Source organism: Pristiophorus japonicus, chromosome 15, assembly GCF_044704955.1.
Source record: "Pristiophorus japonicus isolate sPriJap1 chromosome 15, sPriJap1.hap1, whole genome shotgun sequence".
Taxonomy (NCBI): domain Eukaryota; kingdom Metazoa; phylum Chordata; class Chondrichthyes; family Pristiophoridae; genus Pristiophorus; species Pristiophorus japonicus.
This window is the reverse complement of record NC_091991.1, coordinates 57,055,906-57,298,389: the sequence shown is the minus strand read 5'-3', so window position 1 is coordinate 57,298,389 and position 242,484 is coordinate 57,055,906. Positions and strand designations below refer to the sequence as shown.

The 242,484-nt window shown below is 45.8% G+C and overlaps 1 protein-coding gene and 1 long non-coding RNA gene across 9 annotated transcripts; both read left to right on the top strand.

Moving 5' to 3' along the window:
* Nucleotides 1–1,700: 1,700 nt before the first annotated feature.
* LOC139280792 (uncharacterized) lies at nucleotides 1,701–230,393 on the top strand. Of its 8 annotated transcripts, XM_070900492.1 has the most exons (21): nucleotides 1,701–1,748; nucleotides 32,618–32,718; nucleotides 34,355–34,469; nucleotides 35,985–36,159; nucleotides 38,495–38,606; nucleotides 57,291–57,397; nucleotides 58,460–58,586; nucleotides 64,112–64,232; nucleotides 66,083–66,168; nucleotides 68,816–68,946; nucleotides 72,846–72,905; nucleotides 90,111–90,177; nucleotides 92,002–92,096; nucleotides 93,088–93,216; nucleotides 93,669–93,783; nucleotides 97,564–97,701; nucleotides 99,960–100,126; nucleotides 102,366–102,454; nucleotides 117,144–117,381; nucleotides 229,345–229,471; nucleotides 230,111–230,393. In XM_070900492.1, exons 2-21 carry the CDS (start codon nucleotides 32,637–32,639, stop codon nucleotides 230,161–230,163), a joined length of 2,334 nt encoding a protein of 777 aa, XP_070756593.1. In that variant the 5' UTR covers nucleotides 1,701–1,748; nucleotides 32,618–32,636; the 3' UTR covers nucleotides 230,164–230,393. The 8 variants fall into 8 exon arrangements, with proteins under 8 accessions (XP_070756593.1, XP_070756597.1, XP_070756595.1 ...); XM_070900496.1 differs by lacking the exon at nucleotides 117,144–117,381; XM_070900494.1 differs by lacking the exons at nucleotides 229,345–229,471; nucleotides 230,111–230,393 and adding an exon at nucleotides 227,415–227,436.
* LOC139280794 (uncharacterized) lies at nucleotides 74,505–77,987 on the top strand. Its single transcript, XR_011596767.1, has 3 exons — nucleotides 74,505–76,338; nucleotides 76,617–76,763; nucleotides 77,052–77,987. It is a non-coding gene; the product is annotated as an uncharacterized lncRNA (long non-coding RNA).
* Nucleotides 230,394–242,484: the final 12,091 nt, after the last annotated feature.

The window sequence follows — 242,484 nt, the reverse complement described above, 5'->3', positions numbered from 1 at the left end:
AGATGGACTGTGTGCTTGTGTGCATGCTGGTAATACAGGAGCTGGTATTTGACAGGAAGAGGGACTCATACATGCCAACCTGGGAATCTTACAGGATCAAAAAAGGTGTGCATCCTCAAAAAGCTGACAACTCAAAAAGAGTCCATGACCTGTAGTTACATTGAGAATCCAGTAACCTTATTAAAACTTAGTTATCTATTACCTGCAAAGCAGAATGTTATAGCAAAAATTGCTGGGATTTTTCCTCAATTCTTGTGGGGAAATTGAGGTCTGTTGTAGATATATATCGGTACTTTCTGTTGCTAAACCCTGGTTGTTGATCTGGTTGTCACAATGTTCCAGAGGCACTCTTCTCACCCTATCCCAGTTCACAAAGACTTTCTCACTTTCTCCTTTCTCACGTTCCAGCACATGCTGCTACTCTTCTCCATCTCCCCATCAGCTTACAGTGGTATTCATCTCCCCCTTGCCAACTCTTTCTCTCCACCCTCAAATCAAACTTTTAAGCTGCACATTTCTCAAATGTTCTCCTGTATGTCATTGCATCCTCTATCCTCTGTAGACTTCAGTTTGCCTGAAACATTCATGCCATTATCTTATCCTGCACCGAGTCCTGCTCACCCATCCCCTGACTTTGCTGACCAACATGGCTCCCAGTCCCTCAACACCTCAAATTTAAAATTCTCATATTCATGACCTTGACCCTCCCCATCTCTGTCAACTCATCAACTGTATCCTGTGCTTGAATAATAGAATGTCTCACTTGTTTCTTGGTCACCAGAACTGGAAATAATACGGCAAGTATGATCTGACCAGAGCACGATACAATTTGCTCATGACTTCCCCTGACTAGTATATTCTGTTTTGGTTGTGTAGTACAACATTCATTTGGCTCTGTTGATTACTACTCTGAGTTGGTTGGACATGTTAAATCTACCAAGACTTCTACGTTTCTTTCAACTTCATTTTTAGCTATTTCAGCACTGTTCATTGAGTAGGTGCATTGCCCATTTTTTCCCTATGTACAGTACTTTACACTTGTCCACATTGAATTTCATCTGCCATTCTGCCTACCTACATTTTTTGTCCAACTCATTCTGTAATTTCTGGGCTGCCTCCTTCAATTCCACTGACCTTCCTAATTTGATGAATTTGTTTTGACCTTCTGAATCTAACTAATTCCTGTAAATTAGAAACAGTAGTGGTACCAACACTGAGCCCTGAGGCACCTGGCCCTGACATTATTCCATTTAACAAGCATCTGCTGTTTTCTACCATTCTACCAATTTGTTATTAATTCCTATGATTTACCCTGAATAATAATCAAGCTATATAGACAGATGTGTGGTTGCTGTTTGGGGTCTTGAGAACGACTGGAAACCACTCTGGTGAAAGAACGCAATACCTAGAAGAAAAGGCGTTGACGAGACTGGCATTTCGAGCGAGAGATGACTGCAACGCAACATTAACATTAAACCGAACTAAGGGCGTTACAGACTCAGGAATTGTCCATAGTAACATTATTGTACACAGGGTCAAAGTTTGATGGATAGACATGCTGTTGTTGGAGTGTTTTAATCTTTTATTTGGTAAATCATTCAGCGGAATTGTGAACCCAATTGCAACAGTCTATAAGTGTAAACAGTTACGTTACACTGCTAGAAACAGTAATTTGATAGGCCAGGGTTATCAGTCCTGCCAGGTCAAAGTTCATATTTCGTAACACGTATTTCCTGAGGCATTAAAAGGTAGGCTATGTGACACCGAACCTGGTGTTTTCGAGGTTTATTTTTTTAAGGTAATTTAGAAAAGAACGAGATTTTCATGTGTCCGAGCGTTTTACATGTGATAGGATTGGGTGCAATCTGAATGAGTGCACTGGCACGGTTTGGTGGGGAGGGGACTAACGCTATCAATAGTCCAGATTTTGTGATTTTTGTTTAACAAGTCCAGTAGTCAACTTTTTTAGGCTACACAAGTTTATAAGGGGTATAAAACAATTCCACTGCAGAAATTAGCCAATAAAGAGTGAGATAGTTCAATCGTTGCCCCGTAGAATGATTGAAACAAACTTCTGAATCTTAATGGCCGAGTTTGTTGCACTTGTGACTTCGGAACTGCGAAGGTCGCTAAATGTTCAAATGGTCGAATTGATAATTGCAACGGGGAAGGGATGTAAAGTCTGGATCATGCACTATTAGGAACATTAGCAGTTAGCATGATGTTTTAAAAGTAGCCAGAATCACCCGTTTGGACTGAGACCCTGGGACAGGATGAGTAACTCGCACCATAGCCACCTGCTGGCGATACCTGGAGCGGCAGATAATGGGACACACTTCAGCCCAACACAAAACCATGTTATTATTTCACAAGTTCTGCAGGCCAGGTTGTACTTCGTGCTGCTATGTCCTTGTTTGTTTTTTTTTTGGGGGGGGGGGGGGTGCTAGATTTTGTAAAATAACCAAATAAAAAGTTCATCCAGATCTGCTTATCCCTGGGGTGTTTTTTTAAATGGGGAGCGAGAAGCTTCTGTAGAGCTGGGTTTTCTCTTTAACTATCAATCTATGAAAAACATTGTAGGAAATGCAGCTTTAAAACTTCTAATTTCTGACTGGATCAAAAACAGTATTCTCCCATATTTCTATAAAATACGTTTCAAGTTGGATTAAATTGAATTACTGCTTAAAACGGTGTATTTTCTCCATTATATGTATGGTCTTCGCAGTGGAAGACACAAAAACCATGCCAAAAATTGCTGGTCACGGGAATGTGGGAAGGGAGGACCTTGAGATAATCACTATCACAAGGGGGGTAATGCTGGACAGGCTAATGGGACTCAAGGTAGACAAGTCCCCTGGTCCTGATGAAATGCATCCTAGGGTATTAAAAGAGATGGCGGAAGTTATAGCAGATGCATTCGTTATAATCTACCAAAATTCTCTGGACTCTGGGGAGGTACCAGCGGATTGGAAAGCAGCTAATGTAACGCCTCTGTTTAAAAAAGGGGGCAGACAAAAGGCAGGTAACTATAGGCCGGTTAGTTTAACATCTGTAGTGGGGAAAATGCTTGAAGCTATCATTAAGGAAGAAACAGCGGGACATCTAGATAGGAATAGTGCAATCAAGCAAACGCAACATGGATTCATGAAGGGGAAATCATGTTTAACTAATTTGCTGGAATTCTTTGAGGATATAACGAGCATGGTGGATAGAGGTGTACCGATGGATGTGGTGTATTTAGATTTCCAAAAGGCATTCGATAAGGTGCCACACAAAAGGTTACTGCAGAAGATAAAGGTACGCGGAGTCAGAGGAAATGTATTAGCATGGAGAGAGAATTCGCTAGCTAACAGAAAGCAGAGAGTCGAGATAAATGGGTCCTTTTTGGGTTGGAAATCGGTGGTTAGTGGTGTGCCACAGGGATCGGTGCTGGGACCATAACTGTTTACAATATACATAGATTGACCTGGAAGAGGGGACAGAGTGTAGTGTAACAAAATTTGCAGATGACACAAAGATTAGTGGGAAACCGTGTTGTGTAGAGGACACAGAGAGGCTGCAAAGAGATTTAGATAGGTTAAGCAAATGGGCTAAGGTTTGGCAGATGGAATACAATGTCGGAAAATGTGAGGTCATCCACCTTGGAGAAAAAAAACAGTAAAAGGGAATATTATTTGAATGGGGAGAAATTACAACATGCTGCGGTGCAGAGGGACCTGGGGGTCCTTGTGCATGAAACTCTTTTAGGAGTAAACAAAAAACATTAAACCGTGCCCCCCGATCTGGGGGAAACACCAACATTTACAAGGCCTTTTTTTTTTGGTCTTTTTTTTGGGGCACAGAATCAAATTCTTTTCCAAGTGCCCCCTATAAAAGGGGAGGGGGACACTAAAAGCACCGGCAATTAAAACAAATTAACTTAAAAAACATAAAATCAAATAAAAATTTGGTTGCCGGGCGTGATGATGCACTCCAGTCCCTCCGGTGCCCACCTCTCGCGGAAGGCCGCGAGCGTACAGGTGGACACCGCGTGCTCCATCTCCAAGGACACCCTGGACCGGATGTATGCGCGGAAGAGAGGCAGGCAGTCTGGCTGAACGACCCCCTCGACCGCCTGCTGCCTGGACCGGCTGATGGCCCCCTTGGCCGTGCCTCGGAGCAGTCCTACGAGGAGGGCCTCGGACCTACCCGCTCCCCTCCGCACAGGATGCCCGAAGATCAGGAGTGTGGGACTGAAGTGCAGCCAGAATTTCAGGAGCAGCCCCTTTAAATAACAGAACAGGGGCTGCAACCTCGTGCACTCAATAAAAACATGGAACACGGACTCTTCCAGACCGCAGAAATTGCAGGCGGCCTGGGAGCCCGTGAACCGGCTTAAAAATTTATTGCACGGCACTGCTCCGTGCACCACCCTTCAGGCCAAGTCCCCGACAAATAGTGGGAGGACCCCTGCGTAGAGTGCCCTCCATCGGGGACCCCCGCCTCCTCCGGACGGCAAGATGGTACGCCATGGCGTGTCCGGACGGCAGGCGAGGATGGCAAAGTTGAGAATGTGCAGGAGCAGCCTGTACAGGAAACCCCTCCGTGCGGAACTGAAAGGCACGGAGGGGATTTCCCCGAGGCGGCTCAAGTTGTGAGGCGCCGGCCCCCGAGGGAGGTTCCGGGGTTTGGCGCCGATGAGGAATTCCATCCGGACGGGGGTCTGTTCGGACGGGATCTCCCCACGTGCTTGAGCCTCCTCGATGCACCTAACGGAGTCGGGGCCCAGAGCTCTTTTTAGCGACTCGATGGCATCGGCCGTGTGGCGGACGTTGGCAGAATTTAGGCGCCGCGCCAGCGTGTCTGGCGCCATCCAGCCCGCTCCTCCGCCATCGAGCAGGTCCCTGACCCTGGTCACCTCACCAGCCACAGCCCTCTCGTCCGACCGCCACCTAAAACCTCGGTCGTGGAGGTACGGATTCCCGAGCAGCGGCTCCTGCAGGACGGCCGCCACTCCAGCCGGTGGAGAGCTGCGCTTGGTGGAGACTTTGTTCCAGACCCTGATGAGTTCCTTGTAAAAGACAGGCAGCTCCCGGAGGACGGTCCTGACGCCCCCAAATGGCCCCATTGTAACACAGTTGCCACACACTGCTCCATGCTTGTGCTGACAGAATGCAAGTATTACGCAGAGCAAATTTTGGCAGCGGTGCATGAAACTCTTTTAGAGTCTACCTGCAAAACATAAACATTAAACTGTGCCACCCGACCTGGGTGACACACCAGACATTTACAAGGCCCTTTTTTCCTTTTTTTGGTTTTTTTTTGTGTTTTTTTTTTTTGTTTTTTTTTTGGGCACTAAAATCACAATTTCTCCGGTGCCCCCTATAAAAGGGAAGGGGACACTAAAAGCACCGGCAATTAAAACAAATTAAACTTTAAAACATAAAATCAAATTAAAATTTGGTTGCCGGGCGTGATGATGCACTCCAGTCCCTCCGGTGCCCACCTCTCGCGGAAGGCCGCGAGCGTACCGGTGGACACCGCGTGCTCCATCTCCAAGGACACCCTGGACCGGATGTAAGAGCGGAAGAGAGGCAGGCAGTCAGGTTGAACGACCCCCTCGACCGCCCGCTGCCTGGACCGGCTGATGGCACCCTTGGCCGTGCCCAGGAGCAGTCCTACGAGGAGGCCTTCGGACCTACCCGCTCCCCTCCGCACAGGGTGCCCAAAGATCAGGAGGGTGGGACTGAAGTGCAGCCAGAATTTCAGGAGCAGCCCCTTCAAATAATGGAACAGGGGCTGCAACCTCGTGCACTCAATAAAAACATGGAACACGGACTCCTCCAGACCGCAGAAATTGCAGGCGGCCTGGGAGTCCGTGAACCGGCTTAAAAATTTGTTGCACGGCACTGCTCCGTGCACCACCCTCCAGGCCAAGTCCCCGATGAATAGTGGGAGGACCCCTGCGTAGAGTGCCCTCCATCGGGGACCCCCGCCTCCTCCGGACGGCAAGATGGTACGCCATGGCGTGTCCGGACAGCCGGGCAGCGGTGCATGAAACCCAAAAAGTTAGTTTGCAGGTGCAGCAGGTAATCAGGAAAGCGAATGGAATGTTGGCCTTCATTGCGAGAGGGATGGAGTACAAAAGCAGGGAGGTCCTGCTGCAACTGTATAGGGTATTGGTGAGGCCGCACCTGGAGTACTGCGTGCAGTTTTGGTCACCTTACTTAAGGAAGGATATACTGGCCTTGGAGGAGGTACAGAGACGATTCACTAGGCTGATTCCGAAGATGAGGGGGGTTACCTTATGATGATAGATTGAGTAGACTGGGTCTTTACTCGTTGGAGTTCAGAAGGATGAGGGGTGATCTTATAGAAACATTTAAAATAATGAAAGGGATAGACAAGATAGAGGCAGAGAGGTTGTTTCCACTGGTTGAGGAGACTAGAACTAGGGGGCACAGCCTCAAAATACGGGGGAGCCAATTTAAAACCGAGTTGAGAAGGAATTTCTTCTCCCAGAGGGTTGTGAATCTGTGGAATTCTCTGCCCTAGGAAGCAGTTGAGGCTAGCTCATTGAATGTATTCAAATCACAGATAGATAGATTTTTAACCAATAAGGGAATTAAGGGTTACGGGGAGCGGGCGGGTAAGTGGAGCTGAGTCCATGATCTTGTTGAATGGCGGAGCAGGCTCGAGGGGCTAGATGGCCTACTCCTGTTCCTAATTCTTATGTTCTTATGTATGGATCACTGTGTTCCAGTCTTGGTTAGCGTGCAGTATGATGGGAGTTTTTGTACTTTACCTCTCTCTTTTCTTGGTCCGTTAAATGATTGTTATCTTTCATTCTTACAGATTATCTCATTGGATAGGAGAGGCTGGCATGGGGGTTTAAGTGAGGAAAGTAGATGCTGTACCTCTAATGTTCAGGGTAAAGCGGTGCTTTAGCAGCAACCCAAAGAACATGGACAATTCAGCGTGTGAGTTGTGCGACTGTTCAACCAGGGTTTCCTGACTTATTTGCATATCCATTACAGCAGGGAGTGGCGCAAACCCGTGTAGACTGGGTGTAAACTGCTGGAGTGTGTGGGAACTGGGGTGCAGCCTTTAACGAGACATATTTGTCCACAGCAGGCTGGAGGAGAGTCAGTTAAGGAAGGAGCAGTGTTTGGGTCACTCACTTGGCTTTCTGATAACTGCACGGCCTAGCTCATCAATCTTATTTAGAGTGTCTACCCTCTGAATCAAGCAGCCGCGCACACACAAACACTGGGTGAGAGTTTCTGCTTTGGGCGCCATTGGCGATCTGAGCGCAAGTTGTGCCCGTTTTGAGAGGGTTTTTTTTGAGTTCCTGCTCACTCATTTGCATATCACCGAATGGAAAATCTGCAATGAACCAGCCAATCAGGCAACGTTTTAATACGTAATTTTTTTTTAAAGTTTTACTTTAAAACATATTCCTTGATGTATTTAAGAGTGATAATAAGAACATAAGAATTAGGAACAGGAGTAGGCCATCTAGCCCCTCGAGCCTGCTCCGCCATTCAACAAGATCATGGCTGATCTGGCCGTGGACTCAGCTCCACTTAACCTGCCCGCACGTTTGGTGCATTTTGATTAATACAGCTGAAAATGGCTTTATCACTAAATATAAGCATTTTAATCAGTGTCAGTCAACCACCTGTGAGTAACTCCAGTTTTAAATTACTGAAAATTACTCTTTAAAAATATACAGAACCATTTGCTGCTTGGATAGTGATACAGTAGTCAGTTTCTAATGTGCCTATTAGTGTCCTTGCGCCAAAAAGAACCAGCTTAATTTTAGAGCTCCTCAAAGGTGTGCAAATGAGCGCAATTAGCGAAAACTCCCGCTGGCAATGAACTCACCCTAGGGTGTGGCCAGTTTTGTAGGCGGTTCCAGGGCGATGTTTGTCAGTCAAGAAATTATCAGCACCAATATTTTGGTGTGCTTCTACACATGCGCACGGTTGGCCCATCCCCGTTTTGCGCATGCACACCTGATTCCCTTTTGCGCATGCGCGCAACCGAGGTTCCACAGTTACAACAGGAGTGTAGCGTCGGCCACCCTGTCTTCAGCTCCGTGGAAGAGAGAGGGAGGGAGGAAGGAAGGAAGGAAGGGGGGAGAGAGATGGAATCGGAGGGAGAGTGGGAATGGGAGAAGGGGGATTTGGAGGGAGGGTGAGAGTGAGGAATTGGAGGGAGAGGGAGGTCAGGAACTCTGTTGGGGTGGTAAAGAGCACAGTGGGAATGGCGGAAGAACGTGATCCAGGCCTAAAGTGAGGGGAGGGCGGGGATTGAGAGCAAGAACATGATCCAGATGGTAAGACGGATCACGTTCTTCCAATCCCACCCCCTTTACACCCGCGCTATGTTCTCCCTCTCCTCTCCATACACCTGGTTGATTTCTCTGAAAGCTCGGTGCGTGTGTGCAAGTGACATTATAGACTGGACAAAATTCAGAAGTCACGACACACTGTTCACTTCATACCTGTAAACCTGTTAACAATTTGTGACCCATGTGATATATTCACAGAGCACAAGCACACACACAGCTTCCTTCATGGCAGGCAGCTCTCTCGGAAGTCTCCGGAAATCTGCCTGGTTCTGTTTATTATTAACTGTGCAATTGCAGTACACAATACGTCCGCATCCATAGTGTGGAGCTACAAACATTACAAGCTTACAGACATTACACTTCTCCCTCCTTAATGAAGAAGTTATTATAACAAGCATCATATATAACTTTCATGTTTATACATAACACAGGATATAAACTTATTTTTTTCCATATTTACAAATTTAACTTTACCACTTGTTTTCTGTTTTGAAGAGGATACCTTCACTCTCGAACAGAACCTTCCAAACATGGTGTCGATTTCACACTCATTCGAGGCTCATCCGAATTTCCTTGATTTTCATTTGAACTCACTCTGATTTCAGGCTCTTTGTTTTCCTGACTCGGACTCAGACTTTCATTTTGATTCTCTCCTGGATTTGTTTCCAGTACATTGGATTTAGGATTTGCCACTGGTATATCAAAACTATCTGATGAGTCAGAAATAATTGAATCATTCCCACCTTCAACTCCTTCCATGTCTGTAGGTAAAATATGATCAATATGAACAAACCTAACCTGTCCATTATCAAACATCTTTACCAAATATGTGCGAGGACCACATATCTTCACCACTCTTCCTGGTAACCACTTTAATGATTTATGGTGATGGTTCTTCACTCTCACCTTCTGGTTTAATTTCACACTTCTCTCTTTTACTCTACCTTTATCATGATTCTCTTTCTGTCTTAATTGTGCCTCTTCTACGGACTGTGCCAAATTTGGTTTTAACAACGAGAATCTGGTTCGTGGCTGCCGTTTGAGAAACAACTCTACTGGTGTTCTACCAGTAGTTGTATGAGGAGTATTTCGATATGTAATCAAAAAATTAGCCAATTTGTGATCCATTGACAACTGTCGTTTCCTTGGATTTGGATCTAACATTTGTTTTATGAACATTTTACAATTTGTACAGTGCGCTCTGCTGCACCATACGAAGCAGGATGGTATGGTGGAACCTTGGTATGTTTCACACCATTTTTGCTTGTGAATTGTGCAAATTCTTCTGAATGAAATTGTGGTCCATTATCCGAAACAATCTCTTCAGGGAGGCCAAATGAAGAAAATAATTTTCGTAAAATGTCCAATGTTTTACTTGTTGTTATTTTCCACATTGGAAACACCTCAACCCACTTCGAATGGCTATCAATCACAATGAACAATTGTTGTCCTTCTAACTCAGCAAAATCAATATGTAGCTTTTGCCACACCCTGGGAGGCCATTTCCATGGCTGTAATGGTACTGGTGGTGGTTGCTTGCTTACCGATTGACATGTCGTACACTGACTCACGATGTACTCTATATCTTTATCAAGACCTGGCCACCATAAATAGCTGCGTGCAAAACTCTTGGTCAAGCACATTCCCAGGTGCTGGTTATGGAGGTCTCCTAATAATTTGGAGCTGAATTTATTTGGTATAACCACTCTTGCACCCCACATGATACAATCTTTATTGACTGATAATTCATTCCTATGAATAAAGAATGGAAGTGTATATTTGTCTGTTACCTGGTTTGGCCATCCATTTGCAATATACTCATACACCTTTGACATCACTGGGTCACGTTTGGTTGCTCTACCAATCTCTTCAGCTGTGACTGGCAGTTCATCAATGTATGAAAAATAAAACACTTCCCTATCGGGTGTAACTTGTGATGGGGAAGGCAATCTAGACATTGCATCAGCATTACTGTGATCAGCTGATCGTCTGTATTCAATATCATATGTATATGCTGACAAAATCAAAGCCTATCTCTGCATTCGGGTTGCAGCTAATGTTGGAACTGGGGACTTTGGATGGAGGATTGTTGTTAGGGGCTTATGGTCCGTAACGATGGTAAACTTATGACCATACAAGTATTTGTGAAACTTCTTGACCCCAAAAATTAATGCCAAAGCTTCCCTTTTAATTTGCGCATAATTACTCTCACTGGCACTGAGAGTGCGTGAAGCAAAAGCAATTGATCTCTCCTCCCCACTACTTAATACATGAGAGATCACTGCCCCAACTCCATACGGAGAGGCATCACATGCTAGCTTAATCTCCTTAGATATGTCATAGTGAACTAACATGGTGCTCTCTACCAATTTGCTTTTACATTGCTTGAATGCTGCATCTCATTCTTTTGACCACTTCCAATGGACCTGTCTTTTCAAAAGTTCATTCAGTGAATGTAATACTGTAGCCAAATTTGGTAGGAACTTCCCATAATAGTTCAAAAGACTCAAGTGACATTCCTGGGAGTGGGTGCATTTCTAATTGCATCCAATTTTTCCATGGTTGGATGTAAACCATCTTTGTCTACTCTGTACCCTAAGTACTCCACTGAGTTTTTAAATAACTCACACTTATGAGCAGACACTCGTACTCTGTGCTTCTCTAGCCATTTGAGGACTTCATTCAATATTTTATTATGAATTTGCCTATTTGGTGCTGAAATTAGTATGTCATCCAAATAACATACTACCCCTTCAATACCTTGCAAAATCTGGTTCATCACCCCTTGGAATATGGCAGGGGCGGAAGACACTTCAAACGGTAGCCTATTAAATTGGTATAGGCCTAGATGAGTATTTATAGTCAAACATGACTTGGACTCCTCATCTAGTTCAAGCTGTAAGTAGGCATTCGTAAGATCTAGTTTTGAGAAGATCTGACCATCTGTCAGTGTTGTGAACAAATCTTCTATATTTGGCAATGTATTGGGGACATTACCCTCCAGAACCTGGTTTACGGTTACTTTATAATCACCACACAATCTTACCTTACCATTGGACATAAGTACAACAACAATGGGTGTAGCCCAATTACATCGATCTATCTTACAAATAATGTTCTCAGTCTCTAGTCTTTTGAGTTCTTGCTCAACTTTCTCCTTGAGTGCATATGGTACGGAACGTGGCTTGTAGTAAACCGATCTAGCGTCCTTCTGTACCCTGACACTCGCCTTGAAGCCTTGGATCGGACTGCCCATTTCGCAGAACATCTTCGGATACTTCTTGATAACCTCATCCGTTGATGAAAATCTCGCTTCTGCACAGAAAATCTTACTCCAATCCAGCTTCAATGAGCTCAACCAATTTCTTCCTGGTAAGGCAGGCTTGTCTCCTTTCACTACTATTAGAGGCAAGTCCTGAAATTAATCTTTATATTTCACCGGTACGGTGATACGACCTATCACAGGAATTTTCTCTCCCGAGTAGCCTCGCAGCTCTATCTTGGATTTCTCTGGTTGGAAATCACGCAATTTGTCGAGGTACAGCGACTCCGGTACTACACTCATGGGTGCACCCGTGTCAATTTCCATTGGTATCTTGAATCCCGCAACATCTATGTGGATTTTGATGCTTTCCGAATCGCTGTCCGTTAACCTCGTGCTCCTGATGACGTGTAATTCTAATATCTCTCGTCCTGCTGTTGTTCTTCCATGCTATGTAGTCTCTTGGGATTGCTACTCATAGCTTTAAACGCTGGACTCGTAGCTTTAAAAGCTGGTTTATTCTTCAGTCGGCATGCCTTCGCAAGATGCCCAGTCTTTCTGCAGAAGAAACACTCTGCCTTCACGTATGGACAACTTTGAGCAATGTGTTGTCCCAGGCACCTATAGCACAATTTCGACGCTGTTAGAATTTCCAGTTTCTGAGACTTTGGGCCCCCACCATCTTTTACTTTGAACCTGCAGGTGATTTACCTCGGTTGACTGATGACCGTAATTATTATTTAATTCTCGGGAATATTGTTCGGCCATGCCCATCGACCTCGCTGTCTGACAAGCAATCTCAAAAGTCAAGTCATCCATCATCAATAACTTCCTTCTGATCGCATCATTTTTCACCCCACAAACAAAGCGATCCCATAATGCACAGTTTTGAAAGTTTCCAAAATTACAGTGCATTCGATAGCTTTTTTAATGCTACGATGTAATCACTGATATTTTCATCAGTCTTTTGATTCCGAATCCCGAAACGATAGCTTTCAGCAATTTCTAACGGTTTGGGGTTATAGTGCTGCTCCAGCTTCGTTAAAATCTCTTTAAGCATTGTGTCCTTTGGCTCGTCGGGCACAAGCAAATTTACAAGGGTTTTGTATAATGCCGGGCCCGCCACCGATAAGAAGATCGCTTTCTTATGTTCCAACACAGCCCGGTTCTGGATTGCATTGTCTGGAACTTTGATTATGTTATTTGCATAATACATTTCTAGCCGATCCACATATGCTTTAAAACGTTCCTGGTCGTGACTATATTATTCCCCCAAATGTCCGATTACACCTGCCATTTTAATCTCTAGCTGTTCGCACCGTGTGCTGTATTTTACCTTGGATTTTGTAGCTTTTTTTCCAAAGACAGAGACTGCCCAAGTTTCTCTGTCGGCTGGCTGAATCCTGCCCCAACAAAATTTAAGCTTTAATTCATCCGAAAAATTCCATCTCAATAGCCAAGTGTGATATTTTCACAGAGCACAGCACACACAGCTCCTAACATGGCAGGCAGCTCTGTCGGAAGCCTCCGGAAATCTGCCTGGTTCTGTTTAATTATTAACTGTGCAATTGCAGTACACAATACGTCCACATCCACAGTATGGAGCTACAAACATTGCAAGCTTACAGACATTACAACCCACACACAATGTACCCTATATGGCAAAAGAGGAGGGAGAGGGGAAGCTCATGAATCCATGTGGAAGGAACTTGAGCAGGGGGAGGTCAGGAACCCGTGGTCGATGACAGGGGAAGGTCAGGAATTTATATGGAGGGAGGTCAAGAAGCTGTGGTGGGAGGGAGAAGGTCAGCATTTGGGCAGAGGGAGAAGGACAGGAACCCGGGGGCTGGGGAGGTCAAAAACTTGAGACGGGGTGCGGGGGGGGGGTGGCGGAGAATGTCCGAAACTTGGGGGGAAAGGAGGTCAGGAACTTGGGGTGGGGGGAGTTGAGGAACTTGGGGTGGGGGGAGTTGAGGAACTTGGGGTGGGGGGAGTTGAGGAACTTGGGTGGTGGGGTGGGGGAGGAGGTCAGGAACTTGGGCGGTGGGGTGGGAGGATGTCAGGAACTTGTTTAGGAGGGGGTGGTGGGAGAAGGTCTGTTCCAAGTGTGCTCTGTTCTATCTCCTTAATCCCAAAGGACATGTTCAAGATGAGAATGGAGCTAAGAATAAATCCTTTGGAGATTCCAGGTGTAACTGTGGGGGTAGACAGAGAAAGCATTACTGGAGATGCCCTGGCTATGATTGGATAGATAAGAGTGGAACCAAGTGAGGGTAATCCCATTGGGCTGGACAACAGAGGAGCGACTTTGGAGGATGGTATGGTCGACTGTCAAAGGCAGCAGAGAGGTCCAGAAGGCATAATGCACCATGGACACAGTCACAGAGAATCATTTGTGACTGATTAGCATAATTTCAGTGCTATAGCATGGACAGAACTCGATTTTAGAGATTAAAACACGAGAGTTCTGGGAAAAATGGGGAAGGATTTAAGAGGTGACAATAAGTTCAAAGACTTTGGAGAATAAGAACATAAAAAATAGGAGCAGGAGTAGGCCATTCGGCCCCAGCATCTACCTTGTCAAGCCCTGTAAGGATTTTGTATGTTTCAATGAGATCACCTCTAATTCTTCTAAACTCGAGAGAATATAGGTCTAGTCTACTCAATCTCGCCTCATTGGACAATTCCTCCATCCCAGGAATCAGTCTGGTGAACCTTTGTTGCACTCCCTCTATGGCAAGTATATCCTTCCTTGGGTAAGGAGACCAAAATTGTACACAGTACTCCAGGTGCGGTCTCACCAGGACCCTATATAATTGGAGTAAGACATCTTTACTCATACTCAAATCCTCTTGGAGGAAAGGCCAACATACCATTTACTTTCTTAATTGCTGTACCTGTATGTTAACTTTCAGTGATTCATGTACAAGGACACCCAGGTCCCTCTGAACACCAATATTTACCAATCTCTCACCATTTAAAAAATACTCTGCTATTTTTCCTACCTAAGTGGATAACTTCACATTTCTCCATATTACAGGTTGAGCATCCGAAATCCGGTGTTCCAAAATTCGGAATGTTCCGGAATCCGGATACTGGGCCAATCCGTGGTGGGGTCATCCGGAAACCAGAAAATATTCCGAAATCCAGACTTCCCCCCTCCCGGCCCGACCTCGCCCTGGCCCGACCTCGCCCCGGCCCGACCTCGCCCCAGGCCCTACCTCGCCCCGGCCCGACCTCGCCCCAGGCCCGACCTCGCCCCAGGCCCTACCTCGCTCCGGCCCTCAGCGGCCTGACCTCCGGCCTGACTCCACTGCACCTGCCCCGATTTCGCGCAGCCTGACCTTGCCCTGGCCCCCCTCTCTCCCCCTCGCCCCAGCCCCCCTCCCTCCCCCTGGTCCCCCTCCCTCCCCCTTGCCTCGGCCCCCCTCCCTCCCCTCGGCCCCCCTCCCTCCCCCTTACCTCAACGGGCCGACCTTGCCCCCTTCCCTCGGCTGCCCGACCCCACCTTTGCCCAGGCAAAGACGTTCCAAAATCCGTAAATATCCGGAATGGCCTCGGTCCCGAGGTTTACGGATTTCGGACGCTCAAACTGTATATTCCATTTGCCATATTCTTGTCCACTCTCTTAGCATGTGTATATCCCCTTGAAATCTCTTTGAATTCTCCTCACAACTTACATTTCCACCTAGCATTGTATCATCAGCAAACTTGAATATATTACATTTGATCCCCTCATCCACATCATTGATATAGATTGTGAATAGCTGAGGCCAAAGCATGGCTGGTTAAAGAGGAGATTAATGCAATAGTTAGGAAGGACATTAGCTTGGATGATGTGGAATCTATATGGGTAGAGCTGCAGAAAACCAAAGAGCAAAAAACGTTAATGGGAGTTGTTGTCAGACCTCCAAACAGTAGTAGTGATGTTGGGGAGGGCATCAAACAGGAAACTAGGGGTACATGCAATAAAGGTGCAGCAGTTATCATGGGTGACTTTAACATGCATATAGATTGGGCTAACCAAACTGGAAGCAATACGGTGGAGGAGGATTTCCTGGAGTGCATAAGGGATGGTTTTCTAGATCAATATGTTGAGGAACCAACTAGGGGGGAGGCCATCTTAGACTGGATGTTGTGTAATGAGAGAGGATTAATTAGCAATCTCGTTGCGCGAGGCTCCTTGGGGAAGAGTGGGCATAATATGGTGGAATTCTACATTAGGATGGAGAATGAAACAGTTAATTCAGAGACCATGGTCCAGAACTTAAAGAAGGGTAACTTTGAAGGTATGAGGCGTGTCTGTATTGGCTAGGATAGATTGGCGAATGATACTTAAGGGGTTGACAGTGGATGGGCAATGGCAGACATTTAGAGACCGCATGGATGAACTACAACAATTGTACATCCCTGTCTGGCGTAAAAACAAATAAAGGGAAGGTGGCTCAACCGTGGCTATCAAGGGAAATCAGGGATAGTATTAAAGTCAAGGAAGTGGCATACAAATTGGCCAGAAATAGCAACGAACCCGGAGACTGGAAGAAATTTAAAACTCAGCAGAGGAGGACAAAGGGTTTGATTAGGGCAGGGAAAAGAGAGTGCGAGAGGAAGATTGCAGGGAACATTAAAACGGACTGCAAAAGCTTCTATAGATATGTAAAGAGAAAAAGGTTAGTAAAGTCAAACGTAGGTCCCCTGCAGTCAGAATCAGGGGAAGTCATAACGGTAAACAAGAAAATGGCAGACTAATTGAACAAGTACTTTGGTTCGGTATTCACTGAGGAGGACACAAACAACCTACCGGATATAAAAGGGGTCGGAGGGTCTAGTAAGAAGGAGGAACTGAGGGAAATCCTTATTAGTTGGGAAATTGTGTTGGGGAAATTGATGGGATTGAAGGCCGATAAATCCCCAGGGCCTGATGGACTGCATCCCAGAGTACTTAAGGAGGTGGCCTTGGAAATAGCAGATGCATTGACAGTCATTTTCCAACATTCCATAGACTCTGGATCAGTTCCTATGGAGTGGAGGGTAGCCAATGTAACCCCACTTTTTAAAAAAGGAGGGAGAGAGAAAACAGGGAATTATAGACCAGTCAGCCTGACATCGGTAGTGGGTAAAATGATGGAATCAATTATTAAGGATGTCATAGCAGCGCATTTGGAAAGAGGTGACATGATAGGTCCAAGTCAGCATGGATTTGTGAAAGAGAAATCATGCTTGACAAATCTTCTGGAATTTTTTTGAGGATGTTTCTAGTAGAGTGGACAAGGGAGAACCAGTTGATGTGGTATATTTGGACTTTCAGAAGGCTTTCAACAAGGTCCCACACAAGAGATTAATGTGCAAAGTTAAAGCACATGGGATTGGGGGTAGTGTGCTGACGTGGATTGAGAACTGGTTGGCAGAGAGCAGGAGTAAATGGGTACTTTTCAGAATGGCAGGCAGTGACTAGTGGGGTACCGCAAGGTTCTGTGCTGGGGCCCCAGCTGTTTACATTGTACATTAATGATTTAGACAAGGGGATTAAATGTAGTATCTCCAAATTTGCAGATGACACTAAATTGGGTGGCAGTGTGAGCTGCGAGGAGGATGCTATGAGGCTGCAGAGTGACTTGGATAGGTTAGGTGAGTGGGCAAATGCATGGCAGATGAAGTATAATGTGAATAAATGTGAGGTTATCCACTTTGGTGGTAAAAACAGAGAGACAGACTGTTATCTGAATGGTGACAGATTAGGAAAAGGGGAGGTGCAACGAGACCTGGGTGTCATGGTACATCAGTCATTGAAGGTTGGCATGCAGGTACAGCAGGCGGTTAAGAAAGAAAATGGCATGTTGGCCTTCATAGAGAGGGGATTTGAGTACAGGGGCAGGGAGGTGTTGCTACAGTTGTACAGGGCCTTGGTGAGGCCACACCTGGAGTATTGTGTACAGTTTTGGTCTCCTAACTTGAGGAAGGACATTCTTGTTATTAAGGGAGTGCAGAGAAGGTTCACCAGACTGATTCCCGGGATGGCGGGACTGACATATCAAGAAAGACTGGGCTTGTATTCACTGGAGTTCAGAAGAATGAGAGGGGATCTCATAGAAACGTTTAAAATTCTGATGGGTTTAGACAGGTTAGATGCAGGAAGAATGTTCCCAATGTTGGGGAAGTCCAGAACCAGGGGTCACAGTCTAAGGATAAGGGGTAAGCCATTTAGGACCGAGATGAGGAGAAACTTCTTCAGCCAGAGAGTGGTGAACCTGTGGAATATTCTACCACAGAAAGTTGTTGAGGCAAATTCACTAAATATATTCAAAAAGGAGTTAGATGTAGTACTTACTACTAGGGGGGATCAAGGGGTATGGCGAGTAAGCAGGAATGGGGTACTGAAGTTGCATGTTCAGCCATGAACTCATTGAATGGCGGTGCAGGCTCGAAGGGCCGAAAGGCCTACTCCTGCACCTATTTTCTATGTTTCTATGTTTCTAAGCACTGTTCCTTGCGGTACCTCACTAATTACAGTCTGCCAACCCGAAAATGACCCGTTTATTCCTACACTCTGTTTTCTATACGTTAACCAATCCTCAGTCCTTGCTAGTATATTACCCCTAATCTCATGAGCCCTAATTTTGTTTAATAACCTCTTGTGTGGCACCTTATTGAATGCTTTCTGAAACACATCCAGTGGTTGCCCCTTATCTATTCTGCTAGTTACAACCTCAAAAAACTCAACAGATTTGTCAAACGTGATTTCCCTTTCACAAATCCGTGTTGCCTGCTCAATCCTATTATTATGTTCGAAGTGCTCTGTTACCACATTCTTAATAATAGATTCTCGCATTTTCCCTACTACTAATGTCAGGCTAACTGGTCTGTAGTTCCCCATTTTCTCTCTCCCTCTTTTTTTAAAGAGTGGGGTTACATTTGATACCTTCCAATCTGCGGGAACTGTTCTACAATCTGTGGAATTTTGGAAGATGACAACCAATGCATCCGCTATCTCTATAGCCACCTCTTTCAAAACCCTAGGATGTAGGCCATCAGGTCCAGGGGATTTATCAGCTTTCAGTCCCATTAATTTCTGCAGTACTTTTTTTCTACTAATACTAATTTCTTTCAATTCCTCATTCTCCCTAGACCCTTGATTCTCTACTATTTCCAGTTTCTTGCGTCTTCTTCCGTGAAGACAGACACAAAATATTTGTTTAATTTCTCTGCCATTTCCTTATTCCCCATTATAATTTCTCCTGTCTCAGCCATTTACTTTTTGCTAATCTTTTCCTTTTTATATATCAACAGAAGCTTTCACAGTCTGTTTTTATATCTCTCGCTAGTTTACACTCATAATCTATTTTCCCTTTCTTTATCAATTTCTTGGTCCTCCTTTGTTGAATTCTAAAATCTTCCCAATCCTCAGGCTTACTGCTCTTTTTGGCAACATTATAAGCTTCTTCCTTTGATCTAATACTATCTTTAACTTCTCTTGTTAGCCAATGATGGACCACTTTTCCTGTACGGTTTTTGTGCCTTAATGGAATGTATATTTAAGAACATAACGTAAGAAATAGGAGCATGAGTAGGCCATTTGCCCCCTCGAGCCTGCTCCGCCATTCAATAAGATCATGGCTGATTTGATCATGGACTCAGCTCCACTTCCCTGTCCGATCCCCAAAACCTTTACTTCCTTATCATTCAAAAATCTGTCTCCACCTTAAATATATTCAGTGATCAAGCCTCCACAGCTCTCTGGGGCAGAGAATTCCATAGATTTACAACCATCTGAGAGAAAAAATTTCTCCTCATCTCTGTTTTAAATGGGCGGCCCCTTATTCTAATACTATGACCCCTAGTTTTAGTTCCCCCTATGAGTGGAAATATCCTCTCTGTGTCCACCTTGTCGAGCCCCCTCATTATCTTATATGTTTCGATAAGGTCACCTCTCATTCTTCTGAAGTCCAATGTGTATAGGCCCAACCTACTCAACCTATCCTCATAAGTCAACCCCCTCATCTCCGGAATCAACCTAATGAACTATGTCTGAACAACCTCAAATGCAAGTACAGGAAACTCTCGTTTATCCGGATCGCTCAGGGATTCGGCAATTCCGGCTAAACGAATTCTCCGATAGGGCGGGTTTACATTTTAATGCTAATATTTGAAGGTGATAGAACCACACACGAAGATTTAGTTCATGTTATTTGAACGTGAACTTAATAAAATAAATGAAAATTGATTCATAATGTTTCGAAATTAAAAATTATTTTATTCTGTTAAAACTGAGATTGATTTTTAAAATAGCGATCTTATATCTGCTTGTTTAAATGAATTAATTTCCTTAATTAAAATGTTGTGGATGATATGAGTTTGCAGAACCTCGTGAGAAGGAAAATGAGAATTCGCCTCAAAAATCCAATGACATATTTCATTGCTTCTTCAGCGCGTGTCCAAGTCTTTTTTTGTTTTTCTTCAATTTAATTGTCTGAATCGCTCATCTCTTCGTCTGATTTGTCTTTATTGGTGACTATGCCGATAAGTTCCTCGTCAGTGTAAGTTTGTGTTACATCTGTTTCGATATCAACATCTATCCACTTAGCAATGTCATCTTCTGCTAGGGATTTAAGTGTGTTTGTTTCGTGTGCACTGCTGACAATCTCCATGATTTATTTTACAACCTGTTCTTTTATTAGCTCGTACATAAAAACCTTTGAATTCTTCGTCATCAGAAGCACTGTCTTCGAATATGACATTGGGCCACAACTTGCGCCAACACCTCTTCAATGTAGCGTTTTTTTACTTCTTACCATGCCAGCGAGCATGCATAAATGGCATCTTTAACACTACATGCTCTCTGGAAATCAGAGATTGATTGATCGCTATTAATCAATTTGCGCATGAAGTTATTCCTTTTGTGGCACTTGAAGTTTTGTATGACACCCTGATCCATAGTTTGAATGAGCGAGGTCATATTGGGGGGCAGATAGCATGCAAAGATGTTGCCACAACTAGACACTAACTTTGACTCCTGTGGGTGTGCTCTGCAATTGTCCAGAAGCAGCACACACTTTCCATTAGGTTTGTCTATTTTCTTCATGTTTTCTCGAGCTTGGGGGACGAATTCTGTTGAAAACATTTCCATGAATATGTCCTTGTCCATCCATGCACTTTTCTGAGCCTTATAGCTAACTGGTAAATGAGCAATTCTTTTTAAAGCACGTGGTTTCCTTGATTTGCCAATCACTAAAAGTGGAAGTCTATGTTCTCCAGAGGCATTGGCACAATTCAAGATTATTAACCTCCTTATTCATTTTAAAGCCTACAGCTTCCTTCTTCCCTGCTGCAGCCAACGTAGCAGTTGGCAAACACCTCCATAGTAAGCCAGTCTCATCAGCATGGTATATTTGATCTGCAGTCAATTTCATTTTCTGCACCATTTCAGCAAATGTTCTTGAATAATTCTGTGCGGCCTCATTGCTGATATTTTTTTGCCCAACACATCCAGCTGGCGAATGCCGTGGCGATGCTTAAAACGTGTGAGCCAGCCTTCTGAAAAAATGCACTCTTCAGTTAGATTCATTCTCATCTTGAAGTCCTTGGCCTTTGCTGTAATCATTGGCCCTGAAATTGCCACACCGTCAGACCGTTTCAAAGCAAACCATTCATAAAGTACTTGGTCTAGTTTGTCAAGCTTCAGCTTTCGCAAATTCTACCAAATTGCCTTGACGGAAGATTCAGAAACATCGGTGAAACTTTCTAAATCTTTCTTTTGCTTCTTGATATCGTTGATGATCCAACTTCATGTTTGTCCATCAAAGTATGCACACTTTTGCCAGCTTCAGACTTCTTTATAATTTCTAATTTCTGCTGAATGCTCAATACTTTTCGTTCCCTTTTAGTGCTGTCACAAGACATTTTAAATTGTACACCCGACTACTTGAACTGCTTTCAATGCGTGTGACAGTTGAAAAGTGAGAAAAAAGTCCACGCCTGCGTCAATTTATGTGTAATTGAGTAACCTGTTCACGTTTGCGATGTTGAAGTGAGCGAGATATTCGCGTGTGTGACAGTTCTTTTACATTCCGTTGCGGCGGGTTTTCCGTTACATTCATATCCGGATAAATGAGAGTTTCCTATATATCCTTCCTTAAATACAGAGACCAAAACTGTTATGTATGCAACCCTATTTAACCAGCATTCTACCGCCACTGGAGGGCGTATCTGTTGGAGTCCCAAGGGATCCCAGCATTCCTTGGGAGCACTGTATATAAACCGGACTCCCATGCTGTACCAGCACTCTGGAGTTAGAATAAAGAGACTAAGGTCACACTTACTCACGTCTGCAGTACTCAATCAAATTACTTTATCTGGACATAACAACTGGCGACGAGATAACGAACCATCACGCGAAAATGCAGAGAACTGTTGGTATCCTGGAGAAATTCTCAGAGGGGATGATTGGGAAGCCTTCGTGGAGTGACTCGACCAATACTTCGTGGCCAATGAGCTGGAAGGGAGTGTGAACGCTGCCAACCGAACAGCGATCCTCCTCACCGTCTGTGGGGCAACAACCTATGGCCTCATGAACAATCTTCTTGCTCCGGTGAAACCAACAATCAAATCGTATGAAGAACTGTGTACACTGGTCCGAGAGCACCTAAATCCGAAGGAGAGCGTTGTGATGGCAAGGTATCGATTTTACACATGTCAACGGTCTGAAGGCCAGGAAGCGGCGAGCTACGTCGCCGAACTAAGGCGCCTTGCAGGACATTACGAATTTGATGGATTCCTGGAGCAAATGCAAAGAGACTTTTTTGTGCTTGGCATTGGTCATGAGCTTATCCTTCACCAGCTATTGACTGTTGAAACACCGAACCTGAGCAAAGCCATCACGGTAGCCCAGGCATTTATGTCCATCAGCGATAACACCAAACAAATTTTGCAGCATAAAGATGTTTCGGCAAGTACTGTACACAAAGTAACGGCGTTTTCAGGCAGGGAATGCATATGGCAGAACGTACATGCCTGCAGCTGCATGACCTCAGATGACTCGGAGTCCGCCATTAAGCATTAATGCGAGGCAGTTAAAACCTTGTTGGCGCTGCGGAGGTGATCATCGAGCCCATCAATGCCGCTTGAAACACTATGCGTGCAAAGGCTGTTGAACAATGGAACATCTCCAGCGAATGTGCAGACGAGGTGCAAACCCTGCAAACCACCACCTTACAGAGGAAGACTGATCCATGGTGGATCAAACTGAACTAGAGACTCAAACGGAGGAGGCAGAAGTGTACGGGGTATACACCTTCACCACAAAATGTCCACCAATCATGTTAAAAGTTGAACTGAACGGAATTCCAGTATCCATGGAATTGGACTCGGGTGCGAGTCAGTCCATCATGAGCAAAAAGGCTTTTGACAGGCTGTGGTGCAACAAGGCACACAAGCCCAAGCCCATTCACACCAAGCTGAGACTTACACAAAGAGCTGATCCCTGTAATTGGCAGCGCAGCAGTAAAAATCTCCTATGATGGAGCAGTGCACGAACCACCACTATGGATAGTACCAGGAGATGGCCCCACACTGTTCGGCAGAAGCTGGCTGGGAAAAATCCGCTGGAACTGAGACGACATCCGAGCGCTTTCATCCATCGATGACGCCTCATGTGCCCAGGTTCTGAGCAAGTTTCCGTCGTTGTTTGAGCCAGGCATCGGAAGTTTCTCGGGGGCGAAGGTGCAGATCCACTTGATACCCGGTACATGACCCATCCATCATAAAGGCACGGGCGGTGCCATATATGATGCAAGAGAAAGTGGAGATCGAGCTGGACAGGCTGCAATGAGAGGGCATCATCACGCCGGTGGAGTTCACCGAGTGGGCAGTCCGATTGTTCCGGTTCTCAAAGGTGATGGCACAGTCAGAATTTGCGGGGACTATAAAGTAACGATGAGCCGTTTTTCACTGCTGGACCAGTACCCGCTACACAAGGCAGACATTGGCAGGAGGAAAGACATTCACCAAGTTGGACCTGACCTTGGCCTACATGACGTAGGAGCTGGCGGAATCTTCGAAAGGCCTCACCTGCATCAACACACACAAAGGCCTGTTCATCTACAATAGATGCCTGTTTGGGATTCGATCGGCTGCGGCCATTTTTTAAAGGAACATGGAGAGTCTGCTAAAGTCTGTTCCACTTGCAGAATCTGGAAGAGGTTCTAAGTCGGCTAGATCGTGTGGAACTCTGGTTGAAACGCTCGAAGTTTGTTTTCCTGGCACCAGAGGTCGTGTTCTTAGGGAGAAGAATCGCAGCAGACGGCATCAGACCCACCAACGCCAAGACGGAGGCCATCAAGATCGCGTCGAGATCACAGAATGTGATGGAGCTGCGGTCGTTCCTGGGGCTCCTCAATTATTTTGGTAATTTCCTACCCGGGTTAAACACCTTGCTAGAACCTCTACACGTGTTTCTACGCAAGGGAGATGACTGGGTATGGGGGAAATCGCAAGAGACGGCTTTTGAGAAAACCCGAAATCTGCTATGTTCCAACAAACTGCTTGTCCTGTATGATCCTTGTAAACATAGTGCTAGCTTGCGATGCATCTTCGTATGGGGTCAGGTGTGTGTTACAACAAGCAAACAATTTGGGAACATTGCAACCGATCGCTTATGCATCCAGGAGCTTGTCCAAGGCTGAAAGGGCCTGCAGCATGATTGAAAAAGAAGCTCCGGCATGCGTTTATGGGGTTAAAAAAAACGCATCAGTATCTGTTTGGGCTTAAGTTAGAGTTAGAAACTGATCATAAGCCACTCATATCGCTATTCTCAGAGAGCAAAGGTATCAATACCAATGCCTCTGCTTGCATCCAAAGATGGGCGCTCATGCTGTCCGCCTATAACTATGTAATTCGCCACAGCCAGGCACACAGAACTGCGCTGATTCCCTCAGTCGGCTACCATTGCCCACCACTGGGGTGGAAATGGCACAGCCTGCAGACTTGCTGTTGGTGATGGATGCATTTGAAAACGAAAAGTCACCCGTTACAGCCCACCAGCTCAGGACCTGGACCAGCCAGGATCCTTTACTGTCTCTTGTAAAAAAAACTGTGTCCTCCATGGGAGCTGGTCCAGCATCCCAGCAGAGATGCATGAAGAGATCAAGCCATTCCAGCGGCGTAAAGATGAAATGTCTATACAAGCAGACTGTCTTTTGTGAGGTAATCGCGTTGTTTTGCCCAAGAAAGGCAGGGAAACGTTCGTACGCGACCTACACATTATCCACCCAGGCATAGTAATGATGAAAGCTATAGCCAGATCCCATCGACCCAGATTTGGAGTCTTGCGTGCGCCAATGCAACACTTGCTTTCAACTGAGCAATGCACCCAGGGAGGCACCGCTAGGTTTGTGGTCATGGCCCTCCAAACCGTAGTCTAGGATCCATGTTAACTTCGCTAGCCTGTTTCTAGGCAAAATGTTCTTGGTTGTGTGGATGCTTATTCAAAGTGGATTGAGTGTGTAATAATGTCTGTAAGCACATCCACTGCCACCATCGAAAACCTACGAGCCATGTTTGCCACGCACAGCCTGCCTGATGTCCTTGTCAGCGACAACGAGCCGTGCTTCACCAGCACTGAATTTAAGGAATTCATGACCCGCAATGGGGTCAAGCACATCACATCTGCTCCGTTCAAGTCCGCATCCAATGGCCAGGCAGAACAGGCAGTCCAAACCATCAAGCAAAGCTTGAAACACATGTCGGTAGGCTCCCTGCAGACCCGCCTGTCCCGAGTCCTGCTCAGCTACCGCACCAGACCCAATCGCTCACCGGGGTTCCCCCAGCCGAGCTACTCATGAAAAGGGCGCTCAAAACAAGGCTCTCTCACGTCCACCCTGATCTCCATGATCACGTCGAGGGCAGGCAGCATCAACAAAGCATGTACCATGATCCCGCAAACTTGTCACGCGATGTTGAAGTCAATGACCCTGTATTTGTACTCAACTATGGACATGGTCCCAAATGGCTTACTGGCACTGTCATAGCCAAAGAAGGGAGTAGGGTGTTTCAAGTAAAACTCGCAAATGGACTAATGTGCAGAAAGCATTTGGACCAAACCAAACTGTGATTCACAGACAGCCACGAGCAACCTGAAGAGGACACCACCAACTTCGACCCTCCAACACACACACAAGTGGTAACTGACATCACGGTTCACCACGAAGCTGAACTCATCATCCCCAGCAGCCCAGTAAGGCCAGCTGCGCAGCAGCCCAGCAAAGAACCAACCAATTCACCTGCACCTGCTTTTGTACCGAGACGATCGACTAGGGAGCGGAAAGCCCAGATCATCTCATCCTGTAAATAAGTGTACTATTGACTTTGGGAGGGAGTGATGTTATGTATGCAACCCTATGTAACCAGCATTCTACTGCCACCAGAGGGCGTATCTGTTAGAGTCCCAAGGGAACCCAGCATCCCTTGGGAGCATTGTATATAAGCAGGCCTCCCATGCTGTACCAACACTCTGGAGTTAGAATAAAGAGACTAAGGTCACACTTACTCACATCTGCAGTACTCAATCACATTACTTTATTCTGGACATAACAAAAACTGTACGCAGTACTCTAGGTGTGGCCTCACCAATACCTTGTACAGTTGTACAGGACTTCTCTGCTTTTATACTCTATCCCCCTCGCAATAAAGGTCAACGTTCCATTTGCCTTCCTGATTACTTGCTGTATCTGCATACTAACTTTTTGTGTTTCATGCACAAGGACCCCCAGGTCCCTTTGTACTGAAGCACTTTGCAATTTTTCTCCATTTAAATTATAATTTGCTTTTCTATTATTTCTGCCAAAGAAGATAACCTCACATTTTCCCACATTATGGGCCCAGGTTTCCACACGATAAAAAACGGGCGCCCCTCCGAGCTTGGCGCCCGTTTTTCGCGCCTAAAACGGCGCCTAAAATAAACCTCGCGATTCTGGAGCGTTCTGCAGCTCCTTGTCTGCCTGGTGCGGCGCCCACGGGGGCGGAGCCTACACTCGCGCCGATTTTGTAAGTGGGAGGGGGTGGGTACTATTTAAATTAGTTTTTTTCCTGCCGGCAACGCTGCGCGTGCGCGTTGGAGCGTTCGCGCATGCTCAGTGTGAAAAAAACATTGGCACTCGGCCATTTTTGTAGTTCTTTGTAGCTGTTTAATTTTTGAACATTTTTTAATAAAAGCACATTGCCATCAGCACATCAGCACTGAGGCTTCTCACTGTCTCCTCCCCCCCCCCCCCGCCGCAAGAACGGGCGCCTCCTCCCCCCCCGCGGGAAGAACGGGCGCCTCCTCCCCCCCCCCGGCGGGAAGAACGGGCGCCTCCTCCCCCCCACACGGGAAGAACGGGCGCCTCCTCCCCCCCCGGCGGGAAGAACGGGCGCCTCCTCTCCCCCCCCGCGGGAAGAACGGGCGCCTCCTCTCCCCCCCCGCGGGAAGAACGGGCGCCTCCTCTCCCCCCCCGCGGGAAGAACGGGCGCCTCCTCTCCCTCACCCCGCGGGAAGAACGGGCGCCTCCTCCCCCCCCCCCAGCGGGAAGAACGGGCGCCTCCTCCCCCCCCCGCGGGAAGAACGGGCGCCTCCTCCCCCCTCCCCCCACGGGAAGATCGGGCGCCTCCTCCCCCCCCCCCCCGCGGGAAGAACGGGCGCCTCCTCCCCCCCCCCCCGCGGGAAGAACGGGCGCCTCAGGCTGACTGCAGCATTCTCCGTGCCTGAAGCACTTTCACACAGGTAGGAAGATGGTTTATTTAATCTTTTCTTTGCTTATAAATGTTTATTCAGGTTGGATTTATTTGTATAATATTTGTATAAGTATAAATAAGGATTTATTGTAGAATTTAATGACTTCCCTTCCCCCCCACTCCCCCCCCCACCTCATTCTGGACGCCTAATTTGTAACCTGCGCCTGATTTTTTGATGTGTAGAACAGGTTTTTTCAGTTCTACAAAAATCTTCACTTGCTCCATTCTAAGTTAGTTTGGAGTATGTTTTCACTGTGGAAACTTTGAAATCAGGCGTCAGTGGCCGGACACGCCCCCTTTTGAAGAAAAAATTCTGTTCCAAAGTAGAACTGTTCAACCTGCCTAGAACTGCAGAAAAAAAAATGTGGAGAATTGCGATTTCTAAGATAGTCCGTTCTCCACCAGTTGCTCCTAAAAATCAGGCGCAAATCATGTGGAAACTTGGGCCCAAAACTCCATCTGCCAAATTTTTGCCCACTCACTTAGCCTGTCTATATCCCTTTGCAAATTTTTTGTGTCCTCCTCACAATTTGCTTTCCCACCCATCTTTGTATCATCAGCAAACCTGGCTACATTACACTTGGTCCCTTCATCCAAGTCATTAATATAGATTGTAAATAGTTGAGGACCCAGCACCGATCCCTGCGGCACCCCACTAGTCACTGTTTGCCAACTGGAAAATGACCCATTTATCCCGACTCTCTGTTTTCTGTTAGTTAGCCAATCCTCTATCCATGCTAATATATTACCCCCAACCCCATGAGCTTTTATCTTGTGCAGTAACCTCTTATGTGGCACCTTATCAAATGCCTTCTGGAAATCCAAATACACCACATCCACTGGTTCCCCGTTATCCACCCTGCTCGTTACATCCTCACAGAACTCCAGCAAATTTGTCAAACATGATTTCCCTTTCATAAAACCATGCTGACTCTGCTTGATTGAATTATGCTTTTCCAAATGTCCCGCTACTGCTTCCTTAATAATGGACTCCAGCATTTTCCCAACGACAGATGTTAGGCTAACTGGTCTATAGTTTCCTGGTTTTTGTCTGCCTCCCTTTTTAAATAGGGGCGTCACATTTGCGGTTTTCCAACCTGCTGGGACCGCCCCATAATTCAGGGAATTTTGGTAGATTACAGCCAATGCATCCACTATCTCTGCAGCCTAGGATGTAAGCTATCAGGCCTGGCAAATCTGCACCCCAGGATGTAAGCCATTAGGCCCGGCAAATCTGCACCCACTGTCACCCTTGGAAGAGAGGGTCGCTGCTTTGATGGTCCTGCCTGGAGAAAAGCAACCACCACTGCGCAAGCTGGGCCCACACTCGAGGGAAAGGGTAAGTCCTTCAAATTCCAGTCTGGCTTTCCTAAATGTTAAGTACTGAGCGGGATTAGTCAGGCTTCGGTTCATGAGGATGTCTCCGCCAGCTACGCTGCGGTTGATGCAATGTGCTATCATTCATCGTGGTCCTTCAAATCAGCCTGCTGCCTGCGCTGTGAGAGCCTACTCATGCCACCCACCCTGCCCCTTCCTCTGCTGCTAACTATTTGTCTGCTCTGTTATATTTTGCAGAACTTGAGGCCAACCCTGAAGATGCAGAAGAAGATTCAGACGCGGACGAGCCTGAAGAGGAGAACATCTTCCAATCCCACCTTCCAGACCAAGAGCATGGGGGCGGAGTGGGGGGAGTTGGAGGTGATGGATGAAGCCCCCACTATTACTTTGGAGGAGGTGCAGGTGCCGCCCATTGAGGTGCCAGCCCCTTTCCTGAGTGGTCCGAGTGTTGGGACATTCCATGGTTTCTCACCATCCGAGGTTGGGGATTCCAGTGGGGTGCAATGAGGCACACCCAGGGCCCCACCGCCCGAGACTGCGGGTCCCAGTGGGATGCAGCGAGACACACGCAGGGTGAGGAGGGAAGGAGAGCTCAACAGCGCTCTCCTGAGGTACAGGATCTAAAAAATGTGGTTCAAATGATGGCAAAGAGCAATTGACCTTACGCGATCACTCCTAGACACCATCAGTGAGGTGTGTGATGAGGTTTTGGGATTGTCAGGAGAAGTAACAATACACTCATGAGAAATGAGAACACTGTCCAAGAACATGAGGGAGGGAATGTCTCAGGCAGCAGATACAATGTCGGTGCACATGAGGCAGGGAATGTCGCAGGTAGCTGATGCACTGTCAGTGAAAATGAGGGAGGGAATGTTGGAGTTAGTTGCTGCAATAAGGGAACACGCCCAGACCCCGTGTCCATTGACAGAATCAACTGCCACTCCCACTCCAATCCCTAGAGCAGCCTCTAAAGAGGCCCAAGCCGGGCCCGCCACATTACCGTCTGTTCACGCCCCCCCCTCCCCAATCAAGAAGTGCATTACCTGAGATGTTTGAAAGAATAAGCTTGGTACCAACCCGAGAAATGATGCGCCACCGCCTGCGGGCAGGGGTGGAGTCAACAAGACCAAGCGCAGTGGGCGGTCTTAGAATAAGGTGGAGGAGAGATGGATGCAGCCTTTCTTTGCTGCTGTTGTTATTATTGTTGTTACTGTTGTAACTGTTCTCAAATTAAAAGTTTTTTGTAAGTTATGTAAATTTACAAGTTTAAAAGTTTGTAAGTGATCTTAACTGAAAACTTTAAAGTTTGATACAAGAATATTTTATTAAAGTTAAGTTAAGTACAAACAAGTGTTTGTTAAACTTTTGAATAAAATATATTTTAAATTATAACTGAATCATTTCCATTATTTGTTCCATTATTAACACAACTTTTTGAACTAAAGAAGAATAATTTCCATCATTTGCTCCATTAACACAACACAACATTACAGAACAGGTCCAAACAGTAAACATGGTCCATTTGGAATAGATGCTGTTGCTGAGCCTTCAGGAAGCAAAGCGTTCACGGATGAGCTGCTGGTGCAAAGCTCGAGCAATCATTAAAGGGGCACGTCAGCCCGCCCTCCTCCGCCGTCGTGCTCCGGGTTCAGGCAGTTGCATGGCTTCCTCATCCTCCTCCTCATCGTCATCTGCATCCTCCTTCTCATCATTGGCCACTCTCACCTCAGGTGGGTCTTCTACTACCAGCTGCTGCTTCCTCATGGTGGCTACATTATGCAGCATGCAGCACACAACAGTGAACTGACCGACAATCTCAGGGGAGTATTGCAATTAGCCTCCAGAATGGTCCAGGCATCGGAAACGCTGTTTCAAGATTAATATGCTGCGAGTCGCAATGTGCGACATGTTGTATGTCCGGTCAGGTTCTGTCCGAATTACATGTAGGGGCGTCATGAGCCAGGTGACGAGGCCGTACCCTTTGTCCCCCAGCAGCCAGCTCTGCCCTTCCGGCTGCTGCTGAAACATGGCAGATATAGCGCTCTCGCGTAGGATGAACGCATCATGAGTGCTCCCAGGGTATCTCGCATCAACTGACATGATGCGATGCATGTCACACACGAGCTGCACATTAACGGAGTGGAAGCCTTTTCTGTTCCTGTACATCTCGGAATCCTCCAAAGGTGCTCGCAAGGTGATGTGGGTACAATCAATGCAGCCCTGTACCTTTGGGAAGCCAGCAATCCTGGAGAAGCCCACAGCCCTTTCACACATTGCCTGGGCAGTCATGGGGAACTTTATGTAGTCATTCCTCCGGGCATATAGTGCAACAGTCGCTTGCCAAATGCAGATATGTGTTGCATGTTGAGAAATGGCGCACACATCCCATAATCCAGAATGAAAGTGCAGCTGTAGCCTTCACTTCAACTGACAAAGCAGTATTCCTGATGCTTCTAGGTTACAGGTCTGCTTTTACTAACTCACAGATCTCTTTTACAACTTCTTTGCGGAAACGCAGCCTTCTTACACAGTCTGCATCACTCAGGTGCAGGTATGAACGCCTTCTCAATGTACCCGACGTGGGTAAGGCCTCCTGCCCGTCCTCCTACGTGCTCTGAGGTTCCTCATACGATGATGTTGAATCAGTTGTCTCCTCCGCAGCACCATCATGCAGAAGGCTTGCACGAGGTACGGCATTGTCAGTGTTGCCCCCTTGATAAATTATACCTTTGCAAGAAGCTCAAAACAGCATGGACAAGCTTCTTTGATGTCTCTCTCCCCAAGATCGATACCCTAGTATGGACCATACCCAGGTCTGAGCATGTGCAATAGGCTTGCTTAGATCGGGAAACCCACCCCGGGCTTCATTTGATGCTGCTTGCTGCATAGTGTAAGGCTTCTCATGCCTTCGGTTCGGCTTCCACACCACTTCCCCCCCCCCCCCCCCACCGGGCTTCTGAAGCCGAGACCCAAGCCCCTGTGTCCGGGCGAGGGACCGATTCTGCCGGCTGACGCTCCAACCCTCAAGCCAAGTTTGCAGACATTCAGTGGTGGCGTGGCATTTTTTTGTAAAACTCCAAAATTAAATAATTGCATGAAACTTCCATTTGCTGCGTTTTCAGTTGGAAAAAATTAAGCTTCATGATGCATATGTATGTGTTCTTGACTCCCTCCAAAACTTTGCCTGAAAGCAATGGCATCTTTGTGCGCCGATCTTTTAATGTGCGGTGGTTTTTCTTAAGTGCCCAAAAGGATTTTTGGGAGTGGTCACATGCTCCGTCCTGGGAAAAATGTAAGTTGGCCAAACTTGCTTAAATGTGAGAAACTGGTGCAGACATCAGGTTACACCCCCATGATGCAAAAAAGAACTAACATAAAAAAATCGTAACTAACTGAGTTACACTGGTGCACAATTGTCGCAAATCATTGGGAAAAATTGAGCCCTATATATGTGAGTCAGGATCGTCAATGCTGTAATTTGTTATTTTCAGCCAATCAAAAAGCCCGATGGGGAAAAATATGTCGTGACAGAAAAAGCATTTCTACTATATTGATGTATACTTATAAAAATTATATAGTAATACATTATGCTTATCTGGCGCTGTGGGGCTGGGTGGAATTTAAAATTAATTTTCAGAGCACCCCGACTGCTGTAATATGCTGTTTCATTCTTGCACTGACTGTTGCAGGAATTGACTGTGCCCAAAAAACCTTCCATTACAAAGAAAGCTGATGTGTAATCCCCAAGCTATGTTGCCTCTTCCAGAACAAAAAATTATTCTCGGAGTTGAATCAACGATTCCAATGACATCACAGATGCTCTCACCTATCCTAAGAGTACCAGTCTTCTTTCAATTGATCAAAGTCAGGAGGAACGAATGAGATATTGATTATTGATTTGACTTTCTTTCCCCCCTCAGTGCTTGTCCTGACTGGAGAATGCTGTGCAGGCACATTCCTGCTTTGCCTCATGCAGCTTACGGGGCCCTCAGCTTCGCCATTGCCCGAAGACCTCTCCACGGTTCGTTAACAGTCTTCTCTACACAAATCTTCAGTTGCAACTGAATTTACTTCTGCTACTTTGGTCTTTTATTCAATAGGTTTTTTGCTTTACTTTTGCAGTCTGTAATTTATAGACATCTTAAAAAATTCTCCAATTCTACCTGTAATGAAAAATACATTTTTGGGGTCTTTTTTTATCTGTTCAAGGTGGAACAGTATTATTTTCTGCATTCCGAGCCAGCATCAAGCTGTGTAACATGAATAGGTTAAGTGCAGATTAAAACCTCTTCCACTCTGCCGCAATGACTGTGTCTCAGTCCTGACTTCAGAAAGAAAGACTTGGATTTATAACGTGCCTTTCACGATCACTGGATGTCTCAAAGCGCTTTACAATCAATTAAGTACTTTTGGAGTGTAGTCACTGTTGTAATGTAGGAAACGCGGCAGCCAGTTTGCACACAAGCAAGCTCCCACAAACAGCAATGTGATAATGTTTTTTTGTTATGTTGATTGAGTGATAAATATTGCCCAGGACGCCGGGGATAACTCCCCTGCTTTTCTTCGAAATAGTGCCATGGGATCTTTTACGTCCATTTGAGAGAGCAAACGGGACCTCGGTTTAACGTCTCATCCAAAAGATCCAGAAGATCACCCTGACTGCTGTAATATGCTGTTTACATTCTTGCAGCAGCTATCCTTATTGCAATCTTAGAAAGGCCAATTAGTGTCATTTGATGCCAATTCTGGACCTTTCTGTGCTTTGAGTCCATGTTGCTCCAGAATCATCTTATGTAGAATCCCTATAGTAGGCAAAGAGAGAAAGAGGACTATCATTCTGGACTAGATGTAATCCAGATCCTGGAGATAAAAGGAGTATGTTCTAATCCAAGAACAACCTAATCAAATTACCAGGCCTGGACTCACCTACTCCAATCATACAGATGAGACTTTAGCTGCTGTATACTAGGTTTAAAGAAAGAACTTGCATTTATATAGCATCGTCTCACATCCCCAGGACATCCCAAAGCATTTCACATTCATTTCATTATTTTGGAAGTGCAGTGTCTGTTATGTAGGCAAATGTGGGTGCCAATTTGTACACGATCTCACAAACAGCAAGTGAGTTCAATCACCACTTAATTTGGTGGTGTTGATTCAGGAGTAATGTTGGCCAGGGCACAGGAGTACTCCTTTACCTTTAAATTGTGCTATGAGATATTTTACATACACAGAGGCAGATGGAGACTCAGCTTAAGGTGCTATTGAAAAGATGACATCTCCGATACTACAGCACTCCCTCAAAAAAAAATCAAACAAGATTATTTGCTCAAATCCTGAAGTGGGGCTTGAACCCACAACCTACCGAGTCAGCACCACCAGCTGAGTCAAGTTGACAACCAAATATAGTTGATTTGATCATGTCACTGGGTCAGAGGTGTAGCCCAGCCAGTAGCATAGAATTTAGGGAACGATAGGCATCTTGGGTCATTCTTGCCCATCTCCCTGGAGCTAGGTACTGACTGTTGTCGGTACAAACTTGGGAGCAGTCTGCCTGGCTGCCTTCTGTGCGTCATGGGAGTGATGTAAATGACACCTTTATAAAATATTAAATGCATTAAGAAGAATTGAAACAAGCTGCTCAATCTTTATTACAGATGGACTGATTAAACTTCACCCAGAGGTCTCCGAAGCAATTGCCAATCAGAAGGCTGTGGTGGCCTTGGAGAGCACGATCATCACACATGGCATGCCATACCCTCACAACCTGAAGTACGTGGACTGTTAGGATGCACTGGATTGGGACTCGGGGAGAGTCTGGATCTGGCACTGAAGCTTACAATTGTAATACGATCAGACTTCTAAGTAGGGAATCTTCCATTTGGAATCACCAACTATTGCTAAGGATCAAATTACCTTTTTGAAATATATTTCAGTGAGTGCTGTGAATGTCAGGAGTTCTGGTAGGAAGAGTTTCTGAGCTAGGTTAAAAGCAACAAGGCCACTGTTTTGCGGTTTGCGTGAAAAATAGAATTGCAGAATGTAATCCCCAAAGTGCCACTAAAAATCTTGGAACATCCCAAAGTCTCATTTCCTTTCCACAATGGGGAGGACCATCGGGGGGGGGGGGAGGGTGGGGCGGAGGATGTAGTGGGCTGCCGATCCACTACCGCTGAAAGTTAAAATCAACCCGAAGGAATCTGCAAAATGCAATTCCCAAAACGCTGGTAGAAAGCAGGAAATCTCGATAAATTAAAACAAAATTTGACTCTTTTGGACAATGTAACCTAGCAGCTGTGAATGTCAGTAGAGATATTAGCCAGAAGTGACTTTGCATTATCAGTGCATGAACACTTAACACATTCCTCTGACTGATATTTTAACAGAAGCATTAATCTGTTTACTTCTACTGGGTTAAATATCTCCATTGAGATAGTTGTAGAGGAATACCACATAAACATTAATCCTTTGCACACTCGGTTTGCAAGCCAATCATTAATATACTGGTTATTATGTAAAGTCCCTGGCTGGAGGAGCTAATGAAACTAACAGTGTGTGAGAGAAGGATGAATACGAGTCAATACTGTTCGTAGTGCCTTACTGACAGTGACATTTGAGCTTTGCATATTTACTCAGCTTATTCACACTGCAAGGACCAGTAACTACAGTCATCAGCAGGCATTACTGGAACAGAAATGTAACAAAATATTTCAACGGTAATGGTATATTAAAGTTCGTCATAATTCTTTTTAGTTGGATTCAATATAAAAAATTATGAAACATTGGGTGATCTGGGTGTAATGGGTAAATCAAATTGACTCCAAAAATATATGTAATGTTACATTAGTATTGAAAACATACAATAAAAACAACAGTGTAGTAAACAGATATTGTAAACCTTGCAACAAACAACAATATGGTCCTTTCCCCTTGAAGAGCATCATCGCTCATGAAGCCTCACTTGGTCCCAAACAAAATTAGTTTTGAACACAGGCACAGAAGCTGGGAATCTGAATTCTGGGCCTAAATTGTGCTCAAGTATGAGTGCACAAACAAAATGCAGCTGTGCAATAGACCACAGGCAGAAGGTAATGGGTGCAAACCACACCAAAGGCCTGCTCACCCAGTTTGCCAGTCCCGAGCTCATTCTGTGCCTGTGCAGCCAATGCAGCGGAGTGCAAAATCCATCCTATAAATTTAAAAGCCACCATGCACCTTTGTGCTGGTGTTTTTTTTTTAGATAAACACAGCTGTAATTTGACCCAAGGTTCCTCTGATTTGTTTCAGTACTGCTAAAGAGGTTGAACAGATAGTAAAAGAACATGGGGCAGTTCCGGCAACAATTGGCATTGTGAAAGGCAAGATCCATGTAGGAGTGACGGAGACCGACCTGCAGTACCTAGCAGAAACTAAGGATATGCTCAAAGTATCTCGAAGAGATCTACCATACATCCTCAGCAAGGTAAGGGCTCAAGAGGATTAAATATAATTTCTCCTATACAGTTGTTACCTCCACCATAAAGGGAGATGTTAGATGGATTTTTGCACACAAAAGGTCATTATTGCTTAGCATTACTACAGGTGGCTGTTGAAGCAGAGTGCAGAGTTGATTCCAACAGTTGGAGGAAAATATTGAATGGTAAAAGAAAGAAGCAGGGAAATAGGATGAGGCACCTCTGATTTGAAACCAGCTCCTGCACAGGCACTAGGAGCCAAATAACCGGCTTCTATGTTGAAATCAGTCCCTTGCCACAACTGCATTCCTCAGTTTAGAGAACATGTTGGGATTACTTCCTTCTATTATTTGATGGATTAAAATTTAGACAGAAAACTGGGGATATGTATCTGAATTCCTGACATTCACTCCTGGAGCACAAAGCTCCTGTGGTGCTAAAATTGAAGATCCCACCCCAGCATATGTTAAAATTCAGAGCTTTCCCATCAAAAATTGAAAAATTATTTTAAATTTTTTTGTTGATTGCTTTGAGTTCGCGCTTAAACATACATAAAATTAAATGCCACAGCCATTACTGTTTAGAATACATGTCAAAATCTAAATAACGATCCAACATTGGTAACATTTCCAAGTTTCACATATGCAACATGTATATTTATTAAATAAACAACCCTTTTGAATATAGTTATTAAAGTGGTTTAATTCATCAAATTTTTCTCAGAAAAAGTTGAAGAGATCATGCTTTTACCTTGTATGATGTTTTATAACAACAACTTGCATTTATATAGCACCTTTAATGTCATAAAACGTCCCAATGCATTTCACAGGAGCGATTATCAAATAAAATTTGACACCGAGCTACATAAGGAGATATTAGGGACAGGTGACTAAAAACTTGGTCAAAGAGGTAGATTTTAAGGAGCAACTTAAAGGGGAAGAGCTTTAGGGAAGGACATTTATTCTGAATTTCATTATGTTACAAGCCTTAATTACAATACTAAGTCCGCAACTTAGTGTGGAAAATGCATGATGGCAGCCAAAAGGATTTTCAAAAAAATATTGTTCCCTATTTACTTCCTTGGTATTGATTGCATTTTGCTGATTGTCCATTTTTGATTTGTAGTTTTGGTTTTCATTGCTGCTTTGTCCATTTACTACTTGTCCAATTGTGATTTGATGCTGTCTTATGAATATCAAATTTGAATCAATCAGTCGCATATATACAGGCGTGATGCCTCAAACATGATGGACAAAAGCTGCTCTATACACAAGACTAGAGATAAAATAGATGTTTCTCCCTTGGGACTGTTTATCAAAAGACAGCGACAGATCTTTCTAAACCATCCTTGAATGTTAACTTGCTCTTTTGCTTATGAACTTCAAGTTGTTGAGACCAGGCTTCCATTTGCCAATGTGAAAATTATCCTACATTAGCATCCAGTTTTCTAGCCAAAATGGCCAGAGCTCCCCTCTGTTCCTGGTGGAACTCTTCTGTTGATCAACAGAAAGTTGTTGAGGCCAATTCACTAAATATATTCAAAAAGGAGTTAGATGAAGTCCTTACTACTAGGGGAATCAAGGGGTATGGTGAGAAAGCAGGAATGGGGTACTGAAGTTGCATGTTCAGCCATGAACTCATTGAATGGCGGTGCAGGCTAGAAGGGCCGAATGGCCTACTCCTGCACCTATTTTCTATGTTTCTATGTTTCTATGTTAACTTGCCGGAACTTTTTTTTTAATTCGTTCGCGGGACATGGGGGTCGCTGGCAAGGCCAGCATTTATTGCCCATCCCTAATTGCCTTTGAGAACTTACATTTTCTCCTCCAGTCTTACTGTCACTGATCGGTTAATGGATTCAGTTCTGGGAAATTCCAGAGCCTTACTTTTATATTTTTGTCTTACAATTGTGCACAAATCTATGTGCAAACTTCCTCATATTTTGTGAAGCCAATTGGAACTGAGTGGACTTACTGAATAATCTGATTCAGCTTGGCCCTGGGATCAGAAAAGCATCTAGGAGCTCAAAAATGCTAATGATACAGTTTTTTTAATAAGCTGACAGAAAATAATTATAAGTTTGTTTGGCTTAGTCTGGGGAAAGAAGGAGCTGTTCCATTGTTACAGGTGGCCAATGACTGAATGACATAAGTTCTGCTTTTGTTGCAGACAGGAGTATAGGATTAAATTTCTTGCGTGCATATTCCAGAATATTTTTCTCTGTGACGCCAGAATTGAAGCTTTGCTACAATCAAGTGTGTTGTGTCTTATTCTGTGTGTTTTGAGAAATTTAAATAAGTGTTGTTGAGGCTCAGTAATATTAATTGAGTTTTTTTCTATCAGGGCTTATCTGGTGGCACCACAGTTTCAGCCACCGTGTTGGTAGCACACAAAGTTGGCATTCCATTGTTCGTGACTGGTGGGGTCGGAGGAGTGCATCGTGATGGACAAAACAGTAAGAGATTTGTAAAATGCACTTCAAATATCCAGGATTCATACTCATCCATAATTTTGGATACATTATGTAGCAAATTTTAGCAACTCAGTAATACAGTCACCCAACATCTTAACTCTTCGTTAAATGAGTAGAAGGGGTAAGGTCCACCCTAATGCTAAGTCAGGGGAGAAAAAAGATGTTACAATATGTATACACACGTTCAGGGCAACGTTATACTCAATCCGAGAGAGGGTGTTGCAACTCCTACACAGCAAGCGAGCCCCAGGTGGGCAGAGGAAACATTTCAAGGACACCCTCAAAGCCTCCTTGATAAAATTCAGCATCCCCACTGACACCTGGGAGTCCCTGGCCAAAGACTGCCCTAAGTGGAGGAAGAGAATCCAGGAAGGCGCTGAGCACCTCGAGTCTCGTCGCCAAGAGCATGCAGAAATCAAGTGCAGGCAGCAGAAGGAGCGTGCGGCAAACCAGACTCCCCACCCACCTTTTCCTTCAATGACTATCTGTCCTACCTGTGACAGAGACTGTAATTCCCGTATTGGACTGTTCAGTCACCTAAGAACTCACTTTTAGAATGGAAGCAAGATTCCGAGGGAATGCCTATGATGATGATACTCAATCCAGGAGAAAGTGTTGCACGCCTTAGGCCAGGTAGGTTATTGGTCAGGGACAGCAGGGTGTGCCTGCGATTCAGGCAGGTACCAGGTGTAGTGCTGGAGGAGTCACGGCCTTTGCCCTTATACAACAGATATGAGGATCTTGTTACCTGTTTGAATGAGGGCAGTCTACAGGGTGGATGAGTAAACTGACCACAGCACCATGGTACAGGATGGTACACCATGATTCAAGTGGGGGAAGTGAAAAGGAATGTTGTAGTGGTAGGGGACAGTATAGTCGGGGGGTTAGATACTGTTCTCTGCAGTCGTGGCCGGGGGTTCCGAAGGCTGTGTTGCCTGCCCAGTGCCAGGGTTAAGGATATCTCCTTCCAACTGAAGAAAAATTCAGAGTGGGGGAAGGAGGAGGATCCAATTGTCATTGTCCACATAGGAACCAACGAGGTAGAACTAGGAATGAGATTCTGCTGAGAGAGTTAGAGGAGCTAGGGTCCTTTAGAAGTTGATTCAGGAGAAATTATTATGGGAATAAAGAAATGGGAGAAACAAAAACAAATATTTTATATTTGTCTTCACAGTAGAAGATGCAGAAAGCATGCTAAGAATAGTGGGTAACCAAGAGGCTAAAGAAAGTGAGGAACATAAAATAATTAAGATCAGTTGAGAAAAAATACTTGAGAAATGAAAGGCACTAAAAGCTGATATATCCCCTGGACCTGATAGCCTAGATCATAGGGTTCTAAAAGAGTTGGCTGCAGAGATAGTGGATGCATTGGTTGTGATTTCCAAAATTCCCTAGATTCAAAATGGTCTCAGCGGATTGGAAGGTAGAAAATGTTGCACCACTATTCAGGAAAGAGGGAGAGAGAAAATAGGGAACTACAGGCCAGTTAGCCTGACATCAGTTGTTGGGAAAATGCTGGAATCTATTATTAAGGAAGTGGTAACAGAGCATTTAGAAAATCATAATATGATTAGGCAGAGTCAACATTTTTGCTAAGTGACAGGAAACAAAGTAGTGGTGAATGGTTTTTCGGATTGGAGGAAGGTACATTGGTGTTCCCCAAGGGTCGGTACTAGGATCACTGTTTCTCTTGATATAAATTAATGACTTGGATGTGAGTCTACAGGACATAATTTCAAAATTTGAAGTGAACAGTGAGGAGGATAGTGATAGACTTTGAGAGGACATAGACAGGCTGGTGGAATAGGCGGACACATGGCGGATGGAATTAAACGCAGAAACGTGCAAAGTGATACATTTTGGTACGAAGAACGAGGAGAGGCAATTTAAACTGAAGGATACAATTCTAAAGGGAGTGCATGAAGAGAGAGACTAGCTGAAGTGCTCTTGCAGAGAGCCGGCACGGGCTCAGCAGGCTGAATGGCCTCCTTCTGTGCTGTAACCATTCCATGATTCTATTCTATGAATTTGTTCCCTCAGAGGGTTATGAATCTTTGGAATACTCTAACCCAAACGGCTGTGGATGCTAAATCGTTGAGTAAATTCAAGACTGAGATGGATAGATTTTTGGACTGCAGGGGAATCAAAGGATATGGAGATCGGGCGGGAAAGTGGAGTTGAGGTTGAAAATCAGCCATGATCTTATTGAATGGTGGAGCAGACTCGAGGCACCGTATGGTCTACTCCTACTCCTAATTCTTAGGTACTTATGTACCGATATACTCAATCTGGAAGAGAGTGTTAGAGTACTCAATTCAGGAGGGATTGTTACAGTACTTATCCACGCAATGGAAGGATTTGAAAATTTGGGAATGTTTTTGTTGGAACAGAGGATATTGGAGGATGATTTGAAAGAAATGTTTAAAATTACAAAGGGATTGAAGAGGATGGATAGAAACAGGGGCCCCGATATTGGTGGCCTTATCGCCGACTGCCGCCGTTTTGCTGCTGTTTTCCTCTCTGTTATGTATGTAAACTTGTAAATACCATGTCTAAGCACCAGAGGGCTTATCCCTTGGAGTCCCAAGGGATCCCGCAATCCCTTGGGAGCACCTGTATATAAGGAGGCCTCACAGGCTGGAGAGGCACTCTGAGATCTGTAATAAAGGACTACGGTCACATCTTACTTTGAGCTTGCAGTATCTAGTCTGACTCTTTATTCAAGACGTAACAACTGGTGACGAGATACAGATAATGAACCCCACCGCAACAATGCAGAGAACCGTGGGCATCCTGGAGAAATTTTTGGAGGGAGATGATTGGGAAACCTTCGTGGAACAACTCGACCAATACTTCGTGGCCAACGAGCTGGAAGGGGAAGCGAACGCTGCCAAACGAAAGACGCACCAACGTATAGCCTCATGAAAAATCTGTTCGCTCCAGCAAAACCCACAGACAAATCATACGATGAGTTGTGCACACTGTCCGGGAGCATCTAAACACGAAGGAAAGCGTTCTGATGGCAAGGTATCTACACGTGCAAGAGGTCTGAAGGCCAGGAAATGGCGAGCTACGTTGCCAAACTAAGGCGCCTTGCAGGACATTGCGAATTTGAAGGACACTTGAAGCACATACTCAGGGACTTCTTTGTACTTGGCATTGGCCATGAAGTAATAGTTTGCAAACTTTTGACTGTAGAGACCCCAACTTTGAGTAAAGCCATAGCAGTCAGAATCAGGGGAAGTCATAACGGGGAACAAAGAAATGGCAGACCAATTGAACAAGTACTTTGGTTCGGTATTCACTAAGGAGGACACAAACAACCTTCCGGATATAAAAGGGGTCAGAGGGTCTAGTAAGGAGGAGGAACTGAGGGAAATCCTTATTAGTCGGGAAATTGTGTTGGGGAAATTGATGGGATTGAAGGCCAATAAATCCCCAGGGCCTGATGGACTGCATCCCAGAGTACTTAAGGAGGTGGCCTTGGAAATAGCGGATGCATTGACAGTCATTTTCCAACATTCCATTGACTCTGGATCAGTTCCTATCGAGTGGAGGGTAGCCAATGTAACCCCACTTTTTAAAAAAGGAGGGAGAGAGAAAACAGGGAATTATAGACCGGTCAGCCTGACCTCAGTAGTGGGTAAAATGATGGAATCAATTATTAAGGATGTCATAGCAGTGCATTTGGAAAAAGGTTACATGATAGGTCCAAGTCAGCATGGATTTGTGAAAGGGAAATCATGCTTGACAAATCTTCTGGAATTTTTTGAGGATGTTTCCAGTAAAGTGGACAAGGGAGAACCAGTTGATGTGGTATATTTGGACTTTCAGAAGGCTTTCAACAAGGTCCCACACAAGAGATTAATGTGCAAAGTTAAAGCGCATGGGTTGGGGGTAGTGTGCTGACGTGGATTGAGAACTGGTTGTCAGACAGGAAGCAAAGAGTAGGAGTAAATGGGTACTTTTCAGAATGGCAGGCAGTGACTAGTGGGGTACCGCAAGGTTCTGTGCTGGGGCCCCAGCTGTTTACATTGTACATTAATGATTTAGACAAGGGGATTAAATGTAGTATCTCCAAATTTGCGGATGACACTAAGTTGGGTGGCAGTGTGAGCTGCGAGGAGGATGCTATGAGGCTGCAGAGTGACTTGGATAGGTTAGGTGAGTGGGCAAATGCATGGCAGATGAAGTATAATGTGGATAAATGTGAGGTTATCCACTTTGGTGGTAAAAACAGAGAGACAGACTATTATCTGAATTATGTTCTTATGTTCTTATGTGACAGATTAGGAAAAGGGGAGGTGCAACGAGACCTGGGTGTCATGGTACATCAGTCATTGAAGGTTGGCATGCAGGTACAGCAGGTGGTTAAGAAAGCAAATGGCATGTTGGCCTTCATAGCGAGGGGATTTGAGTACAGGGGCAGGGAGGTGTTGCTACAGTTGTACAGGGCCTTGGTGAGGCCACACCTGGAGTATTGTGTACAGTTTTGGTCTCCTAACTTGAGGAAGGACATTCTTGCTATTGAGGGAGTGCAGCGAAGATTCACCAGACTGATTCCCGGGATGGTGGGACTGACCTATCAAGAAAGACTGGATCAACTGGGCTTGTATTCACTGGAGTTCAGAAGAATGAGAGGGGACCTCATAGAAACTTTTAAAATTCTGATGGGTTTAGACAGGTTAGATGCAGGAAGAATGTTCCCAATGTTGGGGAAGTCCAGAACCAGGGGTCACAGTCTAAGGATAAGGGGTAAGCCATTTAGGACCGAGATGAGGAGAAACTTTTCACCCAGAGAGTGGTGAACCTGTGGAATTCTCTACCACAGAAAGTAGTTGAGGTCAATTCACTAAATATATTCAAAAGGGAGTTAGATGAAGTCCTTACTACTAGGGGGATCAAGGGGTATGGCGAGAAAGCAGGAAGGGGGTACTGAAGTTGCATGTTCAGCCATGAACTCATTGAATGGCAGTGCAGGCTAGAAGGGCTGAATGGCCTACTCCTGCACCTATTTTCTATGTTTCTATGTTTCTATGATAGCCCAGGCATTTATTGCCACCAGTGACAATGCCAAACAAATTTCTCAGCACACTAGTGCTGCTGCAAGCACTGTGAACAAAGTAACGTTTTCGAATCGAAATGTACAGGGCAGGACTTACACGGCTGCGCTGCATGTCCGCAGATGACTCAGAGTCCACCACCAAGGCTGGTGAATACAAGACCAGTAACACCTTCTTGGTGCTGTGGGCTTGATCATCGTTTCCATTCAAGCCGCTTCAAAGGATACGTTTGCAAGGGCTGTGGAACAATGGGACACCTGCAACGTATATGCAGGCGAGCTGCAAACCACCATGTTGCAGAGGAGGACAGATCCACGGCAGATCATGACGAACCAGAGCCTCAGACCGAGGAGGCAGAGGTATATGGGGTGCGCACATTTACCACAAAGTGTCCCCCGATAATATTGAAGGTTGAATTAAATGGACTCACTGTGTCTATGGAGCTGGACATGGGCGCAAACCAGTCCATAATGAGCAAAAAGACTTTCGATAAATTGTGGTGCAGCAAGGCCTCAAGGCCAGTCCTGACTCCCATTCGTACTAAACTAAAAACGTACACAAAGGAACTGATTCCCGTAATCGGCAGTGGTACCGTAAAGGTCTCCTACGAAGGAGCGGTGCACGATTTACTACTCTGGGTAGTACCGGGCAATGGCCCCACGCTGTTCGGCAGGAGCAGGCTGGGAAAGATATGCTGGAACTGGGACGACGCCTGAGCGCTTTCGTCCGTCAACGACACCTCATGTACCCAGGTCCTAAGCAAGTTCCCCTCGCTGTTCGAACCAGGCATCGGGAAGTTCCAAGGAGCAAAAATGTAGGTCATTTGATTCCGGGGGCGCGACCCATCCATCACAAGGTGAGAGCGGTACTGTACATGATGAGAGAGAGGGTGGCGATCGAGCTGGACAGGCTACAACGAGAGGGCATCATTTCACCGATCGAATTCAATGAGTGGGCCGATTGTGCCAGTCCTCAAGGGAGACGGCACCATCAGAATCTGTGGTGATTGCAAAGTAACTATCAATTGTTTCTCACTGCAAGAGCAATACCCACTACCAAAGGCAGATGACCTATTTGCGACGCTGGCGGGAGGAAAAACGTTCACGAAGCTGGACTTGACCTCGGCCTACATGACGCAGGAGCTGGAGGAATCATCGAAAGGCCTCATCTGCATTAACACGCACAAAGGTCTCTTCATTTACAACAGATGCCCATTTGGGATTCGATCGGCCACAGCGATATTCCAGAGGAACATGGAAAGCTTGCTGAAGTCAGTCCCGTGCACCGTGGTCTTCCAGGACGACATCTTGGTTACAGGTCGGGACACCGTCGAGCACCTGCAGCACCTGGAGGAGATTCTTAGTCGGCTTAATCGTGTGGGGCTGAGGCTAAAACGCTCGAAGTGTGTTTTCCTAGCACCTGAAGTGGAGTTCCTGAGGAGAAGAATCGTGGGGGACGACATCAGGCTCACCGATTCGAAGACGGAGGCAATCAAGAAAGCACCGAGACCACAGAACGTGACGGAGCTGCGGTCGTTTCTAGGACTCCTGAACTATTTTGGTAACTTCCTACCGGGTCTTAGCACATTGTTAGAACCCCTGCACTCTTTACTGCATAAAAGAGATGAATGGGTAAAGGGTAAAAGCCAAGAAAATGCCTTTGAACAAGCTAGGAAGCTGTTATGTTCAAACAAATTGCTTGTGTTGTATGATCCATGTAAGCGTTTGGTACTAGCATGTGATGCGCCGTCGTACGGGATCGGGTGTGTATTGCAACAAGCTAATGAATTTGGGAAATTGCAACCAGTTGTTTATGCATCCAGAAGTCTGTCTAAGGCCGAGAGGGTCTACAGTATGATCGAAAAAGAAGCGTTAGCGTATGTTTACTGGGTAAAGAAAATGCATCAATATCTGTTCAGGCTCAAATTTGAATTGGAAACCGACCATAAGCCACTTATATCCCTCTTTTCTGAAAGCAAGGGGATAAATACGAATGCATCGGCCCGCATCCAGAGATGGGCGCTCACGTTGTCTGCCTACAACTACACCATCCGCCACAGGCCAGGCACAGAAAACTGTGCCAATGCTCACCACAGGGGTGGAGATGGCACAGCCTGCAGATTTAGTCATGGTAATGGAAGCATTCGAGAGTGAGCAATCACCCGTTACCGCCCGACAGATTAGAACCTGGACGAGCCAGGACTCCTTACTGTCCTTAGTAAAAAAACTGCGTGCTCCACAGGAGTTGGTCTAGTGCCCCGTTAGAGATGCAGGAGGAAATAAAGCCGTACCAGCGGCGCAAAGATGAAATGTCTATGCAGGCAGACTGCCTCCTATGGGGGAATCGGGTAGTGGTGCCAAAAAAGGGCAGGGACACTTTCATCAGTGATCTCCACACTGGCATCGTAATGATGAAAGCGATTGCCAGATCCCACGTGTGGTGGCCCGGTATCGATGCAGACTTAGAGTCCTGCGGGCACAAATGTAATACATGTTCACAGTTAAGCAATGCACCCAGTGAGGCGCCACTAAGTTTATGGTCCTGGCCCTCCAAACCGTGGTCCAGGGTCCATGTCGACTATGCAGGCCCGTTCTTGGGAAAAATGTTCTTAGTGGTTGTAGATGCATACTCCAAATGGATTGAATGTATGATAATGTCGGCAAGCATGTCCACTGCCACCATTGAAAGCTTACGGGCCATGTTTGCCACGCACGGCCTGCCTGATGTCCTTGTAAGTGACAATGGGCTGTGCTTTACCAGTGCCGAGTTCAAAGAGTTCATGACCTGCAATTGGATCATACATGTCACATCTGCCCCGTTTAAACCAGCGTCCAACGGTCAGGCAGAGAGAGCAGTGTAAACAATCAAGCACAGCTTGAAAAGGGTAACTAAAGGCTCACTGCAGACTCGCTTATCCTGAGTCCTGCTTAGTTACCGCACAAGACTCCATTCGCTCACTGGGGTCCCTCCCACTGAACTGCTCATGAAAAGGGCACTTAAGACAAGGCTCTCGTTAGTACACTCTGATCTACATGAACAGGTAGAGAGCAGGCAGCTTCAACAGAATACATATCATGATCGCGCAAATGTGTCACGCGAAATTGAAATAAATGATCCTGTATTTGTGTTGAACTATGGACAAGGTCCCAAGTGGCTTCCTGGCACTGTTTTGGCCAAAGAGTGGAGTAGAGTGTGTGTGGTCAAACTCTCAAATGGACTCACCTGTAGGAAGCACTTGGACCAAACCAAACTCAGATTTACGGACTATCCAGAACAACCCACAATAGACTCCACCTTTTTCGACCCTCCAACATACACATCAGTGGCAATCGACCCAGCGGTTGACCACGAAGCAGAACCCATCACTCGCAGCAGCCCAGAAGGACTCACCACCCCCAGCAGCCCAGCAAGGCCAGCTGCGCAGCAGCCCAGTGAGGGCCCAACAAACAACTCACCAAAACCAGCATTTGCACCGAGACGATCAACCAGGGAAAGGAAGGCCCCAAATCGACTCACATTGTAAATAGTTACTGTAATACATCTAAACTTGTATTTACTCTGTACAGCCACTAGAGGGCTCATCCCCTGGAGTCCCAAGGGATCCCATAATCCCTTGGGAGCACAGGTATTTAAGGAGGCTTCACAGGTTGGAGAGGCACTCTGGAGACCTGCAATAAAAGACTACGGTCACACTTTAGTTTGAGCTCACAGTGTTCAGTCTGACTCTTTCTCCGTACACTACAACTGGCGACGAGATACAGATAGCGAACCCAAAGATGTAGAGAACATTGGGCATCCTGGAGAAATTTTCGGAGGAAGATGATTGGGAAATTTTCGTGGAGCGCCTCGACCAATACTTCATGGCCAACGAGCAAGATGGGGAAGAGAGCGCTGCCAAACAAAGGGCGATCCTCCTCACCATCTGTGAGGCACCAATGTATAGCCTCATGAAGAATCTGCTCACTCCAGCGAAACCCACAGAGAAATCATACGACGATTTGTGCACACTGGTTCGAGAGCATTTGAACCCGAAGGAAAGTGTTCTGATGGCGAGGTACCGGTTCTACACCTACAAAAGGTCTCAAGGCCAGGAAATGGCGAGTTATGTCGCTGAACTAAGACGGCTTGCAGGACATTGCAAATTTGAAGGACATTTGGAGCACATGCTCAGAGACTTTTTCGTACTTGGCATTGGCCATGAAACCATACTTCGCAAACTTTTGACTGTAGAGACCACAACCTTGAGTAAGGCCATAGCGATAGCCCAGATATTCATTGCCACTAGTGACAAAACGAAGCAAATCTCTCAGCACACAAGTGCTGCTACAAGTACTGTGAACAAAGTGATGTTGTTTTCGAATCATAATGTACAGAGCAGGTCACACATACCTGCAGCTACACGTCCGCAGATGACTCAGTCCACCATCAAGGGTGATGAATGCAAGGCCATTAACACCTTATTGGCGCTGCGGGGGTGATCATCATTTCCATTCATGCCGATTCAAAGAGTACGTTTGCAAGGGCTGTGGAACAATGGGACACCTCCAACAAGTGTGCAGGCAAGCTGCAAAGCCTGTTAAACCTGCAAACCTTCATGTTGCAGAGGAGGACAGATCCACGGACGATCACGACGAACCAGAGCCTCAGATTGAGGAGGCAGAGATACATGGGGTGCACACATTCACCACAAATTGTCCCCCGATAATGCTGAATATTGAACTAAATGCATTCCCGGTGTCAATGGAGCTGGACATGGGCGTGAGCCAGTCCATCATGGGCAAAAGGACTTTCGAAAGGTTGTGGTGCAACAAGGCCTCAAGGCCAGTCTTAACTCCAGTTCGCACGAAACTAAGAACTTACACGAAAGAACTGATTCCTGTAATTGGCAGTGCTACTGTAAAGGTCTCCTACGATGGAGCGGTGCACAAGCTACCACTATGGGTGGTACCGGGCAATGGTCCCACGCTGCTCGGCAGGATCTGGCTGGGAAAGATACGCTGGAACTGGGACGACGTCCGAGCGCTATCGCCCGCTGACGACACTTCGTGTGCCCAGGTCTTAAACAAATTTCCTTCGCTATTCGAACCAGGCATTGGGAAATTCCAAGCAGCAAAAGTGCAGAGCCACCTAATTCCGGGGGCGTGACCCATCCATCACAAGGCGAGAGCAGTACTGTACATGATGAGAGAAAGGGTAGAAATCGAGCTAGACCGGCTGCAAAGAGAGGGTATAATTTCCCCGATCGAGTTCAATGAGTGGGCCAGTCCTATCATCCCAGTCCTCAAGGGAGACGGCACCGTCAGAATCTGTGGCGATTACAAAGTAACTATCAATCATTTCTTCCTGAAGGACCAATACCCACTACCAAAGGCCGACGACCTCTTTGCAATGTTGGCGGGAGGAAAGACGTTCACGAAGCTGGATCTGACTTCAGCCTACATGACGCAGGAACTGGAGGAATCATCGAAGGCCCTCACCTGCATCAACACGCACAAAGGTCTTTTTGTTTATAACAGATGCCCGTTTGAAATCCGATCAGCGGCGGCGATATTCCAGAGAAAAATGGAAAGTTTACTGAAGTCGGTCCCCCACACCGTGGTCTTCCAAGACGACATCTTGGTCACAGGTCGGAACACAGTCGAGCATCTGCAGAACCTGAAGGAGGTTCTTGGTCGACTCAACTGCGTGGGGCTCAGGTTAAAATGCTCAAAGTGCGTTTTCCTGGCACCTGAAGTGGAGTTCTTGGAAAGGAGGATTGCGGCGGACGGCATCAGGCCCACCCACGTGAAGACGGAGGCAATCGAGAATGCACCGAGGCCACAGAACGTGACGGAGCTTCTGTCGTTTCTGGGACTTCTGAACTACTTTGGTAACTTCTTACCGGGTCTCAATACAATGTTGGAATCACTGCATGTCTTACTACGAAAAGGAGACGAATGGATTTAGGGCAAAAGCCAAGAAAATGCCTTTGTAAAAGCGAGAATATTGTTATGCTCAAACAAATTGCTTGTGTTGTATGATCCATGTAAGCGTTTGGTACTAGCATGTGATGCGTCGTCATATGGCGTTGGGTGTGTATTGCAACATGGGTTGCTTATACATCCAGGAGTCTGTCTAAGGCTGAGAGAGCCTACAGCATGATTGAGAAAGAAGCATTATCGTGTGTCTATGGGGGTAAAGAAAATGCATCAATACCTGTTTGGACTAAAATTTGAATTGGAAACTGACCTTAAGCCACTTATATCCCTGTTCTCTGAGAGTAAAGGGATCAATACCAACGCTTCGGCCTGCATCCAGAGATGGACGCTCACGTTGTCCGCATACAACTACGCCATCTGCCACAGGCCAGGCACAGAAAACTGCGCCGATGCTCTCAATAGGCTGCCATTGCCCACCACGGGGGTAGAAATAGCGTAGCCCGTAGATCTAGCCACGGTTATGGAAGCATTTGAGAGTGAGCAATCACTCGTCACTGCCCGGCAGATCAAAACCTGGAAAAGCCAGGACCCCTTATTATCTCTACTCAAAAGCTGTGTGCTTCACGGGAGTTGGTCCAGTGTCCCAGTGGAAATGCAGGAAGAAATAAAGCCATTCCAGCGGCGCAAATATGAAATGTCTATACACGCAGGCTGCCTTCTGTGGGGCAATCGAATAGTGGTCCCCAAGAAGGGCAGTGACACCTTCATCAATGACCTCCACAGTACTCACCCAGGCATCGTAACGATGAAAGCGATAGCCAGATCCCACGTGTGGTGGCCCGGTATCGATGCGGACTTAGAGTCCTGCGAACACAGATGTAATACATACTCGCAGTTAAGCAATGCACCCAGGGAGGCGCTGCTAAGTTTATGGTCTTGGCCCTCCATACCATGGGTTAAGGTACACATCGACTATGCAGGCCCATTCTTGGGTAAAATGTTCCTTGTGGTTGTAGACGCATACTCCATGTGGATTGAATGTGAGATAATGTCGGCTAGCACGTCCGCTGCCACTACCGAAAGCCTGTGGGCCATGTTTGCCACACACGGCTTACCCGATGTCCTGGTGAGCGACAACAGGCCATGTTCTACCAGTACTGAGTTCAAAGAATTCATGACCCGTAACGGGATCAAACATGTCACATCTGCCCCGTTTAAACCAGCGTCCAATGGTCAGGCAGTGAGAGCAGTGCAAACCATCAAGCAAGGCTTGAAGAGGGTAACTGAAGGCTCACTGCAGACTCGCCTATCCCGAGTCCTGCATAGCTACCGCACGAGACCCCACTCACTCACTGGGATCCCACCTGCTGAACTGCTCATGAAAAGAGAACTTAAGACAAGGCTCTCGTTTGTTCACCCTGATCTACATGAATAGGTAGAGAGCAGGCGGCTTCAACAAAGTGCATACCATGATAGTGCAAATGTGTCATGCGAGATTGAAATCAATGATCCTGTATTTGTATTAAATTATGGACAAGGTCCTAAGTGGCTTCCCGGCACTGTCATGGCCAAAGAGGAGAATAGGGTGTTTTGGGTCAAACTTTCAAATGGACTCATTCACCGGAAACACTTGGACCAAATCAAACTCAGATTCACGGACTATCCTGAGCAACCCACCTTGGACCCTACCTTTTTTGATCTCCCAACATACACACTAGTGGCAACCGGCACCACGGTTGACCACGAAGCAGAACCCATCATCCACAGCAGCCCAACAGGGGCCAACACATCAGGCAGCCCAGCAAGGCCAACTGCACAGCAGTCCAGCAAGGGCCCAACAAATGATTCAACAACACCAGCTTTCACACCGAGACGATCAACCAGGGCAAGAAGGGTCCCAGATCGACTCACATTGTAAATAGTTACACTATTGACTTTGGGGGAGGAGTGTTATATATGTAAACTTGTATTTACTCTGTACAAGCACCAGAGGGCTCATCCCTGGAGTCCCAAGGGATCCCATAATCTCTTGGGAGCACAGTTATTTAAGGAGGCTTCACAGGTTGGAGAGGCACTCTGGAGATCTGCAATAAAAAACTAAGGTCACACTTTAGTTTTAGCTCACAGTGTTCAGTCTGACTCTTTCTCCATACACTACAGTTACACTATTGACTTTGGGGGAGAGTGTTGTTATGTATGTAAACTTGTAAATACCATGTCTAACCACCAGAGGGCTTATCCCCTGGAGTCCCAAGGGATCCCACAATCCCTTGGGAGCGCTTGTATATAAGGAGGCCTCACAGGCTGGAGAGGCACTCTGAGATCTGTAATAAAGGACTACAGTCACACCTTACTTTGAGTTTGCAGTATCTAGTCTGATTCTTTATTCAAGACGTAACATTCTCTTTGCCAATTTCCACTTGGCTTGGAGTGGGTGGGAGAGGAGTACTGCCGGGAACTGCCCGCTGACCTCCTCTGGCGGCCAAGTAGTGTAATTGGCCTCCCGCCTGCCAAGCTGCCAGATTGGTACGGGCAGGAGTTTGGCGGGAGTCGACACCAGCAGGGGGAAGCACCGCTGCGTGGAGGCTGTTCTAACCCCGACGGTAGGTATGAAGAATGGATTAAAAGGTTAGTGACCAGATTGAAACATTTTTTTTACAGTGACTTACCTGGATGTGGTCCCCTGAAGGTGTTCCGGTGTTTTTTTTGTTCGCCATGATTTATATTTGCCGGTCTTCCCTCCTCCCTGGGCGGCACTTGGGCGGCAAGAGCCTTTGCCGGCGAGATTGAGAGCTCCTGCCCAGACTGTTTTTTGGCCTCCGGGCGGTACTGCCACCTCTTTTAGAGGAATTTTCCAGGCAAAGTACCGCCCGGACACTCGGCGCTCCTTTGGGCGGGCCTTGGCCTTCACTAATTTTGGCCGCTGGATCTTTCCAGTAATTGGGGCATCTAGAACAAAGATTAAATGTAAATGATTTAGGATCAAGAGGAGGAGAAACTGGGGTCAAAATTGCCTCCGCTTACGACAGCAATTAGAGGCTCCGGAGGGCACTATCGGGGGGTGAAACACTTCTCGCCCTGCGGGTGGGGTTTCCACTGGCTCCTGCAAAATTGCGCAGGAGTAAGCGGAGGCACCCCTTGGCTGCCGCGTAACCACGATGACGTTATTGGTGTGCATGCGACACTTAGCGCTGCGCGCCAATCCCTTTCAGCCCCGCGGCGGATTTTGCCTCACACTCCGCGAAGCTGCCACAAGCAGTGTCAGCACCAGCTTCGCGGGTCACGAACCATGTCAACACCTGCTCGCAGGGCGGAAGTTAAAGGAGGGGTTGCAAGCACCTCGCGCCGCCATCTTGGTGGTTTTGCTGACTCACCAGTCGTCCCGACATCTTCACCCCTTGCGTGGTCCGGGCCGCCATCGTGCAGCCCAACACTCCATTTTGGGGGCCGAGCTGTAGGCCTGGTCTCACACTGCCCTGGTGGCCTAGTGGAGGTCATCAGAGGCCATGCAGAGTGCATAGCGGCCCTCCCCTTTCGGCGAAGGGGAGGGGCGTTGAACCATGTCAGCGCTACGCGGAGCATCTGCGTAGCCCTGCCAATTGCGCCCCAGCATCGCCCCGGGACCTGCCGCTAGAGGAAGTGGAGTGCGCGACAGTGCCGGGACCTCTGCAAATGCGCGCTAGAGTGTGCGCGCATGTGCAGTAGTTCCTTGCAGCCCGAATCTCTGTGACGTTCTGCAGGCTGTGTGGGAGGGGTCCGAAGCACGCCGCCCCTAGCCCTGGTCGAATGGGCTCCCTCATCGGCGGCCCACTGTGTTCCCTAAGGTAGGACTTCTATTTTTTATTTGTTATTTATTGATTGATTGATTGCTTATTACTTTGGTCTTGGTGCTTTAGGTGCAGGGTTCCTTCTATTTTTTATTTGTTAATTAATTGCTTATTACTTTTTGGGCTTTGTTTAGCGCTTTGTAAGTCTTGGTGCTTGGTGCAGGTCCTCACAGCTTCCTTCTATATTTTATTTGTTATTGAATGTTTATTTTTGTGCTTTGTTTAGTGCTTGGTGCTTTAAATGTATTTATGTTTCTTTAATGCTGTTGTGAATATGTTTAGTGCTTTGCAAGGTCCTCTCACTTCCCTTCCCCCCCCTATCTCTGGCTACCTGCGCTGATTTCTTAGCTCACCGCAAGGTTTTTATGTGCGGACACAAGTGGCCACATACGCTGGCCTAATTTAGTTTGCAGTAACTTTTAGCTGTCTAAACTTGCTTAAATGGCCAAAACAGGCATAAGTGGCTGGTAATGCCCCCTTTGTAAAAAAAACTAAACTTAAAAAAAAACCTAACTAACTCACTTACACTTGAGCAAATTAAATAGGCAGAATTGCGATTTTTAAGATACTCCAAAAAAATCTAGTTGGTCAAAAAAAAAAATGGAGCAACTCCTGGGGAAGCTTGGGCCCCATGATACAACCACCCTTCCAGAAATATTATATTACCAATGGAAGCAAAAAACTGCATACATTTTCCAGCCCTCTGGGGAGCATCAGTACATAAATAAGGAGACAAAGGGGGCAAAATTCAGTTTGAAAAGTTAACTCCCAGCAAAATGGATTGCAAAATTGTGGGAAATTGGGTGATTTTGCCACAGGAGTGAAGGGGTGCGGTAAATGAGGCACTAATAATAACCTCAGTGGGACACTGCATGGCGCTATTGCCAGAGAGTTATCCAATTTCAGCTGATTTGCCTCTAGCTCATTCCAGCTCTTGAAGGGGAGGTAATTTCAAACTGTTGCTGCTGCTCATTTTCAGCATTGCTGCACTTCAGTCTGACCTCTCAGCAACTGAGACACCTTTGTGCGATGGCTCATGCGAATCCTGCTTCAAGGGAGAGGGCCCCACGCTTTAATAATGTGGCGTTGGAGACATTGGTGGAGGCAGTGGAGAGAAGGAGAGAGTCGTTGTTCCCTCCATCTGGAAGGAGGCCATTCTCACAGGTATTCAGGGCCATGTGGCGAGAAGTGGCCGAGGAGGTATCAGCCGTCACTGTGGTAGACAGAATCCTGACACAGTGCTGCAAGAAATTCCACACCTCCTACATATCAGCCTTTGACCTGTCTGCGCACACTGTGCAAACCACCACTTCCCTACCACTCAACCACCAAGCATCTGCAGATACTCACACTCACATCCTCATCTCCTGCCTTGCCTACATTCACAGCTATTCAACCATGGCAGGCATATCTTCCACATACATAGCTGGACTCTTACTCTCACAAGTTCCTTTCTTTTGCAGGCCAAGATAGCACACAACAGGATGGAGCAGCAGAGGACTGGAGAGGGGAACCTCAACTGCACCAGCTCTCAGATCTGGAGGAGCATTGGGTGCCTTGGCCGGCGAAGACTTCGACCCCGCTGGGGGCAACAACGGTATCTTTATCCCCTCTTCTTTTCTCATCCCACTTCCCCGTCAAACCAGAAATCTTTATCACCTTCCAGCTCCTGATACTGCCTGCCTTCTTTGCTCCAATCCTGCCCCTGTGCCCTCGCCTTAACGCGAGTCTTGTGCCATTTATGCAGCCTGTACCTGAGCCCCCCCCCCAGCACAGTCAGGAGGAAGAGGAGGAGGAGCCAAGCACGGCGTCATTGCATCTCTCACCCATAGGCACCAGCTCAGATACTGGCACTACGCATTTGTTAGAGGTTAGGTTAGTCGAGGGGTCTGCACTGGGTGATGCACTGGGGCCTAGCGGGCTGCAGCAAGGCCAAGGGGAAAGGGAACTTCGGGAGCGATCTCAAAAATTTTTATTGGAATGTTTCATCTTTGCTGTTGTCTCTTCTTTCAGTATTGAGGCTTTGGTATAGAAGAGCAAATGGATGTGGTGATGGGGACGTCCAGAGGAACCGGGAAGTGGGATGGAATTCACTGGAACCGAACTCTGATGAGACAGTCGCGGAGCTGCCTTGCACAATCACGATGGAGTGGATCCCTCCTCCATCGCTGGTGCTGCTGTTCCTCCTCCTCCTGCTCCTCCTCCTCCTGAGGTGGTAAGGCTATGCCTGGTGGCGGTGGCAATGGCTATGGCCTCATGATGGCCAGGTTGTGCAGCATGCAGTAAACGACGACAAATAGGGACATCCGCTCAGGCAAGTACTGTAAGGACTCCTCCCGAGTAGTGAAGGCAGCGGAACCGTTGCTTGAGCACTCTGATGGTCTGCTCAATGATGTTCCTGATGGCGGCATGGCTCTCATTGTAGAAGTGCTGGGCAGGAGTAGTGGGGTTGTGAAGGGGAGTCATGAGCCAAGTGGAGAACGGATAGCCCTTGCCTCCGAGCAGCCAGCCGCGAGCTTGATGTGGTGGCTGGAAGAATGCTGCCAGGATAGCGGGCATTGACGGTGAGGATTCTGTGTGTGTGGTCACACATCAACTGCACATTCAATGAGTGGAAGTCTTTGCGGTTATGGAATACTTTGGGATTGTTATGCGGTGCCTGCAAAGTGATGTGGGTGCAATCAATTTCGCCCGGCACCATGGGGAAGCCCACTACCCTGACAAAGCTACATGCACACTTGTGCTGCTTCTCTCTGGTCACAGGAATGGAGATGTAATCTCTTCTCCTTCTGTACAGAGCATCTGTGACAACGTGGATGGAGCGATGGATGGTAAACTGGGAGATATTGGAGATGTTGCACACTGGAAGAATCCATTGGGGTAGAAATTGAGCGAGAAATTGACCTTTACTGCCACAGAGAGCCGTCCTCACCCTGGTCTGAGGCTCAAGATCTGGTTGCAGCAGATGGCAGAACTCTGTGACCACGTCCTTGCTGAAGTGCAGCCTTCGAACACACTGTTCCTCAGTGAAATTGATGAAGGAGAAGTACTGCTGGAATACCCTGGGAGGGTAAGGTCTCCTGTTGCCAGCCCTGTTGGGCCTTCTCCCTCTGGCCATATTTTGCTGTCTTTCTCCGTCTTGCTCCCTGCCTTTGTCTCCGCTTAAGAAGCCTCCGATGGTGACAGTCGGAGCAGGAGCATGAGTGCCAGCACAGCCCTCATGAAACGATATAAATGTTATAGTTTCAAATCTGCCCTCAATGAAACAAAGGAATGGTTAACAGGCAGAACAGACGTGAAGTGAAAATTGCTCAAATCTCTCCAACAGCCACTCTGCCAATGTGTTAGCAAGCTGCAAAGAATAATGGCCGACAAAAATTGTTAGTAAAGATGGCGCCTTTAAATAGCATTGCTCCAGCCAACTCCCAACTTCAACTCGACAGCTGAAGCTGTCGTCAGCGCCAGGCGGTAAGTGAGGGGGCGCGGTCGAATTTCTCTTCCGGGGCGGTAACGGGGCACTGCGCACGGCTATGATGTCATCATCACCGGGCAGGACACTACTGGCAGGAGTGAAGTACTACCTGTTAGCGCCTCCGCAAAACCCCTGCCCAGTTTTGCGGGGAGACACTGTTCTCGCCGAGCCCGGGCGAAAACCCATTTGCGCCCAGTTAGCGCCCCCTAATGGCAGGTACACAAGAGCCCAATTTCGTCCCCAAAGTATGTTAACTCTGCTTCACATCGATTAACTAATACATCTTGTTAGAACTTGTTTCATGAAATATCCCACAAGACTGTTGGATTGGTGTCAGGGTAATTATCCTGAACGTAACAGATGATACCATTATTTTATTTTTGCAGCACTGGATATAAGCGCAGATCTGACGGAGTTGGGACGCACCCCTGTTGCTGTCATTTCAGCAGGAGTCAAATCTATCCTGGATATTGGACGAACATTGGAATACTTGGTATAGTGGCTCATAGATAGTCATTTATAGAGATATATTATCCCTTCGCAGCTGACTTTCAATTCAGCCTAGACTAATGGATGAACCTCTTTTTCATTCTTGTAAAATGAGTTTGGATCAATTGCAAATGGGTTCCCACAGCAGACACTGCAAATAATTTAACAAAATTGGCACTGAATTAATAATGTTACTTGGGGAGGCTTCCATCATAGCTGGTGTTGGAAATTAAATGTTGCAATAGTGCGGTAGGTGGGTTGATCTATATTGTGGGGCCCCCAGTAGAATAGGCTTTATTTTGCACCTGACCTGGCAGTGGGTGAGAAGAAGTAAAGATTACATACGTAGCCTAAATGGGCCAGCAAGATGCCATTGTCTTTTGATCTGATCATTGAATACCTAGCAGGGATTAGCACTTATTACAATAATGTTTTCAGTGCACTCTGTGGTACCAGCACACTAAAAATGAGAATGAAGATGGACTGACTTCTCATTTGTTGTAAGTTTAGTGTGCAGATGCGACAGTGCCCACTGAAAGTATGGCTGTACTAAGTGCTGATCACGGCCATACCACTGGCTGTAAGGTCAGAGTGCACACTCCGTGATTCATTCTCGAGACAAGTTCCCCCGTTTTGTACCATCTGGACAGGTAGCAAGTGGGTGCTTGATTCTTGTTATCCCCTCTCTTACACTTTTCGGATTCTACTTTTCTCCCTTTCTCACACTCGTGATTATTCTTTACACCCTCTTTTTCATACTCCGCTGATTCTCTATTCCCGCCTCTCTTTCCTATACCTCCTCATACCAATTCAAGAAAAAGGAAAAAAAGACTTGCATTTCTATAGCGCCTTTCACGACCTCAGGAAGTCCCAAACACATTGCAGCCAATGAAATACTTTTGAAGTGTAGACACTGTTGTAATGTGGGGACATTATGCTGTAAGAAGACAATGCTGTCCTCAGAGAAATGGATCTGTGAGTGATGCTGGATGAAAGTAAAGTTGCAGCAAACTGCTGTTACTTTGGATAATATTCTCAGTTAACTCTCTATTTTTGGTTACTTTAGGAGACACACGGGGTATGTGTGGCCACATTCGGAAAGACACGTGACTTCCCAGCATTCTTTACTCCAAAAAGTGGCTTTCAATCTCCTTATAATGTCACCGACGAAGAGGAAGCAGCCCAGCTTATTGGTAGGATCTGTCTGCTTGGTTTGCCCTGAGACTACAGCATCATCAGATGGTACATTGTAAATTGCTCATGAAAATCTGCACCACATCCGCTGGTTTCAGAGCTCCGTGTAGAAGTGGTCACAAAATTACCATGGCAGTGGTTGCAACTGTTTGAATTTGTTGATATAGATCACGGTTGTTTAAATCTGTCCAGTAAGTGCAAAGCCCAGTGTCGCACTGATGCATATAGTCTGGGAAAGTCCCAGGTTCAAACCCCCGCCCGTTTCTACTGAGTTAACTTGCTCAGCCGAAGCAGCAGTAAGGCTATTACAATTGGCCTCAGTGCCTCTGGTCTGGGAAAGAGCCAGGGATTCCACTCTTGGTCAAAAATGTACATGTGTGGATAGTATTGGGCTTCACGGTGTTACCGGTCCAGGTGGACTAGCCTGTCAGTACTCATGTGGCCACTCAATGGTCACTTGGATAAGGTACCAGAAGGCAGTAAGCTCGAGCCAGTGCCCTCAGGAGAGAAAAAGGGAAGAGGAATTCATTCTGTAGTGTATGAATAAAGAGTCTGACCAGATACTGTGAGCTCAAAGTAAAGTGTGACCGTAGTCTTTTATTGCAGGTCTCCAGAGTGCCTCTCCAGCCTGTGAGGCCTCCTTAAGTACAGGTGCTCCCAAGGGATTGTGGGATCCCTTAGGACTCCAGGGGATGAGCTCTCTGGTGGTTAAACAAGGTATTTCAGGTTTACATATACAACATCACTCCCCCCGCCAAAGTCAATAGTGTAACTATTTACAATGTGAGCCGATATAAGGCCTTCCTTTCCCTGGTTGATCGTCTCGGTACAAATACTGGTTTTGGTGAGTCATTTGTTGGGCCCTTGCTGGGCTGCTGTGCAGCTGGCCTTGCTGGGCTGCCTGGTGTGGTGAGTCCTGCTGGGCTGCTGCGGGTGATGGGTTCTGCTTTGTGGTCAACTGCTGTGTCGGTGCCACTTGTTTGTGTATTGGGGGGTCAAAAAAGATAGGGTCTAATGTGGGTTGCTCAGGATAGTCTGTGAATCTGAGTTTGGTTTGGTCCAAGTGTTTTCTATAGATGAGTCCATTTGAAAGTTTGACCCGAAACACCCTACTCCCCTCTTTGGCCACGACAGTGCCGGGAAGCCACTTGGGACCTTGTCCATAGTTCAACACAAATACAGGATCATTAATCTCAATTTCGCGTGACACATTTGCGCTGTCATGATATGTACTTTGTTGAAGCCGCCTGCTCTCTACCTGTTCATGTAGATCAGGGTGGACTAACGAGAGCCTTGTCTTAAGTGCCCTTCTCATGTGCAGTTCAGCGGGTGGAATCCCAGTGAGCGAGTGGAGTCTCGTGCGGTAACTAAGCAGGACTCGGGATAGGCGAGTCTGCAGTGAGCCTTCAGTTACCCTCTTCAAGCTCTGCTTGATTGTTTGCACTGCTCTCTCTGTCTGACCATTGGATGCTGGTTTGAACGGAGCAGATGTGACATGTTTGATCCCATTGCGGGTCATGAACTCTTTGAATTCGGCACTGGTGAAACACGGCCCATTGTCACTCACAAGGACATCAGGCAGGCCGTGCGTGGCAAATATGGCCCGCAGGCTTTCACTGGTGGCAGCGGACGCGCTTGCCAACATTATCTCACATTCAATCCATTTGGAGTACACATCTACGAACATTTTTCCCAAGAACAGGCCTGCATAGTCAACATGGACACTAGACCATTAATGAAAGTGTTCCTGCCCTTTTTTAGTACCACTACCCGATTACCCCACAGAAGGCAGTCTGTCTGTAAAGACATTTCATCTGTGCGCCGCTGGTATGGCTTTATTTCTTCCTGCATTTCTAACAGGACACTGGACCAGCTCCCGTGAAGCACAGTTTTTTTACTGAGGACAGTTAAGGGGTCCTGGCTCGTCCAGGTTCTAATCTGTCGGGCGGTAACAGGTGATTGCTCACTCTCGAATGCTTCCATTACCATAACTAAATCTGCGGGCTGTGCCATTTCCACCCCTGTGGTGGGCAATGGCAGCCTATTGAGAGCCTCGGCACAGTTTTCTGTGCCGGGCCTGTGGCGGATGGCGTAGTTATATGCGGACAACGTGAGCACCCATCTCTGGATGCAGGCAGATGCATTCGTATTTATCCCCTTACTTTCAGAAAAGAGGGATATCAGTGGCTTATGGATGGTTTCCAATTCAAATTTGAGCCCAAACAGATATTGATGCATTTTCTTTACTCCATAAACACACGCTAACGCTTCTTTTTCAATCATGCTGTAGGCCCTCTCAGCCTTAGACAGACTTCTGGATGCATAAGCAACCGGTTGCAATTTCCCAGATTCATTAGCTTGTTGCAATACACACCCAACACCGTATAACGACGTATCACATGCTCGTACCAAACACTTACATAGATCATACAACACAGGCAATTTGTTTGAGCATATCAGTTTTTTAGCTTTTACAAAGGCATTTTCTTGGCTTTTACCCCATACCCATTCATCTCCTTTATGCAGTAAAGAATGCAGTGGTTCTAACAGTGTGCTAAGACCTGGTAAGAAGTTACCAAAGTAGTTCAGGAGTCCTAGAAATGACCGCAGCTCCGTCATGTTCTGTGGCCTCGGTGTGTTCTTGATTGCCTCTGTCTTCGAATCTGTGGGCCTGATGCCGTCCACCGTGATTCTTCTCCCCAGAAACTCCACTTCTGGCACCAGGAAAATGTACTTTGAGCATTTTAACCTGAGCCCCACGCGATTGAGCCGATTAAGAACCTCCTCCAGGTTCTGCAGATGCTCGACTGTGTCCCGACCTGTGACCAAGATGTCGTCCTGGGAGACCACGGTGTGGGGGACCGACTTCAGAAAGCTTTCCATGTTTCTGTGGAATATCGCCGCGGCTGATCGAATCCCAAACGGGCATCTGTTGTAAATGAAGAGACCTTTGTGCGTATTGATGCAGGTGGAGCCCTTCGATGATTCCTCCAGCTCCTGCGTCATGTAGGCCGAGGTCAAGTCCAGCTTCGTGAACGTCTTTCCTCCCGGCAGCGTCCTAAAAAGGTCGCCTGCCTTTGGTAGTGGGTATTGATCCTGCAGGGAGAAACGATTGATAATTATTTTGTAATCACAGATTCTGATGGTGCCGTCTCCCTTGAGGACGAGAACAATCGGACTGGCCCACTCGTTGAATTCAATCGGCGAAATGATACCCTCTCGTTGCAGCCGATCCAGCTCGATCTCCACTCTCTCTCTCATCATGTACGGTACTGCTCTCGCCTTGTGATGGATGGATCGTGCCCCCGGAATTAGGTGGCTCTGCACTTTTGCTCCTTGGAACTGCCCGATGTCTGGTTCGAACAGCGAGGGAACTTGTTTAGGACCTGGGCACACGAAGTGTCGTCGATGGGCGAGAGCGCTCGGACGCCCTCCCAGTTCCAGAGTATCTTCCCCAGCCAGCTCCTGCCGAGCAGCGTGGGGCCATCGCCCGGTACCACCCAGAGTGATAATTTGTGCACCGCTCCATCGTAGGAGACCTTTACAGTAGCACTGCGGATTACGGGAATCAGTTCCTTTGTATAAGTTCTCAGTTTAGTGTGAATGGGAGTCAGGACTGGTTTGAGGCCTTGTTGCACCACAATTTGTTCATAATGGACTGGCTCGCACCCTTGTCCAGCTACATTGACACTGGGAGTCCATTTAATTCAACCTTCAGTTTTATCGGGGGACACTTTGTGGTAAATGTGTGCACCCCATATACCTCTGCTTCCTCGGTTTGAGGCTCTGGTTCGTCGTGATCCGCCGTGGATCTGCCTTCCTCTGCAACATGGTGGTTTGCAGGATTAGCAGGGTTTGCAGCTCGCCTGCACATACGTTGGAGGTGTCCCATTGTTCCACAGCCCTTGCAAACGTATCCTTTGAAGTGACATGAATGGAAACGATGATCACCCCCGCAGCGCCAACAAGGTGTTAATGGCCAAGCATTCATCAGCCTTGACGGTGGACTCTGAGACATCTGTGGACGTGCAGCTGCAGGCATGTGGGGCCTGCCCTGTACGTTACGATTTGAAAACAACACTACTTTGTTCACAGTACTTGTAGCAGCCCTCGTATACTGAGAGATTTGTTTGGTATTGTCACTGGTGGCGATGAACGCCTGGGCTATCGCTATGGCTTTACTCAAGGTTGGTGTCTCTACAGTCAAAAGTTTGCGAAATATTACTTCATGGCCAATGCCAAGTAAAAAGAAGTCCCTGAGCATGTGCTCCAAATATCCTTCAAATTCGCAATGTCCTGCAAGGCGTCTTAGCTCGGCGATATAGCTCGCCACTCCCTGGCCTTCAGACCTCTTGCATGTGTAGAACCGGTACCTCGCCATCAGAACGCTTTCCTTCAAGTTAAGATGCTCCCGGACCAGTGTGCACAAATCATCATACGATTTCTCAGTGGGTTTTGCTGGAGCAAGCAGATTTTTCATGAGGCCATACGTTGGTGCCCTGCAAATGGTGAGGCAAATCGCCCTTCGTTTGGCAGCGTTCGCTTCTCCTTCCAGCTCGTTAGCCATGAAGTATTAGTTGAGTCGCTCCATGAAGGCTCCCCAATCATCTCCCTCCGAAAATTTCTCCAGAATGTCCACTGTTCTCTGCATCATTGTGGTGGGGTTCATCATCTGTATCTCGTCGCCACTTGTTGTGTATGAATAAAGAGTCTGGCCAGATACTGTGAGCTCAAAGTAAAGTGTGACCGTAGTCTTTTATTGCAGGTCTCCAGAGTGCCTCTCCAGCCTGTGAGGCCTCCTTAAGTATAGGTGCTCCCAAGGGATTGTGGGATCCCTTGGGACTCCAGAGAATGAGCCCTCTGGTGGTTAAACAAGGTATTTCAGGTTTACATATATAACATCTTTGGTGCGTTTAGTAATGTCAGTGTGCTTACCAAGGGAACACTTGTTCCATGTGTGCTCTGCTCTACTCCATTGATGGAGAAATGTCTGATTTCAGTTTAAACTGTGTTGAGATATCTGTGTCAAAGCAATGGAAATGGTTCAGTGATAAACAGGATGGATATCATCTCACAGGCTGGACAATACGACTCCAGGTAGAACTAGGCACCAGTGAATAACCAGCTGTGTATAGGTCGGGGAACTCCCATACCAGGGACTGTTTGGTTGGAGCTACACTTGAGTTTGTTGAAACTTGTGTAAACCTGGCTTGTCCATTACCGCCTGAAGATGACAAGTTTGCCGTGGTATATAACAATTATATCTAATCTGCATTTAAATAGGAATAGTGAAAGAAAGATATCTCCCAAGAGCTGCAAGTAATGACAAAGAAATGGAATAACTTTAGTCTGAATAAATATTCAAATTGCCAGTTTAGGTGTATCAGAGATTTTATAGTGTTTCAAGAGCCAGTCATAGCTTTGTTGCTGTGCCTTAATGCAGGACTGACAGCTATAACCAGCTGGGAGAGCTACAAGTGACCGCGCAATAAAGTCAAAGTATTTGTTGTTTTTATTTTAATAGCCAATGCCCAGAAGTTTGGCCAGGACAGTGGTGTGCTGATTGCTGTCCCTGTTCCAGAGGAGCAGGCAGCATCAAGTCTGCTTATTGAGGATGCCATCCAGCAGGCTGTGGCAGAGGCAAGGTAAGAATCACCAGAACAACCGTCTTGGTAACTAGCACAGTGACTAATGATATTCTGGGGATTTCTCCCACTTTACTGCATAACTTCAGCGAAAGAGCCATGGAAACCCCTGAAAACTGGTGTTAGCAATGTTTAAGCCGTTTATCGAGGGTTTATACAGATTAACTGCCAAAGTTACAGCAAACAATCAGGAAATTCACTCCCTGAGCTTTGTGCACTTTGTCCAGCTGGGCCTGTTGATAATCAACAAGCCAAATGCAGATATCTTTGTGCTGGTCTCACATGGAATCAAGATTTAACCTCCGACTGGGAGTCAGCGGTTCATTTATAGAAACATCGAAATAGGTACAGGAGTAGGCCATTCGGCCCTTCGAGCCTGCACCACCATTCAATAAGATCATGGCTGATCATTCACCTCAGTACCCCTTTCCCGCTTTCTCTCCATACCCCTTGATCCTTTAGCCATAAGGGCCATATCTAACTCCCTCATGAATATATCCAATGAACTGGCATCAACAACTCTCTGCGGTAGGGACTTCCACAGTTTAACAACTCTCTCAGTGAAGAAGTTTCTCCTCATCTCAGTCCTAAATGGCTTATCCCTTATCCTTAGACTGTGTCCCCTGGTTCTGGATTTCCCCAACATCGGGAACATTCTTCCTGCATCTAACCTGTCCAGTCCCGTCAGAATTTTATATGTTTCTATGAGATCCCCTCTCATCCTTCTAAACTCCAGTGAATAAAGGCCCAGTTGATCCAGTCTCTCCTCATATGTCAACCCAGTCATCCCAGGAATCAGTCTGGTGAACCTTCGCTGCACTCTCTCAATAGCAAGAACGTCCCTCCTCAAGTTAGGAGACCAAAACTGAACACAATATTCCAGGTGAGGCCTCACCAAGGCCCTATACAACTGCAGTAAGACCTCCATGCTCCTATACTCAAAACCCCTAGCTATGAAGACCAACATACATTTGCCGCCTTCACCGCCTGCTGTACCTGCATGCCAACTTTCAATGACTGATGTACCATGACACCCAGGTCTCGTTGCACCTCCCCTTTTCCTAAACTGCCGCCATTCAGATAATATTCTGCCTTTGTGTTTTTGCCACCAAAGTGGATAACCTCACATTTATCCACATTATACTGCATCTGCCATGCATTTGCTCACTCACTTAACCTATCCAAGTCACCCTGCAGCCTCTTAGCGTCCTCCTCACAGCTCACACCGCCACCCAGTTTAGTGTCATCTGCAAATTTATGATGCTGACTTTTCTTTGCTAAAGTCATGCAGAATTCCTTCATCTCTTAGCATCTTTCCTCACAAAAAGTAAAGTGAATAGGATGAGTCGCATATTCAGCCTTGTGTTCCAAGATGGAGATCCTCCAGCCATTGAACTTGTACAAATAGTGCAATCATGATCTAGAACAAAAATTGATCCTGCTAGATACACTCAGCAGGTCGTGTAATGTCCAAACTGCATCCATCCATTGGGACACATGCAGTCCCCTAGAGCCAGAAATCTGGGCCTCAAAATCCAGGCACCGTGTGTTAAATATGTTTATATTTCTTATTCACTAGCTTGTCCTGTTTGAATTTTGTTAGCCTGCAGATTTGGAAAAGGCTACTCCTCATGGTGGATTAATCCTAAATCAGAACACTAATATCTGTCAGTGTCAACAACTTGAGAAATATGCTAATTAATGGGAGGATTTAATTAAACTTTCATATGTGGCCCCTGAGGCTCCACAGTGACCATCTGTTGTGGCCATGAAGACAAAGAGTTTGGACATCTCTGATGTAGAGAGGGAACTGATCATAACCGTGACTTTTCTTGTTTCTCCTCCACCAGGGATAACGGGATTCTGGGCAAGGACGTCACTCCCTTCATTCTGGACAGAATTTATAAGCTCACCCAAGGAATCTCCTTGACGACCAGTATCCTTTATATTTTAAACCATTTTCCTGCCAGCAGCATACCTTATACATGATTCATTTCATATGGACAAGAACAAGAGCACAGAAGAACTAAGCAGGTTCAGATATACAAATTGAAGGCTTTGCAAGGTTGCAAGGAACACAGATGACATCAGAAACCACATTGTTCAAAGTAGAAGTGAATTTGGAAAAGTTTTATAGCTTGGAAGTGAAAGCATGAATACTCATTCATTGGTACAGGTACACTAGCATTATTTTTGGCTCTATCAGGTGCAGTCAAAGTATGGGGTTGATTTATCGGAAGTTAACTTTACAGACAAATAGCAATTGTATCATCTTCACAGTTCCTGAATAATGAAATATGGAGCCTGAGCAGGTACCTACTTGGATATGGTGAGGGGAAAGGGACAATGCATGCCGAGACTCGGGGGTTATCTGAGTGAGTCAGACTATTGAACCTTTTGTCAATATACTTTCAAAATGTTAACTTATTCTCCTAGTATTTGAACCATTTACCTGGATCAACTGTCAATCCCCTTCAGTTTTGAAAACTCCAGTTACATCACCTCAAAGGCAACTCCTTTCCAAGAACACGAGTCCTACTTCCTTCATCTATCCTTGGAGATTAAATTCCTGCTATCCAGAATTAGGTTTGCAGGTAGACATAGACAGGCTAAGTGAGTAGGCAAAAATTTGGCAGATGGAGTATAATGTTGGAAAGTGTGACTATGGCAGAAAAAATCAAATGGAGAAAGATTGCAAAGTGCCGCAGTACAGCGGGACCTGGGGGTACTTGTGCATGAAATGCAAAAGGATAGTATGCAGGTACAGCAAGTGATCAGGATGGCCAATGGTATATTGGCCTTTATGGCAAAGGGGATGGAGTATAAAAGCAGGAAAGTCTTGCTACAGCTATATAAGGTATTGGTGAGGCCACACCTGGAATACTGCATGCAGTTTTGATTTCCATATTTACGAAAGGATATACTTGCTTTGGAGGCAGATCAGAGAAGGTTCACTAGGTTGATTCCGGGGATGAGGGGGTTGACTTATGAGGAAAGGTTGAGTAGGTTGGACCTCTACTCATTGGAATTCAGAAGAATGAGAGGTGATCTAATCGAAATGTATAAGATTATGAGGGGGCTTGACAAGGTGGATGCAGAGAGGATGTTTCCACTGATAGGGGAGACTAGAACTAGAGGGCATGATCTTAGAATAAGGGGCCGCCCATTTAAAACAGAAATGAGGAGAAATTTCTTCTCTCAGAGGGTTGTAAATCTGTGGAATTCACTGCCTCAGAGAGCTGTGGAAGCTGGGACATTGAATAAATTTAAGACAGAAATAGAAAGTTTCTTAAACGATAAGGAGTTATGGGGAGCGGGCAGGGAAGTGGGGCTGAGTCCATGATCAGATCAGCCATAATCTTATTGAAAGGCGGAGCAGGCTCGAGGGGCCGTATGGCCTACTCCTGTTCCTATTTCTTATGATAGGGATTAACATAAGAACATGTCACTTAATGTAGAGGTTGGATTTCATCAATATTATCTTGTTACGAGCAGAGGGAGACATTTATCCCTTCATTATAGGCTGCTGAGTTCATGGCCCCAGCAATGAAAGGATAGTGTGCTTAACCACTGCATCAACTCATCTTCCTAGATCTTCATTAACATGGGAACAGGAAATAGGGGTACACAATGAAGTGGTACTATTTTCAAAAATACAGTCCCACTAACAGCCATCAACAAGTTTCTGCCCTTTTACAGTGAAGCTAGTCTATCAGCAAAGAAGGAAAAGGAATGTAGTGTGATTATTGCTTATTCATTGAAAATGTCTGGTTCGTATGAAGCTGTTATGCATTGGGTCAAACAATACTAGTATTCCTTTCAGAAGCGGATCAAAACTTTTAACCCCCTATAACTTATTGGTGACAGTGCAGTTAGAATCTTGTGTGCAATTTGGGACAACCAATCTTCAAAAGGCCATTGACACATTAAAGAAGCTTCAAAGATGATAGTCTTAAATTATGATGGTAAACTCAAAGAACCGAGTGCTTTTATTAGAATAAATCTAAGAGAACAATACAATGCAGTCCTTTGAACTGATGAAAGAATAGTGTAAACATACTATTAAAATTAGGACTGGCACAAAATTAACAAGCTTTAAGTGAGAGTACAAATTCAAAGAGATTTTTGTTTTTGCTTCAGAGTGCTAGCTCTGTGATCATTCAGACTTGTCGCAAAAGCATTTTGCATTGTGTTGATTAACTTCAGTATATATGAATGATCCTCTGTGTCTGTCCTTACCTTTATAATCTTCGTTCCCATTCTTAAACAAATACTTTGTCGAACACAGTGGTTTCTGTGTTGCCTGAACCATGGATGAACCACCAATGGAATGCAATTAGTCAGAGCTATAAGCGTGGGTTGTGAGGTTGGATCAGTATTGTGAAATTGTACTTGATTATGTTGCTCGGAGAGAAATTTCACAAACCGTTCTGGGAGGTTTTCATCTAGTCGCTCACCTTCCCATGAAGATTGAGTTGGGCAGATCCATGATGAAATGATTAGGCTCAATGAGCCATACTTTTAATAAATTATCAGGCAGACACCAGCACTTGACTCGCTTTTAATCCTTAACTCTGAAAAAGACATTGCTCTCATCAAGAACAATGCGAAAGTGGGCAGCCGCATAGCATGTGCCCTCGCCAGGCAGAATTACCACAAGTACAGCACTCTGTCACAACCCCCAAGAGGAAAGCATAGTGCTCCTGCACAGCCAGTAAGTTGCTGTCATAATGTGTCACTTTCTCCTAACAGTGCTTGTGTAATACTTCGGCAAATATTATCATTTAACTAAAATTACCCAGTCACTAGCATTAAAGCAAACCTATGTTAATATCCATCAACATTCTCTGCAATTGTCCCGACCCATGTGCGATGGATAAACCCAACTTGTAACATTGAGTCTGCCTCCCTCCAATGGTGTGCTGTGGCCTGCTTGTTCTTTTGCAAGTGTTCTTCAAGTCAAAAACTTTGGTTTTATTTCATGAACCTCTCGGAATGAGTGATCACAGTATGGTTGAATTTGTAATACAGATTGAGGGTGAGGAAGTAGTGTCTCAAACGAGCGTACTATGCTTAAACAAAGGGGACTACAGTGGGATGAGGGCAGAGTTGGCTAAAGTAGACTGGGAACACAGACTAAAGGGTGGCACAATTGAGGAACAGTGGAGGACTTTTAAGGAGCTCTTTCATAGTGCTCAACAAAAATATATTCCAGTGAAAAAGAAGGGCGGCAAGAGAAGGGATAACCAGCCGTGGATAACCAAGGAAATAAAGGAGAGTATCAAATTAAAAACCAATGCGTATAAGATGGCCAAGGTTAGTGGGAAACTAGAAGATTGGGAAAATGTTAAACGACAGCAAAGAATGACGAAGAAAGCAATAAAGAAAGGAAAGATAGATTACGAAAGTAAACTTGCGCAAAACATAAAAACAGATAGTAAAAGCTTTTACCGATATATAAAACGGAAGAGAGTGACTAAAGTAAATGTTGGTCCCTTAGAAGATGAGAAGGGGGATTTAATAATGGGAAATGTGGAAATGGCTGAGACCTTAAACAATTATTTTGCTTCGGTCTTCACAGTGGAAGACACAAAAACCATGCCAAAAATTGCTGGTCACGGGAATGTGGGAAGGGAGGACCTTGAGACAATCACTATCACTAGGGGGGTAGTGCTGGACAGGCTAATGGGACTCAAGGTAGACAAGTCCCCTGGTCCTGATGAAATGCATCCCAGGGTATTAAAAGAGATGGCGGAAGTTATAGCAGATGCATTCGTAATAATCTACCAAAATTCTTTGGACTCTGGGGAGGTACCAGCGGATTGGAAAGCAGATAATGTAACGCCTCTGTTTAAAAAAAGGGGACAGACAAAAGGCAGGTAACTATAGGCCGGTTAGTTTAACATCTGTAGTGGGGAAAATGCTTGAAGCTATCATTATGGAAGAAATAGTGGGACATCTAGATAGGAATAGTGCAATCAAGCAGACGCAACATGGATTCATGAAGGGGAAATCATGTTTAACTAATTTACTGGAATTCTTTGAGGATCTAACGAGCATGGTGGATAGAGGTGTACCGATGGATGTGGTGTATTTAGATTTCCAAAAGGCATTCGATAAGGTGCCACACAAAAGGTTACTGCAGAAGATAAAGGTACGCGGAGTCAGAGGAAATGTATTAGCGTGGATCGAGAATTGGCTGGCTAACAGAAAGCAGAGAGTCGGGATAAATGGGTCCTTTTCGGGTTGGAAATTGGTGGTTAGTGGTGTGCCACAGGGATCGGTGCTGGGACCACAACTGTTTACAATATACATAGATGACCTGGACGAGGAGACAGAGTGTAGTGTAACAAAATTTGCAGATGACACAAAGATTAGTGGGAAAGCGGGTTGTGTAGAGGACACAGAGAGGCTGCAAAGAGATTTAGATAGGTTAAGCAAATGGGCTAAGGTTTGGCAGATGGAATACAATGTCGGAAAATGTGAGGTCATCCACCTTGGAAAAAAAAAACAGTAAAAGGGAATATTATTTGAATGGGGAGAAATTACAACATGCTGCGTTGCAGAGGGACCTGGGGGTCCTTGTGCATGAATCCCAAAAAGTTAGTTTGCAGGTGCAGCAGGTAATCAGGAAGGCGAATGGAATGTTGGCCTTCATTGCGAGAGGGATGGAGTACAAAAGCAGGGAGGTCCTGCTGCAACTGTACAGGGTATTGGTGGGGCCGCACCTGGAGTACTGCGTGCAGTTTTGGTCACCTTACTTAAGGAAGGATATACTAGCCTTGGAGGGGGTACAGAGACGATTTACTAGGCTGATTCTGGAGATGAGGGGGTTACCTTATGATGATAGATTGAGTAGACTGGGTCTTTACTCGTTGGAGTTCAGAAGGATGAGGGGTGATCTTATAGAAACATTCAAAATAATGAAAGGGATAGACAAGATAGAGGCAGAGAGGTTGTTTCCTCTGGCCGGGGAGACTAGAACTAGGGGGCACGGCCTCAAAATACGGGGGAGCCAATTTAAAACCGAGTTGAGAAGGAATTTCTTCTTCCAGAGAGTTGTGAATCTGTGGAATTCTCTGCCCAAGGAAGCAGTTGAGGCTAGCTCATTGAATGTATTCAAATCACAGATAGATAGATTTTTAACCAATAAGGGAATTAAGGGTTATGGGGAGTGGGCGGGTAAGTGGAGCTGAGTCCACGGCCAGATCAGCCATGATCTTGTTGAATGGCGGAGCAGGCTCGAGGGGCTAGATGGCCTACTCCTGTTCCTAATTCTTATGTTCTTATGTTCTTATGTAACCGTAGTCCATAGATTGTCCTGCTGTACAGTTCAAGACAGATACTGGCCTCAGTTATGTCATGCTAAGTGGAAGATACTGCCAGAAGACATGTCCAAGGTGAACAGGCTTTAACCTGGGCTTCTCCCACAACATTGAAGCAAATGCTTTGAAACAATCCTGTTCTGACGACTAGGAGGCAAGCATGATGCCTGCAGATATTCTCCAATTATATTTTTAGTGAGGTTGCTGCGACATCGCGGCCAGGTGGTGTGGTAGAGCCCAGATAGCCTGTGTGAGGAATTGTGACATTGAACTCATTCCCATGATGTCCTCATGTTGCTATATGGAATTGTCCATGTGTTCATTCACAGGGAAGGAGGTAAAAATGAGAAGAATCAATCCCATTCACTTCCTCAGAGACTGAAGAGTAAACATTTCTTACTACTGCCAGTTGTCACCATGGGATCTGTATTTTCTTAGTTTGGAGCTGCACTGGTAGAGGGCTGGGAGCAGATCATGTCCCAGTTCCCACAGCTGCAGACCATGCAGGGATATCAGCGGAGTGGGGTGGGGCAAGGAGATCTGTCCCTTGTGCATATCCCCAATGTACCAAATGGCAAAACCCCAAGTTAGTAAATCATCTACAATATACACAAGAGTGTTATTCAGTAGTAAATCAGGGTATTAATAAACTTCTCGGCAGCCCCCATTACACTCAAAATTGTAAAAGTAGACACCCCTCTCACAGAGGGGCACAGAAAAAACTCAATGACAATAATGGTGGTACAGTAATTGCCTTAGAGAGTACACCTAGATTGCAATACCTCTGAAAAGTTAGATATTACTACTCTAACTGACTATTATAAAAATATAAGCCATATTTAGGAGGCAGTAAATCATCCAAGATTCGAAGGATCAGTTTAACTGCTCTTATTTTCAGCATTTGAATCCCTAAAGTGAACTGTGACCTGGCAGCATTACTTCCATTTATTATTTAGTCTCTGGTCTGGCACAGCAATCCTACCAATCCTCATTCATTAAGTAGCTGGGTGTAATGGAAAGGGGATTGGGTATTTTTGCTGCTTTTGTAGAGGGAGTAAACAAATCCTGAAAGTGTTGAGCTTCTCAGCTGGTTTACTCCACTGATTTGCTGTTTACTGTGGCTCCTACAATCAATGATAAAAATGTCAAAAACAATGGAACAGAAAATGTAGCTCCTACTGAACTGACACCTGACAGTAATCATACTTACCAAGTCCTATGTGCCCGAGTGCATTAATCCAGTATCCTCCCAACTGATCACCTAGTCCTATTTTTTGTGCTTTCGCAGGTAGTGATTGGCGGCTGCAATGTTGATTACATTGCCAAGGTGAAACAAGGCGATATGGTGGTACGTGAGCACAGCAATAACAATGTGTGAACATTGAACAAACTGCAGTCGATATATTCAACTGTGCTCCCTTTTGAATCCAATGATCCTATCTGAAGTTTAGCTCTTTAAACTCTGTTGCCTATGATGTTTTTTTTAAAGTGGTCAAATTGGTCTTTTTAAGATCATTTTCTCCTCTTCCTATTTTCTCAACATATGTACTATGTGTGGATAACCTGTTTTCCCAATGCCACCTTGAAACCCATTAGGAGTTCTGCAGAAAAGCAGCCTGAGGGCAAATCTGCCTTTTCCTTTCTTATCTCCACAAAAGTGCCTGCAAATTAAGTTGGCAGGGGGTGGGCACCAGAATGTAGCATTAGAAAGGAGAAACAAACGGCACAAAGGATTGGGAGAGACGGATAGCACTAAAGCAATAAATAATAAAGTATTAGGTGGGGTCAGATTAAGAGCGAACACAGGATGGTCTAAGTTGGGTTTACAGTGTATGTATGTGAACGCACAAAGCATAGTAAACAAGGTTGATGAGCTGCAGGCACAAATAGCCACATGGCAATGTGATGTCATGGCAATAACGGAGACCTGGCTCAAAAAAGGGCAAGATTGGATATTAAATATTCCTGGATATAAGGTGTTCAGGAAAGATAGGGAAAGAAAAATAGGAGGTAGGATTGGTGAAGGAGAATGTTACAGTGCTGGAGAGAGAGGATGTCCTGGAGGGGTCAAGGACAGAATCTATTTGGTTAGAGTTAAGAAATAATAGAGGTGCCATTAAACTACTAGGTGTATTCTATAGACCACCAAATAGTGGGAAAGATATAGAGGAGCAAATTTGCAGGGAAATTACAGAGAGATGCAAGAACTATCGAGTAGTGATAATGGGAGAATTCAACTATCCTAATATGGACTGGGATAATAATAGTGTAAAGGGCAGAGAGGGGGAAGAATTTCTGAAGTGTGTTCAAGAGAACTTTCTTGATTAGTATGTTTCTGGCCCGACGAGGGAGGAGGCATTGCTGGATCTGGTTCTAGGGAATGAGGTCGGTCAAATGGAGCAAGTGTCAATAGGTGAACATTTAGGGAACAGTGATCATAGTATCATAAGATTTAGATGAGCTATGGAAAAGAACAGGGAGCAATCTAGAGTAAAAATACTTAATTGGAGGAAGGCAAATTTCAGTGGGATGAGAATGGATTTAGCCTGGGTAAATTGGAATCAAAGATTGGCAGACAAAATTATAGTGGAACAATGGGCTGCCTTTAAAGAGAAAATAGTTTGGGTACAGTCAAGGTACATTCTCACCAGGGGGAAAGGCAGGACAACTAAAGTCAGAGCTCCCTCGGTGAAAAAAGAGATGGGGAGTAAGATGAAGCAGAAAAAGAGTGCATATGGCAGATGTCAGGTTGCAAATACATCTGAGAATCAGGCTGAATATAGAAAGTTCAGAGGAGAAGTGAAAAAGAAAATAAGAGGGACAAAGAGAGGGTATGAGAATAAAACAGCAGCTAACATAAAAAGTAATTCAAAAGTCTTCTATAATAATATAAATATTAAACGGGGAGTAAAAGGAGGGGTGGGGCTGATTAGGGACCAAAAAGGAGAGCTACACATGGAGGCAGAGGGTATGGCTGAGGTACTAAATGAATACTTTGCATCTGTCTTCACCAAGGAAGAATATGCTGCCATAGACATAGTAAAGGAGGAGAGAGAGGAGATATTGGATTGGATAAGAATTGATCAAGACGAGGTACTAGAAAAGGCTATGCTACACTTAAAGTAGATAAGTCACCAGGACCAGATGGGATGCATCCTAGGATGCTGAGGGAAGTGAAGGAAGAAATCGTGGAGGTACTGGCCAAAATCTTCCAATCTTCCTTAGAAACGGGGTTGGTGCCAGCAGACTGGAGAATTGCAAATGTTACACCCTTGTTCAAAAAGGGGTGTAAAGATAAACCCCGCAACTACAGGTAGTTAGTTTAACAATGATAAAGGGGAAGCTTTTAGAAACGGTAATCAGGGACAAAATTCAGTCACTTGAACAAGTGAGGATTAATTAAGGAAAGCCAGCTTAGTTTTGTTAAAGGCAAATCATGTTTAACTAACTTGATCGAGTTTTTTGATGAAGTACCAGAGAAAGTTGATGAGGGCAATATAGTTGACATGATGTGCATGGATTTCCAAAAGGCATTTGACAAATCGCCACATAATAGGCTTGCCAGCAAAGTTGAAGCCCATAGAATAAAAGGGACAGTGGCAGCATGGATAAGAAATTGGCTCAGTGACAGGAAACAGAGAGTAGTGGTGAACGGTTGTTTTTCGGACTGGAGGAACGTATACAGTGATGTTCCCTAGGGGTCGGTACTAGGACCACTACTTTTCTTGATCTATATTAAAGACTTGGATGTGGGTGTACAGGGCACAGTTTCAAAATTTGCAGATGACAAAAAACTTAGGAGGATAGTGATATACTTCAAAATGACAGGTGGAATGGGCGGACTCGTGGCAGATGAAATTTAATGCAGAAAAGTGTGAAATGATATATTTTGGTAGAAAGAATGAGGAGAGGACATATAAACTAACGGGTGCATGAACAGAAAGACCTGAGAGGTATATGTGCATAAATCATTGAAGGTGGCAGGGCAGGTTGAGAAAGCAGTTAAAAAAGCATACGGGATCTTGGGTTTCATGAATAGAGATATGGAGCTAGAACCTCCACTTTTGAGCTTATTGTCCAAAAATGGGCATAATTTCCGGCGTGGGCGGTAAAAAGGGTTTTCAGATTGCCGGCTTCTTGCCCATTCTCAAACCACCTGGTCTCCACTTTTGAAAATGGGCGTTACAGTAAGCGATATCAAATGGGCGGTAGTGTTAAATTTTTTTGACCTTCTGCCGTAAAGTGTGACCGTCCTTAGCAGCGGCATGGCAATGCTCGATTCCTGCGATTCAGGAGGTCAAGGGTCACCCTGACATGTGCAGAAGAAGAGACAGAGAGAGAGGGAGCTCAGAGGGACTGAAGGCGTGGCTGGGTGTGGTGTGGCTGCTTTGGGAGGAAGGAGGGAGACTTTAGAGCTTCATAGCAAATAGGCAAACAAAAAGTAGCTCTTGGCAGCCACATATTTGACCGAATTTGCCCGATAATGGAGGGAGAGGAGGAGGCATCAAAGCACGCTGGAGAGAGCAGTGAGGTGGGTGAGGAGCACATTGGAGGCTGCAAAAGAGCCAGGAGGTTCTCGGACGAGGCAAATGCCTCCCCTCCTGCAGGAAGTTGAGTCACGCTGGGGTGATTTGACACAGGGAGGGCGTGGGAAGCCCACCCCAAAGGCCTACCAGAGGATATGGACCGAGATAGCAGAGGTGGTCTCGTCGACGACCAACGACGTGCGTGAGGGCAACCAATGCCTCAAACGATGAAATGACCTTGTGGGATCCGCAAGAGTAAGTATTACATTGATTTACATGTACTTATGTATTTATATCATTTGATTTGTAACAGTCATGAGTGACTATCAGCGGGTGTGAGGTCTTTCATTTTTACCGGCAATGTTTTACTCAAAGCCTGCGGTCACGGTGTACGTCTTTAGGTAAAGAATGATAATAATCATAATAATCATGATTACACCTGTCGGTTATCTGTTGTATCAGTGTCTGTGACAGTACCTAGAAATGATATCATGCAATGATCTCATGCCATGTCATCCTGTTACCTTTTAAAGAAGAAGCTATCGACGATGAGGTCCAAGCAGAGGCGAACGGGGTGGGGGACCACCAGTCCCCAGCAACATCACTGAGATGGAGGAGTGAGTGCTAGCACTTGTGGCGAAGCACCCCGGATGTATCTGCAGACCCTGAAGTGATTCCACGTGAGTAAAGCTTATACCATTGCGTGATGTAAAGTCAATAGATGCTATATCAACTCATATCCGACCAATCATATATGATAGATGATTTCTAAAAGTGTCATAGAAATAATGCTGGCCTAAATGAAAATCATTGCAATCCACAATGTGTTGATGGTCATGAAATGTGGTGTCTGCGATGATTTTGAGAGCAGTGGTGCTTTTGTCGTCCATATGCTGTGTGTAACGCTGGACTCACCTTGTCACCGTAGCACCCCCTTCTCCTCTAACAATCTAATTTGTGTCTTGCAGCTCAGCCAGCAGCACGGCCCCAGGCAAGGCCACAGAGGCCAGAAGGTCGGGACGTGGGGCAGGAGTCGGCAGACGATCCAACTACATCTGGTGCTGAGGAGCTCCGATTGTCGCCCGTCAATCCGCTAGGTCTGTTCTCGACGGATGAGAGCGCGGACTTCGAAGAACCTGCATCACCATGCTCCAGAACCCATTCCACCCCAAGGCCATCTATTGGTCCTCCGGTCATTCCTGCCTCCACACTGGAGGTGCCAGCACTAATCATCTCTCCACAGGGCACCCCATTTGTCCCCAGGACGGCGACGACCCCGCCGAGATCTCGTGGACACGGCAGGTCTGTTCCACGAGCGTGACATGACAGCGGAGAGATTGTTCAGTTGTCCAGGAGGACTGTAGACATTGGTGACCAGCTCATCAAAGCTTTGGGGGACATATCCCGACACCTGGCCACCATGACCGAGTACATTCCGCGCATGGCGGAGTCCCTGGATGCGATAGCCAGGAACACTGCTGCCACAGCCCTCCCAGTGGTCCCCGAGCGCGGCACTCCACCCCTAGGTTCCGCACCACCAATGTGAACGACAGATGAGAGCAAGGACCAAGATCCTGCTTCTGCAGCAGAGAATGTTGCCTCCTCGGCACCCCCCGCTCCCGTACCTGTGCAACGACCACATCGCCTTCATCCCCCCCCAATGAGACACCGCCTGCGGAGCTCCTCAGCCAGGCGCTGTGGAGCGAGGTGGGGAGAAGAAAGAGAGGGGGGAAGGAAAATGAGGTGCATGTGCGCAGGTGATGGCTGTGTTATATCTCCATCTGGGTGTATGCAATTTGTTTCGATGTATGGGGGCTGGGGACCAAGCTCCTGCTTTGCCTTTGTATTCTGTGTTGCTGGACATATTGACCATGTGATTTATGTCAGTGGTGGAAAAAGTAGGATGTGGGCAGGGGTTGCGTGTTGTTGGCTGTGTTGTTATGATTTCAGATCAATGTTGGTATTAAACTTTTGTTATTGAACATAACCTTGTTGCGCATTGTCTCAGATAGCTGGACCATTACACACTGGTGATTCCTTACCGTGAAAGGATTAAATACAACTTAACATCAATCAACGTAAACTTTAACTGACATCAAGATGATGGGCACCATTGAGGTCTGAGCTGAACACACACAACAGTGTGTCGGCGTTGTCACTCACATCAGCGCTCTTTCAGGCAAATCTTTCCGATATCAGCTCCTCGTGTAAGAATGGGATTTAACAAATTCCAGCCACTCCGCTGGCGTCCGTCCCGGTTAGTTTCACGTTTTGTGGGCGGTTATTTGAGCACGCAATATTCTGGGCGCTATGTGTGCGAGGTGGTGAAATTGATGGGGGTAGCTGCTAGTTTGGGTAAATATTCTCTTTAAGACGAAAATCAGACGCCGGGCGTTATTTTTAAATCTCGGCGTTAAGTCCGTGAGGAAAGTAACGCTGGGCGATAATATGGGCGTTGAAATCGCCCATTCTGCTGATTCCGCCCCAAAAAAGTGGCCGTGCAGTAATATTTTTTCTCAGTGTTAAACACATGGGGAAAATAATGCTCGGCGATAAGTCTCTTAAAAAAACCAGTCGTTTCCATTTTGTGCCAAAATGGGTGATATCTGGGCGTTATACGTCATTTCAGCTGTTAAGTGGGCGTAATGCAGGCAAAAAAAGTGGAGGTTCTAGCCCATAGACTACAAAAGTGTGGAAATTATGTTGAACCTGTATAAAACACTGATTCGGCCTCAACTGTAGTATTGTGTCCAATTCTGGGCACCACACTTTAGGAATGATGTGAAGGCCTTAGAGTGGGTGCAGAAAAGATTTACGAGAATGATTCCAAGAATGAGGGACTTCAGTTACGTTGATAGACTAGACAAGCTGGGGTTGTTCTTGGAGCAGAGAAGATAGAGAGGAGATTTGATAGAGCTGTTCATAATCATGAGGGATCTGGACAGAGTAGATCAAGAGAAATTGTTCCCATTGTCAGACGGATTGAGAACCAGAGGACACAGATTTAAGGTGAAACATAGAAACATAGAAAATAGGTGCAGGAGTAGGCCATTCGGCCCTTCGAGCCTGCACCACCATTCAATGAGATCATGGCTGATCAATCACCTCAGTACCCCTTTCCTGCTTTCTCTCCATACCACTTGATCCCTTTAGCCGTAAGGGCCATATCTAACTCCCTCTTGAATATAATCTAACGAACTGGCATCAACAACTCTCTGCAGTAGAGAATTCCACAGGTTAACAACTCTCTGAGTGAAGAAGTTTCTCCTCATCTCGGTCTCAAACGGGTTATCCCTTATCCTTAGACTGTGTCCGCTGGTTCTGGACTTCCCCAACATTGGGAACATTCTTCCTGCATCTAACCTGTCCAGTCCCGTCAGAATTTTATATGTTTCTATGAGATCCACTCTCATTCTTCTAAACTCCAGTGAATACAGGCCCAGTCGATCCAGTCATGTCAGTCATGCCAGATATGTCAGTCCTGCCATCTCGGGAATCAGTCTGGTGAACCTTCACTGCACTCCCTCAATAGCAAGAACGTCCTTCCTCAGATTAGGAGACCAAAACTGAACACAATATTCCAGGTGAGGCCTTACCTAGGCCCTGTACAACTGCAATAAGATCTCCCTGCTCCTATACTCAAATCCCCTAGCTATGAAAGCCAACATGCCATTTGCCTTCTTCACCGCCTGCTGTACCTGCATGCCAACTTTCAATGACTGATGTACCAATACACCCAGGTCTGGTTGCACATCCCCTTTTCCTAATCTGCCACTATTCAGATAATATTCTGCTTTCATGTTTTTGCCACCAAAGTGGATAACCTCACACTTATCCACATTATACTGCATCTGCCATGCATTTGCCCACTCACCTAACCTGTCCAAGTCACCCTGCAGCCTCTTAGCATCTTCCTCACAGCTCACACTGCCACCCAGCTTAGTGTCATCTGCAAACTTGGAGATATTACACTCAATTCCTTCATCTAAATCATTGATGTATATTGTAAATAGCTGGAGTCCCAGCACTGAGCCCTGCGGCACCCCACTAATCGCTGCCTGCCATTCTGAAAAGGACCCGCTTATCCCGACTCTCTGCTTCCTGCCTGCCAACCAGTTCTCTATCCATGTCAATACATTACCCCCAATACCATGTGCTTTAATTTTGCACATCAATCTCTTGTGTGGGATGTTGTCAAAAGCCTTTTGAAAGTCCAAATACACCACATCCACTGGTTCTCCCTTGTCCACTCTACCAGTTACATCCTCAAAAAATTCCAGAAGATTTGTCAAGCATGATTTGTCTTTCATAAATCCATGCTGACTTGGACTGATCCTGTCACTGCTTTCCAAATGCGCTGCTATTTCATCTTTAATAATTGATTCCAACTATTTTCCCCACGACTGATGTCAGGCTAACCGGTCTATAATTCCCTGTTTTCTCTCTCCCTCCTTTTTTAAAAAGTGGTGTTACATCAGCTACCCTCCAGTCCATAGGAACTGATCCAGAGTCGATAGACTGTTGGAAAATGATCACTAATGCATCCACTATTTCTAGGGCCACTTCCTTAAGTACTCTGGGATGCACACTATAAGGCCCGGGGATTTATCGGCCTTCAATCCCATCAATTTCCCTAACACAATTTCCTGACTAATAAGGGTTTCCTTCAGTTCCTCCTTCGCGCTAGACCATCCATCCCCAGTATTTCCAGAAGGTTATTTGTGTCTTCCTTCGTGGAGACAGAACCAAAGTATTTGTTCAATTGGTCTGCCATTTCTTTGTTCCCCATTATAAATTCACCTGATTCTGACTGCAAGGGACCTACGTTTGTTTTCACTAATCTTTTTCTCTTCACAATTCTATAGAAACTTTTGCAGTCAGTTTTTATGTTCCCAGCAAGCTTCCTCTCATACTCTATGGAGAGAAAGCAGGAAAGGGGTACTAAGGGGATGATCAGCCATGATCTTATTGAATGGTGGTGCAGGCTCGAAGGGCCGAATGGCCTACTCCTGCACCTATTTTCTATGTTACTATTTTCCCCCTCCTAATTAAACCCTTTGTCCTCCTCTGCCGAATTCTAAATTTCTCCCAGTCCTCAGGTTTGCTGCTTTTTCTGGCCAATTTATATGCCTCTTCCTTAGATTTAATACTATCGCTAATTTTCCCTTGTTCCGCATTTTGTTTTTACTTCAGACAGGGATGTACAATTGTTGACGTTTATCCATGTGATCTTTAAATGTTTGCCATTGCCGATCCACCGTCAACCCTTTAAGTATCATTTGCCAGTCTATTCTAGCCATTTCACATCTCATATCATCGAAGTTATCTTTCCTTAAGTTTAGGACCCTAGTCTCTGAATTAACTGAGTTACTCTCCATCTTAGTAAAGAATTCTACCATATTATGGTCACTCTTCCCCAAGGGGCCTCGCAAAACAAGGTTGCTAATTAGTCCTTTCTCATTACACATCACCCGGTCTAGGATGGCCAGCCCTCTAGTTGGTTCCTCGACATATTGATCTAGAAAACCATCCCTAATACATTCCAGGAAATCCTCCTTCACCGTATTTCTACCAGTTTGGTTAGCCCAATCTATATGTAGATTAAAGTCGCCCCTGATAACTGCTGTACCTTTATTGCACGCATCCCTAATTTCTTGTTTGATGCTGTCCCCAACCTCACTACTACTGTTTGGTGGTCTGTACACAACTCCCACTTGCATTTTCTGCCCTTTGATATTTCACAGCTCTATCCATACAGATTCCAAATCATCCAAGCTAATGTTCTTCCTTACTATTGCGTTAATTTCCTCTTTAACCAGCAATGCTACCCCACCTCCTTTTCCTTTCTGTCTATCCTTCCTGAATGTTGAATACCCGTGGATGTTGAGTTCCCAGCCTTGGTCACCCTGGAGCCATGTCTCCGTAATCCCAATTATATCATATTCATTAATAGCTGCCTAAGCAGTTAATTCATCCACTTTATTACAAATACTCCCTGCATTGAGGCACAGAGCCTTCAGGCTTGTCTTTTTAACACACTTTGTCCTTAAAAATTTTGCTGCCATTTGGCCCTTTTTGATTTTTGCCTTGGGTTTCTCTGCCCTCCACTTTTACTTTTCTTCTTTCTATCTTTTGCTTCTGCCCCCATTTTACTTCCCTCTGTCTCCCTGCATAGGTTCCCATCCCCCTGCCATATTAGTTGAACTCCTCCCCAACAGCACTAGCAAACACTCCCCCTAGGACATTGGTTCCGGTCCTGCCCAGGTGCAGACCGTCCGGTTTGTACTGGTCGCACCTCTCCCAGAACTGGTTCCAATGTCCCAGGAATTTGAATCCCTCCCTCTTGCACCATTCTTCAAGCTACATATTCATCTTAGCTAACCTGCTATTTCTACTCTGACTAGCACGTGGCACTGGTAGCAATCCTGAGATGACTACCTTTGAGGTCCTGCTTTTTAATTAACTCCTACCTCCATAAATTCAGCTTGTAGGACCTCATCCCGTTTTTTACCTATATCGTTGGTACTTATATACACCACGACAACTGGCTGTTCACCCTCCCCTTCCAAAATGTCCTGCAGCTGCTCAGAGACATCCTTGACCCTTGCACCAGGGAGGTAACATCCCATCTTGGAATTTCGAATGCGGCCGCAGGAACGTCTATCTATTCCCCTTACAATAGAATCCCCTACCACTATAGCTCTCCCACTCTTTTTACTGCTCAGCAGAGCCACCCATGGTGCCATGAACTTGGCTGCTGCTGCCCTCCCCTGATGAGTCATCTTCCCCAACAGCACCCAAGGTGATGTATCTGTTTTGGAGGGGGATGACCGCAGGGGACCCCTGCACTACCTTACTTCCACTGCTCTGCCTGATGGTGATTGGCAAAAGAACCAAAGGCGAAATAAAAAACATTTTTACACAGCGAGTGGTTAGGATCTGGAGTGCACTGCCTGAAAGGGTGGTGGAGGCAGACTCAATCACTGCTTTCAAAAGGGAGATGATTAAGTATCTGAAAGAAAAAGATTTGCAGGGCTACTGGGAAAGGACAGGGGAGTGGGTCTAGCTGAGGTGCTCTTGCAGAGCTGGCATGGACTCGACGGGCTGAATGGCCTTCTGCCGTGCCGTAAACCATTCTGTGATTGTGCTCAGCCCCTTGCCGTGATGGAGCCACCAATTGTTAATTCAGTGTGTAGGGAGTCGTCACATGTAATGGGATGTTACAGTGACACATTGTAATAGCAAAAGGCCCACCCAATATATATGGCATTTTGAGTTTAGTTTCAACATTCATTAAGAACCAGAAACTCTAAATACCACCAAATTAAAACAAAGTCACAGCCTATAGCAGTGGACTCGCCCCAAATCCACCACAATATTCTTTTTCTCAGCATCAAATGAAAATGTTTAAAAATTGTGATTGAAATCTTGATTAGCTGCACCTAATCTTAATGTTTTTAAGGCGAAACTGCAAAAATGTTTTGTGTTACCCAGCTCCAGTCCAGTCCTGTGAAGAGTTTACATCCACACTGAAACTAGGAACAAGTCTCAAACAACTGGATTACTTTGGATGTGCAGTCAGTGTTATATAAACAAAGTTAAGAGTAGAGGGAGAGCTTCAGGGGATTATAGTGAGCTCATGTAAGGCACTGATTTTCCCTCATCTGGGATACAATGCTAGATAAAATTGTGACTATTTCGAAATGCATAGATTAATCAAAGACTTGATTACTGACTGACTTGTTACATATAAATCCTATTTGACAAATTATTAGAGTTTTTTTGAAGAAGTGATGTGTTGGATAGATAAAGGAAATGCAGCACATGTAGGGTATTTGGATTTTAAGGAAGTGTTAATTAAGGTGTCTCAAGAGGCTTGTTAGAAACATTCAGCTAGAAGAGGAAATGTAGCACCGTGGAAAGTTGGTTAAAGGACAGGAAACAAACCGGTAAACGTGTGTTGCTCGAATTGGAGATGGGTCAGTGCTGAGTTCACTTTTGGTCTCAGTATTTTTGAATAATTTGGAATTGGGCATCGGGAACACAATTTTAAATTTGATGATGAGACTTGGCAAATAGCAAGGAGGACACAGACGTATTAGTAGAACAAGCAGGTAGGTGGCAGGTAGGAACAGAGGAACAGGAGAAGGCCTCGAGCCTGTTCCGCCATTCAATGAGATCATCATCATCATCATAATCAGTCCCTCGGAATCGAGGAAGACTTGCTTCCACTCCTGAAGTGATGGTGGCTGAACAGTCCAACACGAGAGCCACAGACTCTGTCACAGGTGGGACAGACATTCGTCGAGGGAAGGGATCAGTGGGACTGGTTTGCCGCACGCTCCTTCTGCTGCCTGCGCTTGACCTCTTCATGCTCTCGCCGTTGAGTTTCGAAAAGCTCCACGCCCTCCCGGCTGCACTTTCTCCACCTTGGGCGGTCTTCAGTGGTGATGTCGCATTTTATCAGGGAGGCTTTGAGGGTGTCCTTGTAACGTTTCTGCTGCCCACCTGTGAGATCATGGCAGATCTGTGACCTAACTCCATATACCCGCCTTTGCTCCATATCCCTTAATATCTTTGGTTAACAAAAATCGATCAATCTCAGATTTAAAATTAACAATTGATTTAGCATGAATTGCCATTTGCAGAAGAGAGTTCCAAACTTCCACTACCCTTGCATGTAGAAGTGTTTCCTAACTTCACTCCTGAAGGGTGTGGCTCGAATCTGTGCCCAATAGTCCTAGAATCCCCAACTTGCGGAAATCGTTTCTCTCTATCAATTCCCCTTAATATCTTGAAAACTTCGATCAAATCACCCTTAATCATCTAAATTGTAGGGAATACAACTCTAGTTTATGTAACTGCTCCTTGTAATTTAACCTTTGGCGTCCAGATGTCATTCTGGTTAACCTATGCTGCACTCCCTCCAAGGCCAATATATGATCTTTAAGTTGTGGTGCCCAGATGCGATTTAACATGGGTAAAGGTGAAGTAATATATTTTCAAATGAAAAATGAGGAATGGGAATGTGCTCTCAATGGAAAGACGTTGAAATATGTTGATAAACCGAGAGGCCTAGGAATTTAAATACATAATTCTCTTAAAATGTAGGTAACTAAACTCATAAAAAGGCAAATAGCATTTTAGGTTTTACAAATTAGAGTAAGGACCAATAATAAATTTGTCCAAAACTTTAGGTAGGCCACAATTAGAGTAATGTGTGTAGTTTTGGATTCGGTATTATAGAAAAATATTCAAGGCATAGAGAGCATACGGCATAGATTCACGGGGATGATGCCAAGAATGGAAAACTATAGTTATGAGGAAAGACTTGAAATGCTAGGTATATTTCCACTGGAGCGGAGAAAGCTTACAAGAAGATTTGACAGAGTTTTTTAATTATGAAGGATTTTGTGATTGAAGCCGATACCACATCAACGTTTGAGAATAGATTTGATAGTTGGTTGAAGGAAAAAGGCATATGGGATCGTGCAGGCAAATGGACTTTTATCAAGTGCAGTACTGAGGAAGTCCGGCACTGTTAGAGCTGCCAGGTTTTGGAAGATTACCGAGGCCCCGCTGCCCTCTTGGGTGGATGTAAAAGATCCCACGACACCATTTAAAGAAGAATTAAGGGGGTGAAATTCCATTGCGCCCGTTTGGGGGCGGTAATACTCACGAGGCGGGACATGTGTCCTGGCTAATATATATCCCTCACCAACATTTAAAACAGATTATCTGGTCATTATCTCATTGCTGTTTGTGGGACCTTGCTATGCACAAATTGGCTGTTGCATTTCCTGCATTACAATAGTGACCACACTTTAAAATATTTCATTGGGTGTGAAGTACTTTGGAATGCTTGAAAAGGCGTGATACAAATACAAGTTCTTGCTGTCTTCTAAATTGAGTGGAAGTAAGATAACTCCCAACAAGGAGGGAGGGATCTTTTCCATGGCCGCTTGTTTCTGCCTCTGGAGATCTGACTCAGAGCAGTGGTGGCAAAGGCTTGGGAACCTGATCAAAGAGGGCCACAAACATGGAGCCTCAGTGCCATGATGGACAAAATGGTCAAAAGGCTCCTTGGCTACTTTCTGACATCTTGATCCTTTCCTTTATAGTAAACCATGTGTCTCTGGGGTCACATGGAGCAGTTCAGTACCACAGACACTCCGAGTACTTCTCCCCTCCCCCGCCTCACCCCCCCGCATACCCTCAACAATAAATCTTGGATAAGATATAAATGGTTCCGACACAATGCACAGTTTGAATAGAAATTCAAATTCCGGAGCAAAAGGAGAATCAATGGCATAATTCTCCGGTAGTGAAAACTCCTGCTGCATTCTAAGCCGAGTTTCTCTGTTCACAGCACTGTAGGACCAAGCATGCTCAGCAGACGATCTGAGCTGGTGATTCTCAATCATTTGTTCACATTTTAAAATGCAGTTGTTCTTTAACAGAAGTATATCCAGCTCCAAGTGCTGCTACAACCTCTCGCCACTTGATGGCCCTGTTCCCTGACAAATAATTGTTCATAATCACGTGTTCTTCTCGCTGGCCATGAATGAAGACTTAGGCTTAGACATTCAGGTCATTTGTGCCTCCCGTTAGCGCCTCGCAAACGACTTTTCGCCCGGGTGCAGCGCCGCTAACGACTTCCGCTAAATTCTGCGGGGGGTTTGCGGTGGCGGTAACCCATAGCGCTCCGTTATCGCCTCGGAACAAAAATTGGGGAACTGTTGTCACGGCCCCCTCGCTCCTCGATGGTCTGGGGAGGCCCGTTTCTTCACTGCAGAGTTTGCAGCTTGGGCCCTTCCCTTTAATGAAGGAAGAGCCCCTCCTGCACAGCCCAGTGCGTAGCTGCACCCTGCTGCCAACCCGTCCGCCCCACTCTCACTACCGCAGTAAACCTCCGCACCTGCCGTAAAATGTCCCGCCTCATGGGGATTACCGCCCCCAAACGGGCGCAATGGAATTTCACCCCCTTAATTCTTTCATCTGATAATCTGTGTGAATCAGGGGAGATTGAGCAGAATACTTGTGCTGATCGTGATCACTGGTGCCAAGGCATCAAACAATTAGAAACATTAAACTTAGAGCACAGCTGTCTCTCACAGAGAACTCCTGGACTACCACCATGAGGAGGGGTCACTACTTCCCCACAGGGATGGAGGGGAAAATCTAAATTGGAGAACAGGCTAATTCACTGATCGTGCTGGGGGAGGGGCAGGGTACAGGCTCACACTGATCGGGCTGGGGGAGGGGAGGTACAGGCTCACTCACTCACCGAGCTGGGGGAGGGGCAGGGTACAGGCTCACTCACTGATCGGGCTGGGGGAGGGGAGTACAGGCTCACTCACTGATCAGGCTGGGGGAGGGGCAGGGTACAGGCTCACTCATTGATCGGCTGGGGGAGGGGCAGGGTACAGGCTCACTCTCTGATCGGGCTGGGGGAGGGGCAGGGTACAGGCTCACTCACTGATCGGGCTGGGGGAGGGGCAGGGTACAGGCTCACTCATTGATCGGCTGGGGGAGGGGCAGGGTACAGGTTCACTCACTTATCGGGCTGGGGGAGGGGAGGTACAGGCTCACTCACTGATCGAGCTGGGGGTGGGCAAGGTACAGGCTCACTCAGTGATCGGGCTGGGGGTGGGCAGGGTATAGGCTCACACTGATCGGGCTGGGGGAGGGGAGGTACAGGCTCACACTGATTGGACTGGGGGTGGGCAGGGTACAGGCTCACTCAGTGATCGGGCTGGGGGAGGGGAGGTACAGGCTCACACTGATCGGGCTCGGGGTGGGGCAGGGTACAGGCTCAGTCACTGATCGGGCTGGGGGAGGGGAGGTACAAGCTCACACTGATCAGGCTGGGGGAGGGGCAGGGTACAGGCTCACTCAGTGATCGGGCTGGGGGAGGGGCAGGGTACAGGCTCACTCAGTGATCGGGCTGGGGGAGGTACAGGCTCACAGTGATCAGGCTGGGGGAGGGGCAGGGTACAGGCTCACTCACTGATCGGGGTGGGGCAGGGTACAGGCTCACTCTCTGATCGGGCTGGGGGAGGGAAGGTAGAGGCTCACACTCATCGGGCTGGGGGAGGGGCAGGATACAGGCTCACTCAGTGATCGGGCTGGGGAAGGGGCAGGGTACAGGCTCACTCAGTGATCGGGCTGGGGGTGGGCAGGGTACAGGCTCACACTGATCGGGCTGGGGCAGGGGAGGTACAGGCTCACACTGAACGGGCTGGGGGAGGGGCAGGGTACAGGCTCAGTCACTGATCGGCTGTGGGAGGGGCAGGGTACAGGCTCACACTGATCGGGCTTGGGGAGGGGAGGTACAGGCTCACACTGATCGGGCTGGGGGACGGGAGGTACAGGCTCACACTGATCGGGCTGGGGGAGGGGCATGGTACAGGCTCACTCAGTGATCGGGCTGGGGGAGGGGCAGGGTACAGGCTCACTCAGTGATCGGGCTGGGGGAGGGGCAGGGTACAGGCTCACTCAGTGATCGGGCTGGAGGAGGGGCAGGGTACAGGCTCACTCAGTGATCGGGGTGGGGCAGGGTACAGGCTCACTCACTGATCGGGGTGGGGCAGGGTACAGGCTCACTCACTGATCGGGATGGGGCAGGGTACAGGCTCACTGTCTGATCGGGCTGGGGGTGGGCAGGGTACAGGCTCACTCAGTGATCGGGCTGGGGGAGGGGAGGTACAGGCTCACACTGATCGGGCTGGGGGAGCGGCAGGGTACAGGCTCAGTCACTGATCGGCTGTGGGAGAGGCAGGGTACAGGCTCACTCACTGATCGGGGTGGGGCAGGGTACAGGCTCACTCACTGATCGGGGTGGGGGAGGGGCAGGGTACAGGCTCACTCACTGATCGGGGTGGAGCAGGGTATAGGCTCACTCACTGATCGCGGTGGGGGAGGAGCAGGGTACAGGCTCACTCTCTGATCGGGCTGGGGGAGGGGAGGTACAGGCTCACTCAGTGATCGGGCTGGGGGAGGGGCAGGGTACAGTCTCACTCACTGATCGGGCTGGGGGAGGGGCAGGGTACAGGCTCACTCACTGATCGGGCTGGCGGAGGGGAGGTACAGGCTCACTCACTGATCGGGCTGGGGGAGGGGAGGTACAGGCTCAGTCACTGATCGGGCTGGGGGAGGGGCAGGGTACAGGCTCACTCACTGATCGGGCTGGGGGAGGGGCAGGGTACAGGCTCACTCACTGATCGGGCTGGGGGAGGGGCAGGGTACAGGCTCACTCACTGATCGGGGTGGGGCAGGGTACAGGCTCACTCATTGATCGGGGTGGGGCAGGGTACAGGCTCACTCTCTGATCGGGCTGGGGGAGGGGAGGTACAGGCTCACTCAGTGACCGGGCTGGGGGAGGGTCATTTCACCCAGTCACTGATCAGTGCCATTACAAGACTTAATGTGGTATTAATGCCACAGTGAATTAATTTTCACACTGGCAGAGGCATTCATTTACATATGAACTGCTTACACTGTTTATGTCAACACAAAGTAACAATAATTGAGAAAGAACTTGCATTTATATAGCGCCTTTCACAACCTCAAGATGTCCCAAAGCACTTTGCAGCCAATTAAGTACTTTTGAAGTGTTGTCACTGTCATAATGTAGGCAAACACAATGAGATAAATGACCAGATAATCTGTTTTGGTGGAGTTGTTTGAGGGATAAATATTGCCCAGTTCACCAGGAGATCTCCTCTACTTTTAAAAGAATAGTGCCATGGAATCGTTTATGTCAACCTGAGAAGGCAGATGGGGGTCTTTGGTTTAACGACGCATCCGAAAGACAATACCTCAAACAATCCAGCTCGCACTCAGTACTGCATGGAAGAATCAACCTAGACCGTGTGCTCAAGTTTGTGCAGTGGAGCTTGAACACACAGCCTTCTGCCTCGGAGATTGCTACCACAGAGCCAAGTCTGACACCCAAATAAAAACCATGGGCTTTGGTGCGATGTCTGTCATTTCAAAGTAAACTGCTTGCTGTTTCTTTATTGTAGTTCGGCGGACCCACAAACCGTGGCACTGTACGTCAGTCATTAGGGGGAGTTGGCAGAAACCTCGCAGGTACGGACATTTCTCTTGGTCCTTTAGGATTGAGATATAGGAGAATAATTAAATATAAAATATACAACAACCAGCTGGAAATCCTTTCTTTATCAAAGTCGTTCATGCTTTTGTCACCAGTGTTTGATGACATCATCCATCAGATGCTGTACAAGTTCCTACACACAACAACTGAGATGAACAGACCATCTGTATTTGGTGGTGTTGAGGAAAGAATATTTGCCGGGACACTGGGGGAATGATGCTGCTCTTCGAATAGTGCCATGAGATCTTTTACATCCATCTGACAACAACAACAGCTTGGATTTATTTAGCACCTTTAACGTACTAAAATGTCCCAAGGTGCTTCACAGGAGCATTATAAAATAAAATTTGACACTGAGCTACATAAGGAGATATTAGGGCAGATGACAAAAAGCTTGGTCAAAGAGGTAGGTTTTAAGAAGCATCCTAACAGAAGAGAGAGAGGTAGAGAAGCAGAGGTTTAGGGATGGAATTCCAGAGTTCAGGGCCTTGACAGCTGAAGGCATGGCCACCAATGGTGGAGCGATTGAAATCCGGGATGGTCAAGAAGCCAGAATTAGTGGAACACAGATATCTCTGGGGGCGGGGGCGATTAAGGGGCTGGAGGAGATTTCAGAGATAGGGAGGTCACGGCTAGGCAGATGGGGCCTCAGTTTAACCTTTCATCTGAAAGATGGCACCTCCAACAATGCAGCACTCCCTCTGTGCTGCACTGAAGCGTCAGCCTAGATTATGTGCTCAAGTTCATAGTAAGTCAAGTCTGATTCAGAGGTGAAAGTGCTATCAACTGAGCTGAGATGACTCAAGTACAGTAACTCGCTTCTTGTTCTGTGTATAGTTTTTTTTTAAATAATTTATTTGATTTCACTTTCTCCCTGCAGCACACACCTTCACTCAGTGTGAGGATTGGCTGGCCTTGTACTCACCATTCTGCCGTTGCTGCTGTATTCAGGCACGAGGAAGTGTAGGAAGGTGCCCAAGAGCAATTGGTCCTTCAGATTTTCTTTATTTCTATTGAAATTTTCAGTCAATGCTCCACAATTCTCCATGGTATCACCGCTGAGATCATCATGTGAGAATACCCTTTGTGAATTCATATTTTACCCCTTAGTCACCTGGCTTTTAGAGTTTCGATGCAGGCAGGTACTTGTATCTCTATGATTGAGGTGATAAGAAATTTGAAATGGCTCAGGTTCATAAAGTCTGCTTATTCCATTGGCAAATATGTTATCTTATTCTGGTACAGCGATAACCACAGGCAGCACTGAGATTAAAATAGAGCAGATATCAAGAGAACAGGCAGGGTTGCTAGGCCAAGCAGTTTGATTGGTTCGTTGTTGTGCGTCAATGTGATGCAACAGAAAATATTGTACAGATGGCATGTTTTACATTTATGTTGATTTTTTTTCCTTTGCAAGAAGTGCTTGCTTATCCCTCCTTTAATAGTGGCATTGTCTTCTGGTTGTAATAACTTAATGCTGGTGTTAATCGCCACAGTGAAAAACTCTCCACCTCAGATTCACGGTTTATTCCATTTTTTCAGTCAGAAAAATGTTCCACTCATTGCACTTTTAACCTTTGTAGACAGTTTGTAAACATTTAAAGGACACACACGATTTGTCGTGCAAAAAAATCACCCCTTTCAGTGCATTTGCTACCACAATAAATTGACCAGTCCCTTTAAGCATTTTGGTAGACCCAGACTAAAGCCCATTTCATTCATCAACTATGTCACGGGTTGGGAGCAGTGAGAGTTTACTGCACAATTACCAGTGTGAGTGTGTCTATCTTTTATTCCAGACTGTCTAAGTCGTCTGGGGTTGAATCCACTGTTCATCTCTGCCATTGGGTCTGATGCCAATGGAGACGCAGTTCTTCGCATTTGCAGTCACATGGTAGGCCATCATGCTGTGTGTTTAGCTCGGAGCAAGCGTTCTTTTTTAAATGTACGAGAAGACGATTACTGTCCTAGGATGTTTTTTGAAGGCAAAGTTCCCTCTTTGTAAAGGAGCTTTTCTCCACCCACAGCTGAGAAAACGGGCACACTCCCAGTCCTCTGGGGATGCCAGTCTGAAATCCACCACTAGGTGGCATGAAAGCACAGCCTGGGGTGCTCGGATTCTACCTTTTCCCATTCTGTGCAGAAAAGCCTGGCATTGCCTAGACACTTCCCTACGGTGTGTGAGAGAGGGTGAGCTGAACCTACATCCCAGCACTCCCATGGGCTGAACACACATTCCTCACACTCCACCAGCCCTCCCATGTACTGTGCATCTACGCTGGCCTCTGTGATGGTCCAACTACTAACTGACTTCTGGGTCGGTGTCATCCTGTTGAGCAGAACCGACCCGTGCTTAATGCCTTCTGCTGTGAAGCAGGGAGGTTGTGAAGGCACCAGCCCAGGTATGTTTGCCTGTGAATATATTGAGCACCCAGATAAAATGATATGTTCCCTTCAGTAAGTTGGGGGTGAGAGAGAAAGGAGACTCACTGTTGTCATTCCTGGGCTGTGATTTATCTATAATAATATTTAAGATAACACTCCTACATATATTGTACGGTATTACTCTGTTACATACTATAAATAACACCTATGTCTATATTGTGCATTATGGGGGTAATTTTCAACTTACTGCTGGAGCATAAAACTGGTGTTGCCCTTGTGCACCCATTACAAAAACCGCCCGGTCTTCCTTTTCATTGAAACCAAGGTGTAATGGGTGGTACTGTGCAACTTACACTCTGGTGGTAAGTTGAAAATGGCTCCATGGAAGTCATTGGTCCGTATAGCACGACTGCATGTGATTGTAAAATAACATACCATGTGTTACTGGCTGTGCTACCAGGCTGTACTCAGATTAATAAAATCCTTCTCTCTCTTTCTAGGATACCGGTGCCATAGCAATGTTACCAGAACATAGCACAGCGGTGTACTGTGCAGTAATCACAGCGACTGGAGAGCTAAGCCTGGGCCTTGGAGACATGGACATTCACCGTCAGATAACAGAGCAGTATGTAAGAGAAACCCACAATCCACTGCCCAAACTGACTGTGGTGGGCCTTATGTTTCAGACACCGTACACAACAAAAGGGGAATCAAACTAATTTGTTTCTCTCTCATTTGTTTTCTGGGTGAGCACATGATGGTATATTGAACCACACAAAGCTAAAGATGCCAGCTTTGGTTCTTGGCCTGTGTTGTCTTACTGAAGTCAATGGAGAGTTAAAAGGGGTGTCCGGTCTAAACTGCCTTGTTCCTGCTGCTCGGGCTAGGTTAAAGTCGGAATTCGTAGATAGCTATTGCTGTCCTTAACATTGATGGATACAAACCCTGAAACACCCAATATCAACAGGATTCAACTAATATTTCTGTGGGATATTGACTCACTCCTCTCTCACAGAGTTTGTTCACGTATCTCCCTCAATGTGATTCTTTCCGTATTTCTAGACTGCTTGTTATTTGTTAGGTTTCGAAGTTCGTGGAGCAACTCCAATCAGCCTCATTTGTGTGTTTAGATGGGAATATCCCCACGTCAACTATCAATTATGTCTGCAGTGTTGCGAAAGAACACAAAGTACCAGGTAATGGACTGTACCGGGCACATAACCGAATCAAGTAGAGTTTCACATCAATTACTCAGCATTTCAAAACAAAAAATAGTAGTTATGCTTCCCCAGTAGATCATTATTCAGTTACAGTTAAGACGACTGCACTCCCAACGAGTCCCATGTTATTTTGCAGTGAATCAGTACAAAGCATTACACTGTGTAGCATAACGGGGTTCTGAGACCAAAGGGTTTGTTCCTTTGGCCCTCCTTTCACCATGATATTTCTGCAGCCACCGAACTGCTCAACCACACCCTCACCACCACCTTTGATGCTCTAGTCCCTATTAAAACCATTACTCTCTCTCACCCTGGCCGCTCCCCCTGGTACAGCCCTTATCTTCGCTCCCTCAAGTCCAAGGGGCGCAGACTTGAACGGATGTGGTGGACAACTGGTTTAGCCATTCACCACCAGGTCTGGCTGGACCACAAAAGCATTATCCTGCCCTACTCTTGTCTGTCAAAACTGCTCGCTATTCCACGATCATTCTGGAATGCAAAAAGAACGCCCGGCTACTATTCTCTACTGCTAACCACCTTCTTAAATTTCTCTCCCATGTCTCCTCCACACTCACCTCCAACAAGTGCGAGGAGCTCATGGACTTCTTTGTCTCAAAGATTGAGACCACCCAATCAGCTGTCTCTGACAGTCCCCTTCCTTCCCCGAGCCTACTGAGCCAAACCTCCTCTGGGGTTCCCCTCTGCCCTAGCCTTGAACTCACATCTTTCTCCAGTTTCTCTCAGATCTCCCCTCTTGATCTCATCCTGCCCGTGAGACCCACTTCCTGCTCCCTTGATCCTATTCCCACTAAACTTTTAACAACCCAAGTTTCCCTTTTGGCTCCCATGTTAACCGACATTGTTAACGGTTCTCTCCCTTCAGATACTGTCTCCCTCTCCTTCAAATCTGCCGTCATCACCCCTCTCCTCAAAAAACCAACCCTTGACCCCACTGTGTTTGCTAGCTACCGCCCCATCTCCACCCTCCCTTTCCTCTCCAAAGTCCTTGAACATGTTGTCGCCTCCCAAATCGTGCCCATCTTTCCCGGAAATCCATGTTTGAATCCCTTCAATCTGGTTTCCACCCCTGCCACAGTACCGAAATGGCTCTCATCAAAGTCACAAATTACATCCTTTGTGACTGTGACAAAGGTAATGTATCCCTCCTCACCCCTCCCTATCTCTGTAATCTCCTTCAGCCTCATAACACTCATTTCCCGCCCCCCCCACCCCCCCGAGATGTCTGCACTCCTCAAATTCTGCCATCTTGAGCATCCCTGATTATAATTGTTTGACCATTGGTGGCCGTACCTTCAGCTGCCTGGGCACTAAATTCTGGAATTCCCTCCCTAAAACTGTCCGTCTCTCTACTTCTCTCTCCTCCTTTAAGATGCTTCTTAAACCCTACCTCTTTGACCAAGCTTTTGGTCATCTGCCGTAATTTCTTCTGTGTGGCTCGGTGTCAAATTTATTTATTTGTTTTGTCTTACAACACTTCTGTGAAGCGATATGTTTTGCGACACTAAAAGCGCTATATAAATAAAAGTTGTTGTTCCAACACATCCAAGACATAGAAACATAGAAAATAGGAGCAGTAGTAGGCCATTCGGCCCTTTGAGCCTGCACCACCATTCACTATGATCATGGCTGATCCTCTATTTCAACACTATGGGCCCAAGTTTCCACATGATTTGTGCCTGATTTTTAGGAGCAACTGGTGGAGAACGGACTATCTTAGAAATCGCAATTCTCCACATTTTTTTTTCTGTAGTTCTAGTCAGGTAGAACAGTTCCACTTTGGAACAGAATTTTTTCTTCAAAAGGGGGCGTGTCCGGCCACTGACGCCTGATTTGAAAGTTTCCACAGTGAAAACGTACTCCAAACTAACTTAGAATGGAGCAAGTGAAGATTTTTGTAGAACTGAAAAAACCTGTTCTACACATTAAAAAATCAGGCGCAGGTTACAAATTAGGCGTCCAGAACGAGGTGGGGGGGAGGGAACTCATTAAATTCTACAATAAATCCTTATTTATACTTATACAAATATTATACAAATAAATCCAACCTGAATAAACATTTATAAGCAAAGAAAAGATTAAATAAATCATCTTCCTACCTGTGTAGTGCTTCAGGCAGGCCTTTCGGGACCGAAGGCTGAACGGGTCGGCCCGAGACTTCGGGCAGGGCCCGTTCCCAGCACCAGATTTACAGGTAGGTGGCATTGGGTCGGGTCGGGGAGGTTCGGTTCGGGTCGGGGGGAGGGAGGGAGAGAGAGGGGGGGAGGGAGGGAGAGAGAGAGAGGGGGGGAGGGAGGGAGAGAGAGAGAGGGGGGGAGGGAGAGAGAGAGAGAGAGGGGGGAGGGAGAGGGTGGGAGGGAGAGAGAGGGGGGGAGGGAGGGAGAGAGAGAGAGGGGGGAGGAAGGGAGGGAGAGAGAGAAAGGGGGGGAGGGAGGGAGAGAGAGAGAGGGGGGAGGGAGGGAGAGAGAGAGAGGAGGGGGGAGAGAGAGAGAGAGGGGGGAGGGAGAGAGAGAGAGGGAGGGAAGGAGAGAGAGGGAGGGAGAGAGGGAGGGGGGGAGGGAGGGAGAGGGGGGAGAGGGAGGGAGGGAGGGAGGGAGGGAGAGGGAGGGAAAAAGAGGGAGGGATAAAGAGGGCGGGAAAAAGAGGGCGGGGGGGAGGGAGGGAGAGAGAGGGAGGGGGGGAGGGAGGTCAGGTCAGGTTGGATCCAGTCCGGGGGCGGGGAGCGGGAGTCGGGTCGGGTTGGGTCCAGTCGGGGGGGGGGGGAGGGGTGGAGCAGGAGCGGGAGTCGGGTCGGGTCCAGTGGTGGGGGGGGGGTCGGGTCCAGTGGTGGGGGGGGGGGTCGGGTCGGGGGGCGGGAGTGCGGGGCGGGTCGGGTCCAGTCGTGGGGGGGGGGGAGCAGGAGTGGGAGCGGGAATCGGGTCGGGTCCGGAGGCGGGGGGGAGCGGGAGTCGGGTCGGTCGGGTCCGGTCCGTGGTGGGGGGAGCGGGTGTCGGGTCCGGTCCGGAGGCAGGGGGGGGGGGAGCGGGTGTCGGGTCTGGTCGGGGGGGGTGGGGGGAGCAGGAGCTGGCCGTGGGAGGAGCCTTATTCACGCAGCCCCAGTGAGGCCATTGGGCCAGGGCTAGGGGCTGCGTGTTTCGGGCGCCTGGAGCTACTGCACTTGCGTGCCCACTGTAGCGGCATATGCAGAGGTCCCGGCACTGTTTTCAGCGCAGGGACCTGGCTCTGCCCCCTACAGCCCCTGCTGCGCTGCGCCGAGGGCCAGAGGACCTGCAGGGAGGTGGAGAATACGGAGGATTTTTTTAGGCGCACTTTGTGGCGCAAAAAACGGGCGTCCAGGTCGGGACTGCGCCGTTCTAGGCGCATGTGGAAACTTGGGCCCTATATTCCCACTTTTTCCCCATACCCCTTAATGCCTTTTGTGTCCAGAAATCTATCTATCTCTTTCTTAAATATTTTCAGTGACTTGGCCTCCACATCCTTCTGTGGAAGAGAATTCTACAGGTTCACCACCCATTGAGTGAAAAAATTTCTCCTCATCTCGGTCCTAAATTTCCTACCCCGTATCCTGAGACTGTGACCCCTTGTTCTAGACTTCCCAGCCAGCAATGATGTTCATTTGAACTTCTGCACAGAAAGGCTGACCTCTGCAGGCAGCAGAAGCAGTGTTTAGAATGTCATTGTTACAACCGTGGGATGTTCAAGGACAGCCACATCTTTTATCCATTGTCTTGCTTGCAGTGTTGTTCGAACCGACGGACATCACCAATGCTTGCAAACCATTCGAGACAGATAGCTGGAAAGCCCTGGCATACACAACACCCAATCTGATGGAACTGCGGGCAATGAATGAGGCGCTCGGATTACCAGTACCAGCAGGTAATTATTTCCAATGATTAGATTTTGCAAACAGGTTAGACATTTAGAACAGGGATAACGTCACAGGACTTGCTCTTTTCATAATTATGGTTAATAACTGAATTGTATTTATTTCACGTTTAGTTGAGAGCGAGACTCAATTTTCTGTTTTTTAAACAAAAATTGTATTTTCTCCTCTTCCTGTCCCAGAGTTGTCCTTGCACAGCTCACGCCTTCCTCTGCTGATGCACAGGGTGATCGGTAGCTGGCTCCCGAAAGCAAAGCTGCTCTGAAACTGGCTAGCAGAAGATCTTTATGGGGATCATGTTTGAAAATTTACTGGAGTTATTTGAGGATGTAACAAGCAGGGTGGATAAAGGGGAACCAATGGATGTGGTGTATTTGGATTTCCAGAAGGCATTCGATAAGGTGCCACGTAAAAGGTTACTGCAAAAGATAAAAGTTCACAGGGTTGGAGGTAATATATTAGCATGGATAGAGGATTGGCTAACTAACAGAAAACAGAGAGTCGGGATAAATGGGTCATTTTGTTGGCGACTAGTGGGGTGCCGCAGGGATCGGTGCTGGGTCCTCAACTATTTACAATCTATATTAATGACTTGGATGAAGGGACTGAGTGTAATATAACCAAGTTTGCTGATGATACAAAGGTGGGTGGGAAAGCAAGTTGTGACGAGGACATAAAAAATTTGCGAAGGGATATAGACGAGCTAAATGAGAAGGCAAACATTTGGCAGATTGAGTATAATGTGGGAAAATGTGAGGTTATCCACTTTGGCAGAAAAAATAGAAAAGCAAATTATAATTTAAATGAAGAAAAATTACCAAATGCTGCTGGGGGTCCTTGTGCATGAAACACAAAAAGTTAGTATGCAGATACAGCAAGTAATCAGGAAGGCAAATGGAATGTTGGCCTTTATTGCAAGGGGGAGAGAGTATAAAAGCAGGGAAGTCCTGCTACAACTGTACAGGGTATTGGTAAGGCCACACCTAGAGTAATGTGTACAGTTTTGGTCTCTGTATTTTTAGGAAGGATATACTTGCATTGGAGGCAGTTCAGAGAAGATTCATTAGGTTGATTCCGGAGATGTGGGAGTTGACTTTGAAGATAGGTTGAGTAGGTTGGGTCTATACTCATTGGAGTTCAGAAGAATGATAGGTGATCTTATTGAAACTTATAAGATAATGAGGGGGCTCGACAAGGTGGATGCAGAGAGGATATTTCCACTCATGGGGGAAACTAAAATTAGGGGACATAGTCTCAGAATAAGGGGCTGCCCATTTAAAACTGAGATGAGGAGGAATTTCTTCTCTGAGGGTTGTAAATCTATGGAATTCTCTGCCCCAGAGAGCAATGGAGGCTGGTTCATTGAATATATTTAAGGCAGTGATAGATTTTTGAGCGATAAGGGAGTAAAGGGTTATGGGGAGTGGGCAGGGAAGTGGACCTGAGTCCATGATCTTATTGAAGGGGCCAGGTGGCCTACTCCTGCTCCTATTTCTTATGTTCTTATTTGACCTCAGTTAGATACCCCCTATAGGGGAGGGACTGCTTGTTCCCTGTTAGAACCCAGCAATAAAGCTGCAGTTAGGAATCCACAGGGTGTGTGAGGGGATTCTTGTATGTGAACACTCATCCCACAGTCCAGTGGCACAACTCAATGGTCCCGTGCGATGTTTCATTGCACTGGGAACTGGGTTGCATTTGTGAGTGCTTTTAGTTAAAAATATGTAAAGTGAGAAGGCGAATGACATCAGGCAGCTCAGTATACACAAAGAATGGTGTTTATCCATTTCTGGTGAACCACGTTGCCTTTTAAAGCTTTTACAGACAAGTTAGGCCCGTTTGCATCCCCGACTCCACCCCCACTCATCACTGGGGATGGACATTGTGGCCTTGCAGATAGAATTGAGCAGGCCACCCAGCGCGCGCTGGGAGGTTTTGTCCCACTCTTGGACTGCTAATCCTAAACTAGTGGACAATCTAACCTGGCTGCCACTTTGTTCTGCTTCTGAGTAGCTGTTGCATTTGAATGCAGAACAAATTACTAGTGCTGGGGACAGGGGGCAAAAGTAATGTTTTAATATTCCAACAGTGTAGATGCAGAGTGTGTTGGATATGATGCTCAGCCAGTATGAGTGGACAAAGATATCTGCCATATGTTGGATCTATGAGCTGCTGCACTCCACATCCACTCTTGGTTTGAACTTTCCTCAATGTCTATAAGGTTATCATCAAGTTTTTCTCAACTGCACAGAGCTCCCCTCGGTGATCGATGACGTCATTGGTGTTGCGCTGGACATGTCACGGCCATTGTTGGAACACTTGCAATGTGCGATTGTAACCCTGGGTCAACACGGTGTGCTCCTGTGTGGCAGAAGTGAAAAAGGAACTATTTCTCTTCAGCCAAAGAAAGCCCCTCAGGTCAGCAATGACATTGGAACGTTCACTCACCGGCGACACGCCTGTCTATAGCTTCTGTTTGTTGAAACACAAAATGTTGACCTATTAATTTTGGTTCTTTATCAAATGTCGTGCACTGTTCTGTTGCCAGCAAAGTGAACAGGTAGCCTGCTCCATGGCCTCCACTTCGTTGTGAGTGGTCAGTACATGGTATGTTACAGGTCAGGTGACCCACTTTATAGGGCTCCAGCGTGTTGTCATAATTCCCCACGCAGAGAGACCTCAATCTTTGCTGTGTCATTGGCCAATTGGTACATAATGAAGATTAGGTGTTGCTATGAAAATACATAGCAGTTACAACACGGAAACAGGCCATGCAGCCCAACCACTCGGTGTTGACGTTTATCTCCACGAGTGGATAGTTTGAATTATATTTACCCACCCTGTTTCCATATCTATTCAACCTCTTTTCCTTCATCCACCTATCCAACCTAATCTTGAAAGTTGACAGATACTGCCCCAAGTACTAACCCTGGAATCCAGTTCCACAGCCTCAACACTCTGTGAACGTTTCTTCTGCCATGTGTTCTAAATCTTTTACATTTAACCTTGTACCGACACAAACACGATGGGCCGAATGGCCTCCTTCTGTGCCGTAAATGTCTATGATTCTATTGACCCTCATTCTTGACCTTTCAAATACTGGAAACAGTCTGCTTTGATCTATAATATCCCATTCTTTCTAGTTTTAAACAGTTCTATTGTACCAATCTGCAATTATCGTTGGTCAAAAAGGACCCAATTATCAAATTTTTCTTCATATTTCCTAATACCAGGCAGCTTCCTGGTGAATCTGCATTGTTCCCCCTCTAAAGCCTCCAAATCCTTCCAAAAGTGTGGATCTGTGCACTGCATTTTAATAGAGGTCCTATTAATGTTTAATATTGGCTCATCATTCGCTTTGCGTTTTATATTCTATACCTGGAGATAAAACCTAGATTTAGCTTGTTTTGGTATCATCAGCAAATTTCAACCCTCCAGCCCTATATCCAAATCATTGTTATACATAGTGACCGGAAATGGCCTCCGAACTGAACTCTACAGGACACCTCTGCCCATTTATAAACACTCTGGAAAACTGCCCTTAACTCCTACTCGGTTTTCTACCTTCTAACCAATTTTCAATTCAGTTTGCTATCCTCTAATTCTATACCCCTTAATTTTCTCATAAAGTCCAGGAACACCACATCCTAGCACCTGGGATGCAACAAAACATTCAGGACTGTCGATCTGGCCTAGTCAGCCCCTGTAACAATTGAATCACTACTGCTTTTGTAGCCGTGTTGATAATCTCTCCACCTGGAGCTCATTGTTGGTGCCATTGACATTTATGTGATGGCCCTGCCCGGACACCTAATGTTCCCCTGTGAGAGCATAAAATACTCTTGGCCAATCCTGTTCTAACCATTCCTTTGTGCTTTTCCCCACCCAATGATAGTCTCCCATCTTTCCTCCTCCACTGCCATGCTCTCTAATTCTCCCTGGTGTGACTACCCTCTGAAACTCTCTCACCAGAAACTGCTCGCACCCCATAACGTGTCTCCTATGTCCTTCTCAACTTCAGGCATTTTAAATTCGAGAATGTGAGTTGGAGACGGTTCTCACAGGCGTTGATTGTCCAAGTCAACACCTGATGCTTGAAACTCCCACACATCTGATAGGAATTACACATTACTGTCCCTTCTGGTACTGCTATTATAAGATTTATTTAGTTTGTTAACTTATAAAGTTTATATTACTTATGTATAGTATCAGCTAGTCTCCTTAGCACCACCTTCCTCCTCTGCACCTAATTCCCACTCTCACCAAATTCCCCTTTTAGAAGTCCTTACTCTCACGCTGGGTACCCACTCACAGCTCTAGCTTGTTCTCTCGCAAATATCCTCCTATAAACACTTTGCAGACACAGCTAGTTTGAACTGGTCAGTCAGCCCCCAAGCACCCAATATCTAATTAATGCTTGGCCAATGAGCTACTTACAAGAGGCAGGGAAATGCATGGAAAGGAATCTGAGATGGGAGTTGCCATGGGGGGAATGATTAACCTCTGATCGCACCTCCTTATAACAGCATGGTTAAGATTGGTAACTCACTCTGAGGAGGTTATGTCACTGTCCAATTGCTCCATACCATGGTCTACTAGGGTTCTGACACATTGTGACTAAATTTACAGGGTATTTCAATGTTTTTTCCCTTCCCAGAGTGTACCTGGTAAGATTTGTGGTATCTATTACCCAGCGATTGCTGCTGAGGCAGAAGAAATACTGAACGTATCCGGAACTGGTGACAGGTAAGAGACCTTTACCATCTCACCAATCAGCGCATCTGATCACTGTGAACTCTGTCAGGATTCTGTCAGTGAGCTCAACTTCAAATGGGTTTCAGAAAGAGCACTGGAAGAGAAATGTTCTCATTTCAGCCCAATAGCAATTGGTCATGTTCCTTTGGTCCAATCAACGATGATTCTAAGTGAGGTAAATTGCTGATGCATCATGTTGGAATGCTGATGTGCAGAAGTTGGATGCAGGTTCACAAATACAGTTTCCTACCTGTGACTGACCAAACTCAACCATGCCACCGGAGGAACCGTATGAACTAATAGATAGCCATACTTCTCTGAAAGGCTCAACTGTTAAGATAGCTGAGCCATACAGACGGTAAGATCTTGGGTTTGACCTCTCGGCTGTGCTGAATAAACTGACCTCCAGCAGGAGAGCAGAGGAGGAGAGAACTAGCCATGGTTCCTGTTGTGTATGGAGAAAGAGTCAGACTGAACACTGTGAGCTCAAAGTAAAGTGTGACCGTAGTCTTTTATTGCAGGTCTCCAGAGTCCCTCTCCAACCTGTGAAGTCTTCTTAAATACCTGTGCTCCCAAGGGACTCCAGGGAATGAGCCCTCTAGTGGCTGTAGAGAGTAAATACAAGTCCACATAAAAAACAACATTCCCCCTCCAAAGTCAATAGTGTAACTATTTACAATGTGAGTCGATCTGGGGCCCTTCTTGCCCTGGTTGATCGTCTCGGTGTGAAAGCTGGTGTTGTTGAATCATTTGTTGGGCCCTCACTGGGCTGCTGTGCAGCTGGCCTTGCTGGGCTGCCTGGTGTGCTGGGCCCTGCAAGTCTGCTGTGGATGATGGGTTCTGCTTCATGGTCAACCGTGGTGTCGGTTGCCACTGGTGTGTGTGTTGGGGGATTAAAAAAGGTAGGGTCCAAGGTGGGTTGCTCAGGGTAGTCCGTGAATCTGAGTTTGATTTGGTCCAAGTGTTTCCGGTGAATAAGTCGATTTGAAAGTTTGACCCGAAACACCCTGCGCCCCTCTTTGGCAACGACAGTGCTGGGAAGCCACTTGGGACCTTGTCCGTAATTTAATACAAATGCAGGATCATTGACTTCAATCTCGCGTGACACACTTGCGCTATCATGGTATGCACTTTATTGAAGCCGCCTGCTTTCTACCTGTTCATGTAGATCAGGGTGAACTAACGAGAGCCTTGTCTTAAGTGCTCTTTTCATGAGCAGTTCAGCAGGTGGGATCCCAGTGAGTGAGTGAGGTCTCATGCGGTAGCTAAGCAGGACTCGGGGTAGGCGAGTCTGCAGTGAGCCTTCAGTTACCCTCTTCAAGCCTTGATGGTTTGCACTGCTCTCTCTGCCTGACCATTGGACGCTGGTTTAAACGGGGCAGATGTGACATGTTTGATCCCGTTACGGGTCATGAATTCTTTGAACTCAGCACTGGTAAAATATGGCTCGTTGTTGCTCACCAGGATATCGGGCAAGCCATGTGTGGCAAACATGGCCCGCAGGCTTTCAGTGGTGGCAGCGGACGTGCTAGCCGACATTATCTCACATTCAATCCACTTGGAGTACCAAAAGGAACATTCGAACCACAAGGAACATTTTACCCAAGAACGGGCCTGCATAGTCGACGTGTACCCAAGACCATAAACTTAGCGCGCCTCCCTGGGTACATTGCTTAACTGCGAGCATGTATTACATCTGTGAATGCAGGACTCTAAGTCCGCATCGATACCGGGCCACCAGACGTGGGATCTGGCTATCGCTTTCATCATTACGATGCCTGGGTGGGTACTGTGGAGGTCATTGATGAAGGTGTCTCTGCCCTTCTTGTGGGCCACTATTCGATTGCCCCACAGAAGGCAGTCTGCCTGTATAGACATTTCATCTTTGCGCCGCTGGAACGGCTTTATTTCTTCCTGCATTTCCACTGGGACACTGGACCAGCTCCCATGCAGCACATAACTTTTGATTAGAGATAATAAGGGGTCCTGGCTTGTCCAAGTTTTGATCTACCGGGCACTCTCAAATGCTTCCATAACCATGGCTAGATCTGCGGGCTGCGCCATTTCCACCACCGTGGTGGGCAATGGCAGCCTACTGAGAGCATCGGCGCAGTTTTCTGTGCCTGGCCTGTGGCGAATGGCATAGTTGTATGTGGGCAACGTGAGCGCGCCCATCTCTGGATGCGGGTCGATGCGTTGGTATTTATCCCTTTACTCTCGGAAAATAGGGATATAAGTGGCACATGGTCAGTTTCCAATTCGAATTTTAGCTCAAACAGGTATTGATGCATTTTCTTTACCCCATAGACACACACTAACGCTTCTTTCTCAATCATGCTGTAGGCTCTCTCAGCCTTAGACAGACTCCTGGATGCATAAGCAACCGGTTGCAGTTTTCCGAAATCATTGGCTTGTTGCAATACACACCCGACGCCATATGACGACATATCAAATGCTAGTACCAAACGCTTACATGGATCATACAACACAAGCAATTTGTTTGAGCATAGCAATTTTCTCGCTTTTACAAAGGCATTTTCTTGGCTTTTGCCCCAAACCCATTCGCCACCTTTTCGTAGTAAGACATGTCGTGGTTCTAGCAGTGTGCTGAGACCCGGTAAGAAGTTACCAAAGTAGTTCAAGAGTCCCAGAAACGACCGCAGCTCCATCACGTTCCGTGGCCTCGGTGCGTTCTCAATTGCCTCCTTCGCATTCGCATTGGTGGGCCTGATGCCGTCCGCCGCAATCCTCCTTCCCAGGAACTCCACCTCAGGCGCCAGGAAAACGCATTTCGAGCATTTTAACCTGAGCCCCACGCGGTTGAGTCGACTAAGAACCTCCTCCAGGTTCTGCAGGTGCTCGACTGTGTTCCGACCTGTGATCAAGATGTCGTCCTGGAAGACCACGGTGTGTGGGACCGACTTCAGTAAGCTTTCCATGTTTCTCTGGAATATCGCCGCCGCTGATCGGATTTCAAACGGGCATCTGCTATAAACAAAAAGACCTTTGTGCGTGTTGATGCAGGTGAGGGCCTTCGATGATTCCTCCAGTTCCTGCGTCATATAGGCTGAAGTCAGATCCAGCTTTGTGAACATCTTTCCTCCCGCCAGCGTTGCAAAGAGGTCGTCGGCTTTTGGTAGTGGGTATTGGTCCTGCAGGGAAAACGATTGATAGTTACTTTGTAATCGCCACAGATTCTGACGGTGTCGTCTCCCTTGAGGATTGGGACAATAGAACTGGCCCATTTGTTGAACTCGATCGGGGAAATGATGCCCTCCATTTGCAGCCGGTCTAGCTCGATCTCTACCCTTTCTCTCATCATGTACGGTACTGCTTTCGCCTTGTGATGGATGGGTCGCACCCCCGGAATTAGGTGGATCTGCACTTTTACTCCTTGGAATTTCCCGATGCCTGGTTCGAACAGCGAAGGAAATTTGTTTAAGACCTGGGCACACGAAGTGTCGTCAGCGGGCGATAGCGCTCGGGCGTCGTCCCAGTTCCAGCGTATCGTTCCCAGCCAGCTCCTGCCGAGCAGCGTGGGACCATCGCCCGGTACCACCCATAGTGGTAGCTTGTACACTGCTCCATCGTAGGAGACCTTTACGGTAACACTGCCAATTACAGGAATCAGTTCTTTCGTGTAAGTTCTTAGTCTCGTGCGAACTGGAGTTAGGATTGGCCTTGAGGCCTTGTTGCACCACAACCTTTCGAAAGTCTTTTTGCCCATGATAAACTGGCTCGCGCCCGTGTCCAGCTCCATTGAAACCAGGAGTCCATTTAGTTCAACATTCAGCATTATCGGGGAACAATTCGTGGTGAATGTGTGCACCACATGTACCTCTGCCTCCTCTATCTGAGGCTCTGGTTCGTAGTGATCCTCCATGGATCTGTCCTCCTCTGCAACATGGTGGTTTGCAGGTTTAACAGGCTTAGCAGCTCGCCTGCACACTCGTTGGAGGTGTCCCATTGTTCCACAGCCCCCTTGTATCCTTTGAATCGGCATGAATGGAAACGATGATCACACCCTGCAGCGCCAACAAGGTGTTAATGGCCTTGCATTCATTACCCTTGATGGTGGACTCTGAAACATCTGCGGATGTGTAGCTGCAGGTATATGTGACCTGCCCCGTGCGTTATGATTCGAAAGCAACATCACTTTGTTCACAGTACTTGTAGCAGCACTTGTGTGCTGAGAGATTTGCTTAGTATTGTCACTGGTGGCAATGAACGCCTGGGCTATCGCTATGGCCTTACTCAAGGTTGGGGTCTCTACAGTCAAAAGCTTGTGAAGTATGGTTTTGTGGCCAATGCCAAGTACGAAAAAGTCTCTGAACATGTGCTCCAAATGTCCTTCAAATTCGCAATGTCCTGCAAGGCGTCTCAGCTCGGCGACATAACTCGACACTTCCTGGCTTTCAGTCCTTTTGTCGGTGTAGAACCTGTACCTCGCCATTCCGGTTCAAATGCTCTCGGACCAGTGTGCACAAATCGTCGTACGATTTCTCCGTGGCTTTCGCTGGAGTGAGCAGATTCTTCATGAGGCCACACGTTGGTACCCCACAGACGGTGAGGAGGATCGCTCTATGTTTCGCAGCGCTCTCTTCCCCATCTAGCTCGTTGGCCACGAAGTATTGGTCGAGTCGCTCCACAAAAGTTTCCCAATCATCTTCCTCCGAGAATTTCTCCAGGATGCCCACTGTTCTCTGCATCTTTGGGTTCGCTATCTGTATCTCGTCACTAGTTGTTATGTATGGAGAAAGAGTCAGACTGAACACTGAGCTCAAAGTAAAGTGTGACCTTAGTCTTTTATTGCAGGTCTCCAGAGTCCCTCTCCAACCTGTGAAGCCTTCTTAAATACCTGTGCTCCCAAGGGATTATGGGATCCCTTGGGACTCCGGGGACTGAGCCATCTGGTGGCTGTACAGAGTAAGTACAAGTCCACATATATAACAGTTCCCACTCCGGATTGCTGTCCAGTGATCACCTGTTGAAAGTTTGCATGTTTGGTCATCAGATGAGGATAGATTTTGGGCTCCATGTCCCGCCCGGTGATAAAATTGCCTGCTGACCCTCAGTGTCAAGGTTCCTATAAGAATAATAGGCACTGTGGTGAAGTCCGGAGGGCGAGTGGTTTCTTGTGGAACTACATCCCGGCAAGAAGACAACCTCTTCATGGGCGGGTGGGGGGATCCGTGGAAATAGTCACATGGGGAAAGATTTTTGGAGGTCTAATTGCATTGGGACACTGGAAAGGTTTCATCATCAACAGTGGATATCTCAACAAATCCCAGCAAATATAGTGAAGCTAGGAAATAATGATTGGGTTACGGTCTATGCCATCAATCGAGTTATGTATCATCATATTGCAGGCTGTGGCACATCCTTCATTTATCTTACTTTGAGTCAAAACATTCTGATTTAAGGCAGTCATTCTGAGCCCAGGTAGATCAGTTGAAACTATATTATGAAGTATTGTGACAGAGGATGTGGGCTGCTCCACGAGTATTGAGAAAGTTGGTTGTAACCGGACTCTGTAAAGCAGAGTTTCTAGGTTTAGTCATTTGTCGAAGCTCCATGAAACATGTTCAGAAATATTGGAAATAAATGTACCCCAAAGGAGAAGGTGACAAATCCTTCAACCTGCCCTCTAATCTCACTTCATTCTGCGGTAGCTGAACCTATCATCTGCCCACCCTAACCACACCACAGTAACGATTTGGAAAGGATTAGTTCCAAGAAACAAGGGATTTCCTTTGATTATACAGATTAGCACAGAATTTGTGAACTAAAGAAACACGTGAAGGATGGTGTTGAACCAAAAAAAATAACTGAAAACACATTGAACGAGTTATTTACCTCGGCAGTCATAAATATTAAAAATACGTCTATCCCAGATTTCATTTTCTTCCGTATTTCTGGATTAATTTTTTTCAAATAGCAAAGTCGCAGCCATATACGGCAGAAGGGGAACAATTCCAACTCGCCAAACTCACGTGCGTGGGATAGTGACTGTACACTGCAAACTTGTTCATTCATGTTTGTTGCGTTCTTCCTACCAGCAAGGGGAATGCACAGCGTCCTACCCACTCTGATCGTGGACCGCTAACCCACCCTCGACAGGAATCTTCCTCTTACTCAATTTATCCGGGAGTGCCCATCCATCTGGCTGGGGACGCCTTAAACACAAAACCTTTTCATTACAGGGTATTCTCCTCTCGCCCCACCCTGTCCCGGTCCCTGAATTCACGCTTCTGTTTAAAAACTATTTGCTGCACTTTTGCAGTGTCCCTGACCAGCTGCTTGAATGGTCTGGAGATTGTGGTTGCAGTGCTGGAATGATCACCAGTTTTGTTGGTAGGAGGTCGACAGATAACATTCTGTAGTCCTCCCTTAACTCATAGTGTTTCTCTATTTCTATTATTCCCCATCAGAATTAGACTAAGTGGTCATATACTGAACTATAATGATAATGGTTGGCAAACAGTGATTAGTGGGGTGCCACAGGAATTAGTGCTGGGGCCTCAACTATATTAATGATGAAGGGACTGAGTGTAATGTAGCCATGTTTGCTGATGATACAAAGATGGGTGGGAAAGTAAATTGTGAGAAGGACACAAACAACCTGCAAAGGAATATAGACAGGCTAAGTGATTGGGCAAAAATTTAGCAGATGGAATATAATGTGGGAAAATGTGAGGTTATCCACTTTGACAGAAAAAATAGAAAAGCAAATTATAATTTAAATGGAGAAAAATTGCAAAGTGATGCAGTACGTCGGGACCTGGGGGTCCTTGTGCATGAAACACACAAAGTTAGTATGCAGGTACAGCAAGTAATCAGGAAGGCACATGGATGTTGGCCTTTATTGCAAGGGGGATGGAGTATAAAAGCAGGGAAGTCCTGCTACAACTGTACAGGATATTGGTGAGGCCACACCTAGAGTACTGTGTACAGTTTTGGTCTCCGTATTTAAGGAAGGATATACTTGCATTGGAGGCTGTTCAGAGAAGGTTCACTAGGTTGATTCCAGAGATGAGGGGGTTGACTTATGAAGATAGGTTGAGTAGGTTGGGCTTATACTCATTGGAGTTCAGAAGAAAGAGAGGTGATCTTCTTGAAACATATATGATAATGAGGGGGCTCAACAAGGTGGATGCAGAGAGGATATTTCCACATTAAACGGGAAACTAAAACTAGGGGAATAGTCTCAGTATAAGGGGCTGCCCATTTAAAACTGAGATGAGGAGAAATTTCTTCTCTCAGTGGGTTGTAAATCTGTGGAATTCTCTGCCCCAGAGAGCTGTGGAGGATAGGACATTGAATATATTTAAGGCGGAGATAGACAGGTTTTTGGGCGATAAGGGAATAAAAGGTTATGGGGAGCGGGCACGGAAGTGGAACTGAGTCCATGATCAGATCAACCATGATCTTATTAAATGGCGGAGCAGGCTTGAGGGGCCAAATGTCCTATTCCTGCTCCTTTTTCTTATGTTCTTATGTTGAACAGACTTATACGACAGACCATAAAAGCGTGAGAAAAGCTAAACTAAATAATTTTGGCCTGTACTGTCTCAGGAATACCAATTTAGAAGAACTGGAGAGGAAGGGAGCAAGAGAGATTTATTCATCAGTTTTTTTTCACCAACTCAATGAGAGTCGTACTGCACACTCCAGATTGACAAGTGACTCCCAAAACATATGCACCAGCTCTGCTCCATTTTTGAAGAACAGGACAATACTGCAGAGCTTTGTCACGGTGTTGTTGAGATTTGCTTCATCAGTGGGGATTCTTGGATACTTGAAGGGAAAACATTTGCAGGGCGATGGATAACGGGCAGAGGAGTGGGACTAATTAGATAGCTCTTTCACAGCTATGATGGACCTAATGCCTCCTTCTGTGCTGTATCATTCTATGATTCTGTCACTATGTAATTTTAAAGTGAATCAAATTCTTACTTTTGTATGGTAGAACTATTTCTGCAAAGTTCAACCCAAATTTAACTGGACAATAATATCTCCAACAAATTCAGTGTTTTTTAGAAATAAACAGCAACTAGAGAAACTGCTACGGATTTAATCCCACTGTATAGAATTGAAGTGGATCAAACCCCTTTTATTTTTGCTGTAGTCACATTGTGGAGTAAATGTAACACATGGGCCAAGATTTTGCTCACCTTGACGGGTTGCAGCCCCGCTGCTGGCTCCATCCCACTGCCTAAAAGGAACTTACCTCAATGGGGCTTGTTAAGCTCGCCAGTGTGTTTCCTGGCCGCGTTAGATGGAACGGGTCTGATGACATCATTCATGACGCGTCATCAGCCGGTTTCCTTAAAGGGACCCTGGTCAGCTTACTTTTGCCGTCTGTGCTGTCCGTGTTCTACAGTATTGAAGTGTTGCAAACACTGACAATGACTGCACAGAAGTGCAGGGCTTCACCCAGGTTCTCCCCATGGTTATGGAGGAAATCAAAGCACGCAGGGAGATCCTTTTCCCTTCCCATGGATGGAAGAGACCTCCCCAGGACACCAATGCAGCCTGGTTGCACATTGCACAGGAGAACGTCATAAGCAGGGATGTGGTCAAGAGGACCAGGCTGCAGTGGTGCAAACATTTCAGCGATCTCATTAGATCAAGAAATGTTAGTACAAAGCCACACTCACCTTCATCCTGCTGTGCCACTCATCACATCCCCACCACTCTGCCTTCCCTACCTTACTCCTGCACATCCTTACTCACACCAACTTACCTTGCACCTTCACACCCATCCCTCTCTATCTGTATTACCACTTTCCCATCTCATTCGCCACCCCTCACACTCATCCTAGTGCAATCATATCAACTTACAACACATAAGGGCAGCCAATTGGGTGTTTTATCGAATGTTCATGAAAAGTTTCTAATAATGTGCTGTCAAACATTGAAACCTTTATTTTCCACACTTTGCGTTCTTGGACAGATTTGTGTGCACTTTGGAAGTGGCTTCGTGAGTTGCAGTGAATGGTGAGACATAACAATACCCCCCGCAATGGTGATGGAAGGGAATGGCTTGGGCATTGTAGGGATGCTTCATGGTGCTGGTGTGGGGTGGTGCTAACCTAGCGCATCATGTGGCAGCCAGGGTTTACAGCGGCAAGTGAAGTAAATCTGCCTATGGTGAGGGCAGGCATCCCTGGCCTCCTGGGCAGCAATGTGCTCGGGTGCTAATGCCCAGTGTCTTGTGCAGCATCAGGTGATTGCAGAAAAGGTTGCTGTTGTTGTTGGTGCTACTGGTGTGCCTGGTGATGTTGGTATTGGAGCTGATTGTGATCAGATTCTGAGGACCAAGGTGAAACAGTATAAATGGTACCCATGCTGATGGAATAGATGGCAGGTGAAGTTGAAATTATAGAAGCATTCTGTGAGAGAGGTTGTTCCAATGAGGTGACACTGGAGTTTACTCCAAACACTTGCAGCCTCCATAAAGCTCAATCTGTGTTCCAAATGGAGTAGGCAACAGCTTCTGGACTTGGAAAGTGAGCAGCAGTGAGGTGGGTGCTTTTATAGCACATTTCAAGCTGTCAACTAATTAGCTGATTCAATGGCCATTCAACTCCTGTCTCAGGCTAACAGACGTGGTCCCCAAGCAGCGTGGACCCAGTGGGTGAGCAATTAAAGTGAAACCATTTTTAAGGGTCTGTCAACAAGTCAATAATTGCTTTAATTGGGTCACCCACCTCTGCATGTCGGGTCCGATGTGAGATCACTGACACGCCATTGAGAAAGGCGGTTCCCAACCCACTGTCAAAAAAATCTAATTTCCCACCCGACCCGCCACCGATCCAACCCGGAAACCGATCCCACCCGGAAACTTCCAGCCATGGATACAGTATCCAAGTTCATGGTTCAAGTAGTTTTCAGTTTTCAGTATTTTCGCTGCTCAGTGCAAGAAGTGTACTCCACTGGTGATACCTTTCCCGTCAGTATTAAGCTGCTTGGGACGCTTTACTATGTTAAAGGCACAATATAAATCCAAGTTGTTGTTGTATTTCAATTGAGTTGTTGGATGAATGAATACAAATAGGCTGGATTACAAAGATTTTTTACTTAGCTCGGACATTTTTATCTACAGTTTATCAAATTTAAAGATTAAACTAAAGATTTTAATTTTCGGTAAAGCACCAGAGCATTTATCAGGATTTATCTGTGGCCTCCCAGAGATTGGGATGAGCACCCCTTCTATCTCCGGCCCTCCTCCCATATGTTTGCTGTCATAGTGATGTACATAATTATCTTCATTATTCCAGATCTGCATCACAGCTATCTCACAATCCCCAGGCACATATTATCTTCCTTGATTTCTATAAAAAGCAAGTTTGGGAGGAGATGCCATACTGCTGTCACTGAGTGGCTGGATCTCAATCTCCGTCCAATTAACCCAATGCCTTAATCACTAAGATTGAGGCCATCTGTTCAGCTGCCTCTGCTGCTTCTCACCTTCTGCTTGCCCACCCAGCCAACCCTCTCCCTCAAGGTCCTTCTTGCCCGAACCCGGATTCTGCATCTTTCTCTAGTTTTTTTCCTATCTCCCGTCAGGCCCTCGGGACCCATGACCTGCTCCCTTAACCCCATTCCCATTAAATTTTGATCGCCCTACATCCCTTCCTGTCCCCCATGCTAGATGACATTGCTCAACCACCAGGACTCCCACAGATAACTCCTGATAAATGCTTTGGTGCTTTTACCTCAGGTACTGCCTCATCCTTTTCAAATCAGCTATCATTACCCTGCTCCTCAAAACCGCTTCTATCTTTGCAAACCACCATCCCATCTCCTACATCTCATTCCTCTCCAAAGTTCCTGAAAGTGTTGTTGCCTCCCAAATCCGTGCCCATCTTTATCGCGACTCCATGTTTAAATCTCTCTAATAAGGTTCCCCCCACCACAACACTGAAACAGCTTTAATCAAAGACATAAATGACTCCTCAGTGACTGTGTCCATGGTGCATTATCTCTTCTCATCTCCTCCAACCTCTCTGCAGCCTTTGACAGTCACCCACACCATCCTCCTCCAATGCTTCTCAACCGTTGTCCAGGTCACTGGGACTACACTCACTTGGTTCCACTCTTAGTTATATAATTGTATCCCCAGCAATGGCTTCTTCTCCCGCCCCAAACTGTTACCTCTGGAGACCCCAACAATTTATCCTTGGCCTATTCCTCCCCCTCCTCCTCGTCTACAGGCTGTCCGTCAGCGTCCGAAGACATGGGGTCAACTTTCGCATGCATGCTACCGACACCCAGCTTTACATAAGAGCATAAGAAATAGGAGCTGGAGTAGGCCATTTGGCCCTTTGAACCTGCTTCACCATTCATCAAGACCATGGCTGATCTACCTCAACTCCAACTTCCCGCACTATCCCCACATCCATTAATTCCCTTAGTTTCCAAAAATTTATCAACCTCTGTCTTGAATATACTCAATGACTGAGCATCCACAGCTTTCTGGGGTAGAGAATTCCAAAGATTCACAACCCTTTGAGTGAAGAAATTTCTCCTCATCTCAGTCCTAAATGGCCTACCCCTTATTCTGAGACTGTGACCCCATGTTCTAGATTCCCCAGCCAGGCCTCTCTACCTCTCCACCACGTCTCCTGACCCCTCTACTGACTCCGTGTTGTCAGACTCCTTCTGTAACATTCTTGTGGATGAGCTGCAATTTCCTCCAGTTAAAATTGGTAAGACTGAAACCATCGTATTAGCCTCTCACCACAAACCCAGCCACAGATTAAATCCGCCTCACCAACCACTGCCGCGGGCTGAACCAGACAGTTCTCCTCATTGATCTTCTACTTGACCCTAAACTGAGCTGAGACCCCATATAATCTCCATTACATAACGGCCTACTTCCACCTCTGTTATGTTACCCACTTCGCCCCATCTGTTGCTGAATCCCCCATTCATGTCTTTGTCGCCTCCCGCCCTCCACACCCTGTGCAATTCAAGAGTGAAAGGAAGCACCAACTTTGAGCAAAATTTGTGCAGCACCTGCAACATCAGGGACAGTTAATGGGGAAGCTGTTATGCTTCAAAATCCACAGTAACTGGCATAAAAAAGTGTGCTGTGTCTGCTATTTGTGACTGAAGCGGAGCAACCTTTGAATGTACACTCAAAATGATTACCTCCCGACTTCTACCACCCAAGTTCAGTGGCCAATAATCCGGCGGGTAGAGACAGAAATAGCATTGGGATTTGTAACTACGTCATCTGACCCTAATTAACATTGATTAGGTTCCTGCTCCTTTTCAGTGGGAGCTCCGACTCTCTAGATCAGTCACCCAAAGATCAGAGATGGGGGGCAACCAAAAGCAGAAAGTCTGCACTTAAACTGGTCGTGTTACTTTAGTCTCATTTTGAAGTTCAAACTGGGCAGCAGGGACAGGAGAATTGCTCCGTGTTTCTGGCACATCCTATACTTAATTAGGGAGTGCTTGATGGGGCAATGTAGACGGAGCTTTACTCTCTCTCTAACTCAAGCTGTGCATGACCCGGAAGTACTTAAAAAAAGAGGAAAAGTGTTTTCATAAACTCCCTCATTTCCTTACAAGTTCATAATTGCAATAGAATTTGGGGGAAGAAAGTTTGCACTGCCACAATCGGTGACCACTTATTCACAGCATTAACCAGCATCACCACTCTTGCCACTAGTTGTATACAGTGGCAGCAAAGTCCACTTCAGAGAGGCTTGGACGAAGTCTGCGTGGCCTCCTGGTTTCTCTGAGTGTAGCTTGACTGGAAAAAATCAGGCATCATTTTGTGTGTGTGTGTGGGGGGGGGGGGCACGTTCCGCTGCCTGCTGAGGAAGATGTGTTCCTTTATCCCCTGCAAGTCTTGTGGCTCCGCAGGCTCAAAACCTGGCAGCAGTTCAGAGCGAATTTACTTGGGATTAATGGAAGCTGTACAGTTAAGCCAACTCACGACAATGGCGTCATCAGGATCTATCCAAACTGGTCGAAATATAGATAATTGCGTAAAATAAGACATTCTAGAAACTTAGTTTGTATACAGTCTGAATGTGGTGTAGAGCAGATAGTTACAAAACTGAAGTTGCAAGATTCCTGCCTGTTGTGCTTTTTACGTGGTTATGATCTGGAATGCACTGCCTGAAAGAGTGGTGGAGGCAGACTCAATTTTATCTTTCAAAAGGGAGTTGGATAAGTATCTGAAGGAAAAAAAATGCACTGTTACGGGGAAAGAGCAGGGCAGTGGGACTAGCTGAGAGTCGGCACGGGCTCGACGGGCCGAATCACTTTCTTCCATTCTGTAACCATTCTATGATTCTATGCGAGAGTCCTTTGAATATCAGAGTATGTGGTGTGTGGAGTTGAGGACAGTAATCAGCCCAAAGCCCCGCCAGCACACTGGAAAGTTCATCATTGCTGCCATCTGTTAGAAACGATTGGTTACACAAGAAGTTAACAGCCACTCAAATCAATGCAATGGTGGCTCGCGCTCTTTGGAACTCACCAATCATCAGTTTACATCCCAGAATTCCCTCAAACGTATACAGGCGCTGCTAATCTACAGCTGACCAAACTGCTGCCAGGTTAAAATAAATCACTCCAGGATGTGTTTCACAATTTAAGAAAAGAAGCATAAAGAAATTGTGCATTGAATTTATTTTAATTGATAACTGAATTCTTGGTAAATGAAGCATTTTATGGTGAATTCATGTTAAATAGAATTAAATATCTGAAAGTGAATTTAAGTTGGCCCTTATTTGCTTGTAGGCCTTAAAGGCAGAGTTAGGTTACAGTGATAAAATATAGAAAATCGGAGTATTTCCTACAAGAATCCTGTTCTTTGCTTTCCTGTCACATTTGTCCTCCTTAATTCCCCCTCAAACATTTTTGGTTCCTCCTTGCTCACCACAGTCAATGTTTTTCACTGTTTGTCATCACGGCAATAGCAACGGATCTTGCTGTGCTTAAGCCTGTACTTTTTGTTAATCGCTCCCATCCACCTGAACACATTCATTGGATGCTAATATGTCTGCGGTTTCAAAAATGGGATACTCAGCGACTTACGCATACGTTTGTTAAATCCTTAGGCAATAATCTCAGATCAGTGGGCTCTGCACCACTACGTAATGTCATTCTTTTTAATAAACCTTAGTATTGATGATCAGCTGCAGTTTTCTCATTTTCAACCTTTAAAATTAACTTGTAATTATTAGTAAATTATTATTTTTATCAATAAGTTAAAGGAAGTTTACAGTATTTTTCTTCAACTTCCAGCCCTGTGAAATCCAATCTCAGAGATTGGGTAAGAATTAACAGAGACAAAGGCCCCGAACTGGGTGGAAGCTAAGTTCTGCCCAAGTGCTGCCCAAAGGATCGCTGAGGTCCTGATGATACTTTGGGTGGAACTTTCATGAAAAAGTCCTGGAAAGACCGCCCTGCGGCAAAAAAAGGATTTATGCCATGAATCTGGGCGGCAGCGGGCAGGAGCTCCCAATCTCGGCGGCAAATGCAATCCTCGGTAAAGTACCGCCGAGGATTGCGTCGAGCCCAGGGAGGGGGGAGCAGATAAAAGTAAGAATTCCCACAAAAAAAAACACTGGAAAACCTTCAGGGGACCCCATCCACCTGAATCACTGGAAAAAAAATAAAGAAAAACAAGTTTACTAACCTTTTTTTGCAGGTCTTCATACTTCCCGTTGCGGTTAGACCTGCCTCCACGCTGCGGTCCTTCCCCTGCTGCTGCGGACTCCCGCCTGGACCAAACTGACAGCTCGGCGGGCAGGAGGACACTTACACGTGTTGCACGCCAGCGGACATCAGTGGGCAGTCCCCAGCGGTATTCCCTCCCCGCCGGCGGGAGGCCTCCACCAAACTCGCTCGGAGGGGAGACCGCCCAGAAAACTCGGCGCCAGCGGGTGGTAAGTCTACCAAGTTCTGTTCCCTATAGATTTTCCTGTTCCAAAAACAAACTGAGTGTGGTTCGTGCTCAGTGAGGTGGGGAATGTCGGTCAGACAGCCGACTGCCTCCTTACAGCCTTGTCCCCTCCCCCTTCATGACTAGCAGAGCTCCTGGATTTCTTTGTTCATTGGTTGTTTGAAACCCCATCTGTTCATCTTCCTCTACTGCTTCCCCCTTCTCCTTGCCCAGCAAGCCAAATATCCCACTAGTTCCTCTCCTGCCATAGCCCTAAACCCTCATGTCTCTCTAGTTCCTCTGCAATTCCCTTCATGCCCTCTCCAAGCTCACCATCTCATAGATTGACTACTTCCACCTTAACATTCCCCGTGTTTGCTCCAACCTCATTCTCTGTGCCATTGAAACCCACATCCATTTTTTCGTTACCTCCAAACTCTACTATTCCAATGCTCTCCTGGCCAGCCACCATCTGCCACCCTCCATATATTTCACCTCACCAAAATCTCTGCAAAATAAATGCAGGACTAACTGGCCTTTTAATTACCATCCTTCTCAGATGCCAGATTCTGACTAAACATGGTAAGTGTGTAGCCAACACAGTGTCTGTGACAAGGTAACTGATATTCAGCTGACCCCGCCTCTGAAAGGGCAGAGTGCTCCTTTTACAGCCAGGGTACACGTGTCCTATTTGCACAAAAGTTACAGCCGAGAGAAGCAAATATTGTGACACAGTTATGACTTGGGATTTACCCTAGTCAGTTTTGTATCCTGATAAGTATTCAACATGGAAGTGAGACTAGAAGTGTTTCTGGTTGAATCTTCCAGGAAAGGGATGGTGAGATCGACAATGAGGAAATCCAGCCAGTTCAATCCTGGAATTGTCCACAGTTACAGAAGAGAGCTGCAAGATGGTGGGAAAAGAGAGCCTCAGGAAAAGGGGAAATGAAAGGGAAGAAAGAAAATGAGAGAAACGTATGTCACAAACAAAAGATAAAACAATACAACTGACCCAACAAGAGAATGTTATTTTAGTTCGGAAACACTGGAGGGTGTGGCTGCAACAGTGGTTGAACTATAGGAGAGTACATGACTATGTAATTTTATAATATAGAGAACATTAAAACTAAGATGCATTTAAGTGGCAGAAAAGAAGCAGAGTTGTACAGTACTCTTTAATACTTGAATTTCATGTAACTTAACACTAGAGTTGTATGGTTTTATATTTTCACTGGTTTGTAAATTGAATCATGTGCTGCAAACGGTGCTAAATTGGATGGAAAATCTATGCTAGGGTGAAATACAACAGATTATTAGAAGATATCAATCTAATGATGCAACATTTGGTGGATGTACAATCTTCCCCAATACATGAGGTTAAACTGTTTTAAGTGGACCAGTGCCACAAACAAAGAAAAGGCATATAAATTGGCCAGAAAAAGCAGCAGACCTGAGGACTGGGAGAAATTTAGAATTCAGTAGAGGAGGACAAAGGGTTTAATTAGGAGGGGAAAAATAGAGTATGAGAGGAAGCTTGCAGAGAACATAAAAACTGACTGCAAAAGCTTCAATTGATATGTGAAGAGAAAAAGATTAATGAAGACAAATGTAGGTCCCTTGCAGTCAGAATCAGGTGAATTTATAATGGGGAACAAAGAAATGGCAGACCAATTGAACAAATACTTTGGTTCTGTCTTCATTAAGGAAGACACAAATAACCTTCCGGAAATACTAGGGGACAGTAGGTCTAGCGAGAAGGAGCAACTGAAGGAAATCCTTATTAATCAGGAAATTATGTTAGGGAAATTGATGGGATTGAAGGCCGATAAATCCCCAGGGCCTGACAGTCTGCATCCCAGAGTGCTTAAGGAAGTGGCCCTAGAAATAGTGGATGCATTGGTGGTCATTTTCCAATATTCTATTGACTCTGGATCAGTTCCTATGGATTGGAGGGTAGCTAATGTAACACCACTTTTTTAAAAAAGGAGGGAGAGAGAAAACAGGGAATTATAGACCGGTTAGCCTGACATCAGTAGTGGGGAAAATGTTGGAATCAATTATTAACGATGTAATAGCAACGTATTTGGAAAGCAGTGACAGGATCGGTCCAAGTCAGCATGGATTTATGAAAGAGAAATCATGCTTGACAAATCTTCTAGAATTTTTTGAGGATGTAACTAGCCGAGTGGACAAGGGAGAACCAGTGGATGTGGTGTATTTGGACTTTCAAAAGGCTTTTGAGGTTGGTGTGCAAAATTAAAGCACATGATATTGGGGTAATATATTGATATGGATAGAGAACTAGTTGGCAGACAGGAAGCAAAGAGTAGGAATAAACGGGTCCTTTTCAGAATGGCAGTCAGTGATAGTGGGGTATCGCAAGGTTCATTGCTGGGACGCCAGCTAATTACACTATACATTAATGATTTAGACAAAGGAATTGAGTGTAATATCTCCAAGTTTGCAGATGACACTAAGCTGGGTGGCAGTGTGAGCTGTGAGGAGGATACTAAGAGGTTGCAGGGTGACTTGGACAGGTTAGGTGAGTGGGTAAATGCATGGCAGATGCAGTATAATGTGGATAAATGTGAGGTTATCCACTTTGGTGGCAAAAACAGGAAGGCAGAATATTACCTGAATGGTGACAGATTAGGAAAAGGGGAGGTGCAACGAGACCTGGATGTCATGATACATCAGTCATTGAAAGTAGGCATGCAGCTACAGCAGGCAGTGAAGAAGGCAAATGGCATGTTGGCCTTCATAGCGAGAGGATTTGAGTATAGGAACAGGGAGGTCTTACTACAGTTGTACAGGGCCTTGGTGAGGCCACACCTTGAATATTGTGTACAGTTTTGGTCTCCTAATCTGAGGAAGGACATTCTTGCTATTGAGGGAGTGCAGCGAAGGTTCACCAGACTGATTCCTGGGATGGCAGGACTGACATATGAAGAAAGACTGGATCGACTAGGCTTACATTTCAATGGAATTTAGAAGAATGAGAGGGGTTCTCATAGAAGCATATAAAATTCTGACGGGATTGGACAGGTTAGATGCAGGAAGAATGTTCTCGATGTTGGAGAAGCCCAGAACCAGGGATCACAGTCTAAGGATAAGGGGTAAGCCATTTAGGACCGAGATGAGGAGAAACATCTCCACTCAGAGAATTGTGAACCTGTGGAATTCTCTACCACAGAAAGTTGTTGAGGCCAGTTCGTTAGATATATTCAAAAGGGAGTTAGATGTGGTCCTTATGGCTAAAGGGATCAAGGGGTATGGAGAGAAAGCAGGAATGAGGTACTGAAGTTGCATGATCAGCCATGATCATATTGAATGGTGGTGCAGGCTCGAAGGGCCGAATGGCTTACTCCTGCACCTATTTTCCATGTTTCTAAAGGAGCACGGAATGAATTAACCTCAATACAACCAGTGTGTTAGCACTTGCTCACTCCCCTTCCTTTAGAAGATAGTTTCTTGCCGTGAAAGCCTTTACCACTAAGCTGTACATCAGTACAGATTAACTTTGTGACAATGACTAACTCTTTGCAGAACCCAACATGGATTGAAATTGGATTTTAAAAACACAAACAGACTTTCCCTCATCCTACAGTTACAGTAACAGAATAATGCAAGTTAAACCCAAACTCTTAAGTCAGTATATAACAATTCTTGTATTGTCTATAAGGAAAACTCTCAAACTAAAGTTGTGCATGGTCCCTGCAGGATCTCCTACTATTGACAGACCACACATTTTGTCTGGTTCCCTTCAAGACACCTTAAGGAAGTGTTTTCAGCATCATATGCACCTTGGTTAGAACACACTTTGAGAACCGTGAACAGTTCTGGTCTCCATATTATAAAAAGTATATAGACACACTGGAGAAGGTTCAAAAAAGATTTACTAGAATAGCCTTTATTGCAAGGGAGTTGGAGTACAAGGGCTAAGCTTTCACCTTCATTTTCGGCGGGTTCTCGGCGGTGTAGCTATCTTTGTAGAGAAACCACCTGGCGAAAGTTTCCCCCTTACTTTTTGAATGGTATCGCCCAAATCTCAAAACGCCCGCCGGGAGCAAATCGCTGACCTGCACCGCCAAGAAAATCGCCAGGGCGTAAGTTTGGCCACAATGGAAGCCTGTCCAGATCGTCGAGGGAACTGACCTGTGAAAGCTGCTTAAACAGGGCGGTAGGTGAGTACTCTGCAAAGAAAGGTAAGTTAACGGTTCTTTATTTTTATTTAAATTGTAAAACAGCGATTAAGTGTAAAAGTGTCTTGGGAATGTTTTTTAACTTTTTTTGTGAACATTTTTTTTAAGTTTTCCCCCCTCCCTAGGCCCAACCGCAGCCTCGGAGTAAATTTTTAAAAAAATTTTAAGAACCACTCATTCCACCTAGTTACGCCTTTAACTGCTGAGAAACCGCTGAGAATACTGGTACAAGATCCATTTTCTTGCCGGGCGATTATTTTTAACTTAATTCTGGAAATTTTCGCCAGCGTTACTTGCAAAACGTTAGCGGTTTTTCTGGGCAGGCAATCGGGCGTTGAGAGGCTCTCGGAGAAGTCTAACCCCAAGTGTAAGGAAGTCTTGCTACAACTGTACAGGGTTTTGGTGAGACCACACCTGGATTACTGTGCACTGTTTTGGTCTCCATTCCTAAGAAAGGATATACTTGCTTTAAAGGCGGTGCAAGAAAGGTTCACTAGATTGATTCCTGGGATGAGAGGACTGTCCTATGAGGAGAGATTGAATAGAATGGGCCTATATTCTCGAGAGTTTATTAGAATGAGAGGTGATCTCATTGAAACGTATAAAATTCTTAGAGAGCTTGTCAGCATAAATGCTGAGAGACTGTTTCCCCTGCGTGGAGAGTCTAGAACTAGGGAGCATAGTCATAGGATAAGGGGTCAGCCATTTAGGACTGAGATGAGGAAGAATTTCTCCACTCAGAGGGTGGCGCATGTGCAGAACCAGACGTCAAAATCCTTCCTTCCCTGCCGACTCCCGCGATTGTGATTATTTTTTCTAAATGATTATCTATGTTTCTGTTGTTTATCATTTTGTTGCAGATCTATGTTCCTGTTGCAGATCCCCCACCCTCCGTGGCCTTCCTCGCTGCCGTACTTCCAGCCCGCAGCCAGCCAGCCCCGAAACACCGCCGCACTCCCGCGACCGGTCTCAGAACATACATTAAAAAAAATTCGTACAGAGTACTCACGAATATAATCTTTCTCCTCGGCTGCCTCCTCCTCGTCGCCCTGCTTGGAACTCCCACAGCCACAGTCCTCGGGCCGTCTGTTCCTCTGCTCAGTGCTCCCTCCGGGGGGTCGGGCCCGCCGACAGTTCAGGCCCACTCAGGCTACCGACCTCCTCCTCCCCCCCCCCTCCCCCGCCGACCTCGGGCCACCTTCCCCCCTCCCCCAACTTTAGGCCACCTCCCTTCCCCCTCCCCCCCCGCCCCCCCAGGCCGCTGACCTCCCCTCGTCCGGCAAAATCCCTTATTCTGCACAGGCCACGTCCCGAGCATGCCGGATAAGGGAGGTTCAACCTGTACTGGAACTGAGATGCTATACTGATCAGGAAAAGTTGAACAGACTGGGGCTCTTTTCTCTCGAAGAGAGGAGACCGAGGGGGTGACCTGATAGAGGTCTTCAAGTTTATGAAAGGGTTTTCTAGATGTAGAGAAAATGTTTTCACTTATGGGAGACCAGAACTAGGTGCCATAAATAAAAGATAGTCACTAATAAATCCAATCGGGAATTCAGGAGAAACGTCTTTGCCCCGAGAATTGTTGTTGAGAGTGGTGAGAATGTGGAAGTCACTACCACAAGGAGCAGTTGAGGTGACTAGCATAGATGCATTTAAGGGGAAGCTTGATAAACACCTGAGGGAGAAAAGAATAGAAGGATATGTTGATGGAGTTAGATGAAGAAGGGTGGGAGAAGGCTCTGGTGGAGCATAAATATCGGCATACACCTATTGGGCAAAATGGCCTGTTTCTGAGTTGTAAATACTTTGTAATTTACATGTACTGTAAGGTTATGAAGCAAGAAATGATCAAGTACCTGGAATCTTTGGCTATAGATGTTGCTTTGGCAACCAGAAAGTCTTTGTCACAGGATAGAGTATAAAGAAGAGAAGAGTTGCATTTTACACAATACAGCCCAGCTGGATTCACTGTCTAGTGTGAAGGGTAGTTGGTCAACATTCCCAAGTATCTCTGGTTCCTCTTCTCTGGCTCAAAGTGATGGAGCTCAGTTACATGGCAAATGTTCCTTTGTGCAATAGTATTGAAACAGTTCATTCCATAGTACTGCTCCCAACACTAAACAGGAAACCTGGGTCTACCATTCATCCACCAAAATATCCTCATTTCTTCTGAGCCTCTCTCTTAAAATATATTTCTCCCTTTTCCCTCTAAGTCACAAATTTTGGTTACCCTTTGTCCATATTCCATTTTCTCTGTTCTGTACAAATCCAGTGGTTTACTGATCTTCAGTCTGACTCTTTCTTGTAATCTTTTAAAACTCCCTCAGCACCAAGTCTCTCACTTCTAATTGCCTTTGCATTGTCTCTCCATCGTAGGAAGTTCCATTTCTTCAGACTTTTCAGGCATAGTTCTGACATAAATGTCAGTAATTATCGATCACTTCAATAACTACTCTTTTGGTTATAATCATTAAGGATGATTAAATCATCAATCGGGAACATTTAAACTATAATTGTCCCCTTCTTAAAAGGGACACAAACAATAAGTTACAAATTATGCCATAAAAACAAACATTAAAAAAACTTTTCAAACTTCCACCGGTCGTGGAAAGCCTCAAGCATACCAATGGATACCACGCATGCTCCCTCTCCACGGAAGAGAGGTAGCAGTTAGTGCGAACACCTAAATGACTCAATTATCAGTTGTGTTGAATAGTTTGGCCACATTAATCATACTCATATTTTAGCTCCCTTGTCTAAGTCTGTAATATAATTCTAGGAGCCTGTTTTGTTGCATTACTTTGATAGCACCTCATCCTTATAATGAGTTCTCATGATGGGTTTGTAATGATTCACACTGCCCTGCTTGCCTGTTAATAATGTTCTATGCTGCTCTATCCGTCCATTAAAACAGTTCTATGCTACTCTATCCATTAATGTGTTAAGTTCCACATTGTTGTGTTCATTAGCTGATAGTGCTTTCAGATGGTAAGTTTAATTCGGACTGGCTATATTGCTCTCTGACAGTGTGGGGAGAGAGAGACCGTGGAGAGAGAGAGATCGTGGGTGTTATGTATGTAAACATTGTAACTGTGTAAGACTTGCCACCATAGGGCACAACTGTTGGAGGCCCAAGGGTCACCTACACACTCATGCAAGGGAGCATAAAAGGTTGTCTGCCATGCTGCTTAGGCACTCGAGAGTTGTATTAAAGAGACTAAGGTCACATCAGTTTTAGCTCACAGTACTCAGTCTTGTGGAGTTCTTCCATACCTAACAATTGGCGACGAGTAACAGATTACGAACTTTCACGCTGTCATGGCTGCCGTACTTCGTGGCCAATGAGCATGATGAGGACGATAAAGCGATCAAGCGCAGGGTGATTCTCCTCACGGTTTGTGGGTCTACAATATACGGCCTCATCAAGAATCTGCAAACACCGGAGAAACCAGCGGAGAAGACATATACAAAGTTGTGTACGCTGGTTCGGAACCACCTCAAGCCGAAGGAAAGCATCTTAATGGCCAGGTATTGCTTCTACACGCACCACTGTTCCAAGGGCCAGGACATGGTGAGTTATGTCGCCGACTTGAGACGCCTTGTGGGAACTTGCGAATTTTTTGGATTTTGGGGGGAATGCTGCGGGACCTTTTTGTGTTTGGTATCGGCCACGAGGTCATTCTTTGCAAGCTGCTGTCCGCCGAATCCCTAGACCTGAGCAAGGCCATCACGATAGCCCAGCCATTCATATCCATGAGCGATAATACCAGACAGATATCTTCCCAGCATCGAAGCTCACCGGCAAGTACTGTGCATAAAATAATGTCGCTAGCAGGCAGAACTGCATATAGCAGGGCCTACATGTCTGCAGCTGCAAGGCCTAGGAGGACTCAGAGTCCGCCATCGGGCGTGAATGCAAATCCATTAGCACCATGTTGGCGCTGCGGGGATAATCATCGAGCCCATCAATGTCGATTCAAGCACTATGTGTGCAAAGGCTGCGAAACAATGGTCCAGCGAATGTGCAAGAGTGCTGCGACTCACCACATGGCAGAGTCGGCAGAGGATGATCAATCCGGCGCAGATCACGCAGAACAAACAAGAGAGGCAACTCAACCCGAGGAAGAAGTGTACGGGGTACACACCTTCACCCTCCTATCATGTTGAATGTCAAATTGAACGGTATTCCGGTGTCAATGGAGTTGGACATGGGGACGAGTCAGTCAATTATGAGCCAGAAGGCTTTTGAGAAACTGTGGGGCAACAAGGCACAAAGACCCAAACTGAGCCCGATTCAGACAAAGCTGCACACCAAAGAGCTCATAGCAGTCATTGGCAGAGCGGCAGTTAAGGTATCGTACGATGGAGCTGTGCATGATTTATCACTGTGGATTGCATCAGGTGATGGCCCAACGCTACTCGGCAGAAGCTGGCTGGGAAAGATTCGATGGAACTGGGATGACATCAAAGCACGATCTTCAGTGGATGATGCCTTGTGCGCCCAAATGCTGAGCAAGTTTCCGTCGCTATTTGTACCAGGCATCGGCAACTTCACAGGCGCCAAGGTGCAGATCCATCTAGTCCCCGATGCAAGACCCATTCATCACAAGGCTCGAGTGGTTCCATATATGATGAGGGAGAAAGTCGAGATCGAACTGGACAGACTTCAATGAGAGGGAATCATATCGCCAGTCAAGTTCAACGAGTGGGCCAGTCCGATTGTTCCGGTGTTGAAAAGCGATGTCACGATCTGAATCTGCGGTAACGATCAACAGAGTCCCGTTACAGGACCAGTACCCACTACCCAAGGCGTTCGCAACGTTAGCGGGGGGGGGGAGGGGAGAGTTGTTCACCAAGTTGGACCTAACCTCCGCCTACATGACACAGGAGCTGGCTGAATCTTCGAAAAGATTGACGTGCATCAATACGCACAAAGGACTGTTTATATACCACAGGTGCCCTTTTGGGATTCACTTGGCTGCTGCCATCTTCCAGAGGAACATGGAAAGTCTGCTGAAATCGGTTCCGCACACCGTTGTGTTTCAAGACAACATCCTGATCACCGGTCGTGACACCACCGAACACCTGCACAACCTGGAAGAGGTTCTAAGTCGACTAGACAGAGTGGGACTCAGGCTGAAACACTCCAAGTGTGTTTTCCTGGCGCCAGAGGTCGAATTTTGGGGGAGAAAGATTGCGGCAGACAGCATCAAACCCACGGACTCAAAGACAGAGGCCATCAAGAATGCACCCAGACCACAGAATGTGACAGAACTGTGGTCGTTCCTGGGACTCCTCAACTATTTTGATAACTTTCTACCCGGGTTAAGCACTTTGCTGGAACCGTTGCACATGTTGCTACGTAAGGGTGATGACTCAGTTTGGGGTAAATCTCAAGAGACAGCCTTTGAAGGCCAGAAACCTACTTTGTTCTAATAAGTTACTTGTACTGTATGACCCGTGTAAATGATTAGTGCTAGCTTGTGATGCATCTTCATACGGGGTTGGCTGTGTGTTACAGCAAACTAATGTATCGGGCAAACTTCAACCGGTTGCATACACATCTAGAAGTCTGTATAAGGCTGAGATCGCCTATAGTATGGTCGAGAAAGAGGCGTTAGCATGTGTATATGAGGTTAAGAAAATGCACCAATACCTATTTGGACTTCGGTTTGAGCTTCAAACCGACCACAAGCCGCTCATTTCGCTGTTTTCAGAAAGCAAAGGTATAAACACCAATGCTTCGTCCCGCATCCAAAGATGGGCACTGACATTGTCCACCTATGACTATGTTATCCGCCACAGACCAGGCACGGAGAACTGTGCTGATGCCCTCAGTTGGCTACCATTGCCCACTACCGGGGGTGGAAATGGTGCAGCCCACAGACTTGATTCTGGTCATGGATGCTTTTGAGAGCGAGGGGTCACCCGTCACTGCTCGCCAGATCAGGACCTGGACCAGCCAGGATCCTGTGCTATCATTTGTAAAAAGTTGCGTCCTCAATGGGAGCTGGTCGGCCGTTCCCGGGGAGATGCAAGATAAAATTAAGCCATTTCACCGACGCAAAGATGAAATATCCATCCAGTTGGATTGTCTCTTATGGGGTAATCACGTGCTTTTGCCAAAAACAGGCAAGGAAACATTTATACCCGACCTACACAGTACCCACCCAGACATAGTCACGATGAAGGCTATAGCCAGGTCGCATGTTTGGTGGCCCGGCATTGACTCGGACTTAGAGCCATGCATACAGCAGTGCAACACGTGCTCACAACTGAGCAATGCACCAAGGGAGGCTCCATTGAGTCTGTGATCATGGCCCTCTAAACCATTGTCCAGGATCCACATAGATTTTGCTGGCCCCTTTCTCGGAAAGATGTTTTTAGTTGTAGTGGACGCTTACTCTAAATGGATTGAATGCGTAATCATGTCATCCAGCACATCCAAGCCACTATTGAAAGCCTCCGGGCTATGTTCGCCAGCCATGGCTTGCCCGACATCCTTGTTAGTGACAATGGACCGTGTTTCACCAGCTCGGAATTCAACGAGTTTATGACCCGTAATGGCATCAAGCATGTCAGGTCTGCCCCGTTTAAGCCTGCATCCAACGGTCAAGCGAAACGGGCTGTCCAAACGATCAAGCTTGAAATGCGTGACGGAAGGCTCCTTGCAGACCCACTTATCTCGGGCTCTCCCTAATCCATCCGGATCTAAATGATCATGTGGAAGCCCGGCATCACCGGCGGCTGTGTCGCGTGACATTAATGTTACCGACCCTGTGTTCGTCCTGAATTGCGATCATGGTCCTAAATGGGTTGCTGACACTGTCTTGGCCAAGGAGGGGAATAGAGTGTTTATAGTCAAACTATTGAATGGACAAACGTGCAGAAAGCATTTGGATCAGACCAAATTGCAGTTCACAAACAACCAGGAACAACCTGACGAGGACATCACCATCATCGATCCACCAATACACACCCAACCAGCAATCGACCTCGATGTCAATCAAGAAGATGAACCAACCATTCCCAACAGTCCTGATAGACCAGCCGCGCTGCAGTGCAGCAATGGTCCGACCAACTCACCCATGCTAGAGTTTGAACTCAGACGATCAACCAGGGATAGTAGGGCCCCAGATCGTCTCAACTTGTAAATAATTTGTATCAAAGACTTTGGGGGGGAGTGATGTTATGTATGTAAACATTATAACTGTGTAAGACTTGCCACCAAAGGGCACAACTGTTGGAGGCCCAAGGGTCACCTGCACACCCTGTGCAAGGGAGTATAAAAGGTTGTCTGCCATGCTGCTTAGGCACTCTGGAGTTGTATTAAAGAGACTAAGGTCACATCAGTTTTAGTTCACAGTACTCAGTCTTGTGGAGTTCTTCCATACAACAGTGGGGAGAGAAAGAGATCGTGGGGAGAAAGAGAGAACGTGGGGGGGGAGAGAGATCGTGAGGACCTCAGCATCTGTGAGGCAGGTTTCCAGTGCGATTGCTATCTAGTGATCCTTGTTGAAACTGTATCTCTGTGGTCTTCCCCTCACATCCTGCCCCCTCTTTCCGGTCAAATAGACTGTCAATTCTCACTGTTTAGCCTGATGCATGAAGATTGGCTACTTGAGTGAGGTACTGAAGGCCTGCCATGGGCCTATGGACTGTACATCCAACAAGAGTTGCCACCTCAACTACAGGAGAATGGAGGAAGAAAATGTAATAAAATTGGATACACTTTTGTTACTTCTCAGTGAGGAAATTATTTTTTTATTCATTGCTGGGATGTGGTCGTCGTTGGCAAGGCCAGCATTTATTGCCCATCCCTAATTGCCCTTGAGAAGCTGCTGGTGAGCCGCCTTCTTGAACCACTGCAGTCCGTGTGGTGAAGGTACTTTCACAGTGCTGTTAGGGAGGGAGTTCCAGGATTTTGACCCAGTGATGATGAATGACCAGCGATATATTTCCAAGTCAGGCTGGAGTGTGACTTGGAGGGGAACTTGCAGGTGATGGTGTTCCCATACGCCTGCTGCCCTGGTCCTTCTAGATAGTTGCGGTCCCGGGTTTGGGAGGTGCTGCCTAAGAAGTCTTGGCAAGTTGCTGTAGTGCATCTTGTAGATTGTACACACTGCAGCCACGGTGCACCAGTGGTGGAGGGAGTGAATATTTAAAGTGGTGAATGGGGTGTCGATCAAGCGGGCTGCTTTGTCCTGGACGGTGTAGAGTGTTGTTGGAGCTGTACTCATCCAGGCAAGTGGAGAGTATTCCATCACACGCCTGACTTGTGCTTTGTAGATGGTGGAAAGGCTTTGGGGAGTCCGGAAGTGAGACACTCGCAGCAGAATGTTACTTGCCATTTATCAGCCCAAGCCTGAAAGTCGTCTGGGTCTTGTTGCTTGCGGGCGTAGACTGCTTTATTATCTGAGGAGTTGCGAATGGAACTGAACACTGTGCAATCATCAACGAACATCCCTATTTCTGACCTTATGATGGAGGGAAGGTCATTGATGAAGCATCTCTTGCAGCGATGTCCTGGGACTGAGATGATTGACCTTCAACAACTACAACCATCTTCCTTTGTGCTAGGTATGACTCCAGCCAGTGAAGAGTTTTCCCCCTGAATCCCACTGACTTTAATTTTGCTAGAGCTCCTTGATGCCACACTCGGTCAAATGCTGCCTTGATGTCAAAGGCAGTCACTCTCACCTCACCTCTGGAATTCAGCTCTTTTGTCCATGTTTGGACCAAATCTGTAATGAGGTCTGGAGCCGAATAATCCTGATGGAACCCAAACTGAGCATCGGTGAGCAGGTTATTGGTGAGTAAATGCTGCAAGATAGTACTGTCGACGACATTTTTCATCACTTTGCCAATGATTGAGAGTAGACTGATGGAGCGGTAATTGGCCGGATTGGATTTGTCCTGCTTTTTGTGGGCAGGACATACCTGGGCAGGCTTCCACATTGTCGGGTAGATGTCAGTGCTGTAGTTGTACTGGAACAGCTTGTCTAGAGGCACGGCTAGTTCTGGAGCACAAGTCTTCAGCACAAAGGCCAGGATGTTGTCGGGGCCCGTAGCCTTTGATGTATCCAGTGTGCTCAACCGTTTCTTGATATCACATGGAGTGAATCCAATTGACTGAAGACTGGCTTCTGTGATGGTAGGCACGTCAGGAGGAGGCCGATATGGATCATCCACACGGCACTTCTGGCTGAAGATGTTTGCAAACGCTTCAGCCTTGTCTTTTTTACTTGGGTGCTGGGCTCCATCATCATTGAGGATGGGGATATTCATGGAGCCTCCTCCTCCTGTTAGTTGTTTAATTGTCCACCACCATTTGCAACTGGATGAGGCAGGAATACAGAGCTTTGATCTGATCCATTGACTCAAATTTTTTTCCGTAAGTTAATTGCTATAAGGATTTTCCTTTGTATTAGAAATGGGCTAAGAAAGTGGAAGCGAATGTTGCCTGGCCTCAGGGAGCCAACTACCTTCGTACATTGTGGTAATAATTGGGTGGTTTGTGTATTGGTAAACACCTAGATACAAAATATTAAATTAAAAATCCCATCGCAATGTCCTTAACTACAGGTATAATAGCCAATATAATCTCTGCAAACACTGATGTCATATTTTCCTACATTTCAGCTCTTATCAATGCTTCGTGTGCAGTCTTGCAAAGATCACACTGCCCCCAAAAAGTAGACAAGAAATTACAAAATTGTGGGAAGGAATAAATCTCTTGGCTTTGGTTCTGCAATTTCCATATTATAATTTTTAAACAATATAGAAACAGCTGCTTCAGTTGTACTCTCAGGCAGATTTCATTTTATTTGAAATAAGAATGGTTTCAGGCAGAGGCAGAAATAATGTAGAAAGGAGAGCCATGCTCTCGAATCAGTAAAACACTGCCTGTTCGCCTCATGCACATTCTGCCCAGACTCGGGTAGTAAGGACTCTAGATGAATGAGCTTAGGCATTCTTAACCTAGTTCCTAGTGGGTGAAAGTCTATACAGGTTGAACCTCCCTTATCCAGAACTCCCTTATCCAAAACCATCCCTCGTCCACAACCATTCCCGGCCACCGGGTGGCGCATGTGCAGAACTCCAACATGAACAAATTGAAGTCCTTCTTCGCTGCCGACTCTCGCAATCGTTGGCCTGACCCCGCGATCCACCGCCACCTACCCCCCCCCCGCCATCATGATGTCTCTGCCACACTCCCAGCCCTAAGCTCAGTACCTGTACCATCCAATTTAACGTGACCACCCCTCCGAAAAAATCGCTTATCCAGAACAGGCCAGGTTCCTAGGGTTCCGGATAAGGGAGGTTCAATCTGTACTCACAAACACACACACCTGCTCACAACTTAGCACCAATTGACGGTCAGAGAGACCCTTAGACTGGCTGCTGTGAGCAAAGGAAATGTTGCTTTGGTGTAGTCCTTTTTGAGGTTAAAACACATTGTTGGAGCATTGAGAGGTTGGTTCATCCTGCATCTAACTCATGCAGTACCTGGGAGTGTCCAATAGGACAGAACAAAAGGAACTTTATTCTGCATTATATATATGTTGAGTGCTTGGTTGAACATTGTAGATGACTCTTTATTCTGTATGTTATGTATACTGTTCATGATCTGTGAAGCAATGTAATGTACAAGACTAACCAATAGCACTGCTAGTGTAGTGAGTTACATTTGTATTGTGGGGACAGTGTGCAGTGGCGGGCAGAATAATTTCAGTGATGCAGTTACATTTTTAAGCTTGCTCTTGGGGCTCCCATCACAATGGTAACAAGTGAACAGATCTGCTGTATGTATGTGCTGGACTGGAGTGACTCTAAGGGTGTGTTAGTCTCCTGTTCATATCGAAGATAAAAATTGTATATCATAAGTATTCTCTAGGAGCTGAAAAGATTATTACCTCACAGTGTTCCAGAGCAATGTGAAGGCCACAGAAAAATATCACAGTAAGACAGTCTGTTATTACTAACCTTTTGTTTGTAAGAAAGGTCAACATTACCCCATTTCTGCGATGCTCAAGAGGTGTAGCTCTCTGATGTTGGTGAAGGAAATCCTGTTCATACAGTTGTCGGAATGTGGGATTCAGGAGAATGGAGAGCTTAAATGGTACCCTACTGTAGCCTGCCACGGAGTGCAAGGATAGGTGTTCATTACTGTAGGTATTTGCTTCATGAATTCTTAAGCAAAGAACCCATGTATGCACCTGTGAGTATGCTCACAGGCTGGTAGATCTGTTGAGTTGTGAGTGGCTTAGCCAGTCACGTGATGTTCACAAGACTCAATAAAACCCCAACCAGTTGGATTCAGGGTGTCCACGATAAGGCAGGTGGCTGTTAAACCTTTGCTAATTAGTTGGTTTATTAGCAAAGATTTAACAATCACACTACACATTACTCGTTCATCCACCAGGCTCACAACCACCTACCTCATCGTGAACACCCTGAACCCAACTGGCTGGGGTTTTATTGAGTCTTGTGAACATCATGTGACTGGCTAAGTCACTCACAACTCAACAGCTCTACCGGCCTGTGAGCATACTCACAGGTGTATACATTACAATCACCTCCTGCAACTCTCCTACATGTTAACTTCCCAAAGTCAGGCTTGCCATTGCCCAGCCCCTGGGACTCCTTAGTATCAGCTTTATCATCAGGAAGGTGCACTGAGTGGAGATAAGCTACTATCCTTCAGGCACGTGGACAAAGGTCAGAGGCAGAGTTAAGAATGAGAATGCTGTCTGGTTCTAAATGACTGCTCTGAAAATATTAAAGAAAAATTAGATCAATAACATTGTGTTTATTTTTAATAACTGCTGTGATAAGTTTTCCAAAAGAAAAGTTTTGAGTTATATTTACTGATTATAATTATAGGATAGTTCTTTTTAACAAATATAGGTGTTGAAGCTGTGGCTTTCAATGTATTAAAGGAACATTATCCATAGACAGATAACAGCATGTGGTTGTATTACTGGGGAATGATGCAAATTTAACAGCCATTTATTAATCTAAGAAAGAACTTGCATTTATATGCTTTTACAACCTCAGGACGACCCAAAGTGCTTTACAGCCAATGAAGTACTCGAGTATGATCACAATTGTAGGGAAAATGCTGCAGCCACTTTGTGCACTACTTGATCCCACAAATAGTAATGTGATAATGACCAATGATGTTGATTGAGGGATATTGGCCAGGACATCGAGAGAAGCATTGTAAGAAGTGTAGATGGAAGCATCAAATTACAAAGAGATATTAATAGATTAATTGAAAGGGCAAAACTGTGGTAAATGGATTTCAATGTCGGCAAAGGTGAGGTTATCCACTTTGGACCAGAAAAGGAAAGAACAGAGTACTTTCTAAATGGTGAAAAGCTAGAAATAGTGGAGGTTCAAAGAGACTTAGGGGTCCATGTACATAGATTATTAAAATGTCATGGACAGGTACAGAAAATAAAATATCAGGCTAATGGAATGCTGGCCTTTATATCTGGAGGACTAGTATACAAGGCAGTTGATGTTATGCTACAGGTATACAAATCCCTAATTAGACCACACTTGAAGTACTCTGATATGTGATACAGAACCAGTTTATACCCCTAGGGGGCAAGAGCTCTATTTGCCCATGGCTGTTTTTTTTGGCAAGTAAAGAGGTAAGAGACAACATAAAACTAAAAGAAAAAGCATGTAAAAATGCAAAGAATAGCACCGATCCTGGCGAATGGGAAAAATACAAAGAACAACAAAGGGTGACAAAACAGATCATAGGAGCTACAAAAAGGGAGTATGAAAAGAAACTTGCAAGGATATCAAAATCAATACAAATAATTGTTTTAATTACATTAGAAAAAGAGGGTAGTTAGGAGCAATGTTGGCCCCTTAAAAACTGATAACGGTAATATTGTCAATGATGAGGAGATGGCAGACATGTTGAATAATTACTTTGCGTCTGTATTTAAAGTAGTAGAAGAGGATAGCATGCTGGAAATCCCAAGGAAACTAATATTGAATTGGGGACAGGGGCTCAACAACATTAACATAAGCAAAATAACAATAATGTAGAAAACAATGGCACTAAAGAGTGACAAGTCTCCAGGACCAGATGATTTCTATCCCAGGGTTTTAAAGGAGCACATTGCAGATGCCCTAACTATAATCTTCCAAAGTTCTCTTGATTCAGGGACCATTCCTTTAGATTGGAAAATTGTGTATATCATACTGCTTTTTAAGAATAGTGAGAGAAGGAAACCAGGGTATTATAGACCAGTTAGCTTAACATCTATTGTCGGGAAATGACTAGCATCTATAATTAAGGATAGAGTGACTGACACCTTGAAAATGTTGAGCTGATCAGAGAGAGCCAGCATAGATTTGTAAAAGGTAGGTCATGCCTGACGAACTTGATTGAATTTTTTGAAGAGCTGACTAAAGTAGTGGACAGGGGAATGTCTATGGATGTTATTCATATGGACTTCCAGAAGGCATTTGATAAAGTCCCTCATAAGAGACTGTTAAATAAGGATGAAGCCCATGGAATTGAGGGCAAATTATTGACCTGGTTAGGAAATTGGCTGAGCGGCAGGAGACAGAGAGTAGGGATAATGGGCAGGTACTCTAATTGGCGGTGGTGACCCATAGGGATCTGATTTGGGGACTCCACTATTCACCGTATTTATTAACGACTTAGATGATGGGATAGAAAGCCACATATCCAAACTTGCCGATGACACAAAGAGATATTGATCGATTAAATGAATGGGCAAAATTGTGGCAAAAAGATTTCAATGCAGGCAACTGTGAGGTCATCCACTTTGAACCTAAAAAGGATAGAACAGGGTACTTTGTAAGTGGTGAGAAGCTAAAAACAGTGGAGGTCCAAAAGTCTGGGGTCCACGTACATAGATTAAAATGTCATGAACAGGTACAGAAAATAATCAAAAAGGCTAATGGAATACTGGCCTTTCTAGCTAGAGGATTAGAATAAAAGGGGGTAGAAGTTATGCTGCAGCTGTACAAAACCCTGGTTAGACCACACCTGGAGTACTGTGAGCAGTTCTGGGCACCACACCTTAGAAAGGATATATTGACCTTGGAGGGTGTGAAGCATAGATTTACCAGAATGATACCTCGACACCAAGGGCTAACTTATGAGGAGAGATTACACAAACTAGGTTTGTATTCCCTAGAATTTAGAAGGTAAAGGGGTGATTTGATTGAAGTTTTCAAGATATCAAGGGGAACTGAGAGTAGATAGAGAGAAACTATTTCTGCTGGTTGAGGAGTCTAGGATTAAAGGGCTTAGTCTAAAAATTAGAGTCAGGACTTTCAGGAGTGAAGTTAGGAAACACTTCTACACGCAAAGAGTGGTAGAATTAAATAACTCTCTTCCGCAAATGGCAATTGGTGCTTGGTCAATTGTAAATTTTAAATCTGAGATTGATAGATTTGTTAACTAAAGGTATTATGCGATCTGGGACAAAGGCAGGCTTATGGAGTTAGGTCACGGATCAGCCATGATCTCATTGAATGGTGGAACCGGCTCAAGGGTCTAAATGGCCTTCTCCTGTTCCTAAGAGAACTTCCCAGCTCGTCTTCAAAATAGTACCCTGGGATCTTTTACATCATCCAAAAGGGCAGACAGGTCCTCAGTTTAACATCCAAAGGACGGCACCTCTGACAATGCAGCACTCCCTCAGTACTACACTGAAGTGCCGAAGTCTCTGAAGGGGGATTTGAACCCACAACTTTCTATCACGGAGGCAAGAGTCCTACCACTGAGCCAAAATGCAGTAATTGTTAGTTGATACTTTACTTTGCCTATGCACAGCAGATAGTCCTGAGCATGGAATCAGCCGTGGTTATGGTTTTGCTTTCTCCGCATAGTAAAATGTCCCAAGGCGCTTCACAGGAGCGTAATCAGACAGAAAGTGAAACCGAGCCACACAAGGAGATATTAGGACAGGTGGCCAAAGGCTTGGGCAGAGAGGGTAGGTTTTAAGGAGCCTCATAAAGGAGGAAAGAGCTAGAGGGGTTGAAAATAAATTTCAGAGCTTAGAGCCGAGGCAGCTGAAGGTGTGGCCACCAATGGTGGAGCGATTAATATCGGGAATGCGCAAGAGGCCAAAATTGGAGGAGTGTAGAGATCTTGGATGGTTGTAGGGCTGGAGGAAGTTACATAGATAGGATGGGCGAGACCATATTTGCTGCATGCTCTTTCCGCTGCCAACGCTTGATTTCTGCATGCTCTCGGCGATGAGACTCGAGGTGCCCAGCGCCCTCCCGGATGCACTTCCTCCACTTAGGGCGATCTTGGGCCAGGGACTCCCAGGTGTCAGTGGGGATGTTGCACTTTATCAGGGAGGCTTTGAGGGTGTCTTTGTAACATTTCCGCTGCCCTCCTTTGGCCCGTTTGCCGTGAAGGAGTTCCAAGTAGAGCGCTTGCTTTGGGAGTCTCAGTTCGCATGCCAGACATATGTAGCCTGCCCAGCGGAGCTGATCAAGTGCGGTCACTGTTTCAATGCTGGGCATGTTGGCCTGGATGAGGACGCTAACGTTAGTGTATCTGTCCTCCCAGGGGACTTGTAAGATCTTGCGGAGACATTATTGGTGGTATTTCTCCAGCGACTTGAGGTGTCTACTGTACATGTTCCATGTTTCTGAGCCATACAGGAGGGCAGGTATTACTACAGCCCTGTAGACCATGAGCTTGGTGGCAGTTTTGAGGGTCTGGTCTTCAAACACTCTTTTCCTCAGGCGGCCGAAGGCTGCACTGGCGCACTGGAGGCGGTGTTGGATCCAGTCATCAATGCCTGGTCTTGTTGATAGGAGGCTCCCAAGAGAAGGGAAGTGGTCCACGTTGTCCAGGGTGGCGCCGTGGATCTTGATGACTGGGGGACAGTGCTGTGCGGCGAGGACAGGCTGGTGGAGGACCTTTGTCTTACTGATGTTTAGTGTAAGGCCTATGCTTTCATATGCCTCAGTAAATACGTTGACAATGTCCTGGAGTTCAGCCTCAGTATGTGCGCAGACGCAGGCATCGTCCGCGTACTGTAGCTCGACGACAGAGGTTGGGGTGGTCTTGGACCTGGCCTGGAGACAGCGAAGGTTGAACAGGTTCCCACTGGTTCTGTAGTTTAAGTTCCATTCTAGCGGGGAGCTTGTCGACTGTGAGGTGGAGCATGGCAGCGAGGAAGGTTGAGAAGAGGGTTGGGGCAATGACGCAGCCCTGCTTGACCCCGGTCCGGACGTGGATTGGGTCTGTGATGGATCCGTTAGTAAGGATCACGGCCTGCATGTCGTCGTGGAGCAGGCGGATATGGTGACAAACTTTTGGGGGCATCCGAAACGGAGGAAGACGCTTCATAGACCCTCGCGGTTGACAGTGTCAAAGGCCTTTGTAAGGTCGAAGAAGGCCATGTATAAGGGCTGACGCTGTTCCGTACATTTTTCCTGCAGCTGACGCGCTTCAAAGATCATGTCCGTTGTGCCCTGTAGGGGACAAAATCCGCACTGACTCCGGGAGGAGCTCCTTGGCCACAGGGAGAAGACGGTTGAGGAGGACTCTAGCGATGACTTTCCCAGTTGCTGTTAGCAGGGAGATTCCTCTGTAGTTGCCGCAGTCAGACTTGTCCCCTTTTTTAAAGATGGTTACGATCACTGCATCTCTGCGATCTCCCAGCATGCTTTCCTCCCTCCAGATGAGAGAGATGAAGTTATTCGCGCCAACAGTGCTCCTCCGCCATACTTCAGTGCCTCAGCAGGTATTCTATCCGCACCCATAGCCTTGTTGTTTTTAAGCTGTCTTATGGCTTTTCGTACCTTGTGCAGTATTGGGGTCTCACTGAGGTGGTGGTGGGTAGCATGCTGCGAGATGGAGTCGAGAACATTCGGGTCAAAGGCAGAGTCTCGATTGAGGAGGTCTTCGAAGTGCTCCTTCCAGCAGGCCCTAGCTGCCTCGGTGTCCTTGATGAGTGTTTCCCCATTCTTGGTCAGCATGTAGGGTGGGGCCTTGGGTGTTTGGACCGTGGGTGGCCTTGACCACCTACGATGAAGAATCCTCCCACATCGTGGCTGTCGGCCAGCTGTTGTATCTCCTGTACTTTCTCCATCCACCACCTGTTCTTTAAGTCCCAGGTTTTTTGTTGGACCTCAGTCTTGAGCCGCCTGTAATGCTGCTTTGCTGCTCCAGAGTTGTTTAAGGCTCAGAAATATCCTGTGCTTGTGATCTATTAGCTCTTGGATCTCCTGATCATTCTCATCAAACCAGTCCTGGTGTTTCCTAGTTGAGTGACTGAGCGTCTCTTTGCAGGCACTAGTTATGGAGGCCTGCAAAATTGTCAATGCTGCGGCACTTAAGCTAAGAGAGCCCTATACAGTCAGCGCCTCACAGCTAACCTGGTGTGCCTTGATGACCCCGAGACGCAGAATGCCCACAGCGCTTGGTCTGCCCTCCATTGATAATTACAGTCTCACTACACCATGTCGGAACACCTACCTGCCCACAATCTCTCTCTACTCCAGGAATTGGCTTGCAATGTGTGTCTGTTGTTTCCTTTGATTGGCAGAATGTTTCTTGTCAGAGGTGATGGCTAACAAGGGACATTAAGGATAGTGTTAAATCCAAGGAAGAGGCATATACATTGGCCAGAAAAAGCAGCAAACCTGAGGACTGGAGAATGTTATAATACAGCAGAGGTGGACAAAGGGTTTAATTAGGACGGCGAAAATAGGGTATGAGAGGAAACTTGCTGGGAACATAAAAACTGACTGCAAGCGCTTCTGCAGATATGTGAAGAGAAAAAGATTAGTGAAAACAAATGTAGGTCCCTTGCAGTCCGATTCAGGTGAATTTATAATGGGGAACAAAGAAATGGCGGACCAGTTAAACAAATACTTTGGTCTGTCTTCATGAAGGAAGACACAAATAACCTTCCGGAAATACTAGGGGACCGAGGGTCTAGTGAGAAGGAGGAACTGAAAGAAATCCTTATTAAGTGGGAAATTGTGTTAGGGAAATTGATGAGATTGAAGGCTGATAAATCCCCGGGGCCTGATAGTCTGCATCCCAGAGTACTTAAGGAAGTAGCCCTAGAAATAGTTGATGCATTGGTGATCATTTTCCAACAGTCTATCGACTCTGGATCGGTTCCAATAGACTGGAGGGTAGCTAATGTAATCCCACTTTTTAAAAAAGGAGGGAGAGAGAAAACAGGTAATTATAGACTGGTTAGCCTGACATCAGCAGTGGGAAAATGTTGGAATCAATTATTAAAGATGAAATAGCGGCACATTTGGAAAGCAGTGATGGGATCGATCCAAGTCAGCATGGATTTATGAAAGGGAAATTCTGCTTGACAAATCTTCTAGAATTTTTTGAGGATGTAACTAGTAGAGTGGACAAGGGAGAACCAATGGATGTGGTGTATTTGGACTTTCAAAAGGCTTTTGACAAGGTCCCACACAAGAGATTAGTGTGCAAAATTAAAACACATGATATTGGGGGTAATGTACTGACGTGGATAGAGAACTGGTTGGCAGACAGGAAGCAGAGAGTCGGGATAAACGGGTCCTTTTCAGAATGGCAGGCAGTGACTAGTGGGGTGCCGCAGGGTTCAGTGCTGTGACCCCAGCTATTTACGATATACATTAATGATTTAGATGAAGGAATTGAGTGTAATATCTCCAAGTTTGCAGATGACACTAAGTTAGGTGGCGGTGTGAGCTGTGAGGAGGACGCTAAAAGGCTGCAGGGTAACTTGGACAGGTTAGGTGAGTGGGCAAATGCATGGCAGATGCAGTATAATGTGGATAAATGTGAGGTTATCCACTTTGGTGGCAAAAACACGAAGGCAGAATATTATATGAATGGCGGCAGATTAGGAAAAGGGGAGGTGCAACGAGATCTGGATGTCATGGTACATCAGTCATTGAAAGTTGGCATGCAGGTACAGCAGGTGGTGAAGAAGGCAAATGGTATATTGGCCTTCATAGCTAGGGGATTTGAGTATAGGAGCAGGGAGGTCTTACTGCAGTTGTACAGGGCCTTAGTGAGGCCTCATCTAGAATATTGTGTTCAGTTTTGGTCTCCTAATCTGAGGGAGGACGTTCTTGCTATTGAGGGAGTGCAGCAAAGGTTCACCAGACTGATTCCCGGGATGGCAGGACTGACATATGAGGAGGGACTGGATCGACTGGACCTGTATTCACTGGAGTTTAGAAGGATGAGAGGGGATCTCATAGAAACATATAAAATTCTGACGGGTCTGGACAGGTTAGATGCAGGAAGAATGTTCCCGATGTTGGGGAAGTCCAGAACCAGGGGACATAGTCTAAGGTTAAGGTTAAGGGGTAAGCCATTTAGGACTGAGATGAGGAGAAACTTCTTCACTCAGAGAGTTGTTAACCTGTGGAATTCCCTACTGCAGAGAGTTGTTGATGCCAGTTCATTGGATATATTCAAGAAGGAGTTAGATATGGCCTTATGGCTAAAGGAATCAAGGGGTATGGAGAGAAAGCAAGAAAGGGGTACTGAGATGAATGATCAGCCATGATCTTATTGAATGGTGGTCCAGGCTCGAAGGGCTGAATGGCCTAATCCTGCACCTATTTTCTATGTTTCTATGTTAACTTTCCCATGGGTCAGAGGGAATTACCAAGGTGAACAGGGGCTGTGCAGGCACTTGTGAAACTGTTTTACCTTTTTAAAAGAAGAGCCAGTACAGGTGTGTTTTAACACTTAAAAAGTATGTTTTGCCACCCTGTTTACAAGTAGGGCTTTGGGATCGACCCAACGTTCTTCGAACAGCTGTGTGAAGAACGATAGGAACCACTGACAGGTTTCAGTACCAACACCTGCACAGACTCTGCAAGAAATGGCAAACTATCTGCTGAATAATAAACTGAGGGAAAAAATGTTCGAACAATTCAAACAGCCAGTTGTCTGCAGCGCACAGATACTGCTTCCACTGGCTACCATCTACACGAGTTAGCAAGAGCAAAGCTTACTCATTCTTTCTGACAACCTTCATCTATTTATATCAAACCTCTTTGTTCGTATGTCTTTGTTGCTTGCATTTTTTGATTTTAAAAGTTTGTGATGCAAATGGCTGATGCTTTGAGAAAAGATGAAAGACAGCTCCAGCTGTGGCTGATGACTTATTGGACCTGGAACCAATGTACAAGTCTGTCTAATGGACAACTATGTGTGATCTGGTATCAGCAAGAGCAGTGTGTGACCTTATTTGCCTCAAGTTCCTTTAACTGAAATGGACCACAGTTAGATTTTTCTTAAACTTTCATTTGTTTTACCCCGTAAAGATGATGGCAACCATGACAGAACAAACTTTAATGTTCTGTTCGTTGTTGGGTTTGACATCTGAAGTGTGGAGAAACTGCAACATGACCACTTAATTGGGTCAGACCCCAGTTATGAGCGTAGCTGGTATGTTATGATAGTTTCAGTAATCTCTTTCTGATATCAAAGTGATTCGACTAACTTCCATCCCAACAGGCAAGCTGGAATCTTCAGCAGGTTGTTGTTGTACTGTCAGGGACATCTACAAAAGGCACAATTTATTATTTAACGCCATAGTTCACCAGAAGGCCTTTAAATGAGTCCTTTAAAATCTCACTGATAACAAAAATCACAATGTGGGTTTGCACCTTTTCTACCAGTGAGATTAGAGTTAGTGTGGGTGTTCCATCACATTTTTGAGTTAAATGAGTAACTTCTGAAAAAGACTATGCCTTGAGGATAGAATATGTGATCACACCTCTGATTTCCCAAGACAAATTCTCGAATCTCAGTATCCCACTCTGCAAGGTGGCAATTAGAGGTCAATCACTTCCATTGGGGCCAAAGAAAAACTTGATGGGCAGGTCACTTCCCGATCCTTGCCAGGAGCTACTCTCCTCTGAACCAATAAAATTATTCAACAGATTAACATCCACACACTCCTCTGCGAAAATTGTGTGCAGTAACCCTCCAAGCACTCTGTGTTCCTCCAACTCTGGCCTACTGTGCATCCCCCATTTTTTTCACCCCCACTATTGGCGGCTGTGCCTACAGTTACCTGGGCTCTAGGCTCTGGAATTCCCTTCCTAAACCTCTTCACCTCTCTCTCTCTCCTCCTTTAAGATGCTGCATAAAACCTACCTCTTTGACCAACCATTTGGTCATCTGTCCTAACATCTCCTTCTTTGGCTCAGTATCGGTTATTGTCTAATTGCGCTCCAGTGAAGCGCCTTGGCACATTTTACTAAGTTAAAGGTGCTATATAAATGCAGGTTGTTGTTATAGTTCCAGGGATAAACAAACACATTCCTACCGTCTTCTCCACCTGTGTAACTATTTCTAACATAGTTTCTCTGTATTTGATATCCGGGGCCGAAATTCAGGGTCTGTATAAGGCCCATTACCGCCGTTTTGCGGTGGCCATGCGGAGGAATCGAGTGGCCGCCACATTGCATTCCATTGGCCGCCACGACCCAAATTCAGCTCAGAGATTTTTCGGCCTGTCCCCACTTCCGCCCCACTGCTGCCAACCGCCGCAAGCGCGTCATCAAAGCGCGCACCACCACTATTCCTCACCTCTAGCACACTCCGCCCCAAATTTACCTTGAAAAATCGTCGAGCCGCCGCACAGGGTCCCCGACAGTTTTTTCTGTCGGTACACCTTGTCTGCTCTCTCTGCCCTGGCGCTGTGGCGGCCATTAAAGGCGAGGGCCCAATGCCGCGGCCGCCATTTAAATTTTTTTTCTGTGGGCCGACTTCCATGTCAGCCGGACTGTTGTGCCGCCTGGTTCGGCCGGACCCCCTCGGGTGCCAGGCCGCTGGCCTGGCCGAAACCCTCCCTGGTGGCCCAGTAGGTTGATGTCTGAAAATGACGAACGTTCTCCCCTTTAAGTGAAGGGGAGAGCATGGTGACGCACACGCACAGTCTTCCCACCACCCCCCCTCCTCTAAGACACTCCTTAAAACCTTCCTGTTTGACCAAGTGTTTGGTCACCGTTCCTGTCTCATGTGTCTCCATCGAAATTGGAGTAGTGACACTCCTACAAAATATCACTATGATAAAAGGAACTATATAAAATCAGCAAGTTGTGTTACAGCATTTCCTTCACCTCTGTTGCAACACAATCATTGAAATGCATGAAGACAATTTGCTCCCTAGGTATAAACAGAATTGAAATTAGAGTAACAATGGCGGAGACTTGGTCCCACCCCAACATCCGCCCCTCACCAGGACTTACCGCCGCACTTCCGCCCCCATTATGACCGACTTCTGGTCCAACGTGAAAAAAAGTTTAAAGTGGAGAAAATTGCTCAGAAGGCCTTCCCATCGCTCCCGGCGGTAAAGAAAAAAGTAAAAAATCATGGGTGTGCCAGCTTTCTGGCGTGCCTGAATTTCGCCCCCTCGGGGCCCCCCCCCCCCCCCCTCCCCACCGGATTGTTCACTGCAGCTGCAGACTATGTTAAGCATTGATTAAATTCTGAGTGTGAGAGGGTTAAACTCGAGCAGGGAGCTCGAGTGCACAGAAGCTTTATCCATTTTAAACTGGGGATCAGCAAGAGAACTGCCACAGAATGCGAGCCAACTCTGGAACAGAGCTTAAGGAGATGTGAGTGATTTGAACTGTTCAAAGGGAAAACTTGACTCAGCTCAAAGTTTCCATTCTACCCCTGAAATAAACCTGGCACACCACAGGTCATTGGAGAGCTAAATAGGCATAATTTGCGATTTTGGCTTAGCTCTACCTAACCACCTACATTTGGATAAACTTGGATTTCCGCGCTCCGATTTCAGCTCAACCCACTAGCGTAATGTCGTGGCTGCTCATTTTGCATCTTCTGCTGTCACAGGTTCAAGTTTCAGCTGCTCCAAGTGTCAGCAGCTTCTTTGGTCCTGGGGAATGCCCGTCCCAGCTCTACAAAGGTTCCCATGTGCAACCACGACATATTAATAAGGAAAATAGCAAATGGTGTTCCATTTGACATTTTTAATCCTCTCTATATTCAAATGGAAAATGCTGGCTACAATGATTACTGTTTAGAAAATGTCCACGATGTGCTAAGGTGAACCCTGAGTCAGTGGCAATTACTGACAGCCAGAGAGAGGAAGAGGGAAAAGCTGATAGAGAATAGGCAAGGCAAGAAAAATCATAGCAGGCTATGAGAACTGGACTTGCTGGATAGCAGTGAGCAACAGAGACTCCAGGTATATTTTCCCTTTCCTATCCCAGAGACACTAGACTGGAGGTCATTTTCAGTTTTGCTGCCTGGGTGGAGCGGATCACCCACCTTTTATAAAACTCCTTTGATTTTAATTCCATTGATTTTCAACCAGCAAAATTGAAAGTTGTCCCCACTGAGTCTAATTGTTTCACTCTTACTGGCTAAGATCAAAGTAACATTGGCAGATGCCTGGGATCAGGTTGTATATCAGCCTCTCAGTCTCAGTTGTTGCATGACGCAAAGAGATTAGGAAAAACAATGGGGAATAAACAGAACGCGTTTTACCCTCAGAAGAAAATACCACCATGGTGCATCAATCCAGTGGCTGCAGTTCCAAGTTATTTCTCTCCTGCTGTGAACTTTCAGTGTTGATCGTCTGTTGTACCAGCCATTTTTACCACTAAGGACTTGCCTTTTTACCTTGATATGAAACTTGTTAGATATAATATTTAGCCAATGGGATTGGTTAGTATCATCAATCATTCCCGTCTCCATTCCTCATGAGTTATGCAGTCAGATTTAGCTGTCATACTGATATTCTTAATGTGTTGATGTATATTCTCTACTTACTGGCATTTAAGAGATTGGTTCTCGATGGTATCTTAACTGAACAGAAAGGGATTTTGCCAATACTGTAATATTGTTTTCTGAATTTCTTTCTGTCTTTCTGCTACCCTCCTCCACCCACCCCCGCCCCCCCCATTCCCATTATTTAGTCTCTCATTTTGAGGCCATCCTGAGGGGGAAGAGCACACTTTCAATCTGCCCTTCTCAGCTATGTTTTGGAATTCGCCTCTTTCCACTACTGACATTAGAATAGGGTGTTAATTCATATACCAGAATCCAACCGTCAGAATGTCACACGTAGTGTCACATAGACATCCAGCAGTGGTTTTCCCATTTCACAGGACTGTACTGAAATAGTACCTTCCCCATTTAATCTATTTTGCCATAAGTATGTCATCTGGTGACCCAGACTCTCCTTTTACACATTCAGCATGGTATGTCAGTGCACTGACAAGAAGTGTGATCTTTCTCTCTCGACAAGTTCTGGGCCTGACCTAATGCCTCTTCATTACAGTGGAGGAATGTTCTGTGTGCCAAGCACCAAGCACCCACACACCTGCGCCTATTACTCCTTCTTGGAGCTCCAAAGTTCTTCAATCTGCTGCCTTCTGTCAAAAAGATTGCAACATAAGCAGCAAATGCAATAAGCTGACTGGCTCGGTACTAAATGTACAGAATCCAGTGAGGACTGGCAGTTCAGATTGAAGAGATACACCTGAAATGCTCTAACATGTGACAAATGTTCCCCTCCCTTGTTGGTGCAGTTAAAAATAAAAGAGCATTAGAATCCCAGATGCAACACCTGACCTTTCACTTCCTCCCTTCCCACTGTCCAGGGCCCCAAACACTCCTTCCAGGTGAAACAGCGACTTACTTGTACATCTGTCAATTTAGTAAACTGTATTCACTGCTCACGGTACAGGCTCCTCTACATTGGGGAGACCAAATGCACATTAGGTGACCACTTTGCTGAACACCTCTGTTCAGACTGCAAGCGTGACCCTGTCGCTTGCCATTTTAATTCTCCGCCCCACTCCCACTCTGAGATCTCCATCCTCGGCCTCCTACACTGTTACAATGAAGCTCAATGGAAGCTCGATGAACAGCATCTCATCTTTCGATTAGTTACTTTACATTCAATTCAACACTTTCAGACTATGAACTTTGCTTCCATTTTTTTGGACAGGAGGTGCTGGTAGTCAGTCTGCTGGCGCCATTTACAGCTTCTCTAGACCCATCTTTAGTTTCTTTACTTGTCCCATTACCATCTCCTTTCGCCTTGCATCATTCTCTCTTTTCTCATTTAATCTCTCCTGCCTTCCACCCTATCACAGGCCTTCTGCATTGTTCTTTCCTCCCCTCCCCCCCTTTCCCTGCCTCTGTAATTACATCTAACATTTTCCAGTTCTGAGGAACGGTCATTGACTTGAAACGTTAACTCTGTTTCTCTCTCCACACTGCCGCCTGACCTGCCGAGTATTTCCAGCATTCGCAGTGTTTTGCTTTTGTTGCAATATATTAGAATCCCAGCACTGGATGCCACCTTGTAATAACATTTCTAGATTTCCTCTTGTTCAGTTGACCACAAGTTGGTGTTAGAAATGGAGTTATGCTTTCCACAGACCTTGAAGATGTGCCTTCTATTACATTTTAATTTGTGACAATGATCACTTTGTGGGGTAAGGAAAATATTGCTCAGCCTCACTGAGTAATGAAAAGGTTCTTGTTGTGTATCTGTAAAGCATGCACTCCCATGTTCCGCCACCAGGGAGCTCATGCCCTGAAGTCCCAAGGGATCCCAGCATCCCTTGGGAGCACTGTATATAAGCCGGCCCCTAAGGCCTGTTCCTCACTCTGGAGTGTCTTATTAAAGACTGACGTCACTGTTACTTTAACCTCCCTGTGTGCAGCCTCATCTGTGTTAGGAACACAATAACTGGCGACGAGAATACGAATCCAATGCAAAGATGCAGCAAACTGCGGGCATCCTGGAGAAGTTCTCGGAGGGTGAGGACTGGGAAGTCTATGTCGAGCGGCTAGACCAGTACTTTGTAGACAACGAGCTGGACGGAGAAGGAAGCACTGCAAAAAGGAGAGCGGTCCTCCTCGCGGTCTGTGGGGCACCGACCTACAGCCTCATGAAGAATCTTCTGGCTCCGGTGAAACCCACGGATAAGTCATATGAGGAGCTGTGTACACTGGTTCGGGAGCATCTTAACCCGAGGGAGAGCGTGCTGATGGCGAGGTATCGGTTCTACACGTGCCAGCGATCTTAAGGTCAGGAAGTGGCGAGCTACGTCGCCGAGCTAAGGCGACTTGCAGGACAATGTGAGTTTGATGGCTACCTGGAGCAAATGCTCAGAGACTTTTTTGTACTGGGCATTGGCCACGAGACCATCCTACAAAACTTTTGACTGTAGAGACACCGACCCTCAGTAAGGCCATTGCGATAGCACAGGCGTTTATGTCCACCAGTGATAACACCAAACAAATCTCTCAGCACACAAGTGCTAGCAATGTTCATAAATTAACTGGAACTGTGTTTGCGAGCAGAAATGTACAAGGCAGAATCCACGAGTCTGCAACTGCCAGCAGGCCTCATGTGACCCAGATGACTCAGAGTTCCCAACAAAGAATGAATGCAAGGCAATTCACACCTTGTTTGCGTTGTGGAGGCTTCCATTCATCCTATTCATGCTGCTTCAAAGGGTATGTTTGCAAGAGCTGTGGAACAATGGGGCACCTCCAACGAGCTTGCAGACAAGCTGCAAACTCTGCAAAACCTGCTAACCACCATGTGGCAGAGGAAGATCGGTCCATGGTGGATCAAAGCAATTTCGAGCCTCAGAGAGAGGAGGCAGATGCTGAAGTACATGGGGTGCACACATTTTCGATGAAATGTCCACCTATAATGCTAAACGTAAAATTGAATGGCTTACCCGTAGCCATGGAACTGGACACTGGCGCTAGCCAATCCATCATGAGTAAAAAGATGTTTGAGAGATAGTGGTGCAACAAGGCATTCAAACCAGCCCTGAGCCCCATCCACACGAAACTGAGAACATACACCAAAGAGCTTATCACAGTCCTGGGCAGCGCCACCTACGAGGGCACGGTGCATGAACTGCCACTCTAGATTGTCCCGGGCGATGGCCCCACACTGCTTGGAAGGAGCTGGCTGGGCAAAATCCGGTGGAACTGGGATGACATCCGAGCGCTATCACATGTCGATGAGGCCTCATGTACCTAGGTTCTTAACAAATTTCCTTTCCTTTTTGAGCCAGGTATTGGAAACTTTTCCGGGGCGAAGGTGCGGATCCAATTCGTCCCAGAGGCACGACCCACTCACCACAAGGCGCGAGCGGTACCTCTCATGATGAGGGAGAGAGTGGAAATCGAGCTGGACAGGCTGCAATGCGAGGGCATCATCTCCCCAGTGGAATTCAGCGAGTGGGCCAACCCGATTGTTCCAGTACTCAAAAGTGATGGCACGGTCAGGATTTGCGGCGATTATAAAGTAAATATTAATCGTTTCTCGCTACAGGACCATTACCCGCTACCTAAGGCAGACAACCTATTTGCGACGCTGGCAGGAGGCACGACATTCACCAAGCTCGACCTGACTTCAGCCTACATGACGCAGGAGCTGGAGAAGTCTTCAAAGGGCCTCACCTGCATCAACACGCACAAGGAGCTGTTCATCTACAACAGATGCCCATTTGGAATTCGGTCGGCTGCAGCGATCTTCCAGAGAAACATGGAGAGCCTACTCAAGTCGGTACCACACACGGTGGGGACACCGCCGAGCACCTACAAAACCTGGAGGAGGTCCTCCAGCGACTGGATCGCGTAGGGCTGCGACTGAAGAGGTCGAAATGCGTCTTCATGGCAACAAGTGGAGTTTTTGGGGAGAAAGATCGCGGCGGACGCTGTTCGGCCCACAGCCTCTGTCTTGGCGGCTATCAGGAACGCGCTCAGGCCACAGAACATCACGGAGCTGCGGTCATTCCTGGGACTCCTCAACTATTTTAGTAACTTCCTACCGGGGTTAAGCACCCTTTTAGAGCCCCTACATCTGTTATTGTGCAAAGATGAGAACTGGGTATGGGGAAAAAAACCATGTAATTGCTTTTGAGAAAGCCAGAAACATTTTATGCTCCAACAAGCTGCTTGTATTGTATAACCCGTGAAAAAGACTTGTGCTAGCATGTGACGTGTCGTCGTACGGAGTCGGGTGTGTATTACAAGCTAACATTGCGGGGAAGTTGCAACCTGTCGCCTATGCTTCCAGGAGCTTGTCTAAGGCTGAGAGGGCCTACAGCATGATTGGGAAAAAGGCATTAGCGTGTGTACTGGGGTAAAGAAAATACATCAGTACCTGTTTGGCCTCAAATTTGAGCTGGAAACCGATCACAAGCCCCTCACGTCCCTGTTTGCTGAAAGCAAGGGATAAATACTAATGCCTCAGCCCGCATACAAAGGTGGGCACTCGCGTTATCAGCGTATAACTATACCATCCGCCACAGGCCAGGCACCGAGAACTGTGCGGATGCTCTCAGTCGGCTACCATTGCCCACCACGGGGGTGGAAATGGCAGAGACTGCAAACTTGTTGATGGTGGGGCAGCCCGTAGACTTGTTGATGGTCATGGAAGCATTTGAAAATGATAACTCACCTGTCACGGCCCACCAGATTAAGACTTGGACCAGTCAAGATCCTCTGCTGTCCCGAGTAAAAAACTGTGTACTGCATGGGAGCTGGGCCAGCATCCCCGTTGAAATGCAAGCGCTAATCAAGCTCTCTGACTTAGAGTCCTGTGTACGGCAATGCAGCGTGTGTGCTCAGTTGAGCAACGTGCCCAGAGAGGCACCACTAAGTTTGTGGTCCTGGCCCTCCAGACCATGGTGGAGGATCCATGTCGACTATGCAGGCCCATTTCTCGGTAAAATGTTCCTGGTGGTGATGGATGCTTTTTTAAAATGGATTGAATGTGAAATAATGTCGGGAAGCACCGCCACCATTGAAAGCCTGAGGGCCATGTTTGCCACCCACGGCCTGCCTGACATACTGGTCAGTGACAACGGGGCATGTTTCACCAGTGCCGAATTTAAAGAATTCATGACCCGCAATGGGATCAAATATGTCACCTCGGCCCCATGGGCAGGCAGAGTGGGCAGTACAAACCATCAAACAGAGCCTTAAGCGAGTCACAGAAGGCTCACTCCAAACCCACCTGTCCTGAGTACTGCTCAGCTACCGCACGAGACCCCACTCGCTCACAGGGGTGCCCCCGGCTGAGCTACTCATGAAAAGGACACTTAAAACCAGACTCTCGCTGGTTCACCCCAACCTGCATGATCAGGTAGAGAGCAGGCAGCAGCAACAAAATGTAAACAGATGGTCGCGCCACTGTGTCACGGGAAATTGATCTGAATGACCCTGTGTATGTGCTAAACTATGGACATGGTCCCAAGTGGATCGCGGGCACGGTGATAGCTAAAGAAGGGAGTAGGGTGTTTGTAGTCAAACTAGACAATGGACAAATTTGCAGAAAGCACCTGGACCAAACGAGGCTGCAGTTCACAGGCTGCCCTGAACAACCCACAGCAGACACCACCTTTTTCGAGCCCACAACACACACCCAAAGGATCAACGACACCACGCCGGACCAGGAAATCGAACCCATCACACCCAACAGCCCAGCAAGGCCAGGCTCACCTAGCAGCCTTGCAGGGCCAACAACACGCCAGCCCAGCGAGAGCACAGCCAACACACCGAGGCGGCCCACCAGGGAAAGAAATGCTCCCGACCAACTTGCAAATAGTTTTCACTTTGACTTGGGGGGTGGGGTGATGTGTATCTGTAAAGCATGCACTCCCATGTTCCGCCACCAGGGAGCTCATCCCCTCAAGTCCCAAGGGATCCCAGCATCCCTTGGGAGCACTGTACATAAGCCGGCCCCTAAGGCCTGTTCCTCACTCTGGAGTGTCTTATTAAAGACTGAGGTCACTGTTACTTTAACCTCGCTGTGTGCAGCCTCATCTGTGTTCGGAACACAATAGTTCTAACTTTAAAGAGATTTTTTTGGGGGGTGTGGGGGCGAGTGAGGCAGTGAACAAGGGCTGGAGGTTGCTTCTATCTCTTTTATTCGCTTTGCCCTCACCACACAGCCTTCTCCTGATGTGTAAGCTGCCAATAATCTTGTAACCGGCTACCAGGAAGTAAATAAAGTGTCCCAGCAGGTGAGGAAAGTGAGACTCTTCCTCTCATTTTTGCACCGTCCCTTGTCTGAAACCCCCTGATCTTCACATGGCACCCCACCCCCTCTACCAGTATGCCTCAAGAGGGAACGTGCAACATGCTGGCAGTAATGGACACAAGCCCAAATCCTGTCCCTTCACATGCCCCAGCACACTACGCTGCCATTTAATAATTTTAGCTACATCTTCCTATAGTGTCTCCCTGGTCCCCTCCCCCTGCCCATCACACACATTGATCGTTCCTGAATGTTTTGGACAATTCCTGCTTCCTTCCACAGCTCACTGGCTCTTCTTCCTCAGGGATATCCTACATGCCTTTGCATCTGTCACATGGCTCTCACGTCCTGGATTATCCTGCTCTTTTTTCATTTTAGAGTCACCTGGGTTTCCCTGTGCATAGTTAGCCTTCTACATTAATCCATTTCTAAAACACAAGACTTTGCGAAATTCCTACACAAAAGAGTGAGTTTATGTTTTGAAATATCCCCATTGTGCATGTCAGCTAGTGACGGTCATTCCCCAGGTGTGCAAGGTGCCCCACCTGCCTACAGCATGCGAAGCGGGTTGTCATGGCCATTGACACGTAACAACCAAACAGCTCATGTATTTTTCCAAAGACAACCAGTTATTTTGGGGGGAAATTCTTTGCTGAATAACGTCATGTTTTTCTTTACAGTCTTGCTGCTGGAATGTTAGCGGGCCTGCTGACAGGACAGGAGACCCACACCTGCATCAGGATGGGGCTGTTGGCTGCCAGCTACTCGCTCAGGTCACATGAGGCCATCTCCACATTGATCAGCGCAGACAATGTGAACCCACAGAAGGTCATTGACAGAGTATGGCAGAAGCCAACGTACCATTTCAAGGACCAGCCACCCACCAACAGGGAACTATAACCCCCGGAGACTTGGTCAGGTGGCAACATGCTGGGTTGGGATTGATGAAAAATACCCAGATGTTAAACCATAATTTTCTGTCCTATATTATAAAACAATGTAATATGATGGAGGAAATGTGTGATAGGATAGGTATAAAAGTGTTCTCTTGAAGTCAGCTCAATGGATCCTTAGTTAAATAATTATGGAGAATCATGATTCCAATTCCAAAGAATCCACACCATCAAACTGCCCAGAATTTAACACAAATTGACACAGAATTGATCTTCTGCATCAGGAATGGTGGTGTGGTAAGTAGGGAGCACTCCGACACCACCCACAGAGACTGGGTCCAAGGTACATTGGAGGCCATTTTCAAGCACCTGTGCAGTAACCTAGCAGAGTAGATAATCCACACATTATAGAACCCACCTGGTTTTTGTTCCATTTAAATAACTAGGTTGAAAATCGTACAGGTTGTACAACAGGTGGATGATCAGCTCCACTCTGCGATGTCACCCCCTTCCCCCCCCCCCCTCCCACCCACCTGCCAAGCAGTTGAAAATGACACCCACTGTTCAAGGACAATCGTGGGATTGCTACTTTACACATAATTCATGCTATACTGACTGAGGAAAATTCAATGTGGACACTGGGGGCAATATCTGGAAGAGTTTATTTTCCCAATATTGATATCATTGACTCTGACCAATGACTCCAATCCAAGTCCATCCACTTTTTTCAGACTGTACTACCTTGATGTATACAACCTAAACTTGCTCTTAAATAAATTACTTCAGAACATAGCATTACCTGCTTTGCTTGACTTCATTTGAATCTTTTTAATTGTTAGGGAGGGTTTCACCATAATTAATAGATGGAAGATGTCATAGCCCACCAGTGAGATATGATAAATAATTTTGCTCAGGTGACTAACCAGACAACTCAACAATTGACAAGCTAGTACAGAGACATCTGCTCTGCTCCAGAGAATGAGGCAAATTATTGTTACCATGTTAGTACCAGAACCTGAGCTGAATACTGATTCTCCATTTCCTAAGCATAAATTTTAGCAGCAAATGCAATTAATTTGAATGTAACTGTTGTTGATAAATGTGACTATCACATATAATTGCTGAGCTTTTCAGTACCCCTTTGGCTCTGCCAGATATTGGACAACACGTGTTATTTTCAGTAGGTTGTTTCATAACACATACAGAAGTGTTATATCAAGCAACACATCGTATTATACTACATGCTCCCTACCTGTTAACACACAACTATTGGGTAGGTTTCATTTGTGGTACATTCTCTGACTCCCCATCAATTCAGAGGTTCTCATTATTCAATTCCATCCACTCTTTGACCAATGACTCCAATCCAAGTCCATCCATTTTTTTCAGACTGCACCACCTTGCTGTATACAACCTAAACTTGTTCCTAAATAAATTACTAAATCTTCGGGCCGATTTTCAGCTTTCGGCAAAATCGGTAGTGATATGCGAAACTTACTGTTTTGGCTGCGCTACCGTTTTCAGGCCGAACTTTCCGGCTTTACATCTGCACCACGGTAAGGGGGCGTTGCATGAGGATTCGCGGTGCAAAAACGCGAGTTTCGCCAAATTTAGTCCGGGTCCGGGAGCGCTGCAAGAGAAGTCTTGGGAGGGGGAAAAAAATTGAAAAGCTAGCAAATCGCTGAAAAAGAATTTAAAAATAAAAAATTTAACTTACCTTTTTTTGCAGGTTTTCATACTTACCACTGCTGCCAGAGCTGCACCGAAAGGTTTGACCTGTCGGTATTCTGGGCGTGGCGTACGGGTCGAGAGAGTGCCGAAAATACAAAGCAAACGCAATCCGCGTCATTGTACATCAGCGCACCTCTCCCTGGCAGGACAGGTGCAGCATCCAGAATCCGGAACCCTCGGGACTGAGGCCGTTCCGGATTTTGCGTTTTGTCGGATTTTGGAACGTCTTTCTGACGTCATGAATCCGGAAACACTCGAGCCCAGGTTTGGGTATTTCCGCATTTCGGAACGTCAGAAAACTGGGGGTGTGCTCATCGATGAGCTGTTCGGGTCGCTGGATGAGGCATCGCCACCGTGGAAGTGTTCGGGCGGGGCCTCACCACCGTGGACGTGTTCGAGCAGGGCCTCGCCACCGTGGAGTTGCTCGGGCAGGGCCTCGCCACCGTGGAAGTGTTCGAGCGGGGCCTCGCCACCGTGGAAGTGTTCGAGCGGGGCCTCGCCACCGTGGAAGTGTTCGAGCGGGGCCTCGCCACTGTGGAAGTGTTCGGGCGGGGCATCGCCACCGTGGACGTGTTCGAGCAGGGCCTCGCCACCGTGGACGTGCTCGGGCAGGGCCTCGCCACCGTGGAGTTGCTCGGGCAGGGCCTCGCCACCGTGGACGTGCTCGGGCAGGGCCTCGCCACCGTGGAGTTGCTCGGGCAGGGCCTCGCCACCGTGGAAGTGTTCGAGCGGGGCCTCGCCACCGTGGAAGTGTTCGAGCGGGGCCTCGCCACCGTGGAAGTGTTCGAGCGGGGCCTCGCCACCGTGGAAGTGTTCGAGCGGGGCCTCGCCACCGTGGAAGTGTTCGAGCGGGGCCTCGCCACTGTGGAAGTGTTCGGGCGGGGCATCGCCACCGTGGACGTGTTCGAGCAGGGCCTCGCCACCGTGGACGTGCTCGGGCAGGGCCTCGCCACCGTGGAGTTGCTCGGGCAGGGCCTCGCCACCGTGGAAGTGTTCGAGCGGGGCCTCGCCACCGTGGAAGTGTTCGAGCGGGGCCTCGCCACCGTGGAAGTGTTCGAGCGGGGCCTCGCCACCGTGGAAGTGTTCGAGCAGGGCATCGCCACCGTGGACGTGTTCGAGCGGGGCCTCGCCACCGTGGAAGTGTTCGAGCGGGGCCTCGCCACCGTGGACGTGTTCGAGCAGGGCCTCGCCACCGTGGAAGTGTTCGAGCGGGGCCTCGCCACCGTGGAAGTGTTCGAGCGGGGCCTCGCCACCGTGGAAGTGTTCGAGCGGGGCCTCGCCACCGTGGAAGTGTTCGAGCGGGGCCTCGCCACCGTGGAAGTGTTCGGGTGGGGCCTCGCCACCGTGGAAGTGTTCGGGTGGGGCCTCGCCACCGTGGAAGTGTTCGGGTGGGGCCTCGCCACCGTGGAAGTGTTCGGGCGGGGCCTCGCCACCGTGGAAGTGTTCGGGCAGGGCTCCGCCACCGTGGAAGTGTTCGGGCAGGGCTCCGCCACCGTGGAAGTGTTCGGGTGGGGCCTCGCCACCGTGGAAGTGTTCGGGCGGGGCTCCGCCACCGTGGAAGTGTTCGGGCGGGGCTCCGCCACCGTGGAAGTGTTCGGGCAGGGCTCCGCCACCGTGGAAGTGTTCGAGCGGGGCCTCGCCACCGTGGAAGTGTTCGGGTGGGGCCTCGCCACCGTGGAAGTGTTCGGGCAGGGCCTCACCACCGTGGAGTTGTTCGCGCGGGGCTTCGCCACCGTGGAGTTGTTCGCGCGGGCCCTCCTAAGCAGATGGTCATGCGGGGCCCCGCTGCCGAGGATCTGATTGGTTGGGGCCCCGCCGCCATGGAGGAGTTCCTTGTCTGGCCCGAGGTAGGTGGAGTCGGACAGCCGAGGTAAAGGGGAGGGAGGGGGGCCGGGGCGAGGTCGGGCCGCACAAAATCGGGCCAGGGTGAGGTCGGGGTGATAAAGTCGGGCCAGGGCGAAGTCGGTTCGCCGAGGCAGTGGGAGTCCGGATATCAGAACATTTCCGGTTTCCGGACCACCTTGCCATGGATCGGCCCGGTGTCCGGATTCCAGAATATTCCAGAACTCCTGATTTTGGAGGTTGAACCTGTACTTGAAAGCGCCGCCGCAAACAGGTACCCAAGGATCCCGCCTGGGCTTTGCAACTGGGTTTTCATCGCGGAGCGTCAAATCACAGCGACAACCCGGTCATAACCTGCCGAAAATCCGGCCTGAATGTCTTCCCTAACCTTTTAGGGATTAATAAAAATGTTATATCTTTCAATTTTTTTGAAGAACTATTGTTTTCATAACTAGCACATGTCCAATCAATACCTACTACCTCTGACCTTTGAAGCTCCTCTCTTAAACTCCGAATGTAACTCAACGCAAGTGTCAAGCTCACTCAGTGCGCCAGTGTGAGATCTGGGCCATTTTAACTCTTCATTTCCATATTTAAAGTGAGTCTCCCGGATAGAATCACTAGCTGGCCAGCAGTCGGGGTGGGGGGGAGGGGGGGCGGGGGGAGAAGGATCTTGGCCAGCGGGAGGCCTCTGCCAAGTAGCCAGCAGTCAGGTTCGTGGGTCGGGCTGGTCTGGAGGCGATTACGGTCTAGGGCAGGGAAGACCCCAGGTTTCCTTGTGAGGCTCAGAGGAGCAGTCCTAGCTCAGAAAGAAACCATATTAAAAAAAAAATTCTTTTGGCACCAATCCTGGTTGTCACCAAGTTTCTCTGCGGGTCTGGCACTGAGCGAGAGTAGCACGACCACTTGTTGTCATGCCAGGGTCCTATTTGTGTCATAGGATCTCGCCTTTCGCATATTTAAGAGGCCTTTGCCTGCTTGTGTGGGTTAAATTGGCAGCGCGAGGGCATGTGGTGAGAATGGGGAGGAAAGTGCTCTGCTATTTTAACCCCCCACGTGCACCACTCTCATCAGGCGCAGGGGGTTAAAATCAGGGCGTTAGCCTTTGTTCATGTCATGTATCTTACATTATTATATATAACTGTATCCCAACATGCTATACATGACTAATAAGATATGACCTGTAACCACCAGTATACCTTACCACCGGGGGTGCACTTGGTCTCAGGCAAGTGCAGCATTCCAGAGCTGTGAAATAAAAGGTGCAGGTCCAGAGTGACCTTGACTTCACTACATGCCTCGTGTGAATCTGTACTGAGGGGACAGGACTTTACAGTGGCGACGGGTTACAGGATAACAGAATCCACAGAATGGCGAACAACGGATCAGATGAAAAGTACAATGCGGGAGACAATTGGGAGGACTTTATAGAAAGGCTTCAGCAAAGCTTTGTAACCAAAGACTGGTTAGGCGACGATACAGCAGACAAGAGAAGAGCCCATCTCTTGACCAGCTGTGGCTCGAATACATACGCTTTAATGAAGGATCTGTTGGCACCTGAGAAACCAGCAAGCAAGTCGTTTGAAGAATTGAGCACACTGGTAAGAGACCACCTGAAACCAGCGAGCAGCGTACACATGGCCAGATATAGGTTCTACAACTACAGACACTGTGTGGGCCAGAGCATACCCGACTTCATGGCGGAACTTCGGAGGTTGGCTAGTTTATGTGAGTTCTCCGATGAACTGAGGAGAGAAATGCTGAGAGACTTTTTCATTGAAGGAATAGGCCACGCAGGCATATTCCGAAAGCTCATAGAGACCAAGAACCTGACCTTAGAGGCAGCAGCACTGGTTGCACAGACATTCTTGGCAGGGGAAGAAGAAACGAGGTTGATTTACAATGCAGGTACAACAACTAACGAAATAATGGCACAAGGAGTTCACAGCATTAGAAAAGCTGCTACCCCCACACACAGACAAAACCAGCAGAACAGGCTTTCGACAGCAAGCAGTGGCAACAGAAGCCATCAAGGGCCACAGGAACGGCCGTTCCCACCTCATCAACCCACAATGCGAGCAATCAACTACAAACTGAGAGAAGCTCAAGAGAGATCAGCCAGACGCAGCTCATTCTTTGCAAGCAGTCTGTGCTGGAGGTGTGGGGGTGGGCACTCATCAAGGGAATGTCGATTTCAGCAGGCTGTTTGCAGGAACTGTGAATATACAGGGCATTTGGCCTGCATGTGCAAAAAAACGGCAGCTCGGCTGGTATATGAATCGGATGGGTCGGAAAGCGGACCAGAAGACGGTGGGGACAGTACCCGGGACACCGATGTACAGCGGGTCAACATGATCAATGGCCGCTGCTCCTACAACAGGACGCCTCCGATAATGATGAGGGTCCTACTCAACGGGATATCTGTCAACATGGAGCTGGATACAGGAGCGAGTCAATCTCTCCTGGGCGCTCAACAATTTGAACAACTGTGGCCGCATAAAAGAGACAGACCAAAACTCACAAGGGTCGACACCAAACTAAGTACCTATATCAAAGAAATCGTACCAGTCCTCGGCAGCGCCATGCTCTCTGTCACACACAAAGGGACAGTGAACCGACTTCCCCTGTGGATTGTCCCCGGACACTCCCCAGCACTGCTGGGGAGAAGCTGGCTGGCGAAACTAAACTGGAAATGGGATGATGTCCATGCCATGTCATTAGAGGAACGGACCTCCTGCTCAACAGTTATAAAGCGATTTGACCATCTCTTTCAGCCAGGTGTGGGCACTTTCAAAGGGGCCAAAGTCAAAATCTACATCACACAGGATGCTAGACCGGTCCATCACAAGGCCAGAGCTGTACCTTATGTGATGAGGGAAAAGATTGATCACGAACTAGATAGGCTTCTGCGGGAAGGCATTATATCACCTGTGGAATTTAGCGACTGAGCAAGTCCCATCGTCCCAGTCATGAAGCCTGATGGATCCGTACGAATCTGTGGGGACTACAAATCTACCATAAACAGAGCTACAGGACCAGTACCCACTGCCCAGAGCGGAGGACTTATTTGCCACATTGGCTGGAGGTAAACTTTTCTCAAAATTAGATCTCACATCTGCGTATATGACACAAGAATTGACCGAGGAATCCAAGCTACTCACCACCATCAACACACATCGAGGCCTTTTCATGTACAATCGATGCCCATTCGGCATCAGGTCGGCAGCTGCCATATTCCAGCGCAACATGGAGAGTCTGCTCAAGTCCATCCCGGGGACAGTTGTATTTCAAGACGACATACTTATCACGGGCAGGGACACCGACTCCCATCTCCGTAATTTGGAGGAAGTACTAAAGCGGTTGGATCGGGTAGGCCTACGAGTCAAGAAATCCAAGTGCCTGTTTCTCGCACCCGAGGTTGAATTTTTGGGCAGAAGGATTGCCGCTGATGGAATCCGCCCAACAGAGTCCAAAACAGAAGCAATTCGCCTGGCACCCAGGCCCCGGAATGTCTCAGAACTGCGCACCTTTCTCGGGCTACTCAGTTACTTTGGGAGCTTTATGCAGAACTTAAGCACGCTGCTGGAGCCTCTCCACGTGCTACTCAGGAAGGGGTGTGAATGGTTTTGGGGGGATGCCCAGGAGCGCGCCTTCAATAAGGCACGCAACCTTGTGTTCCAACAGTGTTTTGACTTTCTTTGACCCAAGTAAAAAGCTAGTTCTCACATGCGATGCGTCAGCGTATGGGGTCGGGTGTGTTTTGCAACATGTCAATAGTGCGGGCAAATTACAACCCATAGCTTATGCCTCCAGGTCACTTTCGCGGGCGGAGCGCGGGTCCGGAATGGTCGAGAAGGAGGCGCTCGCGTGCGTGTACGGTGTCAAAAAGATGCACCAATACCTTTTTGGGGCCAAGTTCGCATTAGAAACCGACCACAAGCCCCTCATGTCCCTCCTATCTGAGAGCAAGGCAATAAACGCCAATGCCTCGGCGCGAATTCAATGGTGGGCACTTATGCTGGTGTCCTACGACTATACCATAAGGCACAGACCAGGCACAGACAACTGTGCCGACGCGCTCAGCCGGCTACCCCTGGTGACCACGGAAGGGTCTGATGAACAGGACTGTGAGATAGTCATGGCAATCAATGCCTTTGAGTCCACAGGTTCGCCCATGACGGCTCACCAAATCAGAACCTGGACGATCAGCGACCTCACGTTATCCTTCGTAAAAAGATGTGTCCTAACCGGTGACTGGGCAGAGGCTCGCGATGCCTGCCCCAAGGAATTAAAACCCTTTCACAGGCGCATGCATGAGCTATCACTACAAGCAGCCGATGTGAGGCAGCCGAGTAGTCATGCCTCTGCGAGGCAGAGAGGCATTTGTCCGGGAGCTCCACCACGAGCACCCGGGGATCATTCTCATGAAGGCCATAGCCAGATCCCACGTCTGGTGGCCTGGTAGTGACGCAGACTTGGAGCTCTGCGTCTGAAGGTGCACCATTTATGCCCAACTCAACAATGCCCCCAGGAAGGCTCCACTGTGCCCCTGGCCCTGGCCTACCAAACCATGGTCGCGGGTGCACGTAGACTATGCGGGCCCATTCATGGGCAAAATGTTCCTCGTAGTTGTAGATGCATTTTCAAAGTGGATCGAATGCACCATTTTAAACTCGAGCACAACCTCCACCACTGTGGAGAGCCTCGCAACCATGTTTGCAACGCACGGAATCCCTGATATATTAGTCAGTGACAATGGTCCATGCTTCACCAGCGCAGAATTCCAAGACTTTATAATTGACCACGGCATAAATCACGTCAAGACGGCACCGTTCAAGCCGGCCTCCAACGGCCAGGCGGAGAGAGCAGTGAAAATCATTAAACAAGGCATGTTTAAAATCCCACGCTGCAGGGTCGCCTGTCGCGACTGCTGTTGGCATACAGATCTCGTCTGCACTCACTGACTGGGATCCCTCCCTCCCTCCCCCCCCCCGCGCAACTGTTGATGAAAAGGACTTTAAAAACAAGGCTCTCATTAATCCTCCCAGACATGCATGAAATCGTTGAGGCAAAGCGCCATAAGCTGACTGAGTACCATGACAGAAATTCGAGGGGGAGATGGAATGAGATAGGGGACAAAGTGTTTGTACTAAACTATGGCAGGGGTCCCAAATGGCTTGCAGGGACAGTAATGGGCAAGGAAGGAAACAGGCTACTGGTAGTACAAATGGACAATGGCAAAACCTGCCGGAGGCATGTAGACCAAGTCAAAAGCAGATTTACCAACAGCACTGTGGAACCAGAGGCAGACTACAATGTGGAACTCGCACCACACCTGGTGAACAGACAGAGGGAACAACCTGAGGAAAGGGCAATCCCAACAGACAGCCCAGGCGAGTCAACAACAATCACACCAATCGAAACAGACAGCCCAGGCGAGATACCAGCAACCACATGCAAAGAAAAACAGACACCAAGGCAAACAACTGAACCACAACTCAGATGCTCCACACGAGAGCGTAGACCACTTGAGAGACTGAACTTATAAAGACAATAAGACCTTGGGGGAGGGTGATGTCATGTATCTTACATTATTATATATAACTGTATCCCAACATGCTATACATGAATGTAATAAGATATGACCTGTAACCACCAGCATACTTTACCACCGGGGGTGCACTTGCAAGAGACAGGTATATAAGCACAGGTCTCAGGCAAGTGCAGCATTCCAGAGCTGTGAAATAAAAGGTGTAGGTCCAGAGTGACCTTGACTTCACTACATGTCTTGTGTGAATCTGTACTGAGGGGACAGGACTTTACAGTTCATCTATTGACATTCTTGTCTCATTGGGGGTAAATTGCTAGAGGTTCACTTTGTCTGCCGTAACTCCCACACAAGAGCCACGGAAACCCTAGAATATCGGTGTAAATAGCGTTCAGCCCATTTTTCCAGGGTTTCCACGGCTCTTCAGCGGGTCAGCAGAATTCCCGTGGAAATTCACCCCCATTATCGATTTCCATCTCAAATAGTTATCACAGATTAATTCTACTGCTGAAGCTGCTTGCAAGAAGCTTATCAAACACTTCGGGCTGGATTTTACCAACCTTGGCAAGTCGATGGCGGGTCCCGACTTCGCTGCTGGCTCCAGCCCGCTGTCCAAAATGATTGAGCTTGTTCAGCCCGTCCAGCACATTTCCTGGCCAATTGAAGGAAGCGGGTCTGATGATGTCATCAGCTGGTTTCCTTAAAGGGACCAGACACAAATTTATTTAGACAGTTGTGCTGTCAGTGTTCTACAGCATTGATGTGCTGTAAACACTGACAAACACTGCACAGAGATGCAGGGCTGCACCCAGGCTCTCCCATGAGTCCCTCCACATGCTTATGGAGGGAGTCACAGCAGGCAGGGAGGTTCTCTTCCCTTCCAATGGGCAGAAGAGACCTCCCCAGGACACCAATGCAGCCTGCTAACACATTGCACAGGAGGGCACAAGCAGGGGTGTTGTCAGGAGGACCAGGCTGCAGTGTCACAAACCTTTCAGTGATCTCAGTAGATCACAAAACGTTATTGCAAAGCCACACTCAACCTCATCCTCTGTGCCTCTCATCACATCCCCATCACTCCACCTTTCCTTCCCTACCCCTGCACATTCTTACTCACCCCATCTCACTAGCCATCCCTCACACTCACCATAGTGCAATCATACCAACTAACAACACACAAGAGTAGGCACTTGTGTGTTTTAGCCATTATTTGTGTGAAATTTCTGTTAATCTTTATTTTCAATACTTTGTTTTCTTGGACAGATTTGTATGCATCTTTGGAAGTGACTTAGTGAGTGGCAGTGAATGGTGATAAGTATGAAATGGCTTGGACATTGTAGGGATACTTTATGGTGTTGGTGTGGGGTGGTGCCAACTTGGCACATCTTGTGACAGCCAGGATGTACAGCATCAAGTGAAGTAAATCTGACCATGGTGAGGCCATCCCTGGCAGCAATGTGGTCGGGTGCTGATGCCCTGTGTGCTGTGCAGCATCAGTTGGTTGCGGAGAAGGTTGGTGCTGCTGGTATGCCTGGTGATGCTGGTGTTGGGGCTGATCATGGTAAGATTATGTGGACCATGGTGAAAGAGTATAGACCATTCCCTTTCTAATGCAATAGATGGCAGTTGAACTTGAGATGACAGAAGCGATCTGTTAATGGTGAGAGAGGTTGTTCCAATGAGGTGACACTGGATACAGAGTTTGCTCCATATACTTGCAAACTGCATAAAGCTCAATCTGTCTTCCAAATGCAGTAAGCAACAGCTTCTGAGCTTGGAAAATGAACTGCTGTGAGATGGGAGCTTTTATAGCACATTTGCAGCTGTCAAGTAATGAGATGATTCCATGGCCATTCAACTCCCGCCCTGCTTACCTGACGTTATCCCCGAGCAATGTGGATCCCGTGGGCAACTTGGTAAACTCTGACGGTGAGCTGAAAATTGTTGTGTTAACAAGATCATACTGACCTGAATTGCCTCCCCCGCCTTTGGGTGTCATCTGCTCAGCACTGACAGACCCGGCATTTGGGAAAGGCACATGGTGGCAGGTTGACAGCAGGGTCCCGACCGGCTGTCCAAAAAAAACAATTTTCCACCCAACACGCCACCGATCGTTCCTGCTGACCACCCGGAATCTTCATTTTCTCAACTCTTTAACTCTGCATAAAATCAAAAATGGAATCAGGATTTGAACATTGCTTCCATATCCGAGGTGACTTCAAGGAGTTCTCTTATTCCTGGACAGGACACAAGAAGGAACTTGTCTGAACTAGTAATCCTGAGGCTTGGACGAATAATCCAGAGACATGATTTCAAATCTCAACATGGCAGTTGGGGAATTTTAATTCAGTTAATTAAACAAATCTGGAATAAAAAGCTAGTGTCAGTAATGGCGACCATGAAACTACCGGATTGTCATTAAAAACCCATTTGGTTTCCTAATGTCCTGTAGGGAAGGAAATCTGCTGTCCTTACCTGATTTGTTCTATATGTGACTCCAGACCCACAGCAATGTAGTTTACTCTTAACTGCCCTCTGAAATGGCCTAGCAAGCTACTCAGTTGTATCAAACGCTACAAAGAAGTATGCTGCAGTGCTTCAAGAAGGCGGCTCAAGAGCAATTAGGGATGGACTATAAATGCTGCCCTTGCTAGAGACGCCCACATCCAGTGAAGGAATATAAAAAATCTGGTAGATGATGATTTGTTTTTCACCTTTAAGCTTTTGCTTCTCTTTCTCATTAATGTTGCCTTTCTTGTTTCTCTGTTTTATTGATATTGTACCTGTTCCGCTTAACTTTCTTTTGTTCTTGTAGTCTCCAAATACACGCTCTGAAAAATACTAATTTTTCCAGATTTGATGAAAGTTGCCATTCATTGTCAACTGGCTGTGTAGAAAAGGAGATTGTAGAAAGTACTTGTTTTCTCTTCCAGTTTTGTGTCTTTTTCACAGAACCTATGAACATGGGCAGGACCACTTGTGATGCAAAGCAAAACTTTATACAATGTGTTCCTACCCCTGCACCCATTCACCACTCCCCACAACAGCTCATTGTTCAAGTAAACACGATGGAAGAACAAATAAATGATCTGAGGCAGTTTCCTTCTCTTGCAGGTCACAAGGTGAACAGGGCAAGGAACTTCTCCAGGTCTGACAACACACCACAGAACACACCATCCAAGTAGGATGAATTGAACATCACTTAACAACAACAACTTGCATTTATGTAGCACCTTTAACATAGCTTCACAGGAGCGTTATCAAACAAAATTTGATACCGAGACACAGAAGGCGATATTGGGACAGATGACCAAAACCTTGATCAAAGAGGTAGATTTTAAGGAGCGTCTTAAAGGAGGAGAGAGAGGTGGAGAGGTTTAGGGATGGAATTCCAGACTTTAGGACCTAGGCAGCTGAAAGCATGGCCACCAATGGTACATTGATTAAAATAGGAGATGCACAAGAGGCCAGAGGTGGAGGAATGCAGAGAACTCGCAGGGTTGGAAGGCTGGAGGAGGCTACAGAGATACACCAGTACAAAACCTCTAGGGCTGGATTTTCGGCTTTTAAGATTTCGGGGTGTTAATGGCGACGGGGCGATCCTGATACTGCCTGGAAAATGTTAGCCCCTTAGCAAAATTGGGCAGCTGAGCCTTGAGTGTGGGGCATAGTGCTAAGGGAGGCGTTGCACACCTCTTTAGGGCGTTAGGCTGGCGAAAATCCCAAGTTAAGGAGCCGGCCTCAGAGCGCTCTAAGAGAGGCCTGAGGGGGAAGAAAAAAAACCTGAAAAAAACACCAAAAGCATTCCCGAAAAATACCTCGGGCCACCACTACATCAATCGCAAAAAATCACGCTCACCTGAGGTCGACATTACTTACCTCACTGTAGCCACTACAGCGTGGACCACCAGCTTTCACAGGCAGTCCCAGCACGGCGCTCTACGCAGCGCTACAGGTCGGGCGGGAGGCTAAAATCGATCGGGTGTCGCAACCAAGGGTGTTACACACCGGCTCACCTCTTTCAGGCTGTAATGTCTTACCAAAATCATCCCCAGAAACCCCAGAAAGCACAGGAAGCTGGTCGCCTGGCCAATAGAGCTCACTGCTGCCATTGCCGTCCTTCCGGGATAAAAACAGTGGCCAAGAGCGGAAAATCCAGCCTCTAGAATTTCACAAGATTTGATTCACCATGCGCTCTTTTACTTCATGGAATGTTATTTGGCCATGGAAGCTTTTAGAGAAAGAGGAACCTGTACAAACTGATAGAAAACTTCCTGAGGCAGTACATCAAATCTACAGCACAGAAACAGGCCATTCGGCCCAACTGGTCTATGCACCACATGAGCCTTCTCCCACCCCTCTTCATCTAACCCTGTCAGCATATCATTCTATGCCTTTCTCCCTTATGTGCTTATCTAGCTTCCCCTTAAATGCATCAATGATATTTGCCTCAACTACTTGTGGTAGCGAGTTTCACATTCTATGTTTTGGGTAAAGAAGTTTCTCTTGAAATCCCTATGTGATTTATTAATGACCATTATATATTTATGACCAATGTTTCCATTAGGTTGGCAGCTGTCTGAAGTGCCCGTGCAGCCAGCTCACCGGCTTTTAAATGTAAAAATCGCTCATACACATAAATTTGAATGAGCCGAGCAGCCCGTTAAAGGGGCCGCGCCCAAAAGGCAATTAGAGGGAACATTATTTCTGACCCCTAGTTTTGGACTCCCCCACAAGTGGAAACATTTTCACTACGTCTACCCTTTCATTATCTTAAAGACCTCTAGAGAAAAGAGCCCCAGCCTGTTCATCCTCTCAGTATATCCTCTCAGTTCTAGTATTATCCTTTGTGAATCTTTTTTGCACTTTTTCCAATGCCTCTAATTTTATTTATAATATGGAGACCAGAACTGTGCATAGTATACCAAATGTGATCTAACAAATGTTCGATATAAGTTTAACATAATTTCTCTGCTTTTCAATTCTATCCCTCTAGAAATTGATCCCAGTGCTTGGTTAGATTTTTTTTAATGGCTTTATTAACCAGCGTAGCTACTTTTAGTGATTTCATAGAATCATAGAAATTTACAGCACGGAAAGAGGCCATTTTGGCTCATCCTGTCCACGCCAACCGCCCAAGAACTATCCCGCCTAATCCCACCAGCCAGCACTTGGTCCGCAGCACTATAGATTACGGCACTTTAAGTGCACATCTAAGTATTTTTAAAATGTGGTGAGTGTTTCTGCCTCTACTATCCTTTCAGGCAGTGAGTTCCACACCCCCACCACCCTTTGGGTGAAGAAATTTCCCCTCATATCTCCTCTAAACCTCCCACAAATTACTTTAAATCTATGCCTCCTGGTTGTTGATCCCTCTGCCAAGGGAAACAGGTCCTTCCTATCCATGGTATCCAGGCCCCTCCTTGGTGTCATTTTTGTATCTGTAACTCTAGATCCCTCTGCTCTTCTACCCCACTCAGACTTTTATTATCCAAGCAATATGTGACCTCCTGCTTCTTCCTGACAAAATGCACCACTTCACCTTATCTGTATTGAAATTAATTTGCCAATTACACGCCCATTACATTCATTAATTTCTTCCTGTATTTTGTCACATTCTTCCTTTGTATTAACTACACCTCCCAATTTGGTGTTGTCTGCAAATTTTGAAATTGTACTTCCAATTCCTGAGTCAAAATCATTATGAACCACAGTGGTCCCAGCACCGATCCCTTTGGACCACCACTTCCCACCTTTTGCTAGTCTGAGTAGCTACCCTTAACCTCTACTCTCAGTTTTCTGATTTGTAGCCAGCTTACTGTCCATTCTGCTACCTGTCCACTGATTCTACATGCTCTGGATTGACTCTGGGGCTGTGTTGTTCATATAGAAGATAAAATTGTATATCGTAAGTATTCTCTAGGAGCTGAAAGGATGATTACCTCACAGTGTTTCAGAGCAACATGAAGGCCACCTTGTCAGTTGCAGGACATATTGTAGCAGAAAATTATCCCGGACACACTCAAGAAATTCACTACCTTTCTGCCATATGCAAGTTGCTTATCCCAATCTATATGAAAGTTAAAATCCCCCATTAAAACAACTCTGCCTTTTCTACATGCTTGTCTAATCTCTGCAATAAGACAATTTAGCTCCATAAGTCTTGGAATCATTCTATTGCTCTCTTCTGAACCCTTCACAATGTAGCAGCATTCCTTTGAAGTTAGATATTTTTAAATTTCCTGCATTCATAGTTAATGGGTGGGTAATCTAGCCCAATAATCTATATTTATCGCCAAAGTGTTCTGTCAATGTGAAGGTATTATCATCAAGGCAATCAAGGGTGCATCTAATGAGTATAAATAGAACTGCAAACATGTTTTACGAACATTGCATATAGATCAGACAAATGGAAAGAGTCACACAATCCAATTGAGATAGAATTGATATCAAAAGAGAGCAAAGCTTGGGTGGCTTTGAATTTTATCTGTGTGCACATTGCACTTAGTTACCATTTGTAGTTGAAAGAAGCTGTGCCAGTGGAATGCTGGGAAATTGGACCTTCCTGCTAATAAAATGAAGCGAGAGGGAGGATAACTATATATGCTCCCCACTGACTCCATCTCCAAGTGTGGTGAAATGTGTACTGTAGTATAACGCCAAACAAATACGGGTCTTAAGAACATATAAACTCATGTATAAAATAAAAGTCCCTCAAAGAGACTGTTGGCTAAAGTTGAAGCCCATGGAATTGAAGGCAAATAATCGACCTGGTTAGGACATTGGCTGAATGGCAGGAGATAGAGAGTAGGGATAATGGACAGGTACTCTACTTGACAGGATGTGACTAGTGGTGTCCCACAAGGATCTGTGTTGGAGCCTCAACTATTAACAGTATTTATTAATGACTTAGTTGATTGGATAGAAAGCCATATATCCAAACTTGCCTGTGACACAAACATAGGTGGTATTGTAGGCAGTGCAGATGAAAGCATCAAATTACAAAGAGATATTGATAGATTAAGTGAATGGAAAAAACTGTGGCAAATGGATTTCAATGTAAGCAACTGTGAGGTTATCCACTTTGGATCTAAAAAGGATAGAACAGGGTACTTTCTAAATGGTGAAAAGCTAAAAACAGTGGAGGTGCAAAGAGACTTGGGGGTCCAGATACATAGATCATTAAAATGTCATGGACAGGTGCAGAAAATAATCAAAAAGATTAATGTAATGCTGGCCTTTAAATAGAGGACTAGAATACAAGGGGGTTGAGAGTGAGTTGGAGCATTGCAGCAAGGAAAATCGAGAAGAACACTGGCACGATGACGCAGCCCTGCTTGACCCCGGTCCCAACGTGGATTGGGTCTGTGGTCAGGATCACAGCATGCATGTCATCGTGGAGCAGGCGGAGGATGGTGGCAAACTTTTGGGGCAGCCGAAACGGAGGAGGACGCTCCATAGTCCGTCACGATTGACAGTGTCAAGGCTTTGTGAGGTCAAAGAAGGCCATGTACAAGGGTTGGTGCTGTTCCCTGCATTTTTCTAGTAGTTGTCGCGCAGTGAAGATTATATCCGTTGTACCCTTTGGTGGACGGAGTCCGCATTGTGACTCTGGAAAGAGCTCTTCAGCAACAGGGAGAAGACAGTCGAGGAGGATTCCAGCGATGACTTTCCCAGTGGCCAACAGCAGGGAGATTCCTCTATAGTTGCCTAAGTGGAGGAAGAGCTTCTGGGAGAGCACCTCGAGTCTCGTCGCCGAAAGCATGCAGAAACCAAGCACAGACAGCGGAAGGAGCGTGCAGCAAACCAGACTCCCCACCCACTCTTTCCTTCAATGACTGTCCCACCTGTGACAGAGACTGTAATTCTTGTATTGGACTGTACTGAGAACTCAGTGGAAGCAAGTCTTCCTCAATTTCAAGGGACTGCCTATGATGATGATGACAAGGGGGTAGAAGTTATGCTACAGCTATCCACAAAGCCCTGGTTAGACTACCCCTGGAGCACTGTGAGCAGTTCTGGGCACCACACCTTAGGAAAGATATATTGGTCTTGGAGGGAATGCAGCATAGGTTTACCAGAATGATACCTGGACTCCAAGGGTTAAATTACAAGGAGAGAGTACACAAACTGTATTCCCTGGAATTTAGAAGGTTATGGGGTGATTTGATCAAAGTTTTCAAGATTTTAAGGGGAACGGATAGGGTAGATTGAAGCTATTTCCGCTGGTTGGGGAGTCTAGGATTAGGGGACATTGTCTAAAAATGAGAGTCAGATCTTTCAGGAGTGAAATTAAGAAACACTTCTACACACAAAGGGCCCAAGTTTCCACATGATTCGCGCCTGATTTTTAGGAGCAACTGGTGGAGAACGGACTATTTTAGAAATCGCAATTCTCCACATTTTTTTTTCTGCAGTTCTAGTCAGGTAGAACAGGTCTAGTTTAGAACAGAATTTTTTCTTCAAAAGGGGGCGTGTCCGGCCACTGACGCCTGATTTGAAAGTTTCCACAGTGAAAATGTACTCCAAACTAAAGTAGAATGGAGCCAGTGAAGATTTTTGTAGAACTGAAAAAACCTGTTCTACACATTAAAAAATCAGGCGCAGGTTACAAATTAGGCGTCCAGAACGAGGTGGGGGGGAGGGGGGGGGAAGGGAACTCATTAAATTCGACAATAAATCCTTATTTATACTTCTACAAATATTATACAAATAAATCCAACCTCAATAAACATTTATAAGCCACGAAAAGATTAAATAAACCATCTTCCTACCTGTGTGAAAGTGCTTCAGCCAGGGAGAATTCTGCAGCCGTTCGTGCCGCTGAGCGGGAGGGAGAGGGAGGGAGAGAGGGGGAGGGAGGGAGGGAGGGAGAGAGAGGGGAGGGGGAGAGGGAGGGAGAGAGAGAGGGGAGGGAGGGAGGGAGAGAGAGGGGGGGGCGTCGGGTCAGGGAACAGGAGCGCGGGTCGGGTCAGTCGGGGGGGGGGGGAGGGGAGCGGGTGTCGGGTCTCGGGTCGGTGCTGGGGGGGAGCGGGTCTCGGGTCGTCGGGGGAGGGGGGGAGCGGGTGTCGGGTCAGGTCTGGTCGGCGGAGGGGGGGAAGAGCGAGTGTCGGGTCTGGTCAGGCGGGGAGCAGGAGCTGGCCGTGGGAGGAGCCCCAGTGAGGCCATTGGGCCAGGGCTAGGGGCTGCGTGCTTCGGGCCCCTCCCACACAGTTCGGCGCCTGGAGCTACTGCACTTGCTTGCCGACTGTAGCGCGCATGTGCAGAGGTCTGGCACTGTTTTCAGCGCCGGGACCTGGCTCCGCCCCCCCACAGCTCGTGCTGACTGCGCCAAGGGCCAGAGGACCTGTAAGTAGGTGCAGACTACTGAGGATTTTTTTAGGCGCCGTTTTAGGCGTGAAAAACGGGCGCCCAGCTCGGAGGGGTGCCCGTTTTTTTTCTTGTGGAAACTTGGGCCCAAAGAGTGATTGAAGTTTGGAACGCTCTTCCACAAATGGCAATTGATGCTAGATCAATTGGTAATTTTAAATCTGAAATTGATAGATTTTTATTAACCAAAGGTATGAAGTGATATGGGACAAAGGTGGGTTTATGATGTTAGCACAGGTCAGCCATGATCTCATTGAATGGCGGAACAGGCTCGAGGTGCTCAATGGCCTACTCCTGTTCCTATGAGTTGTGAAAAGACAGTTGTGGATCTGGACTTATTTTCATTCCAGGTAAGACTGAGAGGAGACATTGGGGTAAAATTCAACATCAGCAAATCAGGGCCTGATTTAGGAATGTTAGGCGGGGTGTATAACAGGTGGTTGATCCTGACAGACATGGATAAAGCAATAGGCAGAATTCTCCAAAGATGTCGCAGTTAGTGCATTGACACATTACATCTCTCCCTTCCCCTGTTGATGGATAATGAGATTTCAAAAATTATAAATGCATAACATACCTCCAGATTGGTGCTTGCAGGAGCCCGACCCAGAGCTTCAGTGGGTCCTGACTTAAATATAGTGCTTCTTAAACGATGGAGGTTTGCTTGGTAAGGCAAGTCACAGCCTGTAAGCAGAAGGGAAGATCTCAATTCTATTCCCAGGACTCTTAGACCAGGATACACAGCTGACCTTCCACAGCATATAATTGTTATCCAATGCAATGTGCTGTGTATTTAAAACAAAGATCAAACCATACACAGCTGGTAGTCTGGCACTTACCTTCTTGAGCTTTTCAATCACCCAAACTGTTAACACAATAAACTGCTTTGATTGTTCCACTCACATCCAGGGGATAAACTGAATCACGAGTGTATATTCAGCAAATTCCTCATTCTTTTCTCTTGTAGATAGGATTAGTTTGTAATCCTTCAGGCTAACTCATTTCTATCAGTTGTTAACCACTGTTGGTTTGCTGTGCTCTATCCAAAACCAGATTTGCTTACAGATTAAAGTTAAAGGCCTAGAAATTTAGCTCCATAGCACCCAGTTTTGACGCTACTGATGTTGTTTTGTGTCCAAAATGGCATCCGAGCCATGCATGCACAATTCTGGTGTGGTGTCATGCTGGATGCCATCTTGGTTAGGCCATTAACAACAACAACAACTTGTATTTATATAGCGCTTTTAACGTAGTAAAATGTCCCAAGGCACTTCACAGCAGTGTTATGTCAAAACATTTGATACGGAGCCACATAAGGAGAAATTAGGGCAAATGACCAAAAACTTGGTCAAAGAGGTAGGTGTTAAGGAGCGCCTTGAAGGAGGACACATCTTGAGAGAGGCAGAGAGGTTTAGGCGAGGAATTCCAGAGCTTAGGGCCCAGGCAACAGAAGGCACAACCATCAATGGTTGAGCAATTATAATCAGAGATGCTCAAGAGAGCAGAATTAGAGGACGCAGATATCTCAGGGGGCTGTAGGATTGGAGGAGGTTACAGAGATATTGAGGGACGAGGCCATGGAGGGATTTTAAAACAAGGATGAACATTTTGAAATCGAATCATTGCTTAACAGGAAGCCAATGTAGGTTGTAGTACGTGGTGTTTTGGTCAGGTTTCTCTGACTCCTTGGCGTTTTCGAGGCACCCCACACCCTGGATTCTAGACTGTGGACTGATTTGGGGGTTGTGAGAAACTGAGACAGGGTCAGTTGGGTAGGATGCAAAACTGGTTTTATTGTGTTCAAACAGAGTAAAAAGGCATGTTTTAATAATCACAGTAATCAGGTACAAATAGGGAGAAATGGCAACTCAAATGCTCTATATTTTTGGGAAGAACATAACACACAACACATATAACAGATTAAAAGAACACAGTCCTCCCACCTCCCAAATACTTATGCACTAAACTTGGAAGGGGAAAACACACAAGAACATCAACAGGTAGGAACAGTAAGGAAAACCCAACCTCCCAGACCCACTATCTAGCTAGATTAGAACTCTGGGGTTTCAGGGACCATGCTCACCAATTCCCTTTTGACAGTTCCAACTCCGGGGTTCACCTTAGTTGTCCGGGTCCTGTTCCAAACTCTGGAGTTCAACTTAGTTGCTCGGGTTCTGTAGTCTGTACCCCGGACCTCGTTGGGGACTTCAACCTGCGTCACTTCTTCAGTTGGGCTGAGTCCGCTGATGCGGTAGGGTGCGTATTGGACTTGTGGGGTGAGTATTCACTTTTCCTTGGTCAGGGTAGTCTTAAAAATTCTGTTAGGTAATGTTTTATCCCTTGGTAGCGTAGGAGCAGCTTGTAGAGTGGAAAAATCTTCGGTTTTTCTTCGGTTTTGTCGGGTTGGTTCCGGTTGACTGTTTGATTGGTCGCAATGGTCCGAAACTTTCCGATAGTCGTTTGGAAAGCCTGTTTGCTGTCGTGGTGCTGTTCTTCTGGGTTGTAGAGATTCCTTTCGCCGATGTTTCGGGGTCCCACTTTTCGAGGCTGGTGTTAAATGCAACAAGACTGCTACCTTAATAGTGTCTCTAGAAGCACCCCTAACTGCCAGAACAGGCCTTCAATTATACTAAAACAGGCTTCCTTATCCGCGCCAAATCAGTTCTTGGGCTTTGTTTAAACTGTCTGTCCATTGATTTTTAAATGTCTCCTTTGTCAGTGTTTTTGGTGGGCTAGTCAGCACTAACTCGATTAGGGTGTGATAATGTGCTATCACTGGTTTTGCATTGTTTTAGGGTTGTCCAGTTTCCTGGCCATCGAGTTGGGCCCATGATTTCCATAGTGGTTGATTGGGTAATTGGCTTCTTGCATATTTTGGATGAGTTCTGTAGTTTAGATAATGGCTGGTAACTTGATTATCTCTTAGGGGGTGAATTGGTGCTGCATAGTTCCCCCAGACAGTCTGGGATCCTTAATACACAAATTTGCTTCACAGAGGTTAGCCCCATCTCCTGTATTCGGTAACTCTTTTTCGCAGCCAAAATGTTGTAGAATCTTAAAATTGATATGCTCCTTCCCATAGATGTTTAGGGGTTCTCAGGCTTCTGTAATTTAGGTCCATTTTGAATTCTCTTTCCAAAAAATCCAAACACTGGGGGGCGGGGGGTTCCATGAGGTTGGCCCCCTTTTGCCTTTTTCCTTTTAAAACTTAGATTTCCACTTGACAAATCCAAAGCTCATTTTTAACAGTCCAAGAGGAGCTTTTCTTTAATTTTCAGGGAGAGGGACTCATGGGAATTTTTGGGAACCCTTCAGTCCCCCCATGACACTATTCAACCATAGTGTCACTTTACAGGTGAGAAAAAATTCCTGACTCCCAAGAGCCAACCTTCCCGCAAATTACCTAAACTAAACACCCATAGCATACATTCCCCTTTACATGATACAGCATTCAATTACATCCTCTTCCCTTTACTGGCATATCGGCACTTCACTTCACAAGAATAATACATATTTCAAATACATCACACAAAATTACAAACTTAAATTGCTAATAGGGTTCCTAAGGTTTGTCCACCACCCTGTAATATCGGGATTGGTGCCTTCGGTTTTTTCCTTTGCACTTGGAATACCACAGATACAGCACTATCCCGAGCAGACATACTACCAAAAGATGGGAGGCTATCCTAATCCAAGAAGGGACTCTATATTTTCGAAAATGTCCCACCAGGGTGGAACTATGATAGCCAAGATCTCACTCCCTATCTTAATTGTCTTTTGTTCTAGAGTGTAGAAATGTTTTTGCAATATTTCCATAGATTTCAAAGACATCATTCCAGGTTCCCCTCTTTTGTCTCCCAGTACCCAAAGTGTTTCTGGCGTCTGAATTGTATAATTCTGTTTTGTCTACATATCCTAAGTCAAACTCGTAAAATTTTCTAAACATTTCTTTAAGTAGTGCCTGGTATAGTTGTTCAGTTTCTTTGGGGCACCATGCAGGTAAGTGTACTTCGGTAAGGTTTAAGATAACTGAGGCTACTGCATAGTGTATCCCCTGGTAGAGTACCTTTTCGGTCGGCACTAGAACTAATCCATTCCCTGATCCCTTGGTGGTGGTAGGGCACCTTTGTATTACTGTCCGTACTGTCGGGGTAGTAGGCAGGGGCTTTTTGGGGCGTGCTACCAGTTCAGTGACGTTAATTGAGACCGGAGAATATGGGACCTCACACGCCAGCAGGCTAGAGTCCCATGCCATCCCCTCTCCGGTGTCTTGCCATTGTCTGGCAAAGGTAATTGACATGCCTGCGGGACAGACCCTCTCTGATCCCCACATGCAGACATAAATCTCCTGTCCAGACTCCCACCACTTATCCCAACACACACTCACTCCCCCCTCGGTCCCCGTGATCGTCCGGTAGGTGTCGTTCCCCATCGGTTCTGTGTCTACCGCGTCCTTGCTCAGCTTCCTGAGCCACCACCACCTATCCAGAGGAATCTGTCCCTTACAGGTAAGGCACACACGTTTTCCTTCGGTAACACTGACCCGCGCCACAACCATTTGTACCCTGGGGCATGGGATGGAGACTTCCCCGTAGGTGAATCCGTCCTGGCTAGAGTACTGAGTAGAGTTAGACCCCAGCCACCCTGGCTACCTCCCCTCGTGGAAGTAGATCGTGATCTCCTCCACACCCGGTGTGCCACCACCGGTAGTCACCGTTGGTGCCCTCGCTCCCGAGCATCCATAAATGCGGGATTCCTCCACGTCGCCTCGGTCACCGGTGCTCACCCCCATTAGGGCAAGCAGGAGCAGCACCTTTTCCATTTTAAATTCCTTCCCAGTTCCTGTAGGGATACATAAAAGACAGCCATGCCCTGAGACAATACTCCGGGTTGGCATGGGTGAACGAGTCCTCACATGGTCACTTATAACTAAAACTAAACTATCTAAACTTCCATTCCCCACACTCAAATTCCCATACCATTAAGAACTTGCTGTATGTACATCTGCCACCCGTCTCCGGGTGGCCAGGCTAATTCCTGTTTAGCCTCCGCTTGGGACGTTTTCTGGGCAGCTTGTAAGGCTGAAGGTAAGGCGGCCTGAGCCGCAACATCCAGAAGGCTCTCCCTAATGTTACTGGGGTTTGCCCTGTGCCCCAGGCGATCGGGGAATTGTTCTGCCCCTTTTGGTGTGGCCGCAGAGTCCTGCTCTGTAGGTTTTGCGCAGCCTGAGACTGCAGGCTGGGGGCCCTTATCTTTAGAATGCTTCCTGACCTTGGGTGTCCCCTTTCTGGTGGCGGCCTTACCTGGACCAAACCACTGGAACTGGGGCGCTGGTGACCACGGGGCTTTTGGCTGTGGTGTGCGGGTAGTCCTTCTTGGGGCTACTGTTACTGGGGGTGCATCCGAGTCCCAAGCAATTGGTGGGATCGTCCCTCCAGTAACACAGTTCACCGCTCCCACCTGCCCTGTTTGTCTGGCTGCCCCGCCCACTTTGGGACTTTCACAGCCAGCGGCTGCTGGCTGCTTCTTACATTTTTCGGGCTCCCCTGGTTTAAACAGCTTACACTGGTTGATATGGAACCACTTTATGCGGCGGGGCATCTTTATGGCATAGACCATGGAGCTTGCCTTGTCCACAATGTGGTCGGGTCCCATATATAGGGCTTCAAATGTTCCTACCCGGGCAAAATTCCTAATTATCACCTGATCCCCTATCTCCCATTTGTGGTGTTTGCGGGTTCTAGCAGCAGTCGGTTGCTCCGATGCTGGTTCCCCATGTTACCAGCAGCTTGCCAGTGAATCTGCTTGAGGTGTTCAAACAGATTTTTGACAAAACGGTCCTGGTTCACCTCTCTGAGCTGACCTTCCGTGAGCACCGGGGCTAGGACATGGGTGGGGGTTCGCATGGCCCTACCATTCATGAGCTCGTGTGGAGAATATCCCGTGCTCTTTGACTGGCTACCCCGAATCCCCATTGGGACCAGCGGTAAGACCTCTATCCATTTTTGGGATGAGTCTCCGGTCTCCTTCCGCAGCCTTTCTTTAATGGTGCGGTTTAAACGCTCCACAATACCTGATGACTGTGGGTTATGGGCAACATGCCATTTCCCTTGAATGAGCACATTAAGGGTTGCCTGCATTACCTGACCTGTGAAGTGGCTCCCCTGGTCAGACTCCACACACTGTGGTACTCCCCACCGGGAGAATACCTCTTTCACAAGGATCCTAGCCATTTCTAAAGCGGTGGCTGTTCGGCATGGGAAGGCTTCAACCTACTTGGAGAACACATCCACCAGGATTAGGCAGTACTTATAGCCACCCTGGGCGGTGGATAGGGGCCCGATGTAGTCGATCTGAATCAACTGCCATGGTCCCTCTACCCTCCTGATGTGTTCCATAGACACCTTCCTTTTCTGGGGGTCAGGGTTGTTAGCAGCACACACTAGGCAGTCGGCGCATTACTCGCGGACATCCTCCCTGAGTCTCGGCCACCACCCTGCCTGTTCCACCCGTTGCCAGGTGGTCTCAGTTCCGGGGTGTCCCGCTCCTGGACCCTCATGGGCCAGTTGGAGGAATTCCCTCCTGTGTTGCTGTGGCACTACCCATTGCTCTCCCCTGAACAGCATGCCTTCTTTAATGGTCATGGCTGCTGAGCCGTATGGTCCTTCTACCTTTTCTCCCTTGGTTAGTGCGTTTAAAACAGTTCTTAGGACTGGATTCTGGGTTTGAACTGTTTTCAGGTCCGGGGCTAATGCAGGGAGATAGAGGGAAACAAAAAGGAGGCAAAAACAAAAGACAGAAAGGAGATGAGGAAAAGTGGAGGGCAGAGAAACCCAAGGCAAAGAACAAAAAGGGCCATTGTACAGCAAAATTCTAAAAGGACAGAGGGTGTTAAAAAAACAAGCCTAAAGGCTTTGTGTCTTAATGCAAGGAGTATCCGCAATAAGGTGGATGAATTAACTGTGCAAATAGATGTTAACAAATATGATGTGATTGGGATTACGGAGACGTGGCTCCAGGATGAGCAGGGCTGGGAACTCAACATCCAGGGGTATTCAACATTCAGGAAGGATAGAATAAAAGGAAAAGGAGGTGGGGTAGCATTGCTGGTTAAGGAGGAGATTAAGGCAATAGTTAGGAAGGACATTAGCTTGGATGATGTGGAATCTATATGGGTAGAGCTGCAGAACACCAAAGGGCAAAAAACGTTAGTGGGAGTTGTGTACAGACCTCCAAACAGTAGTAGTGATGTTGGGGAGGGCATCAAACAGGAAATTAGGGGTGCGTGCAATAAAGGTGCAGCAGTTATAATGGGTGACTTTAATATGCACATAGATTGGGCTAGCCAAACTGGAAGCAATACGGTGGAGGAGGATTTTCTGGAGTGCATAAGGGATGGTTTTTTAGACCAATATGTCGAGGAACCAACTAGGGGGGAGGCCATCTTAGACTGGGTGTTATGTAATGAGAAAGGATTAATTAGCAATCTCGTTGTGCGAGGCCCCTTGGGGAAGAGTGACCATAATATGGTGGAATTCTGCATTAGGATGGAGAATGAAACAGTTAATTCAGAGACCATGGTCCAGAACTTAAAGAAGGCTAACTTTGAAGGTATGAGGCGTGAATTGGCTGAGATGGATTGGCGAATGATACTTAAGGGGTTGACTGTGGATGGGCAATGGCAGACATTTAGAGACCGCATGGATGAACTACAACAATTGTACATTCCTGTCTGGCATAGAAATAAAAAAGGGAAGGTGGCTCAACCGTGGCTATCAAGGGAAATCAGGGATAGTATTAAAGCCAAGGAAGTGGCATACAAATTGGCCAGAAATAGCAGCGAACCTGGGGACTGGGAGAAATTTAGAACTCAGCAGAGGAGGACAAAGGGTTTGATTAGGGCAGGGAAAATGGAGTATGAGAAGAAGCTTGCAGGGAACATTAAGACGGATTGCAAAAGTTTCTATAGATATGTAAAGAGAAAAAGGTTAGCAAAGACAAATGTAGGTCCCCTGCAGTCAGAATCAGGGGAAGTCATAACGGGGAACAAAGAAATGGCGGACCAATTGAACAAGTACTTTGGTTCGGTATTCACGAAGGAGGACACGAACAACCTTCCGGTTATAAAAGGGGTCGGGGGGTCTAGTAAGGAGGAGGAACTGAGGGAAATCCTTATTAGCCGGGAAATTGTGTTGGGGAAATTGATGGGATTGAAGGCCGATAAATCCCCAGGGCCTGATGGACTGCATCCCAGAGTACTTAAGGAGGTGGCCTTGGAAATAGTGGATGCGTTGACAGTCATTTTCCAACATTCCATTGACTCTGGATCAGTTCCTATGGAGTGGAGGGTAGCCAATGTAACCCCACTTTTTAAAAAAGGAGGGAGAGAGAAAACAGGGAATTATAGACCGGTCAGCCTGACATCGGTAGTGGGTAAAATGATGGAATCAATTATTAAGGATGTCATAGCAGTGCATTTGGAAAGAGGTGACATGATAGGTCCAAGTCAGCATGGATTTGTGAAAGGGAAATCATGCTTGACAAATCTTCTGGAATTTTTTGAGGATGTTTCCAGTAGAGTGGATAAGGGAGAACCAGTTGATGTGGTATATTTGGACTTTCAGAAGGCGTTCGACAAGGTCCCACACAAGAGATTGATGTGCAAAGTTAAAGCACATGGGATTGGGGGTAGTGTACTGACATGGATTGAGAACTGGTTGTCAGACAGGAAGCAAAGAGTAGGAGTAAATGGGTACTTTTCAGAATGGCAGGCAGTGACTAGTGGGGTACCGCAAGGTTCTGTGCTGGGGCCCCAGCTGTTTACACTGTACATTAATGATTTAGATGAGGGGATTAAATGTAGTATCTCCAAATTTGCGGATGACACTAAGTTGGGTGGCAGTGTGAGCTGCGAGGAGGATGCTGTGAGGCTGCAGAGCGACTTGGATAGGTTAGGTGAGTGGGCAAATGCATGGCAGATGAAGTATAATGTGGATAAATGTGAGGTTATCCACTTTGGTGGTAAAAACAGAGAGACAGACTATTATCTGAATGGTGACAGATTAGGAAAAGGGGAGGTGCAAAGAGACCTGGGTGTCATGGTACATCAGTCATTGAAGGTTGGCATGCAGGTGCAGCAGGCGGTTAAGAAAGCAAATGGCATGTTGGCCTTCATAGCAAGGGGATTTGAGTACAGGGGCAGGGAGGTGTTGCTACAGTTGTACAGGGCATTGGTGAGGCCACACCTGGAGTATTGTGTACAGTTTTGGTCTCCTAACCTGAGGAAGGACATTCTTGCTATTGAGGGAGTGCAGCGAAGGTTCACCAGACTGATTCCCGGGATGGCGGGACTGACCTATCAAGAAAGACTGGATCAACTGGGCTTGTATTCACTGGAGTTCAGAAGAATGAGAGGGGACCTCATAGAAACATATAAAATTCTGACGGGGTTAGACAGGTTAGATGCAGGAAGAATGTTCCCAATGTTGGGGAAGTCCAGAACCAGGGGTCACAGTCTAAGGATAAGGGGTAAGCCATTTAGGACCGAGATGCGGAGGAACTTCTTCACCCAGAGAGTGGTGAACCTGTGGAATTCTCTACCACAGAAAGTTGTTGAGGCCAATTCACTAAATATATTCAAAAAGGAGTTAGATGAGGTCCTTACTGCTAGGGGGATCAAGGGGTATGGCGAGAAAGCAGGAATGGGGTACTGAAGTCGAATGTTCAGCCATGAACTCATTGAATGGCGGTGCAGGCTAGAAGGGCCGAATGGCCTACTCCTGCACCTATTTTCTATGTTTCTATGTTTCTACCCCTGCCCTCCCTGCCATTCCTACCCTGCCCCTAACTGCTGCTATGGGGTCTAGGGCGTATGGATCCCAAAACTTCCCTGTGCGAGCACCCTCCTTAGCCAGCACGTCTGCCTGCTGGTTTCCCTGACCTCGAGGTTCAGTGGTCGAGTGGGCTTTCACCTTGTGAATGTAAATCTCCCTTTCCTCCCCTACGGCCATCATGATCTTTTCCAGCAGGGGCTTGATTGCCAAAGGTCTCCCGTCAGCTGAGGTATACCCTCAACAGGACCAGATGGCCAGGTACTCCGTACACGAGTTGCATGTAAACATACTGTCCGAGCAAATCGTGTACGGGGTAGGGAATTTCTCGGGGTGTGTGACCACATATACCACTGCGGACAGTTCGGCATGCTGGCCGCTCATGGTGCTGGGGTGTTTAATAGCCAGGGCAATGTTCGCCTGTGAGTCGTTCACCAGCAGTTACTGTGCTCGAACCGTCCACATAGATTTTGCGGCCCGTGGAGTGTATCCCGGCCCGAAAACCTACGTTGATTTCCCATACCCCTTCTACAGAGCACGGTGGGCTGTTCCCAGGTAGATCATGTTAGGTGCGAGCCTTGGCTTGCAGAGGCCTTTTACCCTTAGTCCATCTGGGAGAGGAGTAGGATCCAGCGAGCGATGCGAGCACTGCTCACTGTCCCATCCTTAATCCTCCCATCCAGGAGCATCTGGGTAGGCGTATGGTGGGTGAGGAGTGTGATAGGGGACCCTCCTGTGAAGATTAAAGATCTCTTCACAGCCCAGTGAGTGGCCACTAAGTGCCTCTCACAGTTGGTGTACCCCTTTTCCACATCGGTGAGTATCCTGGAGGAGTAAACTATCGGTCTCAGCTGGCCATGCATTTCCTGCAACAGCACTGCGCTCAGAGTGTCTCCGCTGGTTGCCACCTCCAGGAAAAACTCTCTCCCCTGATCAATCGCTCCTAGGGCCGGTATGGTCTGCAGCCTTTCCTTGAGTTGTTTAAATGCTGCCTCGCAACCCTCGTCCCAATCCCATTCCACACCCTTGTGTAGGAGCCGGAGCAGAGGGGCTGCTGTGGCAGCACAATCCTCAATGAAGTCTCTACAGTACCCTGTTAGCCGCAGAGAAGATCTCACTCCCGTTACTGTGTTGGGGGCTGGTAATTCCTGTACTGCCTCCCTTGTGTAAAGCCTTTCCTCGTTGTGCTCATGTAACTCTCTCATTAACCTTTCCCCTATGATTGTTTGTGCACTGTTCCTCTGCCTCTCTCAGTTCAGCCCTTAGTTTCTCCACTGTCGAATCTAAGTGTTGGACCTGTTTATGCAGACATACTAGCCAAATTGCCTTTTCCACTGCCTTTTTGTGAGTTTTACCCTCTGTCCACTGGGCTGCAGCGTTCCCTGGACACTCAGCGTGCATCAGATCGCTTACCCACTTCTTTGTTACATTCACTCTTTTGACCACATAGGAGGCAATCCTCTCTTTCATTTTAATTCTTTTCTCACAACCAAAGTCTGTCTCCTCACATCCCTTTTGCCACAGTCCTGCCGCGGTCGCCATTATGTAGGGGGTGGTGTTTTGGTCAGGTTTCTCTGACTCCTTGGCATTTTCGAGGCGCCCCACAGACTGGATTGTAGACTGTGGACTGATTTGGGGATTGTGAGAAACTGAGACAGAGTCAGTTGGGTAGGATGCAAAACTGGTTTTATTGTGTTCAAACAGAGTAAAAAGGCACGTTTTTAATACTCACAGTAATTAGGTACAAATAGGGAGAAATGGCAACTCAAATGCTCTATATTTTTGGGAAGAACATAACACACAACACATATAACAGATTAAAAGAACACAGTCCTCCCACTTCCCAAATACTTATGCACTAAACCTGGAAGGGGAAAACACACAAGAACATCAACAGGTAGGAACAGTAAGGAAAACCCAATCTCCCAGACCCACTATCTAGCTAGGTTAGAACTCTGGGGTTTCAGGGACCATGCTCACCAATTCCCTTTTGACAGTTCCAACTCCGGGGTTCGCCTTAGTTGTCCTGGTCCTGTTCCAAACTCTGGGGTTCACCTTAGTTGTCCGGGTCCTGTTCCAAACTCTGGGGTTCACCTTAGTTGCCCAGGTTCTGTAGTCTGTACCCCGGACCTCGTTGGGGACTTCAACCTGCGTCACTTCTTCAGTTGGGCTGAGTCCGCTGATGCGGTAGGGTGCGTATTGGATTTGTGGGGTGAGTATTCACTTTTCCTTGGTCAGGGTAGTCTTAAAAATTCCATTTGGTAATGTTTTACCCCTTGGTAGCGTAGGACCAGCTTGTAGAATGGAAAAATCTTTGGTTTTTCTTCGGTTTTGTCGGGTTGGTTCTGGTTGACTGTTTGGTCGCGATGGTCCGAAACTTTCCGATAGTTGTTTGGAAAGCCTGTTTGCTGTCGTGGTGCTGTCCTTCTGGGTTTTAGAGATTCTTTTCGCCGATGTTTCGGGGTCCCACTTTTCAAGGCTGGTGTTAAACTTATGCAACGAGACTGCTACCTTAATAGTGTCTCTAGAAGCAGCCCTAACTGCCAGAACAGGCCTTCAATTATACTAAAACAGGCTTCCTTATCTTCGCGCCAAATCAGTTCTTGGGCTTTGTTTAAACTGTTCTGTCCATTGATTTTCAAATGTCTCCTTTGTCAGTGTTTTTGGTGGGCTAGTCAGCAGTAACTCGATTAGGATGTGATAATGTGCTATCACTGGTTTTGCATTGTTTTAGGATTGTCCAGTTTCCTGGCCATCTAGTTGGGCCCATGATTTCCATAGTGGTTGATTGGGTAATTGGCTTCTTGCATATTTTGGATGAGTTCTGTAGTTTAGATAATGGCTGATAATTTGATTATCTCTTAGGGGGTGAATTGGTGCTGCATAGTTCCCCCAGACAGTCTGGGATCCTTAATACACAAATTTGCTTCACAGAGGTTAGCCCCATCTCCTGTATTCGGTAACTCTTTTTCGCAGCCAAAATGTTGTAGAATCTTAAAATTGATATGCTCCTTCCCATAGATGTTTAGGGGATCTCAGGCTTCTGTAATTTAGGTCCATTTTGAATTCTCTTTTCAAAAAGTCCGAACTGAGGGGGGGGACGGTTCCATGAGGTTGGCCCCCTTTTGCCTTTTTCCTTTTAAAACGTAGATTTCCACTTGAAAAATCCAAAGCTCATTTTTAACAGTCCAAGAGGAGCTTTTCTTTAATTTTCAGGGAGAGGGACTCATGGGAATTTTTGGGAACCCTTCAAGGTCAGCAAGCACAGGGGTGATGGATGAGCAGGACTTGGTACGAATTAGGACATGGGCAGCAGAGTTTTAGATTACCTCATATTTACATAGGGTAGAATGTGAGAGGCCAGCCAGGAGTGAGTTAGAATAGTCAAGTCTGGAGAGGTAATAATGTGTAGTGTGGGTGGTGTGGTGTGGGGTATGTGTTGTGGGTGATGTGTGTTGTGGGTGGTGTGTGTTGTGGGTGGTGTGTAATGTGGGGTGGTGTGTAGTGCGGATGATGTGGGGTGTGTGTTGTGGGGTGGTGTGTAGTGTGGGGTGGGGTGGTGTGGGTGGTGTGTAGTGTGCGGTGGAGTGGTGTGTAATGTGGTGTGGTGTATATTGTGGGGTGGTGTGTAGTGTGTGGGGTGGTGTGTAGTGTGGGGTGTGTGTTGTGGGGTGGTGTGTAATGTGGGCCATTGTGTAATGTGGGGTGGTGTGTAGTGTGTGGGGTGGTGTGTAATGTGGGTGGTGTGGGGTGTGTGTTGTGGGGTGGAGTGTTGTGTGGGTGGTGTGGGATGGGGTGTAGTGTGGGTGTTGTGGGGTGGTGTGTAGTGTGGGTGGTGTGGGATGGGGTGTAGTGTGGGTGTTGTGGGGTGGGGTGGTGTGGGGAAACTTCACTGCCAGTTCCAGAGTGGGGCTCTCTACTCTCATTCCATTTTCCTGTTGTTTCCCTTTTAGTTATTTTTCTTCAAGTGTTTATCCAATTCCCTGTTAAATCTTATGATTGACTTCGCTTCAATACCAATTGTGGGATTGTAGTTCATATTCAAATATCTCTTTGAGTGAACATTTTTTTCCTAAACCTCTCCCTTTATGCTGCCAGTACTAATTCCAAGACTGTGCCTCATTGTCACCTGTTCACTGACCAGTGGAAATAATCTTTCGTTATTTACCTTCTCAAGGCTTTTCAAAATTTCTATTTGATCCCTTTATCTTTCTCCCCTCCAATTAAGAGAGTCCCAGTTTTTTTTAAGTCTATAGCTTCTCATCTTTGCTATCACCATAGTGAATGTAAGCTGCACCTTTTCCATGGTATTAGCTGTGGCTCAGTGTTGGCACTCTCACCTCCGAGTCAGAGGGGTTCAGTTCCCACTAGAGAAACTTGAGCACAAAATCTAGGTTGATGCTCTAATGCAGTACTGAGGGAGTGCTATGTCTGTGCGGTCTTTCGGATGAGACATCAAACTGAAGCCATTTGCCCTCTCAGCTGGACAAAAAAGATTCTATGGCACTATTTTTCAAAGAAGAGCAGGGGAGTTCTTTCCAGTGGCCTGGCTAATATTTAGAAAATCATAATGCAGTCAAGCAGAGTCAGCATGGTTTTATGAAAGGGAAATCATTTTTGATAAATTTGCTGGAGTTCTTTGAGGATGCAATGAGCAGAGTAGATAAAGGGGAACCAGTAGATGTCATGTATTTGGATTTCCAGAAAGCATTCGATAAGGTGCCACATAAAAAGTTACTGCACAAGATAAGAGCTCACGGTGTTGGGGGTAATATATTAGTGTGGATAAAGGATTGGTTAATTAACAGAAAACAGAGAATCGGGATAAATGGGTCATTTTCAGGTTGGCAAACAGTGACTAGTGGGGTGCCACAGGGATCAGTGCTGGGGCCTCAACAATTTACAATTTATATTAATGACTTGGATGCAGGGACCGATTTTAATGTAGCCAAATTTGCTGATGATACAAAGCTGGTGGGAAAGCAAGATGTGAGGAGGATGCAAAGAAGCTCCAAAGAGATTATAGACAGGCTAAGTGAGTGGACAAACATTTGGCAGATGGAGTATAATGTGGGAAAATGTGAGGTTATCCACTTTGGTAGGAAAAATAAAAAAGCAAATTATTATTGAAATGGGGAGAGATTACAAAATGCTGCAGTACAGAGAGATCTGGGGGTCCTTATACATGAAACACAAAAAGTTAGCATGCAAGAGCAGCAAGTAATTAGTAAGGCAAATGGAATGTTGGTCTTTATTGCAAGGGGGATGGAGTATAAAAGTAGGGAAGTCCTGCTACAACTGTACAAGGCGTTGGTAATACCACACCTGGAGTACTGTGTACAGTTTTGGTCTCCTTGTTTAAGGAAGGATATACTTGCATTGGAGGCAGTTCAGAGCAGGTTCATGAGGTTGATTCCTGAGATGAAGGGGTTGTCATATGAAGAAAGTTTGAGCAGGTTGGGCCTATACTAATTCAAGTATGAGAAGAGATTCTGAGAGGGCTTAGGGTAGATGCAGAGAGGATGGTTCCCCTCGTGGGGGAATCTAGAACAAGGGGGCATAGTTTCAGAATAAGGGATCGCCCATTCAAAACGGAAATGAGGAGGAATTTCTTCTCTGAGGGTCGTGAATCTTTGGAATTCTCTACCCCAGAGAGCTGTAGAGGCTGAGTCATTGAATATATTTAAGGTGGAGATAGACAGAATTTTGAAGGATAAGGGAGTCAAGGGTTATGGGGAGTGGGCGGGGAAGTGGAGTTGTGGCCAGGATCAGATCAGCCATGATATTGAATGGCGGAGCAGGTTCAAGGGGGTAAATGGCCTACTCCTGCTCCTATTTCTTATGTTCTTATCCCTCAACCAACATCACTAAAAAACAGATTATCTAGGCATTATCACATTGCTGTTTGTGGGATCTTGCTGTGCACAAATTGGCTGCCGCATTTCCTACATTACAACAGTGACTGCACTTCAAAAGTATTTAATTGGATGTAAAGCGCCTTGGGACATCCTGAGGTCATGAAAGGCACGATAGAAATGCAAGGTAATCAGAGGACACAGATTTAAGGTCATTGGCATAAGAACCACAGGCGACATACGGAAACATTTTTAATGCAGCGAAGTGTCATGATCTGAAATGCACTGCCTGAAGAGATGGTTGAAGGAGATTCAGTAGTGTGATATATTCACATAGCACAGCACACACAGCTTTCTATAATGGCAGACAGCATCTCAGAAGTTCCGGAAGCTTCTGGTCAGCTGACTCCTTTTATTCAACCTTTCGTTGCAGTAACACAATTCGTCCACATCCACAGTGTGGAGCTACAACATTACAAGCTTACAGACATTACACTTCTCCCTCCTTAATGAAAAAGTTATTATAACAAACATCATACATAACTTACATATTTATACATAACAAAGGATATGGACTTATTTTGCCATATTTACAAATTTAACTTAACCACTTGTTTTCTGTTTCGAAGACGTACCTTCGCTCTCGAACAGAACCTTCCAAACATGGTGTCAAATTTAAACTCATTCGAGGCTCATCCTGAGGAACGTTTTCCTCCGAGGGATTTCCTTGACTTGCATTTGAACTCACCATAACTTCAGACTGTTTGTTTTCCTGACTCGGACTTGGACTTAAATTCTGATTTTCTCTTGGATTTGTTTCTAGTAGACTAGATGCAGGATATACTACTGTTGTATCAAAACTATCTGATGAGTCAGAAATAATTCAATCATTTTCACCTTCAACTACTTCCATGTCTGCGGGTAAAATATGATCAATGTGAACAAACCTAACCTGTCCATTATCAAACATCTTGACTAAATATGTGCGAGAACCACATATCTTCACCACTCTTCCTAGTAATCACTTTACCCATTTATGGTGATGGTTCTTTACTCTCACCTTCTGATTTAATTTCACACTTCTCTCTTTTACTCTACCTCTATCGTGATTCTCTTTCTGTCTTAATTGTGTCTCTTCTACGGACTGTGCCAAGTTTGGTTTTAACAACGAGAATCTGGTTCGTGGCTGTTGTTTGAGAAACAACTCTGCTGGCGTTTTACCAGTAGTTGTGTGAAGAGTATTCCGATACGTAATCAGAAAATTAGCCAATTTGTGATCCAATGACATCTGTCATTTCTTTGGATTTGGATCGAACATCTATTTGATGAAGGCACATTTTACAATTTGTACTGTGTGCTCTGCTGCACCATGTGAAGCAGGATGGTACGGTGGAACCTTGGTATGTTTCACACCATTTTTGCTCGTGAACTGTGCAAATTCATCTGATTGGTATTGTGGTCCATTATCAGAAACAATTTCTTCTGGGAGGCCAAATGAAGAAAATAAACTTCGCAAAATGTCTAATGTTTTACTTGTTATTTTCCACATTGGGAACACCTCGACCCACTTCAAATGGCTGTCAATCACAATGAAAATTATTGTCCTTCTAGCTCAGCAAAATCAATATATAGCCTTTGCCACACCCTGGGAGGCCATTTCCATGGCTGTAATGGTACTGGTGGTAGTTGCCTGCTTACCGATTGATATGTCGTACACTGACTCACGATGTACTCTATATCTTTATCAAGATCTGGCCACCATAAATAACTGCGTGCAAAACTCTTGGTCAAGCACATTCCCAGGTACTGGTCATGGAGGTCTCCTAATAATTTGGACCTGAATTTATTTGGTATGGCCACTCTTGCACCCCACATGATATAATCTTTATCGACTGATAATTCATTCCTACGAATGAAGAATGGATGAATATCTTTGTCTGTTACCTGGTTTGGCCATCCATTTGCAATATACTCATACACCTTTGACATCACTGGGTCACGTTTGGTTGCTTTACCAATCTCTTCAGCTGTGACTGGCAGTTCATCAATGTATGAAAAATAGAAAAATGTCTTCCCTATCGGGTGTAACTTGTGATGGGGAAGGCAATCTAGACATAGCATCAGCATTACTGTGATCAGCTGATCGTCTGTATTCAATATCATATGTATATGCTGACAAAGTCAAAGCCCATCTCTGCATTCGGGTTGCAGCTAATGTTGGAACTGGGGACTTTGGATAGAGGATTGCTGTCAGGGGCTTATGGTCCATAACGATGGTAAACTTACGACCATATAAGTATTTGTGGAACTTTTTGAGCCCAAAAATTAATGCCAAAGCTTCCCTTTCAATTTGCGCATAATTACGCTCACTGGCACTGAGAGTGCATGAAGCAAAAGCAATTGGTCTCTCCTCCTCACTACATAATACATGAGAGATTACTGCTCCAACTCCATACAGAGAGGCATCACATGCTAGCTTAATCTCCTTAGATATGTCATAGTGAACTATAACATGGTGCTCTCTACCAATTTGCTTTTACACTCCTTGAAGGCTGTATCACATTCTTTTGACCACTTCCAATGGACCTGTTTTTTCAATAGTTTATTCAGTGAATGTAATACTGTAGCCAAATTTGGTAGGAACTTCCCATAATAGTTCAAAAGACCCAAGAATGAACAAAGTTCAGTGACATTCCTGGGAGTGGGTGCATTTCTAATTGCATCCAGCTTTCCCATGGTTGGATGTAAACCAACTTTGTCTACTCTGTACCCTAAGTACTCCACTGAGTTTTGAAATAACTCACACGAGCAGACACTCGTTCTCTGTGCTTCTCTAGCCGTTTGAGGACTTCATTCAATATGTTATTATGAATTTGCCTGCTTGGTGCTGAAATTAATATGTCATTCAAATAACATAACACCCCTTCAATACCTTGCAAAATCTGGTTCATCACCCCTTGGAATATGGCCGGGGCGGAAGACACTCCAAACGGCAGCCTATTAAATTGATATAGGCCGAGATGAGTATTTATAGTCAAACATGACTTGTACTCCTCGTCTAGTTCAAGCTGTAAGTAGGCATTCATAAGATCCAGTTTTGAGAAGATCTGACCACTTGTCAGTGTTGTGAGCAAATCTTCTATATTCAGCAATGTATTGGGGACATTACCCTCTAGAACCTGGTTTACAGTTACTTTATAATCATCACATAATCTTACCTTACCATCGGACTTAGGTACAACAACAATGGGTGTAGCCCAATTACATCGATTTATCTTTCAAATAATAGTCTCTAGTCTTTTGAGTTCTTGCTCAACTTTCTCCTTGAGTGCATATGGTACAGGACATGGCTTGTAGTAAACCGATCTAGCGTCCTAATGTAACACCACTTTTTAAAAAGGGAGGGAGAGAAAACGGGTAATTATAGACCTGTTAGCCTGACATCAGTAGTGGGGAAAATGTTGGAATCAATCATTAAGGCTGAAATGCAGCGCATTTGGAAAGCAGTGATAGGATTGGTCCAAGTCAGCATGGATTTATGAAAGGGAAATCATGCTTGACAAATCTTCTGGAATTTTTTGAGGATGTAACTAGTAGAGTGGACAAGGGAGAACCAGTGCTTGTGGTGTATTTGGACTTTCAAAAGGCTTTTGACAAGGTCCCACACAAGAGATTGGTGTGCAAAATCAAAGCACATGGTATTGGGGGTAATATACTGACGTGGATAGAGAACTGGCTGGCAGACAGAAAGCAGAGAGTTGGGATAAACGGGTCCTTTTCAGAATGGCAGGCAGTGACTAGTGGAGTGCCGCAGGGCTCGGTGCTGAGACCCCAGCTCTTTACAATATATATTAATGATTTAGATGATGGAATTGAGTGTAATATCTCCAAGTTTGCAGATGACACTAAACTGGGTAGAGGTGTGAGCTGTGTGGAGGATGCTAAGAGGCTGCAGGGTGACTTAAACAGGTTAGGCGAATGGGCAAATACATGGCAGATGCAGTATAATGTGGATAAATGTGAGGTTATCCACGTTGGTGGCAAAAACACGAAGGCAGAATATTATCTGAATGGCGGCAGATTAGGAAAAGGGGAGTTGGAGCGGGACCTGGTTGTCATGGTACATCAGTCATTGAAAGTGGGCATGCAGGTACAGCAGGCGGTGAAGAAGGCAAATGGTACGTTGGCCTTCATAGCTAGGGGATTTGAGTAAAGGAGCAGGGAGGTCTTACTGCAGTTGTACAGAGCCTTGTTGAGGCCCCACCTGGAATATTGTGTTCAGTTTTGGTCTCCTAAACTGAGGAAGGACGTTTTTGCTATTGAGGGAGTGCAGCGAAAGTTCACCAGACTGATTCCAGGGATGGCAGGACTGACATATGAGGAGAGACTGGAGCAACTATGCCTTTATACACTGGAGTTTAGAAGGATGAGAGGGGATCTCATAGAAACATATAAAATTCTGACGGGACTGGACAGGTTAGATGCGGGAAGAATGTTCCCGATGTTGGGGAAGTCCAGAACCAGGGGACACAGTCTTAGGATAAGGGGCAGGCCATTTAGGACTGAGATGAGGAGAAACTTCTTCACTCAGAGTTGTTAACCTGTGGAATTCCCTGCCGCAGAGAGTTGTTGATGCCAGTTCATTGGATATATTCAAGAGGGAGTTAGATATGGCCTTTACGGCTAAAGGGATCAAGCGGTATGGAGAGAAAGCAGGAAAGGGGTACTGAGGTGAATGATCAGCCATGATCTTATTGAATGGTGGTGCAGGCTCAAAGGGCCGAATGGCCTACTCCTGCACCAATTTTCTATGTTTCTATGTACCCTGACACTCACCTTGAAGCCTTGGATCGGACTGTCTGTTTCGCAGAACACCCGCGGATAACTCTTGATAACATCATCCGTTGATGCAAATCTCGTTTCAACACGGAAAATCTCATTCCAATCCAGCTTCAGTGATCTCAACAAATTTCTTTCTAGTAAGGTAGGCTTGTCCCCTTTCACTACTATTAGAGGCAAGTTCTGAAATTGATCCTTGTATTTCACCGGTACGGTGACACGACCTACCACAGGAATTTTCTCTCCCGAGTAGCCTCGCAGCTCTATCTTGGATTTCTCCAATGAGAAATCACGCAATTTGTCGAGGTATAGCAACTCCGGTACTACACTCATGGATGCACCTGTGTCGATTTCCATTGGCATCTTGAATCTCGCTACATCTTTGCGGATTTTGATACTTTTTGAATCGCTGTCTGTTAACCTCATGCTCCTGATGACGTGCAATTCTAACATCTCCTCGTCCTGTTGTTGTTCTTCCATGTTATGTAGTCTCTGGGGATTTCTACTCATAGCCTTTAAAGCTGGACTCATAGCTTTGAAAGCTGGTTTACCCTTCAGTCGGCATGCCTTCGCAAGATGCCCAGTCTTTCTGCATATGGACAACTTTGAGCAATGTGTTGTCCCAGGCACCAATAGCACGACTTCAGTGCTTTGTTACAATTTCCAGTTTCTGACACTTTGGGCCTCCACCGCCTTTTACTTTGAACCTGCAGGCGATTCACCTCCATTGTCTGCTGGCTATAATTATTATGAAATTTTCGGGAATATTGGTTAGCCATGCCCATTGACTTTGCTGTCTGACAAGCAATCTCAAAAATCAAGTCATCCGTCATCAATAACTTTCTTCTGATTGCATCATTTTTTCATCCCACAAACAAAACGGTCATGCAATGCTCGGTTTTGAAAGTTTCTGAAATTATAGTGAATAGATAGCTTTTTTAATGCTACAATGTACTCACTGATATTTTCATCAGCCTTTTGATTTCGTATAGCGAAACAATAGCTGTCAGCAATTTCTAACGGTTGTAGTGCTGCTCCAGCTTCGTTAAAATCTCTTTAAGCGTTGTGTCCTTTGGCTCATCAGGCACAAGCAGATTTATCAGTGTTTCATACAATTCCGGACCTGCTTCAGCTAAGAAAATCGCTCTCTTACATTCCAACACAGCCCGGTTCTGATCAGCACTCTCTGGAACTTTGATTATATTATTTGCAGTGAAATACATTTCTAGCCGGTCCACATAGGCCTTAAACCTTTCCTGGTCGCATTTATATTCACCTAATTGACCCATTACTGCTAGTGCAGCCATTTTGACTTTGCAGTTTAAACTACAATGCTCGTTTTTAACCTCGGATTTTGTAGCTGTTTCAAAAACAGAGAAGCTTCCAAAGTCTCTCTGTCGGTTGGCTGAATCTTTTACCAACAAAATTTCAGCTTTATATCATCCGAAAATTCCCATCTCGTCGGCAAACATGACATATTCACATAGTACAGCATACACAGCTTTCTATAATGGCAGACAGCATTTCAGAAGTTCCAGAAACTTCTGGTCAGCTCACTCCTTTATTCAATCTTTAGTTGCAGTAACACAATACGTCCACATCCACAGTGTGGAGCTACAACATAGAAACATAGAAAACATAGAAAATAGGTGCAGGAGTAGGCCATTCGGCCCTTCGAGCCTGCACCGCCATTCAATATGATCATGGCTGATCATGCAACTTCAGTACCCCATTCCTGCTTTCTCTCCATAACTCTTGATCCCTTTAGCCATAAGGGCCACATCTAACTCCCTTTTGAATATATGTAACGAACTGGCCTCAACAACTTTCTGTGGTTGAGAATTCCACAGGTTCACAATTCTCTGAGCGAAGAAGTTTCTCCTCATCTCGGTCCTAAATGGCTTACCTCTTATCCTTAGACTGTGACCCCTGGTTCTGGACTTCCCCAACATCAGGAAAATTCTTAGTGCATCTAATCTGTCCAATCCTGTCAGAACTTTATATGTTTTTATGAGATACCCTCTCATTCTTCTAAATTCCAGTGAATATAAACCTAGTCGATCCAGTCTTTCTTCATATGTCAGGCCTGCCATCCCGGGAATCAGTCTGGTGAACCTTCGCTGCACTCCCTCAATAGCAAGAATGTCCTTCCTTAGATTAGAAGACCAAAACTGTACACAATATTCAAGCAGCGCATTTGGAAAGAGGTGACATGATAGGTCCAAGTCAGCATGGATTTGTAAAAGGGAAATCATGCTTGACAAATCTTCTGGAATTTTTTGAGGATGTTTCCAGTCGAATGGACAAGGGAGAACCAGTTGATGTGGTATATTTGGACTTGCAGAAGGCTTTCGACAAGGTCCCACACAAGAGATTAATGTGCAAAGTTAAAGCACATGGGATTGGGGGTAGTGTGCTGACATGGATTGAGAACTGGTTGTCAGACAGGAAGCAAAGAGTAGGAGTAAATGGTGACTTTTCAGAATGGCAGGCAGTGACTAGTGGGGTATCGCAAGGTTCTGTGCTGGGGCCCCAGCTGTTTACACTGTACATTAATGATTTAGACGAGGGGATTAAATGTAGTATTTCCAAATTTGCGGATGACACTAAGTTGGGTAGCAGTGTGAGCTGTGAAGAGGAAGCTATGAGGCTGCAGAGCAACTTGGATAGGTTAGGTGAGTAGGCAAATGCATGGCAGATGAAGTATAATGTGGATAAATGTGAGGTTATCCACTTTGGTGGTAAAAACAGAGAGACAGACTATTATCTGAATGGTGACAGATTAGGAAAAGGGGAGGTGCAACGAGACCTGGGTGTCACGGTACATCAGTCATTGAAGGTTGGCATGCAGGTACAGCAGGCGGTTAAGAAAGCAAATGGCATGTTGGCCTTCATAGCGAGGGGATTTGAGTACAGGGGCAGGGAGGTGTTGCTACAATTGTACAGGGCCTTGGTGAGGCCACACCTGGAGTATTGTGTACAGTTTTTGTGGTGTATGTAGCACACAAATCACTGACTCCACACGGTCTGGTGTAAGTCTAACTGCTGTGACCTTCGTCCTTTATTGTTCAGTTCCAGAGTGTCTCCCAGTTGTGGTGGACAGCCTTATATAGCCCTTGTTACAGGTACTACCAGAGTTTCCCACCGCAGCGCCCTCTGTGGTGTGGCATAGTACTTATGATACATTTAAGGTACTGGGACGATACACACATCATTACATAACATCACCTTCCCCCCCCACCTGGACGCAGGACAATGATACACACATCATTTCATAACATCACACTTGTCCAACGGAAGGCATGTGGGCATAGACAGTGTGTTAGTATGGTACATATTATCTGGTACATTAACTGGTTATTGACTGGTAGCGGAACCTTGATTTCCTTGTTAACCGTTATCATTAATTGTACTTCATCCATTATTTTACACAAATACAGTGGCCATTCAGCATAAAAAAAGTAATTCTTATTATAAATTCACTATCTCACATTAACATAGCTCATTTTAGACTCGATCTGCCAAACAGAAGTCCTTTGTGGGGACCACCTCTTTGTAAGGCCCTTTTAAGACTCCCGGGTGCATTTCCTCTTTAAGGCACCATCTTTGATGCAGGAGGATTCCACGAGGCTTCGCCTTGGGCGTCGCCATCTTTGATGCTCTGCAGCTCCGACACGATGCCGCCGCCATCTTCTTCTCCGCCGCTCCGAATGCCCTCCGCCGCCGCAGCCTCCGCTGCCACCTGACTTGCCTCCTCTCCTGTGGCCGTCGTGGCCTCTCCAGCGGCCGCACTGCCGTGTCCCCCACGGCCTCCGTAGCGGCCTCCCCTGCGGCTGCCATGGCCGCCGACCGACGCTACCAGCTCCTCTGCGGGGCCCGCCCAACGGCCTCTTCCTCTGCGGGGCCCTTCCGAACCGCCGGCCCCTGGGTCCCTCAGCACCCCTCCCGCAGCGCCCCGCCGGCTCAACCCCCACCCCCTCTTGGGCCCCTCTGTGCAGGGCTGCTTGCCTGTGGGGGCTGGGGCTGCAGGGTCTCGATGTGAGATCCGGGCCTGGGACTTGCCTGTGGGGATTAAGGCTGCAGGGTCTCTGTGTGAGGTCCGGGGCTGGGACTTGCCTGTGGGTGGATTGAGGCTGCAGCTGCAGCTCGGTCGGCGCTGCTCTCTGGGGACCCGGGGCACGGCAGCACCCCGGGGAGCAGCAGCCTGTGGAGTGATGAAGTCTTCCCAGCTCCCACGGACCTTCCCCATCCACCTCCGGCTGAGGAGTGTCGGCCCATCGCCTGCAACGACCCACAAAGGTAAAGCATGCGTCTCGTCCCGGTGGGATACCTGCACCATCGCTCTGCCGAGAACAGGTATTAGTTCCCTGGTGTAGGTATGCAGCTTCGCCGTGACCGGGACCAGCTTGGGTCGTGCAGCTGGGTTAATCCACAGTTTATCAAAAGTTCTCCGACTCATCAACGACGGACCCGAGCCCATGTCCACTTCCATACTCACAGGGACTCCGTTGATTTTTACTTCACTTATCACTGGGGGCGAATCGTCGGTGCATGTATACAGTCCAAGCACCTCATCTTCTTCTACCTGCTCCTCGCTGAACAGTGGATCATCCCCCATCTCCTCAGCCACATGGTGAATCCGATTTCTTTTACACATACGCTGAAGGTGGCCTTTAACGTGGCAGGTATTGCACGTATACTCCGCAAACCTGCATCGGTGAGCCCCATGGCTTCCTCCACAGTGCCAGCATGGTGCTGCTTGATTGCCCCCCCTCGGCGTATTCTTTCGAGCTCCAGGATCCCGAGGTCCGTGCTCTCTGCCCCGGGCAGAGCCACGTTCTGCAGTTTTGTCCGTGGTGGGCGCTATCCTGTGGACAGTGCCTGCCGGGTTCGAGACTGTGTGGATTATTTGCTTGATGCTGCAAGTCGAGGTCATATATGCCCGGCTGATGGTGATGGCCTTTGTCAGAGTGACTGTGGGTTCCGTGGCCAGCAGCTTGTGAAGGAGGCCCTCGTGGCCAATCCCCATAATGAAAACGTCCTGCAAAGCCTCGTCAAGGTGTGCCCCAAAATCACACGGCGCTGCGAGTCTCCTGAGGTATTTGGTGATATCCTGGCCCTCGGGTCTGCAGTGATGGTAAAATTTGTATCTGGCCGTGAGGATGCTCTCCTTTGGTTTCAACTGGTCACAAATGAGTTCAGTCAGCTCCTCGTATGACTTGTCCCTGGCGCTCCCAGGTGCCAGCAAATCCCTGACGAGACAGTAAACCTCATCTCCACAACTGGAGAGCAACATCGCCTTACGCTTATCTCTCATTGCGTTCGTGTCCTCCGTCAGGTCATTTGCTGTGAAGTAGTACTCGAGCCTTTCCGTAAAGGCCTCCCAATCATTGCCCACGGTAAAATCCTTTAGCGAGCCCAGAGTAGCCATGGTTGTGTGGAGTTCGTCCGCTTCCTCGTTGCCAATGTGGTGTATGTAGCACACAAATCACTGACTCCACACGGTCTGGTGTAAGTCTAACTGCTGTGACCTTCGTCCTTTATTGTTCAGCTCCAGAGTGGCCTCCAGGTGTGGTGGACAGCCTTATATAGCCCTTGTTACAGGTACTCCCACTGCAGCGCCCTCTGTGGTGTGGCATAGTACTTACGATACATTTAAGGTACTGGGACGATACACACATCATTACATAACAGTTTTGGTCTCCTAACCTGAGGAAGGACATTCTTGCTATTGAGGGAGTGCAGCGAAGGTTCACCAGTCTGATTCCCGGGATGGCGGGACTGACCTATCAAGAAAGATTGGATCAACTGGGCTTGTATTCACTGGAGTTCAGAAGAATGAGAGGGGACCTCATAGAAACGTTTAAAATTCTGATGGGTTTAGACAGATTAGATGTAGGAAGAATGTTCCCAATGTTGGGGAAGTCCAGAACCAGGGGACACAGTCTAAGGATAAGGGGTAAGCCATTTAGGACCGAGATGAGGAGAAACTTCTTCACCCAGAGAGTGGTGAACCTGTGGAATTCTCTACCACAGAAAGTTGCTCAAGAGGGAAATAGATATAGCTCTTACAGTTAAGGGGATTAAGGGGTATGGAGAGAAAGCAGAAATGGGGTACTGAAGTTGCATGTTCAGCCATGAACTCATTGAATGGCGGTGCAGGCTAGAAGGGCCGAATGGCCTACTCCTGCATCTATTTTCCATGTTTCTATGTTTCTATGTATTGTCTTACCAAGGCCCTGTATAACTGCAGTAAGGCCTCCCTGCTCCTATACTCAAATCCTCTCACTATGAAGGCCAATATGCCATTTGCCACCTTCACCGCCTGCTGTACCTGCATGCCAACTTTCAATGACTGATGTACCCTGACACCCAGGTCTCGTTGCACCTCCCCTTTTCCTAATCTGTCACCATTCAGCTAATATTCTGCCTTCCTGTTTTTGTCACCAAAGTGGATAACCTCACATTTATCTACATTGTACTGCATCTTCCATGCATTTGCCCACTCACCTAACCTGTCCAAGTCACCCTGCAGCCTCTTAGCATCCTCCTCACTGCTCACACTGCCACCCAGCTTAGTGTCATCTGCAAACTTGGAGATATTACATTCAATTCCTTCACTAAATCATTCATGTATATTGTAAATAGCTGGGGTCCTTGCGGTACCCTACTAGTCACTGCCTGTTATTCTGAAAAGGACCTGGTTATTCCTACTCTTTGCTTCCTGTCTGCCAACCAGTTCTCTATCCATGTCAATACAATACCCCCAATACCATGTGCTTTAATTTTGCACACCAATCTCTTGTGTGGGACCTTGTCAAAAGCCTTTTGAAAGTCCAAATACACCACATCCACTGGATCTCCCTTGTCCACTCTACTAATTACATCCTCAAAAAATTCTAAAAGATTTGTCAAGCATAAATCCATGCTGACATGGACCAATCCTGTCACTGCTTTCCAAATGCGCTGCTATTACATCTTTAATAATTGATTCCAACATTTTCCCCACTACCGATGTCAGGTTAACCGGTCTATAATTCCCTGTTTTCGCTCTCCCTCCTTTTGTAAAAAGTGGGGTTACATTAGCTACCCTCCAATGCATAGGAACTGATCCAGAGTCCATAGAATGTTGGAAAATGACCACCAATGCATCCACTATTTCTAGAGTCACTTCACTAAGTACTTTGGGATGCAGACTATCAGGCCCTGGGGATTTATCGGCCTTCAATCCCATCAATTTCCCTAACACAATTTCCTGACTAATAAGGATTTCCTTCAGTTCCTCCTTCTCGCTAGGTCCTCGGTACCCTAGTATTTCCGGAAGGTTATTTTTGTCTTCCTTCGTGAAGACAGAACCAAAGTATTTGTTCAATTGGTCTGCCATTTCTTTGTTCCCCATTATATATTTACCTGATTCTGACTGCAAGGGACCTACATTTGTCTTCACTAATCTTTTTCTCTTCACATATCTATAGAAGCTTTTGCAGTTAGTTTTTAATGTTCCCTGCAAGCTTACTTTCATACTCTATTTTCCCCCTCCTAATTAAACCCTTTGTCCTCCTCTGCTGAATTCTAAATTTCTCCCAATCCTCAGTTGCTTTTTCTGGCCAATTTATATGCCTCTTCTTTGGATTTAACACTATCCCTAATTTCCCTTGTTAGCCATGGTTGAGCCACCTTCCCCATTTTATTTTTATGCCAGACAGGGATGTACAATTGTTGAAGTTCATCCATGTGATCTTTAAATGTTTGCCATTGCCTATCCATCGTCAGCTCTTCAAGTATCATTCGCCAGTCTATCCTAGCCAATTCACTTCTCATACCAACATTACAAGCTTACAGACATTACAAATAGTAACTTTCAAAAGGGAGTTGGATAAATATTTGAAGGGAAAAAAATTATGGGAGGACTAATTGGATAGCTCTTTCAAAGAGCCGGCACAGGCCGATGGGCAGAATGGCCTACTTCCGTGCTATATGATTCTATGAAGCTATTTCTTTACATGTGATATTATAGTACAAATGTGATATAGTACTCAAATGTGATATAGTACTCAGGCACAATCACTGTCTTCTAATGATTCATCATCAGAATTCATCATCATCGCCATGATTTTTTCTTCAATGGCCAAAATACAAAACCTGCAAAATCGTCTGAAACCCCGAATCGACGTGTGAATGGGATTTTACCACATTTACAGCAGCCGATCGAGAGAATCCCTGAGGAAATTTCCGGTAAAGGAAACTCTCAATTACAGCTAGCTAACACCGATCTTTAAATCACATTTATTCCATCGATGTAAAGCCACAACAAATACTGAAGTTTCCCTGTTTGATGGAGAACCATTGTCACAATGGTTAGGACCTCTGATATTTCATCACTAATTCTGCAGTGTAGACCACTTGGGTCTAATGACTTATCAACTTTAAGCCCCATTAGCAATTTTAAAACTGCTTCCTTTTGAAAATTCTAACTGTTAGTTTTTCTCTATGTCCTCTTCTGGTACTCCTGCAGTTCTTCCTTCATCTCCTCTGTAATTGCAGAGGCAAAATATTTGCTAAACGTCTTTATCATTCTTTCATTCCCTATTATAAAACTGTCTTCTTTCCTTGGTGCTTCTATTGCTGGCTCCTGTGCCTTGCTGGGTTTGCAATTCACCTAATAATTACTGTGCATATACATGAGTTGATTCTGAAATGTATCCAAACTGCGTAGTACCAGACGGGAGTTTTTAACCTTGAATGTTTTGTTATTACAGTGCTCTGCTATTGCAGTGCTCCATCTGGTGTCTGGTTCAAGAAGTACGGAAACTTGTTTAAAGCGCAAACAAGCTCAAATTATGGTGGCAGCAAATCAAACATCCACAACTAGACACAGTCTACAAAATTACAAGATTGTATTTAAGATCCTGATTAAACAATGAATGTTATATTTTCTTGGAAGTGGTACATAAGTAACGGAAGGAACAGTTCCGAAAAGCTTCTGAGTTCGACACCTGGTGGTATGGTGGAGTAAGATCCTGCAAATCCCCCGGGAGGACAGATGCACCAACGTTAGTGTCCTCAACTAGGCCAACATCCCCAGCATTGAAGCACTGACCACACTTGATCAGCTCCGCTGGGCAGGCCACATTGTTCGCATGCCAGGCACGAGGCTCCCAAAGCAAGCGCTCTACTCGGCAACCGAGCCAAAGGTGGGCAGAAGAAATGTTTCAAGGGCACCCTCAAAGCCTCCCTGATAAAGTGCCACAGACACCTGGGAGTCTCTGGTCAAAGACCACCCTAAGTGGAGGAAGTGCATTCGGGAGGGCTCTGAGCACCTCGAGTCTCATCGCCGACAACATGCAGAAATCAAGCGCAGGCAGCGGAAAGAGCATGCGGCAAACCAGTCCCACCCATCCTTTCCCTCACCGACTGTCTGTCCCACCTGTGACAGGGACTGTGTTTCTCGTATTGGACTGTACAGTCACCTAAGAACTCATTTTTAGAGTGGAAGCAAGTCTTCCTCGATTCCGAGGGACTGCCTATGGGGAAGTTGCTGACACATTTTTCTGTAAGTGACTGTTTTTGTATTTAGTTATTTAGGGCCCTAAATAACTAAATACAAAAGCAGTCACTTACAGAAAAATGTGTCAGCAAAGACCAATCCAAGCAGCAGCAGCCACTGCACATCTCCTTAAAACAATAGAGAAAGGACGTCGGTCATTTCCAATATATGCAGAAACTTCCCCACCTTGATTTCAGGAATCACACTTAAAAAATTTTATTATTAAAAAAAATCTGGCCTTTAATGGACCTGACTGTCTGGTTAAGAACAATTATCCTCTAATTGAATGAGGAGGACACACAATTATGTGGGCAAATTGCTGCGAAGTGCAAAAACTATAGAGCTGCAATAATGGGGGATTTCAACTACCCTAATATTAATTGAGGAAAAAGTAGTGTGAATGGTACAGAGGGTGCGGAATTCCTAAAATGCATTCTTTTTATGTAATAAGCCCAACAAGGGAGGGAGCGGTTCTGGACTTGGTTTAGGGAAATGAAGAGGATCAGGTGGAAGCAGTGGGAGAGCATTTTGGTGCTGGTGATCATAGTTCAGTAAGATTTAGGGTAGTTATAGAAAAGGACAAAGGTGGACCAGAAAAAAAAGTTCTCAATTGGGGTAAAGCCAAATTAGCTCAGCTGAGATGGGATTTGGCCAAAGTGGAACTGGAAATGGCAACTTGATGGTAAATCAGTGTCATAACAGTGGGGGCATTCAAGGAGGAGATCCTGAGGGTACAGAGCCAGTATGTTCCCTTAAAAAAAAGGGTGGGGCTAACAAATCTAAAGCTCCCTGGATGTCAAGGGACATACAGGGTAAGATAAAGAATAAAAGGGAAGCTTATGACAGATACCAAGAACTCAATACTGCAGAAACTCTAGAGGATTATAAGAAGTGCAGGGGTGCAATTAAAATAGATATCAGGAAAGCAAAGAGAGAGCATGAAAGAATGTTGGCAAGTAAAATCAGGGAAAACCCAAAGATGTTTTATAAATACATTAAGAACAAGAGAATAACTAGAGAATGAATGGGGCCTGTTAGAGACCATAAAGAACATCTGTATGTAGAGGAAGAAGACGTGAGTATGATTCTTAATGAATACTTTGCAACTGTTTTCACAAATGAGAGGAACGATGCAGACTTTGCAATGAGGGAAAAAGAGTGTGAAAAATTAGACGAGATAAACATAGTGAGAGAGGAAGTATTAAGGAGCTTAGTAGCTTTGAAAGTGGATAAGTTCCCAGGCCCGGATGAAATGTATTCCAGGCTGTTAAGAGAAACAAAAGAGGAAATAGCAGAGGCCCTGACTATCATTTTCCAATCCTCTCTGGCTACAGGTGTGGTGCCAGAGGACTGGAGGACTGCTAATGTTGTACCTTTGTTTAAAAAGGGAGAAAGGGATAGACCGAGTAATTATAGGCCAGTCAGCCTAACCTCGGTGGTGGGAAAATTATTGGAAAAAATCCTGAGGGACAGGATAAATCTTCATTTGGAAAGACATGGATTAATTAAGGACAGTCAGCATGGATTTGTTAAGGGAAGGACATGTCTGACTAACTTGCCAAGTACACAAAGTAGAGTGGCCCCCAATTTTCCATCCTCCCCAACCATAATGTAGTTGGGCAGTGCAGTTTTTGCAAGTGCCCAACTTGATCTCAGCCATGTTAGGCTGTATTTTACACTTCAACTCATTTAAATGGACAGGGCAAGCTCTGAGTGGGAGTGCCACCTGACAGTCAGCACTCTCACCAGATTGGGTCAGAAGTTGTGCACTGCTGAAGCAGTGTAAATTCCTGCCACTCTCTGGGTCTGTTGGCTGCTGTTGGAAACAGCACCATATGGCCTTCACCTTTGTATTGGAGCCTTGCTGTACTCTTGATGGTTAAAAAGACTTGTCTAAAGTTCCAGAAAGTTACTGGCAGACCCTTTAATCTGAAGCTTTACAATCTCACAAGTTTCTGTTGGTGATCTTCATTTCTGGCATCCACCAGGCAGAGTCCCCAGAACATGACACGTGAAGTAGGATTACAACACCCTCATCAAATGTAAATGCTCCAACTTGTTTCAGCTTCCTCTTGCATCAGGAATGCCCATGGAAATGCACACTACTGATCCCTGCCACTTTTTCTTACATAAGAACATAAGAAATGGGAGTAGGAGTAGGCCATACGGCCCCTCGAGCCTGCTCCACCATTTAATATGATCATGGCTGATCCGATCATGGACACAGGTCCACTTCCCTGCCCGCTCCCCACTTCTGCCTGACACTCCAGAACCCATGTGGCATGGGTAGGTGAAAATCAGCGCAATTCTTCTCTACCTCATTAACACTCTCCTTGTGTACAATAGATTTTCTACATTATAGCAGGGACTACACTTCAAAAGTACTCAATTGGCTGTAAAGCATTTGGGATATCCTGAGGTTGTGAAAGGCGCTACATAAATGTAAGTTTTTCTTTCTTTACACAATGCTATCCCTGATAATGATGCTCCTATGTAGAGTACATAAGAACATAAGAAATAGGAGCAGGAGTAGGCCATTTGGCCCTTTGAGCCTGCTCCGCCATTCAATAAGATCAAGGCTGACTTTCTACGTCAACTCCACCTTCTTGCACTATCCACATATCCCCTTGCTTCCCTTGGTATCCAAAAATCTAACGATCTCTGTCTTGAATATACTCAATGACTGAGCATCCACAGCCCTCTGGGATAGTGAATTCCAAAGATTCCCCACCCTCTGAGAAAATGACCGATCCCTTATTTTGAGACTGTGACTCTTAGTTCTAGACTCCACAGCCAGGGGACACATCCTCCCAGCATCTACCCTGTCAAATCCCTTTAGAATTTTATACATTTCAATTAGATCACATCTCAATCTTCTAAACTCTAGGGAATATAGGCTTAGTCTATTCAATCATTCCTCATAGGACAATTCCCCCATCACAGGAATCAGTCTAGTGAAGCTTCATTGAACTCCCGATAAGGCAAGTATATCCTTCCTTAGGTAAAGGGACCAAAACTGTACACAGTACTCCAGGTGTGATCTCAGCAAGGCCCCATATAATTCCAGTAAGACTTATACTCCAATTCTTTAATAATAAAGGCTAACATACCATTTGCTTTCCTAAAGGTATGTGAAAGGTGTTATATAAATGCAAGTCTTTCTTTCTAATTGCTTGCTGTACCTGCATGTTAACTTTCTGTGATTCGTGTACAAGGACACCCAAGTCCCTCTGGAATTCCAACATTTAAAAAATATTCTGGTTTTCTATTTTTCCCACCAAAGTGGATAACTTCACCACATTATTTTCTATCTGCCATGCAGCCTCTTTGCGTCTTCCTCACAACTTGCTTTCCCACCTAGCTTTGTATCATCAGCAAACTTGGATACATTACAATCAGTCCCCTCATCTAAGTCATTAATATAGATTGTAAATAGCTGAAGCCCAAGCACTGACCCTTGCGATACCCCACTAGTTACAGCCAACCAACCCGAAAATGACCCATTTATTCCTACTCTCAGTTTTCTATCCGTTAATCAATCCTTAATCCATGCTGATATATTACCCCCAATCCCATGAGCCCTCATTTTATGTAATAACCTCTTGTGTAGCACCTTATTGAATGCTTTTTGAAAATCTAAATACACAACATCCACTGGTTCTGCCTTATCTACCCTGCTAATTACAACTTCAAAAACATGATTTCCCTTTTATAAATCTGTGTTGACTCTGCCCAATCATATGATTTTCTAAGTGCCCTGTTACCACATCCCAAATAATAGATTCCAACTACAGATGTCAGGCTAACTGGCCTACAGTTCCCTGTTTTTACATAGGATTACTTAGCAGATACGGCACAGAAACAGGCCATTCGGTCCAACCAGTACCATGCTGGCTCCACTCGAGCCTCCTCCTGTCTTTCCTCGTCCAACTCTATCAGTATAACCCTTTACTCCCTTCTCCCTCATATGCTTATTTAACTGCCCCTTAAATGCATCTATACTATTTGCTTCAACCACTCTCTGTGGTAGCGAGTACCACGTTCGCACTGCTCTTTGAGTAAAGAAGTTTCTTCTGAATTCCCTATTTGATTGCATGGTTACAATTTTATATTGATGGCCTCTGGTTTTGCTCTTCCCACAAGTGGAAACACTCTCACTGTTTCTACTCTATCAAAACCTTTCATGAATTTAAAGACCTCTATTAGGTCACCCCTCAGCCTTCTCTTTTCAAGAGAAAAGAGACCCAGCCTGTTCATCCTTTCCTGATAGATATACTCTCACATTTCTGGTATCATCCTTGTAAATCTTCTCTGCACCCTCTCCAGTGCCTCTATATCCTTATAATAATATTATGACCAGAACTGCACGCAGTACTCCAAGTGTGGTCTAACCAAACTTTCTCTCTCCTTCCTTTCTTGAATTGCAGGGTTACGTTTGCTACCTTCCAATCTGTGGGGACCATTCTAGAAACTAGGGAATTCTGGAAGATCAATACCAATGTATCCACTACCTCTGTTGCCATCTCTTTTAAAACCCTAGGATGTAGGCCATCAGGTCCAGGGATCTGTCAGCTTTTTGTCCCATTAATTTAACTAGTACTATTTCTTTACTAATACTAATTTAAGTTCTTTATTCACACTAGAATGTTTTTTGTGTCTTCTCAGAAGACAGATACAAAGTATTAGTTTAATGTCTTTGCCATTTCCTTATTCCCCATTATAATTTCTCCTGTCTCTGCCTGTAAGGGACCCATGTTTACTTTCGCTAATCTCTTCCTTTTTACATATCTATAGGAGCTTTTACAATCTGTTTTTATGTCTCTTGCTAGTTAACTCTCATATTCTCTTTTCTCTTTTTTGATCAATTTCCTGGCCATCCTTTGCTGAATTCTAAAAGTCTCCCAAACCTCAGGCTTACTATTCTTTTTGGAAACATTATAAGCCTCTGCCTTCAATCTAATGTGTCAGTTTTGTTTAATGTTGAAGAAGACTCATTTGTAAATCAAATGTATTCTTCCCAATCATTAAGTAAGATATTAGCCATTTCTAACACAAGTGGATGTGTGAACGGCAGTATCTGGGTAATCTGATGGTTTGTTTGATTTTCACACCTGACCACGACAGAAACGATCAATTATATTTGCTTCAGAAGTCTGAGTCAGAAGTTGGTGCGTTCAAGTCCCACTCCAGTCACTTGAGCATAAAAATCTAGGCTGAAACTCCAGTGCAGTGCTGAAAGAGTGCTGCATTGTCGGAGGTGCCGTCTTTCTGATGAAATGTTAAACCGAGGCCGCGTCTGCCCTCTCAGGTGGATGTAAAATATTCCATAGCACTATTTCGAAGACGAGCAAGGAAGTTATCGCTGGTGTCCTGGCCAATATTTATCCCTCAACGTCAGAGATCCATTTAACTTTTGGAATACAGTGCCTTTCATAATCTCAGTCTGACTATCTTCAGATCCCAGCACTGGAGGTGAAAGGAGAGTTTACTGATCCCTGCACCACCTCCCATGAGCAGCTCTGCACTTAACTATACAAAGCAGCGGACTAAGCAGATACCTTTGTGATGTCCTGCACTAAATATCGGGGAGGGAGGGGGGAGTAATATAATAATAAATACCAGAACTAGTATTTAATAGCAATTTGCCAGAAGTGGTCTATTGCTACTTGCTGCATTGCACATCGTCACCTGATATCTGATATTTAAGGGTTAAAAAGAACTGTTTTATATTATTTACATGTTTTTGATTCAAAGTGCAGAGTGATGATGTACAGGGGAAAAAAACATGTCGGACAGTAAAAAAGTTAACTCCCCAAATGACTATTAGATGTGGGGGAATTACAGAACCATTGAAATATTCCAGATATGAGAAATTGCGGCACATCTGATGTAACATCACCTGATTTAATGTGACTAATATAATTACTGTCTAATTTCTGAGAGAAAGGTATGCTGCCAAGATTCTGCTTCATCACAGAACTGTGGTAGAGGAGGAGAGGAGGAGTTCAACCCATAGCTGCAGCAGGTCCTTACAGGGCTGCTCTACTGTCCAGTACAGTGTATCGTGTTTTACGTATATATTGTATATACAGAATAATAAGTTATATTGCTGCAAAACACCAACATAGAAGACTGCTGATTGTTAGCATCATTTTAACTCAGATGTGTGACTGCCCTAAACATATTGTTTTATTGAATAAAAAAAGAAACACTTAGATTTATATAGTTCCGAAGTGTTTTACAGCCAATGAAGTACTTTTTGAAGTGTAGTCATTGTTGTAATGTAGGAAACATGACAGTCAATTTGCACACAGCAAACTCCCACAAACAGCAATGTTATCATAGTTATATAATAGGACATAGAGTTATTTGCAGCTGGTGGTGGTGGGGGGGGGGACAGTTTTAGTTCATTTTTTGACTTTTTTCTTCTACCACTTGGAACTGTCCTATGAACAGCAACTGATCCAATTGCTTGATCTGGCCATAAAGGATAATGTACCACGAGATTTAACAACGATTTCTTAGATTTTAAATTACAGCATCTGGAAGGCATCACCATATGAGAACAACTACTCATATATCAAGATTCAATGTCCACCATGATTAGGTTTCAGAAGGGCAAGCTGCTTAAGTTCTGAATGGAGTTTGGAGTGTGTATGTGTTGTGGTCAGGAGATGGTGCCAATACAGTCACACATTTATGGGAGTTGCACTGCCCACCAAGCCACTCGTGAAGAGTTCCTGGTCCCTGCTGTCTGCCTAGTAAGGATGCTGCTCATGCTCATCAGTTATCTTCTAATCAACTTGAAAGAACTTGCATTTATATAGCGCCTCTCATATCCTCATGACATCCCAAGTGAATGAGGTGTAGTCACTGGTGTTTAGTAAGTAAACGCAGCAGTCAGTTTGTGTACAGGAAAGTCCCACAAACAGCATTGAAATCAATGTTTTTGGAGGTATTGGTTGAGGGCTAAATGTTGCCCAGCACACAGTGAGAATTTCCTTGCTCTTCTTCAGATAGCACCACAGGATCATTTACATCCAAAGAAACACCTCTGGCAATGCAGCATTCCTTCAGTACGGCAGGAGTGAGGCTTGAACCCACAATCTTCCGACTCAGAGGCAAGAGTGTAATCATTGGGCCAAGCTGACACTTTGTGATTATTCTCACTGGGAAGAAGATAACACAGGTTCTCTTTGGAATGGACATAGCTCCAAAATGACACATTTGCCAATGGAAGATTGAAACCAAATCAACCCTCAGTGACAAAGATGGTAATTCAATACTTGGCACTGTTGATAATTCATCAGCCAACCGAGTTTATTAACTGGACGAGGAGAGATGGCTCTGTCAGCGGGAGTTGGAATTCTTCTCGCCTGGCCATAACCATGAAAGCCAGTACCGTAAAAAGTCAGGCTGGACAAGCAGTGTGAAGATTACCATTGCTCTGGACTGGTTAAGCTGTACACAGTAGTTGTAGCTGGTGAAGTTGCTTAGGTGTACTGGTTAAGTTCCAGCAGTTTGCTGCATACAGGTATAGGTGGCCCAGTGACTTGGCTCTCGCCAACCGGCACTTAAACTCTCTGGAATTAGGTAAGAGGGTTGTATCCATTTGTGCATTGGATAAACAAAATAACATATACTAACATATATTAAACATATATGTTTGTTGGGGGAGGAGGTGTCAAAGGGTATTTGAGACATTTTCCATTGGAGCTATACAGAGATTGGCACTATATCATAATTCCATGTGCCAGAGATGACAGCATCATCTTTTGAAATACATTACTTCAAATGGAGAGTTAACCATCACAGGCTTGGTGGGTGCAATAGCTTTTGAACTGTCCTATTGACAACCCAGCAGAAAGCCCCAGGGACATCCTACTCCTCATTAAACATAGATGAAATGTAGCTCAGGAACACCAAGGGTACAAAAGGGCCTTTGTTTATATCAGAATAGTGACTTTTGTGTTAAATTGACCCTTCACAGGACTGAGTTCCCAGTTTCAGCCACACCATTGTGGGCAAGAGTCGATCAGAAACTACGGCGTAACCACCTGTAGGGGTACAAACCAGGAGAGTCATTCTCAGTCCACTCTCACATACCTCCCAGCAGCTAGTTTCAGAGCAGGCCCATGCTCTCACACATGGACCGGAATGTCCGTGTTGGGGCAATTGGAGGCAGGTCGGGAGAGAAATTTGAAAAACCTTGGAGCAGTTGGGAACCAGTCATCATTCCACCCTCACGCGCCTTTCCCTCGGGTGCATTGGTCCAAGCGGCAGGAACCCGAACAACAGAGGCGGCCAAGGTAATTGAGATAATTATGAGGAACTTGTCAGTCCCTTAAGGGTCTTTCTAACCCTACCTTTCACATTTCCCTGGATGAGCATGGGAATCACGCAGCTTGGGAACCACGTCTGTGAACCTGAGGTGGACATTCAGTGGACATTGATCCACCTCATTAGTGCACAACATGGAAAGTGCAATAAATACTCCCAATAACAGCTGATCACTTTCCTAAAGGAGATGCTGTTGCTGAGTGCATTGTCGGCACAGATTTAGCTTTCTAGAGGTAGCAAGTGTTCCCAGCAAAGTTGGGATCCACTGTCCATTGGTACCACCTATCACACCATTGACAGATTGCATCTGTCATCTCTACTTGGCCTGCCATCTATTATATCAAAATGGGTGCCATTTATACTGTCTCACCTTGTTCCTCAGAATCGGACCATGGTGAGCCCCAACACCAGCAGCACCAACAACAACACCACAAACCATTTCAACCACCTGATGCTGCACAGGACAGAGGGCATCAGCGCAGGGCTGCACCACGTAAGAGGCGGAACCCCCAACACAGGGTATACAGGCAGAGGATGATCTTCCTCAAAATGATGGAGCAACAATGCCAAAGGAGGCTCAGGCTATCGCGCCAAGTCATCACAGACATTTGTAGATTTCTGGAGTGAGACCTGTAGCCCAGCGGAGCAGGTGGACATGCCTTACCAGTGGCTGTCAAAGTCACCAGCGCCCTCAATTTCTTCGCCTCAGACTCCTTCCAGGGATCTGCAGCAGACATTTGTGGTGTCTCGCACTCAGCTGCCCACAGATGCATCGCACAGGTTATTGCTACCCTCTTTGACAATTCAGCCAATTATATCAACTTTGCCACTGATGAAGCCAGTGTTACTGAGCAGCAACTCAGGCTAGCTTCCCACGGGTGCAGGGCGTCATCGACTGCACACATGTGGCCATCAGGGCACCCCATCATAAACCAGGAATCTTTATCAACCACAAGGGCTTCCACTCCCTCAATGTACAGCTCGTCTACAAATATAGCAAAATCATCCTGCATGTGTGCGCCAAATTCCCTGGCACTGCCATGACTCTTTCATCCTGCGCCAGCCCACCCTTCCTCAGCTCTCGGCTCCTCCAAACAGACTTTCCAGCTGGCTGCTTGGAGACAAGGGCTATCCACGGACATGGTTGAGGTATGAGGCGTGAATTGGCTAGGATAGATTGGCGAATGATACTGAAGGGGTTGACTGTGGATGGGCAATGGCAGACATTTAGAGACCGCATGGATGAACTACAACAATTGTACATTTCTGTCTGGCGTAAAAATAAAAAAGGGAAGGTGGCTCAACCGTGGCTATCTAGGGAAATCAGGGATAGCATTAAAGCCAAGGAAGTGGCATACAAATTGGCCAGAAATAGCAGCGAACCCGGGGACTGGGAGAAATTTAGAACTCAGCAGAGGAGGACAAAGGGTTTGATTAGGGCAGGGAAAATGGAGTACGAGAAGAAGCTTGCAGGGAACATTAAGACGGATTGCAAAAGTTTCTATAGATATGTAAAGAGAAAAAGGTTAGTAAAGACAAATGTAGGTCCCCTGCAGTCAAAATCAGGGGAAATCATAACGGGGAACAAAGAAATGGCGGACCAATTGAACAAGTACTTTGGTTCGGTATTCACTGAGGAGGACACAAACAACCTTCCGGATATAAAAGGGGTCGGAGGGCCTAGTAAGGAGGAGGAACTGAGGGAAATCCTTATTAGTCGGGAAATTGTGTTGGGAAATTGATGGGATTGAAGGCCGATAAATCCCCAGGGCCTGATGGACTGCATCCCAGAGTACTTAAGGAGGTGGCCTTGGAAATAGTGGATGCATTGACAGTCATTTTCCAACATTCCATTGACTCTGGATCAGTTCCAAGGGAGTGGAGGGTAGCCAATGTAACCCCACTTTTTAAAAAAAGGAGGGAGAGAGAAAACAGGGAATTATAGACCGGTCAGCCTGACATCGGTAGTGGGTAAAATGATGGAATCAATTATTAAGGATGTCATAGTAGTGCATTTGGAAAGAGGTAATATGATAGGTCCAAGTCAGCATGGATTTGTGAAAGGGAAATCATGCTTGACAAATCTTCTGGAATTTTTTGAGGATGTTTCCAGTAGAGTGGACAAGAGAGAACCAGTTGATGTGGTATATTTGGACTTTCAGAAGGCTTTCGACAAGGTCTCACACAAGAGATTAATGTGCAAAGTTAAAGCACATGGGATTGGGGGTAGTGTGCTGACATGGATTGAGAACTGGTTGTCAGACAGGAAGCAAAGAGTAGGAGTAAATGGGGACTTTTCAGAATGGCAGGCAGTGACTAGTGGGGTACCGCAAGGTTCTGTGCTGGGGCCCCAGCTGTTTACACTGTACATTAATGATTTAGACGAGGGGATTAAATGTAGTATCTCCAAATTTGCGGATGACACTAAGTTGGGTGGCAGTGTGAGCTGCGAGGAGGATGCTATGAGGCTGCAGAGCGACTTGGATAGGTTAGGTGAGTGGGCAAATGCATGGCAGATGAAGTATAATGTGGATAAATGTGAGGTTATCCACTTTGGTGGTAAAAACAGAGAGACAGACTATTATCTGAATGGTGACAGATTAGGAAAAGGGGAGGTGCAAAGAGACCTGGGTGTCATGGTACATCAGTCATTGAAGGTTGGCATGCAGGTACAGCAGGCTGTTAAGAAAGCAAATGGCATGTTGGCCTTCACAGCGAGGGGATTTGAGTGCAGGGGCAGGGAGGTGTTGCTACAATTGTACAGGGCCTTGGTGAGGCCACACCTGGAGTATTGTGTACAGTTTTGGTCTCCTAACCTGAGGAAGGACATTCTTGCTATTGAGGGAGTGCAGCGAAGGTTCACCAGACTGATTCCCGGGATGGCGGGACTGACCTATCAAGAAAGACTGGATCAACTGGGCTTGTATTCACTGGAGTTCAGAAGAATGAGAGGGGACCTCATAGAAACGTTTAAAATTCTGACGGGGTTAGACAGGTTAGATGCAGGAAGAATGTTCCCAATGTTGGGGAAGTCCAGAACCAGGGGACACAGTCTAAGGATAAGGGGGAAGCCATTTAGGACCAAGATGAGAAGGAATTTCTTCACCCAGAGAGTGGTGAACCTGTGGAATTCTCTACCACAGAAAGTTGTTGAGGCCAATTCACTAAATATATTCAAAAAGGAGTTAGATGAAGTCCTTACTACTAGGGGAATCAAGGGGTATGGTGAGAAAGCAGGAATGGGGTACTGAAGTTGCATGTTCAGCCATGAACTCATTGAATGGCGGTGCAGGCTAGAAGGGCCGAATGGCCTACTCCTGCACCTATTTTCTATGTTTCTATGTTTCTATGACATCCTTGAGGAGGTCAAGTACCGAGGTCGAGGAGAGATATAATGAAAGCCACTTTTCCACCAGATGTGTCATGGAGCAGACAATAGTCATGCTGAAAATGCACTTCAGATGCCTTGACAGATCTGGAGGAGCCCTTCAGTACGCACCAGCCAGGGTACCCAGAATTGTCGTGATCTGCTGCACCATGAACAACATCGCGCAGCAGCGAGGATTAGCACAGCATGAGGAGCAAGGCACTGAGGGCACAGCCTCTTCAGAGGAGGAGGAGGAGCAGGAGGAACATACAGTCTACATCCCACCAGTGCCCGAGCACATTGCTGCCCGGGAGGCCAGGGATGGCCTCACCATGGCCAGATTTACTTAACTTTACGCAGTACACCCATATGGCTGTCACATGTTGTGCCAGGTTAGCAGCATCCCATAGCAGCACCATAAAGCATCCTGACAATGACCAAGCCATTACTTTCACATTGACCACCACTGCTGAAGGTAACGTTATGTCTCACCTTTCACTTCAACTCACTAAGCCACTAAGTACACAAATTTGACCATGACCGGAAAGTGGTGAAAATAAATAGTTTTATGCATGATATCACAATAATGGAAACTTTACAGAAATATTTATTAAAACACCCAAGTGCTTATCCTTGTGCATCTACTTATGTTTCATCTTTCTCTTACATGTACTTCTATAAGGTGCTACCCCTGTGGCTTCAGCAGAGGTAGAGCCAGCCTGCTCACTTCCCTGCTGAGACTGCATAGACACTTTTGGCAGACGTCCTCTGAGTTTTGGAGCCTCTGGTAGCCCCGCTAAAGTCTGCTCCTCCTGCGACTATGCAGGAGCAGACTCGGCCATCGCTGTCTGAGGAGGCATCTGGGGCTGTGACTGGGGTGGGAAGGCAACAGGGGAGAAGTGAGAGTGCTTTGCGAGGAGCCCCCGCTTCCATGCCCCTCTCACCATCATCCCTCTCATGGGCTACCTGCACTTCCCTGCTAGCAAAGAGCTGGAGAGCGCCTTGCTGCACAGTAGTGGGACATGAGGGCCCATGTCTATGTTGACATCCCTCCTAGAGAGATGGTCTATGAGCATCTTCCATCTATTCTCCATAGATACCATGTGCTCCTGTGAGTGGTGCATTAGCTGCTCCATGCAGGTGGCTATCCTTTCCATAGAAGAGCCTAAGGTTGCCATTGACTGCGACACACTCCTCCATTCTCTGTACATTTGCAGACATCGTGCTTGCAAAACTTGTCAAAGCCTCCTGCACTTCTTGCTGCACCTCCAGGATCGCCCTCTTTCTGGATGGCCCCCAAGGCTCAGCATCTGCATGCAGCTGAGCATTGCTGGGAGAGTCGTGGGCCCTCCAGCTGTCCCGGTCTCCACCATCTGCTCTTGCTCACTTGTGAGTTGTGACACACCAGGTGACAATATTACTCTTATCTCGTGTTGCACCCACTGAGGTGTGCATATGTGCGCTGGTGCTGGGTGCGCTTATGGCTGGTGACGGTGCGCCCTCAAAGGCTGGAGGCTCCTCTGAGGAGTTGTCTTGTTCTTCCTCCTGGACAGTGCGGTGGTGGGTGAGCTCTTGATGAACCTGTGAGAGAGTAAAGAGATGAGTTAGATATGTCATATGAAGAATGGGTACAGATACCATTATGCACATGATGACCATTCAGTGGCTGTTGACATCAGTCCCCATATGAGTAACTGTGTATGCCATGTCTGAGATGACTGTGTCTGAGATGTAATTCTGTCATCAGGTTGCTGAGATGTCACCTTCTCTCCGTCTCCCACCTACAGCTGCTCTGCGAAACCAGGCACATCCAAGGCAGCCTTCTCTGCTGCTGTTAAAGTGGCCAATGATGAAGGGCCACCTCTGATTCTCTCCCTCGCCCTCTTATTGTGGGCTCCCTTTTCTTGCAAGTATGGAATGAAGAGAAGGTTGAGTGAAAGTGATGGAATGAGAGTAAGGAATGGATGGGTTACATCCTTAGAGGGTGACTATGATGGAATGAGGTGGCAATGCCAAGTGGCCTCTTTGCGTGCTGTTAGTTGGTGTAAAAAATAAATAAAGACATGCTTTTATATAGTATCGTTCATGACCATAGGATGTCTCAAAACGCTTTACAGCCAAAGAACTACTTTTGGAGTGTAGTCACTGTTGTAATGTGGGAAATGCAGCAGCCAATTTGTGCACAGCAAGCAGCCACAAACAGCAATGTGATGATGACCAGATCATTTGTTTTTGTCATGTTGATTGAGGGATAAATATTGGATAGAACACCGGGGATAACACCCCTGCTCTTCTTCAAAATAGCACCATGGGATTTTTTACATCCACCTGAGAGAACAGACAAGGCCTTGGTTTAACATCTCATCTGAAAGACAGCCCTGACAGTGCAGCACTCCCTTAGCTGTCAATCTAGATTTATGTGCTCAAGTCCCTGGAGTGGGATTTGAACCCCCAACCTTCTGACTCAGAGGCAAGTGTGCTAACCATTAAGCCACAGCTGACACTGATTGCATTAGGATAAAGGTGAGTGTGAGGGGTAGTTAATCAGATGGGGGTGTGATAATGTAGATCGAGAGAGAGGGATGGGTGAATGTGCAAGGTATGTTGGTGTGAGTAATGATGTGCAGGAGTAGGGTAGGGAAGGCAGAGTGATGGGGATGTGATGAAAGGCACAGCAGGATGAGGTTGAGTGCGGCTTTGCACTCACCTTTCCTGATCTAATGAGATCATTGCAACGTTTCCAGCACGGCACCCAGGTCATCCTGACAACATTCCTGCTATTGACCTCCTCTGCTATTGGGAGCAGAACTCCTTTGATCTGCTGGGGATGTCTCTTCCACACATCCGTAGGGAAGAGGACTTCGCTGCAAGCTCTCACTCCCTCCAAAAGTGTATGTAGGGAGCCATTGCAGTCTCTGCAGTCATGTTTGCCACTCTTTGCCACAGTCCAATGGTTCAGTGCAGTGCCTGCACTATCCTAGATGAACCTTCAAATGTAATGTGGCCATGGAATGAAGAACGGGGTCGCGATCCGCAACAACGACCACCTGCACCCGACACGTTCAGGTACAGAAAATTCCAGCCATGGATGCTGCAACTGGGGCAAAAAGGAGAAATAGAAAAAAGAGTATTCTTAGGGCAGCCGAGTGGTGCAGCGCAGTGACACATTGACCCAGAACAGGTTGCACATTATTCCCAACAGTGATGTCAAGTGCTATTTAAAGAAAGTTTTTTTTCATATTTGTAGCCTAATTCTGGCAAAAGGCTTAATCATTCTTTAATACTAGCGTTTGACAAATAAAAGAAATAACTTGCATTTATGTAGCACCTTTCACATGCTATGTGCATCCCAAAGTGGTCATTTATATCACTTGTTTGTAGGACCTTACTGTATGCAAGTTGGACCATAGGCAGGAGAAACATCAGAGTTCAGCCCAATCCTGTCCTCACCAAACAGTCACATATGCAAGTTCCAGCAAGGAACATTGTCATGATCAGGAACAAGAACCATGGCAATTTGTATCTCGCTATAGCACAAGGACACTTATTCTACTAAGACTAGAGTCCCATTACAACCTGTAGGCTTGGATCAGCTAAGTCACCACAGGCCAGCGATTGAATCTGGTTTACGTGGCCCATTACCGTAACACGAGGTTAAAAGCGGCCTTTGAAAAAATGTTTTTTTGACTAGAAAATCTTTCAGACTGACCTGTCCAATTTTCAAGAGTTTAATTTAAGATTTACGGCAGAGAAATGTTTCGTACAGTGATGATCCCTATAGCAAACTTTGTAAATGGGATCTGAAATGGAAGATACACGAGGAGAGAGGAGAGGAGGGGAGAGGGGAGAGGGGGCTAATTTATGTTTCAGAGGAGCTACCATGTGAGCACCACAAGTGAGACATGTTGAGAGCCACAGTATACATTGGGCACCTAATTACATTTAATGATTTCCAGTGGTAATTGTATGGATTACAGGCTAAAGTTAAAGTGGAACTTTTAAAAAGGTTCTATCAACAGTCATTTGTGGCATCAGCTGGGATTTCCTGCCGGCGTTCGAGCTCCCTGGCGTAACTTGGCTGGGGAGCCATTCCACCAGCTGCCTCTATGACTACTGATACTTTCATAGACTACACTTTAATATATGCCAATGTATGCATGTGCAAATAACGGGAATGCATAACTCAGTGCATATCTATCATTTGCATCACAGTGCAAGCAATGCCAAGGCATTTCTGCTGTCCAGGGTTGCTATGGGAGTGAAAGGGGAATTTAGATTTGTTTTCTCCCAGTCACAGATACTGCCCGCCGGGAAATCGGTTGCAGACAGAGCACAACCATGAAGTGGCTACAAAATCTGTCCTGCCAAGATTATACCAGGACTCACTGGGAGTAGAAAGTCCCAGTTACTATCAACCTGTGCTATGAAAGCATTTAATTGGACCATCAGCACCAGCATATATGGTATGGGTAGTATCTTGACTAAGATAAGCCGCTGACATCTAGTGGTAACATTCAATATTGTACCTACGTTTATTTCGATTCTCGAGTGTTCTGATTTGGGCTCCTTTGATTTGTAGTGATTTGAATCTGAACACAGAAAACAAGGATCCGTTACTACTTTGACCTGCCTGCCTTCCTCACAATCAGGGCGTTCGGTTTTAGTAGCTTGAGTTGCTCAACGTGTTTTTCATCGACACAATTCATCCAAATGTCCAACTCATAAATGCACAGTTCAAAAAATGATCTTTCTAATCATAAAACATAACTGCCCAGAAACGTAACCTCTGGTCTGTGCTGTTTGCTAATTGTTTTGTACTAAATACTAATTTAGAAAATACTAATTGGAGCAAGAAAGGATCAGAACTGGGACAGAGAATGCGTTGTGCGTACTGACACATCTACAGTGATTAAAAACATAGTAATACCTGTACTTCACCTCCACAAGGGACCTTCAGATAGCTCAATTCATGGATAACCTGACGTACCACGCTCCAAACTCGGCTGCAACATCACACAGTTGAATATCATTCATCAGTGCAGAGTTTACAAATCAAATATCACAGGGCTACATTGGAAAGATTTCAAAAAGCTATCTGCACACATGTGGTTCTAAAGCTATGTGGGGGCGAAATCATGTAGAGGATCACTGAACAAATATTAGGAGCATGAACCAGGCTGAATTCTGCCGAGGTGACCCTTGCTAAGAAAGGACATGGGCATTGGGTAAGGATGTGGCTGTAGCTGTAAAGCCTCCCCACGGTCAAATGCCCGACTGACTCTCATTGTCTGGGCTCACACACGAAGTATAGCCGCGTGGACAAGGTACCATAAGACAGGGGGTGCCCAAAGAACTGTAGCGAGGAAGCTTTATATGAGTGAGTAATGTTTCAGTACCTGGGCAGGAGCCACAGGAGGGTTTGTGCCGTTTTTGCTGCCTCTCTCCTCACTTTCCGTGTCTCAAACCACACACCAAGCAACAAAATCACATTTATAGCTCCCATCTGCAATGTGTTAACATTTATCGTCCAGTTACTGCAATCTGACATTGTTACCCGGTGTGAGGGGACTGTGCCAAGTTATAGGACTCTGCTCCCACACACCTACCTTTCCACTCATCGGCCTCCGACTAATAAGGTAGTGGGTTATTTGCGAATATTGGAGCCTTAGAGATAGATGAAGTGAATTGGCTTTGTAAACTTTGAAAGTGAAAACGTTTCTGTGCACTAATAGCATGTATACAGTTATATCCTGCAGGTGATTCCCCAACCAAATGTAAAACGACAAACATGGGGCAGGGTAGTTCGGTTGCCTTTGTGCTGAACGGACATCACAGCAAGGTGGACGCCGCTTTCGAGCGGGAAGAGTACAACTGCACTATTACCGCGCTAAATAATTCCACTCACAAAATGCTGGAGGGTTATAAAACGTTATTTAAAGGGCACACAACAACAGTAATCTAGACTAACCCTGCCCATGATGGTCTGTGAACAGCCGTATTCGGAGGGACCTTTCAGAGGGGCAATACGCCAAACCCATGAATGGAAAATATGAGCATGGAAATATTGCTCCATCACAAAAAGAGCGAGATGGGCATGTCAAATGAGATTATGTCAAATGGGATTATGTTTAAAACATGTTGCAAAAGCAATGATGTAATGATCTATGCCGCGGGTTAGCAATACATGGTGATGTGGAGGATCCCAGGTAACACTCAGGTTGATCTGTCAGAGGATGATTGACATGGGGAGGAGCGGGCCCTTCACCTATATCAGGGGCAGCTCCTCAACCATCGCTGCACACCAAGGCTGCAAGGGGTGCAAACAACAATCCTCATTTCAATTTGATTTCCCAGAAGTTTTCTTGAGCTAAGAATTCTGATTCTGTTTGAAGATGCACAGCATCAAGTTGCACCCTTGCAAGCTGGCGCTCATTCTCCTGCCGATCGCACTGACGCTGAGCTCCCATCTCAAGCCGCCGGCTGCAGGTGACCGTCAGCCGGCTCCATCGCCCCCGCCTGCCGCCCAGCAGCAGCTCAGGGTGAGCAGTGACCCGGCCAGGGGCAGACAGAACTCGACCAGGAACAGTGTGGAGTCTCACCCGGGCAACCCCGAGCGTCAGTCAGGGCACCAGCAGAGAGTTCTCACCTACCTGAAGGGCCATGGCAGGTTCACCTCGGACACGGTAATGACCTCATCCTCAAGATATTCTTCCTCTTCATTTCTAAGTCTGATTTAACAAAGCTATTTAGATTATTAGAAAAATACAATCCATTGATATTTTCCCGCTTAAAGTGTCCTTGTACAAAACTAAATTAACTTCCACTGAAATTTGTTTTCCGTTTGAAGTGTTTATACTAATGTTCACTCCTTTCTCCTCCCGCCCCAGCGAAGAAGAGAGGAGACAGTGGGGCTGATCTCTGACAGAGATGCCTTGTATCATTTATTGGGCTCTGGAGGTTCTGGTTTGCACCAGTTTTCGGGACCATCGAGATCTGAACCCGAGGTCCAAGAGGCGAAAAATAACAAGCTGCAATGTCTAAAAAATATTTTTTCTTCATTTTCGAGTTAATAGTTTCACTTGTTCCTGTAAGCTGGATTGTCTCTGGGTACAGATCGCCCTAGCTGTTGTAGTACAATTATACTACACATCTTGAGTAAGAATATCGGTATAACTTCATCCTAACTGGTGTTAGTTCAGCATGTTGCATTTAACGCAAGGTCGCCTTCAGGTTATGTAACAACAGGTATGAAGCCAAATATGTACATTCGAAAAAGAGCCCAACTTCCTGTCATGGCGTTTACTTTTTTTCTTTCCGTCATGGTCATATGGGTTTAAAATCAGGCTCGTTGACAGAAAATGGCCTAACTTCATACACAAAGCCTAGAGTACACAAATGAATAGACAGAAAACCACAGCTGGGGAGCGCAGTTTGGGTCAGGTATCTGAAGGAGTAGCCATTGAATTCAAATACAAGCATCTAGATTATTCTTTGCAAGGTGAGAAACTGGATGGGATAGAGGAGCAAAGAGATCTGGGAAGACAAATATATAAGGTTATAAGGGGTTATGGGGAGTTGGCAGGGAAGTGGATCTGAGTCCATGATCAGATCAGCTATGATCGTACTGAATGGCGGAGCAGGCTCGAGGGGCCGTATGGCCTACTCCTGCTCCTATTTCTTATGTTCTTATAAGTTGCTATAAGTAACAATGCAAGTTGATAAGGCCATAAAGAGCGCAAACTAAGTACTGGGATTCATTTCTAGAGGAACCGAATACAAAAACAGAGGTAATGTTAAATTTAGCTCGAACCTTGGTTAGGCCACACTTGGTCCTATGCTTCTGTCAAACCCTATACTCCAATTCTGAAGAATGGATATCAAAACTATTTCAGAAAATTAAGTATTCTTTTCCTTTTTTAACAAATTATTTCTGTCATAGAATTATTCTGGTCTCCATACTGCAAAGACAATATTGAAGCACCGGAGAAAGTGCAGAAAAGATTTACAAGATTGGTACCAGAATTAAGAGGAGGTAACTATCAGGAAAGATTGAGTAGGCTGGGATTCTTTTCTCTGGAAATAAGGAGATCTGATAGAGGTCATTAAATTATGAATGGGGATCGACAGGGTGGACATGGAGAAACTGTTTCCACATATGGTGAGTCCAAAACCAGAGGGCATAAATATAAGATAGCCGTCAACAGATCAAGTAAGATTCACATGGAGTGGTTAAAGCAGATAACATCGTTGCATTAAGTGGCTTGATGCATACGAGGGAGAATGGAACGGGGGGGGGGGGGGGGGGTAAGTGGCATGGTAATTAGACTGGGAACAGACTTGTGTGGAGTATAAATAATTGCATAGACCAGTTGGCCCAATGACCTCCAGATTCCGTGTAATTGCATGAAGCTCTTTTTGAATTTGAGATGTATATTTACATTTTCTTTGTCTCAGTCAAATTTTGAAAAGTATTTCTCAGCCTGTTTTGTTAAAATTAGAGACTGTCTGAAACCATCATAGAGAGACAATAAACCAGATAGACTCTGAACAATCAGCAGCAAACTGCCATGTAAAGATTATATTCAGCGACCTTGTGTTCAGTCTAGTTTACATTGCAAGTTAACACAGCAGATGTGACTGTTATTTTCTATCATCTGAGGTAACCACTGAAAATATACATTATCGCTTCTGTCCATTTACTGTTTAATAAATCTGTTTAGTGGTTGATTGTCTAAATCACAGTCCAGTAAAGTGTATATTCTGAAGTCAAGAACAATCACCTGATGCATGTGATATAACCAGTAAGCCAAAACACAGGGAAGTAGATTTTTAGTTTGAACCCTGGGCTCGCTACCAATTAACCAGATGTCAGGCAGGTAAAAGTAGGCTTTGGGTCATAGGGAGTGGTCTGAGATGCTGAGCCCAAGAAAAATATCCAGACTAAGAATACAAAACCCTAACATCCAGATAGTCCCGCTGATCGCCTTTAACATTCTATAAGACAACTGATGGGGCAGCTTGCGTTTTGTAACACTAGAAACTCCACAAGCAGTGAGAGGTTGATGGGCAGCACTCTGCGTGTAGTAAGTTCACATGCAGTCTCTGCTTTTTCAGAATGAGAGACAGTGGGGACAGGTAATATAACTGAGTGCTGTGTGCTCACACCACTCCAAAAGAAGGTGCTGGTGTCAATGACACCTGGCGTGTAACTGTCATCATCATCATCATAGGTGGTCCCTCGAACGAGGATGACTTGCTTCCACACCAAACAGAATGAGTTTGCAGATGTTTCAGTGAAGGACCTGATATTCCAGTCCTGAACTCGAGAGATGGAAGATGTCTGTGCGTGAATTTTTTTAACCTGTGGTGACCGTTGCACATCAGCCACCACACTGGTTTGACAGAGCTAGGCCTTTATCCAGTGACAAGGGTTACCCAGGACGACTGGAGACCTGCTCTGCTGCACAGACCTAGAGCACACACATATCGCAGTGTGGGTTGGCCCGTCCTGCCTCTGGACCCTCGGCTCTTCTGGGCCCTGTAACATGTGTCTGCCTATTTCATCAGTCTATGTCCTTCTGAAGTCTGTTGCTGTCCTCACTATACTACATTTACAAGTTTTGTGTCATCTGCAAACTTTGAAATTATGTCCTGTATACCTAAGTCTAGGTCATTAATATATATCAAAAAAAGCAATGGTTCCTGTGGGAGCGAAAGCCCGTATTTCTGGAATACATTTGCAGTATGAGTTGGGTTAAAAGTTGAAGCAACTTTCTGATGAACATGGAGTTTATTGAACTTTGGACCAAAGCAGAGAATGTCTCACAAAAATAAGGTGCTAGATGGTGTGAGAGTCATTCAGCCATTCAAATGAGCGACGCGAGATCATGGCGGAGGTGCGACGAATGATTGAAGCGGAGAAGCGGCGAGAGCTCGAGGCAGAAGTCCGGTGAGGGATCGTGGCTGAGATTCGGCGCATGATCGTGGCGGAGGTGTGGCAAATGTTTGGTGCGGAGGTGCGGTAAGAGATCGTGGCGGAAATGCGGCGAATGTTTTGTGGCAGAGGAGCAGCAAGAGATGGCGGTGGAGGAGCGGTGAGAGATTGTAGCGGAGCGTGTAACTGTAATGTAACACTTGGACTGATTCCTCGAAAAGACGCAGGATTCTCACAGAAAAGACAGTGGGGGTGGAGGGGTGAGAGGGCGATAGCAATATGGAATCATTCAACGGGACATTCAAACTCCCGATTTCCCATATGGCCAGTCCGCCCCTGTGTAAAAGGAATTTTGTTTATTACACAATCAAAAATATTCTAATGCTCCTCAAAACTACCTATAATCATGTTGAGATGTACAAAGACTGTGTCCATCTATATTTCTCTCTCGGGTTCGATCCGTCCCTCTCTCAGTTATTTCTCCAGCTATTTCTTTCTATCTCACCTATGGGTTCACTCTCTCTGTCATACTCTTAGCCTGACTTTGCCTTTCTGAGTACGATTGATTTCACTGATCACGGGATTAATCGTTTACACTTGCACGTCTACAATGACAGGTGTCTAAAGGCAATAGAAGGTTCCGCTGGGAACCTTACACACCAATAGGATATCTCATTAGCAATACGTGCATCAAGTTGTTCTCTCACTCAAGTGAAAGACCACCATCATTCACAGGGTTGGCAAGGGTTTTAATTTAGTGCTTTTCATACATTATAAAAACTGTCTCTGCATCTTTATAAATATCTAATATATCTAATTCTCCATTTCTTTCTCCAGCTCTGTTTAAACTCTATGGGGCCTAAATTGCCTCTTTCCTTAAGGCCTCTTAACACCGGAAAGCGGCGGCCACACTGCGGAGTGCAATGGTCACCGACTTTTTGTGTAATGGCCGCCATTTTCAAAATTTCGCTCCCGTGTTATTTCTGCCGTGAAAATCTTTGGCCCGCCTGGCGGTGCGGTGCCAAAACCTGTTTTTTCCCGGTGATCCAGTGAGCCTGAGGCCTTCTGCAATGGCGGTGGAGCTTCCCTTAAAGGGGAGGATGCACTGATGCTGCCGCCATGTTTTCTTTTGTTGGCCAACGGCCATGTCGGCCCGACAATTATGCCCCCGGGTTCGGCCAGGCCGCCAATAGGCAGCCTGGCACCCCCTCTTGGGTGCCAGGCTGCTGGCCCGGTTAAAACCCTCCCTGGTGGTCCAGTGGACCGAAGTTTTAAGATCGCGGAGGCTCTACCTTTTAAGTGAAGAGGAGAGCAGTGGTGACGCGGCACCGTGACGATGATGTCATCGCGGCGGCCACTCTGCACCGCCATTCTAGTGGTGTCACCGCCTTATAACCGCCCCCATTAAGAGCGACTTCCGGATCAGAAAGAACAATAACAAAAAAAGTGGAATGTCACTCAAGAGGTGACCTCAGCCACTGCAGCGGTAAAAACCATTGAAACAGGGTGCGCTTCGAGCGGGGGTAATTTCGGCCCCTAAATCTCTTACTCCATTTTCTCTGTCCAGTTATGCTATGATCTGATCATTCTATTTGCTCTATTTTTGCTTCTCCACCTTCCTCATGCACTCTATATAGGGGCTGAAATTGATGAACTTACCGCCCACTGCTCTGCTCGAACTGCCCAGTGCCACTTTCGACGTGGCCTGGAGTGGGTGGGAGGGGAAAGCCACCGGGAAGCGCCCGCTGACGTCAGCGGACGGCCGATGTGGGTAAGTACACTCCTGCCCGCTAAGATGCCATATTTATGCAGGCAATTGTCGGCTGGTGTTGGCAGCAGGACAGCGGTGGAGGCTGCTCTGTCCTCAACGGTAAGTGTGAAGATGGGGGAAAACAGGTTAGTGACATTTTTAAAATGTATTTCTTTACAGGGACTTATCTGTTTGGGGGTCCCCTGAAGGTCGTCAGGTGTTTTTTTTATACTTTTTATTTTTAGGTGTTCGACCCTCCGTGGGCCTGACTCCATTCTCGGCGACACTTGGGTGACAAGCTCATTTGCCATCAAGAATGAAAGCTCCCGCCGGCTCCCGCCCAGATTGGTGGCATACGTCGCTGCTTTGCCGCCCGACGACCTTCGAGGGACCTTCCTGATGAAAACCCCGCCCAAAGAACTGTCAGGGACCTCAGCGGTCATCGGCGGTCCTTTGGGCGGCACTTGGGCGGCCGGAGGCCTTCATCAAATTCGGGCCCTATATCTAATACCTAAGTTTATGGTTGGACTTTCTTTCCCAGTTTGATACTGACATTTTTTTCTCTATAACTTGGCTCTCTGCTTACTTAGTCTCATATTCATCTTGATGTATCTCATTCTCTTTTTTTTCCTTTCTCATTGTTCTTCCTTTCTCTATCTGCCCATCAAACCTCCATCTCTGTAAATATGAAATACTTCGAGTATTATCTGTTCACTAATATTGAATATAAAACATAGTTTATTTGAACTTGCAGAAATCTTTGACAAACTTTCAAATGAAAGATTTATATTAAACTAAAAAACACAGGAACCCAGGGTAGAACATAGAACTGGATAAGAAATAAACTATAACCTGAATAAAACAATTTTGGAAATATATTGGATTTAGAACTGTGCCCGATACAGGTCAGTAATTGCCAGAATTAGTTACTTCCAGGAAAAGTTACAATTCAAGATCTAAAATCACCCAAATCTTGGTCTCAGTCTCAATTAGAAAAATATTAATCTTGTACACTTGCTTTAATTGCTATTTTTATATAGCGAATAATTATATAAAAGCTGACGACACAAGACTGCACCTTTAACATTTCTATTACTTTCCCTCTTCCTTCTTTCATAAGAACATAAGAACATAAGAGGAGCAGGAGTAGGCCATTGGCCTCTCGAGCCTGCTCTGCCATTTAATAAGATCATGGCTGATCTGACCTTGGGCTCAGCTCCACTTCCCTGCCCGCTCCCCATAACCTTTTATTCCCCTATCACTCAAAAATCTGTCTATCTCCACATTAAATATATTCAATGACCCAGCCTCCATAGCTCTCTGGGGCAGAGAATTCCACAGATTTATGACACTCTGAGAAAATAAATTTCTCCTCATCTCAGTTCTAAATGGGTGATCCCTTATTCTTAAACTATGCCCCCTATGCCCACAAGTGGAAACATCCTCTCTGCATCTACCTTGTTGAGCCCCCTCAGTATATTGGATAGGCTGGGTTTGTTTTCTTTGGAACAGAGGAGGCTGAGGGGAGACCTCATTGAGGTGTATAAAATTATGAGGGGCCTAGATATAGTGGATAAAAAGGGCCTATTCCCCTCAGCAGAGGGGGTCAACAACCAGAGGGCATAAATTTAAAGTAATTGGTAGAAGATGTTGAGGGGATTTGAGGGGAAATTTCTTCACCCAGAGGATTGTGAGGGTCTGGAACTCACTGCCTGAAAGGGTGGTAGAGGCAGAAACCCTCATCACATTTAAAAAGTACTTGGATGTGCACTTGAAGTGCTGTAACCTGCAGGGCTATGGACCTAGAGCTGGAAAGTGGGATTAGGCTGGATAGCCTCTTGTTGGCAGACGCGGACACGATGGGCCGAAATGGCCTCCTTCCGTGCTGTAAATTTCTATGATTCTTATACGTTTCAATAAGATCACCTCTGATTCTTCTAAACTCCAATGAGTCATCCACCCTGCTCAACCTTTCTTCATAAGTCAACCCCTTCATCTCAGGAATCAACCAAGTGAACTTCTCTGAACTGCCTCCAATGCAAGTATATCCCTCCTTAAATAAGGAGACCAAAACTGTATGCAGTACTCTAGGTATGGTCTCACCAATACTCTGTACAGTTGTAGTAGGACTTCCCTGCTTTTATTCTCCATCCCCCTTGCAATAAAGGTCAACATTCCATTTGCCTTCCTGATTACTTGCTGTACCTGCATATTAACTTTTTGTGTTTCATGCACAAGAATCCCCAGGTCCCTCTGTACTGCAGCATGTTGTAATCTCTCTCCATTTAAATAATAATTTGCTTTTTTATTTTTCCTGCCAAAGTGGATGACCTCACACTTTTCCACATTATACTCCATCTGTCAAATGTTTGCCCACTCACTTAGCCGGTCTATATCCCTTTGCAAATTCTTTGTGTCCTCCTCACAATTTGCTTTCTCACCCATCTTTGTATCATCAGCAAACTTGGCTACATTACACTCGGTCCCTTCATCCAAGTCATTAATATAGATTGTAAATAGTTGAGGCCCCAGCACCAATCCCTGTGGCACCCAATTAGTTATCATTTGTCAACCTGCAAATGACCCATTTATCCCGACTCTTTGTTTTCTGTTAGTTAGCCAATCCTCTATCCATGCTAATATATTACCCTCAAATTCGTGAGCTCTTACCTTGTGCAGTAACCTTTTCTGTGGCACCTTATCGAATGCCTTCTGAAAATCCAAATACACCACATCCATTGGTTCCCCCTTATCCACCCTGCACGTTACATCCTCAAAGAACTCCAGCAAATTTGTCAAATATGATTTCCCTTTCATAAAACCATGCTGATTCTGCTTGACTGTATTATGCTTTTTCAAATGTCCTGCTGCTGCTTCCTTAATAATGGACTATTTTACTTTGACTCGTTTCTGTTCTTTTTTTAGTGCTCCACAATATGAGGGATGCCAGTGTTGGAACACAACATTTTATGCATTGCTTTAGCCTTTAATGTCAGCTTCAAGCACTGCCAGTTTAGGTACAGCATGGCTTAGAGGCAGAGTAAAGCTTCTTCTACATCAATGTGTCATAACCTCAAATGTAAGATTAAACTGCACCAGTTTAAATTTCCCCATTTCTCGCAACAGTCATTCGTAGGATGAGTGAAACTGCCAATTTATGTCTGCTTTCTGTATCTCCACTACCTCAGCAACCATGCAGTAGTTTTGAATAGTCTTGGGTTTAATGTGTTTTAGTTCAGTTTATGGAGTCACTTTCATTGCATTCCTAGAAGAAACTTACCTTGGACTCATCACCAGCTGAATCACCTATACACAAATAATATTGCTCTATTGATGAAGGAAAAGTAAACCACACTCAAGGGAGTATTCTGTTTTACATTAATTAAAAACTGCTCTTCCATTTGCAAGTATTTAATACTACACTGATTTTAGAAAAGCAATATCCAATTATGGTAAGGATTAAAGATTTCTTGGTCAATCTAGACATTGATGGTCAACTGTTCTCTGGAGCAATATGGTTCCAGTATGCTGAGACTGAGAGGTGACATGTAACCACTCAGGATTGATAACTGACTGTAATCGCAGCAGATAATCTGAAGTTTTCATTCATTTCGATTTATGGAGGTTCTGCCTTCTTGAAAGTTATATTTCTTATTAACCTTCCTCAAGAGATTAAATGAATTGGTAGGGAGAGGGGTGGGGCTGAGGTCCATGGCTGTCTGTTGTTCTTGGGCTGTTGGGAGGGTGGGCCAGATGGGCTGAAATGCTTTTTCTTGTTCTCTACCTTTTTTGTTCTATACTTTGTTGTGGGTGAAGTTATGAGAAATGGCAGCACTCTTCTTTAAAAAAACAGAGTAAACAGAGTATTTTACTTGATGCTGTCGTTACCAGTTCAGTGATAAGGCTATCTATGCTCCGTAACTGTGGGGTAAGTCTCCAATGGCTCAGTGGATACATTTCACTGTGTAGCCATACAGGCTAGGAAGCTCTCAGGATTGACTAGAATCTGAGCTGATTTAGCCAACCTAATCTAAGCCACAGAGGGACTGCTACAATTGCCATCAGTATCCTGGGCGAAGGAGAGGAGAAATGAAAAAACTTGGATTTATATAGCGCCTTTCACGACCACCGGACGTCTCAAAGCACTTTACAGCCAATGAAGTACTTTTGGAGTGTAGTCACTGTTGTAATATAAGAAATGTGGCAGCTAATTTGCACACAAGCAAGCTCCCACAAACAGCAATGTGATAATGACCAGATAATCTGTTCTTTTGTTATGTTGATTGAGGGATAAATATTGGCCAGGACACTGCGGATAATTCCCTTGCTCTTCTTCGAAATAGTGCCATGGAATCTTTTACGTCCACTTGAGAGCGCAGACGGGGCCTCGGTTTAACGTCTCATCCGAAAGACGGCACCTCCAACAGTGTAGTGCTCCCTTAGCACTGCACTGGAGTGTCAGCTTAGATTTTTTTGTGCTCAATGTGCAGAATGCCTGCTTCTAATCACTATCCAGAATCAACCACAGCCTCGATAGCCCTTCATTTTAATAGCCTTCGGGCATTCACTATTGAGGCTCACACATATGAAGAATGGTCATTTGGGCAGAGAACCAGAAAGTCACTGCTTCCCATGAAACTGCATTTATGCATGAATCGGAGCCCTCCGAACAGGAGGGCAAAGAGAAAAATATGAAAAAAGTCAAAATGGTAACAAAAAAAAAAGCAAGATTCACATTGTACTGTGAGGGATCTGTTATACTTGACACAGTGACACGGAGGTGCTGAAAATCATCTCGTCATTCCAGTTAATAACCTAACTTAAGCCAGTGTGTGGTTTTGTCGTGTTCCGACAGAGCATCTGTGCAAACATTGAATCCAGATCCTGCAACAGAGTCTCAGAGTGTCGAGGTTGCCTTGGACTCTATACCTGCAACATCCCATTGGCAAAGTGCGAACTCAAAGGAGTTTCGAAGAAGACAGGTAGAGTATCTTTCTAAGCAGGCTCCAGGAATTCTCCTTCTCACAAGAGAGTCCATTAAACAAGAATCTTACCTGGACATGAAGAATATAGAAAGTGTAGTGGGGAGATGAAAAAGGAGCTGAGAGGGGCTAAAGTGGAACCTGAAAAAAGCTAGCAGATAATATACAGTTTGTCCTTCCACCCTGTTAAGAATCTTAGTATATATATGTATATAACATATATATATATATATATATAAAGCTCTCACAAATGATAAATGGCTGCAGAATTCAGAGATTAGGGACTCCCAAATTGCTTAATGGGTTTATCCAATGAGAAGGTCTGATCTCCAAACAGTGTTCAGTTAGCTGATCTCAGCCGGTACAGGAGTGAAGACTACAACTGGTCTCAGTGTCTCCAAATTAGAGAGTGGGAAAGAAAAAAAATCAGCAAGGGTATCCACTCCTAATCATGATCCCTGCTTGAAGTGGGTAAGTGTGGATGTCCAGTGAAGGTAAAATTGGGTTTAGCTGTGATGCATCCCACTGCCAAAGAGCCTGCTGACATTCACCATTAAAGTTCACTTAAATTGGCCATATGGTCAAGGTACCACACATTGCACTGCAGTTTAATTAGATCTTTCTTCCTCTCTCCACCAGATGGATTTATTCAGTATGCCCTGGAACACTGGATGGTCGAATTGTCCGAATGAGCTTCAACAATTCACTTTGTGACTGTATTTGTTCAAGGAAAAGAGATTGAGTGGGTTGCTTGTAAAACATTTCTAAAACATTTGCACAGATAGCTTTGGGTATAAGTTTGTAACCTTTAACACTGAGAGACCCCTATCAATGCCAAAAAAAAACATTAAACTCATGTTATGGAGCTTATGTGTAATGAGTTATGTCTGAATGAATGCTCCTGCAAAAGGACACTTTTATTAACAGCTGTGTACTGTAAAATAAATTCAGCTGCTTATTCTAAAAATAGAGGGACTTAAAACGTAGTATTAAACATTTATTTTGATTGTTTAAAATACAGTTACGCATTAAATAAAGAATTGTAAACATTTTTCTGTATCAGATTGTGGGATGCCTGCAAAAGTGGTTATACTTCAGCACAGAGATTAATGGAAAGCAGGAAGGGAACAACAGAGAATAAAGTAGGAAAGCATGGAATGAGAAACGGCCATTTGAGCCCATCAACTCTGCTCCTTCCAGAGTATGTGTAATCTGCCCCATTATCGACTTCTGCATACTTATTTAAATAGCAAAGCCAAATGTTCTCACTGACCCTCAAAGATATTTGAGCAAAATCCTTTAATATCTATCTACATTTACACCTCCATTGTTCAACCCTGACATCTTCTTTCCATAGATAACATTTTCTTGATTCCAGCAGCAATCCATGAAGTATTTGATCATCTCAGCTCATGCATATCCACAGAACATTTAATTCCATTCTAACCAGATATTAGTACATTCCATAAAATCATAGCAATTACAGCACAAAAGAAGCCTTTCAGTCTAAGGACATACCCCTTCTAATACAATGTCCCTTTTTTTTGTATACTTTCATATTTTTCCTTTTCAAACTTATTTTAAATGCTCCATTTTAAATGCTATTTGTCTTTGCCTCAATAGCTACTTGTAGTAAAGCATTATAATAATCCTGTGTGTGGAAAAAATCTTTCAACCTCCCCCTTTATTCTTCCAGTGATAATTCTGTGTCCATGACCCCTGCTATTGACTTTACGACCAGTAGAAATTATCTCTCACTATTGTACCTTTTCAAAACTTTTCCTATTTTGAAGACTTCTATTAGATTCACTTTTAATCTCATTTACAGTGAAAAAGCTCCAGTTTTTCAAGCCTTTCTTTATAACTATATTTTCTCATTCCTGGTATTATTCTAGTAAGCTTTTGTTGTACCTTTTCCATGACTCTAAAATCATTGCAATAATGGGGTGCCCAAGGCCACATTTAGTTCTGGGCCAACGTCTTATACAAATTTAACATTGCCTCTTTACATAAGAACATAAGAAATAGCAGCAGGAATAGGCCATACAGTCCCTCGAGCCTGCTCTGCCAGTCAATAAGATCATGGCTGTTCTGATCATGGACTCAGCTCCACTTCCCTGCCCGCTCCCTATAACCCGTTATTCCCTTATCGTTTAAGAAACCATCTATTTCTGTCTTAAATTTATTCAATGTCCCAGCTTCCACAGCTCTCTGAGGCAGCGAATTCCACAGATTTACAACCTTCTGAAAGAAGAAATTTCTCCTCATCTCTGTTTTAAATGGGCGGCCCCTTATTCTAAGATCACGCCCTCTAGTTCTAGTCTCCCCCATCAGCGGAAATATCCTCTCTGCATCCACCTTGTCAAACCCCCTCATAATCTTATATGTTTCGATAAGATCACCGCTCATTCTTCTGAATTCCAATGAGTAGAGGCCCAACCTACTCAACTTTTCCTCATAAGTCAACCCCCTCATCTCCGGAATCAACCTAGTGAACCTTCTCTGAACTGACTCCAAAGCAAGTATATCCTTTTGTAAATATGGAAACCAAAACTGCACGCAGTATTCCAGGTGTGGCCTCACCAATACCTTATATAGCTGTAGCAAGACTTCCCTGCTTTTATACTTTTTAATTTTGTATTCAAGGTTCCCATGTACAAAACGTTGAAAATTTATGCATTTTTGTGCCTTCTCTATAAGCACTCCTACGTTTAAAAATGTATATATCTGCGTTTTATTTATTAGTCCTTCCTTTCCTCACCTTAGCTATTGAACTGATCCAGATCTCTGAATGTGTTTACCTCCCTGAAACTGATCACCCAGTCATATAGCTTGCCATTGGCAGCAAATGTTATATTATTATAAGGATTCTTCTCCAGATCATTTCTGAGTATGAAAAACAGAGATCCCAGATTGGCCCTGTGAAACTCCACTACAACTACCCCACAGCATATTGAACTTCTATTGGTCATCTTCTGCTTCATATTGCTAAGCTAATTTCCAATCCAGTTACCCAAGTTGTCATTAATTGCATGAGCCTTACAAAATCTGCATGTGCAACTTTATCTGATGCTTTTTGAAAATCAAGTAAACCAGAGGGTACATTTTCATCTTTGGCACTCCTAGTATAGAGCTTTGCAAACTGGAAGTGTGTGTAGTGAGCCCATTTCGTGGCCCCCAGGATTTCCATCCATTCATTTTAATCAACAGGGGTCATGAATCAGATGGAACGTGAATTTGCAATCTGCCCTCTGCTGCAGGGACTCCCAATATTGTGGCAATATCATGGCAAGGAAAGTAACTGGTTGAGGATGAACAATGTAGGATGTGAGACTTGATTTATATTTGGGATTTCTTGTTGCAAATCTTTCTTTAGAACACAGGATAAACTCAGAAAAACATCATAAAACATAAAATGCAGAGTTACAAAGTATTAACAGGAATAGAAACAAGGCCATTCGGCCCAAGAGGTTTATGCCGGTGTTTATGCTCCACACGAGCCACAACCAATCCTTCTTCGTCTAACCCTATCAATATATCCTTCTATTCCTTTCTTGCTCATGTGCTTATCTAGCTTCCACTTAAATGCCTCTGTGCTATTTGCCTCAATTACTCCCCATGGAAGCGAGTTCCACATTCTAACCACGCTCTGGGTAAAGAAGTCTCTCCTGAATTTCCTACTGGATTTATTAGTGATTATCTTATATTTATGGCCCCCAGTTCTGGTCTTGCGCACAAATGGAAATATCTTCTCTACATTTACCCTATCAAACCCTTTCATAATCTTCGACCTCAATCAGGTCACCACACCAAAAGAGTATAATCGCCATATTTATTGTCATACAAAAGCAAAATACGGTGGATGCTGGAAGTCTGAAATAAAAACAGAAAATGCTGGAAATACTCAGCAGGTCAATCAGCATCTGTGGAGAGTTAACGTTTCATTAGAACTGCCGTTCTGGCAGTTGTGACGAAGGGTCATTGACCTGAAACGTTAATCTTGTTTCTCACTCCACAGATGCTACCTGACCTGCTGAGTATTTCCAGCATTTTCTGTTTTAATTATCTATTGTCATGTTGTGATTGGTGTATTGGATAGCTGCTGTTGTCACTGGTAACAACAGTGAACCTGGCAGGTGTCACTCCCCTCTCCACCCTACCCAACGGCCGATAGTGTCTTTAAAAAGTCAGCAGAGATTGACCTGTGGATGTCATTGCAAAAGTGTAGCCATATTCCTTTCAAGTTTTAGGTTGTTAAAAATGTGTCCATCCCTATTTTGAAGGCTAAGGATGAACAGTCACGCATCATGGGCCCGAGGTTCACCACGATTTAGCTCCATTTTTTTTGAAGCTCAAAACGTTTTTTTTGGAGCTAAGTAAATTTAGGACCATTTTGCTATTTTCGCCAGTGGTGTAACGCCGTCCTTAAAAAATAAGGGCCAATTTTTTTTTGAGTATGGACTTTGTGACTTCAGTTGGAGTCAAACCCAACAATAACGCCATTTTTTGCGAGTTTCGCCAATCAGGATTTTTTTAGGAAAATGCTAAATACCACTTAGAAAAATCTTGCCTTACCTGGTGGAGTCAGATGGAAATCGGCGATAACGGGGCCATCTTGGGAAAGGGAGCTAAAAGTTAAAGCTTTGGGAGGGAACAAAACCTATATTTTATATAGGAATGATAAATACTCTCTATTCTGTGTCTTCTACTGGTTCATTTGCCATGCCAACAGAGGCAATGTTATGATAGAAACTCCAGGAAGCCTAGAGTGGTGACTTCATCCTTTGTTGAACAAGAATAGGAAAGAATGATTCTCCATTATAGAACCATAGCCAGGGTTGAAATAAAACCTCTGATTTCGCTATCCTGTGCCCGTATTTGGGTGGGATCCTATTTCTAGCCCAAGGAACCAGCGCACCGTCCCAACCCAATCTGGGAGGCAACATCACCACCGGCAGCAGGGAGATGAAGTGCAGCAGCCCAAGGAACCAGCACGCCATCCCGATCCGACCTGGGCGACATCTGAGATTCTGCTGCTCACACCGAGTCAGTTCTAATAGGCAGCTTCGGTTTTAAATGACTTTTAATTCAAATTTCGGAGATGGGTGAATTGAGCCACTCCTTCCAAAATTGTTCCTTTTGCCTAGGTAGTTTGTGGTTATCTAAACTTTATAGTTATAGGTTTCTGTAACACAGTGGCCGAAATTTCTGCTGAATTGCTATTGTGCTTCGTCCTTGAAATCTAAATTCTTCGAGATCTGGGCATGCGCAGAACAGGGGTTATTTTTAAGGTGAAAAATTTAGCTCCATTCTTAAAAACGGAGGTATTTATGAACTACGCCAAAATTAAAAATAATATTGGCAAAACTTTGGCCTTATTTTTTGGGCATTATTTCGGCCTAGAAAAACAGCCGTTAATCGGAAATAACGCCAAAAAAACTGAGCTATTTTACAATGTGGAAAGTCTGGCCCCATGTGTGGTGCAACAGTATCATCCCATGAGATACAATGACTTTTTTCAACAAAATTTACACAAAATGTAAAAAAAGTATTGCAAGACTAGAATTTATACCAGACTTAAACAGGGCATTTTGAGCTTTTACTAGAATCTTGTACTTTATTTAAATTGTTCATGTAAAGTAGAAACAGAATGTCAACATTTCTCCAGTCTGATATCCAGCATTTAAAGAAATTTCAAATTAGACATTTGCCTCAAATTAAACATCACTTTCAACAATATATGAAAACATCTCATCTCGTACCTGTAGGTCAAGCATACACACGGTCCTTAAACTCTGTGGCTACATAGTTGCTTCTCTGTGGTACTTTGTACTGTTGTATACATTTTGGCTTCTTTTAGGGTCATTGTGGCTGTCTATAGCATAGGATTTCTTCTATGCAAGGCATGCATCTCCCAAAACAGAGTTAAGTGTTACGAACTTCAAAAAGGGAATCTGCACATTATATCTGGATCCCTTAGGAATGCTAAGCTTGTGCAAAAATCTGGGGATTACTCCCACTTTCTACAGGATTTTAAGTTTTGTTAATCACAACATGCAGTTACAGCTTTATCACAGCTTTCTAATATTTTCTACATAAGATGCTTCTAGATATATGCTATGTACTGTGTAACATACTTCTGCCTATCCACTATTCCCTACTTAACATACTTGTAAGTACCCCTTGGCAACAAATCCATGAATCATTTAAAGACCAATGAGTATCAGAGGAACCTTTAACCCCATTTCTTCAATTCTACATCAGGAAATAGATTAGAAATTTACCTTACAAGTCTAAAATTCAGCTTGTTTGAACTGTCTTACATTAACCCGTTATATATTAACAGTGACACAAACCAGACCAATCACAGTGGGTACATGGCACATCACCCAGTAAATTAACAACCTTTCTCTTGCCAGAATTATCGAAAACAAAGTTAAATGCAGATATACATGAACTAACATTTAATTCACACATCTTTCATAACATAATTAATGCCACTATTATCTTTTCTGTATTGTGATCCTGGCTCTTGGTTACCCTCTGTGTATTTTCTCTTATTCTTCAGTGGAATTACAGGAGTGCCCATCTGATCGCAGCTTGAGCTCAGAGACTGCAGAGAAATTTTAACCCCAAATAATGGGTGGGTTGAGATCGAGTGGGAGTTTAAAGAGCTAAAAATCTGAATCCCGACCCTAACTCCTCTCCAACATGCTCCCAGGAGATGGGATGGCACTTTAAATAATATAATTGAGGCTCCGTGACTCATGGTGATCCACCATTTTAAATTTAACTCTGGCTGGTCGGGTTTCCCAGGCCTCAGGGAACCCACCAGCAAAAGGAAGGCAAGTACTGCTGGATCCAGGAGGTAAGTGCCTTTCCACTTACCTGCTGGATTCAGTGTCCCTGCCTCGCTAACCCCCTGTGATTGGACACCCCCCCACGACCATTCCAATCTGCCCCCCAAAGCCCCCTCCCCCTTCAAGGCCTCTGATCTCTGTTTCTCCCCACTGACCTTCGATCCTCAGGCCCCAATCCCTTCTTTCGACCTCCTCCCCACACCCCGGTCTCCGATCACCCTCCAGCCCCCGATCCACTTCCGACCTGCCCCCTCCAGCCCCCAATCATCCTCCGCCCACAATTTCCTCCCCTGCCGCCCCCCCCCATCCCTCCCTCTTCTGCAGTCTGGTGCTGCAGGCTTACCCACCCGACAGCCAGCCTCTCCTGGCGGGCTGTGGGCGGATATCAGTGCTTTGAAATGCTAAATCAGGCCCTGCCGTTAAATTCAGCAGGAAATCCATTCTCCCAAGGTTTTCTGACTGCTTTCCAGCTCCCCGCTCCCACTTCCTACCCACCTCCAAATTTCAATTCTGCCCTGCAGTGCTGGTGAAGTAATTTCTAACCTTCAACAGAATTGTGTGTTGTATGTTATATTTTGTACTGCTTGATCTCTGTCACTCAGCCGGATCAGCTCTTACATTCATCTCACCTTTGTTTCCTTCTGTCTCCTGACAACAGAAGCAGCTACATCACACAAATGGAATGAGATGTTCTTTGATTTAATGCCACTTAAAGGATTACATGGCATCTCAGACATACTGACTCTCATACATCTCAAATGTGCCACACTATTATGTCTTAACTAACACACGCATTTGTATGTGCTGTTGCCGGGTGGTATAAGGTTTGAACCCAGACCCTAAATAGTAGCTGTGCTTGCTCCTCAACACAAGTAATATTGATCTGTGAACATTAATTTACTAGATAGGCTGCTACCATCTGTAATTCAATGACCTTTTTCTCATTAAAAATAATTCTACATTAATTATTTGCATGTATGATTGCAATATAAAGATATATTTAAAGGAGTGTATTTGTTTATACAATAAAGGGGTACTATTTTGATTTGGGAAAAATAGGTGTTGCGTGGATGGAACCCAATCCCACCAGGATACATCAGCTGCCACCCTGACAGGCAGGGTACTTCACATGCCAGAATTCAATATGCAAACACTGCACAAATTACATCCATTTATTTAATTTATTCATGATTCTTTGAATACTGAAATAAATGTTCTCCTTCTTGAACAAAACTGTTGAAAGTTGTGGATTGCAGACTGTGAGAAGTCATGACATCACTGGAATGCTAGTGAGCATAAGCAGTGCTGAATAAAGAGAAAGTAATAGTGTACAAATTCACCACGGAATTTTTTGAAAACAATAGCCAAAGGATTGAGTTTGTGATAATTGATGACATTTATCATTATTTTTAAGGGAGATTTCCTTTTTAAGTGGGAGGAGCACCAACACAGCAGAGGTGCATTGGCTTGACTAAATTGGTTGCACTCATCTCTCTGGACCAAAAGCTTCTGGGTTTAAGACCCACTTTAGGGTTTGACCACATAATCTAGGCTGACTATCTAGTGCAGTACTGAGGAAGTACTGCATTGTTGGAGTGCCATCTTTTGGATGAGATATAAGACTAAAGTTCTGTCTGTTCTGGTGGATGGTGAAGATCCTGAAGCATTATTTAAAGAAGGTACATGAAGCTCTTCCAGATCCTGGCTAATGTGTCTCCACTGACCAATACAACCAAGAGAGATTAGCAGGCTGTTCATCTCAAACCTTTCGTAATTAATTGTTACACATCTGTAACAATAATTGTTTTGCATAAGAGTCAGTATAGTGTATACAATGTGCCCCATGTGTGATGTATTACTCCACTAGAAATGATTGTGCCTGCATGTTTATAATCCAGTAGATCTGATCTGTAAAGCTGCTTTTTGGGAAATACAACACATATTCTACAGCGAAAGGCAAGTTGCTTTGGAAGAGAAAGGTTGTAATTTCTAATATCTTTGTCCTACTATTGGACCTACAAATAATTATATTGATTATTTGTGCAAAATTGTCAAATTTATTTGTTTTGTCTTATAACACTCCTGTGTAGTGCCTTGGGACGTTTTACTACGTTAAAGATGCTATATAAATACAAGTTGTTGTTGAAGTGCGAGGAGCTCATGGACTTCTTTGTCACTAAGATTGAGACCATTCGGTCTGCTGCTTCCCCTAGCCCATCATGCTAAACTTCCTCTAAGGTTCCCCCTGCCCCAGCCCTGAACTTGCCTCTTTCTCTAGTTTCCCTCCCCTCATACTCTCTCCGAGCTCATCTTGTGCGCGGTTATTTACATTGAAAAGCCCGGGAGCGAGCTGCACGGAGCCTCCAGACCACTGCGCATCTGCACGGCCAAGTAGCTCAGTCGGAACCTTGGTCATCACCCCTCTCTTCAAAAAACATACCCTTGACTCCTCTCTCTTTGCAAACTACCGGCCCGTCTCAAACCTCCCTTTCCTCTCAAGTCCTTGAATTTTCTGTCGCTTCCCAAATCCGTGCCCATCTTTCCCTCAACTCTATGTTTGAATCCCTCCAATCAGGTTTCTGCCACTGCCACACCACTTATCAAAGACACAAATGGCATCCTATGTGACTGACCATGGTAACCTATTCTTTCTCGTCCTTCTCGACCTATCTGCAGCTTTCGACACGGTTGACCATATCATCCTCCTCTAATGCCTCTCCTCCGCCGTCCCGCTGGGTGGAACTGCACTCGCCTGGTTTCATTCTTATCCAGTCATAACCAGAGAATCATCTCCAATGGCTTCTCTTCCCACTCCCGCTCCTGCATCGTTACCTCTGGAGTCCCCCCAGGATCTATCCTTAGCCCCCTCCTATTTCTCATCTACATGCAGCCCCTCAGCGACATATCTGAAAACACACTATCAATTTCCACATGTACACTGACAACACCCAGCTCTACCTCACTGTCACCTCTCTAGACCCCTCCACTGAAACTTTGATGCCCATAGCCTAACTCGCACCAAGTCGCGTTCACCCATCACCTTTGTGCTCACTGATCTTGGCTCCCAGTCCGGCAACACCTCAATTTTAAAATTTTCATCCTTGTTTTCAAATCCCTCCATGGCCTTGCCTCACCTTATCTCTGTAACCTCCTTCAGCCCTAAAACCCTCCAAAATCTCTGCGCTCCTTCAATTTTGGATTCTTGCGCATCCCCAATTTTAATTGCTCCGTCATCAGCTGCCAATGTCCTAAACTCTGTAATTCCCTCCTTAAAACCCTACACCTCTCTCCCTCTCCTCCTTTAAGATGCTTCTGAAAGCCTACCACTTTGGTCATTTACCCTAATATCACCTTATGTGGCTCGATGTCTAATTTTGTGTGATAACCTCCTGTGAAGCGTCCAGGTACGTTTTATTAGGTTACAGGTGACCGCGGTGCAATTTTCATACAAAATGGACAGTGAATGGCATATTCCTCAACATCACAAACTTTAGGGTCTTAAGAGAAGTGAATGCATTGGTTGTAATCTACCAAAATTCCCTGGATTCTGGGGAGGTCCTAGCAGATTGGAAAACTGCAAATGTAACGCCCCTATTTAAAAAAGGAGACAAACATAAAGCAGTGGTTGGGAAACATCTGTGGTTGGGAAAATGCTGGGGTCCATTACTAAGGAAGCAGTAGGAGGACATTTGGAAAAGCATGATTCAATCAAGTAGAGTCAGCATGGTTTTATGAAATGTTTGACAAATTTGCTGGAGTTCTTTGAGGATGTACCAAGCAGGGTGGATAAGGGGGGAACCAGTGGATGTGGTGTATTTGGATTTCCAGAAGGCATTCGATAAGGTGCCACATAAGAGGTTACTGCACAAGATAAAAGCTCACGGGGTTGGGGGTAATATATTAACATGGATAGAGGATTGGTTAACTAACCGAAAACAGAGTCGGAATAAATGGGTCATTTTCCGGTTGGCAAACAGTGACTAGCGGGGTGCCACAGGGAGCGGTGCTGGGTCCTCAACTATTTACAATCTATATTAATGACTTGGGTGAAGGGACCGATTGTAATGTAGCCAAGTTTGCTGATGATACAAAGATGGGTGGGAAAGCAAATTGTGACGAGGACAAAAAATCTGCAAAGGGATATAGACAGACTAAATGAGTGGGCAAAATTTGGCAGATGGAGTATAATGTGGGAAAATGTGAGGTTATCCACTTTGGCAGAAATAATAGAAAAGCAAATTATAATTTAAATGGTGAAAAATTGCAAAGTGCTGCAGTACAGAGGGACCTAGGGGTCCTTGTGTATGAATCACAAAAAGTTAGTATGCAGATACAGCAAGTAAGCAGGAAGGCAAATGGAATGTTGGCTTTTTATTGCAAGGGGAATAGAGTATAAAAGCAGAAAAGTCCTGCTACAACTGTACAGGGTATTGGTGAGGCCACACCTGGAGTACTGCGTACAGTTTTGGTCTCCGTATTTGAGGAAGGATATACTTGCATTGCAGGCTGTTCAGAGAAGGTTCACTAGGTTGATTCCGGAGATGAGGGGGTTGACTTATGAGAATAGGTTGAGTAGGTTGGGCCTATACACATTGGCGTTCAGAAGAATGAGAGGTGATCTTATTGAAACTTATAAGACAATGAGGGGGCTCGACAAGGTGAATGCAGAGAGGATATTTCCACTCATGGGGGAAACTAAAACTAGGGGACATAGTCTTAGAATAAGGGGTCGCTCATTTAAAACTGAGACGGGGTGAAATTTCTTCTCTCAATGGGTTATAACCCAAGGAATTCTCTGCCCTAGAGAGCTGTGGAGGCTGGGTCATTGAATATATTTAAGGCGGAGATCGACAGATTTTTGAGCGATAAGGGAGTAAAGAGTTATGGGGAGCATGCAGGGAAGAGGAGCTGAGTCCATGATCAGATCAGCCACGATTAATGGCGGAGTGGACTCGAGAGGCAAAATGGCCAACTCCTGCTCCTATTTCTTATGTTTCTCATGTTTTTATGTTTAATGTAAATAAACTGCACAAAGTGAAAGAGAGATGCTAGCCACATTGTGTGCCAATGAGAAGATTTATCAGTATCTGTTTGGAAGATAATTCATTATGTTTATGGAAGTTAAATCACGACTGAGACTGAACAATGACCCGTTATATTTTGTTATTTCAATTTGGACATTAGAAATTTCAGTTACTGAGAAGAAATGACAAATAAAAAAAATGTTTTGTGGGGAAATTATAATATAGTGCTATCTGGTGGCAAGATTGTGCAACTACAAGGCGACAAACTTACTTAGGTAATTTCATTATAAATGTGGACATAGGAATTTATAATGAAAAATAAACACAAAAGTGTGACAAAAAAGTGTAAACACGAAGCAAGCTTTTGTAGACAGGACATGCATGCATACATAAAGTTTTTATTAAAGTATAAATAGGTATGGGGTAGATGGACAGACACAGATAAATGCTATTACACTTTGAATACTGAGCTATTTAACAGAAAATATCAAGGGAATTTAATACATATAGCAAAACATCACACTCACTGATCTGCGGCCATCAGAACCAAGTACAACAATCACCACCTCAGCTTGTTCTTTGCTGACAATAATAGGCACAGGCAGGCCTGTTGTACAGGATGTCACCAAGGTTCAAAAGAGTAAGACAGAAGTGATGAGAGAAATCAAGAAGTCGTGGTGAGGTTTTAAAAGCCTGTAGATTGGAACAGTAAGGAAAGTGTAATGGGTGGAGCACAGCTCGCATCCCCGACTTCTTCCCTCTCTGGATACAGCTGGCCTCCTTGCTCATTTATGGTTGAATGAAACACCAGACACAGTATGGGAAGGTGGGGTTGGGGGAGGGGGGGTAAGAAAATATATTTAATTCAACAATACGTAACACATCGCAACAGAATGACTATCCTCTGCTAACAGAAACTGAGCAGGGCTCACTCAGAACATCAATTAAAAGATTACCACATTCCAGGCAAACGCCACTTCCAAAAACACATCCCTCTAGTAATTAAGTTATGTTCACAATAGTGTTGCTTCGTTTTGTTGCCTGTGAATCCCTTTGTGGTTTTGTTTTGTTTTGACCCATCAAAGACTTTAGTAGTTATGCTTTTATCTTCTGGAATGTCCATTATACT

What these genes read in the sequence shown, in the direction of transcription:
- LOC139280792 (XM_070900490.1), top strand. Translation starts at nt 32,637, where the DNA reads ATGCTGTGCAGGCACATTCCTGCTTTGCCTCATGCAGCTTACGGGGCC. An exon ending in GCATCGTGATGGACAAAACA is followed by an intron (nt 38,607 to 57,290) that starts GTAAGAGATTTG and finishes TTATTTTTGCAG; the next exon opens with CACTGGATATAAGCGCAGAT. An exon ending in GAAAGAACACAAAGTACCAG is followed by an intron (nt 93,784 to 97,563) that starts GTAATGGACTGT and finishes TCTTGCTTGCAG; the next exon opens with TGTTGTTCGAACCGACGGAC.